The sequence below is a fragment of the Hyperolius riggenbachi genome, chromosome 4, assembly GCF_040937935.1.
Source record: "Hyperolius riggenbachi isolate aHypRig1 chromosome 4, aHypRig1.pri, whole genome shotgun sequence".
Lineage (NCBI taxonomy): Eukaryota > Metazoa > Chordata > Amphibia > Anura > Hyperoliidae > Hyperolius > Hyperolius riggenbachi.
Window position 1 is genome coordinate 105655143 of NC_090649.1, and position 288358 is coordinate 105943500.

General features: G+C 44.7%; 2 protein-coding genes across 3 annotated transcripts; one reads left to right on the top strand and one right to left on the bottom strand.

Moving 5' to 3' along the window:
* Positions 1-8194: 8194 nt before the first annotated feature.
* ACP1 (acid phosphatase 1) lies at positions 8195-38237 on the bottom strand. 2 transcript variants are annotated; one of them, XM_068280375.1, is made up of 6 exons: positions 38077-38237; positions 30871-30944; positions 19872-19985; positions 16725-16786; positions 11080-11185; positions 8195-8479 (listed from the first exon to the last, which is right to left on the bottom strand). In XM_068280375.1, exons 1-6 carry the CDS (start codon positions 38117-38119, stop codon positions 8399-8401), a joined length of 480 nt encoding a protein of 159 aa, XP_068136476.1. In that variant the 5' UTR covers positions 38120-38237; the 3' UTR covers positions 8195-8398. The 2 variants fall into 2 exon arrangements, with proteins under 2 accessions (XP_068136476.1, XP_068136475.1); XM_068280374.1 differs by lacking the exon at positions 19872-19985 and adding an exon at positions 20044-20157.
* Positions 38238-38264: 27 nt separating this feature from the next.
* On the top strand, positions 38265-213440 carry SH3YL1 (SH3 and SYLF domain containing 1). Its single transcript, XM_068280373.1, has 10 exons — positions 38265-38489; positions 52420-52530; positions 55978-56091; positions 64339-64403; positions 91547-91659; positions 104380-104508; positions 130930-131095; positions 140693-140744; positions 142952-143011; positions 211817-213440. Coding segments are annotated over exons 1-10 (1005 nt in total). The 5' UTR covers positions 38265-38488; the 3' UTR covers positions 212011-213440.
* Positions 213441-288358: the final 74918 nt, after the last annotated feature.

The window sequence follows — 288358 nt, forward strand, 5'->3', positions numbered from 1 at the left end:
TCAGCACGGAAGAGTTGGCAGCCTTCCAGACACAGGGCGACAAGTCCGACAGGGGAAAGATACAATGGTTTATTACAGAGACAGTGATAGTAGAAAGTGCTGCAGTAAGCCAGAGCACATTAGAATAGGTTTAGGAACTTGTAGGATGGTAGAAAAAAGGATAACATTTTTGTTACAGAGTCTCTTTAAGGCTCCTTTCTTATTTGAAACATTACATTCCGGTCACACCACAATGCTCTCGAAAGTGCTATAGTGTGACCATACCATGGGCGTAACAATAGGGGCTGCAGCCCATGCGCCCGCGGGGGGGGGGGGGCCCAGCCCACTCAGAGCCGTTTTGGGGGGCTGGAGGGGTCGCAGCATGAGGGGAAAGCTATGGCCACACTCGGCAGGGAGTGTGCCCCCCTCACCTCGGGCTCTCCCCTCTGCGCTCCCCTCCAGCTTTAATAACTTTGTGTGCAGCGGCGGGAAGCTACATACCTTCCGTGCGCTCCAGCGTGGATGCTTCTCTCTCTAGCCTCTGACGCGACTTCCTGTATAAACAGGAAGTCGCGTCAGACACTAGAGAGAAGCGTTGAAGCTGGAGAGGAGCGCAGAGGGGAGAGCCCGAGGTGAGGGGCTCCCCGCCAAGTGTGGCCATAGCTTTCCCCTCATACTGCGACTCCTCCAGCCCCCCAAAACTGCCCAGAGTGGGTCCCGGAGGGGGAGGGGGTTAGGTGGGCCGCTTAAAATTTCTGCAGGGAGGCCCGGTGGGTCTTAGTTACGCCCCTGGATCATGCAGTGACATACTGCGCAACAGAGCAGGATCATCCACCAGGCAACCTAGGTAGATGAACAAGGAAAAAAGCTGGCACGTCCAAAGTTAATCTTTATTGGTTCCATGTAGAAAATATGGCCAACGTTTGGGAGCCACGTAGGTCCCCATTATCAAGGCAATATTTTCTCAGAGGCAAAGATCTGTCTGCTGCTGTGCAAAAGCTCCTGCAAAGGAAGTGGGAGTGTGGCTCCTCTAACACTCGCTGAAAGCGATGTGTCTTGTCTGGGATCAGCAGCAGCATTCCTGCTGCTGATCCCAGACAAGACACGTTTTGTGGGAATGCAGAGGTAGTTAATCAGCTCTGCTGAGACAAGAATTACCTCACCTGTGAATGTTTGTGGTTTCCTGCAAAACATGTACTGTTGGTGGGCCTTGAGGACAGGGTTGGGGAACTATGCACTACACCACTATATATTATATGCAAGTGCTGAACTAGCCATTTTGCAATATAATGTTAGTACCTTTACAAGTACATCTGCAGCAAATTCTTTTTTTCACTTACTGCACCAAAAAAAATCAATTATCAATCACTATTAATGAAGAGTCTTCTTCAAGCTAGATAGGTTGCCCAGGTGCACAGCCAAAGGTGCCTACAGGACATTACAACCAGTAGCCCTGAAAGGGCCCAAAGTGACTGTGGCCAATCCCCCTCTCCCTGTTGAGTAACATACATTTAACTGTTTCCAGGCTCCAGCAGTGTGCACTGAAAAACAGCTACATAGTTTAGGAATTCCATGCTGAGGTACTCAAATGGGATGGTTTTTTTCAGTCACAGCTAAATTTTTTGTTATCAGTGTGACAATCCAGCCCCGCGATCCCGTCGAGATCTGCTCCCGTTAGCGTACGCAGGAAGTACGGGCGCAGATGGACAACGAGACCGGTTGCTGGATCGTCAGAGGTAAGAAAGAAAAGGGCGACAGAGCGTGCCAATCCCGTCTAATCTGCTCCCGTTAGCATACGCAGGAAGTACGGTGAACAGATTGACAATAAAGATTGGTCGCGCAGCTGCCGACAATATGTAATGGGACAAACATCCACCAATCCCGTATTACTAGGCCACTGTTGCCATGCAGGTCTCATGCACTAGAGACTGCTGGAGGCAAATTCACTGTGTGCGTAGTAAACGGTTAAGATTGGTTGGAGGTGCCCATACATGTACAATTTTGATTGTATATACAATCGGTACACTAAAAATATCGATTTCGCACTGGAAATCAGGTAAATACACTGCCACCACTGTCTGATTGGATGAATGGAGCAGACAGTCTCCAACTAGGGCGAAGAGACCCCAACGCTATCATAATACGGTAGCCAGCCCAATCACGTTCAACACGCTCAAGTCACCGTTCGGGGAATAGTCACTTCCGACGGCTTAAAGACTGTGAGCAATGTGACGTTAAAGAAAGGTTACTGGGTCCCTATATGATGCAATCTCGAATCGTATTTACAATCGAGAAACAAAAGTTATCGATTTCGCACAGGAAATCTGGTACTAGCTAATCCTAGAAGGAAGAAACGGTTATTTACAACCTAGCTAGCAAATCAACAATCATAAGCAAATCATAAAACAATGCGGTAGTATGACTGACTCTTCAGAGGGCAGATTCGTTATAGCAGCAATCAGATGACCAGAACAGGCACAAGACTGAACGATAAAATCGTTAGTTTATTTCTAAACTACATACACACAGCTTATTTTAGAATAGATTGATTGGACAGAGAGAAGAGAGGAAGAGAAACAGAATGAACAGAATGTCTGATTATATACAGTTCAAATACCGTTATTGGTAGTCCATGCGGCAATCGCAAGTCTTTGGCGAAAGTCCCAAAATGGCGGTTGCCATGCGGCCAACAGGCCTTTGTTAGAATTTCCAAGATGGAGGTTGGCCCGTGTCCCTGCGGGCTGCCAGGATGTTACTCGGCATCAGATTGAAGGTAAAGGACACAGAGCTTTCTGGGCTCTGTCTGGTTATAGCCCCCACTCCAGCAAGGAGGGGTTAGGGGGCGTGGATCACACACCTCTTTGGAATAGGAGATCTCTGCCCCCCTCCGAGAGACAAAATTTTACCTGAATCATGATAAGTGTGCTCATCTGCAAACCGTACAAGTTGTGTTAAATCTAATAACATTTTTAGGTTTGTCAGAATTTATCAAGAACGTTGATACCAAACTTGGGGAATCAGACCCCTGGGGTATTAGAGGGTTATTTTAAAACAATCTTACGCTAGATCTGGCAGTCCGATTGGTCCGTAAACCTGTCAGAACCAGCGCCCTGTGGAATCCCATAACCTGTGCAGATTTCATGGGCAGGGAGATCTGCTATGTCAGGAATTATGAAGGGAATATGGAGAACATATGAATATTGGGATTCCTGAGGTCACAGCAGGTTTTCCTAAGGTCATTGAGAAAGCCAGCTGTAGTCTCTAAGTGGCTTCTGCAGGATGTTAGCAGGACCTCCTGTGGCTGCTCTTTTCATGTACGGGGGGGGGGGGGGGGGGGGTTGGTTGGGGGTCCCTGTGCTGGCAGAAAATCTTTTCAACAGGAGGCTAATTAGCTGACCATGAAAAGATTTCTCCAGCCCTTTGGTGAAGGGAAAAAAAAAAAGTGTATTTAAACCAAAAACTGTCAGTTTGGGTGGTTTGCGAAGGACTAGCGTTGGTAACTCCATGACGCATTCGATATGTCATACCGACGGCGTCACAATCAGCTCATTAATTTACTGGCTATACTGACCAGGAAATACCATGTTTAGTATAGGTCAGCGATGGCGAACCTATGGGCACGCGTAGCCGAATCTGCTGGCACGCCATCGCTGTCCCGTCCGATTGCATGAACTGGTCTATTAGACGCTGCGGCCAGTTCATAGTCTGCAGCCCCGCTCCAGCCTGCATAGTCTTCCGGCAGGCAGAACAGGGCTACGGGAAGATGGTGTCCTAAGCCCTGTACTGGAGACTATTTGTATCTCAAGGAAAAGGCTTCAGGCGCCATCTTCCCGTAGCCCTGTTATTGCATTCAGCGCAGGAGATATGCACAAACAAGATGGTCCGGGGAGCTGCATGCCAAAGGCCGCCAGGAGAGGAGACTTCTGTCAGGTAAGTAAATTACTTTTTTTGCAGGTGAAATGTTGCCCACTGCGTTACTTTCTGCTGAACTGTTGCCCACTGCGTTGCTTTCTGCTGAAATGTTGCCCACTGCGTTGCTTTCTGCTGAAATGTTGCCCACTGCATTACTTTCTGCTGAAATGTTGCCCACTGCATTACTTTCTGCTGAAATGTTGCCCACTGCATTACTTTCTGCTGAACTGTTGCCCACTGCGTTGCTTTCTGCTGAAATGTTGCCCACTGCGTTGCTTTCTGCTGAAATGTTGCCCACTGCGTTGCTTTCTGCTGAAATGTTGCCCACTGCGTTGCTTTCTGCTGAAATGTTGCCCACTGCATTACTTTCTGCTGAAATGTTGCCCACTGCATTACTTTCTGCTGAAATGTTGCCCACTGCATTACTTTCTGCTGAAATGTTGCCCACTGCGTTGCTTTCTGTTGAAATGATGCCCACTGCGTTGCTTTCTGCTGAAATGATGCCCACTGCGTTACTTTCTGCTGAAATGCTTAGCGCCGCAAACACCCCCCTGCCCAAGGTTAAACCCAGAAAAATCTGGTCACTGTAGGTTTGAGGGCCTGGCATTTGTCATCTCTTATGTTCTGAGGTGGGGGGTCATTTTGTTCAAATTGGTGTGTTGGCACTTTACGGGAGACAAGAGACTTGAGTTGAAGTTTGGGCACTCGGTCTCGAAAAGGTATGCCACCACTGGTGTAGGTAAACAAAAGGAAGATTTTGTGTTGGTTATAAGTTTATTGTATTTTTAATAACTGACAGGTCAGATTACAGAGCTTCTACACATGTGCGCCGGATGCACTCTGAGAGAAGCAAATACTAGAGAATCCAGAATCCTGGTAGCTTGCCCCTAAGCTGTATTGCTCACTACCTCTACCCCCCACTTTCTTCTCACACTTTTCTTTATTGGTTAGGACTCCTGATTTAAAGATCTGTAGCTACAAATTATCCCCAAACATGTTCCTTCATAATCTGTGGTGCCATCACCAAGTATTGCAGGGTCCTCAGTATGGCCACCATGTGTCACCCCAGCATTGTCATATCTCCAGTCTCCCGAGTACAGTTATATCTTCCCAGAGTCCCTAGTAAAGCCATCCCTGAACATCTTCCCCATGTGTCTCCATTGACATATACCCCCAGTATCCCAATTGTGTTTTGGCCAAAATAAGAACATAGGACCCTATTTTGGCAAGGCTAAAATGTTGTCTTCTATCCCGTCACTCTCCATTCCCCCCTTCTCTTGCTGTATCTCCCCCTTTATCTCCTCTCCTCCCAGGCTCATATACAATTCACTTTTTCTCTTGAATTTTCTGCTTGGTGATATTTTCACACCTTGTCATAAAATGCATTTTAAAACCACCAGCAAGCAAAAGAACACACAAAATCATTTAATGGTATTTTCTCACCAACTTTTGGGTACTTTTTCAACTGTAAAATGCTGAAGTGATTTTAAAAAAGAGATGACCATTATCTCACAGAAGATAACAGGAGAAAAAGTTAAAATGTATATTTGCCCAGTCTCTAAATATTCTACTCCTCCCTCCCTCTATCTTGCATTCCGTTCCTCTTGATATCTCCCTCTAAAAGAACTCCATTAGTATGTCACCCTAATTATTGTAAGTATTTACATACCATAGTCATAGTCTAGTGTCCTACCATATTATTATTATGTATTTAGCTAGCACTGACATCTTTTGCAGCACTGTACAGAGTACATAGTCATGTCACTGACTGTCCTCAGAGGAGCTCACAATCACTACCAGTTATTTTCTAATATCCTACCACATTATTATTCATTTATATAGCACTCACATCTTGTGCTGTACATTAGATTACATAGTCACGTCACTGACAGTCTTCAGAGGAGCTCACAATCTCCCCACACACACAGTAGGCGTCATTTTTGGAAAAAAAAATTGAGCACTTAGCTACTTTAATTGTGCTAAGAGGTATTTGCACACATGCACAACTCTCTGATTTGTGCAGGATTTTCTCTGATGTAGACAGCAGAAGGTAAGGTTATCTTCCGTTACGGATGTGTCAAAACTGCACTGATCCTGAGCATCATTTTTCCTTCAAGTACTCCTGACGATTAAAAAAACAAAAAACAAACAACTAAAAAAAACACCTGTCGGCAGAAAACCCAAGCATAGCAGCATTAAATACCAACTGCTGAATTTCCTCACGGTCTTCTTTCCTCTGGCTGTGGTCCTGTTCTGCTGCAGCACCCATTAAGGAACTCGCGAATGTCACCACCAAAATAAAGCCAACCTCAACAGTACTTCTGGCTCAGCACTCAGTCGGTGACACAGTGAAGCTGAAATTCATCGATTTTGGGAGCAAGCATAAAAGGGGCGGCTAACAGACACAAGGGTGCATGAAATGGGGGGGGGGGGGGGGGGGGGAAACCGGGCATGCTTAGGGGCGGACAGAGGAGAAAGACTGCCTCTTTCTCCTGTTCACATTCAACGGGAGTACGAGTTTAAAACTGACAAGAATTGCAGGGGGGTGTATGAAGGTAAGAGTGATGCTGTGACATATGTCACGGCTCCACTTATGCACATGCATGGATAAAACAAAAATACCATTATCAGCTCAGTGGTACTTACTTTCAGTACAACTCCCTCTGACTGAACAATATATAGAGGTGCCCGTGCAATGGCTTCTTCTAGCACTGCAATAGAGCAAGTTGTGGTTTTTACACAAATGACAATATGTTCAGACAATGAACGTTAGGATAACTATATAGGCAGAATTTTTTTTATTTTTTTTTTACTGTATGCAATTCCAGACTAGTTCTGCCTTCTGTGTGACATGCTGCACCCTCTTGCTGAGCCCAGTAAAATCACTCTGTGCAGCAGTCAAAAGCAGCAGTGTTTTCTTGCTGGGATTCCTCACACAGCTGGAGTGGAAGAATATGGACTGTAAAAAGTGCACATGTGACATCTTTTTGCCATGCCATATGACTTAGCAGTAGCTGGCTGCTGACAGATGTTCTTAGCCCCAGTAGTGATCATTAAACTCTACCACTTGGAACACATTAAGAAATGATTGCCTGTATATCATCAGCACCACAAACATTTCTGTACTGGTTTATGCATAGAGCTTTGTTTCTGCTGGCTTATGGTTTTGTTTAAATATGAATATCATGTAACATACATTATTTTTAGGCTTACAATGTAAGTGTATTTAAAGAGGAACTGTACCAAGCATTGAACGTAATCCCATGAGAAAGATTTACCTTTTGTAGAATAGATCATTTGAGCGGGGGAGGGGTGGTTGTTAGCATCTGTTTCCAACTGCCAAGCAAGCAATATCTACCACTGTACATAGAAACAAACATTCCGTACAGATCACCTGGCAGATCTAAAGATGTCACCCCCAGTGCTAAATTCCAGAATGTAAATCAGGGTGTGTGACACTGCTGTCCCCCTGGGAAGGCATCCACTGTTATAGGCTGAAGCCCATCACAGCCGGCGCTGATAGGCTGGCGGGGGGAGGGATGGATGGTTATAAAGTTAATTTAAAAAATGCAGCATTTTATTGGAAAATATTATAAAAAAAAAACAAACACAGGGGGGGGGGGGGGGGGGAAATCAGACCCCACCAACAGAGCGCTCTGTTGGTGGGGAGAAATCACTTGTGTGCTGTGTTGTACGGCCCTGCAGCTTGGCCTTAAATCTGCAGTGGCCTATTTAACTAAAAATGGCCGTGTGTGTGTGTGTTAACACTGCGGTCCTCAAGTGGTTAATACGGTAGCATTTTAAAAGGCAGTTTAAAAGGAACTATAATCTTTTTTTTCCCCCCAAATCAAAATATAGAAAGTTGTGGTGGTCACCATTAAAATACTGGCAATAGGGGTGACAAGGTTTGTAAAGTATATATTTTATTTGCCAGATCATCCCACCTCCACAGAGCGGCACCAACCACACACCCTACCCATAGACAACCGACTCGATTGCTTCTTTCACATTTCAGTAAAAGTCTCAAAAATATAACTTTTCAAATGAATTATATATTTCCTTTTGTCACTCAGACAGGATCTGACTGTAAATCTCAATCTTGCAGATTCGGAACTTTGTCATGTGACTTCCTCTTGTGGTTGGGCACACAGAAGATGCTGAGGTTTAGGAGCAGCATTTGTGTGAATGGCAAGGAAAACATGCTTTTGAATAAAATAATGTCTTTTAGTAAAACACGTTTCTCCATTAGATGTCCAATTCAACACATATTAAGCAAGCAAACAAATTGTCGGCAAACATCTGCTTAATTAAAATGTTTTTTATTGTGTGTTTTTGGTATTAAATGAATTCCTGGATGAAACAAGTGTTGACACCTGATTTAATATTCTAAAGTGGAGGAGAAATACATCACTTTATAGAGAATCCATCCGGCCTTGTTCTGTGGTAAAATACTAGACATGGATTCCTGTACTGGTGGAACTGCAGGCGGTGTGGCTCGTGAGTGGTTCTAGGAGGAGCATTTCTCCAGGAATGATCTACAGCATCGAACACACTGCTGGTAGACTGTCTCGAAGTCATCATCGCTGCCCTGGAAAACAGGAAGACCACCATGAACAACATCACAGACAAACTCAGAAACCACGTTATTTCCAGGACTGTGCCATCTACAGCAGCAGCTATTATACCCTTGTGGAAGGGGGTGATATGGACATCAAACTATAGGTCTTCAATTCACAGGTGCTGTTTTTTAAGTCTTAACTTACACTAACTGTCAACAGCATACAGAAACTTGAATAATAACCAAACTTGAATTGTTATACTGTAGTACGTAAAAGAAAACCAGTGAGTTTATTAAATTGAAAAAGCAGATACTTACCTAACGGGGAAAGCCCCCCCCTCATTCTTCTCGGCCAGCCTGATCCAGCGCAGGCAGGCTAGAGCAATTAAAACAATACCTGTGGCTTACCTGCACAGGCACATCACTGACTTTCCACTCGGGCTCCGTCGGAAATGGCTCAGCCCGGATCGGGCCATTCTACTATTCAGGTGGCTCACGCCTGTGCAGTAGAGTGGACTCGATCAGAAAGTTGCTAGTGTGCCTGCGCACAGCACTGACAAGCCATTGACAGACTTTCGGCTGAAGGGGAGGACGACAGAAGCCTCTAGGATTCAGAGCCCTTAACTCCCAAGGTAAGTACACCCTAGGGGCATCTTTTTCACTTCAAGGCCACTTTAACCATTTTTTTTCAATCAAAAATGATATTCATGTGTGAGCTTTAGTTATAGGTCCATGCAGACCAGGAAGTGCTTGTATATGGATTTCCAGGTTGATAAATCAAGGTGCAGCGCTCCAGCAGTCAGCTGGTAAATCAAGTTTGAAAACTTGTCTCCAAATTGTACTTTTAATCTCAGATACTCATCCAGCGGTCACCGATATGGGACAGAGCCCGTGACAAGAACTCTATGCCTATTATGACTTAACATTTTAATAAGTGATATTTAACACACAGTATTTGTAACGATCTTCTAGTGTAAGGGCACACTAGCAGACGGACAGAAATCTGACGTTCCCAGGAGGGGGGCGCCAGGAATAAATAATACAGTGATCAGTAAGGCAGCAACTGATACTTCAGTACATACACAGAGAATAGTCCGAAAAATCGAGTCAGCAACAGATCAGATAGGTAAGGTACAAAATCGGCAGGCAAATCGTAGTGAGTAATCAGGCAGAGGTCGGCAACAGATCAGATGGGCAAAGGTACAAAATCGGCAGGCAAATCGTAGTGAGTAAACAGGCAGAGGTTGGCAACAGGTCAGATGGGCAAAGGTACAGGTACAAGAGGCAAAGAGTAGTTAGTGAAACAGGCAGAGGTCAAAGCACAATAATCAATATAATAATTTAGCTGAGCTAGTATGGAATCCCCGGGGTCCTGCCGGTTCAAGCCACACACGGAACTGACTAAGGTCTGAAGCCTTCACAGAAGTGTTAGCTAGAGCAGACAATGATGGAATGAGTGCATGGGGTTTAAGAAGCCCGGGGTAGAAACCAGGCATGCCCTCAGCCAGCCCAGCCAATCCGAATGCGGAGGTGGAGTAATGTGTGTCAGCTGACACGTTTTCTAAGAGTATAGGATGCGCGACGCTGACCGCACGTGCGCCCGCCAACACTCATAGACTGTGCAACGCGCGACTGGTCTCCCGCTGGACGCTTGCTGACGTCACGCATGCCGGCTCGGCCGGCCTGGAAGCCACAGACGCGCTGCTAGCAGCAGCGGCAGAGGTATGCTCCAAATTACTGACAGTATTATGCTATGGGAGTGTTTATATTTCGAGGTATGGTCTGCTAAATTAGCATTAGTCCCAGAACGTGTTGAGATTGCTGAAAGAAGGCTGAAGGGAATGGTCTGAACGAAGATCCCTACGCACACACAGAGATTGGTCCAAAGGGTCGGGGGTGACATGGGAATAACCCCAATGCGCAAATAAGACCGAATCGGTGGTCTTAGTAAACGGTGAGTGGTATTTCAATTCGGGTGAGGTGGTGGTTAACACTTGGAATAGAAAGACGTCTGACTTGAGAAGGAACCTATACTGCTGGGAACTGTGTTACGCTATTGAGGTTTCTTTTATTTTTATAAACCCTGAACAGGCATGACAATCGTGTTTATGACTGAAGACTGACTGGATTAGCCACATGCTTGTTTCAGGTGTGATTCAGACACTACTGCAGCCAAAAAGATTAGAAGGACTGCCAGGCAACTGGTATTGCTAAAAAAAGGATATTACAAAAAATGGCAGCCCCCATGCCCATCTCAGTTCAGGGGTACTTTATTGGTTCCTGTACCGTAGTAAGGATCCTGGAGCGCTGGACAGCAATTAGGACATTTCCACACACATCTTCTATTAGTGGTCCGGATGTTACATACTAGTTATTTGGGGCTACTGTAATCCATATCCAGGTTATTTTTTTTTAACTCACACCTACTGTACATACTATATAGTAATGAGGAAGGGAGGGAGAAGAGATGGATTATCTCTGATTTAGTTAATTTTAAAAAGGTAGATGTAGTTGATGTTATGACTTTGGCACAGCCTAGCTGCTGTGATTCCAGCACTACACAGCTCACCAGACAGTTCATTGTCATTTCTCTTTCAATTGGAACAGCCAACTGATTTTAGAACACTTACATAATATGGATCTTCAATAATAAGATGTTTTTGAGGGTCGTAGCTTCCAAGAAGTTCAATTTTAGCCTTGCAGTTCTTTACTTGACTACATTTACGTTTAAGATCTCTGAAAAACAAAATGAAAAACATGTGAGCACCCAGATGTGATTATGCTCTTCTGACTGATTGCATAAAACCCCACTTGTCTTATAGGGAACCTGTACTGAGTACAATTATTTAAAATAAACACATGAGGTAACTTCAAATGCACATTAAATAGTTACCTTGCCCTCGGTTCCTCTCAGAAGCTTACCATTCTCTTCTGACAATAATCCCTTCCAGTTCTGACAATATTTTGTCAGATCTGAAATATATCAGTTGCTGTCAGTAAAATATCAGTTGCTGTCAGTTATAGCTGAGAGGAAAACTGATTTACCAGGTAATGTCCATGTTTCCCTATGGCTCTTGTGGGTGATGTTACAGTTTAACAGTGTGCTGACCAGAAAGCTGTTATGGGGTAATGGCAATTTTCAAAATGGAGGACGGAGAATTCCCTTGATCACAGTGGACAAACAGGACGCGGGAGAGGAGAAAGGGATTGAGGAGTAAACTACATGGGAGGCAAGTATGACCTGTGTATGTTTATTTTGACTTGTAATTTTCAGTTCAGGTTTTCTTTAACCACTTAAGGACCAGGGGATTTTTGTTTGATCTGTGCTGCGTGGGCTCTCCAGCCCACAGCACAGATTGTGATTTAGGCAGGGCGATCAGACTTCCCCCCCCCCTTTTTTTTCCCCACTAGGGGGATGTCCTGATGGGGGGCGTCTGATCGCCGCCGCTCTGTGTGGACGAGCGGGGTCTCCTCAAAGCCCCCCCTCTGCAGCGATTTTTCTCCCTCCCTCTCCCTACCTCTTGTGCTGGCTGTGGGCAGCACAGGACGGAGATCCGTCCTGTAGCGCCTCTAATAGGCTTTAGCCTATCAGACGGCGGCGATCCCCGGTCAATCAGAGGCCGATCTCCTTTACAGCGCTGCTGCGCAGCAGCGCCGTATGGATGTAAACACGGGATTTCTTCCCCGCGTGTTTACATTTAGCCTGCGAGCTGCGATCGGAGGCTCGCAGGCTGTTCACGGAGACACGAGCCTGTTCACGGAGACACCCTCCGTGAACTGACATGGAACGGCCGTTCGAACGAGCAACCGTTTCCATGGAAACACCACTTTGAGCTGCCGACGCCTATCGGCATTAGGCGGTCGTTAAGTGGTTAAAGGACACACCTGAACTGAGAGAGATATGAAGGTTTCCATATTTACCTCTATTTAAACAATGCACATTGCCTGGCTGCTCTGCTGATCCTCTGCCTCTAATACTTTAAGCCGTAGCTCCCAAACAAGCATGCAGATCAGATGTTTGTTGGATTTGCTGCATGCTTGCTTCATGTGTGATTTAGACACTACTGATGCATGAAAGATTAGCAGGACTGCCAGGCAACCGGTATTGTTTAAATGGAAATAAATATGGCAAATTCTTTATCCTTATCAGTTCAGGTGTCCTTTGAACCAATTCAGCCCATGGGTTGTTTTCACCTTATGGACACGAGCATTTTTCACATTTTAGCATTCCTCCCATTCTTTCACCAACAACTTTATCACTACCTGTCACACCTAAATGATCAATATCTATTTCTACCCCACAAATTCTGCTTTGTGTGGGTAATATTTGTTTTAGCAATTATGTATGCATTTAAAGCGAAAAAATGAGGAAAAAAAAAAATACACTATTTCTCTATTCCCATCCACTATAGTGCTATCGGGGATAAAACCCAATTGTCCCAGTTATCCAAACATTTAAAATTATGTTTCTAGTGCAATGTATGCAGGTAATATATTTGGAATTTTTCTGTGTTGTGTTTTTTGTTTTCCTGTTGCACCGCATCAATAATCACAAGCCCCCGTTTGCAAAAATGGTAATATACGCTCAGGGCACGCATATTTAAAAAGCTGAGCCCCTACAGTAATAAATTATGTATTCTCTTTTACATTCAATTACTTGGTTCTTTTTTTAACAAGTGCTTTATTTTGGTACAGAATATAAAAAATTACAATGTTATTGCTTTTGATTCAGTTTCTCATTAAAAAGAATTTACATGATAAAAAGGCTCAACCCTAAAATGTATTCTTTAATTACTAGTACATCTACTAAGGTCTTCCTCCTAGTATCATTGAACCTTGCCCATAAATCATATGCTAAATTCTGGATCCAATCCTTGGTTCCTACTGTGGAAGACAGACTAGTGAATGAGACACTCTAGAATGGCAATAGGTCAGTGCGAATTCTTCTGATGTTACAGATTCTTAACTGGAGAAAGACTGGTCGTGTTAGGGGGTTGTTATTTTAGGGTGTAAATATTGTTTTTCTCTTGGTATATTACTAAATGTCTGGTCTATCTTACCTTTTCATACTAATCATTGGATTTCAATGTACAGTATGAGTATGCGGTAACAACTGCTTTCTGGAATGTGATACTGCTTGTTAAGTGAACATTCGGTCTGTGTTTTGACCGCATTTTTGTAATAACTTAATGACATGACTTTTATTCAATAAACCCTACATGTTAAGCAAAAAAAAATAAATAAATAAAAAAATAAAATAAAATATCTTTTCTGATCACTGTTCAAATATTACCACCATAGGTCTTTAACCCCAAAGTGTGCATGTGGCTTTCTACAGGCCGATTTTTTCAAAGTATTTTAGCACCATACTTTGAAGAGCCCCAGAAGAGTCGAGACATCGGATTAAGGCCACAAGTTATCATTAAAGGGAAGGTTCAGGCAGGGGGGGTAAAAAAATAAAAATCAATATCCACTTACCTGGGGCTTCCTCCAGCCCGTGGCAGGCAGGAGGTGCCCTCGCCGCCGCTCCGCAGGCTCCCGGTGGCCGACCCGACCTGGCCGGCTGCCAGGTCGGGCTCTTCTGCGCTCCAAGGTCTGGCACTTCTGCGTCCCACGCGGGCGCGCTGACGTCATCGGACAGTACAGTACTGCGCAGTACAGCCCGGCGGACGTCTGATGACGTCAGCGCGCCCGCGTGGGACGCAGAAGTGCCAGGCCTTGGAGCGCAGAAGAGCCCGACCTGGCAGCCGGCCTGGCCAGGTCGGCCTCCCTCCCTGAATCTTCCCTTTAAGAAAAGAGAACATCTACAGCTAGTTGAATCATAAATTTTAATGACTGAATTTGTCCAACCGTCTGTATTGTAGCAAAGGCTGAATAGGTGTGAGAGTTTTATTCCCCAAGACTCAAAATAGGTTCTGGGGTAAATGGTTGTACAAGTCTGCTTAAAGCTCATATTAATGAGTAACTGTCAAAAAAATTCTCTATTTATATCTTTTATTCTCAATAGAATATCATTTCCCAGGTCTCCTGGCTCTCATTTGGTACATCTGCCACACAAAGGAAGTTGCAGGGCATGCTGTTTTTTTTCCTTTCTTCTTTACTTTACTCCCTTTTTCCCCTCAGACATAAATAACGCAGCCTGAAGCCTCTTCCACTCCCGTTTACCCCTCCCACACCTCTGCACACCAGAGTTGTGTCGGAGTGTCTGAGGACTGGGAGAAGGGTGGGCAATGCATACACAATCAGGCCGAGGAGAGTAAGGGAGGAAATGATGATTGGCTTCAAAATAGACAGTTAAAATGGGAAATGCTAAGAAGGATTTTCTCTTTTATTACTATAGAAAAATCACTAAAATCAAAGTGTGGACAGTGCAATACATATGTTATGTAAGTAGAGCAAGTATTTATCTAATTATGTATGTTTTTTTTTTTTTTTCTGAGATGGTATGGCTGACAGCTCCTCTGTTAACTGTCAAACTTGGTATACCCTTAGGGCCCGTTTCCACTAGGAGCGGTGCGATGCAGCTACATAGCCGCATCGCATCACATCCGCCGCCGGCCGCATCCCTTGAGGAGATGGGACGCGGCTGCGGGCTGATGCGGCCGTGCGAAAATCTGCAGCATGCTGCAGATTCTCGCAATGCGCCGCACAACATGCACGCAGTGGAAACTCTTCCATTGTCGTGCATGTGTTTCAACAGTAGCCGCATTCGCATCACTTACTAGTGGAAACAGGCCCTTACAGAGAGCCAAAGGTGGGTTTCTGCAATTCATATAGGACAAAGAGGCACATTCTGCATACTATTGCCAGCCTCTGTGTCCTAATACTGTTTCCCCAGCCGCCCCCCCCCCCCCCCCCATTCGCTGCTGTCCCCCTTATAAAAACTGTCACGCTAGCAACACACAGATTGTCGCTTGATAGCTGTTTACATTAATGCAGCCACTCTCCGCGGCTCCCCGCCGCCGGTATATCACGGCTCCCTGCCTTGTCCATAGTCCATACCTGACTTGAGTCCTGGGATGGGCTGTCTAAGGGCAGAGGAGGCGTGGCCTGTGAGATGGAAAGGCTGCCAAGCTTAATACAGTCAGAAGGAGGCAGAGCTATGCAAATCATTTGGCCTGTCCTATGAGGCATTGCGCTGGCCAACTTTGATTATGAGGAGACTTATTTTCTAACGATTATAAGATTAACGTTACATATTTAGGTGCAGAACTTTGCTAACGAATCTATGTAGCCAGACTATTGTAAAATTATAGTCTTTGTGTGGGGTATGTTGTTGTCACCATAATTTGAATGATAAATGCGATTTTGACTATAAAATTGAGCCTATTGGTTTATATACATGTGGATGTGTGAGGGGGTCTCAGCTGTTCCTGATGACAGGTGTATTATCTCTGATTTATACCATCGCATCCTACAAAAGTCCTGCTTGGCTTGTAATAATTCTTAATCTTCAGTATTGAGGGCAGAGGTATGTACACGCAGGTTGTCGGGGACCACATCCACCATTTTTTTATACTGTCAAAGAATAGACTTAGTAGAGTATACCAGCGTAGTGTTTATAGGCATACTGTAAGGGCCCGTTTCCACTTGTGCAATGCGAGTTTGTTAGTGAAAATGCAGAAACGCATGCAGAAGCGGATTTGCGCACGTTTTCGCATATGTTAGTAAGTATGTGAATTTTAACCATGTCAGTACCTGTGTGCTTTTAGGGCCCGTTTCTACTACAGCGAATCTGCATGCATTTTATGTATGCAGATTTGCATACCTAATAATAAACGTAAACGCACACAGGCACTGATATAGCTAAATTTGCATCCTTATACAGGAACGCGAAAACGCATGTGAATTCGCAAGAAAATTTGCATACAAATTTGCATGCGCATGTGAATTCGTTGATGCGTTTTTCACATAGCAATTGCACCGCACTAGTCGAAACGGCCCTTACATTGATTTTATGCAAAAATGTACGCAAATTTGCATGGAAAATTTGCATAGCGAAAACGGATGAGAATTTCCTATTAATTACATTGCATACACAAGGTGGTGTGCGAATTCTGATGGCTCTGCTGTGCAGATTTTTCCTGTACAAAAAACCACTCTGTTGTCCTGACAAGTGGAAACAGGCTAATTAACTTGTATTGGTTATGCGAATCTGTGTGCAGAAAACGCATGCAGATTCGCAATAATGGAAGTGGGCCTTAATGCAAACCTGAAACGTTGAAGAAGAAAAAAAAACTAGTGTGAAACAGTGAATCTGCCTCTTCATACCAACCTAAGGTTACTTTCATCCATACATAATATATAGTCATAGGACATGAAATCTTCTTTTGTGATCTGAAAATAAAGCAAAATTCAGTTAATACCAACTTTCCATATAAATCCAGCTTAAGACATAAAACATTACTTCTGCCTGAAACTTTTCAGGTCTGTCTAGTTTTATGCTTTATAGTCCAGCAATACAAATAAAAGCTCTCTATCCTATCTCATTGTGATATCTCCACATTTTCATAGAGACCACCAAACCCAACAGTTCTCTTGTCCTGAAAAGTATGAGAGCAGGAAAGGAGTCAGGAGCTGCGTCAGATCTTACTGCCTTCTCTCACAACCTGTCCTGGTAGCCAGCATGGTTCCTATTTGAGATTTGATGTTGTACATTCCAATGGGGACACAGCCAGCAGTGATCTACCTGGTGATGGACTTTGCATATTCAATAAAACCAAAAACTTTAAAAAGGGCGATATGACATAAGCTGCATAATATAAGCAGAGACGCATGCCAAATGCCTTTACAGTACACAATGGGCCAATGTATACAGTATCCTAAAGTTAAAGTACACCTGTAAAAAAAAAAAAGGGGAAGCCTCAGGATCCTAATGAGGCTTCCCCCGTCCTCTGTAGCCTCAGGGATCCAGCGCTGGCTCCCCCAAAAAATCCCCCTGACAAGCGCCAAGCACTGCTCAGGAGCAGCAGCAATATTTACCTTCAGAGCTCCAGCGCAGACGCACTCCTCTCAAGCTCCAGTGGAAATAGTGGAGCCCGATTAGGGGTCCACTCTACTGCGCAAGCGTAAGCCGCCTGCATAGTACAGCAGACCTGATCAGACTCAGCTATTTCTGCCGGAGCCCGGGTGGAGAGTCGCTACTGCGCCTGCACTGGAGCCCTAAAGGTAAATATTTACCTCGCTGATGTTCGGGGGCTTCCAGAGCTGGATCGCCAAGGCTTAGTAGGACGGGGAAGTCTCACTGGGATCCAGAGGCTTCCCCCTCCCGAGGTAACTACCCCCCAGGGATTGTTTATTCATTACAGGTTTCCTTTAAAAACTCTCCGCTTTTGACATAAACACATTAGTTTATGACTAACCTTACTTAATGAATGTTTACAAACAAAAGAGGAATCTGGTTGGCTGCTGCACTTTCCCTGGAACAGTGGGAAATGTAACTAGAATTTTGTGCTCGACTATGGAATGCGGTTCTGGGCAACACATGACAAAGAGGACATAGAAACTCCGGGGAGAGTTCAAAGGCAGGCATGCATGCTAATAAAAAGCCAAGACAGAGGTAATTTAGTTAATATGTGTATAAATACATCAAAGATGAATATAAAAATATATATATTAACATCCATGATAAAGATGTGTAACATAACCCTTCTACCCTGTGGGCAATACACAAGAGCACCAGTATAAGAAATGTGTGGAGGAGAGACGATTTTACCCTAATAAAAAGAAAAGGGTTCTTTAGGGTTTAAAAGGAGTCATCAGGGAAACATGGATAAAATAAGTGCTACTTACCAGGGGCTTCCTCCAGCCCCAAGCTCCCAGCATGTCCCTCGCCACAGCTCTCCCCGCAGCAGTTCGCCGCAAGCTCGCTCCCGGCGATGACGCAAGGCCTACCTCCAGGTCGGCCTGTACTGTGCCTGCGCAGTCCGCTCCGGCCCACGTGGCATTGATTGACAGCGCCACTCACGCAGGTGCAGTACAGGCAGACCTGGAGGTCGGCCTGACGTCATCGCCGGGGACCGGGACTGAGCTGCGGCGAACGGCTGCGGGGAGAGCTGCGGCGAGGGACATGCTGGGAGCTTGGGGCTGGAGGAAGCCCCCGGTTAGTAGCCCTTATTTTATCCATGTTTCCCGGATGACTCCTTTAAGTGATTAAGGTATAGAATGTCTTAACATGGGAGGCAGCTATGGCAAAAATCACTAAATCAATAGAAAAATTAAATGGAGAGCTCCAGCCAGGCCTCTTGCAAAGGCCTTGGGGATTTCAGTGTAGCAGCTTATGGGTTGCTTGCCTCTGCTGCAGAGTTTGTAAGAACATACTAAGGCTACAACATTGGCCTACAAAATACAGATGTAGGTGCAATGCACACTATGCACTACTACAGGTCATTAGGTGATTGACCTGCCACCATGAGGGAACATGCATGTTCTGGAGGCCTAGGCCAAACCACAGCCTCATTTCAGGGAGAGGGAATATTCCAATGCCGAGTTCTTGCAAATGCAATGGCAGAGATAGAAACCCATAAAATGGTCCACCTACCTCCCCTGGGCCCTTCCAAACAGCTTGGTTGGATTTATACCTTAAAAAGCACTTCCAGTATAAAAGACAGAGCATTCCATGCCAGGCTATCTTAATGCTGCAGGCTGGAGAGGAAGGAGGTCTCACTTACCTGATCGCCTGTGATTCATTACAGGAGTGAAGCTCCTCCCCCCTCCATGACAATGCTGTCACACAGCCACGTTTCCCAAAGTCTTCAGAAACCTATGTCTGTGTTGCCACAGGCTGCACCCAGCTCAGCAGCCATTAAGTAGGCTGCGGCTGCCGAGCTGAGGGGAGGCCATGGCAGATGGGTGTGGCTAGAGCCTCAGCAGAACTTATCAAAAACTCACAATGGCCGAATTCTGAGGAGGGTGAAGCGCTCACCTGAACGAATGGATTACCGCCGATCAGGTTGGTAATGAGTCACCCCTAATCCTGCATCAAGATAGAGATATATGATAGGTTCTTTATTTTATACTGGAGGTACTCTTTAAAGAGGACAGAATAGGTTTCTTACAATGGACAATATCAATTTATCTTTAATAAAGGATGGTCATAGGACTGACAGACAATTCATCAAACAACAATTTGAAGTCAGCAAGAATATTTCTCCCTCATGAGGTAAAACTGGTTACAAAGTTCCAGCTGGCTTCTTCTGGGTCAAAAACAACTTGTACCAAATAATGAGGCTAAACCTGATGGGATGTGACTCATTTCAGTCTATGTAGCTTTGGGTTTACATGAAGGTGGAAGCCATTACATAACAGAGAATACCGTCCAGTGAGCAGAACACAAGATAGGACACAAGACACAGACATCTGTGAGAGGTGGAAGAAAGAGTTGTCATTCCAGAATCATAGAACACAATGCACTGTCCTATACCTGCCGTGCTCTATGCGATGTTTCGGTATCATGGCTTTTTAAGCACTTTATGGCCCGTGAATCTGGGGAGCAGCCCACGTTCCAGTGAGACGTGGCAGCGCTGTCTATCGACCACTGCAACACAAAACATAATGGATAGGATTGAATAATGGATGTGATGGAGGTACATTACCTGCCTGGCTATGTGGCTCATGTCGATGCCGTGCTTCCTCATACAGCTCTGGCCTCGATAGTCAGGAGGGTTTCCTATTTCATAGGTGGAGGTGGCTGCACTGTCTATTTTCCACTACAACAGAAAGACAAGAAGGTCTATACGTGGCTTCCTCCGCAGGAAACATGCTTCCACTGAAAACAACAAATTCCTGTGTGTCCGAGGTCAACAAGTCAAATAAACAGAACCACAGTTTAAAGCATACCTGAAGTGGGAGGAATATGGAGGCTGACATATTCCTTTTAAAGGATACCTTAACCCTAATTTAAAAAGGACACTGCTTGTGTTTATATAGAAGTGCGCATAGGCTTGCCGCACCTCCCATAGCCCGGCGTCTTCTACGGTCTGCCCGATGTGCCTCCCATTCCTCATTTCTTGACCATTTGACCTGGACGTACTGCGCAGTCTAATATTGGGCTTCTTGTGATAGGGCTCGCCGGTGGAGGATAAGCACGCCAGCGTGAGGACGTACCCGTCCGGAACCATTTCCAGGTCAAAGGGCGCCAACCAGGAAATTAGCAGGGGAGGCACAGTGGGCGGGCCACGGGAGGTGCAGTAAGCCTATGCGCACCTTCCCACACACAGGGCATCATTTTCTCATTTAAAATTAGGGCAAAAGTATCCTTTAAACAATGCAAACTGCCTGACTGTCCTGCTTATCCTCTGCCTTTAATAAGTTTAGCCATAGCCCCTGAACAAGCATGCAGATCAGGGGTTTCTGATTGAAGTCAGACTAGATTAGCTGCATGCTTGCTTCAGGTGTGTGATTTAGACACTACTGAAGCCAAAGAGATCAGCAGGACTGCCAGGTACTGGTATAATAATAATAATAACAAAATAATAATAAAATAAAATTATTAAAAATATTATATATATATTTTTAATAATATATATATTTTTAATAAAATATATATATATATATATATATATATATATATATATATATATATATATATATATATATATATATATATATATATATATATATATATATATATATCTCAACAACCTTATCCCTTTCACTTCCAATTCTATTTTTCAAAAATTGACAATTTTTCATAGACATAGGTCTATGCTGCACAGATCTTTCTGTGCGTTAAAGTGAAATTCCAGACTAAAAATCGACTCAGCAGCACTGAAAAGGCCTGGTGTTTCTTTAACAGTTTCACAGCATCAGAACTTTTTTTCTCTTATACAAGCCTCATTTTAAGCTGCACAGAAGATCCCCTTATGCTGTGCAAAGAATGATGGGATTTCTGATGTTGTTGTTCTCGTTGTGCTGTTTTGGTGCAATTTTTTTTTTTTTTTACATTTTGAATTTGACGTTTGAAGCCTAGTGTGTGCAGCTGGGAGGGGTTATCAGGACACAGGACAGTTGGAACTGTGTCTTATGCTCCTTGTCACCTCCTTTCAACCAAAAAGATGGCTGCCCCCATGACAAAGATGGCAGCCCCCATGAATCACAAACATTTGCCTGGTCTTTTAAAAACAGGGTGGGTAAAAGATTATATTACCTATCTATTTTAATTAACATAACTAATGTAACTTAATAACAGTATGTTTGTTTAGGCTGAAGTTCCCCTTTAAATGTTATTAAACATTTCGATGTGCAAGGTGTACAGTACTTGGCAGCAGGCTTGCACACCTCTATAGTTTTAGGTGCCTGACCATGACTAATCATACCATGAAGTAAATTCTCAATGGAAGTCTGCACATTTATTCAGGAACCAGTCATTTATTGCTCCACGGAGTGAACAGGCATCCCTATCCAATCACCAAGTGCTTCTGAGTCCCATTTGTCAAGGAAAAGGACATGGTACAAAACACAAAAAAAACCCACCTTTTTAATGTTTTGTGTGTTAGGTTTAGTGAATCAGGTCCATTGATGCATAATTTTAACCTAGCAAAACCTTTTTCATTTCATTTTAACTGTAGTAAGTTCAGATTCATTTTAGTATAAACACCTGGAACCACTCAGCTTCAGGACCAATTCCACATGAGTGTAAAACTACTTGGCTTACTAAATGAATTCCTTTGAAATATTATATTAGGGCTTAGTGTTTACATCATTTAGAGCCGTTTCACACCAAAGAGTGCTAATGATTTTGCCTTTCTATTCGTGTTACCGAATTACAATTACTCCAAAAGTACTGCATGCCATGTTTTGTGATGCAAATCCCTATTGGTATGAGAACGCCCTAAAGCCTTGTTCACATTGCGTTCGGCTCGCGTGTCCGTCCGCGTTGGGCTGTTTTTGAGGCGTCTTTTTTTTCCCCGATTCCCGGCGCTTGGGTGGGCGATTCGTTTTTGTGCTTAGGGTGTTTAAGCGTTTTTTCTGAGCGGTTTTGTATTGCAGTCCCTGACGTAAGTCAGGAAGTGACCTCTGACCCGGAAAAGAATAAATACAATGTATTTAATCCTAAAAACGCAAACGCAATTGCTACACAAAGCGATTTTGTGAGCATTTTGCGTTTCTCCTATACTCTCCATTGAAGCGGAATCGCCTAAAAAAATGGTCCACGCACCACTTTACTGAACGGACAGCGCACGACCCGCGCTGATATGAACCTTCTCATAGACATTAATTGCACAAGCGTTTGGTGGGCGATTTAAAAAAAAAACAAAAACTCAAAATCGCCCGCATGTAAAAAAAACCCCGAAAACGCCTACAGTGTGAACGAGCTCTTAGTCAGGTTTATACTAAGCAGCACAGTGGTTGGCGCTCTCACCTTGCAGTGCTGGGTACCTGGTTCGAATCCCAGCCAGGGCACTATCTGCAAGGAGTTTGTATGTTCTCCTCATGTCTTCGTGGGTTTCCTCCTGGCACCCCAGTTTCCTCCCACATCCAAAAACATACAGATCAGTAAATTGGCTTCCCTGTAAATTGGCCCTAGACCACGATACATACATCGACATAAGACTATGGTAGGGACTAGATTGTGAGCCCCTCTGGGGGACAGTTAGTGAAAAGAAAATATACTCTGTACAGCGCCACGTAATACTTAAATAACTACTACTACAGTGGTGTGAAAAACTATTTGCCCCCTTCCTGATTTCTTGTTCTTTTGCATGTTTGTCACACTTAAATGTTTTTGCTCATCAAAAAACGTTAACTATTAGTCAAAGATAACATAATTAAACACAGAGTAACCAAGCAGCTCAGGGTGACCCAAACTACTAGAAATGTATAGGGGGATAAAAGGAACCAAAAAGCCCTCCTACTAAAAAAGCAAAGCTTGGTGTAATTGCCTTCTTAAAACAGAAGGAAATTTGCAATAATTCAGTTATAAATGAACATTTGTGGTTACCCCACAATGCACACCTACTAAATATGCAAATTACCCCTTTTTGCCCTTGGTAAGCCAAGCAAGCATCCAGAACCGCTGGTTTATAGCAAGCCTATAGCTTTAAGTTTTACACAGCCATATCAAACCCACATGTAGACAGCCTGTTTCAGACTTTTGGTCCTCATCAGTACATGGTAGGGATTGATAAGGCTGTATGAAATAGGGCTTGGTCGAGTACAACAGAGTAACCAAGCAGCTCAGGGTGACCCAAACTACTAGAAATGTATAGGGGGATAAAAGGAACCAAAAAGCCCTCCTACTAAAAAAGCAAAGCTTGGTGTAATTGCCTTCTTAAAACAGAAGGAAATTTGCAATAATTCAGTTATAAATGAACATTTGTGGTTACCCACAATGCACACCTACTAAATATGCAAATTACCCCTTTTTGCCCTTGGTAAGCCAAGCAAGCATCCAGAACCGCTGGTTTATAGCAAGCCTATAGCTTTAAGTTTTACACAGCCATATCAAACCCACATGTAGACAGCCTGTTTCAGACTTTTGGTCCTCATCAGTACATGGTAGGGATTGATAAGGCTGTATGAAATAGGGCTTGGTCGAGTACAACAGAGTAACCAAGCAGCTCAGGGTGACCCAAACTACTAGAAATGTATAGGGGGATAAAAGGAACCAAAAAGCCCTCCTACTAAAAAAGCAAAGCTTGGTGTAATTGCCTTCTTAAAACAGAAGGAAATTTGCAATAATTCAGTTATAAATGAACATTTGTGGTTACTCACAATGCACACCTACTAAATATGCAAATTATCCCTTTTTGCCCTTGGTAAGCCAAGCAAGCATCCAGAACTGCTGGTTTATAGCAAGCCTATAGCTTTAAGTTTTACACAGCCATATCAAACCCACATGTAGACAGCCTGTTTCAGACTTTTGGTCCTCATCAGTACATGGTAGGGATTGATAATTAAACACAAAATGCAGTTTTAAATTATGGTTTTTATTATTTAGTAAGAAAAAAAAACTCAAAATCTACATGGCCCTGTGTGAAAAAGTAATTGCCCCCCTTGTTAAAAAATAACGTAACGGTGGTTTATCACACCTGAGTTCAATTACTGTAGTCACCCCCAGGCCTGATTACTGCCACACCTTTTTCAATCAAGAAATCACTTAAATAGGAGCTGATACAGAGAAGTAGACCAAAAGCACCTCAAAAGCTAGACATCATGCCAAGATCCAAAGAAATTCAGGAACAAATGAGAACAAAAGTACTGTAATTGAGATCTATCAGTCTGGTAAAGGTTATAAAGCCATTTCTAAAGCTTTGGGACTCCAGTGAACCACAGTGAGAGCCATTATCCACAAATGGCAAAAACATGGAACAATGATGAACCTTCCCAGGAGTGGCCGGCCGACCAATATTACCCCAAGAGCGCAGAGAAAACTCATCCGAGAGGCCACAAAACACCCAAGGACAACATCTAAAGAACTGCAGGCCTTACTTGCCTCAATTAAGGTCAGTGTTCACGACTCCACCATAAGAAAAAGACTGGGCAAAAACGGCCTGCATGGCAGATATCCAAGGCGCAAACCACTTTTAAGCAAAAAGAACATTAAGGCTCGTCTCAATTTTGCTAAAAAACATCTCAATGATTGCCAAGACTTTGGGGAAAATACCTTGTGGACCGACGAGACAAAAGTTGAACTTTTTGAAAGGTGCGTGACCCGTTACATCTGCCGTAGAAGTAACACAGCATTTCAGAAAAAGAACATCATACCAACAGTAAAATATGGTGGTGGTAGTGTGATGGTCTGGGGTTGTTTTGCTGCTTCAAGACCTGGAAGGCTTGCTGTGATAGAGGGAACCATGAATTCTACTGTCTACCAAAAAATCCTGAAGGAGAATGTCTGGCCATCTGTTCGTCAACTCAAGCTGAAGCGATCTTGGGTGCTGCAGCAGGACAATGACCCAAAACACACCAGCAAATCCACCTCTGAATGGCTGAAGAAAAACACAATGAAGACTTTGGAGTGGCCTAGTCAAAGTCCTGACCTGAATCCTATTGAGATGATGTGGCATGACCTTAAAAAGGCGGCTCATGCTAGAAAACCCTCAAATAAAGCTGAATTACAACAATTCTGCAAAGATGAGTGGGCCAAAATTCCTCCAGAGCGCTGTAGAAGACTCGTTGCAAGTTATCGCAAACGTTTGATTGCAGTTATTGCTGCTAAGGGTGGCCCAACCAAATATTAGGTTCAGGGGGCAATTTCTTTTTCACACAGGGCCATGTAGGTTTTGAGGTTTTTTTTCTTACTAAATAATACAAACCATCATTTAAAACTGCATTTTGTGTTCAATTATGTTATCTTTGACTAATAGTTAACGGTTTTTGATGAGCAGAAACATTTAAGTGTGACAAACATGCAAAAGAATAAGAAATCAAGAAGGGGGCAAATAGTTTTTCACACCACTGTATATCCACAAAGAATGTTGTGCACATTGAGTGCAGCCCACAAACCCAATTCAGATAGTGTGTGAAGTAGGTTTCAGAGAGAAAGACTCCCCCCATTTACCATGCAGATTAAAGACAATTGAAGTGAAAGGTTTATGGAGGTGGCCATATTTATTTCTTTTACGCTATCAGTTGCCTAGGCAATCATGTAAGCAAGCCTTCTGTACTGATTTGGGGTGCAATTTGATTGGAATAAGTTTAGTTCCAATTGAGATGAAAGAGAATTCACCTCAGTGAGGGTGGGGACAGCAAATACAAGGGAAAAAAATACAGCTTGCCAACAAGACTTTCTCACTTGTCCCTGAACACCCATAAATCAGCTGAAACCGACTGTAACTATGGATATGAAATAATCAAATGCTCAACAAAGTACTTACAGTAAGGGCTCAATCTCCAATGATAAGACATTGTTTGCAATTCCCATTAGGAATTCCATTCATATGCTTTCAAAGTGGTTTCAGACATGTAAAATGTGAAGAAAAAAAGCTCTAGATATACTTTATGAATGCAAGATTAAAGGAACACTGACACATGATCATTAGAGATCAAAAACGTAACAGCCTAGAAAGGGCCAGTTTCCACTATGAGAGTGCACAGGAAAACACAAACATTCTTCCTGCGCATTTGCAAAGTCCCGTTCAGTTGTACTGAGTGGGGCTCAAAGAAATCGCACAAAAAATGCAGAAGACAATGCATTCACAATTCAGCAAGATTTACAGATAAAAAAACAGCATGGGCTTTCTATGAGAACGCTCATGTTGGAGCATACATGTCAAAATCCAGGTCCGTGAGCCACATCTGGCCCTCAGAGCCATTAAATTTGGCCCTCAAGTGGTTTCCCCACTTTGCATTGTTTAGCCCACTCTAGACCACCAGGGAAGCTATATTGGAGGTGAAGCCCTAGAACACCAGAGAGGTCATGGGGGAGGTGGGGGAAGCACTTAACACTAGGGAACTGTATAGGGGAGGGAGAACCACTAGACTCCAAGGAACTGTATAATGGTTGAAGGGGGGCCATTAGACACCAGGGAACTATATAAGGGAGGAAGGTGGCCAGTAGACATTGAGGTTGGGCCGCGACTAGGTCCCAGTGTACAATTTCGGCCCACTTTGTATTTGAGTTTGACACCCCTGTGATAGAGCTTTGAACGCATGTGTCTTACAAAGCGATCAGATCACATGAGTGGAAGCCTGCATAGTAAAAGCATAGAAGTGATTACCATGCTTATCTTGCAAGTTCTAGGACCTGGAATATCACCAGGAGCACTGTCTGTACAGAGGATATATGCACTCCATGTTTAGATGGATATCCTCCAGATACTCGCTTTTCCTCCCCCAAAACTTAAGGAAAATGGAAGGTTACCAAACTGGCCCTAAAGGTGGCCATGGTCATATCGATTTTTCTAGTCGATATCTGTGGCAGATTTGATTATTCTGCTTCGATCAGTTAGAAATCAATGCCATAGGCAGCCTTATCAATAGTTTGAACTTGACTGCATCAGCTAATTCCGCCTGATGAAAGACATCAATGCCCGTCATGTCAGGAGTATAGGCAGAATAACGCCCCATAGATTTACACTGCACAGAAAAGTAAAATGCTGCAATTAGATAGATTTTTAATAGACTTCATGCTGAAATCCTAAAAATCTATGCCTAGTGTGTGGCAGTAAAAGATCGCTCTCAAATCACATTTGATCTGACAGGGATCTGATGGCCGAATCTGGTGGCTATTTAACCACTTGAGGACCACAGTCTTTTCGCCCCTTTTTCTCCATTCAGACCACTGCAGCTCTCACGGTTTATTGCTCGGTCATACAACGTACTATCTAAATGAATTTTCCCTCCTTTTCTTGTCACTAATACAGCTTTCTTTTGGTGCTATTTGATTGCTGCTGCGAGTTTTAGTTTTTATTATATTCATCAAAAAAGACATGAATTTTGTCAAAAAAGTGTTTTGTTTTTTTACTTTCTGGGCTGACATTTTTCAAATTAAGTAAAATTTCTCTATACATTTTTGTCCAGATTTATTGTGCTACATGTCTTTGATAAAAAAAAACCTATTCAGTGTATATTTATTGGTTTGGGTAAAAGTTATAGTGTTTACAAACTATGGTGCCAAAAGTGAATTTTCCCATTTTGAAGCATCTCTGACTTTTCTGAGCACCTGTCATGTGTCATGAGGTGCTTAATTTCCAGGATAGTATAAATACCACCCAAATGACCCCATTTTGGAAAGAAGACATCCCAAAGTATTCACTGAGAGGCATGGTGAGTTCATAGAAGATTTTATTTTTTGTCACAAGTTAGTGGAAAATGACACTTTGTGACAAAAAAAAAAAAAAAAAAAAAAAAAAGGTTTCCATTTCTGCTAACTTGCGACCAAAAAAAATAAAATAAAAAAAAAAAAAAAAAAAAATGAAATCTGCCGCAGACTCACTATGCTCCTTTCTGAATACCTTGAAGTGTCTACTTTCCAAAATGGGGTCATTTGTGGGGTGTGTTTACTGTCCTGGCATTTTGGGGGGTGCCTAATTGTACACACCCCTGTAAAGCCTAAAGGTGCTCATTGGACTTGGGCCCCTTAGTGCAGTTAGGCTGCAAAAAATTGCCACACATGTGGTATTGCCGTACTCAGGAGAAGTAGTATAATGTGTTTTGGGGAGTATTTTTACACATACCCATGCTGGGTGGGAGAAATATCTCTGTAAATGAGAATTTAATTTTTTTTTTTTTTATTTTTTTTTTTACACACAATTGTCCATTTACAGAGATATTTCTCCCACTCAGCATGGGTATGTGTAAAAATACACCGCAAAACACATTATACTACTTCTCCTGAGTACGGCAATACCACATGTGCGGCAATTTTTTTACACCCTAAGTGCGCTAAGGGGCCCAAAGTCCAATGAGTACCTTTAGGATTTCACAGGTCATTTTGAGACATTTGGTTTCAAGACTACTCCTCACGGTTTAGGGCCCCTAAAATGCCAGGACAGTATAGAAACCCCACAAATGACCCCATTTTGCAAAGAAGACACTCCAAGGTATTCTGTTAGGAGTAGGGTGAGTTCATAGAAGATTTTATTTTTTGTCACAAGTTAGCGGAAACTGATTTTTATTGTTTTTTTTACACAGTGTCATTTTCCGCTAACTTGTGACAAAAAATAAATTCTTCTATGAACTCACCCTACTCCTAACAGAATACCTTGGGGTGTCTTCTTTCTAAAATAGGGTCATTTGTGGGGTTCTATACTGCCCTGGCATTTTAGGGGCCCTAAACCGTGAGGAGTAGTCTAGAAAACAAATGCCTCAAAATGACCTGTGAATAGGACGTTGGGCCCCTTAGCACACCTAGGCTGCAAAAAAGTGCGTTCTGAGGGTGTGGGCGGGTGATTGGGTGCCCTAGGGGAAGATAGGGGTCTGATCTGATTGGTAGCAGTGACAGGTGGTGACAGGGGGTGATTGATGGGTGATTAGATGGCAGAACAGATGTAAACAATGCACTTTGGAGGTGATCTGAGGGTAGGTCTGCGGGCGATCTGATGGTGTGGGAGAGTGATCAGATGCCCGTAAGAGGCAGGTTAGGGTCTGAACTGATAGGTGGCAGTGACAGGTGGTGATTGACAGGTGATTACAGGGGACGATAGATGTATACAGTACACAGGGGGGGGGGGGGTCTGTGGAGGATCTGAGAGTGTGTGGGGGGGGGGGGATCAGGAGCCCCCAGGGGGCAGTTTAGGGCCCAATCTAAAAAATAGTGTTGACAGATAGTGACAGGGAGTGATTGATGGGTGATTGGGTGCAAACAGGGGTCTGAGGGATGGGGGGGGGGGGTCTGAGGGGTGCTGTGGGCAATCAGAGGGAAGGGGGGGGGGCAGATCAGTGTGCTTGGGTGCTTACCTTGATGGCTGCAGCGTGCCCTGGTGGTCCCTAGGACACTGGGACCACCAGGGCGAGAGGCAGCTTGTATAATACGCTTTGCATACATTACAAAGCGTATTATACGCTTTGCATGTGGCGATCTCGGAGCTAGTAACCCACCGGCGCTTCCGAACGGCCGGCGGGTTACTGCGCAAGGTGGGGCGGAGCATGTCGCTGGCGCCTGATCGCGTCACGCCGCCGCCGATGGGCGTATTGCGGTCGTTTGGGCCCTGCCCTTTCCGCCGCGCATCGGCTGTGGGCGGTCGGCAAGTGGTTAAAAGTGTATGGCCATAAATCTATCTGGCAGCAATGCAGCCTTAGATCAGCAGCAGTGGCTGATTTCACTACCAAGGGGACCTGAAGTCATCAACCTTCTTAGTAAACAAGCCCAGCCATATCCCCGCACACAATACAATAAAAAAAAAATTATATACATTTTATGGCGATTCAATAAAAACAATCAATTGTACAGAAAGTTTTTTATTTATTCAAGCGAGAAATCAGAGCACCCCAGGTCCCTGAGCTGCATACCAATGAAATCGCCGCTGGGAGACTTGGGCGCAGGATACAGCCGGTATATGGCTTACCCTGCTCCTGCACAAGTCCCTGGTGACGTTAATTACTATTTCCCCTCCAAGTCCACATGGATGGTGGGGAATGATGCAATTCAGCTTCCAGCTATTGCTGGCGGACATATTACAGTGTTTTAAAAGTAACTTCAGGTCCGTCTTCTGACGGTGCCAAAGTTACTCACTGTGCACCACTATAGCCGTAATTCCTAATGCAGTCTATGGTGGCGCCGGCTACGCCCAAATTTCCTGCGCTGTTATTACAGCGCTTGCCCTGAGTTGGCTCTTTGACACTATTCAAAAAAGGTATTGACAATTTTACCATGTGCCCATTTCTATTTATGCCATTCACCTTGTAAATGATATTTAGTAAGGCTATGTAGTATGTTCAACTGTTCATTTCTTTATTTTCCTTCCAATACTATTATTGTTACAAGTTTCAATGTAATGCCATTGTTAAGTGCAGAACTACATAGAAGCAGAGCTCACCTCATGTGACACGCCCTGATCAGTTACCAGCTTCCTAAATACAGCTTCAGCTATGGGAGACCGGCAAATGTTACCTAGAAAAAAAAAATGAACAGTTATCTTCAACAATTATCACTGAACCTTGTTGCTGGATAGCGTACTTGTTAAGGGCTTTGCCTCTGACACAGGAGATCTGGGTTAGAATCTCGGCTCTTCCTGTTCAGTAAGCCAGCAACTATTCAGTAGGAGACCTAGGGCAAGACTCCCTAATACTGCTACTGCCTATAGAGCACGCCCTAGTGGCTGCAGTTGTGGCGCTTTGAGTTCACCAGGAGAAAAGCAATATAAGACCTGGAACCCACTACAAAGCGCTATCATAAGAGTTTTGTAAGCAATTTCCTGAGCGTTTTTTGGTGATTTTGGTAACGATTTTAAAAAGTGTAAGCGATTTGCCAGCGATTGTGCAGCGATTTGCGATTAGCATTTTTAATTCTGACTGGTCCTTTCAATTTATTTTAATTTTTTTTAGTGTGCAGTAATTTAAAAACGCTAACAAAATCGCTCTATAGCAATTCATGAAGGATTACACTAGCATTTATATACTTTACATTGCAGAAACGCCAACGCTCAAAAAAGCTGCATGTCCTGTGTTTGCGATTTTGCTAAACGCTATAGCTCCAGTGGAATTTGGCCCATCCATTAACGTTGGTTGAGCGTTTAGGGAAATCGCTAGCGTTTTGAATCGGTCCCTAAACGCTCAAAAAAATTGCTCTAGTGGATTCTAGCCCTAAATGTTATTGTCTTGTTAGAAAGGGGTATATATATATACCGTATCTTTTGATATATAAGATGCATTTTTTTCTCCCCGAAGCCGAAGCATTGGCCAGGTGTCCACCCCCCAAGCTTCTACCCATCTCCTCTGCCACTGTATACACTTGTCCTACATGGCCTCTGTACTTCCGAGTTCACTTGTGCTGTCTAGCTGTGTACGGCGTCAGGTCCCGCATGACATGCGCAGCTAGAGGGCACCAGTGAACCCAGAAGTATGGAGGCCACACAGGACTAGTGTACACAGATGGACGGAGGACTCTGGGCACGTCCCTGGATAAGTAAGAGCAGGCAGTTAGATGGCAGTGTAGTCAGCGTAGCTGGGAGTGTAGGGAGTGCAGCGAGAGTAGCTGGGAGTGTAGTCAGTGTAGCTGGGAGTGTGTACTCCCATTCACTTTAGGTACCTACTGTACAGCCCCTGGACTGATTCAAAAGAAATGCTTCCAGCATAAACCTGTTACAACATCATCTTTGGGAACTTGCCTGCACACCACTACTATATGTGTACTACTCACTCTGTTTACTAATGTACAGCGCCAAAGCAACACTTTATTTATTGTATTTATAAAGCGCCAACATATTAGGCAGCTCAACTGTTAATGTATTAGTAATGTGCTGGACTCATTTTATGCCAGAGTATAAATAGTTATGAAGAAAAAAAAAAAAAGATGCACTATAGGCAGCTATGATTTAAAGCACATTGTTCACTCAAACAGCTAAGCACGGAAAAGAATTAGCATGCAGGTCTTGGTCTGAGTGCGTCATTATCAACAGATGCCTATTGCAAAGTCATCTAAAAACAGGGCTTCCCAACCCTGTCCTCAGGGCTCACCATCAGTACATGTTTTTGCAGAAATCCACAAACATTCACAGGTAATAAATGTCTCAGCAGAGCTGATTAACTACCTCTATGGATTTCCACCAAAAATGCACTGTTGATGGGCCTGGAGGACTGGGTTGGGAAAGCCTTATAGATGCCAGAAGCTAATGCCAAAATGAATGAAGGAGAATATCCGAGATGCTAGGTTAAAGTATACTGAGTGCCTGGGTGCTCCTAAGTTCAGAAAACCTCCTATGATGGGAGGTCCCTTAAACTGTAACTGTTGGGCATACAATCAAATATCAATTCTTTATTTTTATCTGGTAAACGAGTAATAAGGATGCTAATCAGGCAATCCAAAAGTTAAAATCACTATTACTTTTCTTGTTGATTAATGATCATTCCCCAGTTTACCTGACTCTTTATTTGGTACACACAAAATTTGGTACACAAAAAAGAAGTTGCAGGGCATGCTGGGTTGTCCTTTTTTTGCTTGTCTATTTCTCCTCAGACTTAAAGGACAACTGAAGTGAGAGGTATATGAAGGCCGCCATATTTTTTTCCTTTTAAACAATACCAGTTGCCTGGGAGCCCTGCTGGTCTATTTAGCTGCAGTAGTGGAGTCAGACCAAAAACAAGCATGCAGCTAATCTTGTCAGATCTGGCAATAATGTCAGAAACACCTGATTTGTTGCATGCTTGTTCAGGATCTATTGCTAAACATATTAGAGGCAGAGAATCAGCAGGATGGTCAGGCAACTAGTATTGCTTAAAAAGGAAATAAATATGGCAGCCTCCATATCCTTGACACTACAGTTGTCCTTTAACTAATGCAGTCTGATTGGCTGAAAGCCTCTTTCCCTCCCGTTTTCCCCTCCCACACCTCTGTTCCTCTCTGATTGGCCAATATTTCTCATGCTGAGACAATGCAATTTCTATAGTGAAGAGCAGGCAAATCAGGCAGAGCAGAGTAAGGGAGGAAATTACATCACGAATGGCTTCAAAACAGCCACAGTTAACATGGAAAATGCTAAGAAGGATTTTCTCTTTTTTTCATCTTTTGTGTCCCGATGCCACAGGTTAAACCTCCTTAGCGGTAACCCCATGCTGGACACGGGGTAAGCCGCCGCAGAGGATTTCTCAGGCCCTGCTGGGCCGATTTGCATAATTCTTCTTTTCAAACACGCAGCTAGCACTTTGCTAGCTGCGTGTTTGGTCCGCTCGCTGCCGATCCGCCGCTACCCACCGCGATACAGCCCCTCTCCCCCGCATACCCCTTGCGCAGCCTGGCCAATCGTCGATGACGTCACTCCGTTCGTCGCCATGGCGACGGGGAAGCCCTCAAGGAAATCCCGTTCAGAACGGGATTTTCGGATGGGCATGATCGCTGGCGGCGATCGGACGGTACGGGGGGGATGCCGCAGGGAAGGGGGAAGCATGTAGCTAGCGCTTGGCTAGCTACATGCTAAAAAAAAAAAAAAAGAAAAGAAAAAAAAAGAAAAGAAAAAAAAAAAAAAGGTTAAAAACACCCTGCCGCGGGAATCATACCGCCAGGGAGGTTAAGTTCCCAGGGTTATATTCTGTGTTCCTGGCTGTCACATTACATACCAGGAGATGTAGTTCCCATTGATGTGGTTACAACTCCCGACCAGAAGATGCAATCACATCAATGGGAACTACATCTTCTGGCATGCATTGCAACAACCAGGAACCGCAGGGGAGCTTCAACCTGCGGTTCTGCAGCACAGGGGCATAGAAAATGAAGGCCTCCATATAGGTGGAGCAGCCCCCCATCCCCCACCATAGGTAAGTAAACACCTGCAGCACCCCAACAAGTCCAGACAGTTAATCTCCCTTAGGGCTGGTGCCCACCAAGAGCGCTGCTGAGCACTTTTGAAAACACTAGTACTTAAAGCACTTGGCTAATGTATTTAAATGGGATGGATCACACCAGAGCGAAGTGATTTTCTCCCAAACGCAAACGTGGGTCCTGCAGCATTTCTGCCGATTTCTGAGGCAATTCAGCCTCAATGTTAAGTATAGGAAAGTGGAAAATTGCTCTGAAAAGCGCCAGAACAGAGCGATTTTCCAAGCGTTTTTGTTACAGAAGCTGTTCAGTTACAGTTCTACTGTAACAAAAAACACTACACCAAAACGCTCCAAAAATCGCTAGGCATGGTTAGAAAACCGACCGGCCTAGAACCGGTCTAAAAAAATCACTTCAAAAAGTGCTGAGCGTTTGCGATTACGATAGCGCTTTTTGGTGTGCACTGGCCCTCAGATGAAGGTTGGTTTGAGAAGCTTGGAGAAGGGAGAGGATTAGGTTTAGGTGGGAGTATTTATCATTTAGGGTATAACTAGGTGAATAATGGGGGGATGCATTAATGGGACTCCGAGGACCTCTCATGGGCATCCCTTTAAGACTCTGACCAGTACTGCCAAGTACGCCAGAAGCGAAGATTACAGGACATACTGCGCATGTGCGGCGCAGTATGTCCGGGTCAGGGGTCAGGAGAGTCGGCCAGTACCGGGAGCTGTGGCTGACGAGCGGGACCCGACGGCAGGGAGCGAGGGGAGCGGTGAGTATGTCCTTTTCTTTACCTACACAATGCAGGTTTTATCTCTCTGCAGCCTTTCGGCTGCAGTATCCTTTAAAGAGGATCTGTAACATAAAAAGATCCCCTGGGGGGTACTCACCTCGGGTGGGGGAAGCCTCCGGATCCTAATGAGGCTTCCCACGCCGTCCTCCATCCGTCAGGGGTCTCGCTGCAGCCCTCCGTGGAGTCCGGGCAGCGGTGACGTCATTATTTACCTTCCTGGCTCCAGCGCAGGCGCTCTGACGGCTGTCGGCTCCGAACTACACGGAAATACCCGATCGCCGTCGGGTCTGCTCTACTGCGCAGGCGCAAGTTTCCGGCGCCTGCGCAGTAGAGCGGACCCGACTGAGATCGGGTATTTCCGTGTAGTTCGGAACGGAAAGCCTCCACAGCGCCCCCCGCTGGAGCCAGCAAAGGTAAATATTAAACTAACAGTCGGCACAGTCGCCGGCTGTTCGGAGGGCTGCGGAGAGACCCCCGTGGGACAGAGGACGGCGTGGGAAGCCTCATTAGGATCCGGAGGCTTCCCCCACCCGAGGTGAGTACCCCCCAGGGGATCTTTTTAATGTTACAGAGTCTCTTTAAGGGCTCTACCTCTGACACAGGAGACCTGGGTTCAAATCCTGGCTCTGCATGTTCTGTAAGCCAGCACCTATTCAGTAGGAGACCCTAGGCAAGTCTCCCCTAACACTGCTACTGCCTTTAGAGCACGTCCTAGTGGCTGCAGCTCTGGTGCTTCAAGTCCGCTAGAAGGAAAGTGTTATTTGTCTCGTCCTGTACATAACCCAACTTTGGATGTCGCCTACATTATCTAGCACTGCTCTCCATAAAGCTTACATGAACACCGTTTTTTATTTCCTTCTCTCACCCAAACACACCAAGAGCACCATTTCCTCCCCCCCCCCCCCCCCCCCTCCGTGCAGGAGCATCTTTGTGGTACTGCGCAGGCACAAGCTAAAATTGTGCCTACGCAGTGCTCGTACATAGGCAGGAACATGGCCAAGAAGAGGATCCCAGCAAGCTGCGGTAAGGTGGAGGAGGCTCAGTGAAGTCTCTGGATCATTCAGGGGCTTCCCTCTACTGAGGTAAGTATCTAACTTTCTCTAGTCTACTTTAAGGGACCCAGCAGGAAACCTCTAACAGTTCTCCAATCACAGCACCCTCTACGGCATGAAGCGTTGTTATTGGTTAAAAAGTGTGGTTGTAGCTTACTACAACCTATCTGAAAATTAGCGGTTCGAGAGGGTGCCATCCACCTAATCAAGTTAATGGAATTTCCCTATAAGGTTTTCTGCTGCATCAACTAAACTAGTACCTCCTTTTTTCTTATGGTCAGAGGTTTAATCAGCATTCCCTACCACACTACTTTTATAACCCATCATTGTCCTTTGTACTCCCCTACATTACTCAGCACTCTCCTCTCATAAACTTCAGTGCTCTCCCCAGGCTCTTTTAGCCAGGTGCTCCACCTGACTAGTTTTGATGAGCACCCGGCTGTCACTGGCGCACCTCCTCCTATGCTGTAAGCAGAGTCGTGCACAGAAGCACCGGCCCTGCTTTTTCTCATATTGCCCCACCCGGCTACTTTTTCATGCCACCCAGCTAGAAAACATTTCTGGGGAGAACCCTGAACTAATCATGGCTGCCCTCCATGCCCCCTTCATAACCCATCATTGCCCTGCATAGCCCCTTTATAAGCCATCACTGCTTCCCCCTATCTAACCAACCATTGTCCTCCATGCTCACTATATAACCAATCACTACCCTTCATGCCCTCTATGTAACCAGTCATTGCCTTCCATATTGCCTATATAACCAATCAATGCCCTACATGCCCCCTATATAGTGTATCAATGCCCACCATGCCCCCTATATAACCAGTCATTGCCTTCCGTGCCCTCTATATAACCAATCATTGCCTTTTATGCCCCCTTTAATAGTATGACCAATCATTGCTCTCCGTGCCCCCGTATGACCAATCATTGCTCTCCGTGCCCCCGTATGACCAATCATTGCTCTCCGTGCCCCCGTATGACCAATCATTGCTCTCCGTGCCCCCGTATGACCAATCATTGCTCTCCGTGCCCCCGTATGACCAATCATTGCACTCCGTGCCCCCGTATAACCAATCATTGCACTCCGTGCCCCAGTATAACCAATCATTGCACTCCGTGCCCCCGTATAACCAATCATTGCACTCCGTGCCCCCGTATAACCAATCATTGCACTCCGTGCCCCCGTGTAACCAATCATTGCACTCCGTGCCCCCGTGTAACCAATCATTGCACTCCGTGCCCCCGTGTAACCAATCATTGCACTCCGTGCCCCCGTGTAACCAATCATTGCACTCCGTGCCCCCGTGTAACCAATCATTGCACTCCATGCCCCCGTGTAACCAATCATTGCACTCCGTGCCCCCGTATAACCAATCATTGCACTCCGTGCCCCCGTATAACCAATCATTGCTCCCCTTGCCCCCGTATAACCAATCATTGCTCCCCGTGCCCCCATATAACCAATCATTGCTCCCCGTGCCCCCATATAACCAATCATTGCTCCCCGTGCCCCCATATAACCAATCATTGCTCTCCGTGCCCCCATATAACCAATCATTGCTCTCCGTGCCCCCATATAACCAATCATTGCTCCCCGTGCCCCCATATAACCAATCATTGCTCCCCGTGCCCCCATATAACCAATCATTGCTCCCCATGCCCCCATATAACCAATCATTGCTCCCCATGCCCCCATATAACCAATCAATGCTCTTCATGCCCCCATATAACCAATCATTGCTCTCCATGCCCCCATATAACCAATCATTGCTCTCCATTACCCCATATATAACACATCACTGCCCTAATTATCCCATCACAGCCCTCAATGCCCCCTCCACTGCTCTGCATACCACTACACTACATTATCTAGCACTTATCTCCATTAGACCTTACATTAGCACCGTCACTCATTTCCTTCTCTCACCTAGACACACGAAGAGCACCGACTTGCCGCCAGCCGCCGCCATGCTCTCTGTCCCCGCCCACCTCCTGCTGCTGCTACAAACTCGGCACCGTGTCCTCCCTGACTGTCACCGCCAGACCGAGAGGCTCGCCATGCCGGAAGTGCGTCACTTTTGCGGGCTTTAGGCGACTAGTCAGATCGCCTGACTGAAAAAGCACGTGACTGAGTGGGAAACTAGCTGTAGAGAGACTCCCCGCCTGCCGGGCCTGTATGATAGGCTGGGGGATAATGGCTGGAGGGGTGGGATGGTGGCAGCCGGGGTAACAGGTGTATTCCCCTCCTCCTCATCCACCTGCCTGCAAGTGCAGGGTGTGGTGCTGCAGTGTATGAGGAAGCAGCCTATACACTGCCAGGAGAGGAGAGCTGCCCTACAAGTGAGTACCTGCGGTCTGCCACCCTATGACATGGCCACCTCTGCTGTGCCACAGCTGCCTGCCATCTAATGCCAGGGCTATCTGTGTGCTACATCTGCCTGTCACCTCATGCTAGGGGTACCTCTGCTGTGTTACAGGTGCCTGCCATCCCATGCCAGGGCTAACTCTGTGTGCTACAGCTGTCTGCCATCTAATGTAAGGGCTACCTGTGTGCTACAGCTGCCTGCCATCTCATGCTAGGGGTACCTCTGCTGTGTTACAGGTGCCTGCCATCCCATGCCAGGGCTACCTCTGTGTGCTACAGCTGTCTGCCATCTAATGTAAGGGCTACCTGTGTGCTACAGCTGCCTGCCATCTCATGCTAGGGCTATCTGTGTGCTACAGCTGTCTGCCATCCCATGCCAGGGGTACCTCTGTGTGTTACAGGTGCCTGCCATCCCATGCCAGGGCTACCTCTGTGTGCTACAGCTGCCTGCAATCCCATGCCAGGGCTACTTCTGCTGTGCTACAGCTGCCTGCCATCCCATGCCAGGGCTACCTCTGCTGTGCTACTGCTGCCTGCCATCCCATGCCAGGGCTACCTCTGTGTGCTGCAGCTGCCTGCCATCCCATGCCAGGGGTACCTCTGTGTGCTACAGGTGCCTGCCATCCCATGCCAGGGCTACCTCTGCGTGCTACAGGTGCCTGCCATCCCATGCCAGGGCTACCTCTGTGCTACAGCTGCCTGTCACCCCATGCCAGGGCTACCACTGTGTGCTACAGGTGCCTGCCATCCCATGCCAGGGCTACCTCTCTGTGCTACAGTTGCCTGCCATCCCATGTCAGGGCTACCTCTGTGCTGCAGCTGCCTGTCACCCCATGCCAGGGCTACCTCTATGTGCTGCAGGTGCCTGCCAACCCATGCCAGGGCTACCTCTATGTGCTACAGCTGCCTGCCATCCCATGCCAGGGCTACCTCTGTGTGCTACAGCTGCCTGCACCTCATGCCAGGGGTACCTGTGCTGTGCTACAGCTGCCTGCCATCCCATGCCAGGGGTACCTGTGCTGTGCTACAGCTGCCTGCCATCCCATGCCAGGGGTACCTCTGTGTGCTACATGTGCCTGCCATCCCATGCCTGGGCTACCTCTGTGTGTTACAGGTGCCTGCCATCCCATGCCAGGGGTACCTCTGTGTGCTGCAGCTGTCTGCCATCCCATGCCAGGGGTACCTCTGTGTGCTGCAGGTGCCTGCCATCCCATGCCAGGGCTACCTCTGTGCTACAGCTGCCTGTCACCACATGCCAGGGGTACCTCTGTGTGCTACAGCTGCCTGCCATCCCATGCCAGGGGTACCTCTGTGTGCTAAAGCTGCCTGCCATCCCATGCCAGGGCTACCTCTGTGTGCTAAAGCTGCCTGCCATCCCATGTCAGGGGTATCTGTGTACTACAGGTTACTGCCATCCCATGCCAGGGCTACCTCTGTGTGCTAAAGGTTACTGTCATGCCAGGGCTACCTCTGTTACAGCTGCTTGTTATCCCATGCCAGGGCTACCTCTGTGTTACAGCTGCCTGTTATCCCATGCCAGGGCTACCTCTGTGTTACAGCTGCCTGTCATCCCATGCCAGGGCTACCTCTGTGTTACAGCTGCCTGTCATCCCATGCCAGGGCTACCTCTGTGTGCTACAGGAAGTGAGAAGTGAAACTGCAGCCACGTGTTTGAGGAGAGAGCCATGGCAGAAAAGGTTATTACCTGCATGACTCCAGTGTTGGACTGGGAGGTGGAAAAACAGAGGAAATCCACCTCCTGGCCAAACAGCATTAACCCTGTGTTATCACGTCCAATAGAAACCTGCAGCAAGTCTTCACTGTGAGCAGCAACATCTGATTACTGCTGCTTGGCCAGCAGGTAGATTTCCTCAACTTTCCCACCTCCCAGTCCAACACTGCATGACTCTTCTTGCCATGGCGCTCCACGCTGTCTTTCATCCTGACACTTCCTCCTTCATAGCTGGAACTTCTGCTGCGAAGGAGGAAGTATCAGGATGGTGTAGTGTCATGGCACAAGAGGGTACAGTATATACACACCTTTATCTCATCATGCTACATGTCAGTTCAGGTACACCTTAAGGGACCTTTAACATTTGTGCACTACATCCACACGTCTGACAACTTGTGCACTTTATTGTTTCACATTTGTTGTGTACACATTTGTATCCTCCATCAATAACCTTAAAATGCAGCATGCAAAAAAGGAAGGGGAAAAAAACTCTGCAAATACACAGGTCTGAAAGCTAATTTTTTTTTTTTCCCCAGTGGAAAACCAAATGCTATGTTTTTGAAATCTCATGCACTCACAAAAATAGGCGCAAACATTTATAGTGGGAGAGGGTTTTGTGGCTTTGCTCTTTCACTGTTTTATTGTGACTGATTTTTGTTTTCTTCTAAAGAGTTGGGATAGATGATTAGTTTAGTTTATAGAGGGATAGATGGCAGAACAGTAAGTCGGTCGGCAGAAAAGTTCCCGGCAAACTTCCGCCATTCACATTTAATGCACAATTGTTTTTTTCAAAAGTTCGCATTCAAATGTGTAGAGTAGGTTAAAGGAGAACTGTAGTGAGATGTATATGGAGGCTGGCATATTTGTTTCCATTTAAGCAATACCAGTTGCCTGGCTATCCTGCTAGTCCTCTGCCTCAAATACTTTCAGCCACAGCCCCTGAACAAGCATACAGCAGATCAGGTGTTTCTGACAATTTTGACAGATATGACTAGATTAGCTGCATGCTTGTTTCTAGTGTGATTCAGGCACTTCTTCAGCCAAATAGACCAGCAGGGCTGCCAGGCAACTGGTATTGCTTAAAAGGAAATAAATATGGCAGCCTCCATATACCTCTCTCTACAGTTCTCCTTTAAGAAGGACAGTGGAAACGAGGGAAAAGACCTTGTAGTTTTGGAGGAAAAAAAGTCTATATTTAAATGTGGTAAAGTGACAGAATCCTCCTTATTCCCATTTGTCTGTTACTGGACAATGGGGAGCCTTGAAGGGCTATTTGAAGATGCTTTTGCTCTCAGCTATGCATAGTATTACTGAGAGCTCCATCGCATGCGGGTGCTGCCACAGCCGGTTGCCACTGTCCTCCCCGCCTGCCCACACCTATCGCACCCACCCATGCTGGCACCTAGTGCACCCATGGGTTCTCTAGTGCCAGCATGGATGGGTGTGGATGGCGGGGAGGACAGCGGGAGCCAGCAGGTTAAGCTACTCTATCTAAGCTACACTATACTGCACTACATTAACCCCTGCTACTACAATACACTAAACCCACTGCCCCACCAGCTGCGCTCCACTGCACTACACTACAACTGCGTGTAAAATCTCACTTTATCCTGCTGCCGCACTACTCTATTCCACTCATATTGCCGCTGTACGTTGTATCCGAGTGCACTATGATTTACACTGCACAACCCCAGCCCACATCCTGCTGCTGTCCATGCACTGTCCTACCTAGTTACCTCCTGGTTACTGTTACCATGTTACTATATGACCTGATGGCATACAAGCGTTGCACGTCGTGCATGACCCTAGTGCACATGCTCCATCAAGTTACACAGTATGAGGGCAGCAGTAACCAGGAAGTACAGAGGAAGGATGGGGTGTGTAGAGCAGCAGAATGTGTAGCAGCTGGAGACAGAGACTGAGGGAGAGAGGAGCATGGCGGCTGGGGTCATGTGAAGGATGGTGCTGTCGGAGGATTAGATACAGCGTACATCAGCAAGATGCACAGAGGGAGAGGAGTGCACCAGCTAGATTGGGAAGTGCTTCTCTGTGCACTCTGCAATTGTACATTCGTAATATACGACTCACTGACTCCCCCAGCCCCCCCCCCCCCTTCCATTTTGGTGCAGAAAAAATGCATCTTATACTCAGAAATATGAAAATGTGGTAATTAGTCAATGTTTGCCCATTGTGGAATAGTTCCTCTCCCTGATCTACATTATTGAATTTAGCACAGGTGGTGGCATTTTTACTTCTGGCAAGATGCATCACTGTGGAATGTTAGTTTGTTGTTGTGACATGGGCAGGATCAACACCTGACCTCCCATAGTGCTTAGGGGCAGAATCTGTGTGATATCATTGCCTAGGCTGAGCATAATACAGCAGTATATTGTTATAGGTAGTTTCTCTGATGTTATAACCAGGCTAATTAATGCTAAATGGGTCTCCTGAATAATGTATTACATTCAACTATACTATAGGTCATTATTGTTCCACTTTAAGTAAAGCTGGTTCTTCCAGTAAACTTAAATAGAACATCAGGATAATCCTGTTCCTGAGAACTGATTTCAAATTGAACAACAAAAAACACTAGTTTTTTTTTCTTGTACAATAAGGATCTACTCTCAATTTTTTGTTTTAGGCTACTTACACACTAAGACGTTGCGTTAGGTGCTACGTTAAGGTCGCATAACGTGCACCTAACGCAACGCGTGGTGGTGGCAGAGGACGTTAGCAAAGAGCCGCGTTAAGCGGCTCTTTGATGCGTCCGTGATGCGTACTATAGTACGCATGCGCTGGTGGAGACCACGTGAGCGGAACACTCTGCATCACGTGGTCCCGCCAGTGCCGTCAGCACAGTGCAGTGAATATTAATTAGCCATGTGGCTAATCGCTGCGACTGCAAGCAGGCTAACGCGGCAAAGCCGCTCTAACGCTATAGCATGCTGCACTCCATGATTGACGTGCAGCGTTACAATGCAACGCAATGTGGGCACTGTGAACAGCCCATTGCAGTTACATTGCTGTGTGCTATAACTTGGGGACCTGTATGTATCAGCACCCTGTAATAAACACGTTTATATAATTTAGGACATTTTGGGTCGGATTTGTGCAATGATTATCTGCAAATGCAGCTTTTCTTCTGAGGATTCAGAGGTTAAAAACTGACCATGTGACTGTAAGGCAGGTTGTTTTGGGAAATCAGCTCTAGCTACAGATGTAAATAACATTTTGTTGATACAGCAAAGTCCCCATTATCTGGACCTCAGGCAACTGGAAATCTTAACTAACTGGCATGCCTGAAGGTATAACGGGGACTGTGTTTTTTTTTTGGAGGGGGGGGGGGGGTGTTATGCTGAATACACACGGTTTGTTCCCGCATCGAATGCGCCGCTCGATTCCCGACGAATCGATTATTCCCGAACATTTCCGAGCGCATTTCGATGATTTTTAGGTCGATTGCCATGTAAAGTATGGCAAATCGACCTAACGATCCATCGAAACGCGAGTCGGACATGTCGGAAATAAACGAATTGACGGGAATCGAGCGGCGCATCGACGGGAATCGAGTGCGGGAACAAACCGTGTGTATCCAGCATAAGGCCATAAAACATTCTCGGAGCCTCCAGCGAGGTCTTCTAGCTTTCCTGTAGCTCCTAGCAGCTTTCTGCTGTCCGTGCACAGCTCCGGCATGCCACACACATGGAACCATGTACAGAGGACACCAGAAAGCCGCTACCAGCTACAAATAGGTTAGATGACGGCTCTGGACACTCCGTGAATATTTTATTTTGCACAGAGGAGGGAGAGGTTTGTGCTTTTTCAGCTGGTTGCTCAAGCAACAGGCAAGCACATGTATCTGGCATCAGGCGATCCCCGCTGGTGCTGGGTACTGGGGGCTTTGCTGTATTTGTAAATTTTAAACTGATATTGTTAGTAGTTATGTATGTTTTAGGCCTTGTTTTATGAATGTTGCCCTTCTCTGTGAGACTTTAAAGAAGCAGTGTAGTTATCATTAGAGATGGTGGCGAATAGTTCGCCAGCGAATCTCTATGTGCCTGTACTACCGGGTCGCTATGACCCGTTGTAGTACGGCTGTGCTAACCCGGCGGTGCGCATCCTTGGTCGCGCGCCTGTTGCCGGGCACTCTCTGCGCATGAGCGTGACGTCACGCACATGCGCAGAAAGTGCCCAGCAACAGGCGAGTTCAAGGACGCGCACCGCCGGCCCAGCGCAGCCGTACTACTACGGGTCATAGCGTCCCAGAAGTAGTACAGGGTGAGGTGTTCGCTGGCGAACTGTTCCCGAACCGTTCGCTGACATCTCTAGTTATCATTTGACTTTCTCTATTTACTGTAAAAAGCACAAAGTTGACACCTACTGTACTGGTTTAGTGTAAATGATTGCACCTGGAAACAGAGTTTGCACAGCAATGTATAAAAAGCAGGTCAGGCTGCATTCACGTGTATTGTGTGCTTCCAGAAGCGCTGTATAGAAGCAGGCGTCAGGGAGGTCAGGTGATTGAGGTCACATTGCAGTAAATTCAGCAGCCTACTAGAAACCTACTACCTTCCTTCATTTAGGACGGTTTGTGAATAACCAGAGCTAGATTTATAATTTCTCCCAGCTGCATGCTAAATGTCCTGTGCTGCCTTCTCTGATTCCATGTGCAGCAGGCTACCTCCCGTGCACAGAAGCCTGTATTCCAGATGCTGTCCCCTTCCATGTGCAGTGCACCATCACTGCTTTTGCAGCCGGTCCAGTCCATTCGCAGAGGCTCCCTCTTCCTTGTGCATCCCTATGTGATCCAGTGCCCTTTAGGCCTCGTTCACATCATTAATGCAATACAGCCATGCGATCAGAACGCAACGTGCACGATCGTACGCTATCTGAGCCGCTGTGTGCTGCACTGCTGATCACATTCACTACAGTATGTCAGCACTGTGCTTGGCCAAAAAATGCATGCAGCCGTGCAATAGTGCATCACACTGCTGCGCAGCACATATGATCTGTACGGCAGCAGTGCTGTCTATGCACTTCTACCGTTCTTGCATGTTGCACACCATACGTGCTGCCGAAATGTGCACGGAAGCTCATATGATGTAAACGAGGCCTGAGGGCTCACACACTATAAGCGCTTTTCTGAGCGCTTTTTAAAAATTGCTCCCATTCACTTGCATTAAAATTGTGTAAAAATTGTCACGATCACGTAAAATCGTGCACGTGTAAAAATTTACACAATCGCTGAGATTTTTATGAGATTTTATCGCTATTTTAATGCAAGTGAATGGGAGCAATTTTAAAAAAGCTCTGATCAATCAAAAACGCTTCGAAAAGTTCTCCATGTTTTCCATGAGAAGCTGAAGATGGTTAATTCATTTCCTGTCAGCTGCTCCCATCCACTGGCTGAGTGCTTGCTAGTGCTGTGGACAGGCACGCTATGTAGCTGTATCTGAGCATGGCGGTTGTGCTTCAAGAATCTGCATGGGCCAGGGAGAGCACATTTCAAGCATGACCTTTCCATACGGAGCAATTAATGGTTTCAGACAATTTAGCTGGAAATCAATCTAAACTATCCTTGGGCAACAAACAGTGTGGCGACAACAATCTCTGGCAGATTCGATCCTAATGATTGAATCTGTCAGGTCAAATCGACAGATATATGGGCACCTTAGAAGTACGTGTTTGAACATGAAATCAACCAATAATGAATTTTAGTGCCCAAGAACAGTAGTAAAAAAACAAAACAACAGATCTAATCTATCTCACTAATATACGCCCTCTCAATTCTGCACAAAACTGAAAAATACAGCAAAAACCATTTTGGCTTAAAGGACTACTGGAAAGGGAAAAGAGTTGAACTTACCTGGGGCTTCTAATGGTCCCCCGCAGACGTCCTATGCCGCGCAGCCACTCACCGATGCTCCGGCCCGGCCTCCGGTTCACTTCAGGAATTTCCGACTTTAAAGACCATACTAGGCCTGCGCTATACACTCCCGGCGACGTCAGCGAGGGCGTGACTGTGCAGGCGCAGTGGTTTTCTGACTTTAAAGTCGGAAATTCCAAGAGTGAACAGGAGGCGGGTACTGGAGCATCAGTGAGTGGCTGCGCGGGCACAGGACGTCTGCGGGGGACCATTAGAAGCCCCAGGTAAGTTCAACTCTTTTTCCTCCAACCCCCGTATAGTATTCCTTTAAATACTGTATTGCTACTACAAGCTGATTTTCGGATCTTATTAAAAGGAACCTGGAGTGAGAGGGGTATGGAGGCTGCCATACATATTTCCTTTTAAACAATACCATTTGCTTGGCTGTCCTGCTGATCCTGTGTCTCATAGTTTTTGCCACTATCCTGAACAAGCATGTAGGACAGAGGTTTCTGACAAAAATCTGACAAGATTAACTACATGCTTGTTTCAGGTGTATGATTCTGACACTACTGATACAGGACTTCCCAGCAACTGATATTGTTTAAAAGGAAACCAATATGGCAGCCTCCATATACTGTACCTCTCACTTCAGGTTTCCTTTAACTTACTTTACTTGCACCCAATTCACATCGTAAACATGGTTTCATAAAACGGAAATCACAAGAAAAAGTTCTGATGATTTCTCAAGTACCTGTTCTTGCGTAGGATTAAAATTAGCTAAATGAGACAATAATCGTGCTCAAAACATTCAAAACTGCAAATAACTCATTTCCATTTGTGCTGGTAGCATTGGGACTTTCATAGATGTTTATTTCCATACTTTCGTCTCTTTACCGTCACGTTATAGAGAGCGTTCTTTCCATTATAGGTTTCCTTTTTTGAATCATCCCTTATTCTAGGTTAAATAATTAGTGTTGTACTTTAAGTATAATGATTTATATTAAATGTACCTTGTAGATGAGCATAGCATACCACTGGGATATGAATTTTACTGTATGTGTAACATTTAGCTTAAATTTCAGCCTGAAAATGTATTTCCGTTAGTCATGATGCAAATGGCTTTGGCTTGACGCTATTGTCTTATAAACGTCCAAATGAAAGAGTCAATTTTTCTCAGATAGACTCTGTTTGCTGACTCATTCTCTGTTCCTTACCTTTCCATCAACAGCTGACATTGGAAATTAGACCTATTCCCAGCTGAGCAGTCACTAATCACTCCATTTGCAACTTATCAATTCAGCAAACTCTCTGGACAGAAATTATCCCTCTGTTGCGTTCTACTTTTATCCCTTTCCTGCCTAGTCACTGAATACCTAATACACAATTATGTACATTGAGTTTATTAAAACCTGCTAGCAGCAGAGAGCCTTCATAAGAGAAAACAAAATGAAGAGTTGAACCGGTGAATGGTTACCTGTGTCTTTTTCCTTGAGCACGACTGTCTATGATGAAAACTTTTTGTTGTGTTTTTTTCTATTTTTCTGAAGCAGGATGAAACTCTGACATAACATTCAATGAAAATATGTTTACCTACTCTTTATTACCAGTTTAAGTTATCATATTTGCTTTTCTGCACAAGTAATTTCCTCTGTTCCCAAAGTACAGTTAATCAGCTCTGAAAGTTGCTGTTGCATTTATTGCATAGCTGCTACATTTATATATTATATATTATAAATTATCTAGTAAGCATTTTCTCTCCTTTTTCCAGCTGCTGTGATTTCTCTCCTTTCTTCAGCTACTGTGAAGCATGCAGCTCAGATAAGCACTGCTAGGAATGTACTAATTGTGACTGATACCAAAACATAAACAAAAGGCCATGTAATCACTTTCTCAGCATAGGTTGCTAAGTTTTCCACTGAAGATGAAACTGCTTTGTTTAACTGTTTGAATGCTGTTCTGCTCTCAATTTTATTTTTCCTAGTCTGTTTTATGCTGCTTTTAGAGCAGAGAAGAAATGCTGAGTTTCATACCACCTTAAATCTCAAACCAAGCAATGACCAAAGAATATTTATTTGATTATATGAGCCTACAGCAAGGTACCCATAGACTGTAGATCATGGGTGGTCCTCAAACCAGAGGAACACAGCCTCAACCAAGGTCCCTGACATCACAAAAGGGGAATGCACCTTATTCTGAGTTGGCAAGCAGTTGTGACCCAGTAATTGTTGGTATTATTGTAATAAGTGCTGTTCTCAAGCATGAGGGGCCTATTTATACATTTGTTGATCAGGTAAAAGTCACCTCATTTTTGCAGAAATGACGTAATTCAAAGAGTTGAATTCCTACCTTTAGCTAATACTTATCTTGGTCACTTCGGTGGAAAACAGAGGTGGTTGTTTTAGACAAACTGTTCTGCACATAGTAGCTGTGTAATTGGTAATCTCCGGCTGCATGCAGGGTGCCCAACCAGCCTTGCAGAATGCAGCCTTGCTAGGCTTTGTATAGTGTCTGCCACCTCCGTCTAAGGCCTTAAGTAAGTCTACCTGCTTTGTATCCAGTCTTGTAAAGCGTTTTCCTGCTCCCCCGTCCCATAAGCCCCACATAGTGCCAACCTCAAAGCCTGCCCCCACCCTTACTTGTTTTTCTCTGTGCCCCAGTTTTCTCCACACTCCTTGTGCCATCCATGTAGCACCTCTGCCTATGTGCAGTGCCCTCTCTCCAGCCTTCAACTCAAGTGGAGACTGTGAATTGGAACTGCACATGGAGAAGTCCAACATTGCTAATGTCTGGTTTTCTAAGTCTTAGGTTCTCAACATATCGCACTAAAGTAGCCTTCAAGGGTTACTTGAACATGACACAGTCAATATATTTTAACAATGTTTGAGACTAAAATAAAAAATACACAAGTACATTTGAATAAGTATTAATCGTTAATTAAAAGCATCAAGGAATGAGGGACAATATATAAATGATAGGCATTTATACTTAATTCTGAAGTCCTCCTAACAAATATACAGGCGTCAAGGGGTACGATATGGCCAACAATAGGGGTACCTAGCCAATGCAATCATTAATAAAGGGACATGTGATAAATATGTTGAGGAACACTGTTTTAAATGTTATGGCACTGGGTAATCAAGACCCTCATGCACAGATCTAGGAAAATATTTGTGTGTGAATTGGGAAATTAATATTAAATGAAAGCTACATGTTACGAAAGTTAGTGGCATTACAGCTATACGTTACTTACGCATAACTATAGAATGGAAAATTCAGGGTTGCTATAGACCTGCAACACAGCTAATAGTTTAGGAATATCACAGTCACCGCAAAAAATGTGTCTAAAAGGGATACCATGCAGTTGCTGTACCATAGAATATACATCATTGAAAAATGATCTTCCTCTTTAAGCTATACTTTCCTCTACTATGCCTATGCTTTGACTGCTCCCTAACCTTACTATCCCCCCATCCTACCATCATTCTTATCTTAACACTTTGCTCACTGCTACCCGCACCTCCCCCCAAGCCCTTAACGTAAACTTGCTTCTACTCTTAACTTTTTCCCTGCAAAGAGACTAATGCTGGGAATACACGGTTCGTTTTTGCCTTCGTTTAAACCTTCGATTCGTTCGGTAAACGAATCGAGTGTTGAAAACGTATGTGAAAATAGTCATAATCTCATTATAGTTTCGATTAATAGACCCCAAAAACGAACGACTAGTGATCGAACATGTTTGATATTATCTCTCTTTATCCATCTAATCGAGCCATTGGTAGGCTTGATGGCTGTTCAGATCGATTATATATTCGTTTATGCTAGTCCGTCCCTGTAAAAAGGGATTTTCGTTTCGTTTCTTTGCAGCCTTCATTCATTGGAAAAACGAAACCATCAGAATCGAAAAAAAAAAACGAAACCGTGGGTGGTGATATTAACCGTATGACCGATTATTTCGGGATCGAAAAGGACAAAAGGCACAATCGAAACGAAGGTTTAAACGAAGGCAAAAACGAACCGTGTATTCCCAGCATTACCCATACTGTTTCAATTTTCACCTACAGTGCTGCCCATAATTATTCATACACCCTTCAAATTTGGACTTAAAGTTACTTTATTCAACCTGCAAGTAATATTTTGCCAGGACATGACATAGGGGTCTCCCAAAAGATAATAAGACGACGTACAAGAGGCATTATTGTGGGGAAAAAATTCTCATCTTTTATTTACATTTGAGCAAAAAGTGTCCAGTCCAAAATTATTCATACCCTTCTCAATAATCAATAGAAAAGCCTATTACAGGAATCAAACGCTTCCTATAATTGCAGACAAGCTTTTTGCATGTCTCCACAGATATTTTTGCCCATTCATCTTTAGCGATGCGCTCCAAATCTTTCGGGTTGGAGGGTCTTATCGCCATCATCCTGATGTTTAGCTCCCGCTAACCATTCTCAATTGGATTCAAGTCAGGACTGTGGCTGTGCTACTCCAAAACGTTAATGTTGTGGTCTGCTAACCATTTCTTCACCACTTTTGCTGTGTGTTTTGGGTCAATGTCATGCTGAAATGTCCACAGGTGCCCAAAGCCAAGTTTCTCTGCAGACCGCCTGATGTTGTCATTGAGAATCCTCATGCATTGCTCTTTTTTTCATCGTGCCGTTTACTGTGATTAGGTTCCCTGGTCCATTGGCTGAGAAACACCCCCAAAGCATTAGGTTCCCACCACCATATTTGACAGTGGGGATGGTGTTGTTTGGGTTGAATGCTTCTCCTTTTTTACGCCAAATGAAAGAAACATCATTGTGTCCAAACATTTAAATTTTTGTTTCATCTGACCATAACACAGAAGATTTCTTCTTTGTCCAGATGAGGATTTGCAGAGGCCTAGCGAGATTTTGTGTGCCTTATCTGGAGAAGTGGCGTCCTCCTTGTTCTGCATTCGTGGAACCCAGTAGTGTGCAGTGTCTGTTGGAATGTCTGCCTTGAGACATTGCCACTAGCAGAGTCCAGATTCATCAGGATGGCCTTGGTGGTGATCCTTGGATTCTTTTTCACCTCTCTCACTATCCTCCTGGTGTCACTATTGTCTTTCGACCACGTCCTCTGAGATTTCTCACAGTGCGAAACATCTTGTATTTTTAATAATACCTTGCACTGTAGCACTGGAACTTGAAAACATTTAGAAATGGCCTTGTAGCCCTTTCCTGACTTGTGAGCAGCCACAATGTGCAGCCACAGGTCCTCACTGAGCTCCTTTGTCTTAGCAATGACTGTCCACAAACCAACTGCAGAGAGCTGCTGTTTTTCACCTGTTGATTAAAACAGCTGTTCCCAATTAATCATGGTAATTAGGATACTTTGAAAGGGTAATGCAGGGTTATTGGACTATTTGAATGGTATAGGACTTTGGATTTTCCCACAGACTGTGACAGCTTGTGAAGGGTATGAATAATTTTGGACTGGACACTTTTTGCTCAAATGTAAATAAAAGCTGTGAATTGTTTTTCCCACAATAATGCCTCTTGTATGTCGTCTTATTATCTTTTCAGAGACACCCATGGCATTTCCCGTCAAATTACTTGCTGGATGAATAAAAAAACCTCAAAAGTCAAAATTTGTCTGGGGTATGAATAATTATGGGCAGCGCTGTACATCTAACCCATTTTTAACCCTTTATATTAGAACTATGCCCAGAAGTATCGTAAAACCCTGCCCTGGTTCTTCTAGTCCACAGGTGTCGAACTCCAGGCCTGGAGGGCCAGATCCATGCCAGTGTTTAGGATGGACTGAGAAAGAGATGTGCTCTACCTGATGGACCATCCTGATTCAGACCCATCAATTAATTTGAGCTGTACCAAAAATGTGTGGAGGATCTTTGCCCTCGAAGGACCGTTTTTTTACATCCCTGTTCTAGTCATAACTAATAAACCTAGCCTAACATTGACCTGTCCCTAACACTACCCAGGGCCTTTACCATATCCTTCTCAAACCCCATTCTGCCTAACCCTGGAAAACATACTCTCCTGTGGGCATTGAGGCGGCCAGTGTTGCCAGTTTTGTTGCACACATCATGCAACAGTGAATTCTCCTGTTTTGTATGACCGACTGCAAGTTCTACACACATGACTGAGCAACATGCAACAGATCTGGTAGAATTGCTGGCTCTTATGGATCTATATTGCAATACCATAGAAATATTGTATGTGTTATCATAACACGATCTATAAGCACTTTAACTGAAATGGTCATTTTTGATCACATCTTCATGTGTTATGTTGCTAAGATCTGTAAAATGTTGTATTTTCAGTGAACAATCCTATTCCTTCCAACTTGAAGTCTGAAGCCAGAAAAGCTGCAAAAATTTTAAGAGAATTCACCGAAATCAGTTCTAGAACTGGACCTGATAAAATTATCCCAGGTATGATTTTATGTGTTTGGTGTTTTCCCCTGAGAAATAACTACTGCATCTCATTGGAAAAAAAGACAGCAGAAGCTAGAGGGATATGGAGGCTGCCATATTTATTTCCTTTTAAAGAATATCCAAGGCGAGCACTTACATTTAGCTTTACTTGCCTGGGGCTTCTTCCAGCCACTAGAAGTCACGTGTTCCTCGATGCAGCTCCTGTCTTCTCCTGGGTCTCGCTGGCTGCCTCTAAAGTATCGGCAACCCCCGATGGGGGTCTTATGCATTTGCGTGGGTATGTGCGCCCACGTCAGGAGCGTACTGTGCAGTACACTTCAGGGGGCGTGGGTGCGTCTTGCGTGGGCAGACACACTATCTTGCATGTGCAGACGATGCCGACCCATTGGGGTCAGTGATACTTCAGAGGTTGTGAGCAAGACCAGAGCTGCGGTGAGGCACACACGTGATCTCTAGGGGCTGGAAGAAACCCCAGGTAAGTAAAGCTAGATTTAAGTGCTCACCTTGGATATCTTTCAAGCAATACCGGCTGCCTGGCTATCCTGCTGATCTTAGGCCTTAGTCTCTGAACATGCATAGATCTGGTGTTGCTGACACTGTCGTATGTGACAGTTGTGTGGTGTTATTGGTGTTATTTACAAGGAGTTTTGAATCAGGATGATACCATTTATTGGCTAACTTAATAAACAGTAAGCTTTCGGCTTATAAAAAGCCTTCATCGGACTTGGTTCCTGACAAAATGTGAAAAACACAGCATAGTATATACTGACATACAGAGGAGAAACCTTCTTTAGCAAACATAAATAAATGTAATTAGGTGCCTTAACTGTTACTTCAGGAGGTTTTCACGGGCATCCTGGCTAAATTGATAAGATCAACAGTTTCCTCAACATAACATAAAGCAGACTCTGGTGATGGGGAGACATCGTAAAACTGGTATTGTTTAAAAGGAAATAATTATGACACCCTCCATGTCCCTCTCACTTTGGTTGTCCTTTAAAGTATCTCCTGCACCAGAGGTTTGCAGATAAGACAACAGATGCTGAATACAGTGTAGCACAGAGTAACATTAGTAATGATCTTTTGCAGAAGTGAACTGCTCATTAGAATTTATGGCCACTTACTAGACAAAACAAGTAAATATTTTTTAACAACCAATACGACTCTATCGTATTCAAGACTGTATGTGGTTGAAAAGGAGACCGTGACCCCTATCCAGTTACCGTAACCTTTTCCTTTTAAGCCACAAGAAAGTAAGAAAATACGCAAAATAATTTTGATATTCATTTTTCTCCTTTTTAGTACGAATTGCAAAGTGCTGAAAAGAGATGAAGAAAAACGCCGCTAGGACTTTTGTAGGATCAGAGTGAGCCGTTTTTTGCCTTTACCCTACACCCAAATTTCCCGCCGCCTTAATTACATGAACACTGTCCACCAATAGCTCAGATCTGCTCTTATCTGATACTATTTTCTGTGCTCTTTCCAGATGCTAGTCAAGGCCCTAGTATTTAGGCCCTAGTTAGTTTGGCTACTGGAATCGCCCTAATCATGAGCAGGGAGACCCCTAGAGGATTTCAGTACAGAGTTTCCTGAGCATTCCTTTCTGTATGTCTCCGCTGTTTTCTTCTCCGCGCTCGGCTCCGACCCGACTTCCTGTCCAGGGAAGTTTAAACAGTAGAGGGCACTCTACTGTTTAAACTTCCTGCCGGGACAGGAAGAAGTGAAGCCTGCCGGACTCGGAGCCCAGCGCGGAGAAAAAGCAGCGGTGATAGCGGGGACTCGCGCCGGCTGGATCAGGTAATGTATTGCCACTGTATTGCGTCGGTCATCGGGCATTCGAACGCCGCTATCGGCGCACTCCCTACCCGCCGGCGAACGAGCGAAATCTTCCGCACAGACAGATCGATGGGAATCGACGGGAATGATAGATTTTGGACGGAAATCGATCGTTCGGGCAGCGTTTGCGCAACTATTTCACAGTCGATTCGATCACAGTGATTGAATCTGCTGTATATCGGCGGGAAAATCGGTAAGTGTATGGGCTCCTTTACACAAAATCTCAGGGACTGATGCCTCCCTTGTACAAACAAAGAAGTGATAAGGAATCACTTTTTTTGTGACTGATAACTCTTTCAACTGACAGGATAATGCACGTCAGCCTGAAAATGCCATCAATTCTCCATGTTCTGTGCTTTGTGCTGAGGTCACCAGAAAAATCACATCGCAAAAAAAAAAAAGAGATGTTATATGAGCCTATCCCCTTTGTAAGCCTTGTTTAGCCTTAGTCACAAGTCATTAGTCTTTTGGGTTAAATTCTGCACAAAACAATACTGTTTTTCCCCCTGTGGTACGTGTACATAAAGGGAGTCTGCAGCCAATCTGTAACAAAAAAAAACCTGATACTTACCTAAGGAGAGGGAAGGCTTTGGGTCCTATAAAGCCTTCCTGCTCCTCTCCTGGTCCCCTCGCTCCATCGCTGGCTCCCCCATTAGCCATTGGTCGGAGACTGCTCTGTGGGAGGCTTCTGAAGTCTTCAAGATAAGGGCCGCTCCATATTGCGCATGTGCAAGGACACTCTCTTGTGCACTTGCGCATGCACAGCATGGCGCCTCCCGTTTTCATGTGCAATTGTGCTTCCAAAGCCTTCTGCGGCGCGGGATTTGAACGGAGGAGCCAGCACTGGAACGAGAAGACCGTAAAAGGAACGGGAAAGCTCTATAGGACCCAGAGTCTTCCCTCTCCTTAGGTAAGTATCTGGAGTTTTTTTACAGAGTGGCTTCAGGCTCAACATAAAATTGTTTATTTTTTTCTACAATATTCAAGTATATATTATTTAGTCAGTGTTTGCCTATTGTAAAATCTTTCCTCAGTGCTTGCTTGGCAGTTGGAAACAGCCACTATTTCCCACAATGCAACGAGGTTCACAGACAGCTAACTGTCTGGACCATGGTCATCACACTGGGGGAGGGGTTTCACCACGATATCAGCCATACAGCTCCCCCCCGATGATCTATTCAAGAAAAGAAAGATTTCTTGTGGGAAATGGGGTATCAGTTACCTATCGAAATGAAGTTGACTCCTTGGTTACAGTTTCCTTTAGGAAAAAGGCCCTATTTCCACTGACTGCCTTTTTGCTGCATTTGCTTTATGAAAAACACTTTCTCATTCACTTAAAAATCGCAGCAAAACCAAGCACAGGGTTTTTGCCGTGATTTTGTCACGATTCTTATTCAAGTGAATGAGAAAGCATTTTTCAAAATGCAAACGCAGCCAAAGGAATTTGGGCCTTAGCTAAAATCAAACACCATCTCACAAACACCATGTCCACTGTATATAACTTTTTAAGATAAAATTTAGATAACATTGGCAAAAATTACTGGCTGCATGTGTGAGATAATACCTGTATCTTCAGTGTACCTGATATATCCTTGTTTTAATTCACAGCTCACGTAATTGCTAAAGCACAAGGCCTGGCCATTCTCTCTGTCATAAAAGCGGGCTTTTTGGTAACAGCTAGAGGAGGAAGCGGAATAGTCCTAGCCCGCCTTCCAGATGGAAGTAAGTCATTCCCAACCCCAACACTACCATGATCCTGCCTATGTTGTAAGTGTTCCGAAGTAAACACGAGATCTGATTTCTTGTTACGGATTCATTCACCTTGCAAAATAAAGGGTCCTCGTTAGTAACACGGTGGCGTAGTGGTTAGCTCTCTCGCCTTGCAGCGCTGGGTCCCTGGTTCGAATCCCAGCCAGGGCACTATCTGCAAAGCGTTTGTATGTTCTCTCCGTGTCTGCGTGGGTTTCCACCGGGCACTCCGGTTTCCTCCCACATTCCAAAAACATACAGATAAGTTAATTGGCTCCCACTAAAAATTGGCCCTAGACTACAGTACTTACACTACATAATATAGACATATGGCAATGGTAGGGATTAGATTGTGAGCTCCTTTGAGGGACAGTTAGTGACAAGACAATATATATATACACTGTACAGCGCTGCGTAATATGTCGGCGCTATATAAATACTAAATAATAATAATAATCTCCATGAATAGACAGCTGATGTCAGATCTGCAGCAGTTTCAACACACTGTGATCTGTCACATCAGCAGCACTGTAGCAGTGTTTTTTTGCACTGTAGCAGTAGTTTGTAGCTGGCAACAATACAAGACTTTGCAGCTTCAACTGTAGTTGACAGAGTTTCCATTTCTCACTGAGGGTCCTTTCACACTAAGGCTCATACACACAGGGCACAACTGTCGCCACAAACACATGGCATGCGCATGTTGCAGCGGCAGGTCCTCCGTGTGTATGAGTCGCGCGCCACGAACCGTCGCCAGTGAGGGCTGTCGCCAGGCGATTGACGTGGCCAAACGCCGGCAACAGCTGTCGCCGCAACTGTCGCTAGTCCGCCACGCATACTGCGTGTGTATGCGAACTAGCGACAGCAATAGAGTTGGGCCGAACCTCCGATTTTAGGTTCGCGAACCGGGTTCGCGAACTTCCGCGGAAGGTTCAGTTCGCGTTAAAGTTCGCGAACCGCAATAGACTTCAATGGGGATGCGAACTTTGAAAAAAAAAATTTATGCTGGCCACAAAAGTGATGGAAAAGATGTTTCAAGGGGTCTAACACCTGGAGGGGGGCATGGCGGAGTGGGATACACGCCAAAAGTCCCCGGGAAAAATCTGGATTTGACGCAAAGCAGCGTTTTAAGGGCAGAAATCACATTGAATGCTAAATGACAGGCCTAAAGTGCTTTAAAACATCTTGCATGTGTATACATCAATCAGGTAGTGTAATTAAGGTACTGCTTCACACTGACACACCAAACTCACCGTGTAACGCACCGCAAACAGCTGTTTGTGTAGTGATGGCCGTGCTGGACTGGTGCGCACCATGGCGAGAGTGCAGGTTTTGGTGGCTTTACAGCCCATATGGTCGCCTGGCTGATGTAGCTGAATGACAGAACAGTGACTGTCCAGCTGATCAAATTTGGTCTGACCACAATGAGGCAACGACCTTATTATCGTGGGTGTGCCCCCCGAGACACTCATCTAGGCGCCGGTCATTGCTTCATTGTGATACGCAAGCCCCTTCACCACGGCAAAGTAATGATCACGAAGGGGAATGGGCGCATGTACATGCCTTTTCTTTTGTTGTTGCAGCTGCCCGCAGTGCAGCCAGAAAAATTAGGCAGTCATGTACACGCACCAGAAAAATTATTACAGCGGCCGCTGCTAGCAGCGGCCTAAAAAATTCAGCAATCCGCCTGGAGTCCCGGACCCTGTTGGTGGTGGCGGAGAAGGTAGTCAAGCGGCCTGCAGGCAGACATGCTGTGTGGAGGGACTGGGAGCGACTTAGTCTTCTTGGGGCAGGCCAGGCAGCCAGTCGCACGGCGTGCAGGCAGAGATGCTGTGTGTGCGGGTACTGACTTAGTCTTGGGGCAGGCAGCAGCCCTCCGGGATCCATGCCTCATTCATTTTGATAAAGGTGAGGTACTTAACACTTTTGTGACTTAGGCGACTTCTCTTCTCAGTGACAATGCCTCCAGCTGCGCTGAAGGTCCTTTCTGACAGGACGCTTGCGGCAGGGCAGGAGAGAAGTTGTATGGCAAATTGGGACAGCTCTGGCCACAGGTCAAGCCTGCGCACCCAGTATTTCAAGGGTTCCTCATCGCTGTTCACAGCAGTGTCTACATCCACACTTAAGGCCAGGTAGTCGGCTACCTGCCGTTCCAGGCGTTGGTGGAGGGTGGCGTTTGTCGCACACCACGTTGCCTATCTCCAGGTGGTGCGGGGTCAGCCACTCATCCACCTGTTTCTTAAGAGCAGCCAGGAGAGCTGCTCCAGTGTGACTCTCCGCTTTGAGACAAGACATGTCTAAGATGGCGTGACACCGTCGTACCTGGCATGCAGCATAGGCCCTGCGGAGCTGGGGCTGTGTAGCTGGAGAGGAGAACTGCCACTCAGCCAAGGAGGAGGACAGCAAAGAGCATGTAGCAGGAGGAGAGGAGGTGGCAGGAGGCCTGCCTGCAAGCCGTGGAGGTGTCACAATTTGGTCCGCTGCGCCCTGTTTGCCATCGTTCACCACCAGTTTGACCTAATGGGCTGTGTACGTAATGTAGCGGCCCTGCCCGTGCTTGGCAGACCAGGCATCCGTGGTCAGGTGTACCCTTGACCCAACGCTCTTCGCAAGAGATGACACCACTTGCCTCTCAACTTCACGGTGCAGTTGGGGTATGGCCTTTCTCGAAAAATAAGTGCGGCCTGGCATCTTCCACTGCGGTGTTCCGATGGCCACAAATTTACGGAAGGCCTCAGAGTCCACCAGCCGGTATGGTAACAGCTGGCGAGCTAACAGTTCTGCCATGCCAGCTGTCAGACGCCGGGCAAGGGGGTGACTGGCCGAAATTGGCTTCTTCCGCTCAAACATTTCCTTCACGGACACCTGACTGGTGCTGTGGGCAGAGGAGCAGGAACCGCTCAAGGGCAGAGGCGGAGTGGAGGAGGGTGCCTGTGAAGGTGGAAGGGAGAAAGCGGCAGAAGCAGATGATGCACCTGAAGGAGGAAGAGGAGAAGGAGGGTGACTTTTCTTTTGTGTGCTGCTGCTGCTTTTGCTCAGGTGGCCATCCCATTGCTGTTTGTGCCTTTTCTCCAGGTGCCTTCGTAAGGCACTTGTCCCTACGTGAGTGTTGGCCTTTCCACGGCTCAATTTTTGTTGGCAGAGCGAACAGATGGCTTTGGTCCGATCTGAGGCACACACATTAAAAAATTTCCACACCGCTGAGCCACCCTGGGATGTGGGCACTATGGGGACCTCAGCAGCTGATGCTGAAGGGCAAGTTGGCTGGCTGTACATAGGTGGCTATACATGGTGCCGGACACTGTCACCAGCTGTTTCTGACGAAGAGCTGCCCCAGCTTCTTTCAGCAACTTCTCTCCTCCTACGACTCTCTGACTCCCCCCTCTGAACTGTCCCCCTCTTCATCTCCTCTATTGGGAACATACAGAGGATCCCTATCATCGTCATCATCGTAATCATCCTGCCCAGCTTCGCTTGCCTCAGAAAAATCCAAACATGCACCATCAGTAGGTCCTTCATCCTCCTTACACGTTACATCCATAGTGTTGCTGCGTAACTCAGACATATGAGCTGGTGAAAATTCATCTGGCTGTAACAACAATGGCTGTGCATCAGTGATTTCAACACTAAATAATTCTTGCGAAGTGTCAAATGCAGCGGAAGTGGTGCTAGTAGTAGCGCTGGTGGCTGAGCAAGATGAGGTGTTCTGTGTCGCTAAATACTCAACCACGTCCTGACAATCTTGGGAGGTGATGGGACGTGCCTTCTTCCGAGCACTGTACTGTGGGCCAGGTCCACACGAAATTACATTTACACGACCTCGCGCAGACCTGCCGGGTGGCCTTCCTCTGGCTCTGGCACTCCCTTTTCCTCTACCTGTTTTGTCCATATCGGGTATGCACGGAGTGGTATATCACACTGCGTGCACTCACGTAGGTAGGTGGGTTCACTGAACAGAACAGGTATACAGTGGCGGGTTCACTGAACAGTACAGGTATACAGTGGCAGGTTCACTGAACACAACAGGTATGCAGTGGCGGGTCCACTGAACACAACAGGTATGCAGTGGCGGGTTCACAGAACAGGTATGCAGTGGCAGGTTCACTGAACACAACAGGTATGCAGTGGCAGGTTCACTGAACAGGTATACAGTGGCGGGTTCACTGAACAGGTATACAGTGGCGGGTTCACTGAACAGGTATACAGTGGCGGGTTCACTGAACAGGTATACAGTGGCGGGTTCACTGAACAGGTATACAGTGGCGGGTTCACTGAACAGAACAGGTATACAGTGGTGGGTTCACTGAACACAACAGGTATACAGTGGTGGGTTCACTGAACACAACAGGTATGCAGTGGCGGGTTCACTGAACAGAACAGGTATACAGTGGCGGGTTCATTGAACAGAACAGGTATGCAGTGGTGGGTTCACAGAACAGGTATGCAGTGGCAGGTTTACTGAACACAACAGGTATGCAGTGGCCGGTTCACTGAACAGGTATACAGTGGCGGGTTCACTGAACAGGTATACAGTGGCGGGTCCACTGAACAGAACAGGTATGCAGTGGCAGGTTCACTGAACACAACAGGTATACAGTGGCGGGTTCACTGAACAGGTATACAGTGGCGGGTTCACTGAACAGGTATACAGTGGCGGGTTCACTGAACAGAACAGGTATACAGTGGTGGGTTCACTGAACACAACAGGTATGCAGTGGCGGGTTCACTGAACAGAACAGGTATACAGTGGCGGGTTCATTGAACAGAACAGGTATGCAGTGGTGGGTTCACAGAACAGGTATGCAGTGGCAGGTTTACTGAACACAACAGGTATGCAGTGGCCGGTTCACTGAACAGGTATACAGTGGCGGGTTCACTGAACAGGTATACAGTGGCGGGTCCACTGAACAGAACAGGTATGCAGTGGCAGGTTCACTGAACACAACAGGTATGCAGTGGCGGGTTCACTGAACAGGTATACAGTGGCGGGTCCACTGAACTGAACAGGTATGCAGTGGCGGGTTCACAGAACAGGTATGCAGTGGCGGGTTCACTGAACACAACAGGTATGCAGTGGCGGGTTCACTGAACAGGTATACAGTGGCGGGTCCACTGAACAGAACAGGTATGCAGTGGCGGGTTCACTGAACACAACAGGTATGCAGTGGTGGGTACACTGAACAGGTATGCAGTGGTGGGTACACTGAACAGGTATGCAGTGGTGGGTTCACAGAACAGGTATGCAGTGGCGGGTTCACTGAACACAATAGGTATGCAGTGGCGGGTTCACTGAACAGGTATACAGTGGCGGGTCCACTGAACAGAACAGGTATGCAGTGGCGGGTTCACTGAACACAACAGGTATGCAGTGGTGGGTTCACTGAACAGGTATGCAGTGGTGGGTTCACAGAACAGGTATGCAGTGGTGGGTTCACAGAACAGGTATGCAGTGGCAGCCTGGCAGGTTCACTGAACAGGTATGCAGTGGTGGGTTCACTGAACAGAACAGGTATACAGTGGCAGCCTGGCAGGTTCACAGCACAGGTATGCAGTGGTGGGTTCACTGAACAGGTATGCAGTGGTGGGTTCACTGAACAGGTATGCAGTGGTGGGTTCAATGAACAGGTATGCAGTGGTGGGTTCAATGAACAGGTATGCAGTGGTGGGTTCACAGTACAGGTATGCAGTGGTGGGTTCACAGAACAGGTATGCAGCCAGGAACAAGCTAAGCCTAACTAATCTTTCCCTATGAGAGACAGTCTGCAGCAGCTCGCCCTACTCTCACTAATGCAGGCACACGAGTGACCGTAATGGCCGCCGCTGCCTGCCTTATAAAGGGGGGTGGGGCTCCAGGGGCTAGTGTAGCCTAATTGGCTACACTGGGCCTGCTGACTGTGATGTAGAGGGTCAAAGTTGACCCTCATGGTGCATTATGGGGCGAACCGAACTTCCGCAAACGTTCGCCTGCGGAACGCGAACCACGGAAGTTCGCATGGAACCGTTCGCAGGCGAACCGTTCGGCCCAACTCTAGACAGCAACCCATACACCATGTATGGAGCTTCCGGCGGGGGCGGGGGGGGCTGAGGAACCTTCGGCGACAGCTTCTGCCGCATCTCTGTCCCTCTGTGCGCCGTGTGTGTACGGCTGCTGCACAGGTGGACCTGGCGACGAACTGTCACTGCTTTTTTTTTTTTTTTTTTTTTTTTTTTGTCCCATGAGACATCTGTGCCAAATCCTTCTCACCTTGCTTTGGAATATGTTGGAATGGATTTATGAAATATTGGTGTAAAGCATTTGCGTTTGTGCCATTATTTGCCTAGCAGTGATGTTTCCTATTGTCCATTCATACTAGTTTTCTTACACACAGGGCCAGATATATATCTCTGGAGCCTAGGAGTACAAAAATGCTAATCCACTCTCATCAATACATGTGGGGCTGGGATAAAGCTGTCCAGCACCGAAGGCAGAGATACCAAAATCTGCCTCCCACTTTTTAATTAGCCAGTATCCATAACACCACAATGCTTGCACAGGCACACATATACAGAATGCACATGCAATACACTCCATACACACTCTCCCTATCCCTCTAACTTTACAGCTGCTCACCTTACCAACTCTCCTGCACATCTCTAAGCTGATAGGTGCTCACTCTCACCTCCCTGTGCGACTGTGTAGACACAGAACCTTTAACAGGGCCGGATTTCTGAAAAGGCCACAAAGGCCTGGGTCTGGGGCAGCTGCAGCCCAAGGGGCACCTGGACATGAAAGAGGGGTTGCTGCATGTGAAAGAAGAGGCTGAAAATAGGGAGCAGCACATGAAATAGGGAAACTGATGCTCAAGGGAGCTGTACATGAAAGAGGGGGGCTGCAGTACATTGATGATACACATGGGAGAAGGGGCTACACATAGAGTGGGAGGGGCTGCTGTACATGGATGATCCACATGGAAGAGGGGGCGGCACATAGAGTGGGAGGGGCTGCTGTACATGGATGATCCACATGGAAGAGGGGGCGACACATAGTGGGAGGGGCTGCTGTACATGGATGATACACATGGGAGAAGGGGCGGCACAAAGAGTGGGAGGGGCTGCAGTACATGGATGATACACATGGGAGAGGGGGCGGCACATAGAGTGGGAGGGGCTGCTGTACATGGATGATGCACATGGGAGAGGGGGGCGGCACATAGTGGGAGGGGCTGCAGTACATGGATGATACACATGGGAGAGGGGGCGGCACATAGAGTGGGAGGGGCTGCAGTACATGGATGATGCACATGGGAGAGGGGGCGGCACATAGTGGGAGGGGCTGCAGTATATGGATGATGCACATGGGAGAGGGGGCGGCACATAGAGTGGAAGTGGAGTCACAACATACTTACCTAGTAGCACAAAAAGTATAAATCAGGGATATTGAGGGGTCCCTGCTTTGATCTGTCAGAGCTGTTTTGGTCTCAGAAGTGGTACCTACACAATATTAGGTGGTTAAATGGCTGAACACTATTTTGCCATATAAAAATGCAAACAAATGAAGTGAGAATGGTAGCTGACGTTAGGAATTCCAATATTCCTATACTGTACATGCAACAATTAAAGGACAATTAAAGTGAGAAGAATACGGAGGCTGCCATATTTGTTTCCTTTTAAACAATACCAGCTGCCTGGCAGCCCTGCTGGTTTATTTGGCTGAAGTAGTGTCTGAATAACACCAGAAACAAGCATGCAGCTAATCTGGTCACATCTGACAATGTCAGAAACACCCGATCTTCAGTATGCTTGTTCAGGGGCTGTGGCTAAAAGTATTAGAGGCAGAGGATCAGCAGGATATAAAGGATATAAATATGGCAGCCTCCATATCCCTCTCACCTCAGTTGTCCTCTAACTGTAATGTCAAGTTCAGTGTGCTGCTAATGCTTAACCTTTAAAAATGCAGTTAATTATAATTTCCCCTGCAGATTGCAATGGCAATACCCTTTACAGGAGTTGGAATGCCACTATCCAGGATGCAATAAACTAAGTATATAACACGCCTCCTGTAGTGGCTCCTCTAGGTGATTCTATAGTGTTACCCATAGGAATGTGCCTACTTTGCCTAAGGAAAAATATTAGTCTCTGCATAGAAGTAGTCCTGTTTCCAGTATTTTAAGTGTATATTAATAGTTAGTTTTTGATTGATTTCTTTGATTGAGTGGTCACTAACCTAGCCTGTTTCCACATTAGAATGGTCGGCTCCTTCTGCTATCGGTATAGCTGGACTTGGCGGGGGATTTGAAATTGGAATTGAAGTGAGTATCACTAATGACTATAAAATGACTATAAACTGAATATTAACATAATTCTGCTGTCATCATTAATCAAGCATAGTTTCATTCATATACTGCACAATAAACCAGGTATATTTCTGTAGCTGCAGCTGTGCTTAGCTTGTGTCTGTCACTTAAAGTGGACCTGAACTCTTGCACAGGAAACAGAGAAGTGCACCCTCTGTGTTTTTAGAGAGAAGAGCCTGTGTAATTCCCCCTCATCTTTAAAGGGAACCTAAACCGAGAAGGATATGCACGTTTCCTTTTAAAATAATACCACTTGCCTTACTCTCCTGCTGATCCTGTGTCCCTAATAGTTTTAGCCACAGCCCCTCAACAAGCATTCAGATCAGGTGCTCTGACTGAAGTCAGACTGGATTAGCTGCATGCTTGTTTCAGGTCTGTGATTCAGCCACTACTACAGCCAAAGAGAGCAGCAGGACTGCCAGGCAACTGGTATTGTTTAAAAGGAAACATCTGTATCCCTCTGTTAAAGGAATGATCCAAGCAAAAAAAAAAAAAAAAAAAAAAAGGTTCCACTTACCCGGGGCTTCCTCCAGCCCGAGGGGCAGCCGTCCTGTGCCACCGCCGTAGCTCCTGCGTCTCCCGGTCCTCTTCGCCGAGGGAGCCGACCTCACTAGGTCGGGTTCCGGGTAGGCCTCTTCTGCGCTCCACCGCGCGGGTCACGTGGTCCGGCCGACGTCATCTGGATGCTACTGCGCAGGCGCAGTTCGTCCAGATGACGTCGGTCGGACCACGTTTTTTTTGTTTTTTTTTTTTTTTGCTTGGATCATTCCTTTAAAGTTCCCTTTATGTAATCACAAGTGTGATTTGATCTCTCAGTTGTGTCAGCACCAACATTTGTCAGTTCTCTTCAGACAAAGCTAATATGTAAACACAGGGTATTAACCCTTTGTCTGCTTTCATAAAACCAGGAAGTAGACACACTGCAGATTTATTGCAGGAGTTCCGTAAGCTGTAACAAATGTTTTTTTCTCTAAATGTTTTTATGCTGTTGCTTATCTTTTTTAGAGCAGAGATTAAGTTCTGAGTTTAGGTCCGCTGTAATGATTCTATTACATTAATAGCCACAACATGCCCAGATAATGGGGGATGTACAGCTTCACTAATGTCTGTTTCTTCTCAGAACCAACTTTTTCCCCTATGAGTTAAAGTGGTCTGAAAGTCAGCATTTCTTCTTTGCTGTAAAAGATTCCTCACAGCTTAAAAGCTACTATCCCAGAAAAAAAATCTAGCAGAACATCACTGAAATGGTTAAACAAAGCACTTTGTCCTGCTATTCAGCTTCAATCTGCATCCAAACTGTAGATAACAATATCTTTGTTTACATTCCAATGTTGTTACAATGTGTGTAAACACAGTCTAACAAGTGAAAAGGAGCTCTCTGTGCTTCAGGCACACACACAGTTCAGCAAAGCTCATTAGAAGATGTTAATATATAATAAAAAGCAGTGTGAATAAAATGCAATGCCAGCTTTCAGGGTACAATAAACTACACTTTGGAAACTTCTAGTTTGTAAACAGACAATATTACTTGTGCACAAAAGCAAATAAGATAACTGTATGAGTAATAAAAAGTAGGAAAACACATTTTTATTGAATGTTATGTCGGAGTTTCAGACCACTTTAATTAAATTACATAGGGGAGAATGTAAAGGTGGCCATATGTGAGTAGTCTGTTTGTTTGTTTGTTTTTTCTTAATTGTTTGAGATCTATAACTATGATTAATTTATAGTTCAAACTCGATTTGGATTCTTCTTTTTGATTGTTCATACACGGCGTCCGTTGGATTTATTCGATTTAGAAGCTTCTCAGTAGTAAAAAATATATATATATATATATATATATATATATATATATATATATATATATAATTTCTGAAAGTATGAGAAATGAGGGATTGATAATATTTTAGATTACTTTTGTGATGAAATGGAAATAAAATAATTGAAGCATTAAAAAAATTGTGACTTTTCCAACCCAGGGTATCAAATTGTGCTTCAATTGAGCCTACTACATTGATAAAAACAAGAAAAAAACGACATTTTATTATTTTATCTATTAAAAATCCAAATTTAATAATTAATACCCCAGTATGAGCTTATGATGATAAAAACTCCTTGTTACATTTCAGATAAACTTTGACTTAATCCCCTGACTTGTAGAGCTTTAATGTTAAAGGAAACTATGCACAATGTTTTTTGAATTTCCTAAACGAACCTTACGATTTGTTAATTGTGTGGGCTATTGGAGGTGCAGTAGGCATTTACTTACCTACCGGGGGCTGCTAAATAGCCCCCGTCTATATGGAGGCCTCAATTTTCCTCCCATGCCGCAGATCCCCAGGTTCCCGCAGTGATGGCCTCTGTGTGTATGCAGGCGCCGTAGTGGCCAGGGATGCTCAAATCCGGACCGGGAGACATCCGGATAGTTGCTATCCGGATATCTCCCAGTAAAGTTGTGCGGGGGGGGGGTCAATCTTACCTGAATGACGTCTTCTTTGGTCCGTACGCGTCGCCTCCCACGATGCGCTCCAAGCGCCGCATGCGCCGGTCACGTGACTACAAACACTTCCTCTTCAACCCGGAAGGAGGAAGTGTTTGTAGCTTTACTGGGAGATATTCAGATAGCAACTATGCGGATGTCTCCCGGTCCGGATTTGAGCATCCCTGGTAGTGGCTTTCCGATGGGCTCTGGCAGAAATAGCCGAGCCTGATTGAGTCTGCTCTACTGCACAGCAGAGCGAACCCCATCGGGCTTGGCCATTTCCGCCAGAGCCCATCGGAAAGCCGCTACTGCGTCTGCGCAGAAGTGCAGTAGGTAAATATTTCCATCACTACTGTTCGGGGGCTGCCAGCACTGGATCCCGGATGGTGAAGAGGATGTGGGAAGCCTCATTTGGATCCAGAAGCTTCCCCTCCCGAGGTAAGTACCCTCTGTCAAGAACCGCGAGGGCCGATCCGTGATTGGGTTAATCGCTCAGATTCAGTAACCAAGTCTCGCTGTCATTTTGCACATAGATGCCCATGTGTGGTTTCGCAATCTATGAACCAACTAGCCGAGAGGAGCATTCAGACTCCAAAGGAATTTCTACACACATACAATTTCAACTGCTTGCCACCACGTGCATAACGGAGCACAACCATAAACTATAATAACACGCTGAGAACACTGTAACTTAACCCTTAGCGGTATGCAGGGATCGGTGCCAGATCTGTCTATCTGTGCCCAATTCAAGCATACGGGTTGTAGATGTAAAATACTATAGATTACAAGGTAACGTTTTCGGAGGAGTAAGTACTTTGTGTATGTTCAGGAACAGGTCTTAACCGTTAAAACAATTTTCAAATGTTTTAATAACAAAAATGCACTACACATATTTATTTACATAAACTAGTTAACACATAACACAAAGCATAAAATAAAAGTGAGTAAATGAGAAGGGTTACTTAGCTGAGCAGTCCTTTTTAAGAAGAATAAAATAATAGTCCAGTTCAAATGTAGGCATTGATATCAGAGTCCTTGAAACAAAGCATGCGTTCGGTCCTCCTAAGAACGCATGCCTGGAGAAAGTTCTTTGTCTATGAAATTTTGGAAGACAAAATGGCTGCTGTGGGGCCATACCTTTATAGAATCCGACTTGTAGGGCTGGTGGGGCCTTAAGAGTAGGTGTGGCAGCTTCCCTGCAGAGCCAAGGGGCAGCCACAAATTTACAAGCAGAAATTGCACCATTTATTAGTAACCTTAAAGAAAACCTGAACTGAAGATTAAAAGTCAAAATAGGCATACACAAGTCATACTTACCTTCCATGTAGTCTACTCCTCTGTGTCTTTCTCCTGTCCTGCGACCTGTTTGTTCACTGTGATCAAGGGAATTTTACGTCCTCCATTTTGAAAATGGCCATTACCCATAACAGCTTTCTGGTCAGCACACAGTTACTGTAACATCGCCCACTTGAGCCATAGGGAAACATGGACATTACCTGGTACATCAGTTTTCCTCTCAGCAACTGATATTTTATTAACAGCAATTGATATATTTCAGATCTGACAAAATATTGTCAGAACTGGAAGGGATTATTGTCAGAAGAAAATGGTGAGCTTCTACAAGGAACTGATGGCAAGGTAACTATGTAATGTTCATTTGAAGTTACCTCATGTGTTCATTTTAAATATTTTTACTCAGTACAGGTTCTCTTTAACAATTTCTTCCTGGATTGGCCCACAGCGAATCAGAGAGCATAGCTATAACCTGCAAGCAATGCTTTATTGAATGATACCAAACACTGACAGGCTACGAGGTGCGCTCAGCGAATGCTGAATAACTTGGTTTTAGTTCCTGCTAGAAGGTCCTAATCTTAACTACAGATTATCCTGAATTTTAGAAACATGGAAATCCCCGTCTTTTGTCTGTGATCATCTCTACTCGAGATATTAACCTCTTGCCAACCGTTCCACGCCAATCACCAACAGAGAAAGCTCTGTTGGTGGGGATAAAAGGGGTGCGGGAATCACTTGTGTGCTGACATATGCAGCCCTGCAGGTAGGCCTTAAAGCTGCAGTGGCCCATTTAGTAAAAAATTACCTGGTTACTAGGGGGGTTTAACACCGCGGTCCTTAAAGAGACTCTGAAGCGAGAATAAATCTCGCTTCAGAGCTCATAGTTAGCAGGGGCATGTGTGCCCCTGCTAAAATGCCACTATCCCGCGGCTAAACGGGGGTCCCTTCACCCCCAAACCCCCCCCCCCCCCCTGCAAAATCAACGACCAACTTAGTCGTAAATTTTGCTCTTCCTGGAGGCAGGGCTAACGGCTGCAGCCCTGCCTCTCAGCGCGTCTATCAGACACGCATCGCCGCCTCTCCCCCACCCCTCTCAGTGAAGGAAGACTGAGAGGGGCGGGGGAGAGGCGGAGGTACGCTTCTGATAGACACGCGGGAGGCAGGGCTGCGGCGGTTAGCCCTGCCCCAATGCGGAAGCGCTCCCCCGCTGCACGGAGGGGATTTGGGGGATCAGGGACCCCCGTTAAGCCGCGGGATAGCGGCGGTTTAGCAGGGGCACACATGCCCCTGCTATCTATGAGGTCTGAAACGAGATTTATTCTCGCTTCACACTCTCTTTAAGTGCTTAATAACTGAGATTTTCCTATTGTCTAATTCGGAGTTGGGACAGGCTCTTCTTAGGCTGCATTTCCAATTGTGCGGTGCGAATCGCCGCGGTAAAAATTCGCATGCGAATTTTCATGCGAATTCGCATGAAAATTCGCATACCCAAACCTCATGCGAATTTCCTATTAAGTACATTGTATTCGATTCGCATAGCGGTATGCGATATGCGAATTCTGATGGCTCTACCATCAGAATTTTTTCTGCACAGAAAAACGCAAAGGAATCCTGACAAGTGGAAACAGTCCCATTCACTTGTATTGCTATGCGAATTTGCATACGAAAAACGCATGCAAATTCGCGATAGTGGAAATGGGCCCTTACAATGAAAAGACATTTGGCATTAACAGGTCGGTGTGAAGGAGCCACGTGTGAAATCTTTCTATCTCAGGATTTTCAGAAAGGGAGAGGAAAAATGTAAAAGGAAAAAGCTTCTAAGTACATTTAAAAGTGAAAATGGCAGTAGCTCTGCTGGACAATACGAAAATCGTTCACGATTGCGCACAACTTTCCGTATGGTTCATGACACCGCCCAAGGTGAAGGTCTTTTCCTAGATCATCCCACAGCATATAGTGCAATAGAAATGCTTTCACTGTGCCAAACTGTCATAGGTGCATGCAGGGCCGTCTCTTTGGCAGTGCAGGCAGGGCTACCGCCCTGGGCGCAGACCGGGAAGTAGAAGAAGGGTGGCGCAGGCCGAAGGACATAACCGCAAGGGAGCTGGTGACATCTCAATCAACTTTCTTGACTCCTCCTGGGCTGCCTGCATCAGACCGTCAAGTCATCATCACGTCACCACCGCGTGATGACTCCTATAGCAGTACTGCAGGCTGTCAGTACGCGGTGCAGAGGAGTCGGCTTTGCGGGCTCTCTTTGCCTGTGTGTTTTCCTGGTCCCTGCTTCCTCCTGGATGACTGGCTGGTCACTAGTAAGTAGGCAGATCTACTTGTGACCTGTGGCTGTGTGACCATCCCTAAAAAGTAAGGGTTTGCCAGTCCACGGGGTGTGGGGGAAGGGGGCGCAATTTAGCCTAGAAACTGCCCTGGGTGTATGTAAAATACTGAAGGGAAGCTTAAAATATAGCCGGACACGCATCTGCACTGCACTCTGTCATGCTACAGAATGCTTGTGGGTGCAGCAGGGTGCTCTATACCAGCAACTAACAGGTTACATTTCTGTACATAAATTACCGGCTGTTTCCCTCTGCCTCTGCAGCGACATGCTTTGTGGTGACTTATTTTGCGGTCTGGAGAGATTGTTTGCAGACAGTGAAGTGTCCGGAAGTCAGGCGGCTCTGCAGCTTAGTAGCGGGAACCAGCCTGAGCCTGCATCCATTCCTTATGCTCACCTTGCCCCCTGCTGTCACAGTCCTGATTGATTGCTGCACTGCCCAGCCATATCCAACTCACAGGGGAAAAGACAACCTAGAGGCCCTTTCACGGCATCCCCAGCTCACAAGCATAGCTTTCTTGTAAGCAAGAGAGAGCTTAGCAAGGGCCATTTCTGACCTACTTGGTGCCCCAGGCAAGAAATTCCTGTGTCAACCCCTAGCCTTATTTAAAGGCTGGTTCACACTCTCTTTAAAGGACACCCGAAGCGAAAATAAACTAATGAAATAAATGACTGTATCTATCTTCCGTCTCCTAAAAATTACTTTTTAAGATATTCCACAGTTTTATTTTGTTTAACCTCCTTAGCAGTAACCCCGTGCTGGACACAGGGTAAGCCGCCGGAGGGTGCAGCTCAGGCCCTGCTGGGCCGATTTTTATAATTTTTTTTTTTTTGCTGGACGCAGCTAGCACTTTGCTAGCTGCGCCAGCACCCCGATCGCCGCCGCCGCGCGCCCGATCGCCGCTATCCGGTGCGGCGCGCGCCCCCCCCCCCCCCCAGACCCCTGCGCTGCCTGGCCAATCAGTGCCAGGCAGCGCCAAGGGGTGGATCGGGTCTCCTAATGACGTCCCGACGTCGGTGACGTCATCCCGCCCCGTCGCCATGGCGACGGGGGAAGCCCTCCAGGAAATCCCGTTCTTTGAACGGGATTTCCTGATCGCCTGTCGCCGGAGGCGATCGGCGGGGCTGGGGGGATGCCGCTGAGCAGCGGCTATCATGTAGCGAGCCCTGGGCTCGCTACATGATTTAAAAAAAATAAATAAAAAAAAAAACTGCTGCGCTGCCCCCTGGCGGTATTTTTCATACCGCCAAGGGGGTTAAATCTACTTTTTTAAGTTTTAACTGTTGTATTGTTTCTGCTCAATGACACATTCATTGAAGTATGCCAAAGCTAAAATCTATGAACTGTTAACCATTTTTATCTCTTTTCTGCTCTCAGAAGCCATTTTCTGCTAGGAAAGTGTTTTATAGTTGGAATTTCTTATTAGTGAGGGTCACACTGCAGTCACTTCCTGTGCCACTTACATACCTGATATTTAACTCTTCCAGGCAGAGAAAGGAAAAAAAAAAGGAACACAGCATAGTTATTTGTGTGCTAGGCACTGTACATACCCATGTCACATGTCACCTCGGTTGTCTTTTGTGTTTGTGGCAAGTGGACGGTTGTTCATATTATTTGAGAATCTAGCATTAATATAGGTGTTACCTTTTGAAAGCCAAGGTCGCTTTAATGATTCAGACTGCTGAATTTTTAAGAGACAAAGACCAAAGTCCACTGTTACCCCATCCACAAAAGCTGCATCGCCGTCCCTCCACCTCCCTCCAAAAAGACACCAGACAACAGCATTAGGGCAGTTAAATGTTGTCCGTAGGACTTCAATCCTGGAGGGCAACATAAACTGCATTAAAAGGGGGAGTCAGTTTTAGGCCTCATTCACACCTATAATCGAAAACGCAAGCGTTTTGCATTTTTGTGCCCTTTCTTTTCCCCTCCTGGCGCTCCACTGCATGCTGCATTTCTGGTAAAAGCGCTTTTCCAGAGCTGTTTTGTAATTCACTCCCTAAAGTCAGGAAGTGAACTCTTTGACCCTGAAAATAATAAATACAATGTATTTATACTTAAAAACACAAATGCAGTCGCTGCAGAAATCGATTTTGTGAGCGTTTCGCATTTTTTTCTATATCTTGCACTATAACAAAAAAGCCCCCAAAATGGTACAGGGACCGCTTTGCCGACCGCAAAGCAGGCGCAACCCGCTGATCTGAACCTTCTCATAGAGATTCATTGTACAAGCAATGAAAAAGCGCTTGAAAAAAGCAAAAACTCCCTTAGTGTGAATGAACCCTCAAAGTACAACCAGTGATGAGACAAACTTAAAATGATGCATACCCCCCCCCCCCCCCCATACACATACTATACTTATAAACGCATAAACACACTATATGCTACAATATTATAATGCAACATCAGATATACATTGCATGCACTTTTTATATTTATCAAAATATAAAAAAAAAACGCCTTGGAAATGAGCTCAGTGTATTGGGGACTAGGTGTGGAAGGACAGAAAAGGAGTCCTGGAGGTTACAATAGGGATTGAAAAAGTAGATATTGGTGAGGGGATAAAAATAAATATGATAAAAATAAACAGATCAAAATGGCGCTGCACTGAATTGGTAGGCTAAACGTTATTTAGCGTTATCAATGTTTATTTATGGCGCAGGGATACCGGTAACAATCTCCCTAATCAAGCGTTTGTTCTTTAACGTAAATTATCCCTTGCTGGGATTGAAAAAGCCGCATAAACGCTAATTATTGATGATTGATCTTTTTTGCCCTATGGTTAATTGCTGGCAGCTGGGCCAGAGAGCTTGTGTAGAGCAGAGCTGCCTGCATGGGCACATTTAAAAATGGCGCAGGGTGAATAATGGCACACAGTTCCGCCTATAAATGTATCATAAAACACCACTTACTGTTTTAATATAAATACATTATTAAATACATTAAAATGGTAAATAGCGTTTTATGATACTTATTGCGTAACGGTGCGCCATTAAAAAATGCAGGTGGGCTAGTTTTAGGCAGCAAGGGTCTGGGGGGGGGGGGGAGGATGGGGTGTAAAGAGAGAGAGGCAGCGTGACACTGGTGTTAGGCAGCAAGGGTGGAGAGAGGATGTGTGCATATGCATATATTACCTGGTCCCAGCTGACGTTCGTTCCTTCACTCCGCTCCTTCACTTTTTCAGTTAGTTTGCTGTAGTCCTGCATCCAGCCAATCACCATGTGGCTTCAGGACTACAGCAAACTAACTGAAAAAGTGAAGGAGCGATGGCTGGCCAGGACAAGGTAATGTATGCATATGCCCACATCCTCCCTCCCTCCAGTGTCCTGCTGCCTCTCTCTTCCCCTCCCCCCCTCCCCCCCCCGTTCCCTGACCCCTGCTGCCTAATGGCCCATACTCACGGGCTACAATTGTCGCCCGTGAGTATGAGGCGTTGCACGTGCGCACCCCCCGAACCGTTGCTCGTCGCTGCTGTCGCCAGGCGATTGCCGCGGTCAATCGCCTGGCGACAGTTGCCGCCGCAACTGTCGCTAGTCCGCGTGAGTATGCGGACTAGAGACAGCAACCAGCAGGGAATACCCTGATCTTCCGGCGGGGGGAGGAACTTCAGCGACAGCTTCCGCCGCATCAGTTGCCAGGTCCCTCCGCCGTGTGTATGCGGAGGGACCTGGCGACGAGCTGTCGCCGGCCTGTCGCGCACACTCTCCCGTGTGCTAGCGACAGGCCACAAATGTTGCCTGTGAGTATGGGGCATAACACTAGCCCCCTGCATTTTTTAAGACTTATAACGCTATTTAACAATATAAGTGTAATGGCCCATACTCACGGGCTACAATTGTCGGCTCAACACGCGGCGCGCGCGTGTTGCGGCGATGAGTATGAGGCCTTGCACGGGCGCGCACCCCGAACCGTCGCTCGTCTCTGCTGTCGCCAGGCGATTGGCGCGGTCATTCGCCTGGCGACAGTTGTCGCCACAACTCCGCCGTAACTGTCGCTAGTCCACGTGAGTATGCGGACTAGCGACAGCAACCTCTGTAAAGAACACGGAGCTTCCGGCGGGGGGAGGAGGAACGTCGGCGACAGCTTCTGTCGCACCGCTGATCCCTCTTCCGTGTGTGTACGCGGAGGAACGTGGCGACGAGCTGTCGCCGAACTGTCGCGCACACGCACCCGTGTGCTAGCGACAGTGAAGAAAAGTTGCCCGTGAGTATGTACCATAAGGCACACTGCATGCGCCATTTTTTAACACTTTTTTTTTTTTAAACCAGGAGGCTAAATAGCGTTATATAATTGAAGTCAGTGCACCGCTAATTTTGCCCTAGGGCCCAATTGTTACTTGAACCGGCCCTGCTAAACACACTTCCAGAACCGCTGGAATGCAATGATGTGTCAGCTTGTAATTAGTACCAAATTAACTTACAATTCAAAGAACAGCACTTAGCAAATTTCGGAGCAGTCCTTAGGGATTACTAAGGCTGGTAGCCCTGGTTTTCAAGACTGCAAAAAGCTGTAAGGGCTCTTTCACATATGTGCAGATTTTCTGTGTTTTAACGCAATGCTAAAGTTTGCGTTAACCAAGGTAAGATGAAAGTCCTTAGACTTCCATTTTACTTTTCACACCCGACGCTGCGTTTCGGTACGTTGCGGTTCCGACGCACTCGGGCGCAGTTTTTCGTCCAACGCACCCGCGAGCCGGCGTTTTCCGTCGGGTTTAATTACCAGCTACCGCCGCTGATTGCGTCGCACAGCAGATACCCGACGACATGCCGCAGGCAGACAACGCGTGCAGGAGAATGGCTCCTGCACGCGTTGTCTAATGTGAAAGAGCCCTAACTCGTTTCCACTATAGCGAATCCGCATGCGGGCATTGCATGCGGATTCGCATACTCAATGTTAGTGGATGGGGCTGTTTCTACGTGTGCGGTGGCGGCGGCGTTTTTCGGTGCGGGAAAAACCTGCACGACAGGGTCGTCAGATTTCGCGTGCGGCAGGAATGCGGGCGAATCGCCGCTAATGCATTCAATAGGGAAATCGCATGCGGCTTTGTCATGCGGATTTCCCCGCGATTTTGCATGCGATTTCGCATGAAAGGCAATGGAACTTTACACAGGCAGTGACATGGTTAAATTCGCCTGGCTCCTTGCCATGCGAAATCGCATGCGAAATCGCAGGTAAATCCGCATGGGGAAACGCAGCCGCATGCGATTTCTTCAGCGGTGGAATCCAGGCGATTCCGCATCGCTACGGTGGAAACGAGCCCTAAAGGTGCATACACACGTCGTATGTTTCCAAACGACCGGAGGTTTGAACGTCAAATCGGGCGTGTGTACAGTCGGGCACTCACCTGATAAGACTGGTTTTGACGGATCCGCTTGGCAGATCGTTCAAATCCAGTCTTATCAGGTGAACGACCGACCATACACACGCCCGATTTGACGTCCAAAGGACCGGACGTTCAAACGTCCAAACGACCGGTCGTTTGGAAAAATCCGACGTGTGTATGAGCCTTTAAGTGTGTGAGAGTCATGTAACCTGACCTTCTGACTAGAGGATGTTATCCTAGGTATCAGACCACAGCTTGTCAACCTGGCTCTTCTCAGTCAAGTTTATTACACAGAATAGAGATGACTTGTGTGAGGTTTCCTGTCTAGCCAATCTGACAAATCGGACAGGAAACTGCATCTTCAGGGGGGTCTGCGGCTTGCTGGCCATAAATCAGCATGAAGCGCACAGTGAGTCACTGAGAAGTGAACAGACTATCCACTGCCTCTGCATGGCCTTTTCCCAGCATGCATATCTGCATTGGAAGAATCATCCTCAGCATGGAAGCAGCTGATGATCGGGCACTTGAGCCCAAGGGCAGCACAGGCACGTAAGGAAAGGAGGGAGAAGGAAATAGTGAATGAGTGGTGGGCACTGCGGAGCTACTGGCATACATGCCACACCCAGTGATTATCTACCTAGCCCGAGGGACGGGATCCGATTAGATAAGTATAAATACTGTGCTGGGCACGTGGTTAAGAATCTTGAGGCAGGGCTCAAATGAGCGGCCACGGCAATGCAGAGAGACATTTAAATTTAGTATTATACTGACCGGCCCGAATTGTTTTAGGAGGAGGCAGCCTAGGGGGAAATCTCCACCCTTCCACCCGGCCCAGTCCGCGCCTGCCAACTCTGATCCGCGCGGTGGCCCCATGTACCATCCTGACACTAGAATCGGCCGATCACTACCAGCCTGACACTAGAATCAGCCGATCACTACCAGCCTGACACTAGAATCGGCCAATCACTACCAGCCTGACACTAGAATCAGCCGATCACTACCAGCCTGACACTAGAATCAGCCGATCATCACTACCAGCCTGACACTGGAATCAGCCGATCACTACCAGCCTGACACTAGAATCGGCCGATCACTACCAGCCTGACACTAGAATCGGCCGATCACTACCAGCCTGACACTAGAATCAGCCGATCACTATCAGCCGATCACTACCAGCCTGACACTAGAATCAGCCAATCACTACCAGCCTGACACTAGAATCAGCCGATCACTACCAGCCTGACACTAGAATCGGCCGATCACTACCAGCCTGACACTAGAATCGGCCGATCACTACCAGCCTGACACTAGAATCATAGTTACATAGTTACATAGTTACATAGTTACTTTGGTTGAAAAAAGACATACGTCCATCGAGTTCAACCAGTACAAAGTACAACACCAGCCTGCTCCCTCACATATCCCTGTTGATCCAGAGGAAGGCGAAAAAACCCTTACAAGGTAAAAATTCCTTCCCGACTCCAGATGGCAATCAGATAAAATCCCTGGATCAACATCATTGGCATTACCTAGTAATTGTAGCCATGGATGTCATTCAACGCAAGGAAAGCATCTAAGCCCCCTTTAAATGCAGGTATAGAGTTTGCCATAACGACTTCCTGTGGCAATGCATTCCACATCTTAATCACTCTTACTGTAAAGAACCCTTTCCTAAATAAATGGCTAAAACGTTTTTCCTCCATGCGCAGATCATGTCCTCTAGTCCTTTGAGAAGGCCTAGGGACAAAAAGCTCATCCGCCAAGCTATTATATTGCCCTCTGATGTATTTATACATGTTAATTAGATCTCCTCTAAGGCGTCTTTTCTCTAGACTAAATAAACCCAGTTTATCTAACCTTTCTTGGTAAGTGAGACCTTCCATCCCACGTATCAATTTTGTTGCTCGTCTCTGCACCTGCTCTAGAACTGCAATATCTTTTTTGTAATGTGGTGCCCAGAACTGAATTCCATATTCCAGATGTGGCCTTACTAGAGAGTTAAACAGGGGCAATATTATGCTAGCATCTCGAGTTTTTATTTCCCTTTTAATGCATCCCAAAATTTTGTTAGCTTTAGCTGCAGCGGCTTGGCATTGAGTACGATTATTTAACTTGTTGTCGATGAGTACTCCTAAGTCCTTCTCCAAGTTTGATGTCCCCAACTGTATCCCATTTATTTTGTATGGTGTTAGACCATTGGTACGACCAAAATGCATGACTTTACATTTGTCAACATTGAATTTCATCTGCCATGTATGTGCCCATATAGCCATCCTATCCAGATCCTGTTGCAATATAACACTATCTTCCTTAGAGTTGATGATTCTGCACAATTTTGTATCATCTGCAAAAATAGCAACATTGCTCACTACTGTATCCACTAGGTCATTAATAAATAAATTGAAGAGCACTGGACCCAGTACAGACCCCTGTGGGACCCCACTGCTAACAGTCTCCCATTTTGAGTATGATCCATTGACCACAACTCTTTGTTTTCTGTCCATTAGCCAGTTCCCTATCCATGCACACAGACTCTTCCCCAGTCCTTGCATCCTCATCTTTTGCACCAGACTTTTGTGGGGAACAGTGTCGAAGGCCTTAGCAAAGTCTAAGTATATCACATCTACAGCATTCCCAATATCCATATTAGCATTCACTACCTCATAAAAGCTGAGCATGTTAGTCAAACAGGACCTGTCTTTAGTAAACCCATGTTGATGCTGAGAAATAAGATTATTTTCTACTATGAAGTCATGTATAGTATCTCTTAGTAACCCCTCAAATAGTTTGCATACAACTGATGTTAAGCTTACAGGTCTATAATTTCCTGGATCTGATTTTTTGCCCTTCTTAAATAATGGGAAAACGTGGGCTGTACGCCAATCCACTGGGACTCTGCCAGTTGCAAGAGAGTCACAAAAGATAAGATAAAGGGGTTTATCTATAACTGAACTTAATTCCCTTAGGACCCGAGGATGCATGCCATCCGGGCCAGGTGCCTTGTCTATTTTTAATTTATTTAGTCTTGCCTTTACTTCTTCCTGCGTTAAGTATTTAATATTACAGTTAGAAGATTGAGACTCTTCCGCCTCTGTAATTTGCAACAGTGCTGTTTCCTTTGTAAAGACAGAAGCAAAGAAAGCATTTAATAACTCTGCCTTACCTTGGTCATCCACCATTGAGTTTCCACCTTCATCCTTTAGGAGTCCTATACAGTCAACCTTTCTTTTTTTAGAGTTGATGTACTTGTAAAACTTTTTTGGGTTAGATTTGAATCAGCCGATCACTATCAGCCTGACACTAGAATCAGCCAATCACTACCAGCCTGACACTAGAATCAGCTGATCACTACCAGCCTGACACTAGAATCGGCCGATCACTACCAGGTTAACACTAGAATCGGCCCATCACTACCAGCCTGTCCTTAGAATCGGCTTATCACTACCAGCCTAACCTTAGAATCGACCAATCACTAGCAGCCTGACACTAGACTCGGCCGATCACTACCAGCCTGACACTAGAATCGGCCGATCACTACCAGCCTGACATTAGAATCGGCCGATCACTACCAGCCTGACATTAGAATCGGCCGATCACTACCAGCCTGACATTAGAATCGGCCAATCACTACCAGCCTGACACTAGAATCAGCCGATCACTAACAGCCTGACACTAGAATCGACCAATCACTACCAGCCTGACACTAGAATCGACCAATCACTACCAGCCTGACACTAGAATCAGCCGATCACTAACAGCCTGACACTAGAATCGACCAATCACTACCAGCCTGACACTAGAATCGACCAATCACTACCAGCCTGACACTAGAATCAGCCGATCACTAACAGCCTGACACTAGAATCGACCAATCACTACCAGCCTGACACTAGAATCGACCAATCACTACCAGCCTGACACTAGAATCGACCAATCGCTACCAGCCTGACACTAGAATCGACCAATCACTACCAGCCTGACACTAGAATCGACCAATCACTACCAGCCTGACACTAGAATCGACCAATCACTACCAGCCTGACACTAGAATCAGCCGATCACTAACAGCCTGACACTAGAATCGACCAATCACTACCAGCCTGACACTAGAATCGACCAATCACTACCAGCCTGACACTAGAATCGACCAATCGCTACCAGCCTGACACTAGAATCGACCAATCACTACCAGCCTGACACTAGAATCGACCAATCACTACCAGCCTGACACTAGAATCGACCAATCACTACCAGCCTGACACTAGAATCGACCAATCACTACCAGCCTGACACTAGAATTGGTCCATCACTTCCAGCCTAACACTAGAATCGATCCATCACTACCAGCCTGACACTAGATTCGACCAATCACTACCAGGTTGACACTAGAATCGGTGGATCACTACCAGCCTGACACTAGAATCGGTGGATCACTACCAGGTTGACACTAGAATCGGTCGATCACTACCAGGTTGACACTAGAATCTGCCAACTTCTATCAGCCTGGCACTAAGATAGACCGATCACTACCTGTTGTCCACTAGAATCAACAGATTACTACCAGCCTGGCATTAGGATCGATGATCCGGGGAGATATTGTATTGCACCGGCCGAGCGCTTTCTAGCACTCTATACTGATGCTAGACCGAGGGTCCCACCATGGAGTCAGATCAGAGCACGACCGCAACCATGCTGAGACTCCACATGTTGCAGCCCTCTGCTGCCTTGTAACACTATCACGTGTCAGTGCTTGACACACGTAGTGTTACTACCACTGCAATTCAGCTGCATTTAAATTTCACTGGCAAGCGGCAGTTGGGATGCTATGCTGGTTGGCAAGCATGCAGTTCAGCTTCCCATCTGAAAGAGGCCTCACCGATTTAAATTGGACCAGTCAAATACCATTGCAGCTGATTTTGATTGGGCTCCCTTTCAACCTGCAGATTAATTGCAACCAAATATGCATCAACTCACTCGCCATCCATATTGCTTACCATCACCTTCCTATCACTAGAATCTGTAAATCACTAAAATCTACTTATTAGTACCTGCGTGTAATTAGAAACTATCTGTCACACGTTTTGTGTTGTGTTGTTAGTATTACTACCTTGTGATTTGTATTATCTGCTTGTTGGAAATATTTGGTAAATTCTGCATGTCACCGGTAATATCTGCATATTGTTGGTATGCTCTACTTGTTTTTGGTAATATCTACAATACCTTTTGTAAGAAAAGGTGGCGTGACTTGGGGGTGTGGCCTGTGTGGGTGGGTGGGACTTAGGGCACCAGAACTTCTGTGCCTATAGGCTCCTGAGCTGTAAATCCAGCCCTGAGTGTATGTATTGTAGTCTAGGGCCAATTTTAGGGGGGAGCCAGTTAACTTATCTGTACGTTTTTGGGATGTGGGAGGAAACCGGAGTGCCTGCAGGAAACCCACACAGACACGGGGAGAACATACAAACTCCTTGCAGATAGTGCCCTGTTTGGGATTCAAACTTGAGGACCCAACGCTGTGGGGCGAGAGCTCTAACCACTACTCCACCCGTGTGTTTCATTTTGGAGACATCAATGTTCTGTTCATTTTGTTGATGGTTCTGTTCAGTGTGGCAGATTCTCCACTTCCTGCATCAAACTTGATGATAAGCTCAATAAGTAAATTGTACCATGAGCCTCTCGGCGTGTCCTGTATTATGTATGATCAGAAAGAAAGCTGTTGGGCTACAGGCTCAGTGCTGACACTTTTATTATTATTATTTAGTATGTGTATGGCACCAACATCTTGCGCAGCGCTGTACAGAATATATTGTCTTGTCACTTAACTGTCCCTCAGAGGGGCTCACAATCTAATCCGTACCATAGTCTTATGTCTATCAGAATCAGAATAGTTTTATTTCGCCAAGCATGACTGGGTCATGCCCAGAATTGGGTTTGGCACAATACATCTAGCTCTGAGAGGTACATAGGCAGAGAAGATCATCACAAATACAGTACAATACAACAAGGACAAGATAGTAAAAACATCGTACTCAGGAACATATTGCACTCAAGAAAGAGGAAATGTATGTACACAAATATACATTCAGCGGACGTATGCATTGTTCCAGTACGCTGCTGGAGTCTAACCAGGGTGCAGGGACAAAGTCCAATCAGTTAGGAGTGATGGCAGGTTACTTCGAAAAGCGTATTTATTACACATCGCTTCTATGCAGGTGGTAAGGCACAGATAGAGGGTGGCAGAATGTTACGGGAGTTGAGGAGACTGACGGCTGCAGGGAAGAAGGAGTTCTTGTGTCTGGTGGTCTTAGTGGGGATGGCCCGAAGTCTCCAGCCCAATGGTAGTGGGGAGAAGAAACTATGTATGTATTGTGTAGAGTATGCATCATAGTCTGGGACCAATTAACTTATCAGTATGTTTTTGGGATGTGGGAGGAAACCGGTGTGCCCAGAGGAAACACACACAGACTCGGGGAGAACATACAAACTCCATGCAGATAGTGCTCTGGGTTGGATTTGAACCAGGTACCCAGCACTGCAAGGCAAGAGGGCTATCCACTATGCCACCACGCTGCCCATCAAACAGTTCTTGACATTGACCTGAGCTCTGTCTGTGGAATTCTGCTTGAATAATACTTATCGTGTATCTGCCTCTGATAATGTGCCTTCTGCTCATCCATATTTATTTCAAGCCATTTGGTCCACCAGGCCTGTCAGTCAGGGAGACTTCTGAATAATGTGAAGGTTAATGGGAGGTATGTGAACTCTGCAATCTGAGCTGGTGAACTGAACATCTGTCTTAAGTTTCATGAGAAATGCTTAGGGGTAAATGCCTCCATATGAAGCAGAGTAGGTTGTTTTGTGCGTAGTCACTATTGTAGAGGGTGATGTGTAATTACTGGTAGTAATGCAATTATACAGTGTATTGGTACGTGTGGTTAATGTAGCCCTTCCTGGATGCTCATGATGGGTGACTGATTCTCGGCAGATCAGCTTTCAGCAAAGGTGGACTCACTGGAGACGCTCAGACATCTTACTGGTAGGTAACCATTTTACTGCTGAGTGTAGGTTTACAATGGTTTGTACAGCCGAGACCCACACATACGTTACAATATGTGGGTGACTTGTAAAATTCACTCAAGCAGTAAAATAGTTGATGGCTTTTCCTCTTCACAAACCGATGTGGGTCCTCTGCCTTTGGCAGGATGCAACGGATGTAGCAGAGTAAAGGTGGCCACTTACCATACAATTCGCTGAACAATCTTTTATGAACGATTCTTCGTATGAACGGTCTGAAATGATCTGAACATTTATGACCCCTTATCTTCTAACCAATCAGATTAATGAAATTGATCCAATTTTGGGATTGATCCCGTCAATCTGATTGGATTGGTTAGAAGATTTTTGTCCACTAGTGGTCCCAAACAATCATTTCTGATCGTACATATGAAGAATCGTTTGTAAATGATCGTTCAGCAAATTGTATCGTTAGTGTCCACCTTAAAGCTAGTCATACCATTAGGAAAATCCCTCTCTGATCAGGCCAAGGTTGTGATTCCGCGCATATAGTTACATTACAAAGTATGCCAGTGTCATGTGGAACAGGTGATCGCGGTGACGCCGAACACTGGCGGAGGCGGTCAGAAGTCACACGAGCGGATAGTGAGCCTTTAACACTACATATGGGCGTGCGGAGGCACACTAATACACTTGGGGGACACCGACCTTGGGGTCCGTCGGTCATCGCAATATTAAAGGCCCTTATTGCCATGCAGATGATGGATCCCTTGCAACCAAGGCTTTCCCAGCATTCTCGATTGATCCGGTTGACCGTTTTGGCTCTGAAATCGAAAAAAAGATCTATCAGGTGGCCATATTGCGGCAAAGATTCTGGATCGGCTAGCAATATCAAGCGATGCATGGGTACCTTCAGGCTTGTTTTCCACTGTACCCACTTTTTTGTATTCTTTGGATCATCTGTGATCTGAAAGACGCTCGGACGCCAGCAACAAAGTGTTAACTGCGGCAACATGGTAGTGCAATTTGATTTTCACCCCAAACGCAAATTCAAGAAAAATGTTTGGCTGAGAAAAACAGATCTGAGTACTGGGAGCAGATAACAAGTTCAACAGTTCAAGATCTGTCTGTATGGTAACTGAATAATGTAAAAAAAAGACACTCCTATATCCCTGAAACTCCAAAAATTTAGGGTAGATTTTTACTTTTAAATGTAAATCCAGCAAGGTCCTATTTAGGAATAGAAACCTATATACAATTCTTTATTTCATCAAATTATTTTCACTTCATTTTTCCTTTAAAGCAACACCAGATTAACGCATAGAATGTAAGAAATCCTTCAGGATTTTAAATTATCTTGTTTTTTGCATCTAAAAACCCTTCCTCTCTGTATGTATTGTTGTATATTAGTATGTAACCCAAACCCTCCCAGTGATGTTTTGCCTAGGCCATTTAATTATGCAGTCACTTGGAAAGATGAAAGCAGCTGGGCACATCCAGTAATTTAAACAGCATTAAAATCAGTAACAAAACATCTGCATCAGTCCACCAGGAGAGAGGGGAACAAGCAAAGTGAAGATGTCGACAGCTGTTTCGCACTCAAACTATAGAGCGCTTCCTCGGTCCTGAGGAAGCGTTCTATAGTTTGAGTGCGAAACAGCTGTCAACATCTTCAGTTTGCTTGTTCCCCTCTCTCCTGGTGGACTGATGCCGAGGTTTTATTACTGATTTTAATGCTGTTTAAATAAAGGCGCTTTTACTGGATGTGCCCAGCTGCTTTCATCTTTCCAAGTGACTGGCATGGTAAACTCTGTTTTGAGCTTGGAGCACTCCTGGCAAGCCTGTGGTGGTCTTGTGCACCTTTTTCTCTACTACTGTTGGATATTTAGTTATGCAGTTTTGTGCTCCAGAGCACTCTGGGAGACCAGGGCCTCGATTCATAAAGCATTACCTCATGCGGTAATGCTGAAAACAGCAGACTTTACCGACCACTTAGCAAAATGTCAATTCATAAAGGCTGTTACCGCATGAAAAGCTGACATTACCGACCAGGGAGCTAAATTACCGACTTGGCTGCAGTTACCGACAACACATGTCAGTAAATTGTCAGCAAATGTCAATTCATAAAGCCTTCAACATGCGGTAAGCCTGGCGGTAGTTACCGACACCTCTGGTGAGGTCTTAACAAGTTACCGACAGCTCTGACAGCTCTGATTAATGCAAAGTGCAGAGATCCGAAAGTCTGTTTGATTCATCTGTGGAGAGAGCCAGAAAGCCCTCTGTGTGAATCATTTCAGCAGGCAGGGAAAGACTGTGTGACTCATCTGTCTGAGTCATCAGTGGAAAGAGCCGGCTGTGTGAGTAATTTCAGCAGGCAGGGAAAGACTGTGTGACTCATCTGTCTGAGTCATCAGTGGGAGAGCCAGAGAGAGCCGTCTGTGTGATTCATTTCTGCAGAGCAAAGAGGGAATCGGGACACTGCACTACTCTACCGCTCAATGGGCTGCGGTAATTTACCGACCTCCAAGGGCAGCTGGGGAAATCTTTATGAATTAGCACACAGACCGGGAAAATACCGAGTGCGGTATTTTCCCGACAAGATTTTTGTTATCGCACTGCTGTTTATGAATCGAGGCCCAGGTGTTGTTTCTGCTCACTTCGGAAGCCACAATAAACAAACATTCGGCAATGATGTTCCTTGTCAGCATTGAAGATGTGGCCACCGGTGATAAAGTTTAGAATATAAATCTGGGAGAGGAAAAATGTTTACACTGCACAAACATTGACTACATATTTTATAAAGAAATATTGTACATTACATTCACTAAAGTTCCTCTTTAATTTATTGCTCTCAAATATCCCACTAGAGTGCATTTCTTCTGTTTCCTGCAACACGTATGAGAGGAATCGGCGCGGGAGACTTGGGCGCAGGATACAGCCGGTATATGGCTGATCCTGCTGCTGCACAAGTCCCGGACGTGTTAAATACTATTCCCCCTCCAGGCCACCATGGATGGTGGGGAATTAAATAATTCGGCTTCCAGCAATTGCTGGAGGCCAAATTATAGTGTTTTATAAGTAACTTCAGCTCAGTCTTCTGACAGCGCCGAAGTTACTCCTTGTGTGCCCAAGTCTCCTGCGTTGGATTCACTGTGTTCGTCCTGCAAAACTTCAAATTTTTTCCTGATGCTGAAGAACGGTGAATAAAAAAATGAAGAGCACTAAAGGAGAGTTTCTGTATGAATAGAAAGTAAGAATTATGTCCAAGTAATGATATTAGTTGATCTTTTGATGTACAGCTCACGAGTCTCTGATCACTGCATGGAAGACCTGGTGGGGTTGATTAGAGTAAATCGGTTCCATGGTACAGCAGACAGACTTCCGGCTGAGTATCTGCTAATGGACATCAGCTCTGGTACAGCACGCTGGACCTTAGCACTTAGCTTTTCCAATTTCTCCAGGAGGGAAGCCACATGCTTCTGCCTCTGCATTCTTCCCAGACAGGGACTTGTCACGTCGTCCTTTCACCAGTGTTCTCTCAATCTCTAGAGCAGTGGCCAATCAATATCTCTGTAAAGGGTAACCTGCGTATGGAGCCTCCTTCACCTGCTGAGTCTCTTCTGAGACATCCTTTGCCCTTTCTTTATTACAGCTAATAAAAGGGATCTTATTTATTTTTGTGTTTGTCTTTTATTTTAAATAGAAGAATAAGGTGTTCTCATTTTGTCTGGGTTTTGTTAACACAGATTTGAAATGGCCCAGTATGCCAGATCTGTGATTTTGTCTGATTTACGACTCTAGTTAAAAATAACACATGCGCTACAGATGTTTGGAGGATACTGAAGTGTGAGAACAGAAGAATAGGCATGGAGGTCCTGCCGCTCGTGAACTATGTACACGTGCTTTTCACTATTCAGAAATATTCACTGAGATTCAGAATGCTTTGAAAATGTATTGAGATTGATTACTGTGTGCCACTTCTCTGTAGTGGCTTGGTCTTCCTGGCTTCTTCATGCAGTCTGTGCTGGTAGGCATAGATGAAGCTTCTCATCTGGTTGTGTTATACATTAACGTGAACCTTAATATTCCTAAAATCGGCAACCTTTTACTTACCTTGAGCTTCTTACAGCCCCCCGTAGTCCGTGGCATCCTCTGAGCCCCTCAGTTCTCAAACTAGCAGCCGCATTACACCTGTGACATGAACAGGAGTCGGGGCAAGTGTTCATGCATGACCCCATCCATCTCAATTGCACTCCCGTCCTCAAGAGCATTCTGCGCATGCGCAATAATTTCAAGAACCATGCAAAACCATGCAAAGGAGCATGATAGAGACGGGCCCGCACATGCGCACTTGCCGTGACTCCTGTTCAGGTTGCAAGTGTAACGTGGCCACCAGCGGGAGAACAGAGGGGGCTCAGAGGACACTGATGGACCCCACGAACTACGGGGGGCTTGAAGAAGCCCCAGGTATGTAAAAGGCAATCAATTTTGGGTATGTTTAGGTTCACTTTAAAGTGTACCAGAACTGAAGCTCGGGTACAAAATCACATACGGTACTTACCCAAGAAGAGGGAAGCCTCTAGATCCTAATGATCCTTCCCGAGGCATCCTCCATTATTCTTCTGGTGGAATGCAGCTGTAGTGTGCCTGCACGAGTACAGTCGCGCCTATGCAATAAGCTCCAGCCACTCAAGCACAAGCGGCTCTGTGCAGCTGTGAAGGCGTGGCCATGCTCATGCGGCTGCAGCAAAGCTCCGCTTGTGCCAGCAGAGGAGCGCAGCCCTGATCAGCTGGAGGGTACCAGGCAGTGTCCGAGGCCCAGAGGACAGCGTAGGAAGCCCCTGGAGAACACAAGTCAAAAAAGTTAATACAGAAAGTCCCCGTTGTCCGGAACTCAGGCAACTGGAAGTCTCAACCAACCGGCATGCCTAAGTGATAACTGAGACTTTGTTTTTTGAGGGATTTGAGGCTTTCAAAATACTTACTGTCCCTCCAGCGACGTCTATCAGCCTTCCTGCAGCACGCAGTGGGCTCCTAACTGATTCCGGGCGTCCATGCATGACACATGATCTGATGCTGGTCAATGACATACCGGCTTAGGTGTACGGGGAAGCCAGAAAGCCGCTAGGAGCCCGCTAGTTGCTGCAGGGAGGCTGCTGGAGGCTCGGTAAGTATTGGGGGGGGGGGTCCTGTGCTTTTTAGGCCGTTTGCTTAAAGAGACACTATGGCGAAAAATTTTAAAATGTACAATATGTGCAAACACAGACAAGTAAGAAGTATATTTCTTCCAGATTAAATGAGCCATAAATGTATTTTCTCCTATGTTGCTGTCACTTACAGTAGATAGTAGAAATCTGACAGAAGTGACAGGTTTTAGACTAGCCCATCTCCTCATAGGGGATTCTCAGCAAGGCTTTTATTCTTTATAAAGATGTTCCCTAAAAAGGATTTAAGCAATGATGCTGGCCAGCTTCCCAGCTCGCTACACAGATTTTTGGCAGTTGGAAAGAGCAACTGCCATTCACAAAGTTCTTTTGAAAATAAATAAATCCCTGAGAATCTCCCATGAAGAGAAAGACTAGTCCAAAACCTGTTGCTTCTTTCAGATTTCTACTACCTCCTGTAAGTGACAGCAACATAGGAGAAAAGTAAATTATGGCTCATTTTACTCTGGAAAAAAAATATACTTCTTATTTGTATATGTTTGCACATAATTTAATTTTTACAATTTTTCTCCATAGCGCCCCTTTAAGCAACCTGCAAGTACATGTATACGGCATCAGGCGATACACGCCAAGAGCGTTTGTTTACATTCCAGCGTTGATACGTTTGTGGTTAACAAGTAAAAAAGATACTGTTATCTGCAGTTTGGATGCGGATTTGAAGCTGAATAGCAGGAGAAAGTGCTTTGTTAAACCATTTCAGTGATGTTCTGCTAGAATATTTTTCTGAGATAGTAGCTTTCAAGCTGTGAGGAATCTTTTAGAGCAAAGTAGAAATGCTGGCTTTCAGACCACTTTAAGCTCAATCCTGTGTCAGCTTTAATGGTGTCAAGCCAACGCATTCTCTGGCGGTCTTGTCACCTTTTGCCACTGATCAGTCCTAGCATTAGGTCTTTATCTAAGGAATTTGATTGCATCATGTGGATCGAAATATGTGAGTCTGAGTCTGGTGATCTTGCCTTCCAGTGACATGTCTGGTCTTATCAGAGGTGTATCTAGAGGGGTGCAGGTATGGATCTTGCCATGGGCACCATGGGCGCCATGCCTGCTCCTGTGCTTCACCACTTTGCCTGCTCCTGTGCTGTGCCTTTCCTCAAATCAGATTAATTCTGTTATCTGGGGCTACTTTATTTTATGTAGGGTGCATTTGTCTTAGTGTTTGGAAAGTGGACAGAGAGGGAATAGGAAGACATATTTCCAAAAAAGTCACTTCAGCAATATCCCGAGCCCAACAACACAGGCAACCATAATAACACGTTTGTGACAGAGGAGAGGATGCCATTTTTAGAGGGTAAGGGGGCTCTGACGGAGGAAGGGGGGCACAATTTCAGTGTTTGCCATAGGTTCTATATTACCCAGGTACGCCCCTGGATCTTATACGTTCCAATACTTCTTTATTCGTCATCCTTGCTGTCCATGGAATGCGAAGCAACCGTTGCCAGCACCACAACTCGAAGGAGTCAATCTTTCTTCTATCTGCTTTTCTTAGGGTCCATTTTTCGCAGCCATACATGGTTACGGGGAAAACAATGGCATGAACCAGTCTAATTTGGTCGTAATGCTAATGTCTTTGCTTTTCCATACTTGGTTCATGCTTACCATCGCGTTTCTGCCGAGGGTTATCCAACGTTTTATTTCATGACTACAATCACCATTTCGATCTATCTGAGAGCCGAGGAAGGTGACTTCCTGCACTCATCAGATATACATTCTATAAAAACATGACATGGCATTTATTGTATCAGCAGATTTAATCCACCGAGAAAGTAATATGAATATCATGCATGTTCTTCAGAGCTAATCATTGCTCCAAAAACAACATGGATTCTGTGTTTAGTTAGCTGTCGTTATTGAATATTTACATTCATTCAGGAAGTGTTGGTGTACAGAAGCACGGGTGAAATGTCAGATCATCTCAATGTATTTCTCTAGTTACTAGAACACTGACTGACACTGCTGGGGTGGGTGGTGAGAAATTAATTTAAGTGAGCCCTTGAGAAATGATTCTCCACTCATTATCAACATCATTGTGTGTCTTTCCACTTTTTCAACCAAGGGGTCTTAATGAGAGTTTCTGCTTTTCTTAATGAATGAATATGCATTCTAGAAAAATGTCTGAAAATTCTATTTCTAATTAAGTCTCCACTAACAATTTACATCTCCAAATTGAATTTGTACTAATCAAAATTATTTTGATAATAGGAGCTTAGAAGTAAACTCTTCTGGGTGAAAAGCATGAACTGATTCTTTAGATGGCATACTAAGTGTAGCAAACTGTAAAGTAAAGGGTCCCTGGAGTGACGATGTTAATGTGAAGACATAAACATGTGTATGTAAAGTTTTTTTCTATCACCATAAAAACTCAAAATTCATTGTTTGCTTTATAACTCTAATCAAAGCAAAAACACAAATGCCTAATGCTGGGAATACACGATGCGTTTCTGCTGCTCGCTTCTCCGCTCGATCATTTTGCCACTCGATTCTCTTATCTTCTGCTCATTTTTCTTACCTTTTTCCATTCACTTCTATCAGAAGCATAACATAAAAAGACTGGTCTTATGTCACTTGAAGGCATATTTACACTTCACTACTTGATAACCTTGTCGATTTGCAATGTTATCATCATTATATGATATATTATCAGATTGTCTTGTAATTTACTAATTACATGATATTTTATTAGATTAGCTTGTAATTCACTAATTGTTGTTCAAACAATGAAGATTTCTATCAGAGAGGGATATCTGTTGGTAAAATTGGGTGGCCATCTGCCAGTGAATGGCTACCTTGAGGCCCTGTTCCCAGCTGCAGCAGCCAGATCACGTAGGGCCAGCAGGAGCTGACAGTTCAGTGTCGGCTTCGATGGTCCGCTATAGTGTGGCCGAGCAGTTAATTGTCAGAGGATTGTAGCCACTAGCCACTTTAAAGCATTTGTAGTTAATGTTCTTTTTCTTTGTACCAATAGTAGCTTCCTGAAAGATTAACTATCTGGATTACATTTTGCTTTTATCAAATATTACTTACTAGCTGACCTAAGCTTGTTTAAAAACGGGCTCTAGGTCTGTCACCACGGCAGCATTACAGTGAATGGCGCATGCACATTACAGTGAATGGCGCATGCACCGACCTGTCCTGCATCCTGTCCCAATGGCTGTCAGTGCTGAAGATGCGCAGTAGCGCAAAATCACTGACACAGGGACGTGGGACGCAGGGGCACAGGGAAGTTATATAAAGCGATGAGGCAAATTATTTTGATAAAGTTTATATTTGTAATAGTTTCCATTTCTACATTTCTCACTTGTGATTAGTCAGCTGAATCCCATCACAGATTTATGAATATTATTGTCACATGATCTGAGATTAGTGTCAGTTTTATAAATCACCATCTCCATGTTATTAACCTCCTTTAAATCTTTCATTTCAAATAACAGGTGTCTGATTTGGTGATCATCTTAAACCACAAAAGAGCAGTAGAAGCTTTTGCGAAAGGTGGCAATCTTACTCTTGGCGGGAATTTCACAGTGGCCATCGGACCTTTAGGAAGGTAAATGGTGAAAGCTATGTAGTGAAAGAACAGGATATGATTGTTTAATGGCTTGAAGACTAGCTAGACTCGGTGGTGGTGGTATGTTCAGCCATGTGTGAAATGCTGACAGGGTTTTCCAGGACTTTGGTTAATCATTATTTTTTTTTTTTAAAGATTCTTTATTTTTATTTTTCAAGAATTTAAGATACAACACGAAAGGTATACAGAAATACAAAAATACAGGAAGTTTGTCATAACAGGCATCCGTACAGGAGTTACCAGAGGACATTTCACTTAAAATAATGTGCGTCTATATAACTACATCCTTAATCATTAAGATGCGAAATCAGGCCACAGACCAGCGTGGCCCGTAGTGACATCTTAGTGTACCTGATGAACCATATGAGTAAACAGAAATTACAGATGATATAACTGTGTGTGAGTGGGTGTCCACTTAATTGCTTAGAAAAATCAGGTGGTCCTGGGTCCATAAGGGAACATACACCAGGAACCATCAGTACTTTAAGATTACGGTTGTGGGCAAACCAGTCACCAGCTTCAGGCCCATTCAAATGGATCTAGGCTAGACTGAGAGGGACGCCGTCCGTAGGTGAGGAGAACAGACAAGCATACCCATCAGTCCAGGCAATCTCCTGATTTCTGTTAGACAGCTATGACTGACAAGGTGACAGAGAGAGAAGGGAGAAAGGAAAGAGGTTAGGGAGCATAGAAAAGGAGACAAAGTTAAGAGAAAGGTATAAGATGTGTCAGAGGACCGCCCCGCGACGCCGGCTCTCGTTCCCCGAATGCCCAGGGGTTAGTGCATGGGCGTCATGGGGGCATAAACCTGCTTGTTTGGGGGAAGGTTCAAATCCAGCATAACTAGCTAGTATTTGGACCATTTTACTTTGCATACATCAATTAACCCCATGATCATGCACAAGGGACCGATAATGATCAGATTCCTTAAACTCAAACCAGCCATACCAAGTCTTCCAGAATTGTTCGTGTTTATCGTGTATAGTTGCAGTGAGTTCCTCCATATACCTAGTCTGGTCAACCTCCCGCATCCACTCCAAGATTGTGGGGGGCTCTGTGGATTTCCACTTTTTTGCTATCATGGCTCGAGCTGAGTTTATTAGATGTCTCGTGAGTGTTTTCTTATATTTACGAATAGACCAGGAGTTATGATGTAATAAAAAAAAGGCTGGTGAATCTGGCGGAGAGAAGTCTGTCATTTTGTGCATCAGGTCCCTTATGTCTGTCCAATATTGTCTAATTTCACTGCAAGACCAGAATATGTGCAGTATTGTCCCTGTATCCCGCCCACATCTCCAGCATATGGGAGGTGTCCCAGGAAACATCTGATGCAGCCTAGAAGGTGTGAGGTACCACCTTGTGAAAATTTTGTACCCTGCTTCTTGATTTTTGGAGGAGATAGAGGATTTGTGGGAAAAAGTGAGGATCTTCCCCCACTGTTTATCAGAGAAAGAGCATCCCAGGTCCTGTTCCCATTTCTCCTTATATGTTGAGGCAGGTGCCTCAGGGTTGTTCAGGAGAGAGTACATGAAAGATATCATACCCCTCATTGCGCCCTCCCCCTGGCAGGTTTGTTCGAATGGTGTTAGGGGTCTATTAAAACATTGTTTAGTGCCTTGGGACAGAATAAAGTGCCTAAATTGCAGCCAGGACCAATGATCTAAAGTTGGTGAATTAAGATCCTGTCGTAGCCTCTGTAGTGGGACCCATTGTCCCCCCTCCAGAAAGCTTTGCGCTCTTAGGTTAGTGCATTCACGCCATGAAGGGTAGCTTTTGGGGGAGAGTCCAGGGGGGAAGCTAGGATTGTCCAGTACAGGGAGCAAAGGCGAAGGCCAGGGCGATATAGCAGAGTCCTGCCTGAATTTTGCCAGGGTTTTAAGTGTCTGGGATATTAGAGAAGCTGCAGGGTCCAGTCCTGTGGGTGACAGGGCCGACCAGGGGGACAGTGCCAGTCGTCCTTTCATTAACTCATTCTCCATACCCACCCACCGTTTAAATTGTGAGTGCCTGTGCCAATCTATTATTCTGATTAGTGTGGCTGCTGCATGGTAGAGCTTTGGATTTGGAACAGCCATTCCTCCTAATTCTTTAGGAGCTGTTTGAAGGGCATATTTAAGTCTCGGTTTACGGCCGTTCCATATAAATTTCGAGAAAGTTTGTGTAACTGCTCGAAAGTATTGGGCCGGGATAGAAATCGGCAGGGTTTGGAATAGATAAAGTAAACGGGGCATAATTGTCATTTTAATAATATTGGACCTCCCAAACCATGAAAAGTGAGGTTTGTCCCATTGATGTAAGTCTTGTTTAATACGTTCATGAGTGGGTATAAAGTTGGTTGTGAATAGATCTTTTGGGTTCGGGGTGATCAGTACTCCTAGATATTTCAGGGCATTCTTGGGCCATTTAAAAGGGAAGTTAGATTGTAGTGTAGACTTCAGATCTCTAGGGAGTAGGACACCCAATGCTTCGCTCTTGTCATAATTAATAGACATATTTGATAATTGGCCGTATCTTTTGAATTCTAATAGTAGGTTAGGGAGGGATATGTGTGGATTTGTAAGATAAAAAAGCAAATCATCCGCGTAAGCAGCTACTTTATGGGACGAGGAAGGGAGAGAAATACCTGTAATGTCAGGGTTGTTACGAACTGTGCATAGAAACGGTTCTAGGGAGAGGGCAAAGATTAGGGGGGAGAGTGGGCACCCCTGTCTGGTCCCGTTCCGGATATTGAACGTTTCAGAAAGTACCCCGTTCGCTTTCACTTTAGCATGAGGGCCCGAGTACAAAGCCAGTATCCGCCTACGCATTTTGTCACCCAGACCCACCTGCTCAAGGGTCAGGTCAATGAAGTCCCAGTCCACCCTATCAAAAGCTTTTTCAGCATCTGTAGATAATAGCATGGTGGGGGTGGACCGGGACCTCACCCAGTGGAGAATGTCTAGCGTACGGATTGTGTTGTCTCTCGCTTCCCTCCCTGGTATAAAACCAACTTGGTCCGGGTGTACCAGATCGGAGAGGAGCGGCGCTAATCGATTGGCTAGCATTTTGGCATATAATTTGAGATCTACGTTTAAAAGGGATATGGGTCTAAAGCTTTGACATTGTGAGAGATCTTTTCCAGGTTTTGGTAGGACTGAGATATGTGACTCTAGCATCTGGGTCGGGAACCGATTCTGTCCAGGGGGCGATTCGGTGATAGCATTGAAGGCTTTTAACATGTGAGGGAGTAGTACACTGTTGAATTTTTTATAGTATTCAGGGGTATACCCGTCTGGGCCCGGGGCTTTGCCATGGGGGACCTGGGACATAGCTATAGCCAGTTCATCCGCAGTGAAAGGCTCTTCAAGGTCTCTGACTTGGACATGCGATAGGGATGGTATACCTGATTGCCGAATGTATTCTGCTGCCCTCTCTCTATTGCTTGTGTTGTTAGTTTTACATGTGGAGGGAGGGAGATTATATAGTTTGGAGTAATAATCCCTGAAGGCTCCTGATATCTCTTCATATTTGTGTAACATCTTTGAGTCCTTGTTCTTAATGCCTGCGATGTAATTAGAAGTCTGTTGAGTTTTTAGGGCCCTGGCTAGGATAGTACTGCATTTATTCCCGTATTCATAGAAAGTGCGACGGCATCTTTCTGCTGCGTATTTAGCTTTGTGGAATAAAAGATTTTTAAGGGACTCCCTCTGTCTTGTAAGGTCAGTTAGGACTGTTGAGGATAGAGTTTGCTTGTGCTTTAATTCCAGGTTTTTAATGGAAGTTAAGGTATCTTGTATCTCCTTTTCCCGTGCCCGTTTCCTTCTGGCTCCTTCTCTAATTAGTAGGCCTCGCGCATAACATTTGTGAGTTTCCCACAGTACCAGCGGGGGCGTATCCTCTTTGTTATTAATTTGGAAAAATTCCTCCAGGTCACTTTTGAATTTTTGAAAGAATGTTTTATCTTGGAGTAGTGAGTTATTAAGGCGCCAAGAAGGTGAGCCTCGTCTGCATTCTCCTAAGGCAAGATCTACTGCTATTGGTGCGTGGTCTGATAGAGAGATGTTGCCAATTGAGGGGGAGGCAGAAGTTGATAGTAGATTATGAGATATAAATATATAATCGATCCTGGAGTATGAGCTGTGTGGGAATGAGAAGAATGTGTAATCCTTTTGAGTAGGATTATGTACTCGCCAGACATCAATTAGTTGCATGTTGTGGAGGAGAGATTTGCATTTATGAAGGAGCCGTCTGGAGATCGGGAATTTTTGGGATGAAGAGTCTAAGATGGGGTCTAAAGTTAGGTTGAGATCCCCCCCCAATAGCGATGCTCCCCTCTGCAAATGTAGATAGTTTAGATAAGAAGGTCTGGAGGAAGGAGACTTGTTGGGTATTGGGCGCGTAGTAAGAGCCAATTGTTATTTTGTGGTTGAACACCATGCCCTTTATGAGATTAAATCGGCCCATTGGGTCAGTATATTCTGCGGATAGGAGGAAGGGGGTATCCCGTGATATCAGTATAGCTGTACCCTTTGTTTTAGTGTCTTGTGGGGCGCTATAGAAAGCGAGCTTATAATATTTATTTAACAATTTGGGTGGGTTAGGGCCTTTGAAGTGGGTTTCTTGTAAACATACCACGTTAGCTCTTTCTTTATGGCACATATGAAGGATAGAGGATCTTTTTTCAGGTACATTGAGCCCCCTAGCATTCAGGGACAGCATCTTAAGTGATTGATGGAATATGGGTCAGCACGGAGCGGGCCCCCCGACACATAAGGGAGCAGATTAGAAGAGCAGATAGAAGGGTGAAAAGTAGAAAGAGGAAAAGTGACAGGAATACATATGAAACAGGGCGTGTAAGAAACCACGCCATTAACGGTAGGAATATACAAACAGTATAAAAATTACCTGGAGACCACATAGTGGCCTATATGTTGATGTGTATTAACACTTCTGATAGGAAACCTAAGTTCCTAAATACTTGGCACCTGCCGTGGGGTAAGAGAGACCACACCTATGAAGGCTGTGCGTCCCTGGACCCCCGGCGTGCCCGTGTGCGTTTAACCAAGATTCATGAACGTATTTTCTAGCCTACATAACATATACTATTTACTCTCTCAAAGGAAAATAAGATGGTTTATTTAATACCTTCCTCATAGCCAAGAATAATTAAAGTCTAAAGTTTTATCCCCCGCCGCTCCCCCGTCCCGAGCCCCTCCCTCCAACCTCCCCCTCACTACTCTCCAGAAGTAAGTTAACTGTGTGCCCTGCACATGTGAGTGATGCTTCCATAAGGCCATGAAGGGGTGTGCACCACCTGTTTGATGATATAGGAAAGTTAGTGCCTCTCCCCCCCCCCCCCGGACCCCCCCGGGCTAGGTACCCCATTCCACGCCCCCCAGGCCAGCAGCGGCGCCCCCCCGCCCCCCCGCGGCCCGCAAATGCGTACCCCAGGGGGGCGGGGGCGGGCAAGCCGCCACCGGGAGGAGGGCGCGGAGGCCCGTCATTGCAACTGGAGGGGGACCGGGGGAAGCAGACAAAGACCCCCGGCAGGGCTCCCAGATGCCTCACGATACTAAGCACAAGTCACTCACCCGATATCTACCCTTCCCCCAGGCCTCCCATCCCTCCTCTCCCCTTATGGAATGCATAATTAGCACGGTGCACCCCCCACTGGTCCCATATATGAAACGACTGCCCCCCCATGGGATCATTATATAACAGCTTCACCACAATACCATGGGAGTTAATAAAGGACTATTTTTTTCCCCGCTAACTATATATTGACCTACTGCATTGACAATTCATATAGTTCAGATAGTACAGCATAGATAATCTAGAAGACAGTGATATATTTAAAGCAAACCTCCGTATTCCGCTGTAGGTCCGAGAACATTTTATACACCCTGTAATCTGATGCGAATGGTGGGGAACAGTCGTCTCTCAAGTTAAGGCTAGGGGGGCACATGGGGGGACAGTCCGTCCCATGTCCTTTAAGCCTGTGTACCCTGTGGGTGTGAGATAAGCATTGGCAGATTTTAATAACCCCCCTCACGGGGCGGATAGACGGAGGCTCAGGGTCCAGGACATAAAGTACCGTGCTCGGCTCATGCCTCCAGATGCGAAATCCACTCGAAGTAGTGGGCAATAGAAACTAGGTGACTGATAGTCATGCAACAGTGGGTCCAATGAGGGGTGGGCAAAGACCATATAATAGGGGCAATAGGAAGGCGCGTTGTTTCCGCGTAGAGGGTCAGGGCAACGACTACCCTTCAACATCAGTTTATTGTGAAAAGTGCAGCCAAGGGGCCTCGTCCGCAAAATCAAATGACAAGATCCCAGGTGGGGGGAGAGCGGGGCATCACCGGGGGCATAGGAAGGCAAACAATATGTCAATATTCAACAGTACTCACATAGCCTTAGCGGCGAGGCCCGCGTTTTTTTTGTGGACGGGCAACTTCCAGTGTGTCCGGGTCCCATTCAGGTAATTCCACGGAGTCCATAGAGAAGGCTTTGAATAGATCAGATAGCTCTGTCGGATGGCGTAGGGTGAAGGACTTGGAGCCATATTTCATGACCAGCTGAAAGGGAAAGCCCCAGTAATATGACGCTCCCATATTCTGTAGTGCTTGAATCAGAGGCTTCAGCGCTCTACGTTGAATCAGCGTGGAGGGCGCCAAATCTTGGTATAGGGTGATCACAGCTCCCTGCCATGTAATTGCTCCTGCGTCACGGGCGGCCTTCATGATGCTATCTTTCTCCGGGAAATTATGCAGCCTGCAGATGATGTCTCTCGGAGGCTCGTTGTCCTCAGGCATGGCCCTTAGAGCTCTGTGAGCTCGATCAAACTTCAGGCGTTGGTCTACTGGGCGATTCAACAGGCCATTAAAGATAGAGCGTAATGTAGTCGCGATGTCCTCTGCTGAGACCGACTCAGGTACCCCGCGAATCCTTATGTTGTTGCGGCGGTTTCTATTTTGGAGGTCCTCCATCTGTGTTCTCATGGCACGATTATAAGTGACTTGCTTTTCTTTAGCTTCTTTCAGCTGCGCCACTTCGGTTCGTAAGCTCTCCACGCTGCTCTCCACTGAAGAGACTCTATCGGATAGGCCTGTGATGTCTGTGCGGATGGCGGCTATCTCCGCTTTTGTAGATGTAACTATCCGTTCAGTCTGTTCATCTAGGTCCTGTTTAGTTGGAAGGCTACGGAGGTACTTCCATATGTCTTCAAGGTTACATAGCGCCGAAGGGCCTGACTTGAAAGACGTGGAGGTCTGAGAGCTGGAGGGCGCGGTATCCGCCATGTTGGAGGCCTCCGTAGCTGGGGTGAGCGCTTGGAAATAGCGGGTCACCGGTCTCTGATTCGGAGTTGGAGGGCACCGGTCAGTAGCTGAAGTTTTCTTATCGCCCTTCATACCACTTTGAGCACTTGGAGAGGGAAATTTCTCGGCTAGGACAGCTATGAATGCACACGGGGCCGGGAGCTCAGCACACGCACGTCCTTACTCCTCCATAGTTGGCTCCGCCCCCGTTAATCATTATTTTTATGAATTTATATCATGCTGACATTTTTCTCACTGCTTTACAGAGTAGTTACAGCGCTTTACAGGGTACATTGAACAAATAATGGCCACAATTCACTAAGCTCATTTCCTGTCTTTTTAATAATGATTTTGTACTGTTTTTACTGTTATCACCACGGTGATGAAGCATTTTGTATCAGGGATGATTACCGGATACAATCATGAGTGATTACTTATGATTCAAATGAGACTTAATTGGTGCAGGTGTGCGGCGGGGATAGAAAGGGTTTTTTTACCCATAATTCCGCCTTCCGCCCAGCGTTCCAAAGAGTTTTCATGCATCCTCAAACGTTGCAAGCCTCACACCGCTGCACTTCCTCCTTCAAGCCGGAAGGAGGAAGTGCGCCGATGTGAGGCTGCAACGCGACCAATAGAATACGTGAAAGCTCTTTGGAATGCAGTCCGATGGCAGAATTATGGGTAAATAACCTCTTCTATCCCCGCCGCACACCTGCACCAATTAAGCCTCATTTAAATCATGAATAATCATTTGTGATTATTCGTGATTGCATCCGGTGATCATCCCTGTTTAGTATTCACTAAGCAATTTACCTCAGGCAAACCTTAAAATAAGGATTCTGTATTTAAGTTAAAGGGGAACTGAAGAGAGAGGTATATGGAGGCTGCCATGTTTATTTCCTTTTAAGCAATACCAGTTGCCTGGCAGCCCTGCTGATCCTCTGCCTCTAATACTATTAGCCATAGCCCCTGAACAAGCATGCAGCAGATCAGGTGTTTCAGACTTTAAAGTCAGATCTGACAAGACCAACTGCATGCTTGTTTCTGGTGTTATTCAGATACTATTGCAGAGAAATAGACCAGCAGGGCTGCCAGGGAACTGGTATTGATTAAAAGGAAATAAATATGGCAGCCTCCGTATACGTCTTACTTCAGTTCCCCTTTAAGGAGTGATTTCTAAAGTTAAGGTGTTAATCCTTAAAATAATGACAGGATTCTAAAGTTAAAGGCAGGATGTTAATTCACAGAGTGTAATTCAAGTGTAAAGTGTGTGAGGAGTTATCACCTGGTCTGAGCTGTCGTTAAGTGGAATGTTACTACATACTGCAATGTAAAGTTTAGCATTCTGAGCTGTCTGCTTTATTTTTTACGTGTGTGTGTGTGTGTGTGTGTGTGTATCTACATACATACATACACATATATATATATATATATATATATATATATATATATATATATATATATATATATATATATATATATATATATATATATACACATACAGTGGGTTGCAAAAGTATTTGGCCCCCTTGAAGTTTTCCACATTTTGTCACAGTGGTGTACACGTGAGAAGTGGAACGAAAATCATACATGATTCCAAACATTTTTTACAAATAAATAACTGCAAAGTGGTGTGTGCATAATTATTCGTCCCCCTATGATTTGAGTGCAGTCAGTTGCCTATAGACATTTCCTGATGAGTGCTAATGACTAAATAGAGTGCACCTGTGTGTAATCTAATGTCAGTACAAATACAGCTGCTCTGTGAGGGCCTCAGAGGTTGTCTAAGAGAATATCGGGAGCAACAACACCGTGAAGTCCAAAGAACACACAAGACAGGTCAGGGATCAAGTTATTGAGACATTTAAAGCAGGCTTAGGCTACAAAAAGATTTCCAAAGCCTTGAACATCCCACGGAGCACTGTTCAAGCGATCATTCAGAAATGGAAGGAGTATGGCACAACTGTAAACCTACCAAGACAAGTCCGTCCACCTAAACTCACATGCCGAACAAGGAGAGCGCTGATCAGAAATGCAGTCAAGAGGCCCATGGTGACTCTGGACGAGCTGCAGATATCTACAGCTCAGGTGGGAGACTCTGTCCATAGGACAACTATGAGTCATGCACTGTACAAAGTTGGCCTTTATGGAAGAGTGGCAAGAAGAAAGCCATTGTTAACAGAAAGCATAAGAAAATTGCAGTTTGCCACAAGCCATGTGGGGGACACAGCAACCATGTGGAAGAAGGTGCTCTGGTCAGATGAGACCAAAATTGAACTTTTTGGCCAAAATGCAAAACGCTATGTGTGGCGGAAAACTAACACTGCACATCACTCTGAACACACCATCCCCACTGTCAAATATGGTGGTGGCAGCATCATGCTCAGGGGGTGCATCTCTTCAGCAGGGACAGGGAAACTGGTCAGAGTTGATGGGAAGATGGATGGAGCCAAATACAGGGCAAACTTGGAAGAAAACCTCTTGGAGACTGCAAAAAACTTGAGACTGGGGCGGAGGTTCACCTTCCAGCAGGACAATGACCCTAAGCATAAAGCCAGGGCAACAATGGAATGGTTTAAAACAAAACCTATCCATGTGTTAGAATGGCCCAGTAAAAGTCCAGATCTAAATCCAATCGAGAATCTGTGGCAAGATCTGAAAACTGCTGTTCACAAACGCTGTCCATCTAATCTGACTGAGCTTGAGCGGTTTTGCAAAGAAGAATGGGCAAGGATTTCAGTCTCTAGATGTGCAAAGCTGGTAGAGACATACCCTAAAAGACTGGCAGCTGTAATTGCAGCAAAAGGTGGTTCTACAAAGTATTGACTCAGGGGGCCGAATAATTACGCACACCCCACTTTGCAGTTATTTATTTGTAAAAAATGTTTGGAATGATGTATGATTCGACCCACTTCTCACATGTACACTACTTTTATATTGGTCTTTCACATGGAATTCCAATAAAATTGATGCATGTTTGTGGCAGTAATGTGACAAAATGTGGAAAGCTTCAAGGGGGCAGAATACTTTTGCAACCCACTTTATGTGTACACACACACACACACACACACTCACACTCACACTCTCACACTCTCACACTCTCACACTCTCTCACTCTCTCACTCTCTCACTCTCTCACACTCTCACACTCTCACACTCTCACACTCTCACACTCTCACACTCTCACACTCTCACACTCTCACACTCTCACACTCTCACACTCTCACACTCTCACACTCTCACACTCTCACACTCTCACACTCTCACACTCTCTCACTCTCTCACTCTCTCACTCTCTCACTCTCTCACTCTCTATCTCTCTCACTCTCTATCTCTCTCACTCACTCTCTATCTCTCTCACTCACTCTCTATCTCACTCACTCTCTATCTCACTCACTCTCTATCTCACTCACTCTCTATCTCACTCACTCTCTATCTCACTCACTCTCTATCTCACTCACTCTCTATCTCACTCACTCTCTATCTCACTCACTCTCTATCTCACTCACTCTCTATCTCACTCACTCTCTATCTCACTCACTCTCTATCTCACTCACTCTCTATCTCACTCACTCTCTATCTCACTCACTCTCTATCTCACTCACTCTCTATCTCACTCACTCTCTCACTCACTCTCTCACTCTCTATCTCACTCACTCACACACAGACCCAGCCACACACACAATCACACAATCACAGCTTCTCTCTCTCTCCTTCCCTTGCTGTCCTACACAGGCTGCCATTGTCTTTGCATCAGGAGGGATGGAGTTACATCCTACCCGCATGTGCTCCTCCCCTCCCTACCTACTGCATGTGAAAATAACTGCAGAGGTGATAAATACCGATCGATGTGTGGTTTTCACTTGCCTTATTATCACCAGCATTATCTTAGTGAATTGTGGCCAATTGGCTTGATTCATCAAAGTGAACCTAAACCGAACGAGAAAAAAAAAGTTTCACTTAAAGGGAAGGTCCAAGCTGTAACAAAAAAAAACTCCACTTACCTGGGGCTTCCTCCAGCCCCTGGCAGTCGTTCTGTGTCCTCGCCGCAGCTTCTCTCACTTCCGGTGTCCTGCGCTGAAGAAGCCGAACTGCGCAGTAGGGACCCGATGATGTCGCATACACTACGTGTCCCCTCGCCGTGGAGGGCACATGAAGCTGACCCGAAAGCCGACCTGGTGAGGTCGGCTTCTTCAGCGCAGGACACCGGGAGTGAGAGGAGCTGCGGCGAGGTCCCAGAACGACTGCCAGGGGCTGGAGGAAGCCCCAGGTAAGTGGAGTTTTTTTTTGTTTTGTTTTTTTGCCCCCTGTAGTCGATATGTGCCACCACAGCACAGTATACAGCTTGAACACCTGTGAAACACGTTGTATGTCTATTCTCTCGAGGTGTCCATAGGTAGGATTACCAACAAATGCGGTTTGCAATGTTTACATCTATTTAGGTGTGCTTTAAGGCCTCTTTCACAGGGTAGGCTGAAGGAGTTGAAGTCATTACCCATCAGCTGCTCCTTTGCAGCGGCTAGGTGCTTGCTATCGCTCAGCACAGCCATGGAGAGACAGCCACCTCATTGCATCTCATCTGAATGCGGCTGCAGCTGTGCAAACATGATGTTTTCTGCTCCCAGTAACTGCATCCCATGCCAAACACTGACCAGTGTGGTGTTCGAAACGCTGCCATTGCAGCCAAAAGGCACCTAAATTGCAGCCAAAAGGCACTTGCTGAGCAGCGGACGGAAGGCTGAACTGTTTAACAAGAACGCAGCTTAGTCTCCCGCATGAAACATTCTCAGGGCCCTTTCCATTTTACTGCACCTCACCGCTATGCTAATAAAAGCCTATAGGTGCTTTCATACAGCATGCGGTGTGATGGAGGTCACCGATCTACCATGGGCGGATACCGACGTTACCGCGCGACCTCTGCGGCGGCGGGCCAGAAGTCATGTAAGTCTATGACGACGATGTGGTGTGTATGCGCGGAACTGTATTTTTACAATACACTTCTGCGCACTTCCGTATCTCCTAAACAGGAAGTGACCGCAAACGAGCATCACTTCCTTTTTGAATCCCGGCAGAAGGGGATTACCACGCGGTAAAACCCGGAAGGCCTGTTTTTGTCGGTGCCCCCTGACCACAGTCTGAAGCCGCACCCACAGTTTGCATTTTGCTTTCATTTCTTTTTATTTCCTCTATGAAACATAGGTGGATTAATCCCTGAATTAAGAGTTGTGTCCCTATGAGATAGTGCACAAAATATGGAATATTGGTGAGGTCAGAGGACAGGCTTGAAATCCACAGACTTAGGTGCCCATTTGTATGTGTCTAAAAAATGCCACTAAAGTTATATGCACTTCTGTGTGATGTAAGAAGACCTACATTTGATCATATAATATGACTATTTCAGAAATTTGGAGGGAGATGTCGCTATTCGAAGTTCAGCCGCAGTGTACACTTACTGCAAGTCCCGAGGACTGTTTGCTGGCATATCCTTGGAAGGTTCTGGTTTGATTGAAAGAAAAGAAACCAATCGCAAGTAAGTCTGACATCATCATTGGGGTGTTACCAGGAATGAAAGTCCATAGCTCCCAACTGTCCCTCTGTTGGAGGGACGGCCCCCCTTTGGATACCCTGTCCCTCTGTCCTCTTTCTGCCTCATTTGTTCATCTTGCAGGACTGATGTACAGATCTGAGTAAATATATGTTTTTTTTCTACTTAAAGTAGATCGAGATAAACTTTTACTCATTGCATAATTGTGTTCCTTTCATATAGTTTATAGTGCATTCCTAAAACCAAATACTTTTTTTTTTTCGTTTTAATACTCCAATTCCCTATAAACTAAACAAGCCTCGCCCACAGCTTCTCCAGAGAGCCTTGGCATTATGAGCCTTAGTAGCAAGGGCTTATGGGAACTCAGTATGGGCAGGAGGAGGAGGTTACTAGCCAGAGATTTCAGAGGCAGAGGGGAGGAGGTGAGGGGAGTGAAGTTTTCACAGGCTGAGGGCTGGAGATACAGATCAGCTTGCCTGTGTGTAACGTGACAAACAGAAAATGGCCGCTCTCATTTTATCACAGGAATAAATAATCATAAACTGTTGAAGCACTTTGCAGCTAGATTTGCTGTGTATACTATCTAAACTTTAGAAAAGATGTATAAACAAGTTACTTGTTATAGTTAGTTTTTCATCTCGGACCTGCTTTAAAAATGTGTTTAATTGAATCTAAACCTTATTCCCATCCTTTAAATTGATATGTTTCTTATTTTCAACTGTTAAAATGAAGGAAAATGAACCAGGATAGAAGGGACCAGTGTGGTTTGAATTATAAAACAACATATTTTTCTTATGAAATCTTTATGGTATGTGTGATTAGGGGTGTAGTGGGGGGGGGCATGGTTAAAGGTGTGGTAGGGGCGTGGCTTAAGTGTCCCTCTTTCTTATCTCAAAAAGTTGAGCGGTATGCTGAAACACCTGATGCTAGATTCTGGTAGCTATGTGAGGTAAATAGTTTTTTGTAGGTAAAATACCTCATGAGGTATTTTCCTCTTTTTTTTTTTTTTTTTAGCAATTCAAGATTTTTCTCCATTTCTGAACATGAGGTAAAACATGAGATAAATGCATAAAGTGAGGTAAAACATGAGGTATTTCAGCGGTAGGCATACAGTAAATAAATAATAGTAGTCTTTAATTGTCTTCCATAAGTTAAGCCCAGTCTACACATGCCGATTTGTCTTATCAATCGAGCCGCATCATAAGATCCGACAGGTCTGATCTCGCCGCGGCCGATTCCCCGCGAGCGGACAATAGCGGGGAATCGAGCGGAAGATAAGCGGCGCCGGCGGGGACGAGCGGGTATCGAATCTGACGCACGCACGGGCGAGCGGGTACGAGGCGGGTACGCACGGGGATGCGGAAGAGTCGATCCGGCGGCTAATCGAGCCGCCAGATTGCTCCGTCTAGATCAGGGGTCTCAAACTCGCGGCCTGCGGGCCATTTGCGACCCTCGATACAATATTTTGTGGCCCTCGCCGGCAAAAGCTTCCTTATAGTTCGCTTCAGTGCTCCCAAGTAATCCGCCGCATCCCCGCCGCTAAACGATCCAAATCGACCGGGGGGCAATCCGCAGGCATTTCCTGGAAGGGGCAGAGCTTTTAGCTTCAGCTCTGCCCCTCCTGACGTCAATCGCGGCGCATCGCCGCCTCTGCCCGCCCCTCTCTGTGAAGGAAGAGTGAGAGGGGCGGGCAGAGGCGGTGATGCGCCGCGATTGTGAAATTCCTTATGCGGCCCAGCCTCATCCTGACTTTGCCTCCTGCGGCCCCCAGGTAAATTGAGTTTGAGACCCCTGGTCTAGATGGAGCTTTAGGATAGTCTTTGGAAGATTTTTTTTTTGAGGGGGAAAGGTGTATTTGATTATGTAGCAACCTATGAAAAGTATATTTGGTTATTTTCGGTTAGCCGGGCGCAACCGGCAGCAGAGTTACATCTTTTTTCTCTACTATCCATGGCGGCCTGGAGGGGGAATAGTAATTAACGCCACCTAGTGGTTGCGCCCGGCTAACGGAATAGTACCGTATATTTATAGGCATCCCTTATAAAAATAAATCCAGGAAATATTTGGGGTTTTATTTCTACAAAAAAACAAACAAACTGCAAAATGCATACAAATTGAATTTATCTCCAGATACAAGCAGGTCTTAAACTGTTCGGTAAATGATGTGCTAACATGCCCCCTAATTTCCATGAGTATAGCTATTTTCGGTAAAATTAATGCAAATTACCTCATAATTTACCTCATGATGTAAAACATGAATAAAACCTACCAAAATTGCTAAATGTCATTACCTCTTGAGGTAAATTACCTCACATGAGGTAATTTGTTTGATAACCCTACCAGAATTGAGGCCATATGTCTCTCACTTCAGGTTCCTTTTAAGTTCAATTGCAATTTCGCATGCAGGAAAAGGCATGCGATTTTGACAAGTGTGAATAGCCGCATATTGTTAAGTGGGGAGTTTTAGGTTAGACATCTCATTAAACGGTTAACATCAAAGTGGAGGGAGATGAAGTTTGGCTTCAGAAGGGGACTAAAGTAAAGGGAGAAAGGTAAGATTAAGTATCAGGAATAGTTTTCCATTCCAGTCAGCCAAGCTGCAACCTATTTTCACACTGGAAAAAAATACATATATCCAGGCACATCGCCTCTAGTTAGGACATTAAATAAGTTATTAAGGAAAGGGAGGTGCTGAAGGGGGTGTGGCTAGAAAACAGCAAAAATCTATTAACCCTTTGCACTCTCGCATGCAAATGTTCAAACAAATGCATTCACAGATTCACTCATCCAGGCACAACTGTTATCCCTACAGCTAAGTTAAAAGCCGGGGTTTTAGTTCACAGAAGAATGCATTCTTATGCTTAGTCACCTATACTGCACAGAAGTACCCAGGTAAACATAGGTGTCCTAACTCTGGCCCTGTAACATGCATAGTGCAGACATGCAAACATATTCATTGCATCAAACCTATCAATGGATTAGGAGCACACATCCTGACGTCCTCTCATGGGACAGACAGTGCATCTTACCAATCGCACAAGGGAGCTAACGTTATGTGTCCATGTGCACCATGCGCATGCACCAGCATAAGCTGTGTGCATGCTGACAAACACATACAGGGAGCAGAGACCATCCAGTTTTGGCACCTGGGTTTGGGGGATGGATCTGCTTTGCTGGCAGCTTGAGTCAAACTGTCATTAACAATGTTTATCTAATAAATATACTTTTTTTTTTAAAGCTATACTGTGAGTAATAGTCATTCTTAGTGTGATATTTTTTTTGATCGATTAGGTGCACACTCCCCTTGACTTGATTAAGGCTGCCGTGTAGGCCAAAATGTGTTGGCTCCTAGTAGCTTTTACCTCCAAAAAAGTAGAATTGGTTTGATGCCCTGGCATATATGCAGATATTTATGTATAACCTGCAGCGGTAGCTTGGCAAGCTTGTCTGCACCACCTTGTGTATGCAGTGGACAGGTTATTGCAGCTCCCTTGTCATGTTGTTAATTACACAAATTGACTAGAAATGAATGCTGAGTTGGAGATGTTTTTCCACGACTGTCCAAGTCCCACCTGACTCCTCTGTTAGATATCAGCATAACCGTATCCAGATAGAGAGGTGCATTTTATGAAATTATATCCTTTGCAAATGTTCAGTTTAATGCTTGAACCTCCTATATTTAAAATAAACCTAAGATGGGCAAATAAAATGATTTTATACTTACCCAGGTCGTCCTCCAGCCCCATGAGCACCAATGAGTCCTTTGCCGTCCTCCCCAGTGGCTCAGTTCGCCTGGTATTGGTCCCCGGAACCTGGCTCAGTCTTATCAGTTGGCTCTTATGCGCATGCTTGGCCCCTCTGCATTGCGCAGAACAGCCGACAGGCGCGACTGAGCCAGATTACCGGGACCGATAGAACGGAGCCAATAGGGAGGACAGTGGCTCAGTTCGCCTGGTATTGGTCCCCGAAACCTGGCTCAGTCTTACCAGTTGGCTCTTCTGCGCATGCTCGGCCCCTGTGCATTGCACAGAGCAGCCGACTGGCGCGACTGAGCCAGATTACCGGGACTGATAGAACAGAGCCACTCAGGAGGACAGCAAGGGACGCATCGGTGCTCATGGGGCTGGAGGAAGCCCTGGGTAAGTATAACATCTTTTTATTTGCCCAACTCAGGTACACTTTAAGCATAATACAGTACTACAATGAAGCGTTTAAGACTAAAACAATTTAATCATTAGCAAAGAATTTGGAGTTCGCTACGGTCAAAGCAGCAGCTTCTAAGATGTTCTAAGCATTCCCAGATGTGTCTCCGTTTTGTGTCACAGTGAGGAGAATGTCTCATATATTCTAGGAAAGTTATAAAATATGACCTATTTGACCTGCTTCTTTCACACTATTTAAAACAGTTATTCAATTAATGGCCAACTGAAGTGAGAGGGATATGGAGGCTGCCATATTTATTTTCCATTAAACAATACCAGTTGCCTGGCAGCCCTGCTAAACTCTTTGACTGCAGTAGTGCTTTAATAACGCCAGAAACAAGCATGCATCTAATCTTGTCAGATCTGATAATGTCAGAAATACCTGATCTGCTTATGCTTACTCAGGGTCTATGGCTGGTAGGATAAGCCAGGTAACTGGTATTGCTTAAAGGATAACTGAAGTGAGAGGTAAATGGAGGTTGCTATATTTAGTTCCTTTTAAGCAATACCAGTTGTAGGGCAGTCCTGTTGATCCTCTGCCTTTAATACTGTCAGCCATAGACCCTGAACAAGCATGCAGCAGATCAGGTGTTTCTGACATTATTGTCAGATCTGACTAGATAAGCTACATGTTTGTTTCTGGTGTTATTCAGACACTACTGCAGCCTAATAGATCAGCAGGGCTGGCAGGCAATGTGTATTGTTTAAAAGGAAATAAATATCACCTCCATAGACCTCTAAAATTCAGTTGTCCTGTAAAAGGAAATAAATATAGCAGCCTCTTTATCCCTCTCGCTTCAGTTCTACTTTAAAACTGGATAATTTCACAAATGAATAATATCTAATAGGAACTACTGTATGTAGTGTTTTCTTTTTGTTTCATTTATTAAATAGGTTTAGAAATAATGACATGTTTAACCACTTTCGGATTTCCCAGACGCTTAACTACGCCCCTATTGACTTAATTAGCGGATCAGGGGCGTTTATAAACGCCCCTGCCGCTATTGTGCTGTGCGGGCGCGATCGCGCGCGTGCACGCGCGCGCTCCCGCGCGCCCCCGCTCCCGCGCGCTCCCGCGCTCCCGCCCGCGGGTGCGCGCCCCCGTGCGTGCACGTGCACGTGCACCAGCTTCATTTATTTCTGGGTGGGATTGATGAATGGGAGTAATTACTCCCATCACCAATCAGATGCCTGTAACCATGAATGAGCACTGCTATAAGCCAATAGCAGTGCTCATTCATTTGTGAGGTTTACAAACAATGTTGCCAGCACTTGAGAAGATACAGTTACCTTGTAATCACTCCTGAGAGGATTACAAGGTAACTGGATCTTCTTTACTTGTATTCTGACTGCCACCTAGTGGATTTTATAAATATACCAGGACTGATCAATAAATATACCAGGACTATATACCCCTGATCAACCCTGATCAACCCTGATCAACCCTGATCACCCTGATCAACCCTGATCTAATCCTAGCCTCCCTTGCTTTTTTTTATAGAATATTATTTCTGCTGTATTTTTGTGGACTCTTTTTTTTCTCTCTCTCTTTTTTTTTTTTTTTACAATTTGCCTCTATACAATTATAGTGTATATCCTATATACATTTTCTATAAAGATGGCAAAGAGAATGTATTCTTTGCAAGAGGCGTTCGCCATTCTGGAGCGTGACAGTGACAGTGACAGTCACAGCAGCAGCGAATTTGAGGATGATTTGGAGTCCACAGATATTGATTGGCTGCCGTCCGAGTCAGAAAGCGACTCAACGGACAGCGATTCTGAGTCTGCTGGGCCATCCACAGCTCAGCCATCTAGGAGCGCGGAGCAGGCAAAGGGCATTAGTGACACTGACACTGCTTCTGAAGGAGGGTCACCTATAGCTACCTCCAGCAATGCCATCCCAAGAGGTCAGAGGGCTGCCAGGCCAAGGCAGAGCATGCCAGCAAGGGTACCACAGAGGGAACCACTACCCTATGATCTAAGGGACCCACAATGGTCAGCATCTAATATGGAGACCCCTAACCTCCCTCCCTTCACAGCCAGGAGTGGCCTATTAGTGGACACCAGCAACATGCAGCCCATTGACTTTTTTGAACTTTTTTTGCCAGAGAGCTTCCTGCAGTATGTCTGCGATCAGAGCAATATCTATGCCCAGCAACGCATAGCAGACCATCCCACCTGTGTGTTAGCTTCCCACTGGACCCCTGCAACTACCCGTGATTTGAAAGTTTTTTTGGGATTGACTTTCGATATGGCCCTTTCTCCATTACCTGAACAGCAACTGTACTGGACAAAAAATCCAATCCTCTGCATCCCAATTTATTCGTCCAGAATGACCAGACGCCGCTACCAAATGCTGCTAACCTGCTTGCATTTTAGCAATAATGCAGACCACCTCCCACCTAACGACCCAGCCCATGACCGACTATTTAAATTGAGGCCCTTCATCGACCATTTAAATAGAACTTTTGCAGAAAAATACATGCCAGAGCAAAGAATAGCCATCGATGAGTCCTTAATCCCTTTCCACGGGAGGCTGGCAATCAAACAATATATACCCAACAAAAGGTCACGGTATGGGATAAAACTGTACAAGTTGTGCGAAAGTGGGAGTGGCTATATCTATTCACTAAAAGTTTATGAAGGGAAGGACAGCTTAATACAGCCTCCTGGATGCCCTCCCTACATGGGTACAACAGAGAGGATAGTACTGGACCTCCTCAACCCTCTACTCCACCAGGGTTACCACCTTTACGTGGACAATTTTTACACGAGTGTTCCACTGTTCAAACATTTATTTTCAGTCCAGACTCCAGCCTGCGGAACTGTCAGGGCAAATCGCAAAGGCCTGCCATCAGAGGTCGTTCATAAAAAACTGAAGAGGGGGGAGACCTGCAGCCAACGGAGCAACGAGCTGCTCGCTTTAAAATTTAGAGATAAGCGCGATGTCTTAGCCCTCACCACCATCCACACCGAGGCAACAACAACTGTGAGGACTCGTAGTCGGGAAGTAGTAAAACCACTGGCCATCGCTGAGTACACCAAGTTCATGGGGGCAGTGGACTTGTCCGACCAGGTTTTGGCACCATACAGGCTCAACAGGAAGAGGAAGATCTGGTACAAAAAAGTGGCTCTATATTTTTTCCAGATGTGCCTCCAAAACGCCTTTGTCCTGTACAAAAAATCAGGTAACAGGGACTCTTTTTTAAAGTTCCAGCTGGCAATAATTACATGTCTCCTTTTTGAATCTGGACAACCTGCCCCAAACCCAGACCAACTTCGTGCAGAAAATGTTGCCAGATTTGAGGGAAATCATTTTCCTGCCCCACTCCCCCCAACTGCATCAAAACCATACCCCCAAAAAAGGTGCAGAGTTTGCAGGAAAAATCACGTTCGAAGGGACACACGATATCATTGTCCGAAATGTCCGTCCAAAGCAGCACTATGCCTTAATCCCTGCTTTGAGACCTATCATACAGTCCTTCATTATTAGTTGTTTTTTTTTTTTTTTTTTTTTTTTTACCCTTTCACTGCCTTTTTTTTTATGGTATAATTGAACTGTATTTGACTCTCCGGATCTGACCTCTGGCATGGCTGACAACCACTCTATGGAATTCGACCCCTGGCATAACTAACGACCACCCTCTGAACTCTGGCATGGCTGCCGAATTACCCTCTGACCTCTGGCATGGCTGATCTACCAAACTCTGACCCTTGGCATGGCTGCCGGACACCTTCGGACCTCCTGACTTCCACCTTGCTACAGCTTCTACAATGGTGAGTACCAATTTGTGTATGTTTAAAGACATTGTGAAGCCCTCAGTATACTTTGCTAAAGCCTTGTACACACTTTCAAGTATGATTGGCCAATCACTGATCAATTTTACTATTGAATCTTGAATAATATGAGCAGATTGTGTAGGTAAACCCTCATACTACAGTATGAGCGTTTACCTGCACAATCTGCTCATACTATTCAATATTTGTTGACTCTCATACTACATGGTAAGGTGGTACAATTGGTCAGTGATTGGCCAATTTTAATTGAAAGTGTGTACTGGACTTAAAAAAAGAATGACACTTTGGGGAGAAAATTGGCCTTGAAAAAGCTGTTGGTGCTACTTGTGGTTATCAGTGTGCGGTGTGCCCAAGAAGCTATCTGATGATGTATATAGGGTATCATTTTAACCGTGACAAGCGAGAGAATATGATTTGGGATGTAGTATTGTTGAAGTCTATGTCATGTGATTTTTTTTTCTCGCCAAACTGAAGAAAACTGTAAAAAAATGCTATTTTCAAACTTCTGGTACAATTTCAGCAAAAGGGCATGAATCCAAATGTTACAAAATATGTTTATCTGAGTAGGCCTAGGTCTCTAGTTTTCAGAATGGTTTGGTTTATGACCTGTACTGAATGTTCTGAGACACCAGGGGCTTTGCCAAGAAAGAATGACTGTATTACTTTTGTTGCAAAAAATGGCCTTGAAAAATCCAATGGTGCTACTTGTGGTTATCAGTGTGCGGTGTGCCCAAGAAGCTATCTGATGATGTATATAGGGTATCATTTTAACCGTGACAAGCGAGAGAATATAATTTGGGATGTAGTATTGTTGAAGTCTATGTCATGTGATTTTTTTTTCTCGCCAAACTGAAGAAAACTGTAAAAAAATGCTATTTTCAAACTTCTGGTACAATTTCAGCAAAAAGGCATGAATCCAAATGTTACAAAATATGTTTATCTGAGTAGGCCTAGGTCTCTAGTTTTCAGAATGGTTTGGTTTATGACCTGTACTGAATGTTCTGAGACACCAGGGGCTTTGCCAAGAAAGAATTACTGTATTACTTTTGTTGCAAAAAATGGCCTTGAAAAATCCAATGGTGCTACTTGTGGTTATCAGTGTGTGGTGTGCCCAAGAAGCTATCTGATGATGTATATAGGGTATCATTTTAACCGTGACAAGCGAGAGAATATAATTTGGGATGTAGTATTGTTGAAGTCTATGTCATGTGATTTTTTTTTCTCGCCAAACTGAAGAAAACTGTAAAAAAATGCTGTTTTCAAACTTCTGGTACAATTTCAGCAAAAGGGCATTAATCCAAATGTTACAAAATATGTTTATCTGAGTAGGCCTAGGTCTCTAGTTTTCAGAATGGTTTGGTTTATGACCTGTACTGAATGTTCTGAGACACCAGTGGCTTTGCCAAGAAAGAATGATTGTATTACTTTTGTTGCAAAAAATGGCCTTCAAAAATCCAATGGTGCTACTTGTGGTTATCAGTGTGCGGTGTGCCCAAGAAGCTATCTGATGATGTATATAGGGTATCATTTTAACCGTGACAAGCGAGAGAATATAATTTGGGATATTTGACAACTGAAACCTATGTCATGTGAATTTTCTTTAGCAAGAAACTGAATGAAAAGCAATAAAATTGTTATTTTCATATACTCGGCACCAAAATAAAACGCTTGTAAAAAAACCCACAAGTGACATAATTGAAAATACAATACATAAATAGCTACCTTAGTCACTCAGCTTTTTAAATATGTATGCCATGATGGTATATTACTGTTACTTTTACAGATAAGGGCTTTTAATTACTGATAGATGACAATGAAAAAACAGAAAACAGAAAACTGAAAAAATGTGCCTTTATTTCCAAATAATATATTGTCGCCATACATTGTACTAGGAACATTATTTAAATGTTGTGATAACCGGGACAAGTGGGCGGATAAAATGTGTTGGTTTTATCTATGGTATCTTTGTCTATTTTAAAACTACAGTGGTTGGAAATATAGAAATAGTGTATCTTTTCATTTTTTTCTCTTTTTTCTCTTTAAAATGCATAGAGAATAACATTATTACTAAAATAAAATATCACCCTTGAAAAGCCTAATTTGTGGCGAAAAAAACAAGCTATAGATCATTCACATGTGATGAGTAGCAATAAAGTTATCAGTGAATGAATGGGAGGAGCGCTGAAATGTAAAAGTTGTTTTGGTTTTAAGGGAAGAAAACCTGTGATCCTGAAGTGGTTAAAAGGGCACCTGAAGTGAGATGATGTGATAAACGTGTGTGTACAGTCCCAATCCTACCCAGAACTGGCTTGTGCTCTAGTTCCAGTTTTATATGATATTGGCCTCAATTCATTAAGCTTATCTCCTGTTTTTAATAATGTTTCTGAGCTGTTTCTAGAGTTATCACCATGGTGATTAGGCATGTAGTATTCAGGAAACCTTTTACCTCAGGCAAACCTAAACTTAAAGGGAAGGTTCAGGGAGGGTGGGTAAAAAATAAAAAATCAATTTCCACTTACCTGGGGCTTCCTCCAGCCCGTGGCAGGCAGGAGGTGCCCTCGCCGCCGCTCCGCAGGCTCCCGGTGGTCTCCGGTGGCCGACCCGACCTGGCCAGGCCGGCTGCCAGGTCGGGCTCTTCTGCGCTCCAAGGCCCGGCACTTCTGCGTCCCACGCCGGCGCGCTGACGTCATCGGACGTCCTCCGGGCTGTACTGTGCAGGCGCAGTAGTTCTGCGCCTGCGCAGTACAGCCCAGCGGACGTCCGGTGACGTCAGCGCGCCGGCGTGGGCCGCAGAAGTGCCGGGCCTTGGAGCGCAGAAGAGCCCGACCTGGCAGCCGGCCTGGTCGGGTCGGCCACCGGAGTCCACCGGGAGCCTGCGGAGCGGCGGCGAGGGCACCTCCTGCCTGCCACGGGCCGGAGGAAGCCCCAGGTAAGTGGAAATTGATTTTTATTTTTTAGCCACCCTCCCTGAACCTTCCCTTTAACTCTTCTGTCAATAAGTTAAGGAGAGATCTGTAAAGTTAACGTTTCAATCCTTTAAGGAATCATCAGGGAAAAAAAACAAAAATTAGCTTTACTCACCTGGGGCTTTCTCCAGCCCCTGCAGCCGACCTCTCGGCTGCCGTCCCGGGCTCCCCGCACGGTGTTCAGGCCGACCTCGAGGTCGTCTTTACTGCGCCTTCGTCAAGCGCCGCTGTCAATCACGGCCACGTTGTCCGCGGCTTACTGCGCAGGCACACACTGCACACAGTGAGGGGAGGGGGCACATAGCTGTCAGCACTCATCTATTTTTTTTCTTTATTTTGTATATTGCGGTGTGTGTGTGTGGGGGGGGGGGTGCAAACTGGGGTGCAGGGGGGGAGGGGTGTCACTAATAACCTCTTAATGAGTACAAGCTGAGACCCCTACTTTTGGGCCACTTTTTGGCTTATATTCGAGTATATATGGTAATTAAGGAGCCTGTGCATGGACTTAAATAAGTTCTTAAAATAAAGCTTACGCTGATTCCAGCATGTGTTCAGGTGTTCCCTGTGGTTTGCCAAGATTGCTCGATGATCCAACATACCAGGTCTTTAATGACAATCGATACCAGGTCTTTAATGACAATCGATGCCAAGTCCATTGTTCCCCTCTTTACCTCCTGTCACCACCAGAAACTGCTACATTGTGCACCACACATCATCCCTTCTTCCACCTCCATAGCAAAAGATGCCTTAATCTGCTGTAGCAGCATGAGGTGTCTGTACAGCGCTCGGCTCCAGAACTGTCACCTGATCAAGTCCTGCTCTCTTCAGGCAGCAAGCATTGTGCTTACACAGATCTAGGAAAAGGTTTATGTCTGAAGTGCGGCTGTAATAGGATGCTCTCGGTGTGCATTCAGACTACAGTTTCTCATCCAAGATACCACAAATTCTGTAGCCTCGGAGCTGATTAGGTTGCAGAGTTATTGAATTTTGTAACTAATGTATGAAGCCCCTGCTTAATCCATTCCAGGCTCTGGAATTTATCATCTTTCTTCTACTTCCTGTGATTATTTTCACCACAATGCAGATTCTGCACACCATGCTGAGTTTACAACATAGAAATACCAGCCTCAAATGGCGTATTCACCCAAAAATGCAAACCTGCTATTGATTTCCACGATTTCTCAGCTATCCCATTTCTAAGAATTTTAGCATATGTACAGTGGTTTGCACAAGTATTCGGCCCCCTTGAAGTTTTCCACATTTTGTCACATTACTGCCACAAACATTAATCAATTTTATTGGAATTCCATGTGAAAGACCAATACAAAGTGGTGTACACGTGAGAAGTGGAACGAAAATCATACATTATTCCAAACATCTTTTTTTTTAAGTAACTGCAAAGTGGGGTGTGCGTAATTATTTAGCCCCCCTTAGTCAATACTTTGTAGAACACCTTTTCCTGCAATTACAGCTGCCAGTCTTTTAGGGTATGTCTCTACCAGCTTTGCACATCTAGAGACTAAAATTCTTGCCCATTCTTCTTTGCAAAACAGCTCCAGCTCAGTCAGATTAGATGGACAGCGTTTGTGAACAGCAGTTTTCAGATCTTGCCACAGATTCTCGATTGGATTTAGATCTGGACTTTGGCTGGGCCATTCTAACACATGGATATGTTTTGTTTTATACCATTCCATTGTTGCCCTGGCTTTATGTTTAGGGTTGTTGTCCTGCTGGAAGGTGAACCTCTGCCCCAGTCTCAAGTCTTTTGCAGACTTCAAGAGGTTTTCTTCCAAGATTGCCCTGTATTTGGCTCCATCAATGAACTTAGGCAGGCACTAAGTCAGTAGTGAGCAATGTTGCTATCTTTGCAGATGATACAAAATTATGCAGAATTATCCACTCTCAGGAAGATAGGGACATATTGCAACAGGATCTGGATAGGATGGCTAAATGGGCACATAAATGGCAGATGAAATTCAATGTTGAAAAATGTAAAGTCATGCATTTTGGTCGTACAAATGGTCTAGCACCATACAAAATAAATGGGATACAGTTGGGGACATCACACTTGGAGAAGGACTTAGGAGTACTCATTGACAACAAGTTAAATAATCACACTCAATGCCAAGCCGCGGCAGCTAAAGCTAACAAAATTTTGGGATGCATTAAAAGGGAAATAAAAACTCGAGATGCTAGCATAATACTGCCACTATTTAACTCTCTAGCAAGGCCACATCTGGAATATGGAATTCAGTTCTGGGCACCACATTACAGAAAATATATTGCAGTTTTAGAGCAGGTGCAGAGACGAGCAACAAAATTGATTCGTGGGATGGAAGGTCTCACTTACCAAGAAAGGTTAGATAAACTGGGTTTATTTAGTCTAGAGAAAAGACGCCTTAGAGGGGATCTAATTAACATGTATAAATACATCAGAGGGCAATATAATAGCTTGGCGGATGAGCTTTTTGTCCCTAGGCCGTCTCAAAGGACTAGAGGACATGATCTGCGCATGGAGGAAAAACGTTTTAGCCATTTATTTAGGAAAGGGTTCTTTACAGTAAGAGTGATTAAGATGTGGAATGCATTGCCACAGGAAGTCGGTATGGCAAACTCTATACCTGCATTTAAAGGGGGCTTAGATGCTTTCCTTGCGTTGAAAGACATCCATGGCTACAATTACTAGGTAATGCCTAATGATGTTGATCCAGGGATTTTATCTGATTGCCATCTGGAGTCGGGAAGGAATTTTTTTCCCTTTTGGGGCTAATTGGACCATGCCTTGTAAGAGGTTTTCGCCTTCCTCTGGATTAACAGGGATATGTGAGGGAGCAGGTTGGTATTGTACTTTGTTCTCTGGTTGAACTCAATGGACGTATGTCTTTTTTTCAACCAAAATAACTATGTAACCATCTTCCCATCAACTCTGACCAGCTTCCCTGTCACTGCTGAAGAGAAGCACCCCAGAACATGATGCTGCCACCACCATATTTGACAGTGGGGATGGTGTGTTCAGAGTGATGTGCAGTGTTTTCCGCCACACATAGCGTTTTGCATTTTGACCAAAAAATTCCATTCTGGTCTCATCTGATCAGAGCACCTTCTTCCACATGTTTGCTGTGTCCCCCACATGGCTTGTGGAAAACTGAAAACTGGGCTTCTTGGGGGGCGTGGCCAGCCGGCGATGTGAGCAGACGCATCTCACACAGCTCCCGCGCTGATCCGACAACATTTGATCCGGTACGTTGATTTGAGCCCCTGATTTGGTCCCGACTGGCGGAGATTACAGAACTGACACCCTTAGTGTGCCCTCGGGGGAAGAAACCGTGCAAATGGCGATGATGTTGAGGAATAGAGAGGAGAAGGCCTCTGCAGACCATCCGAAGAGGCAAGATGGCGCCGATCCTCCTCCAGCACAACACTCAGACTCCCAGCGCAGTGATATAGCATCTCGGCTGGAGAAATTCGCACATAAGGAGACTAAGAGCATGCCCGGAGACATAGCTCCCGACAAACAAAACGCCGATGGGGCAGAGTCGGAGGGGGCCCAAGCGGAAACCGAAGGCTCGGTTGCGGAGGAGTGGGAAACTGAGGCTGATCTAGGAGTACCTGCCGCAACCCCGAAACCAAAAGCAGCCAGATCCGGTAAGCTGGGAGGGGGAGGAAGAAAACCTAAAGAGCCTCTGCCTAGTGAAATTTTAGCCGCGGTGCAGGCCTGCAATGAAGCCATACTCTCTCTGACGCAGCAGACAGGCGGAATTAAAGAGGAGCTGGGGCTGATACGACAGGACATTAGCAATATAAGGGAAAGAACCACGGCAGTAGAAACAAGAGTCAGCAAGGTGGAGGATCAAATGGGCCCGATTACACGTGATTTAAAACGAGTTATAAGGCATGCCACAGCAAACTCTGATAAAAACGATGACATGGAAAATCGACTACGCCGCAATAATGTGCGCATAGTAGGCCTCCCTGAAAAGATTGAGAACTCAGACCCTACATTGTTTATTGAAAATCTACTTATACTTCTTTTTGGTCGGGAAACCTTCACCAATCTATATGCCATAGAGCGTGCACATCGTGTTCCTACACGTCCGCCAAAACCTGGAGCTGCCCCTCGGCCTTTCCTTGCTAGGTTTCTTCACTACAGAGACCGCGAGGCTCTCCTGAACGCAGCTAGGCTTAAAGGATCTATCACCTACAATGAAGTTAAACTTTCATTCTATCCTGATTTCTCGGCAGAAGTACAGAAACAAAGGCTAAAGTTCTATGATATTAAGAAGCGTCTTCAGAAAATGCAAGTACTATACGCTATGCTTTACCCTGCGAAGCTTAAAGTTATAATAAATAATGAGGCCCATTTCTTTTTCTCTCCGCAAGACGCCGCGGACTGGCTTGATCAAAATGAACAGCATATAAAAGCAAAGTCTCCCATATCTGCTGAATAACTTTAGTGTCTACCTTTCAGGATTATACTTGAAATATGGAAACTGTACTCCAGCTTGAATGCTGGGTGGATGTCAGTATACATATGAAAACTGCCCTATGATTGCTGGCTGTATGCCTCTCACTGTGATTTATATCTCTGAATTATTGTGCGGAGGCAACTCTGCTATCTGAGGATGTGGGATATTGCTATTAAGCCGCTATGAGGTGACCATGTTTTTAGGGGTTAATTGTTATGTGATCTGCTTTAATACACCACTTTGATTATATACTGAAATGTCTGGGGGGAGAGGAGAATTCTCTGTGTCCTCAGATAATGAGTATGTTGGTTTGGCAAATCTTGATTAATCATAGAGCAAGACCCTCTGGTTATATGCTTAACAATATTTTAGGGGGGAAATTACAATTTTGGGTCTGCGCTCTCATGCTAAGAATTTCTGTTATTACGCAAGTAATGATGTTCATTAGGTTTGGTGGGTGGGGGGAAATGTTGGGGATGTTACTTCAATTTTACTCTTTAGTTAATCAAAGTGCAGCAGCAGCAGCAGCCAACCTATGTTTATGGGCTCAAAAAGGTAACCATACTACTCCTTTCTTACACTTTAAACACCTAAAATGGAAGATACCACTATATTAAGCTGGAATGTAAGGGGGCTATCTGATGCAACAAAAAGATATGCAATTCTTTCTGCTTTACAAAAGGCGGGACCTGCCATTTACTGTTTACAGGAAACCCATCTTATGCCTCATTCTCTTCACTTATTAAAAAAAAAGTGGATATTACATAGCTTTCATTCTACACACTCATCCTATTCCAGAGGGGTATCCGTATTAATCCACAGCAAAATACATTTCTCCCTTATGACTTCTATAATTGACCCAGAGGGGCGCTTTGTAATAGTGCATGGCCGGATTAATAACCTAGAGTGTATTGTAGTGAACATTTACTCACCCCCTCCTTTCTCATTATCCAATCTACAGCCTATTGTAAACTTTATAAAAGACAAGGGGCACCTTCCCTTGCTATGGGTTGGGGATTTTAATATGTTCTTAGATCATAAGTTGGATAGATTTAGGTCCCGGACACAGCTGAGTCAACCTTCTCCACTGGCTAGATTTCTTGGGGAGTTGGGTCTGATGGATGTTTGGCGTTCTATGCATCCCGGGGAATTACAATACTCGTGCTTTAATAAAACATATATGTCTTTGTCTAGGATTGACCTAGCTATTTGTAACGCTTCCATGAAAATATTGATTCAGAAAGCTGAGTATCTAGTACGATCTCTTTCTGATCACACCCCACTAAAAGTTGTAATCTCTTCCTCTACAAACTGCAGGAAACCAAGGCCGCCTTGGAAACTAAACCCTTATTGGTTAACACTAATTAGTACACATTCTGATATCATTAAAGAGATTACAGTATTCTTTACCTGTAATAATGATCCCAATAATAGGTTGTGGTCCTGGGATGCATTCAAGGCCTTTCTCCGGGGACTTTTCTCCTGGGAAATTAATAAAATACGATCTAAAACGAAAAACTTTGATATTTCTCTGACCAAAATGGTGGGGGATAAAGAAGCTGAATTTATTGCAGATCCTACAGCTGCCAATAGGGTGGCTTGGGCGCAAGCTCAGGACAACCTTAATGAGCATCTGATATCCAAGGCAAATCATAAACGCTTCTTTCAGAAGCAAGCATTTTTTGAGCAAGGAGACCAAACGGGACACTTGCTCTCAGTTATAACTAAAGCTCAATCTCCCCCTAATATTATTGGTGCTTTATCTACCCCTACTGGAGCTATAGTTACAGACTCTACGCGTATTAACTTAGAATTGCAGAGATTCTATAATGACCTATATTCCTCTAGAGCAACATATAGTCCTCAAGATCTAGATGATTATCTGAGTCTTATTCCATTACTGGGTCTCAGTGAGGTAGATGCAGCCATGTTGGAGTCTCCTATTATGCTTGAAGAGTTGGAAGTAGCAGTAGCCTCGTTCCCAAATAATAAAGCCCCTGGTAATGATGGTCTCCCCCTAGAAATCTATAAAAGGTATGATGATTTACTATTACCTAAGCTCCTGGAAGCATTTAATGCTGCTTTCGAATCGGGAATTTTACCTAGTTCAATGACAGAGGCAGTAATTGTTTTAATCCTTAAACCTGGCAAGGATTCCCTTAAGGCAGAATCATATAGACCAATCTCTCTTCTGACAACCGACATCAAGATACTATCAAAGGTCTTGGCAAATCGGCTTGCTAAGGTGATTACTACTGTGGTTGGATCTGACCAATCGGGATTTATCCCATCTAAATCCACGGCAATTAATATTAGAAGGGCATTTCTCAATATTCAGTTACCTGCTGACATTGGCCTCAATTCACTAAGCTTAACTCCTGTCTTTAAAGAGAAACTCCGACCAAGAATTGAACTTTATCCCAATCAGTAGCTGATACCCACTTTTACATGAAAAATATGATTTTCACAAACAGACCATCAGGGGGCGCTGTATGACTGATTTTGTGCTGAAACCCCTCCCACAAGAGGCTCTGGTACCGTACGGTACTCTGGGCAAACTGCCACAATGTAACAATGACACACACAGGAAATGGCTGTTTATAGCTGTCTGTTAAAGCCAGAACAGCTACATAATCTGCCCACAGTAACAATGTCACCATGTAATACATGTCAGAATGTGAATCTGGGAGAGGAAAGATTTTACAATGAGCAAACTCTGACTAAATCATGTATACATAATTATTGTAAAAATTAAGCACCTTTTTATATTAAATTATTTTCACTGGAGTTCCTCTTTAATAACCCTTCAGAGCTGTTTTACAGTTATCACAATTATTTCACCATGGTGATAACTGTAAAACAGCTCAGAAGAGTTATTAAAGACAGGAGTTAAGCTTAGTGAATTGAGGCCAATGTTGGAGAAAGGGCTATCCTATCCCTTGATATTGCCAAGGCCTTTGATAGTGTTGAGTGGATATATTTATACAAGGTGCTTGAATTAATGAACTTTGGTCCCAATTTTCTTAAATGGGTAAAAATCCTATATAACCACCCAAAGGCCTGTATTAGAGTTAATAACTCTAATTCTCCATTTTTCAGCTTGGGAAGAGGTACCCGACAAGGGTGCCTGTTATCCCCACTTTTATTTGCCTTGGCCATAGAGCCCCTTGCTGGACTGGTTAGGAGTAACAAACAAATACAAGGATTTAAATATGGGCCCCTCGAAGAGAAAATAGCATTATATGCTGATGACACTTTATTATTTTTACAGGATACAGACACCTCCTTAATTAACGCTATGTCAGCCTTATCTGACTTTGGTAGGTTCTCGGGCCTAGTGGTAAACTGGGATAAATCGTGCCTCTTAGCATTGGATAGACAAGACCCAATTTTGCTGCAATGTTGCTCTCAAATTCAAAAAGTGACCTCATTTAAATACTTAGGGATTATTGTCTCACCTGTTATATCTCAATTCGAATCTCTTAATCTTTCCCCACTCTTAATTAAGATACGTCAGAAACTTAAGATATGGTCAAAACTGCCCCTATCTCCAGTGGCCAGGGTAAACCTATTGAAAATGGTTACGATGCCTCAACTGCTATATATCCTGCATACCTCTCCAATATGGCTGCATCTCAAAATATTCAAAACAATAGATAAAATTTTTAGGGATTTTATTTGGGGTACGGGTAGGGTAAAAATAAAATTGCAATATCTACAATACCCCAAAGATGAGGGGGGATTGGCTGTACCAAACGCGTGGGTCTACTTTCTTGCATCGCAGCTTCAACATCTGGCAGGGTGGGAATCTCAAGAACTTTCAGACTCTAGTAGGCTGATCCTGAATACAAAACTTTGCTCTACCTCTATTTATGCAGCACTTGAGGCTGGTACATGTGGCTCTTTCAGTAATGGTAAAATTCCAACTTTGACCTTGATGCAAAAAATCTGGGACAGAATACGCTCTATGCAAAACATAAAGGGTATTACAACCTATACCCCTCTAAATGGTAATACTCGCCTTGTAGAACTGCGTGAACTGACATTCCTCAATCAATGGGCAAATAGGGGTATTGCATACTTAGCACAGGTACTAAACGCTACAGAACCTTTGCCTTATTTAACTACAGCTGAAACACTGAGAATTCCCTTATCGCCATTGCTACAATTTCAGCATGCTCAATTCGTACATGCTATCCACCAGCAGCAAAAAACACACTCACTCCTTCTTCATCCGGCGCCCTTATTTAACTTGATAGCCCAGTGCTGCTCTAGAAGTGGTTTAATCTCACAATGTTATGCTATGCTATTGGATTTCTTTTTAAAACGATTCCCTCTTAAGAGTTATGGAAGATGGGTGGAGGAGCTGGATGACCTCTCAGAGGGGGATTGGGCCGAAATTCTGCAAACTGTACCATTGGTCTCTACTAATGCTACACATAAACTATCCCAACTTAATATTCTTTACAGAACTCTGTTGACCCCTAAAAGGTTATATAGTATGCACTTTAGAGATGACCCTATCTGTGCCCGTTGCAGCAGAGACCATGGAGATCTCATTCACATGTTGTGGCACTGCCCCAAGCTCCATAGATACTGGAAAGATATTTTAGATATAATTGACACTCTCATCAATGCTACTGCTCCTAGAACTTTCCAGTTCTGTCTATTAGGGCTACTCTCAGGGCTAAATGTTCCAGATCCAACACAAATTATGATCCATAGGCTGCTATTTCAGGCTAGAAAGCTTATCCTATCTGCTTGGATTGATCCGGCTCCTCCCTCCTCTACTTCCTGGATTGTACAGGTGAATGCTTACTTAAAGCTTGAAAAATTGGTATATGCGCACAGGGATGCACCTCAAAAATTTGAACAAATATGGGCTCCCTGGCTAAATACTCCCGGTCTCCCAGATCGGGCGTTGATTATTGATAGACTATTTACTGTGAGTAATTAAATGAGATAAGAAAACTCTGAGGTCACAATCACCTTCTCCATATTTCCCCTAGTTACTACAGCTGCCCTTTAACTTGTTAAAATAGCTTCGTGATGGAATAAACGTATGTCTATTTACACTATTCGTTGTATGGTTGCATCTATGCCAAATACTTCTGAAGATAATACCTGCTGCTGATGTAAAGTTTTATATCTGTTGTAAACCTGCTCTGTTTATATTTTGTTCTTTGACTTTAATAAAGGATGATTTAAAAAAAGAAAACTGGGCTTCTTATGCTTTTCTGTTAACAATGGCTTTCTTCTTGCCACTTTTCCATAAAGGCAAATTTTGTGCAGTGCACAACTAATAGTTGTCCTATGGACAGATTCCCCCACCTGAGCTGTAGATCTCTGCAGTTCGTCCAGAGTCAACATGGGCTTCTTGACTGCATTTCTGATCAGCGCTCTCCTTGTTTGGCCTGTGAGTTTAGGTGGACGGCCTTGTCTTGGTAGGTTTACAGTTGTGCCATACTCCTTCCATTTCTGAATGATCGCTTGAACAGTGCTCCGTGGGATGTTCAACGCTTTGGAAATCTTTTTGTAGCCTAAGCCTGCTTTACATTTCTCATTAACTTTATCCCTGACCTCTCTGGTGTGTTCTTAGGACTTCCTGGTGTTGTTGCTTCCAATATCCTCTTAGGCCTAGTGCACACCAGAGCTGTTCGGCTGCAGTTTGCGATCCGCTTGCGGGTGCGGATCTGCTAGGGTAATGTATTTCAATGGGCTGGTGCACACCAGAGCGGGAGGCGTTTTGCAGAAACGCATACTCCCGGGCTGCTGCAGATTTTGGATTGCGGATGCGTTTCTGCCTCAATGTTAAGTATAGGAAAAACGCAAACCGCTCTGAAAAACGGCACTTCAGAGCGGTTTGCCAGGCGGTTTTTGTTACAGTAGCTGTTCAGTAACAGCTTTACTGTAACAATACATGAAATCTACTACACCAAAACCGCTACACAAAACCGCAAAATGCTAGCTGAAACGCTACAGAAAAATAAGAAAAAGCGTTTCAAAATCTGCTAGCATTTTGCGGATTTGCTAGCGTTTTTTGGTGTGCACCAGGCCTTAGACAACTGAGGCCGTCACAGAGCAACTGTATTTGTACTGACATTAGATTACACACAGGTGCACTCTATTTAGTTATAAGCACTCATCAGGTAATGTCTATGGGCAACTGACTTCACTCAGACCAACGGGGGCTGAATAATTACGCACACACCACTTTGCAGTTATTTATTTGTAAAAAAAATGTTTGGAATCATGTTTGATTTTCGTTCCACTTCTCATGTGTACACCACTTTGTATTGGTCTTTGTGAGAGATCGCGGAAAAGCCGCCGCATGTGCTACTGAGCAGGCGGCTGATTCCGCGTCCAGTGCGGCGGTTTCCACGCGGAAGCGTGTGTTTGGTAGCAAGGCAGAACGCGGAAAAGTCGCCGCATGCAACGACAGTAAGGCGGCTGGTTCCACGTCCAGCGCGGCGGTTTGCACGTGGCAGCGTGTGTCTGGTGTGGCTGAGTCTGTTAGTGCACATAGGCTTAGGAATACACGCGCGCGCTGAGAGGCAGAATTCTTGTACTAAGCAGGAAGAGTCAGCTGACCACGCCGATCAGCTGACTCCAGAGCAGGATACTATTGGTTGAGCAATTAGGGATAGTGCTGGAGAGCACTACTCCATATATAGTTCCTGCTGGGCACTTGCAAGTTGTCTGCCGTTGCGATCACTACGTGGAAGCACTCAGACCTAGTCAGATCCTTCAGTGTGTTTGAACCAGGTGGACCTGGGAATTCACACTTAGCCAGATTATTTGAATTGTATCCTGTTTATGCTTGAGCTAGTTCCAGGGTGCTGAGACCACGGACCTCGCACTCAGATTAGGGAACTGTATTATCATCTGTGTTATACTCCAGGCTAGTTCCAGGGTGCTGAGACCAAGGACCTCGCACTTAAGACTAGGGAACTAGTGCTAATCACTTTGTTATTCTTCAGACTAGTTCCGGGGTGTAGAGACCAAGGACCTCACACCCAGACTAGGCATTATTTTGATATGTTATGACTTATTGCTTTCCTGACTACTCTTCTGTCATCTGATTCGGTACCTCGTATATCTGATACTCCGTTGCCAGACCCTGCTAGACTTGGATACCGAATCAGCCTTCTGTCTTTTTACTTTATCTGTCAGTGTGTTGCTGACCCGGCCTGGCCGACCTCGAGAGCTATCTCTCCCCTTAAGAGATAGTCTCCAGATCATAGTGACATCCACCCCTAGGTGTCACTCACTCTCTGGCCCTTCCTGCCTCCAGCCTGACTCCTCCCCTTGGAGAGCCTCAGGCTGCTGGAAGGTTCCTGTGCTCCCAGAGCAGTGTCTCTTTACTGTATATCGCCTGCTCAGCAGGCGCATCACTCAAAGTATTACTGTTACACCAAACACTCACATACCTATAGGTGTCCAGAGGTTAGCAATATATCTGATTATCGGTGATTCTGCAGATCATCAATAATCGGGTATATATCTGTATTCTTGGTGATACTGCAGATCACTAATCAGATTCTCTCTGCGTGCTGACACCAATCATTAGTCTTTCACGTGGAATTCCAATAAAATTGATTCATGTTTGTGGTAGTAATATGACAAAATGTGGAAAACTTCAAGGGGGCCGAGTACTTTTGCAAACCACTGTATCTTTGTTAGAATATCTTTGTTACTAGTCCATTCCACTAAAGTTTCATTGCAGGATCGGTTCAACATCCGATGGAGCCACAGGCAAAGGTAAACCCCCCCCCCCAAGCAAATTCAGCTCCCAGGGCCCCCCAAACTGACTGCCGACACCTGATCTTCCCCCTTAACTAATATGTGATCCTCTAGCACTAGATGGTTATTTAAAACCAATTCCCCACAGAGCAATCCTGTTTTTTGGACCGCTGTGGGGATTTGCTATACAGTTTATTAAAACAGTTTTATCACAACATTATTCTCGCATATAAATTGGGCTGCAACTATGCGTTTTATAAGGTCAGAAGCAGATATTTACTGTAGGGGTCTTTGCTGATCCCCCCCACAGTCACACAATTGTGCTATTGACCTGGGGTGTAGCTATCCCACAGTGCTACTGCTTATTTTGATACTGAACCAAATAAGTGCATGGCTTTGCAGCAATCAGTGCTGTCTATATAACACTAGATTGGCCTGCTCAATGTTGTACATGCAGGTCAAAATACGTGTTAGATTGGAGTCCCCATAGGGGACATAAACGCCTTCATAGAAGGTAGCTGGGTGGATTCGTATTCACCACAGGGTGTATGAGCGGTGCAATATAGATGTCAGATTAGTGTCACTCAACAATTGTTTCACCTCGTGGAGCGAGGCGTCGTCAGGAGTTTGTGATAACACAACATTCATATATACAATATAATACAATATATACAGCCCTCCACCCCCATCAACAAAGGTTCCCCCAGCACCTTTGTTGATATATATATATATATATATATATATATATATATATATATATACAGCACTGATTGCTGCAAAGCCATGCACTTATTTGGTTCAGTATCAAAATAAGCAGTAGCACTGTGGGATAGCTACACCCCAGGTCAATAGCACAATTGTGTGACTGTGGGGGGGATCAGCAAAGACCCCTACAGTAAATATCTGCTTCTGACCTTATAAAACGCATAGTTGCAGCCCAATTTATATGCGAGAATAATGTTGTGATAAAACTGTTTTAATAAACTGTATAGCAAATCCCCACAGCGGTCCAAAAAACAGGATTGCTCTGTGGGGAATTGGTTTTAAATAACCATCTAGTGCTAGAGGGTGAAGCCTGTACTGGCAAAGTGTGATTAATTCTAATTACCTGCACAAACCATATTCGGTAGTGAGATACTAAGGCCCGGTTCACACTTGCGGTGGCCCTCCGGAATCGCCGTGCCGGAGCCGCACCGCCTGCAGAACGGACGGAACGGACGCACGGCATAGCAATTAAAGCCTATGCGTCCGTTCACATGGGTCCGTTCTGCAGAACCGGAGCCGGACCGGATCCGGGCCGGATCCGGACTCCGGCCTCCGTTCCAACATGCGCTATTTTTTCATCCGGCCCCTCCGGCAGCCGTATCCGGGGCGGAGCCGGACTGCACCATCCGGCCAATACAAACAAATGGGAACCGGAGGCCGCACAACACACTGGCTGAGAAATCCGGATGTTCTACCCCACTTCCTATGCGGATTTTTGCGGCGATATTGGCTGGGGACACCTGGGCAAGCATTTTGGAGTGGAGCAGCACGAGCTGGAGGTGTTGGCAGGATGTTGGCAGCATGTCGGAGGTGGAGGTGAGTGCTAAACAGCAGAGGGCCTGATTCCACAGGTCCCCCTTCTGCTGACCTCCCAGACCCCAACATTTTTTTACGTTAACTTTGCCAAACGGATCCGGATCGCATCCTGATTACCACCTGATGCAACCTGATCGGATCCGGATCAGAACCGTACGGTTCCGATCCGGATCCGGTCCGGTCATCCGGTCCGTTTGGCAAACAACCGCTAATGTGAACCGGGCCTAATATGTGATCCCCAGGGGGCCCTGTACAATAGCAGCATTGTATCTCACCCAGGCCCAGATTTACATCACAGGAGCCTATAGGCGCATATGTCCTGACACCTTAGACTTCGCCTTCCATGAACCTACAAAGTCACTTCTTCCTTACTTCCCTTGCTTCTCAGGAGTCTGGACCCACCACAGAAATGAACACTACTGCATTTTTTGAACTGGAACACCTTTGCCAACATTGCCAGATGTCAGCAATCGGGATCCTCCGCACCATCAGCCATCAATGCAGATCTCTTTCATGAAGAACTGGGGCGCCACTGCTGAACCTTCACCTACCTCTGTTCATACCCCGCCAAATCCCCCCCCCCCCCCCCCCCCCCATGTCTGGATAACAGTTGATTAGCAAGAGCAACTGGTGGCAGCCTCGACTTTTGGATTTTAAACTTTTCCCCCCACTCTCACCATCCAACATCCCCTCCTTTTTTCCAGAACTTGTGTAAGCCAAAACCAATTCTGGGTACGACCGTCCTTGTTATCTTTTGCACCAGCACCGGGTGTCAAATTCCCTAGGTTACACCACTGCCTGTAGGTACGTGTCTACAGTGTCTTATGGTAAATCTGGCCCTGAACTCACCTGTCCCGGCTGTCGGCGCACTGCTCCTGTCTTCTTATTTATTTATATATTTATTTATTGTATTTATAAAGCGCCAACATATTACGCAGCGCTCAAACTGTATAATTCCACTGTAGCGGTGCCAGGTATTTTGTATCCTGGAGTTTGCCGGTGCCGAGCCTCGACCGGATTGCTCACACGGTCTCCTAGTAACACTCCAAGTAAATCATGAGGCGGCACACCACTGGCTGCAAATATGCTTGTATTAAGAAACAGAAGCACTACATGTTACGGAAAATCCTTCATCAGGTGCATAATACAAGCATATTTGCAGCCAGTGGTGTGCCGCCTCATGATTTACTTGGAGTGATATTACGCAGCGCTGCCTGCTGCATACTACCCGTGACCTGGCGCACGTTATGCATAAGTTTAATGCAGGCAGCGGGATGAAGACCGGGAGCATAAACACACGGAACAGTGTGCCGGCCACCTGGACATTGTATTTATTATTTTCCGAGTCAAAGAGTTTGCAGAGCAAATCCATTTGTTCACTTCCTGACGTCAGTCAGGAAGTGAACAAATGGATTTGCTCTGCAAAAGCGCTTAGAAAAGCGCTTTGCACAAAATTGGACCGTGCAGTAGAGTGCCGGAAGGGGGAAAAACAAAAACGCACAAAAAAAATCAAAAATTGATGCCGTCAGCGATTTTGATTTCAGATGTAAACAAAGCCTTATTGTGTGCATTTTTCCATATTGTTACCTTTATCTATAAATAAATGTTCTTTTGGTCAGCCCTGGCATTACACTTTGTGCTTTACTATAGATTTTACTGCCGGGAGGACATCCGGGCCTACGATGTATTGTTCGGTGAGATTCCCCGTCCTGCCCTGGCTGAGGAGCTTTATGAAATCTTGGACTCCTTCACAGAAAAATATGAAATTGAAGAACAGAGTATTAACATGAGGAAAATGGCCAGAGAACAAAAGAAGGTATGAACTGTCTGCATTATCCTTTCATGATAAGCCTGTGCGCAGATCCTACAAAGTAAAGGAAACCTGGGAAAGCACCATACATTTTGCTTCATTATGACAAATTGTATTTGTTTTGCCCTGGTGGATAGTGTACTGGTTAAGGGCCAGGAGACCAGGGTTCGAATCTTGGCTCTTCCAGTTCAGTAAGCCAGCACCTATTCAGTAAGGAGACCTTTGGCAAGACTCCCTAACACTGCTACTGAGCACGCCCTAGTGGGTAATATAAATGTCCTGTCTGGCCTTGTCTTGTCTCTTGTCTTTCTTTCTTTAGACAGCAAGTCGTTAATCATGCACGCATTTCCAGTTGTTTTCTCAATCGGAAATAGGATCTGAAGTGAAAATTTCATGATACGTACCCAGCTTGAGGTTGTCCTGTGAACCCCTCATATATTATTAGATATCTAGATGTGCCTCTTAATTTGCAGCACTGTGAGCCCCTAATAGTAGCATTAGGAAGCCCGCTGTACCTTCCTGTTATCAGTATTAGGCAAGCCCCCCCACACCCCAATGCATAGTTAGCTGCAGGAAAATGTGATAAAATGAGTAACTTATCTGCAGGGGCGTAGCAATAGGGGGTGCAGAGGTAGCGACCGCATCGGGGCCCTTGGGCCAGAGGGGCCCCGAAGGGCCCTCCCTCAAATACAGTATTAGCTCTGTATTGGCCCTGTGCTCATAATAATCACTTGTATAGATACTTTGAATAGTAGTAATCATTAACACACTGTTCCCCATCCCCCTCTTGCACCCCTGACACTGTAGTTGCCATTGGCAGGTTTTGGTGCGCCGTATCAATTGTTATGTATAGAGTGCTTGGGGGGGGGGGGGGGGCATAGTAAAACTTGCATCGGGGCCCTCAGCTCCTTAGCTATGCCACTGCTTATCTGTACTGCTGCTGCAATCCTTCCATCACCCAATCAGCTCGCCTCTTGTTCCTCCTCACACAATTTCTTTCTCACCTCAGCAGCATGTGAAAATTGACTATGTGCCTGCTGGTCAATTGGACTGAGACACTATGGCATGGGGACTCCTAGAGACCTGGAAAGCTGGAGGAGGAAAAAGAAGAATCGTAGCTCTGGAGTCCAGACACATAAAATATGTACCTCTCTGTTCCACTCGGTAGTCTGCATTTCATGGGGCCCACTGTGGGTCTCCATGATTTGTCTCCATGACACCATCAGTTTTGCCAGAAGGTCCTACAAAGCCCAATGCAATTGGCTTGGTTGCTTTGTGGATAATCTGGTCCTGATGAAAATTGTAGTTCTGTGTCCAGAAGGCAAGCAGTGCATCATCCTCTGGATACAGGTTTAAGGTACCAAAGGTACTGGTTTAGGCCATTCTTACTCTTGAAATGTGTGTTTGCGGCGCATCACACAGCAAGGCACAAAACCACAAACATATGACCCTGCCGCAGAGTGCGCCGACAGTTTTATATGCATAACGCCACCCCTCGAAAGAGGTTGATAAGGCACTTCCATCGCCACACGACGCGGAAAGTGTGCTAGGCCCATTGCCTTGCCATTGTGATACCCTGTGATAAACGCAGGTTTACAATGCAAGTGTGAAAGGGGCCTCAAGGAAGATTACTTCAAAGTATCTATATGCGTTACTTTTGTAAAGTAAACCGAATTAGGGAAGGGTATGATCTTAGCTTGAGGGATTTTCTAGCATCCTAGCGTTCCCTTTGTCATATATGTGATCAGTATGGAACTGACCTATAATTAGCCTGTCTATTTTTCACTTTCTTTAGTACTGATAAAGGCCTAAAGCTCACTAGTGATTTTTAGTAGCTTTGAACAGTATGATCCCTCTTGTAAAATAATGTGTATGACCCCTAAGCAGATGGAAGAGCAGGCTTCCCATCCCATAGTGTAATGTACACAGCAGCGTATATTTGCAGCTAATCATACATGATTACACAATGCTTCATTTGTGTCCCTTCATTGCAGATACACGCTACTGTGTGCATCACACCATAAGGAACCTGCTGCTCCATCTGCTTATCAGCCATCCACAATTAATGCAAGGCAATATTAGTTTATCAAGCTACTAAATACTGTTAAAAATGACTCTTTTGCTCAGATCTAAAGCCATGAGTGCTTCATCTGATCACTGGATTTGGCTAATTTTAATGTGCATTATCTTTCATTTATAAATCACCAACATATTACACAATGCTGTGCATTAAGGCGGACCCGAAGATTAAACAAAAAAAAGTTCCACTTACCTTGGGCTTCTGCCAGCCCCCTGCAGCCGTCCTCTGCCCATGCTATTTCCAAACGATCCTCCGTTCCCCTGCAGCGGCTCACTTTAGAGAGTCGATGCCGCCTGCGCGCCCGTGTCTGCATGCTTTCTACTGCGTACTGTGCCTGCACAATACGCTCCCGGCGACATGCACGGCCAGGGCGGCGCAGGCGCAGTGGACCTGAATTGTAAAAAGCAAAAGTGAGCCGCGGCGGGAAAATGGAGCATTGTTTGGTAACGTCCGGGGCACAGAGTGGCTGCAGGGGGCTGGCAGAAGCCCAAGGTAAGTGAAACTTTTTTTTTTCAGCTTCATGTCCACTTTAAATATTCAGCCCTATCAGAGGTGCCATATAGTCCAATCCTTTCAAAAAAAGAAAGAAAAGCAATCCCAGTTAACAGGTAAACTGAATCTATTATGGAGTGTACACATGCATAGTTACTTTCGGAATGGGAACTCGATCACTCAGGCGACAGTTCAGGGTGGACTTCTGTACAGACAAGTAGTAGTTTAGCGACATGTTTTGTTACTATGGAGGAGGTCTGATGGTGTGGCGCATTATAGAACAGCACAGAGCGGGTGGGGTGAGTAGGAAGAGAATTCCCAGTCCAGAGATCTCTCACTGACACATCAGGGGCCGCCGTACATGGGCTACATTCTCAGCAGACAGCCCCCACCAGCTGACTTAGCTAAGAACCATCTAGTGTGTGTAGAAGACGTTAAGGCCACTTGCACACTTTCACGCTGCGTCGCACCGTGTTACTCTTTTCCACCTCATCGGCTATGTAAGTCTATGGAGACTTGCACACTCCACTTCACGTGTTGCAACGCATCCAGAGATGATCTTCTTCGGAGTAGCTACGAGTTTGTAGCTACTCGGATTCAAAATGGTAACTATTGCAGCTGGACTGCAAGAGACGGGGTTAACATGCCCATAAGTCCATGGGAACCTATGCGTTTCATTCATCTCACACATAAAGTTGCCCACGTTTCACATCACTACTGTGCTTCCTTCTTCCAACCGGAAGGAGAAAGCGCGGTAGTGAGTTGTGGAACGTGGGTACTCAGAAGATCATCTCTGGACATGACAACCGGAACTGTTCAAATTGCCACAATGCTGACGCAAAGGCTGCAGCGCGTTTCCGCGCGGATTATGCAGTGATGCAATTCAAGTGACGCAATAATTGTACATGACGGGAACGCGGTGCAACGTGTGGCGCATGCTGGGACTGACTGGAATCCTGGGGACGTACTTCCTGCCCAGCAGGGGGAGTTCATCACTAGCCCAACACTCTTGAACTGCTAGGTTTCCAACAGGTTGTAGTAAACTACGCCCACGCTACTTATCCAATAACATCGCTTCGTGCTGTAAGAGGGTCCTGTGATTGGAGAAATGTTCCTTAGGAGGTTTCCTGCTGGGTCCCCTAAAGTAGACTAGCGCCACGTAAGTGTCTAACTTTTGATCAAAATTTCACTTTAGATTCAATTTAAATGAATCATTCTGTACTTGGGAAATGCTATTTCTTTGGATAAGTACCATAATAACCCATTGACAGCGCTGCAGCGAAATACACTTTCCTGCAGTGCATATATTGTGCTACAGGGATGTACAATCTATCTACATCTGCTGCATTGTAACTTCTCCCAACGCTATTTCCATACCTATCTTCTCACTGGGATTTGGTTTTTATAGCTCCTGCAAGAGGCGGTATGTGGATGTAGCGCTCTGCTAAAACCATGTGACAAGCTCAGCATGTGAGAAGGTTATGTCAACAGTGCATCACTGTCTTTAGGTTTTGTAGTCATTTTAAAGATTTCTTCTCCCCAGTGCCTAGTATGGTAGATATTCTAGGAGTTAGGAGGGTGCTAACCTTATGAAGCATGGTCATGTTAGATATTATCGGGAGGGATTAAGATATGACTGCTTCTAGATATACTTGTCTTTGATGTCAACGTGGGAACAAGCCCAGCGACTCCTCCTTATGTGAATAGGAGGCCAAAGTAAATAATGGACGGCAGCCTTTGAGCTTGTCAGGTTCAGATGCCTTTGATAATGATTGTGAGAAACTCAAAATTAATATTAAAAGGATTTAGCAAAAGTATAAAATTAAGCATTTGTAAGTCATACATGCCTTTACAGTAGACACAACAGTTGGCTGGAAACTACTAGGTTTTTTGTTTTTTTTTTTAAGAGAAAGGCAGGTACCTTTTCACCCTTGTATAGTAACTTTGAGACTGAAGGGGAAAAAAACACCCCAATTTGGGTACTTACCTGGGGAGAGGCTTCCCCCTTTGCCTTCCTCCTTGCTGTTCCAGCACTGAGACCCGGCAAGCCTGTCGACAAGGGTTTGTTGATGGAGCTCGTCCGCACACAACTTGGCCAGAGGTTAAAGAAGAGTGACCTAAGTTAGAGCGTATGCTTGTCGGAAAAATTGTGTTTTGAGGGAACACAAAGATTTCAAGAGTTGGAGAGTGGGCATCATGTAAATCTTCCCAGGGTAACAAATAAAGCAGCAAAACCTTATGTACTTTCTTTTACCATTTTATCCAAAACAAAAAGCTTTGGCAGGAGTTGCTCTTCCGAGCATTTTATCACTAGTGTTGGTGCTGGACTTCTGGATGGCGAGTACAGAACACCCGACTATGCCTGATTACCACTGTTCAGCACCCAACAAGCAGCCAGGGTCAGGAGTAACTCACAGATCGTGTGTCACGTTGTGTTTCACATGATTCCTGTACTACATAGAATTGAATTCACATGTAAATCAGTGACACCCGAACACCCGAGCTGGCCTGTTTGGTACTGAACCATGGTAACTGAGAGTATTCGAGTGATCCAAATTTACCATGCCAAATTTGAACAGCAACACAAGTTATTACTAAAATAGCCGCTCCTGCCCCCCACTGTTGCTTCTCCTGATTTCCCCTATCTTGCCCAGATGATTTGTTTCTATGTTTCCATACTCCTGTCTGAATGTCTGAAACTCTGAATTATTATTATTATTATTATTTTTATTATTATTATGCATTTACATGGTGCTGACACTTTCTGAAGTGCTTTACCGAATACACTGGATATTCATGTCACAAACACCTTCTTCACAGAGTGTTCTGTAACATGTAAGTAATGCAATGCACAGTTTGTGCATTAAAACATGCACAATATTTCTTGGCCTGCTCACTTGCTATGCACGAGTTACCCAGAAGCACGCACCACACAGTGCATTAGTATAACGTCCATTGAGTTGTATGGGCAGTGCATTCAAATGCACTAGCACATTACATTATTACAAGATGCGCATAGTGTGAACAAGCCCTAACTGTCCCTCAAAGGAGATCATCATATAATGTCCCTACCACTCTCATAGCATACTCGTAGACATAAGTGTGAAAAGTGCATGGGTTAAATTTGGGCTCGGGGTGAAGTCTCTAGTAGAATATCATTAACTAGCCGACCCGCGGCATAGCATACGCCGCATAAGAGGGTAGAGGGCAGGAAGGGGGTATTGGGCACAGCGGCGGGGAGGGGGTTGGACCCCCCCTCAACTGGGTCCCCCCTGTGTGCTCTACCTCCAGCTTAAGCTCAGCAGGACCCCCCCCCCCTTCCCCCTCCTGCTTAACCACAGCAGCAGCTGCCACTATTAGTAAGAGGCAGCGGGCGGGGATGACTCACCTCTTCCGTGTTCCATCGAGTGTTCCACTGTCGTCACTTCCTGCACTGCCGCACACTGTATTGGTGTAGTTTGCAAGTAAATCTGCAATAACTCAGCTATAAGTGAATATTTGTGGTTACCCACAATGCACTGCTACTAAATATGCAAATTACCCCTTTTCCCCCTTGGTAAGCCAAGCAAGCATCCAGAGCCGCTGGTGTATAGCAAGCATATAGCTTTAAATTTTACACAGTCATATCAAACCCACATGTAGACAGCCTGTTTCAGACTTTTGGTCCTCATCAGTACATGGCAAGGATTGATATGGCTGCATGAGATAGGGCTTGGACCAGTACAACAGAGTAACCAAGCAGCTCAGGGTGACCCAAACCACTCGGAATGTATAGAGGGTTAAAAGGGACCAAAAAGACCTCCTACTATAAAAAGCAAAGCTTGGTGTAATTTGCCTTCCTAAAACAGAAGGAAATATGCAATAATTCAGCTATAAGTGAACATTTGTGGTTACCCACAATGCACTGCTACTAAATATGCAAATAATTCCTTTTCACCCTTAGCAAGCCAAGCAAACATCCAGAGCTGCTGGTGTATAGCAAGCCTTTAGCTTTAAATTTTACACAGCCATATCAAACCCACATGTGACAGCCTGTTTCAGACTTTTGGTCCTCATCAGTACATGGCAGGGATTGATAAGGCTGTATGAGATAGGGCTTGCACCAGTACAACAGAGTAACCAAGCAGCTCAGGGTGACCCAAACCACTTGGAATGTATAGGTGGATAAAAGGGACCAAAAAGACCTTCTACTAAAAAAAATCAAAGCTTGGTGTAATTTGCCTTCTTAAAACAGAAGAAAATCTACAATAATTCAGCTATAAGTGATCATTTGTGATTACCCACAATGCACCACTACTAAATATGCAACTTATTGGTTGGTAAGTCAAGCAAGCCTATAGCTTTAAGTTTTACACAGTCATATTAAACCCATATGTGATCGCCTATTTCAGACATTTAGTCCTCATCAGTACATAGCAGGGATTGATAAGGCTGTATGAGATAGGGCTTGGACCAGTACAACAGAGTAACCAAGCAGCTCAGAGTGACCCAAACCACTCGGAATGTATAGGAGGATAAAAGAGACCAAAAAGCCCTCCTACTAAAAAAAGCAAAGCTTGGTGTAATTTTCCTTCTTAAAGTGAACCTAAAGTCACTTAAAAAAAACGAGATTAACTCACCTGGGGCTTCCCTCAGCCCCCTGCAGACGATCGGTGCCCTCGCAGCTCCGCTCCGATGTCCCAGGACCCGCCGGCGAGCACTTCCGGTTTGGCCGTCACCGGCCGACAGGGATGGGAACGCGAGTGATTGTTCGCGTTCCCAGCCTGTATATCGCCCCCTATGCTGCTATTGCGGCCAGGAGGTCGCAATAGCAGCATAGGGGGCGATATACAGGCTGGGAACGCGAACAATCACTCGCGTTCCCATCCCTGTCGGCCGGTGACGGCCAAACCGGAAGTGCTCGCCGGCGGGTCCTGGGACATCGGAGCGGAGCTGCGAGGGCACCGATCGTCTGCAGGGGGCTGAGGGAAGCCCCAGGTGAGTTAATCTCATTTTTTTTTAAGTGACTTTAGGTTCACTTTAAAACAGAAGCAAATCTGCAATAATTCAGCTATAAGTGAACATTTGTGGTTACCCACAATGCACTGCTACTTAATATGCAAATTATCCTTCTTTGCCCTTGGTTTGATATGGCACTACATATTCTTCTTGCTTGGACCAGCCCCTTCTTCATGCTTGGACCGGCCCTGGGGGCAGGGCGCTACTTCTTCTTCTTGCTTGAAGGTTGAGGCACTTACTCTATTATATATATAGATACTGCTGATATACTACTGAGGACCCTTTCACACCGGGGTGGTGCGGTATTTTTTTTTTTTCATGCTGCCATGTTACGGCGCAACGCAACGGAAGTGCCGTTTTCACCGCATCCCAGACGCACATCCAGAACTACTTTACCGTGCGTCTTCTGTGGCAATCTGTGTAGGCATGGAAGTTATGTTAGTCTATGGCGATGAGGGAATTTTTAAAATTACCGAATTTAAAAAAATTACCGTTGCGGCACGCATGCGCGGAAGTGTATTTTTACAATATGCTTCCGCGCACTTCTGCATACTCCAAAACAGAAAGTGACAGCAAGCGCGCATCTCCTCCTGCTTGGCTGGTGGCCAGACAGGGAGCACCGCACACTAATGCGGTGTTCCCTGAAAGCCTGTTTCTGATGGTGCGGCGGAAGCGACGCACTGCATCGCTAACACTGGTTTACAATATGAAACCGCCGAAGACTTTTACCACCGGTCTATGGCAGCTCCCAAATGATGTGACTCATACTCATAGTATTGTCCACGCCAGAGTTGTAGGCCAATTTTATGAGTATGTTAATTAACCAACCAGTATATAGGAGTGCCTTCCGAATAATACATTTATTAGAGAAAGGAGAGGAGAAGATCGGCACTGCAAAGCTCCATTTATTGCATAGTGAGACAGTTCAACGTGACATACAGTTCAATGTGACAAATTTACAACATAAAGTCAGATGTGGTGTGGGTGACGGTGGGTATTAGGCTTTGTCACGTTGAACTGTATTGCCTATTGTGTCTCACTATGCAATAAATGGAGCTTTGCAGTACCGATCTTCTCCTCTCCTCCTTTCTCAGAGGCCCAGTGCACACCGAGCGGTTTTTGGAGCGATCCGCCGGCCGCATCCGCCTCTAAAAACGCTTGGCTAATGTATTGCAATGGGATGGTGCACACCGGCGGTTTGCGTTTTTTGCCAAGCCGCAAACGCGCCTCCTGCTGCGCGTTTGCGGTTTTCGGAAGCGTTTCGTCCTCAATGTAAAGTATAGGAAAAACGCAAACCGCTCTGAAAAACGCTAGTTCAGAGCGGTTTGCCAGGCATTTTTGTTACAGTAGCTGTTCAGTAACAGCTTTTACTGTAACAATATGTGTAATCTGCTACACAAAAACGCACGCAAAACCGCTAGGTATGTTTAGAAAACCTCTCTAAACATACCTAGAATCGCTCTGAAATCAGCTCCCAAAACCGCTAGCGTATTGCGGATCTGCTAGCGGTTTTGGTGTGCACTGGGCCTAATACAGTTTTGCTGTCACGATCAGAGCACTCAGCCTCACCATAGTGAGTGAAGCAAAGTGGGCCCTGCCCAGCTCCCCGCTCAAGGTTATTCCACCTGCTGTAGTGTCAACCGCACTCTCTTCGTACATAGTGAATAATAAATGTGCCTGTTCTTGCTGCAATTACACATCTACCATAACTTTCTTTCCAGCTAGTTTATTTTCCTTTTAGAAAGTAGAACAGTCTCTTATGCGATGAAGCAACCACCAAGAAGATGGAAATTCTAGCTAGCAATGAAGATAGTCACCCAGTTATTGGTGGTAATGCCGGTAAACACTGGACTGTTTATGCACAGCAATATTTGCATGACTTCCCTAAATACAGTTTTGTAGTTTTGTCTGAAAAATGCTTTCCTCCAAAATGGTAAAATGAGTGTTGATGAATGTAACTAGCTTCCCCCGTGTGTGCTTCCCTTTCTTTAAATATTTTGGACTTATATTGAATTTTTTTTTTAATCTTCAAGGCAGCAAAAGCAACCAGACCACTTTCCTACCAAGGCGGAAATCATGCAGAACGTGAGTAAATGTGGAATAATGGCCACAATTCACTAACATCATGCCGGTGATAATAAGGCAAGTGAAAACTTATCACAAAACAGCAATTCACATTGTAAATGTCAATTCACTACATAACCTGTCCTCATTAAGGTTTTGTGATAGGTTTTCACAATGAGAGTGTTAACTTGCCACTTCAGCCCTTAAAGTGAACCAGAGACGAAGCACCCTCATGTATTTTACCATATATATCAGTGGGAACATTAGAGAAAACACCTACCATGCTCTCTGTTTCATTCTTTACTGCTCAGCCTGCTTCTAATCAGTCCTGATAAAATCCCCGACTGAGCATTCAGTCTGGCTTTGCTCAGGAATCATTATAGCTGAGTCTGTCTTCTCTGATGTCTTTTCAAGCCCAAGCCAGCCCCCTTCTGGCTCTGCTATAATGACTCAGCTATAATGATTCCTGAGCAAAGCCAGACTGAATGCTCAGTCTGGGATTTTATCGGGCCTTTTTTTTAATGAACCTCCCCATAAGGGAGATTTGTATTGTAGTGTGCCTTTGAGGGGGCAGGGGTTGGGGTGAGCCCAGTGGTGTAGCTAAGGAGCTATGGGCCCTAGTGCGAGTTTTACATTGGACCCCCCAAGCACTCTAAACATACAACTGTTAAGACACGCTAAAACCCGCCAAGCACATCCACAGTGTCTGAGGTGCAAGAAGGGGGATGGGGAACAGCTTGTTAATGATTATTATCATTCAAACCATCTATAGAAGCAATTATTACCAGCAAAGGACCAATAAACAGCTAATACTGCTGATGAGGGAGGACCCTACAGGGCCCCTCTGGCCCAATGGCCCTGATGCGGTTGAGACTTCTGCAACCCCTATTGCTATGCGCCCTCCCCCCCTCCCCCCCCCGGCATAGCACAGCACTATTGTGTAGATCAGTCTTTGGCTTTATCAGTGCAGGACTCATCTTTTGACTTCCATAGATTTACTTGCTTTGCAACTGTATACCCAGTATTCTTTTTCCCCTTCCTTGTACACTTGTTTTTGATGTTTAATTTTACTTTAAAGAGAGTATATTACATCCGTTTTAAAGTAAAACTGCAAAGTGAGGCCTGATCTTCACCACTACTAGGATCATAACACATCCTCATTTTCCAGTACTTGTTCCTGTAGCCCTGGTTGCCATACATTAATGTTTATTTCTGTGAATAGTATTGTATAATGACCATGATCACCGGAATAAGCACCAGAAATAAGAGATGCCAGAGATGTGGTTGCACGGGGACCAACTGCTACTGTCAAGATAATCAGGCCTCACTTTGAACTATCTATAGAAACATTGCAGTTTGAAGAAGAAAAGAGTAAGGAGCTAGTTCTGAACTAGGTAGGATTTAACTAATCACAGATGCAAGTACATTTCTTTATTTGCTCTCCACCTTGCATCAAAAAAGTAAGTTGGACCTTTAGCAAAGGTTATTGTGACAGAGCGATCTGGGAACTGTGGCCTACTGCCCCCCAGTCAACTGTGAACAATGAGTGGTGTAATATCCTGTCTACCAAAATAAGCTAGAAGAAGACTAACAGGCAGAGCTTCCAAAGGCCCAAGGTGGGCGGGGTGGAGGGTGTAAGTTGAAAGGCTGGGGGAAGCTTTTGATACCTAGTGTGTGTTGACTGTTGGCCAAGAACATGGCTTCCAAAGTCACTTCCACACATAGCTGAAATGTTGGATAGCACAACCACCCACTCGAAAATCTGTCCATTGATGCTAGAGGCTTTGCCTCCCAATAGTATCACTTTGTTTACACGAGTCGGCTCCGGTAGCCAGATTACACTAGGCAGGATGTACAATTTGCTTTTTTCATGCACCCTGGAGGCAAGTGAATAGCTATACCTGCATGTGTTACACTTTAAGGTTTTCTGCATCCTGGTATTTTACAAAATGACAATACATTTGTCTTTTAAACCAAAGGATAAGCTTTATATCATAAAAAGGAACTCACAATTTACAACAGTGTAATAGCATAGCATGAAATCCAACAAGAGATACAGCTGCAATGGTTGGCACAGCAACACAATTAAATACCACATAATCATGTAAGACAAATGCATGGTAGGGAGTGCACACCAAGCCAGGGCATGGTTCAAGTTGAAGCATCCAGTGCAGTGCAAGAAATGATGTATATTATCGTACAGTGACTACAATATATTTGTATTTTAGTTGTTGTGAAACCTACACAGAGAAGTTACCCAGACCTCTCCAGCTATAACATGAATGAACGTGAGTACATGTGTGATGTCTCCTGGTGTATACGATTTATTGTCTACAGACCTAGTAAGGTTGTCTGGAACATATGTAGATTATGCTCAATGTCTGATCTTTCTTCATGTGGTTTTTTGTTGTTTTTTTTAGAAAATTTTTTATTTATGTCTCTTTGCATTAATGTTTATGACCGTAAACCTTTTTCTAACAGTCTCTAAATTCCTTCTGTGTTTCCAGATGTGACAGCCATATCTGTCATCTACACAGAATAACTTACTAAGTTCATGTATTAAACTTCTACTGTTATTCTGAAATGTAATCTTGCTAAAGTCAGTTACTCAACTCTAATTTTTACTGTGCCTAATGACTGAGTGGGAACTGCAGCCTCTTGTCGGTCATTTTGTGTTTTGTTTCCTCTCTTTCCATAGAGAGAGAGAGATAGATAGAGATGTATCAGTTGAAGAGCAATGTGATGTATGTTTCTGACTGATGAGGTTTGTGCATAATTACTCTGTAGAGAGACTCCTTAATAGAGATGGCCCGAACAGTTCGCCGGCGGACAGTTCCCGGTGAAATTCAGCTGTTTGCATCTGCGGCGGAACGAGAACACATAATGCGTTCAACCCACCCCCTGTACCTCGTCATTGGGCTAAACTTTGACCCTCTACATCACAGTCAGCAGACACATGGCAGCCAATTAGGCTGCACTCCCCCACGGACCCCACGCAGCAGCATCGGCTAGGTTCTCAGTCTCCGGCTGCTACTTTAGTGAGAGGAACGGAGAGACATTGCTGTTCTGATGTGTTTTTGTGTGTGTGTGTGACACACTGCATATAGCCCACAGTCCCAACTGGCCCTTGTTGTAGCCTGCCTGCACACTGTATTACCAGTGCATATCTTTCAACTGTATTTGTGATTGAACTTACTATAGCATAGCTCTCTGTGTGGGTGACACACTGCATACAGTACACAGTCCCAGCTGGCCCTTTTTGTAGTCTGCCAGCACGCTCTATTACCAATGCATATCTTTAAACTGTATTTGTGATTGCTCTTACTGTAGCATAGCTCTCTGTGTGGGTGACACACTGCATACAGCCCACAGTCCACGCAGCTGCGCCTTGTTGTAGTCCGCCAGCATACTCTTTTACCAGTGCATATCTTACTACTGTATTTGTGATTGAACTTGCTATAGCATAGTTCTCTGTGTGGGTGACACACTGCATAGAGCCCACAGTCCCAGCTGGCCCTTGTAGTCCGCCAGCACACTCGATTACCAGTGCATATCTTTCAACTGTATTTGTGATTGAACTTACTATAGCATCGCTCTCTGTGTGGGTAACATACTGCATACAGCCCACAGTCCATGCAGCTGGCCCTTGTTGTAGTCCGCCAGCACACTCTATTACCAGTGCATATCTTCGAACTGTATTTGTGATTGAATTTACTATAGGATATCTCTCTGTGTGGGTGACACTCTGCCCACAGTCCACGCAGCCATTTGATTGCGCACACTGCTTTTACAGCACTTTTTACAACCATTGTAATATCACAAGTGTGTGTGTGTGTGTGTGTGTGTGTGTGTGTGTGTGTGTGTGTGTGTGTGTGTGTGTGTGTGTGTGTGTGTGTGTGTGTGTGTGTGTGTGTGTGTTAAAGTACACAGTCCAGTGATACACACACACACACACACACACACACACACACACAGCTGCTGTGTATTTGACACTGATTTTATGCCTCTTTGTGATCACACTCATTGTCTACCACTATTGAATATTGTTAGTACTACTGCATACCCCAATATGGAAAAAATGACAAGCAGAGGCAGGCCACCCTGCAGGTCTTTTCGAAGTCGTGCTGGTGTGATTTCGTGTGGCCCGCCACCAATGCACAGTGTTCAGAGGGCACGTACCCTCAACCCCAAAAATTCTAAGGACTTAGTTGACCGGTTAACACTGAACACCTCATCTTTCTCCGCTTCCACACAGAACCGTGACATATCTTCCTCCTCCTGCTCTGATTCGGGCACCCCACAACTACTTACCACTCAGTCGGCAGCCACCACCACTACTACTAGCACCACAGCCGCTCCACTTCAGATGTCGCAGGAGTTATTCCTACATGTTTGTGGTGAATTTACTGATGCACAACCATTATTGTTACAAGGTGAAGGTGCTAAGGATGTTACACCACCTCATATGTCTCAATTAGGCATCACTACACACATGGACGTAAGGTGTGAGGATTATGATGAACTACCTGTTGTTGTTGCAGTTTTGGAAGTGTCTGATACAAGCGAAGCTATGGATGATGATGATGTGGGCATGGATGCCACGTGGGAGCCTGGAAGATGAGATGAACATTGGGACACTTCAGAGGGGGAGACAGAGAGGAAGAGACAAGTTGCTGTAAGCAGGAGGTGGAGCTTGTCACAAACAGCTCGACAGCATGTATCGCAACCTAGGGTCAGCCAGCCAACACGCCCTTCAACGTCTGTTGCTGCCACCACCAGAATGCCGTTATCCCAGAGCCCACCAGTGTGGCAATTTTTTTGTGTCTCTGCCTCAGATTTCAGCAATGCCATCTGTAATATCTGCCAACGAAAACTGAGTCGTGGAAAGTGCAACACCCACCTAGGGTCAACTGCCTTACGAAGGCACATGATCTCCCAGCACAAACACCAATGGGATGAGCACATGAGGAAAAGCAGCACACAAATGCAAAGCCACCCTCTGCCTCCTTTTCCTCCTCCTGGTCCAGCATCTTCAGCCGCTTTATCCTCTGCTGCCCTTGTACCTTCACAGCCACCCTCCTTTACTCCACCTCTCACCTTGAGCAGTTCCTGCTCCTTTGCCCACAGCCAGGTGTCCGTTAAGGAAATATTTGAGTGGAAGAAGCCAATGTCTGCCAGTCACCCCCTTGCCCGAAGTCTGACAGCTGGCTTGTTGGAACTTTTAGCCCGCCAGCTGTTACCATACAAGCTGGTGGACTCTGAGGCCTTCCGAAAATTTGTGGCAAATGGGACACCGCAGTGGAAAATACCAGGCCGCAATTATTTCTTCAAAATGGCGATACCCAAACTGTACCGTGATGTTGAAAGGCAAGTGCTCGCGCCCAACGTTGGGTCAGGGGTCTATCTGACCACAGATGCCTGGTCTGAAAACCACAGTCAGGGCAGGTACATTACTTATACAGCACATTGGGTAAACCTGCTGACCGCTGGCAAGCATGGAGTACGTGGCTGTGCAGCGGACTTGGTGACACTGCCACGGCTTGCAGGCAGGCCTGCTGCCACATCCTCCTACTCCTCCTATATCCTCCTCGCTGTCATCCTCCTCCTTGGCTGAATCCTACTCTACTACTGTGCTCTCCTCTCAAACTGCACACCCCCAACTCTCTCCAGCCTATTCAGCATGCCAGGTACGACGGTGCCAAGCCATCTTGGACATGTCTTGCCTCAAAGCCGAGAGTCACACCAGACCAGCAATCCTGGCTGCTCTGAACAAACAGGTGGATCACTGGCTGACCCCACACCAACTGGAGATCGGCAACGAGGTGTGTGACAACGGAAGCAATCTCTTGTCTGCTTTGAGCTTGGGCATGTTGACACATGTGCCCTGCATGGCACATGTGCTGAATCTTATAATCCAACGATTTGTGTGTAAGTTCCCAGGCTTACAGGAGGTCCCTACATGGCCATGGCATGCTTCTCCGATATTCAGCGGAAAAAAAACTTGTGTGTAGGGAAATATCCCACTCCCTAAGTACAGCTTTTGTCTTATTTATCTCCAGTACAACAGAGTACCCAAGCGGTAACCTCATATGCTCACCTAAAGCGGAATTATCGCAAATACCTTTTGTTTTAAGAAGACAAATCACACTAAGCATTGCTTTTTAGTAGGAGGGCTTTTGGTAACTTTTAGTCCCCTATACTTTCCTAGTGGTTCTGAGTTACCCCAGGCTGCTTGGGTATTCTATTGTACTGGTCCAAGCCCTATCCCATAGAGCCATATCAATCCCTGCCATGCACTGAGGAAGGCCAACAGTCCAAAACAGGCTGTGTCTGCATGTAGGGTTGGTGTGGCTTTGTAAAATTTAAAGCTATAGGTTTGCTATACACCAGTGGTTCAGGGTGTAAGCCTGGCTTAAGGGTCATAAAGAGATAATTTGCATATTCACTAGTGATGCATTGTGGGTAACCACAGATGTTCATATAAAGCTGAATTATCGCAAATACCTTCTGTTTAAGAAGGCAAATCACACTAAGCATCTTCTCCAGTACTGAGAGAAGTGATGTAAACTACAGAGCCACATGCCCAGGATGAATTTTACCTTGGGCACCCCTAGTACTGTACGGTATGTATAGTAGTCTTATAATACATAGCATAGTCACAATGTGAAAGAGGTGTAATCAGAGGATGAGGAACACTTCACTAGTGATTGCGCAATGCAATGCACACATGGAGCGATCAGTATCACTATAGATGCAGAGCTAATGCAGCAGCTGAAAGAAAGCTCTTGGTGAAGAAGCAGGTCCCTCTGGCATAGTTACATAGTTATTTGGGTTGAAAAATTACATACGTCCATCGAGTTCAACTAGAAACAAGATGTACGTCCATCGAGTTCAACCAGAAAAAAGACACGTCCATTGAGTTCAACCAGAAAAAAGATGTACGTCCATCGAGTTCAACCAGAAAAAAGACACGTACATCGAGTTCAACCAGAAAAAAGACACGTACATAGAGTTCAACCAGAAAAAAGATGTACGCCCATCGAGTTCATCCAGAAAAAAGACACGTCCATCGAGTTCAACCAGAAAAAAGACACGTCCATTGAGTTCAACCAGAAAAAAACATACGTCCATCGAGTTCAACCAGAAAAAAGACATACGTCCATCGAGTTCAACCAGAAAAAAGACATACGTCCATCGAGTTCAACCAGAAAAAAGACATACGTCCATCGAGTTCAACCAGAAAAAAGACATACGTCCATCGAGTTCAACCTTGGCATGGTTGCATAAATAGCCAATTTCCTGCATATGTTGGCAAAAGGAAGCATTTTAGCCAGGGATGTTTGGACTGGGTGCCAGTGATTGCGAATACATAGCTAAAGCCAACATACCCTGAAGATGTTGGGAAATGGATTACAGGGTTAACAGCTGAGGTTATGTGTCAGTTGGGGGATTACGAAGTATGGTGAATTCACATTTTTAGGCTTGAGTGGTTTAAGGGCTGGTTCACACTCGGGCGATTCTTCAGCGCTTTGCTGATCGCCGGCGATCAGCAAAACGCTGCTACAATGTATCCCTATGGATACATTCACACTGCAGCAGTTGCAATTTCGATTAATCGGAAACGTGCTCCATGCAGCGTTTTGGGGGCGATAGCTCTGTGATCTTTGTTCTATTGAATGGGAAACACAAGCGCAAACCGTGGCAGAATCTCAAAATTTTAGTTAAAATCCCAGAGCCGATCGCGGGCTAGCGGCGCTCCAGGCGCTGAGTGTGAACTGGCCCTTAGATAAGCGTCATGAAAGGTTTTGCATCAGGGGAAGTTAGGCTTAAGAAAGGACTTTACATTGGGTGTGTAGGCACCAGAGAAGAGTAATGGAGAGGTTAAGGGAAAGGTTAGCTAATAGGGAAGGTCAGAGCTTAAACAAAAAAGATCTACTTACCTGAGGCTTCCTCCAGCCCCTGGCAGCCCATGTGTCCCTCGCCGCAGCTCCGCTCCCAGTAAATGGACCGGAGTCCCCTCCGTTGCAGATGCCGACCTTACGATCGCACTCACGTGGTCTGGAACGTTCTGCGCAGACGCAGTACTTCTGCCAGTTGGCATCTGCAACAGAGGGGAACCCGGGCAACCGGCTGGGAGCGGAGCTGCGGTGAGGGACACATCGGCTACCAGGGGCTGGAGGAAGCTCCAGGTAAGTAGATCTTGTTTTTTTCTTTTCATCTCAGATCTTCCCTTTAAGGTGTAAAAAAAGAAGGTTCTAATGTTACGTTTTGGCACAAGGGTTTATAAAATATTAATACAAGTATGACATTTGGCTGCTCGCAATGAAGAATGCGCCTACAAATAGTGTGTGCAAGCACACAAACTTATGCTGCTAATGGGCACCCAAATTTCCTTCTTTTGTTTTGCATTGCGGGGTTGGGTTAGGGTTTGAAATCATGAGACTAGCTCAGAAAAGCCTATCCAAACTTCCTTTTCATCTTTCTGTACGATAGCGGTTTATGTAAGTATATGCGGTAATACTGTAATATCAAGATGCTCCTGGGTCTATGTTTCGACAGCATAAGGGAAACAGATGTTACAAAAATCATCCTCTGGTAACTTTGTTTTTCCCCCCAAAATTATGTCTTTGGAGAGCATTTTTCAGTAAAGACGAAGTAGCTCTCTATATGTATGTATTTTCGATGGCTAGGCAATCTGAATACTCAAGTCTGCTTGTGTTACTCACGCCATCTTTATCTGCATCATCTACACTATGAAACTGCATTAACAATGGTCCAACCACACCTATGATATTATCAGATAATCATAGCTGGGGAATTCCATAAGGGTTTCCATGAATCTGCATTTAGGACATGTGATAAAGAAGTTCATATTTATCTCCTTGGCATACAGACATGGGCTCTGAGTATGATTTCATCTAAATGCCATACTGGTTTTCATGAAGAACTCGGAAACGGTTGTTGTTCATTATGATGAACATAATCTGCTCAACAATTTTGCAGATGCGTAATAGCATCTTTTACGATACATAGAAAGGGGTAATTCCAGCATCATTCTTCAAGTTTAAAGAGATTCTGTAACAAAATTTTCAGCCTTATTTCTTCTATCCTATAACTTCCTATACCTGTTCTAATGTGGTCCGTCTTACTGCAGCCTTTCCTAGTTGCACAGTGGCTGTATTATCTCTGTTATCTTATCTAATCTGCTTTCCTTTGCCAGCTTTGTTGGCTCAGGCAGAAATGTGCTGCTCTGCTGTGATAGCATAGAAGTTATGCACACCCTCTCCATGCCCCCTGCAGGCTCTGTATGAGTCACATACTGAGCTTCTCTGAGCCTGTCACATGCTCGTTAGCAGCCATGTTTTTTGTTTGTAAACACTGCCTAAAACTGGCAATTACAAGCCAGGATCTCATCAGGGAGTGGCAGAAACCGCAAAGAGGGGCCCAGGAGAACATAATGAATAGAATGGTATGCTTTTTATTGTAAGAATTACAGATTCTCTTTAAAGAGAACCCAAGGTGAAAATAAACTAATTAGATAAACAATTGTATCTGTCCCGATACTCCTAAAAATGCCCTTTTTTTAGATATCCTATGGTTTTATTTTATGTTTAAACCTTTACAAATGAAATTTCATGTTTTATTGTCTCTGCTCAATGGCAGTCTATAAAGTGCTAAAATATATGAACGTTTTTGTAATCTATCCCCTGTACTGAGTTTTTCTCTGCAGGAAATGTTTTACGGCTGTAATTCCTTATCAGTTACGCCATAATCCGACAAGGGCCTGACAAGAGAGAAACGATCACTTTCACGCCTGAAGGTTAAGGTCTCATTTCCACGAGCAGTTGATAGGCAGTGAAAAGCCTCTCAAAATCTCTCAAATGCTCACTACTGCCTGGTAACTGCTCACTGTCGCCTGGTTACTGCTTGCTGAGCACACAGTTAAACTGCCCCTGGAAACGAGCCCTTACTCTTTCAGGCAGAAAAAGAAACTCAGCCAATTTTTACCCTTTAGTAGCTAATGTATTTAGAGGCTTGCAAGTGCTCCAGGCCAATTTATTTTAGCACTTTTTTTACTTCTTTGTTATGCTTCTCTGCTTCTTATTAGTATTGCTGTAATGTGTATTTATGGTCACTTGTCACTAGGGGGCAGTGTGAGACAATAACAGAAGACTTCTGCATTCAGATTCTATATTTTATGCTAGTAGAGAGGGAGAGATCAAAGCAGTCCAAGAATTTACAGCACATCGAGTTTTGCCGACTGTGGACAAAAGCAGTGTGCCTATCTCAAACGAGCCATCGCTGTTGAATATGTTTTTACTTTACTGCCTAGACGTTATTTCTACTTTTAAAATGGCTTGGTAGGATTTTTTATCCTTTTTTTTTCAACCAAGAATAGATGCCAGCATGTAAGGAAACGATATAAAAGTGCGATGATGTTACTGTTCATTTACAAGTCCCAGTGATGCTTGACGTGACACGTGGATGGATTTACAGGAGATCCTGGACAGGAGGATAATGTCAGCACACTCCACATAAGCTGCACCCACACGATGAGCCGACAACTAAAAGGCATCCCCATAAAGTATTTATCATTTTGATAATCCCAGCTGATTCCCCCGCATCTTTTCCTGTGGCTAAACATCTGATATGTATTTATAAATACAATAGATATGTCAATCCATCTGGAGGTCCCCTCCTGGCTTTTCCCTGTTACATCATCACCTAGAAATAATAGCACCAAATGGACTTATCTTTTCCAAGTGGGTACTTAGGAGGGAATCCTCAGCAGAGATTACCGCATTGGTAATGTGTTTGTCGTGCTTTCCAGTTATGAATGGGAAGAGAGGATTTTCCCTGCGAACAGATGAATCACATGTATTCTGAGTGGATTAAAGGGAAACTCTGATAGAAAATGTTTTGCATTTATACTGTCCACTTTTGAATCACTTCCCTTACCTTGGACAACTCCGATCTCGAAGTCCAAGCTGAATACGCAGAAGTAAAAAAGAGGCGGGCTGCTGGAGCTGTTACAATAAAGTGACTTTTTAAAAAGGGAAAAAGAAGAATCTTTGTTAAAGTGGACCTGAACTCTTGCACAGGACAGAAGGAAAACCTAGAGAAATGCACCCTGTACATCTTTGTTCGGCACCATATCACAGAATGTGTGATAACTTGACACTCCTCACAGCAACAGCACAGGAGATAGAACTGATTAGACGTCTCCAAAGTTTAAGGAGTTTATTCGGCAAACGGATATACAGGTAGGTTCAGCAGCAATCTAATCTTCATTACATGTTCATTACCTCAGCAAAGCAATCGGTCTGTAGTAAATCTCTTAAGCGTTGCAGGCTCTTGGTCCATTCCTTGTGGATGGTAACCAGGCTTTATCTTATGGTACATCTATGCTAGACAGCACTTACCGTATATACAGCATACAGGTGGACGAGATGACAAGAAGAAGTTACAAGAAGACTAGAAGTAAAGTGGAAACTGGAAGTGGCTCTCTGGAGCCCATGTTGGCTGTTTTATACTAGCCTCTAAAGAGTTAAATGTGACATCACCCAGCATGGACGGACCAGTTACCCATCGCCTGCAATTGTCTGATAAGAGCATGTGATGGATGACCCTATCCGTGCCTGCTCAGATGGAAAAAGCCAAATATGGCATTCCCTCGCCTAATACCCTGAAAATTAGGTAATATGTCCCCAAGACCATTGTTGAATCTACTGTGAGCATTTTTGCATAACAATGGTTCATGTTTTCTGTTGTTTGCCGCCAGCTAGTCTGGCTTATGCACTGGATATCTCTTCTACGGCCTTGTAGACGACCCATAGAGCGTTTCTACTAAACCTCAGAACTGTAATTCCTCCAAATGTCTTTATGTCATTTAGCCTCCCTAGCGTTCTGATTATTTGCGGCGCACGGGAGGTTTTTTTTTAGCTAATTTTTTTTTATCATGTAGCTAGCCTAGCGCTAGCTACATAATCCCACCCCTCCCTGCGGCATCCCTCCCACCCCTCCGATCGCCGCCGGCGATAATACCCAACAGGAAATCCTGTTCTGAACGGCATTTCCTGTATGGGCTTCCCCCGTCGCCATGGCGACGATCGGAATGACATCATTGACGTCAGGGGGAGTCCCGATCCACACCATAGCGCAGCCTGGCGGTGATTGGCCAGGCTGTGCAAGGGGTCTGCGGGGGGGGGCGGGGGGGCCCTCATTCGTGGCGGATCGGCGGGTATCGGCGGCGATCGGAACAAACACGCAGCTAGCAAAGTGCTAGCTGCGTGTTTGGAAAAAAAAATTATGCAAATTGCCCCCACCAGGGCCTGAGCAATCCAGCGCGGCGTTACTGGACGAGCTGAGCTCGTCCTTAACGCTCAGGTGGTTTTTAAAGAGATGCTCTGCAGAGCAAGTCTTTTTCCTAAAACCAGTTATCTAAAGTAACTGAGGCCTCCGAATTCAAGCATAGCATACTTAGAGACACTGAAGCGAAAAAAAAATTATGATATTATGATTTGTATGTGTAGTACAGCTAAGAAGTAAAACATTAAGATCAGATACATCAGTCTAATTGTTTCCAGTACAGGAAGAGTTAAGAATCTCCAGTTGTTATCTCTATGCAAAAAAGCAATTAAGCTCTGCGACTTTCAAAGTGGTGGAGAGGGCTGTTATCTGACTTTTATTATCTCAAGTGTTATTTAAGTATTTACTTTTTCTCTGCCAGAGGAGAGGTCATTAGTTCACAGACTGCTCTGAAAGAATCATTTTGAATGCTGAGTGTTGTGTAATCTGCACATATTATAGAATGATGCAATGTTAGAAAAAACACTATATACCTGAAAAAAAAAATATGAGAATATTTTCTTTGCTGCAGTAAAGACAGCACCATCCCTGGAGCTATTCAAATCCAGACTGAAAAGCCACCTGTTTAGCCTGGCATTTCCAGATTTATAAAATTCTTCCTCTGTACCACGATGGTCGGAGCCATGCTTATGCGCTTTGAGTCCCACGGGAGAAAAGCGCTTTACAAATGTTATTTGTTGTTGTTGTTGTTGTTAAACTTCTAGTAATTATTCATAGTACACAATCAATTCATCATATCATATTTTTTTTCTTCGCTTCAGTGTCTCTTTAAATTCCAACACACCCTGTATGTATTTAGAGAGTTTAGCCTGTCTAAATTCCCCCTCATCTGTGACTAATCACCACTAGAGTTGGGCCGAACGGTTCGCCTGCGAACGGTTCCATGCGAACTTCAGTGGTTCGCGTTCGCGTCCCGCAGGCGAACCTTTGCGGAAGTTCGGTTCGCCCCATAATGCACATGGAGGGTCAACTTTGACCCTCTACATCACAGTCAGCAGGCCCAGTGTAGCCAATTAGGCTACACTAGCCCCTGGAGCCCCACCCCCCCCTTATATAAGGCAGGCAGTGGCGGCCATTACGGTCACTCGTGTGCTGCCTGCGTTAGTGAGAGTAGGGCGAGCTGCTGCAGACTGTCTCTCAGGGAAAGATTAGTTAGGCTTAACTTGTTCCTGTCTGGCTGCATACCTGTTCTGTGAACCCACCACTGCATACCTGTTCTGTGAACCCACCACTGCATACCTGTTCTGTGAACCCACCACTGCATACCTGTTCTGTTCAGTGAACCTGCCACTGCATACCTGTTCTGTTCAGTGGACCCGCCACTGTATACCTGTTCATTGAACCCACCACTGCATACCTGTGCTGTGAACCCACCACTGCATACCTGTTCTGTGAACCCACCACTGCATACCTGTTGTGTTCAGTGAACCTGCCACTGCATACCTGTTCTGTGAACCCGCCACTGTATACCTGTTCTGTTTAGTGAACCCGCCACTGTATACCTGTTCTGTTTAGTGAACCCGCCACTGTATACCTGTTCTGTTTAGTGAACCCGCCACTGCATACCTGTTCTGTTCAGTGGACCCGCCACTGTATACCTGTTCAGTGAACCCGCCACTGCATACCTGTTCTGTTCAGTGGACCCGCCACTGTATACCTGTTCAGTGAACCCGCCACTGCATACCTGTTGTGTTCAGTGAACCTGCCACTGCATTCCTGTTCTGTGAACCCGCCACTGTATACCTGTTCTGTTTAGTGAACCCGCCACTGTATACCTGTTCTGTTTAGTGAACCCGCCACCCGTATCACAATGAAGCAATGACCGGCGCCTAGATGAGTGTCTCGGGGGCACACCCACGATAATAAGGTCGTTGCCTCATTGTGGTCAGACCAAATTTGATCAGCTGGACAGTCACTGTTCTGTCATTCAGCTACATCAGCCAGGCGACCATATGGGCTGTAAAGCCACCAAAACCTGCACTCTCGCCATGGTGCGCACCAGTCCAGCACGGCCGTCACTACACAAACAGCTGTTTGCGGTGCGTTACACGGTGAGTTTGGTGTGTCAGTGTGAAGCAGTACCTTAATTACACTACCTGATTGATGTATACACATGCAAGATGTTTGAAAGCACTTTAGGCCTGTCATTTAGCATTCAATGTGATTTCTGCCCTTAAAACGCTGCTTTGCGTCAAATCCAGATTTTTCCCCGGGACTTTTGGCATGTATCCCACTCCGCCATGCCCCCCTCCAGGTGTTAGACCCCTTGAAACATCTTTTCCATCACTTTTGTGGCCAGCATAATTATTTTTTTTTTTTCAAAGTTCGCATCCCCATTGAAGTCTATTGCGGTTCGCGAACTTTAACGCGAACCGAACCTTCCGCGGAAGTTCGCGAACCAGGTTCGCGAACCTAAAATCGGAGGTTCGGCCCAACTCTAATCACCACCGTAATTTGATCTCCCAGCTGAGTCAGCTCAGGAATCTCCTCTGCCACAGTAGAGCAGCTAATTTGTATACACAGGATATTAACAATATGTCTACTTCCATGTAAACAGGAAGTAGATACACTAGATTTATTGTAGGATTTGTATCCGCTGTAACAAAGAAATGTTTTTTTTTCTTTAAAGGTTATTATGCCGTTGCTTATCTTTTAGAGCAAAGAGGAAGTTCTGAATTCAGGTCTGCTTTAAAACTAAAATTCACATGAGATGAGCCGAAGCCTCTTTAGTTATCCAGAAGATGTTAGTGTGTCAGCAGTCCTGTTCTGCAAGCAATATCCCATCCTTTAGATATGAGCAGTTGTATCAGAGCATGTTCCTCAGAAAGAGACTTCCCCCATATCTTATTATTTCTAACTACTCATACCCCCCCTTTCCTTTAAAGGCAACTGAGCATCTGTGTGCTCCTAGCTTTAGAGAATTTACCAAAGGAATCCCCCAAGGCAGGTTCAGAAAACGCATGCTCAAAACAATGGGAACTACATCCCCAGCATGCATTGGGGCTGCCGTGGTTACAGTGGCTTGCAAAAGTATTTGGCCCCCTTGAAGTTTTCCACATTTTGTCACATTACTGCCACAAACATGAATCAATTTTTTTGGAATTCCACGTGAAAGACCAATACAAAGTGGTGTACACATGAGAAGTGGAACGAATATCATACATGATTCCAAACATTTTTTACAAATCAATAACTGCAAAGTGGGGTGTGCATAATTATTCAGCCCCCTGAGTCAATACTTTGTAGAACCACCTTTTGCTGCAATTACAGCTGCCAGTCTAGGGTATGTCTCCACCAGCTTTGCACATCTAGAGACTGAAATCCTTGCCCATTCTTCTTTGCAAAACAGCTCCAGCTCAGTCAGATTTGATGGACAGCGCTTGTGAACAGCAGTTTTCAGATCTTTCCACAGATTCTCGATTGGATTTAGATCTGGACTTTTACTGGGACATTCTAACACATGGATATGTTTTGTTATAAACCATTCCATTGTTGCCCTGCCTTTATGTTTAGGGTCGTTGTCCTGCTGGAAGGTGAACCTCCGCCCTAGTCGTAAGTCTTTTGCAGACTCCAAGAGGTTTTCTTCAAAGATTGCCCTGTATTTGGCTCCATCCATTTTCCCATCAACTCTGACCAGCTATCCTGTCCCTGCTGAAGAGAAGCACCCCCAGAGCATGATACTGCCACCACCATATTTGACAGTGGGGATGTTCAGAGTGATGTGCAGTGTTAGTTTTCCACCACACATAGCGTTTTGCATTTTGGCCAAAAAGTTCCATTTTGATCTAATCTGACCAGAGCACCTTCTTCCACATGTTTGCTGTGGCCCCCACATGACTTGTGACAAACTGAAGATGGGACTTCTTGTGCTTTTCTGTTAACAATGGCTTTCTGCTTGCCACTCTTCCATAAAGGCCAACTTTGTGCAGTGCATGACTAATAGTTGTCCTATGGACAGATTCCCCCACCTGAGCTGTAGATCTCTGTAGCTCGTCCAGAGTCACCATGGGCCTCTTGACTGCATTTATGATCAGCGCTCTCCTTGTTTGGCCTGTGAGTTTAGGTGGACGGCCTTGTCTTGGTAGGTTTACAGCTGTGCCATGCTCCTTCCATTTTTGAATGATCGCTTGAACAGTGCTCCGTGGGATGTTCAAGGCTTTGGAAATCATTTTGTAGCTTAAGCCTGCTTTAAATTTCTCAATAACTTTATCCCTGACCTGTCTGGTGTGTTCTTTGGACTTCATGGTGTTGTTGCTCCAAAGATTTTCTTAGACAACCTCTGAGGCCGTCACAGAGCAGCTGTATTTGTACTGACATTAGATTACACACAGGTGCACTCTATTTAGTCATTAGCACTCATCAGGCAATGTCTATGGGCAACTGACTGCACTCAGACCAAAGGGGGCTGAATAATTACACAAACCCCACTTTGCAGTTATTAGTTTGGAATCATGTATGATTTTTATTCCACTTCTCACGTGTACACCATTTTGTATTGGTCTTTCATGTGGAATTCCAATAAAATTGATTCACGTTTGTGGTAGTAATGTGACAAAATGTGGAAAACTTCAAGGGGGCCGAATACTTTTGCAAGCCACTGTATATGACAAAACTGCTGTAACTGAGGCTCTGTGTCAAAGGAGATAGAAAATATAGGTGTCCATATAGGTAGAGCGTTACGAAACATCTCCACATAGGTACGTAAATGCCTGCTTTACCCCCCAAAGCACAGACAGTTTACATACCTCACTTGGGGGAGGTTCTTTTTATTTCATATTTTTACTATTGCTCAGTTTAGACCAGATAAGGGAAATGGGGAGAAATGTTTATTTACACAGTAAAAAGGATAGCTAAGTCAGTTCAAAATTGAATCTGAGAATTGGCAGAGTGATATGCTTTATTTAAAAAAAAAGAAAAAGAAAAAAAAAGGGGCATAAATTGAGTCAGTGATTTGCCTTTACTGCATTGCGGGAAAAACTGCAAGTGACAAGGTAGCTATAATATGGTTGGTTTGGTTTACCACATTTATAAGTAACAATCACGGTTTACACTGCCTAAGGCCAATGTGGCTAGCGTACGAGAGAATTCACCGCCTGGAGACTTGGGCGCAGGATACAGCCGGTATGGCTTCTTCTGCTACTGCACAAGTTCCCGGCGACGTTAAATACTATTCCCCCTCTAGGTCCATGTGGATAGTGGGAAATTAAATAATTCAACTTCCAGCAATTGCTGGAGGCCGAATTAGTGTTTTATGAGTAACTTCAGCTCCGTCTTCTGACCGCGCTGAAGTTATTCCCTGTGCGCCACTAGAGCCGTAATTCCTATAACGGTCTATGGTGGCGTCAGCTGCGCCCAAGTCTCCTGCGCTGGATTGCCAGTGTTCAATGTGGCTATATATGGCAGAGGTTTGTTACAACTAAGGGTTGGTGATTTGTTGTTGGTTACAGGGTTGCTGTTGTAGCTAGCCATGATACAGTTCTGTGACGCTACAGACTGCTGTCAGGTAGTCATTTGTTGCATTTGATAACATTTGTTGTCAATCGCCATGCTGCTACTATGGAATGCTAATGAATTTCAGTCCTAAGGAACTATATTCAGACTGTACTCAAAGCTCAGTTCCAAGGTAAAAATAGCTTTTGTTGGTGTAGAAAGGAGTTTGAACTTCTTTTGGGTTTTATGTATGTGTTCCTCTGTGAGAGATTTCCCCTCACTCATTTCCTAGCTGGCCGTTCTCCCCAACAGGAGCAACAAGAAAGACGTACTTTTTTTGTAAAGTATGGGCCAGTTAAAATTCTTATTGAGTTTTTATTGCTTTGTTGTTTTCCTGTACCCAATATTCCATGCTTCATATTAAATCCTCCACAGATGGAAAGTGAGGAAGTCTCCACCATGGGGAGTCAGGCAAAAATCTGAAAAGTCATTTTCTGTAGGCAGTGTATAGCAAACCCTAGTAAGATGAACTATCGTATACTGAGATGGAAACTGAATATCTAAAGGTTCTGTAGTTCTTGAAAACGAATGCAACAAGCCAAACTGGATGTGATGTAGATTTGCTGCTAGTCAGTGAATTCATATGACCTTTTATCACAAATAAGGAGGCTTGAAATGCCAAAGGAGTGGGACTTCCCCAACACTCTTTATCAGCATTAGGACTTTTCATATTCTTCTCCTAGGTAGTGATTAGAAACAAATTCTCCTAATATGGACATTTCTGTTAAAAGAAGAACAAGCAACTGATTCTATCAAAGCCAGATGTTTCAAGTCTGTCAGCATACAACAGACTAATTAACCAGCAGCTGGGGACTTTAATTGGCTGTTTAAAGAGAACTCGAGGCGTAAAAAAAAACAAATAAGTAAAGGCTTACCTAAGGAGAAGGAAACCTCTGGATCCTCTAGAGCAGGGGTGCCCATTAGGTAGATCGCGATCTACCGGTAGATCGCGAAGGCCTTCATGGTAGATCCCGACCTCACTACATTTTCCATTCTGTATATGGAAGGGTGCTCCTAAAATTGTACATAGGTAGATCACTTTGACTTGCTAATTTTTAAAAGTAGCTCACAAGCCGAAAAAGTGTGGGCACCTCTGCTCTAGAGGCTTACCACGCTGTCCTCTGCCGCTTTTAGAGGGTTCGTGCTCGGGGACAAGGGACCGGAGGACATCCTCTATAGGATCCAAAGGCTCCCCTCTTCTTAGGCAAGTATGTCTTTTCGTACCTGAGGTTCGCCCCGTGTATACTTTAATTCACGCCTTGGGTCAAGGGAAATTTGTATGTTAGATGAATTTTTGAATCATCACTATTAGGTATAGCTCTCTGTATACAGCAGGTACTATAGGTATAGCTCTCGAGCAAAAAAATATTAATAACAATTTTGTCATATGTGTTCCTGATGTGACAGCTAAAAGTAATAGTCAAAATGGCCCAAATGTAAAAGGGTGACCTGTATTTACAGAAAGTGTAATTTTCTCCCTTCCCTCATTAGTACAATAGTGGAATCCCCTCTATTCATTAAACATAAACATTCATTAAACCCGACTGTGTGAGCTTGATCCGGTGATCGTAGTGATGACATAATCAGAAGCCATACGCAATGGCTTCTGATCACTGAGGAGAGATGTCAGCTGTCATATGACAGCTTAATCTCCCGTCTAGGGTACGCACTATTGTGTCTGGAGCGGAAACGAGCGGCGTAAATCCTACGCCGTATCGGGCTAGAACAGCCACAAGTGCAGCGTAGGTTTTACTACGCGCGGTCCGGAATAGGTTAAAGAGAATTGTTATTGCATTTTCAAGCCACTTAACATGAGTCGGCTTATTATAACAAGACAGAAACAAGAAAAATAAAAAAGGAACATAGACAGCACAGGTTCATATTACACAATTCAGATGATTCGGAATAAATTCAGTAGTATGAGGTCCCTTCAGGCAGTATGAGGTCCCTTCATTCATAGCAAAGAAAGAGGGAAGAGGTTCCAATACAATTAATTCAGTGGTACTTCCTTGTCATATTTATATCCAGATTAGGAATTGCTGAGTCTTGAGACTCAACCCAGACTCCCCATACCTTATCAAACTTCAATGGGTGACAACTAGTTCTGTCTAGTTTAGTGCACAGCCACTCTAGAGAAAATACGAAGGCTCTTGGTAATAGATGGGTCATTTCACATTATGTATTTTTAAAAGGCACACCACGATGAAATTATTTATGTCTTCCTGGTTACTCATATATCTCAGTATTTATGGACAGTAAAAGATCTATAGTCCTGCTTTCAGTTTGTCACAGCCAGCCAGTTCCATACCTGGTCCTGTTTATTTTTTCCATCTATTCGTCATGCTGTGTTTGGCTAAAGTACAAAGTAAGATCTCTTCTCCTTAACATCCTGTTCCTCTATAAACCTGTGATTCATAAACTCTTGTGATCTGGAGAACGTTTGCTTGTTATATCACACTGGTTTGTTTTATATTAATGGTTCCATCTCCATCATTTATTTTTTGATATTCAGGTTCCGTCCCCCATTGAAACAAATGAATATAGGTTGTTAGTGGTTAGCTCCAAGCTATGATTTCCAAGGGAAACGTCTTTATTTGATGAGAATGTGTAAAGTTGCGTTTCTTATTAGTTTTCAATAAGACTTTTCGTATAAAAATATGTTGCTGAAAATGACTGTTTTGCAGATATTGCTCATTAAAAATGTTATTATGAAGGAAATTGTTGACATTCCTTCCTGATGCAAACCACATGAATCCCGCACAGGAGCTTTTATAATAAGGAACCCATAACAAAGCAGGTAGATGAAAGCTGGTCTGCGGAGGACGATTATTGTGAGACGCTCCCAGGTTGGAGCTGGTGAGATCAGGACCTACACTAATCCATACTACAACGCAGGAAAGGCATTACAGCAGTATTTTGCATGCTCAAGACTCAAGTCTTTGAAGCGTGTGAACAGTTTCCCAAGTCCTTCTACTGATGCTGCCCCCCCCCCTCCTCCCCCACATCTAGGTACCATTTTCTGCCATTTTAAACTACCATTGTATGATCTCATCTGAACTCAGTCTGTCTACCTTGTTCTCCCTACCTAATTTCTATGATCCCTACTTCCGCCTGTCTATAACATATTGCCGATTTACAAGCCCCGTTCACAGGTAAATTATATGCATACTGCTGCGTATTTTCACTCACAGGTGATAAGAATTAAAGAAAACTGTTTAGAAAAGAGCTAACACTCAGAAGCAAGTCTAAAGCCTTGTACACACCATAGAGGGTTTGTCGGCTGAGGTGGACAGTCCAGGCGATCCGTGCCAAGACTCTGACGTGTATGCGGTAGACACGATGTCATAAATATACAAACTGCGCCCGCCCTTCTCTTTAGCTCAAATTCAATTGCCCTCAGAGTGTTCGCTATCACATTGTCCACAATCATAATCAAATATTATAAAGGACAGCGCTCCTCTTCAGAAGATATCAATCCTTCGCCTGCAAAATTCAAATGAACTACACATAGTGCATTACTGTTGTAACTGGCAGTTATCATACAAGCACCCAGAGTGTCCAGTGAAAAAACGTGCTACAAACACAGTGTATATCCACACTTTCCCCTGTATAATAGCAGCTCACCAGAAATTAGCCACCTCACATCTAGGTGGGTCTAGCGTATATGTTCAATAACCAATCCACAATCAAAACTTCATACTCCCATGACAGGCGATTTATTCCAAAGTTAGCATATAAAAAAAACACAATAGAAGTACATAGCGTAAAATAGTTAAAATGCCGGCTAAATGCCCCGCGCTAAGCTAGCGCACTCACATTTCTCTGATGTTATATTAAAAATGTCTGAATAATTTAGTTGATCTGTTTAAATCATGACTATTAGCAAAAGCATTAAACCTTCCCATTGATGTTCGTTCTACCACATGTTACATAAAGAACAAAGAAAACCGCGAACAGCTTCCTGATCACCAGGCGGTAGATAATGCATATCACATCTGGGAAGAATATCATATAATGGCATGCTACACCAAGATGCTCTACTTTCATGTCCACATATTGGGGTTGATTCATTAAAAACGAACACGCCCATCAGCACGAGTTAATTTGCAGGAGTGCTAGTTAAAATTAGCGTGCACGCGCTATTAGCGGCCTTCTCTGCGTAGCTAAACCTAATTGGCGTGTGATAGCATATAGCATGACTGCAAAAGTCCACGAGCCTGGTCGCTACTACGTTAATTAACAGAGTAGCGGCTGTGCTAGTGAACTATCACAATTGCGCTACTCGCCTAGGTTAAGAGCGTTCAGTACTTGTCAAAGTACGAGCAGTGTCAAAGTATGGAGGCTAGAACAGTGTATAGCTCTATTTACTCTTCTGTATTATTTGTTAAACTGCAGTTTACATTTAAAGCATAAGCATTTCTAGGGGCAGGCGAGGCGGGACGCTTCCCCGGGGGCAGTGTCGGAGGGGGAAGCAGCACAGGCATGGTGGGAGGAGAAGCCAGAACATATTCAGAGAGAGCGCAGCGGAGGTAAGTAACTCCCCATCCAGGCCAGTAGAGACACATGCAATCTGGTTTCCTCTCTGGCGCCCTGGTTTTTGTGGCTGCAGGACGTCCGTCATCTCGTGACCCGCCACAATGGCAGTTTACGTGAGCACTGATGCTGCCGTAGTTATGGGGTCCAGGAGCTCAAAGAAGAAGGTGAATCTCGTGTATCTATCCCGTTTTGGATGGTGAATTGTACTGGCAGCTACGTCTGGCTACCTACACTGGGAGGGACATCTGGCTCGTGGTGGGCTACATCTGGCTTCCTATACTGGGGGCTACATCTGGCTACCTATATTCGTTATATCTGGCTACCTATACTGAGGCGGGGGTTACATCAGGCTACTTCTACTTAGTGCCTACATCTGGCTGCCTATACTGTGGGGTCACTGGCTACGTATGCTGGGGGTACCTCTGGTTACCTATACTGGGGGGCTATGGCTAGCCACTTATACTGAGGGGGACTACGTCTGGCTACCTATACTGGTAGGGCTACATCTTGCTACCTATAGTGTGTGTGTGTGGGGGGGGTCAGCAGTCTACCTATACTGGGGTGGTGACATCTTGCTACCTCTGGCTATTTATACTGGGGTGATATCTGGCTGCCTATACTGGGGGGGGGGCTACATCTTGCCACCCATACTTGGGGGGTCATGTGGCTACCTATACTGAGGGACTACATCTGGCTACCTATCCTGGGGTGATATCTGGTTACCTATACTGGGTGGGGGGGCGACATCTTGCTACCCATACTGAGGGAATACATCTGGCTACCTATACTGGGGTGATATCTGGCTACCTGTGCTGAGATGATATCTGGTTACCTATACTGGGTGCGGGGGCTACCTCTGGCTACCTATACTGAGGGGCTACATCTGGCTACCTATACTGTGTGGTCATCTTGCATCTGGCTACTAATACCGAGGGCTCCTCTGGCTATCTATACTAAATGGGACAGCATCTGGCTACCTAATACTGGGGACTCCTCTGGTTGCAGATACCAGGAGTACTGCATCTTGCTACCTATTACTAGGGGTTGCTCTGGTTACCTATACAGGGTTGTCACATCTGGCTACTCCTACTGGGGGCTACCTCTGGCTAGCTAATACTGAGGCATCACCTCTGGCTACATAGTAGTGGGTTTACCTCTCTCTATCTATACTGGGGGTGGGGGGGGGCACCTCTGGCTACCGCATTGCAAGAGTGTGTTGGAGTCTATGGGGGGAAGCATTGGAGTGATGCGGAGCGCATCAGCTATAGGCGGCGACATGGGTAAGTTGTCACACACACACCCACCTCTGCCACAGCCAGCAAATTGTAATCGTAATTTAATTTGTGAGCGGCGGATCTATGTGTAGCTCTCCACTACTTGTATTATCTTTATTGCCTAACTTAGAGAAAACATTAAGCTTTATCAATACAGCACTTTCAATTGCTTCAGGTGAGCCATACCTTTCTTCTAATCTCTGCCAGGCCATATTACCGTATTTTTCGGAATATAAGACACTTTGGAATATAAGAAGCACCTAGGTTTAGAGGGCAAAAATCTGGGGAAAAAAATGTATACAGTATATACTAAACCTGGTGCGTCCATATTCCAGGAGCGTATTGTACAGTACATGTTCTCCCCATTGTCCTCTTGTGTCCACTATGTGTCCCTTTCTGTCCCCCTGTGTGTGGCATCCCTTCCTGCCACCTTGTGTGATCCTCTTGCCCCATGTGTCCCCTCATGTCCTGTGTGTCTCCTCCAGCCCCCCTCTGTGGTCCTCCAGGCCCCTTGTGTCCACTCCTGTCCCCCTGTGTGTGTCTATGTCCCCTCCTGCCCCCCCTTGTGTGTGTTTCTGTGTCCCCTTCACCCCCCCCCCTGTGTGGTCCTCCAGTCCCTGTGTCCCCTTCACCCCCCCCCCCCCCCGTGTGGTCCCCCAGTCCCTGTGTCCCCCTCCTGTGTGTGCCCCCTCCTGTGCATGTCCATGTGTTTGCCCCCCCCCCAGTCCCCATCCTGTCCTCTGACACCCCCCCCCCCCCCCCCCCCCAAGTCGAGCTCTTCCCCGGTAACAATAACTGCAGAGCAACTCACCTTTCTATGGATTCCAGCGCTGTGTGGTCCTCCGTCTCCAGCATGTCAGCTACACCTGTAAATGAAAAGTTAGCGCAGAGACAATCACCTACTCATCGGTGGCGGCACGATCTGCAGACATCTCGGTCCCAGGAGGCCGAGATGTCTGCTCACCTACTCCGCTGCAGCCGCGGAGGTGGCAGCACGATCTGCAGACATCTCGTCCCGGGAGGCTTCCCCTAGTGACGCCTCCTGCTAATGACTCATTGAGTAATGGGGAATGACTCATTGAATCATTCACAGAAGCCGTCTCTAGGGGAAGCTGCGCGGCTCCCCCTAGTGACGGCTCCTGTTAATGATTCAATGAGTCATTCCCCATTACTCAATGAGTCGTTAGCAGGAGCCGTCACTAGGGGAATAGAGATGGGAAGTTCAGGTCTTTTCAATGATCCGGATGATTCGAATCGGATCATTGAAAAGATCTGGATCTTTGATCCGAATCTCGGATCATTTTACTACGGAAGCATTCGTGGGTGAAATGACTAGCAGGACAGGAGAAGGGGAGGGGGTGGACACACAGAAGGGGAGAAGATGGACAGAGGGCAGGGAGTGGACAGAGAAGAGAGAAGAAGGGACGAGCAGAGAGCAGAAATGTTTGTTTGCACACAATACCCACATGCTGCAATCATATGCTTTACATATATTTCACATATATGTTCATCTGTACTCTGAATGTAAAGTAGCACAGTGAAAGAAAGCATTCCCCAAAGATAAGTGCAGCTGTTTAGAGCGAGTGCAGGAGGATCATATTGCACAGCAATTACAGTGCCTGCAAAGTTACTGAGCTGTGCTGAGCCAAACGTTTCCCATGTGTTCACTGTGCACAACTACGAACAGACAGCCTGTAATGATCAGCACATTATAGCCAGTATGTGTGCTCTACACATATCTGGCAGTGGCACCCATGTCCCCTCTCTCTCATCTACCTGTCCCCCCTCCAACAGAGAGATCCATCTCTTCCAGGACCCCGCTGCCCGCTGAGAGGGGGCGTGTCGCTCCTGGCCCTGCCCCTTTTGCGATCCGAATCACTTATTTTGATGATTTGGATGATTCGACTCACAAAAGAGATTTGGATCAAAGATCCGAATCGTTCATGATCCGGACAACACTATAGGGGAAGCCTCCCGGGACGAGATGTCTGCAGATTGTGCTGCCACCGCTGCGGCTGCCGCTGTGTAGGTGAGTGTCTCTGCGCTAACTTTTCATTTACAGGTGTAGCTAACATGCTGGAGGCGGAGGACCACACAGCAGACCACACAGCGCTGGAATCCATAGAAAGGTGAGTTGCTCTGCAGTTATTGTTACCGGGGGAGCGGACCGGCAGACCACACAGGGGGACAATGCGGCGGATCGGCATCGGCAGGTGGTTCTGAAGTCGGGGATTGAATGCCTTTGGAATATAAGATGCAGGCACTTTTTCTTCCTATTTTTGGGGGAGAAAAAGTGCGTCTTACAGTCCGAAAAATACGGTAAGTCCTGCTGAAGAATGAAATAAGCGTGCCAATGCTTTTTTAGGAGATGGAGTTAAAGAGGGATTGTCAGCCACAAAATCAAATTCCATTTACCCACCGCTCTGTGTCTATTGTAAATTCTTCAACCTTATCCTGCATTGCAAGCATTCAGATCTAATCATAAATGTTTCTGCTGTAATACATTTTATCTCAGCCAGCCTGGCTCTATTTGGTATATTGCCAAGGAGAGGGAAGCTTGTCATCACCCCTCCCACATACCGTATATACTCGCATGCAAGCCGCCCCGCATGTAAGCCGAACCCCTAACTTTTACCTAAAAATACATGTAAAAATTATTGACCCTTATGTAAGCCGTAGCCCTGGGGGGAGCAGAGAAGGAGCAATGAATGGCCACCCAGATTCACAGTGAGGGGTGTGCGGACTGACCTGCTGAGGATCGGAAAGTGCAGCGGTGATGAACAGTGAGCAGGCTTACCAAGCCTGCAGCGACATGCTTCAGCAGCTGAAGATCGGATGCGGGAGGTGAAGAACACAGTGGTCAGATGCCAGGGGGAACAGCAGAGCAGCAGCAATGAATAGCCAGGATCGCTACAGGAGCTCTCTTCCATGTTCATAATCTTCTGAACCGTGAGCAGGCTTGCAGTGCCTGCAGCGATATGTTTCACCAGCTGATCGGGCGGAAGGGGAGCAGGCAGCTGAGAGATCGGGTGCGGAGGGCGGAGAGTATAGCTGCAGCCGCTGGATGTCCGCGGCGAGAGCAGAGCAGGAGCGATGGATGGCCACACAGAATAGAAACACAGCAGGAGCGCTCTTCCGTGTTCATAATCTCGCGTTTCCTGCTGTGCCTGCACCTTGTAAACCCATTGGCTATTACCAGCCAATGGGTTTACAAGGTGCAGACACAGCAGGAAGCGCGAGATTATGAACACGGAAGAGCGCTCCTGCTGTGTTTCTATTCTGTGTGGCCATCCATCCGCTCTGCTCTCACCGCGGACATCCAGCGGCTGCAGCTATACGCTCAGCCTTCCGCAACCGATCTCTCAGCTCCCCGCTCCCCTTCCGCCCGATCAGGTTAGACATGGGCACAAAAAATAAGTGACTCGCATGCAAGCCGAGACCCCCACTTTTGGGCCACTTTTTTGGGGTCAAAAATTCGGCTTGCATGCGAGTATATACGGTACCTACTCCATACTGATTGACTAAGGGCAGTTCAGTGAGCTGCTGAAATCTGATCTATGCTGTGCTCATGTATGTTTACAAAGCAAGCTAGCTATGAAAGTGCAGTTTCTAAGAGGGAAAAAAAGTAAGGGAGGAAATTACATCAGGATTGGCTTCAATCAGAGGGAATCAAGTTGGAAAATGCCAGGAACTGAAGTCTCTTTATTTACTATATAAAATTCATTGAAATCAAAACATGGGCAGTACAATACATCTGTTATGTAAATAGAACAAGTGGTTATCTACTTATATATGTGTTTCTTTTTCCTGGGATAGTATGGCTATCCCTTCTGCTTTAAGACGCTTTTTACACTGTTGGGTATTTTTTATGTTTTTCCACTAAAACATTTTTTAAAACGTAATACTGACAGCCCATAAAAGTCAGTAGTTTTGATGACATGTAATACATTATTCAATCCTCAAAAAAAAAGTAGAGCGTCTAACTTTTTTCCCAAAGGCCCTCCAACCCATGTACTTGCATTATATAAATTGTGGCCATGCACATTTTAGCACATATAAACAGCGTAAATATGAAAGCGCCGCAAGTGGAATTGGGCATGCAATAACGGTAATAGAATATCTGTAATTTTACCGGTATTTTATTATCCACTATAGTAGAATTTCTGAAATTTTACCCCCGCTCTTCCCCCAGCACCGCCATGGGCACCCCTTAAAAGATTGGCTATGAGTGTAGATTTGGGCTCAAGACTTGTTTTAATGGTCGCCTATGGCGGTGCCTAAATGGAACGGCGCGTTTTGCACCCAAATTTACGTGATCCTATAACCGTGTGTGTCGGAAAATGTGTGTAGAAAACCACATAGGATAACCTTTATATTCTGATAAAGGCCTTGTAAAGATCGGTGTCAGCACACAGAGAGAATCTGATTATTGGTGATCTGCAGTATCACCAAGAATACAGATTATACCTGATTATTGATGATCTGCAGAATCACTGATAATCTAAGTATAACTAAAGTCTGGACACCTTTATAATGTGAGTGTTTGGTGCAACAGTAAAGACTTTGAGTAAGATCACCCGAGGAGCAGGTGGTCTTCGGCAGTATGGGCGATACTGCCTTCTGAGAAGTGCAAAAACCTTACAGCAGCCTGAGACCTCCAAAGGGGTGGAGTCCCAGGCTGAAATTTAGGAAAGACCAGTGAGTGAGTGACACCTGAAAGGTGGATGTCACTAGCAGGTCTGGAGACTATCTCTTAAGGGGAGAGATAGCTCTCGAGGTTGGGCAAGCCAGGTCGGCAACACACGGACAGACAAGGTACAGAGACAGAAGGCTGACTCGGTATCCAAAGGCAGGCAGGGTTGGCAACAGATATTCAGATATGCGTAGGTACTGAATCAGAAAGCAGAGGGTTAGTCAGAAAAGCAACAGGTCATAACAGATATCAAACAATGCCTAGTCTTGGGTGTGAGGTCCGTGGTGTCTACACCCTGAAACTAGTCTGAAGTATAACACAATAATAACAGAAGTAATCTGGCTCAGTGTGAATTCCCAGGTCCTCCTGGTTCTAACACACTGTAGGATCTGACTAAGGTCTGAGTGCTTCCACGTAAGTGTTCGCAACGGCAGACAACTTGAGACTGACCAGCAGTGACTATATATAGCGCGGCGCTCTCCCCGGCGCCACCCATCAGCGATCAACCGATAGCCACTTGCTTTGAGGTCAGCTGACCAACCAGGTCAGCTGATCCCTCCTTGTTTGTCATAAAGGATCTGCCTCTCAGCGCGCGCGCATTCCTCAGCCTGTGTGAACTAACAGGCCCAGCCACACCAGACGCACGCTGCTGCGTGCAAACCGCCGCGCTAGACGCGGAATCAGCCGCCTTGCTGCCAGTACACGCGGCGGCTTTTCCGTGTTTTATCACAGGCCTAACTTTTTAACTTACTTATAATAGTCTGAGCAGAATGTGTTCTTGTACTTATGTGGAATCAAGTACTGTGGTCCATTTTTTAAATGTAATAATTGTCTTGATTTGTTGTGCCTGTGTCTCTATAGCAGCAGAACCCTAATTGTTAAGCTAAGTCAATGCCTTTTGGCACATGTGGTGAACATTTCTTCCCACATATGGCACTGATTCACTATTTCACCATTCTAAATAATTTTAGAACCCTTTGAAGACATGCTAGTCTTGCAACTGACTCAGACCATGTTTCAGTAAAGGTTCTTTTGTAATTAATGTCGATGGGGTCAAACTGAACATAGACAGATTGACACAATCTATTAATGCTATGCTTGTGACATGCCCTGTCAGGTTTCTAAATGTTTCATATAGCTTATACTACAGCAGGTAATACTGAAGATGGAAGGATAAGGTAAATAAGTGAAAGAAAGATTCGTTTAGGAGAGCCTTTGATGTAGAAGTTATTGTGGTGAGGATTCAACCCAGGGTGCCAGCGATTCAAGGAAGATGTATTATCTTGTTATAGTCTATTGTTTTCTGTCAAGCACATGCAAAATGGGAAAAGCATGCTATTCCGCCAGCGACACGTGTAAAACCAGATGGGGAAATCTTACCAACAAATGTAGGAGTTAAAGTGGTCTGAAACTCCGACATAACATTCAATAAAAATGTGTTTTCCTACTTTTTATTACTCATACAGTTACCATATTTGCTTTTGTGCATAAGTAATATTGTCTGTTTACAAATTACAAGTTTCCAAAGTGTAGTTTATCTTGCCCTGAAACCTGCCATTGCATTTTATTCAACCTGCTTTTTATTATTTATTAACATCTTCTAATTAGCGGTTCTGAGCTGTTTGTGTGCTTGCACAGAGAGCTTTACAGAGAGCTCTTTTTCACTTGTTACATGTGTGTAAGCACAGTGTATCAACATTGGAATGCAAACAAAAATACTGTTATCTCCAGTTTGGATGCGGATTTGAGGCTGAATAGCAGGACAAAGTGCTTTGTTTAACCATTTCAGTGATGTTCTGCTAAAAAATGTTTTGTGATAGTAGCTTTCAAGCTGTGAGGAATCTTTTAGAGCCCTTTTATACCACTTTAAAGCAGGGATGCCGAACTCAGTCCTCAAGGGCTGAAGTCCTCACACAATTTTTGCACAGCTCAATTTAATTGATGTGACGGAATCAGGAAAGGTGTGAGTCACAAGTAGTCCACGTTTCTCCATTTCTCAGTTCACCCAACACACTGGCATGGATGTGGTCCTCAAGGACTGGAGTAAAGGTGGCCACTAACGATCCAATCTTTTTCATCCAACCTTACCATTTCTATGTAATATAAGGGAACTGCCTAAATTTTCCATTCATTATAGTCACTCACTTTATCCTTCTATTACATAGATTCGGTGAAATTGGATGAAAAAGATTGGATCATTAGTGGCCTCCTTTAGACACCTGTGAGTTTAAGGCTTGAATATAATTGCAGCAATCAATTACTGTACTGTGTTAGCCATCAGTTAATCCAAAATGTTTTGAATGTGTATAATTTCTATGCATGTTAATGTCAGCCCTGTGAAAAGCCAGAAATGAGAGCATACATACTCAACTAGAAGTCGAGAAACTTAGAACTGACTAATAGTATAAAAGTGTAGCATTATACAAGAGTAAACTTATACACGATATAGTGTAAAAGGGTCGACTTATACACGAGTCAGTCCTAAACTTTGCAAGTTTTATAGCCTGTGTGTGGTGGGGAGTAGTCGCCTCTCTCTCCTGTCCCTCGCAACACCAAAGCAATAGTTACTTTGACCCACCACTACCCAAAGTGGGGCCGCGTCTCTATATCTCCCCTTCCCCCCGCAAGTAAAATGTTGAGTGCCACAGCAGAAGCGGTTACTCGCCATCCATCGCCGGGCGCAGCGTCCTCTCTTCTCCCTCACTTATGCCCGTCTACGTGCTTTAGCATAGCTCCGGCTCCCGATGTCACATGACTTTGGGAGCCAGAGTTGCGCTAACGCTTGCAGACCGGCGCAAGTGAAGGAGAAGAGAGGACTATGCACCCGCCAGTGGATGGTAATGGCCTCTGCTGCAGTGGCGGGGGAGAGTGGTTATAGAGGTTAATTATTCACCTTTTGGTATCCCCACGGCCTCTATATTCTTCCTCTCCCGCGTCTGTTGAGTTGGTAACAGCGCCTCCTGTGATGACGTAAAAACATGTCTTCACAGTGGGCTCTGGTACCAAAGCGACGGAAGCCTGGAAGAGAAAGAAGATGCAGGCTGCAGGGTTCCCTGAAGGTAAGTTGTTACCGCGCTATGCCTACTTCCCCCCGCCGCTGTGCCTATGCCTGGCTACCTATACTGGAGGCACCTGCCTGGCTAACCTATACTAGGGACATTTATACTAGCTAACTTATACTGGGGGCAACTATACTGGCTACCTATACTGAAGGCGCCTATACTGGCTACCTATACTGGAGGCACCTGCATTGCTAACCTATACTGGGAGAAACTATACTGGAGGCACCTACCTGGCTAAATTATACTGGGGGCAACTATACTGGCTAGCCTATACTGGGGGCAACTATACTGGATCCCTATACTGGAGGAAACTATGCCTGGCTACCTGTACCGGGGGGGGGGGGGACTTATAGCTGGCTACCTAAACTGGGGGCACCTAGACCTGGCTAACCTATACTGGGGATAGACTTATACTTGAGTAATTAAAAAAAATCCATCTTATGAGGGTCAAACATTAGGATTGAACTATATAGAGGGTTGACTTACTGTATGTTTGAGTATATACAGTATTTGTGAACTGCTTTCCAGTTTTCTACTATTTCGACTTTACGAATGGACGTAATTTTGAAGCTTCTCCCCACTGATAGAATATTCCAAACCTATATCATTATTCTACTCACTATCTAACCATAACCTCACTCTAACCTAAAGCCTTTGTTTCACACTTAGACCTACCTTCCCCCAATGTAAATTCCTTCCTGACAATTCAGACTATACTTCCCATCTAATATAAATCCCTTCCTGACGCCTAAAGTAAAACCCTTCCTCATCCCTAACCTAACCCTCAGCATAGACCCATTTCTGGTTCCTAATCTGAATCTCTTCCTCTAACAGAATACCCAAGGCAGCTTGGGGTGACCAAAAACTACTAGGAAAGTATAAGGCCTAAAAGAGACCGAAAAGCCCTCCTACTAAAAAAGCAATGCTCAGTGTAGTTTGCCTTCTTAAAACAGAAAGTATTTGTGATAATTCAGCTTTAAGTGAGCAACTGTGGTTACCCACAATGCATAACTACAGAATATACAAATTATCTCTTTATGCCCCTGAAGCCAGGCTTACATCCAGAACTGCTGGTGTATAGCAAGCCTTTAAATTATAGGTTGTTTTTTAGTAAGAGGGCATTTTTGGTCTCTTTTAGTCCCCTATACTTTCCTAGTAGTTTTTGGTCACCCGAAGCTGTCTTGGGTATTCTTTTGTTTTGGTCCAAGCTCCTATCCCATAGAGCCATATCATTCCCTACCATGCACTGAGGAGGGCCGAAGGTCTGAAACAGGCTGTCTGCATGTTGGGTTGATGTGCTCTGTACATTTTATAAGCTATAGGCTTGCTATACACCAGCGGTTCGGGGTGCAAGCCTTGTTTCAGGGCATAAAGAGTTAATTTGCATATTCAGTAGTGGTGGTTTGTGGGTAACCATAGTTGCTACCTTAAGGGTTCTTTCACAGTGCGACGTTAAAGTCGCACGTTATAAAATACTTTAACGCAGAGTAACGCACAGCAATGCAAAGTCTGTGCGACATTCACAGTGCACACGTTACGTTAGTGTGTAACGTGTAGCGTTATTCAAAAGTGGTGCATGCTGTGCGTTTAGCAATGTATCTGCTGCGTTATGTGTGTTGCACATGCTCAGTAATGGTTTAAAAAAAAAATGTAACGCATGCGCCGTTTTCATTCCATCAGTATGCGACGAAAACGGCGCATCAAGAGACACATAACGCAGTGCAAAATAACGTCCAATTTCATAACCTACATGCGCTGCGTTAGGGGCACGTTGTGCGACTTTAACGTCGCATCAAACGCAACGTCCCACTGTGAAAGAGGCCTAAAGCTGAATTCTCGCAAATACCTTCTTTCCCCTAACAATCTTTTGCCTGATACCCAACTCTAACTTTCCCCCTTAACACTTACCCCTCTTGGTAAAATCCTCTTCCTCATGCCTAAACCTAATTCTTGTGGTTCTAGTGGTAACCACCCTATTCCCTATCTCTAATCCTACTAAAATTACCCCTAGCCTGTATCCCAAACCGTTAAGTCAAGGTTTGATGCTGAGTCCAAACACCAGCAGTGATATCTGGGATAGCCAGAGCTTTGGCTATGTAATTGATCATGGCAAGCCTTATACTGTGAAATTCAGCACCTGCTTGCTGATCGTGCAACCAAATGTGCTGCTGATCTGACAAACCCTACAGTGAACGGTGAACTCAATTAAAGTTTGATATGAAAGGCTTTTAGTAAGTTATTTTAATTTTTGGGCTAGATCAATCAACTGGAAAGGCTGATAAGGATCAGAGTCTGTTCGCTTGAAAAGCTGACACTTGCTTTGTAAGTTGTAACCTGGTACAATTCACAGCTGTTTACAGACGGTGACGTTTGAAAGTTCTGCGCATTCCATGCACAGGCCAACCAATTATATTATTTGGGGGGATACTTGATATTCATTCAGTTCATAGCAGCAACAACATTGCAATTTCTGTTTTAATCCAGGTTTCTGGAACTGAGCGATTGGATTAATTAATTTTACCACTCCAGACTGCATAAGTTATAAAAGGGCGTCCAGTAAGTTGGGCGCCTGATCAAGCCAATAGAAGAATATTGGTAATATTACCAATATTTGACTTTTACACACTGACTAATATACAGTAGATAGTAGAATATTGGTTATTTTATTAATACTCTACCATCGCTGTACATAACCTTCCTCTCAAATTAACTCTCCCTCTACTGTATCTCTGCTGTACCTACTCATAACACTAACCCACCACTACCTATGCCTAACAATAACCTACTGCCTTTACAAGGAATTTCTAAAGAGAGCGTAGTCTTCTTTGCAGCTGGTGAATTAACTCTGCTGGTATTGCATGCTTTCCATTTTCCAAATGTTAATGACTCAACTCAGTAGCACTTAAGTTCAAAAGACATGTCCACTGCATGCTTCAGTGGGATGCGAAAGTTTGGGCAACCTTGTTAATTGTAATGATTTTCCTGTATAAATCATTGGTTGTTATGATAAAAATGTCAGTTAAATACATCATATAGGAGACCCGCACAGTGATATTTGAGAAGTGAAATGAAGTTTATTGGATTTACAGAAAGTGTGCAATAATTGTTTAAATAAAATTAGGCAGGTGCATAAATTTGGGCACAGTTGTCATTTTATTGATTCCAAAACCTTTAGAACTAATTATTGGAACTCAAATTGGCTTGGTAAGCTCAGTGACCTCTGATCTACATACACAGGTTAATCCAATTATGAGAAAGAGTATTTAAGGGGGTCAATTGTAAGTTTCCCTCCTCTTTTAATTTTCTCTGAAGAGTAGCAACATGGGGGTCTCAAAACAACTCTCAAATGACTTGAAGACAAAGATTGTTCACCATCATGGTTTAGAGGAAGGATACAGAAAGCTGTCTCAGAGATTTCAGCTGTCTGCTTCCACAGTTAGGAACATATTGAGGAAATGGAAGACCACAGGCTTAGTGCAAGTTAAGGCTCGAAGTGGCAGACCAAGAAAAATCTCGGATAGACAGAAGCAACAAATGGTGAGAACCCACAGACCAGCACCAAAGACCTACAACATCATCTTGCAGCAGATGGAGTCACTGTGCATCGTTCAACCAGGTGGTGCATTTTACACAAGAAGATGCTGTATGTGAGAGTGATGCAGAGGAAGCCTTTTCTCCACCCACAGCACAAACAGAGCCGCTTGAGGTATGCTAAAGCACATTGGGACAAGCCAGCTTCATTTTGGAATAAGATGCTTTGGATTGATAAAACTAAAATTGAGTTATTTGGGCATAACAAGGGGCGTTATGCATGGAGGGAAAGCAAAACAGCATTTCAAAATGCTGGTGGTTACATAATGTTGCGGGGCTGTGTGACCAGTACAGGGACTGGAAATCTTGTCAAAGTAGAGGGGCACATAGATTCCACTCAGTATCAGCAGATTCTGGAGACAAATGTCCAGGAATCTGTGACAAAGCTGAAACTGTGCTGGGGCTGGATCTTTCCGCAAGACGGCGACCCTAAACACTGTTTAAAATCCACTAAGGCATTCATGCAGAGGAACAAGTACAATGTTCTGGAATGGCCATCTCAGTCCCCAGACCTGAATATTATTGAAAATCTGTGGTGTGAGTTAGAGCTGTCCATGCATGGAAGCCATCAAACCTGAATGAACTAGAGATGTTTTGTAAAGAGGAATGGTCCAAAATACCTTCAACCAGAATCCAGACTCTCATTGGAACCTACAGGAAGCGTTTAGAGGCTGTAATTTCTGCAAAAGGAGGATCTACTAAATATTGATTTCATTTAATGTTTGTGTTGCCCAAATTTATGCACCTGCCTAATTTTGTTTAAACAATTATTGCACACTTTCTGTAAATCCAATAAACTTCATTTCACTTCCCAAATATCACTACATGTGTCTCCTATATGGTATATTTAACTGACATTTTTTATTGTAACAACCAACAATTTATACAGGAAAATCATGACAATTAACAAGGTTGCCCAAACGTTCGCATCCCACTGTATATCTCAGAGCTCCAGTTAATCTGAACCAATGTAACACAAAACCAATCCCTTTGGGAAAACTTTTTTATTACAACCTCGCACCAGGGCGTGGCATTTTTCAATTTGAAACTGGCACAATTGCTATTTAGGGCACATGCTGACTTGATGGTTGCGGGTTTAGAGGGATGATGTTCCATAAATATTTTCCAGTCTGAAATTTAGTGAGGATGCTGGGGGGGGGGGGGGGGGGGGGTTAATTGAGGACAGTATAGGTGCACTCTAGAGAGACCTATGATCACTAGACTAGATCCATCCTAACTAGTGTTTAGTAGAGAATGTGTCCGTGTTCTATGCAGATGTCTTCATGGTTATATTTTAACTGACACAGCTGGTGATATGGATAGGAAGGAAAGTGTCTGGAGGAATGAGCAAGGGAACGGAGAGAATTGTAAAACGTCCAAAGTAAAGCTGATGTTATCTTTTGTTTTTATCATTAACGTGATATGTGATCTAGCAGGCAGCAGAACTCACAGTTGTTCACGGTACTTCTGGACAATAGGGCTCCTCTATAGGAACACAGTTCTGCTGGAAGCATATTTTTCTTCCGTATGAGAGGTTGTGGACAGCTGTGCAAGTTCCTTAGAGAATTTACTGCTTTATTTTTTCATAATAATGTATTATCATTCTTCCAGTTCCCCAGTGTGAAAAATAATATCATCATTATCATTCATTAGATGATCACGTTCCTGCTATACATAATATTACAACTGAATGAGAAACTCAGCTGAGTAGGCCAGGCCAAACTTCCTTTTGTCCAACTTTTCTTGGTTACTTGTCCAACTAAGGCAGGAAATGCCCTCGTTGGACTATACAAGTGGCAGGAAGTGAGCAGCCAGTTCTTGAAGGCGATTTTGAAGGAAGGAAAACTGGCCAAGTGTAAGTTTCTGACTCATTTTAACAAGGGTTAAATTGTGATGGATAGTTGACTAGTCAGATGGATGGTTGGTGGATAGTCAGAAATTCTCCAAAACAGCTTATGAGTTGTGGGTATTCCTAGAATGCATTGATTAGTATCTACCAAAAGTAGAACAAAGACGGTTAACTGATGAGGTAACAACAGGTTATGGGAGGTGACGGCTAGTCAGTTTTCTCTAATTCCATTAGATAGCTACTGTTGCACAAACTGCTGAAGAATTTTATACTGGCAGTGACAGAAAGTTGCCACAACACACAGTGCATTGCAGCCTGTCACATTTAGGTCACGTAGCCGCAGGCCAGTGAGAGTGCCCATAGTAACCTCTGTCCACCACCAAAAGTGCCTGTAATGGGAACATAAGACAGACCATTTTTTGTTGTAGTCAATCCTGATGAGGTGGTTCCGCAGTCTTTCTGATGTTCTTGTCCAACCAGTGTTATAGGTACCGCAGCACTGACTCATCAGGATTAACAAAACAAAATCTCCACAGCAAGCCGGACCATGAGCAGCACGGTGGCGTAGTGGTTAGCTCTCTTGCCTTGCAGCGCTAGGTCCCAGGTTGGAGTCCCAGCCAGGGCACTATCTGCACGGAGTTTGTATGTTCTCCCCGTGTCTACGCGGGTTTCCTCCAAGCACTCAAGTTTCCTCCTACATCCCAAAACATACAGATAAGTTAATTGGCTTCCCCCTAAATTGGCCCTAGACTATAATACATGCACTACACAATATAGACATATGACTATGGTAGGGATTATACTGTGAGCTCCTCTGAGGGCCAATGACAAGACAATATACTCTGTACAGCGCTGCGGAAGATGTCGGCGCTACATAAATAATAATAATAATGGAATAAAGGCCTGAATTCATGAACCACGTTTTGGCCTGCAACTTCCCCAGATCTCAGTCCAACTGAGCATCTGTCAGGTGTGCAAGCAAAAGTCCTTATCAGTCAAATCAACTTATGTTTATACATATTTATTGGCTTATGTCAGAGTTCCTGTTATGCACTTCATAATCTGACTGCATCAGTATGAGCTCAAACATCTCAATGGGGGAGAATCCTTTCACTTCCTTTTATCAATGCAGCTTTTAAATGTGCGTCCTTGGTATATTCTCTCTGCATAGGGTTAATCAGTGTGTTTTATGTATACTAATGTATTCTTGAGCTGGATTTATTCCGATTTAAAAATAGAATGGACAGACTGTTCCCCTCCTGGGAAAACCACTCTAAAAAGCTAATCTGGATTATCTTTGGTCAGGGTGGGGAAACCCCTTTTAATGGCACTATGCTTGAAAGCATTTTGATTCAGAGGTTGGATTGTTAGCTGATAATGACACACAGCCCGAGAGAAAAACATTTGACGTGATCAGTTCACTACAGACAGCAATTAAGGACTTTTAGTGAATGTTTTCAGGAGACTATAGTATAAATACACACATCTCTTAAAGGAATACTGTAGGGGGTCGGGGGAAAATGAGCTTAACTTACCCGGGGCTTCTAATGGTCCCCCGCAGGCATCCTGTGCCCGCGCAGCCGCTCACCGATGCTCCGGCCCCGCCTCCGGTTCACTTCTGGAATTTCTGACTTTAAAGTCAGAAAACCACTGTGCCTGTGTTGCCGTGTCCTCGATCCCGCTGATGTCATCAAGAGCGCACAGCGCAGGCCCAGTATGGTCTGTGTCTGCGCAGTACACTCCTGGTGACATCAGCGGGATCGAGGACACGGCAACGCAGGCGCAGTGGTTTTCTGATTTTAAAGTCAGAAATTCCAGAAGTGAACCGGAGGCGGGGCCGGAGCATTGGGGAGTGGCTGCGCTAACACAGGATGTCTGCGGGGGACCATTAGAAGCCCCGGGTAAGTTCAGCTCATTTTTCCCCGACCCCCCCCCCCTACAGTATCCCTTTAAATCATCCTGTGATCCATACAGGTGCCAGTACCAGGAATGAAATATCATATTCTGATTTCATATTGATATTGGTTATATCTTTTACAAAATGCAGTAAATTAGTAGTGCATGCTACAGCAGCTGCTACTTTGAAAATGTTACTTGCCCTGCCACACTAAGCTGTGCTGCTTGAGCAGTGTGGCTTTGTAAATCAACCCCTACTGATTTGTCTGTGAGCCAGATGTATCCATCAAAAGAGCCACATCTGGCGCCCGAGCCATAGGTTCCCTACCCCTGGGATAGCTGATTGAATCTGGGCTTGTCTTCTTACGTCCCCATCACCATTCATAATTTGGGCATTTAGAAGTACATCAGGAAATGAAGAATATAGTTTGCTAGAGTTACTCTTCAAGTTCTTTTTATACTTTCTGTTTTTAACATTGCATGGTCTCCATATTTAAATACTTTTTATAGCTTTAAAGCTATTAGTCTGTCGGTTTTCTTTTTTAGTGCAATCTGCAGAGGAACGTCTGATATTTTAAACCTTGTGAAGGAACAATGATTCTTGGTATTGTTACGCATCTCTTTTGTTTCAAGCTTTCAGTCTTTAGGACTAAATTCCAATTGCAGAAAGATAATTCGCAGTTCTGTTTCAGGCCTATTCTACGCAATATTAACATCTATAACAAAAAGGAAAAAAATTCCGGTGAGGATTTCAGCTTCGCAGTCCATTGTAATCCAATCCAGACTTCATTATCTTCTGAAGTCTTCAGTGAAAACATCCATGACTGCAAGGAGGCAAAGCTCGGGGATTAGGTGCTGCTGATGTTCCTCTGTTGAAATCAAAGAAGAGCTGTATAGGGAAAAGCTCTGAACATATTAGTTAGAACTAAAAATACTAAGTAAGGCACAGTGATACTCTAACCAATGCTTTGCATCGGATTCTGGTGTATGTGCATAGCATGGGAATGCTTAATATGTAACCCTAAGCCTGCTTCCCAAGCCCTGATTTGTGCACTCCCTAAACATACAAACAACCCGAATAACTAAGACGTGTGATGAGCAGAAGGCTCTCAGAACATGCAATTCTACATTTATCCAAAATGTGGAAGCCATGCTAGCAAATTAAAGCCACTAGATGCTAGTAAATTAGCTTGGCAACTGTTAACCATTGATGCCACGCGGACATGAGCTTCACGTCCGCAGCGGCAGGTGCTAGAGCCGCAGGGACGCAATAATCACGTCCCTGCAGCTTGGGGGGCTGTGCGGGCGATCGTGCGGGGACAAATGTCCACGATCACACGGTTTCCGAGTGCAAGGGGGATTGGCTGCAGGGGACAAAAGTCTCCGCACGATCGCCCGCACTGCCCCCCCCCCCCCCAGCTGCAGGGACGTGACCATCGCGTCCCTGCGGCTTTAGCACCTGCAGCTTACATCCGCGCGGAATCAATGGTTAACAGTTGCCAAGCTAATTTACTAGCATCTAGTGGCTTTAATTTGTGCCAATCCGAGCATGTCTGCCGAGAATAAACACTGTTTTTGTTCAAAAACTGTTTTTATTCTTAAATAGAGCCACCACACTGCCTCCCGCCGACAATTTCCGCCACTCGATCATTAGATTTATAAATGGGAACTTTGTTCCCATTCATTAATCTTCCCACAGCCCATCCGTGATGCAGGCTTCCATTGACACCTGCATCACTTCCCTAGTAACAATGTGGCAACACATTGTCTCCTATGTAGCGTAGTTGTACGCTACATAGTATTTTGCTCAGTGGGGACATCTTGTGGCCAAATAGTAAAATTACATCTACAGACATTAGGGAATAAAAAAAATATGTATGTATGTCAAGAGGACAATATTATAGATTTATGGGCTAAAAAATTAGCGATGGATGTAAAACTGAAAAAAATTTACCTATTTATTTCCAAATAAAATATTGTCACCATACATTGTAATAGGGATATAATTTTAACGTTGCAATAACCGGAACAAATGGGCAAATAAAATGTGTGGATTTTAATTATGGTAGCATGTATTATTTTAATATAATATAATGGCTAAAACTGAGAAATGATTTTTTTTTAAATGTCTTAAGTATTCCCATCTAAATGCATTTAGAATAAAATAATTCTTAACATAATGTACCACCCAAAGAAAGCCTAATTGGTGGTGGAAAAAACAAGGTATAGATCATTTTTTGTGATAAGTAGTGATAAAGTTATTGGGGGATGAAAGGAAGGAGCGCTGAAAGGGGAAAATTCCTCTCGTCTATAAGGTGAAAAATACCCGTGGGCTGAAATGGTTAAAGGAATGGCGAGGTGAAAATAAGTGGTGAAACTGAGCCCATGCATAGGTGTGGGTATGTTTACAGACACTTACCCGCATGTTTGTTCTCTTCTGAGTGGCTCCATGTTCCCGTAATTTGCTCCGGTATTGGCCGCAACACTTGAATGGGATGTACTTGGGTGGTGCTTGCGTAGTGTCACATTTCCAACACTCTGTTCGTGGAGCGTGGACCGAGTGCTGGAATAGAGATGCTGCGCATCCGCCGCCCAAGTACATCCGGTTCAAAGGTCACCGACTGGATCTGGTCATGGCCAAGGCCGGTTCTAGACTTTTTGCTGCCTGAGGCAAACTTGTGCGAAGGCCCCCCGCCCGAATTGGAATAAACGCACAGCACCTGACAATTTGGACCGCACGTCATAGCTGTGGTGAGCCTCCCAAAACACACCCTATGTGCCGACAGTGATGGTAGCTAGGTACAGTTGCCTACAGTAGAGGATAGCCAGGTACAGTTGCCCCCAGTATAAGCTGGCCAGGCACTCTCTTCACTTCCTGTTTCTGCCTGGTGCTGCCCCCAGACTTCTACTGCCTGAGGAAGTTTCCTCACTTGGCATCATGGGCGGCTGATACTGGAGCAATTAGCAGGGAAATTGAGCATAGACTCATGGGTAAGTGTCTGTAAACATGTTTACACATACTGTATGTATGGGCTCATTATCAATTTTCACTACATTTTTCACATCAGACTTTCTTTAAAGCAGCACTCTGGGCAAAAACTAAAATCTTTCAGATGAAAACTTTACAGTATTCTTGTATACAAAGTAAAGTAAACATGTGTTAATTTGTAGTCGAGCAGCAGTTACAGACAGTGTTTCCGGTCTCTCTTTTGTGTCTGAGTCTGAAGCAAGTAACTTATGCTGGCTGCTCGCAGTAGTGAAAGAGCTGTGTGAAAATGCCAACGAAACAAGAGCGAATACTCACTCTATAACCTAATATCTATAACACGATATAATTCCCCAGCAGGGACAGACAGCTCCTTCAATGACCAAAAACATGAACTGGAAGCCTGATATACGATACTTTTATTAGGATACTTTCACACTGACGTGTTGTATTGTAAAGGACACTGTTTTGAGCACTATAGAAAGTCTATGAACAGCTCACACCTCATCAGGTGAGATGCATCGGGCAGTAGAAAGCTATCAGTGTTTGTGAAGCAAGCAACAATAGACTTCTGCTTTGCTATGTGTCTGATAAAATGCTGTGTGGTACTGGTAGATGCAGTAAATGATCAATGTCAGAAAGATGTGCATTTACCTAATCTACTATCTACTATACAGCATGCAGCTTGGAATTGGGCCAATCAAAATCAGCAGGAAGTGCATTTGATTGGTCCATGCACGCTGGCGGTTTTGTGATCTCCTTGACCATCTCTAGTCAGCATGTTCACATGCTTGGTGGACACCGATAGATTTATCTGCATACGCTTATGTACACCTTGATGTGTGAGTGCAGATCTTTTTGCACGGAAAGTGCTTGCAGTTACTTGTTACGCTATGGATCATTTCTCTATGTTTTATTTCTGAGTTAGATTAAACAAAGTTTTTAACTGTGGATACGGTGTTGCTGCTTTGTATGGAGTTGAAGCTGCAGTGTTGCCAGTGAGGACTATACTAAAGCACTAGAACCACCTGGTATTTGAGGTGGCAACTATCTGGATGTGGGACTGTGGAGAGTGCAACAAAACCTACTGCAATCATTACTATTCCCTGGAACTTTTGTCTTACAGCTCCCACATACCTATTGTGGCTGGCGCAGCATCTATGTTTTTACTTTTAACTATATTGGGTGGTGGAGGAGCAATGTAATACTGGGGGCACATATGGCTAACTATATTGGGTGGTGGAGGAGCAATGTAATACTGGGGGCACGTATGGCTAACTATATTGGGTGGTGGAGGAGCAATGTAATACTGGGGGCACGTATGGCTAACTATATTGGGTGGTGGAGGAGCAATGTAATACTGGGGGCACGTATGGCTAACTATATTAGCAGGAATTGCATAAATTGAGTAGCATTCAGGCGGGAGGATTCCAGGGGTGTAACTAGATGTCCCCGGACCCCCTGCATGAATTTTAGCGCCCCCCCTGGGGCCCGCTCATAGCCGTTTTGGGGGGGCAGGAGGGGTCGCAGCATGAGGGGAAAGCTTTGCACATCAGCAGGGAGGGGGGACCTCACCTCGGGCTCTCCCCTCTGGGCTCCCCCTCCTGCATCTATCTAAGTGGTAGCGGCGGTGGCAGCTATAAATACCTCCATTCGCTACCGGAGGTCTCCGATCTGCAAGGGCTTCTCCGATCTGCAAGGCCTTCAATTGGAGAAGCCCTTGCAGATCGGCGACCTCCGTGGTGAATGGAGGTAATTATAGCTGCTGCCGCCACCGCTGCTGCCGCTTAGATAGATGCGGGAGGGGGAGCGCAGAGGGGAGAGCCCGAGGTGAGGGAGGGGGGGACTGTTCCCCCTCCCCGCTGATGTGCAAAGCTTTCCCCTCATGCTGTGACCCCTCCTGCCCCCCCAAAATGGTCATGAGCGGGAACACCCCCTCCCCCCCCCCCCCCCCGTGAGGGCAGGGGCTACTTCCCCCTATTTTTATGCCAGTAGAGGCTTCGGTTGGTCGCGATCGTAGACTGCATCGGTTACAGGGATGCCCCGTGTAGGCACATCTCCCAGACGGTCCCCTCCCTAACCACTCACCTGTCAAACGCATCCTGGTAGCTGTAAAAAAAAGTTTTTAAAATTTAAAATCACAAACACTGGTCCGCACGACAGCCGGGGGCCCCAGTCTTTCTCACTGGCTGGGGCCCCCAAACCACCATGCGATACCTAGAGGGAAGTGCGGGTGGGCCCCGGACCTCTCAACCCCAGGGAATTCACCCCCACTGCCTCTAAACTGAGTGCTAACTGCAACAAACACAATTGCTAATGCCCAGCCAAAGCAATCTCCTACCTTTATCTGGTCAGCAGACGCCAGTCAGCCAATCAGGTGTACTGTCATACACCCTTTAACTGCTGTACCAAATCTAGCAGGAATTGCATAAATTGGAAATTGCTATAGCTGGGAGTTAGCAATTGTGGTTGTTGCAGTTAACTCTGAGACTGCTAAGGGGAGGGTCCATAAGATGCCCCTGCACCATAGACGCACCTAATTTAGTTATTTTTCCAGATTTTTGCCTAGGTGCGTCTTATATTCCGAAAAATACGGTAGTCATTTTTTTATTATTATTCCATTGTTACCTATCAGCAAGATGTCTCGCTATAGGTTCTCTAATCGGCATGTGCAAAGCATTAATTTCTGGGCCTCTGCCCATTCCCCCTGCTGTGATGTATTGACAAGTGTAGAACGTGGATACTATTCTGAAAGATTGCAGTGATGATTATTGTGTTTCCATTATTACTAGCAGACAGCACAGCACTACAGTTTTGGTATGATAGGCCAAAAGGAGCCTAAATTGACTCCACTGCAAATGAGTTAGAGTCACTGCCATATCTAAAGGAAATGCATTGCATATTTCTTCTTGCATATCTGACAGTGAAGATTTTCTCTCATGTAACAGAAAAATTCCATTGGATAATACTCCATCTGATATTTACTAAGGAGGAACATATATACAGTACTTTCCCAAGCTACATTGGCTTCATCAGTGTCAGTCCCCATCAGTGCTTACATCTAATACAGTGGTTTGGTCATTAGCATAGTGTGCTGGAATATAGAAATGTGTTATTTATTATTTTGAGATTGCATTCCTTCCTCTGCCTGATGACAGCACTAAGGCGTCTGTCAGATGGACGGCTGATCTGTGTGCTTGTGGAGCAGTTCAGTGTCCTGTCTGCAGCCCACAAGTGCCATTCGGGTCCAATTTAAAGAGAACCCAAGGCAGATGTGTTAAATCTTAAGAGGACCCAGAGGCTTCTCTCCATTGCCGCTGCCAGTGTCCCCCCCCCCCCCCCCCCCGCAATCAGCTGTGCCCCCCTGAAAGTATCGCCAGACAATCTGCTTGATGTTTATCTCTCAGCCTGTCAGTAACTTTTTCAAGCATTGCTTCCCCGCCTCCCCCCACCGCTCTCCGCCTCCCTAGCTTCTTCCAATTGGAAGCTAAGCCGCAACCCACCTGGGTTGCGGTTTAGCTTCCCAGGGGAGGACTAGAGGCGGCAATAGCGAGACACAGAGGCATGTCATTGTGCACATGACATGCCTCTGGGTCCTCTAAATACATCCGCCTCGGGTTCTCTTTAACCCATTAGCAGCCATGTATAGCAAAGCCTATTTTTTTTCTTTTTCTTTTTTTTTTTTGCCGCTGTTGAAGTGTGTCTTCCTCAGCCTGTCAGGGTGTGCAGAGCAGCACAGGGGAGCGTTCATATTTACCCTTCCCGACGGCTGGATTGCGTCTCCTCTCCTCTGCCGGCGGCACTGCAATGCTGACATCCTCTTCAGAGTTCCGATCACATGATATGACATGATCATAACTCAGGGGATGGTGACAGCGTTGGTGGAAGAGTCTCTACCATGTCTCCTCTTCCACCACTGGGCGGCACTGCACCATCCCCTGGGTTACGATCACATGTCCAGCCGCCCAGAACAGGGAAATATAAAATAGCACCCTGCTCCGCTCTGCATTGCTGCATTAGGCAGCTAAACAGCATATGCCATTTGAAGATGAGATATTGTCTCGAGATATTGCATGCAGAGCTGCTAATAAGTTAAATGCAATCGAAAGGCAGCGGTTGTAACACGACACGTGTGGCAGTGCATGACACTGGATGGTGGTACTCCACTGCAGAAAACAGTGGCATGTGATGTCTGAGCGTAACTGGGAGGGGAATTGGAAACTGTCGACTGCAGGTAACAATTGCCAACAAGCATCGTGCTGATGCACGAGAGCAGCTGACAGGTGGTGAATTCACTGCCTTCAGCTGCCCATCTGGGAGAGTCCTAAAAGTGGACTAATACACAGGTCAATAATAATACAGGTCAATATTTCTAGGTGATCTGATAATTTGCATTTAATCTGCCAGTGATGTATTGACCCCCAACATATTCTATCAATAGATTTTCAATCAATTTCAGAATGTTTTCACAAAAAAATACCCAGACAGAAATAACAATGTCATCTTAACATTTTATTTATTTATTTATCTATATAGCGCCGACATATTACGCAGCGCTTTACAGAGTATATTGTCACTAACTGTCCCTCAGAGGTGCTCACAATCTAGTCCCTACCATAGTCATATGTCTATGTATGTATCATGTAGTGTATGTATTGTAGTCTAGGGCCAATTTTAGAGGAAAGACAAGTAACTTATCTGTATGGTTTTGGGATGTGGTAGGAAACAGGAGTGCCCAGGGGAAACCCGTGAAGATATACGAATAATAGCATGTACACCTTCCTTGTCATATTTAATGTGTAAATTATTATTATTTGCTACACATTCATTTTGTTTTTCATTGTTTCATATACATTATTTTCTTTGTTTTCCTTATCAAGCATCCTCCTACATGAGAGTAAAATTAAGCCTTTTGCTACCAGCTGTACTGCTGTGAAAGGCAGCTTGCTCCACAGAGGGAAATCTCCCATATTCCTGATTATATAGCACTTTAGCGCCACCTTGTGAGCTGCCTGTCTGTTAGCTCTGCTCAGAATCAGAATCCTTTATTTCGCCAAGCATGAGGGGTCATGCATGTAAATGTTACGGCCAGAAACCGAAGTTTGGACACTGCATTCTAGCCGCTCACTTCGGGTTCTGGCCGGTCAATGCGAAGTGGCCGCGGTTGTGCGGCCAATGTTAGAAATAAAATGATTCCAGTAAGATTAATGTATGTTCTGGCCGTCTCGTTGCGGCCAAATGTTTCAAAAGTGAGTTCATTTCATGAAATTAAGCCAGCGGCAATGTAACAAATAAAGCCGCCGGCTTCAGTTTTCTCTCCTCCCCCTGCCTCTCTCTCTCTTATGGGCAGCCGGCGGGGACATGCATGTCCCCGAGAGTCGTTCGTCGCGCCAGGGCACCAGAGCGGGGAGGCTGCAGATATTGCTTCTGCCAGCACCCGCTCTGCAGGAACGAACAGCAGGATTCCCTGCTGCGACGAACGACTCTGGGGGGACACGCATGTCCCCGCCGGCTGCCCAGTATTGTATAGGAGAGAGGCAGGGGGAGGAGAGAGAGCTGAAGCCAGCAGCAATGTAACAGATGAAGCCGCCGACTTCAGTTTTCTCTCCTCCCCCTGCCTATCTCTCTCTTACGGGCAGCCGGCGGGGACATGCATGTCCCCGAAAGTCGTTCGTCTCGCCAGGGCAGCAGAGCGGTGAGGCTGCAGACATTGCTTCTGCCAGCATCCGCTCTGCAGGAACGAACAGCAGGATTCCCTGCTGCGACGAACGGCCGGCCAGAACGCAAAGTGGCCAAACTTCGGGTTCTGGCCGTAACATATATACAGTTTCAAATCACAGCCAAGGACAGTTTTTTTGCACACCTGATTTTGGCCAAAAAGTGTATTTGTATTCAGCTGGGGCTTCTTCTAATACACCCCCCTCCCCTCCCCCCCCCCCTCTACCCCGTCAGGTCCTCTTGTCCCCTCAGAAAGATCTGCAGCTGAAGTTCTAGTCGCAGCTACAGCATATGCGCAGTCCTGTCTGTGTGTCTTCTCGATCATGCTTTTATTGCAGGGAATAGTCTGCGTTTGTGCAGTTCTCAAAAACATTGTACCACGCATGCGCAGAAAGCTCCCGGCAACAAAGAGTGCAATTGAGGAGGCGCACAGATAGGACCGCACATGCGCAGAAGCTTCAACTATAGCTCCAGTGCCGATCTCTCTGAGGGAGCAGGGGCACATGGGGGGAGGGACCTGATAAACTACAGGGGGCTGGAAGAAGCCCCAGGTATCCACTTTTGCCCCCATTCGGTGTGCTTTCATTGTGCACAAATTTTTTTTTAAAAATGTAGCTGTTTTTGCAAAATAACAGCAGAAAAAATACAAATGTAAATTTGAAAGTGGACCGGGATTAAAGCAATCCTGAGGTGGCCCCCAAAAAAGTTAGATACTTACCTGAGAAGAGTGAAGCCTCTGGATCCTCCACTGGCTCCCTATGTCCTCCTTGACCCCACCGCTGCTGGTCGGGACCCTCTTTTAGATTGTAACTGCGCTCCCCTTTTGTGAACGAGCGCTGCTGTACTGCACCTGCTCAGGTATGATTGAACATATGCAAGAAGCTGAAGCTGCTTGCCCACGAGTGGCTCCATGCTGCTGCAAAGGTGCAGCTCTACTTGCGCAGGTGCAATATTATGTGCTGTGCACAAAAGGGAAGCGCTGTTGCAAACTAAAAGAGGGCTGCAACCAGCAGTGGTGGGGTCAAGGAGGACATAGGAAGCCACTGGAGGATCCAGACGCTTCACTCTTCTCAGGTAAATATCTAACTTTTTAGGGGGGGCGCCTCAGGATTGCTTTTATTTTGTACCACTCGTGAATCTATGTAGTTCACTGCATAACCTATGAATGAAAGACACGTAACCCAGATGCTGGGTTGGCTTCTGTTTACTGAAACCTGACTGAATTCCACAAGCTGTCTGCAAGCTCTTTTGCATAGATAACTACTCGTTTTGTTTAACTCTTGCTGTACTGGAAAAAAGAAAGGGACGACTTATAACTTCTTCTTAAGAATAGTACTATATGTGTATACGTTTATCTCATGTGTGTCATGACAGTTCAGGTACACTTTAAGCAAGATGGCGGCGTTCATGCCAGCAAAAACCAGGCAACAGAAATCACCAGTGGCTGGAAAACAGTAGTGGAAACATGCTGTGGAAAGAATTTTTGCACAAGCATAACTATATGAGCCCCCTAACCTTTCCCCTTCCTGTACAATGGCTGCCCATCCAGAGCAAATTTTGTGGGTGTGGGCATTATGGTGGTCACATTTGTTGTATGGTCCTCCTGGTTGAGGAGGTCATCATAGGGGAATAGGGGGTGAACTGTGGGGAGGGGGGGGGGGGGAGGGATGTCTTATAAATGTTTTACTGGGATGCTCATTGAATTGTAGTTATGCCCCTGCATGTCTGTTGTGTCAAGATGCTGATGTCACATATTTAAAAAGGCTCTTTCTAATAGTATCTTTTTGTCCAAGAAAAAAGGGGTGGTGCCACAGCTGTAAATGTGATTTCTTAAAGCTAAAAATACTACTTTTTTACATGTAAACATTACAGATTTTTGTGTAAGTCATTAACTGTGCTCTCATAGGGAATTACGTACATAAACTACCTTCAGTTCCACTTTATTTAGTATGCAGTAAGGACAGGCATGCTTCAAGCGCACCTAAGTCTCAAAAACCTGTTCAAACAAACCTTTATTTCAAGTACTCACCTCTCACAGATTCAGCCAGGGCTCCTCCCCTTTTCCCCCTCACTTCTGTTCTTCCACTATCCTTGGCTCACCATTTTCAAAATGGCGCTAATCCCAGAACAGCTTCTGGGTCAGTGCACTGGGGCTTGCTCATGTAAAGTAGCGCTTGTGCATGCGCAGTTCAAATCTCACTCATGCTCAACAACCTGTGCGCTCTAAGCTGGGATGTGCTGAAGAGGTGGAACGTGGCTGGGTGTGTGTGTGTGTAAGGGGGTGTTAACTGGGTGTGGAAAAATTAGAATGACTGCCCGTTCCTCCTTGTCAATGTTGTTCAAACCCGGGTTTCCTTATATAGAAATCTAGATAATGCCGTGCACAGCAGTTTGGCACCATTACTCGCAGAGAGAGTCACGTAGTTGCGTTCCACACCGCACTTCCCATGACTCCAATGCTTCCTCCTTCCAAGCCAGAAGGAGACACATGTAGAGCGCCGTGGAACGCAACTCCATGACTAACTCTGCAAGTAATGGTGCAGAACTGTTGTGCACTGTATTATCGGAAACCTGGAATCGAACAACACTACTACTTCCTGTCTATAATTTGTGGGCCACCCAGTCGAATATTTGCAGGGCAGATTATGGGGACCAAGAGAGGATGAAGGTACAAGGACTACTGTAAGCTATGTCACAGGGATGTGTGTTCAATTGATATTGCCGTTACATGCTTCAGAAGTACTTTAAAGAGACTCTGTAACAAAATTTTCAGCCTTATTTCTTCTATCCTATAAGTTCCCATACCTGTTCTAATGTGGTCTGGATTACTGCAGCCTATTCTAGTTGCACAGTGGCTGTATTATTTCTGTTATATGATCTAATCTTCTCTCCTCTGTCGGCTCTGTCAGGCTGAGGCAGTCAGGAATGTGCTGTGCTGCTTGTGATTGGATAGAAGCTATACACACCCTCTCCAGGACCCCTGCACACTCTGTATGACTCACACACTGCGCTACTCTCAGCCTATCACTTGCTATATCTTTTGTTTGTAAACACTACATAAAAATGGCAATTACAAGCCAGGATTGCAGCAGGGAGTAGCAAAAACAGCACAGAGGGGCCTAAGAGAACATAATGAATAGAATGGTATGCTTTTTATTGTAAGAATTTTACAGTACAGATTCTCTTTAAGTGATTGAAGTTCTGTCTAGTGAGGGTTTGCAACTTTGATGAGGTCTATCACAAGATATTTGCCAGCTTGGTGGAGCAGCTATATGAGTGGTTTCCAGATGGTAGCTCTACTGTCGTCATTTAGTCTCACTTTATTTTTTGAAATTCCCAGATTTCTGAAGTGCCTTTAAGTATGTTCCTGCCATGTAGATAAATATGACAGTAGTTGATAACCAGTGTGATCATTGCTGAAATACTGCCTGCAGCTGCTAGTTCTGTGTGTGATCAGTTAGCACATTCCTCTGTCAACGTATTGGCAGATCCCCTGCGTATCAGGGATAAAAACACGTCTTCATAAAAAGAATCAAAAATGCATGCGTGAACTTTAATGTACAGGTGCACACAGAGTTCAGAGGGCCGCTTCAGGCATGATTCATCTGCCCACGGGGCACTCATTCCTCAGGGGCCAATATTGCCGGCTTATCCCCTTATAAGGTCCTCTCAGTTGAGCCCTACGGAGAGGGAGGAGCAAGCAGCAGGCAGCAGATGGTCCAATCTCCCAAGTGACCCTCTTTTGGAAGCAGATCCCCCTTTCTTCCTCCGTTTCCCTCTTGTAGGTCTTATGTACACATCTGTGTAAATATGTGTTTTCCTAATAGAAATGTGTTAGTTACCCTGAAATGTATCCTCATCTTCTAAACTGAAGTGTTGCTAAGTCTCACATGCTAATAGTAAGAAAATATAGTGATGATGGCAGAGGTGTAGCTGCCATTCATCATGTGTACCCCAGAAAAACTTTGATGGGCCCCCTCCATGAGTTATTACCAACCCTCCGTACTCCCACTATAGCCATGTTGCCCAGGCAGTGCCACCTCTTTGTTTTCTGGTTGAACTCGATGGACGTATGTCTTTTTTTAACCCAAATAACTATGTAACCTCCGCCCACTATTGCCAATTCCTGTACAGCACATGTCGAATTCTAATCCTTGAAGGCCATATCCATGCCAGTGTTTAGGATGGAATGAGAAATGTGTTCTACCTGATGAACCACACCTTTCTTGATTCAGTGCCATCAATTCATTTGAGTTGTGCTGACTTTGAGTCCTCAGTCCTCAGACTTTGAGGACTGGATTTCAACATCCCTGCTCTACAGTGACACCATGTCCTTCTTCCACAGTAAACCCATATCTTTCCAGCAGTACCATTACACCACACACCCCATCCCCACTTTCCATGCTAGTGCATGAGGAAGCACTTGCACAAGGATGAAATGTACCTTCTATAATGTGACACCAGCACTGGAATAGCATCAGGACAAAGCTGAGTGAACAGGAAGAGAGCAAGGTATCTGCGTAGAAGCAGGGCCGGAGCTACCATAGAGACAAAGGGGGCAATTGCCCTAGGGCCCCAGAGCTTGTAGGGGCCCCCAAGGTGTCTCCCCCCAACTTAACTGTTGTTCCCCGATGCCCCTGCAGAGTCTTCCGTTGAGCCAGATGGTGTCAGCCCCTGCCTCAGAGTCCTTGGGTGGAAATTTGGCTGCAACAAAGGGTCCCTACTGCCCATTTTTGATTAGGGGGTGTCTATTGGGGGGCCCCGGGGTTAATCTTGCCCGGGGGCCACATTGTTATTAGAACCGGCCCTGGGTAGAAGATACATTTAAAACGTGTGCCAGATCTTCCCTGTTCCCTGACAACTACTGAGGTTGATTCAGAGAGGAAGCCCAACATGCCCCTTCAGGCCCCAGTGACCACAGGTCCTACTCTCCTGGTGCTTACACCACGGGATGATAGAAAGGACCAATGTAGTTTGAATAATGAAAGTAAACGTTTTGCTACTGAATTCTTTGGAAATTGTGACGTACGGATGGTATCTATGCTAAACTGTGAAGGGGTCAGCGGGGGATACAATAGCAATGATAAAAAAAAAAACAAATCTAATCTTCTCCAGGACAGTGTTCAGCTTGTGATTTCATTTCTATGGAGGTTACTCCCACTCTTAACTTGTAAGCCTCATGTGTCAGTCCTGCAAAAGTTGCTTAAGACAATCCTGCTATTCTGACTGTGAAAAAGGATTTCCAAAGGTGAACACTGGTTTAGTAAGCTCAGATAGTCTTTACTTTACATGGAGGTTAACAAACCACCCATCAGGGTGTATAGAGATCACGTAATACACAATACAAGAAGCGGAAAGGTGAACAGTAATACATGCTTGCCAAGTCATGTTCCTAGCATATAATAAAAATGTCCGCATGGAGAGCCAGTACCCTTTCTCCTTCCGGTACCCCATCCTAATCTTCTTTCTTTGGGACCCCTCTTCTCTCCATATTTTACTTTTTCCACCTCAGGTGCCTAGAAGCCACACGGCAGATGGCCCTTGAAACTCTCATCCAACATGGACAGCAGCACTGGGAGGGAGAAGAGGGATCCTTACTGGGAAGGCATGTTTTGGGTTTCCTCCCCTCAGGTTACTCAAAATTTGCCCTGAGATTGGCTTCAGAGGAAACCTGATAGGAAAGCAAGATGTGAGCTGACATCTTTACATTTACTCTAAATACATTGCCTGGCTGCCATGCTGGTCAAGCACCTGTAACAAGCATTTTTAAGCATAGCTGGGCTATGGGATCTTTCACAATCTCCTAGTTTAGGAGTTCTTCAAGGATGTTGCCTGTATTGTTATTTTCCAGGTATTACAGGAGTACTGTAGGGGGGGGGGGGGTGAGGGAAAAAGAGTTGAACTTACCTGGGGCTTTTAATGGTCCCCCACAGACGTCCTGTGGCCGCGCAACCACTCGCCGATGCTCCGGTCCCCGCCGCCGGTTCACTTATGGAATTTCGACTTTAAAGTCGGAAAACCACTGCGCTTGCATGGCCATGACCTCGCTCCCGCTGACACCACCAGGAGTGTACTGCACAGGCGCAGACTGTACTGGGCCTGCGCAGTACGCTCCTGGTGACGTCAGCAGGAGCGAGGACACGGCCACACAGGCGCAGTGGTTTTCTGACTTTGAAGGCGGAATTCCATAAGTGAACCGGCGGCGGGGACCGGAGCACAGGATGTCTGTGGGGGACCATTTGCAGCCTCTGGTAAGTAAAGCTCTTTTTCCCCCTACCTCTCTACAGTAGTCCGTTAAAGTAACCCTGAGGTAACAATAAACAAAGAAAACAGATACTTACCTTTTCCAGAGGCTTCCTGCATCCTCCCTCCGAACACCGCAACTGCCCGGGAGCCTCTTAAAGATCACATCCGCACTCATCTTCATGCACAAGCACGTCTGCACAATAGCACGGAGCCACTCATAGACAAGTTGCTCTGCTTACTGCACAAGCCATGTAACATATCTGGGGTCAGCGCTTGGGGGGGGGGGGGGGAACGACAGGAGGATATGGGAAGCCTCTGCAGGATTAAGAGACATCCCTCTTCTTAGTTAAGTATCTCATTTTTTTATACCACCTCTGGTTCGCTTTAAATATAGCTGCTTGCTAAAGACTTAGAGACTAAACCAATTATTGAGCGTATTTTTCTAGAGCAATTTAGAGTTGTTGAATCAGAAACACATACTGTAATAGCGCTGATCAGACTTCCCAAAAAGTGTGGTGATTAATTGAGTTTCCTACACAGTCTGACCTTGCACTTCGCAGTATGAAATAATTCATAAACAATACTCTTCAATCCAGAAGCACATCTGCCAAGACAAATAGCAACCAGCTTTCAATCTATTAGTGTGTCATGATGTTCACAGATATACACATACATTATTGCCCAGACATGTTTGTAAAGTGATCGCATAGCGGCCAAGAGATTCCTTATTCAAATGTTAAATTGCAAAGTTTTAAGATGGAGGACCTAATTGTAATACGTATGTGACCTGGTAAGGCAGTACAGTATAAATGTGCTTACCAGTGCTCTGCTATTTCATGTTTATAGTGCTGTTTTGTCTGTCTTTAGTGACAGTTACTTAAAGTGAATGGGAACCGCATTTAAAAAAATGAGACAGATACTTACCCAAGGAGAGGGAAGGCTCTGGGTCCTATAGAGCCTTCCAGCTCCTCTCCTGGTCCAGTTGTTCCGGTGCTGGCTCGCCCGGTAGCAGTACTTGACTAAATTAGTCAAATACTGCTTTACCCGTCCAAAGGAGGCTTCAGAAGTCTTCAGGGAGCCCGAGTGCTCATGAAGAAGGGCGGCCCTGTACTGCGCCTGCACAAGCACGCTCTCTTGCACGCTCACGCCTGTACTGTATGGAGCCGCACGTCTTCGGGAGGACACGGCTCCCGAAGACTTCCAAATACCCTTTCGGTGGGGGATTGAAATGGGGGGGGGGGGGAGCCAGCACAGGATAGAGGGCACCGAGAGAGGAGACGGAAGGCTCTATACAACCCAGAGCCTTCCCTCTCCTTAGGTATTCATTTTTTTTTTAAATGCGGTTCTCATTCACTTTTAGGTGGCCCCACACGATACTACAAAATGATCCAATTTTACAGAAATTTGATAAATAAGATCGGATTTCCCAAAATATTGAAAGCTTTTTTTTTCGATCAGATTTCCCGTTTTTATTCGATAAAAGTTGATCGGGAGTGCTGGATTTTTCTGATCAATTTTTATGAAAATTTAATGGTATGTGGTAGATTATTAATATATACACCCAAGCAATTTTCTCAGAGTTTCCAATCATTTTTATCATAACTGAGGACACATTTAACATAGGTGTGTGGTACATTGGTCAGATTTTTGAAATGTTACAATCAGTCAGAGAAATTGATTGCAGTTCTTGAATTGAACAGATATTTAAAAAAATGTATGGTGTGTGGCAACCTTTAGGCAAGCAGGTTTCCTTATTTAAAAAATGCATTCCTTATGCCTACACTCCCTTCATCATTAACCCCATCCTGATTTCTAACCCTAACTGCCTACCTACAGTTAAACCCTTCTTGAGAACTAACCCTCTAAACATAACCAACGTGTTAGCGGGCGTGGCCCACAGGAGAGAGGGTTAACTTACTGCACGCTGCTCTCCAGCTTCCTGACAGCCATGAGTAGATGAAATAAACCTAGTTCAACAAATGTAACTTTTTTTTTTTATATTTGGTCATTTATTTATTGAAAATGTATCTAGTAACGTATCTGTGTGTGGAAAATTAAGTGATTAGTTTTGTGTGACCCCACTGTGTGCGGCAATAACTGCAACTATATATTTGGAGTGACTGTTGGTCAATCCTGCACATCAAATTGAAGGAAATCTGTCCCATTCCCCCATGCATAATCGCTTCTACTCTTGGATATTGGTGGGTTTCGTCACATGAATTGCTCGCTTCCACAACATTTCAGTTGGATTTAGATCAAGACTTTGACTTGGCCATTCCAGAATTCTTTAATGTGTACCAGAAGTGACGTTAGATAAACGTAGATGCATAGGTAGGTACACATAATACTAGTTCTACCAAGAAATGTAAGTCCCTTTCTGTTTTCCTTAAAGGAATCATCAGGCAAACCATAGAAAATCCGATTTACTTACCTGGGGCTTTCTCCAGCCCCTTGTAGCTGTCTGTCCCAATCTGACAGCTCCGTTCGCAGCCGCTGGCCCGGGGTCCTCGCACGGTGCAGAGGATGACCTCGAGGTCGTCCTTACTGCGCCTGCATGCGTACGCCATGGACAACCTGGGCTTGATTGACAGTGGCGCTGCACGCAGGCACAGTAAGGACAACCTCGAGGTTGTCCAATGCACCGTGCAGCGACCACAGGCCGGCGGCTGCAAATAGAGCTGTCAGCGTGGGACAGACAGCTGCAAGGGGCTGGAGAAAGCCCCAGGTAAGTAAATCGGATTTCCTATTGTTTGCCTGATGATTTGTTTAAGAGCAAGTGCTATCTATGGAAATGAGCTTAAGTCAGCCCACCTGAAAAATACATAGATGGCAAAATAGTTTTATCTGGCTGAGGAAATAAAGCTGATAAGGTTTTATGCTCCGTCAACACGCTCCGATGTGGCTCCGATGTGGCTTATCAATCGAGCCGCTGATGCGGTTCGACAGATAAGATCCGACAGGTCCGATCTCGCCGCTGCTCGATTCCGCGCGAGCGGACAATAGCGGGGAATCGAGCGGAAGATAAGCATAGCCGGCGTGGACGAGCGTGTATCAAATCCGACGCACGCACGGATGAGCGGGGACGCGGAAGAGGCGATCCGGCAGCTAATCGAGCCGCTGGATCGCTCCGTGTAGACTGAGCATTAGAGCTGAGAAGTTTCAGGGTTTTGTTTTGCTGCTGCTGCATAGAGCCTCTTGCACACTATATGTGATTCTGATTTTTTTATCTGATCCGGTTTTTGATTCCGATTAAAAAACGTATAAAAATCGGAATCACGTGTAGTGTGTAAGAGGCCTAAAGCAGATTTTACATCAGACTGCCATAGTTGCTAAGTAGAATTCAATCTTAAAAATGCAGCCTTTAACCGTTATGATTATTTCCAGATTTAGGGTCTAAAAGCCATGCATTTTTTTCACAAGCTTTTTAGACCCTAAAAACAAGGAAAAAAATACCAGAGAGAGATCTGCAGCAGCTCCTGCATATACGGTAACTCACTCAGGCATGGGATTACCACTCTGAGCTGTGGATTTCTGTCCCAAGCCTGACTCACGATTGCCGCTAAGGAGATTAAACTGAAAATACAAATGTAAGGGGCTGTTTTGTGTTAGTAATGTTTTATTTACCATAGTACTACACATACCCAAAACCAGAACAGGTTGGATAAGGTTTATATTTTTGAATGCAGTGGTTTTTCTCTCTCCAAATGTAAGGCTCCTCATTGGAACCAGAAAGTTCTGTCTTGACTTCATCCATGCATGAGACATTTTTTTTCAGTATCCTTCTAGTTTGTCCATTTGTCCATATGATCTACTGCAAACTGTACTGTAGAGGGCCAGCAATACTTTTGGTGACTAAAAGTAGCTTTCCCCTTTGCTACCCTGCCATACACTCCATTTCTGTTTTGTGTTTTCTTGATGGTAAATCTGAGATGAGAGAGGCCTTTAGTTGCTTAGAAGTTACCCTGAGTTCCTTTGTAACCACTCAACACACCTTGGAGTTATCGTTGATGGTCAACCGCTTCTGTGTAGGGTAATAATCCTCCCAAACTTCTTCCTTTTGTACAGTGTGTCCAAACTTTTTACAGGTTTATGGGCATCAACAACTATTTTTCTGAGGTCCTCAGGCACCTCCTTTGTTTGAGCCATAATACACATCCACAACAAATGTCCAAAATACCGGATGAGTGGCATGCTGTCCTAGTTAAACATTAACTGTTATAATTTGAAACAGCTGTCGACCTCTTGGCACCTGATTCTATACTTCTCCCATGGGATCGTGAGTTAATGTGCCTACTATTAATTCATGGAATTTCAACTTTGAAGAAATAAAAGGAATGTTTTTTGTTTGGATGTGTCCTGATACTATGATTAGCTATGGTTGGCTGTTTCTCGTGGAGGCACTCCTTGTGGCTTGATCAGGCTTGTGCGCTGTTGTCCACAAATGTGTTGCATACATGATCAGGCATTCTGCATCCCATTATTTAGATAGAACTGGGACTCTCACTCACACCTGATTTCCATTACACTGACTGAAAACACTAGATTCTGATTTCACCTTGAAAGAAGATGATTAATCTAAGGATTGACTTACTTTTTCCACACATAGATCTGTTTTTGGAAGTGAATACATACATAACCAAATATAATTAATATTGCTTCATTTGTTTAAAGCAAATCTGTAGTGAAAAAAGTCAGATACTTACCTGGGGAAAGGGAAGACTCTGGATCCTCAAGAGTCTTCCTGTTCCTCCCTTGGACCCATATGCTACCGGTATTAACTTTTTCTCCTGAGTTTTCTAGGTTATACAGTATTTTCACAACTTGTAATAAAAATGCCATTTAAGCCACCAGTAAACGAGAAAATACCCAAAAATATTTTGATGGAACTTTATCATCAACGTTTTGGTACATTTTCAATTGCAAAGTGCCAAAAAATGATTTTTAATACAAGATGAAAAATGATCTTCCAGGAGAAAACTCAGAAGAAAAAGTGAATTGCATATGGACCTTGGTGTCCTGGTTCCAGTACTGTCACCTTCGTTCAAATTTATTGCCTCTGGGAGTCCTTGTAAGGCATCAGCCCTCCTGTCCCCGAGTGTGCGCACTTGGGCACGATCGCGCATACATAGTACTGTAGCTGCCCGTCTTCGGGAGCGCTTGGTGACATAAGTGCTCCAGAAGACTTCCGAGGGCTCATGGAGGTGTATTGACCAGTTGGTCGGATAGCTCTAACCAGGGCTGTGAAGTCGGAGCAACTTTGGGAACCTGGAGTCGGAGTCGTGGTTCCATAAACTGAGGAGTCAGATGATTTCTGTACCAGCTCCACAACCCTGGTAAGTTTTAGAGACTAAAGAGTTGGGGTCGAGGAGGCGGAGCAGTTTTGGGTACCTGGAGTCGGAGTCGGTGGTTTCATAAACTGAGGAGTTGGATGATTATTGTACCGACTCCACAACCCTGGCTTTAACAGGGGTTACAGCACTGGAGGCAGGAACGAAAAGGCTCTTTAGGATCCAGAGCCTTCCCTCTTCATAGGTAAGTATCGCACACATTTTTATTTATTTTTTTTATTTTTTTGCACTTCAATTTTACTTTAACCTGTTGTTTTTTTTTTTTTTTAAATCAAAGGACCTTTTTGATAATCGGATGATGTTTTAGGTCTCACTTCTAAAAAAAAAATATGGAAGATTTTAAAAGGTTCACAATTTTTTAAGCACCACTGTGTCCTGACATGAATTCACATAGTTGACTCCAATTTCGCATTGGAAAAAGAAAATGTTTCTGCTTGTATGATATACAACACCATTGTGAATGTTCTTGCAAAGCAATAACAGGTAAGCAAGCAAGCTACAGAAAAGTGTGAGAAGCAGAACCCAGATTGTGCAGGCCAGTGAGTTCCATAAATCTCTGCATTCATAATGCCAATAAATGTCACAAGTGCCATTTTAATGGCGTTGGGCAATTTGTTATTAGGTTATTTGCTTGTACAAGTAATTGCTACAACATGGTAACTTTATTTGCAATTAAAAAGTCTTCCTTGTCCATAAACTGCTAATTCCACAAAGTCCAGTGCACAGTCTGTGCAGAGTCCCGGCACACAGGAACAAAATATACCGCTTGTTCCCAATTATCTGCAGCTGCTGGCAGATGGGGAAGCAATCCTATCCACAGAAAACTGAAACACTGCGCAGTTTGGTTCCGTACCTCAGAATATTTATTGGAGCTTATTAATAACGGGACAATCAGGCTGTTTACCTGAAAAATGTAGAATTTTTCCTTTTTAAGTATCTACATTTACTTATTGACACATTTACAAAGGGGTGATAAGATTCAAATAGCAGCTGTGTACAGAGTGATCAGCATTTCTGAGAAAAGAGTCAGTCTATGGCCTCACTTCAGAGCGACATTCCATGCTACAATGCCACACACTACAGTGCACCGTCTATGCTACATTCACAGAGTGAACGGTGCAGTTTAACTGCATGCGGCATCCCAACGCAGTGCATGCAGGCTGTTACTGCACAGAGCATGCAGTGAAGCATACTTTTCAATGACTGTGTGCTTCACTGTATGCGACATAACGTACAGATAATATGTGGTGCGACTTTCCCTTTGTGCAATGCCCACTGTAAATCTAGCCTAAAGGTGTGTACGCACCATGTAATTTTCACTTCAGATCAGATCGATATGCAGATCTGACATTGAACGGATAGGGAAGAAAACTAGTAAACACAGGGATTTTATTTTTAAATTCATATCATCTTTCCAAATGGTTATTGATCAAAAATGAATTGAAAGGACATTCATCTGGAATGATAGCCAGTATTTCGATCAATATTTTTCAGCATGTTTGATTTGTTTTTGATCGAGAAACAGATTTTGAGCTGGGATTAGTGTCTGGCTGGCAGCAGGCTGTATATTTTTTTTTGCCCGATCCAATCATTTTCTCTAAAGGGAATAGGATCGGAAGTGAAAATGGTGTGATGTGCCCAGATTTGAATACTATGAACGGATTGTGTAGGTTATCTCTGACTTCATCAGTTAATTCTCTTTCAAATATTTAAGGGCTCGTTTCCACTAGTGCGGTGCGGAATCGCCGGGATTCCACCGCTGACGAAATCGCATGCGGATGCGATTCCGCGTGCGTTTTTTGCCGCGATTTCGCATAGGCAGGCTATCAGCGATTTTAACCATGTCACTGCCTGGTTCAATTTACATTATTTTTAGTGTGAAATCTCGCTAAAAAACGCATGTGCGATTTCCCCTATTAAATACATTGCCTGCGATTCGCCTGCATTCCACACGCAGGCGAATTCTGCAGGCTCTACCGTGCAGAAAAATCCTGCACAGAAAAACGCAGCAAAAAACTGATAAGTGGAAACAGGGCCTTCCACTTGTATTGGTTATGCGAATCCGCATGCAGACAACGCAGGCGGATTCGCTCAAGTGGAAACGGGCCCTTATTGAAAGTATTATAAAAGTGAACAACAGTGGAGGGATATGCTATTACTGATTTAATTTAAGGCATATTTCAATTTTCTCCAAGACAAAAACAATCCTCATCAAATCATCTCTATACAGTGACCAATTATAATTTGTTACTTATTTAACTAGCTTTTCTAGATAGATTTCTGCAAAATCAAAATTACCGTTGAAATTTTAGGTCAATCAGAAGACTTCGGAAGTTTTAGGCAGAGAATGCAGAAGTGTACAGGAAAATACTGTTTCCGCTTAAGAGTGTACATCCGCAGAAAATAGATTATTCCGCTTTTTTTTTTGTTTTCTCAATTAACTTTATTGACAAAATAAAATACTGTATTTTTGGACTATAAGATAAAAGTGGGGGAAAAAAGTCACTGCGTCTTATAGTCCAAATGCAGGGAGTTCCTGACTTGTGAATGTCTGCCAATACGTACCTCCAACCCGGTGCAATGTCAGGGACTCCCTGTACTGTACCCATGCAGAAGAGGACACAGGGGGACAGGGACGGATCTAGACCAAGTTGCCCCAAGTTGCGCCTGGGGCAAGGTCAGGTTTTGGCGCCTAAACTGCCATTCCCCATCCACATTTTGCCGCCTTTTTAAGAATTCAGCAAACTGCGCCTGGGGCAAGAAACCCGCTTGCCTCCCCCCCCCCCCCCTAGATCCGTCCCTGCAGGGGGACACAATGGGGGCACAAAGGGGCATTGAGGAAGACACAAAGGGGCATAAAGAAGGACACAAAGGGGCATAGAGGCGGACACAAAGGGGCATAGAGGAGGACATGAGAACAGAGGCAGACACATAGGGACATAGGAGGACACAAGGGGGACAGAGGAGGACATGGAAACACAAGAGATACAAGGGGCCATGAAGTACAAAGGGGGCATAATCCACAAGATGCCCCTTCACCAGGTTAGTATGGATTTTCTTCCCCTGTTTTTTTTTCCTCTAAACCTTATGGTCAGACGCAGCTTATAGTCTGAAAAATACGGTAATATTATGTAGAAATTGGAGATTCTGTTCCCACGGAATTCCGCAGAATCGGAAAGACACTTATTTGACAGCAGAAATGTTGTCGAAATAGGCATTTCTGACCATCCCTGTACATGAGGCCCTGTGCTACTATTTTAGCTCTCTCTCCAGAAGACCATTGTCTGCTAAATGTGTCACCAGTATTTCATAGCTAAAGAGGTGATCCTTTGAGGGAAGAGTAGTAAAGGAGGAATGGGTGGACATCATTTAAGCCTAAAAGCTCACGCCGCACAAAAATATTAAAAAGACAGCTTTCAAAGCAAAGAAGAAAACCATTAAAACATGAAGACATGATGCAGCTGTAACATATCAGCATTTATCATGTTTAATAGGCTTTCTTCAAAGTATTTAGACTCAGGTTCACAGAACCAATGAACAGCTGGGGATTAAAACTCCTTTATATATAGCCAACAGCCAGGGCACCATGAAGCACCCCTGCAGAGCAGGACTTGAAATAAATACCGCTCCACAGCCTACTAGGTTCACTTTGGTTATTAAGGCCGAGCGGACTGACAACTTCTGACTGATATGAAACCGATCACATTGAAGTGAAGGCTGTTCCCCATTACCACCCCATGGGGAATCTGCACAGATTCCAGGCCTAGAAATTGTAGGCACTTAGAATTGCTATTATGCACATTCCCCACATGTTTGATCCGCCTAACATATCCATTGCCAGTTGTGATCAATCTAACATGTTTGTAAAATCACTCATTGCTGAGATGCTTACTTTCCACAATGAAGAGACAGTGATACAGGCACAAGAGCATGCAAACCACAATCTTATAGCAACAAAGTGTTTTACCACCACAAATACTTGCCTTCCCCCTCCTCGCTTTAATTGCACATTCTACCAATAGCTGGGAATTGCAGTTGCAAATGCTAATTGGTTGACTACTGTAAAGCAGTTTGTCTGGTTGTCCATGCTAAATTCACTGGAGACCTACAGTGGCTTGCAAAAGTATTCGGCCTCCTTGAAGTGTTCCACATTTTTCAGATCTTGCCACAGATTCTCGATTGTATTTAGATCTGGACCTTGACTAGGCTATTCTAACACATGGATATGTTTTGTTTTAAACCATTCCATTGTTGCCCTGGCTTTATGTTTAGGGTCATTGTCCTGCTGGAAGGTGAACCTCCGCCCCAGTCTCAAGTCTTTTGCAGACTACAAGAAGTTTTCTTCCAAGATTACCCTGTACTTGGCTCCATCCATCTTACCATCAACTCTGACCAGCTTCGCTGTCCCTGCTGAATAGAAGCACCCCCAAAGCATGATGCTGCCACCACCACATTTGACAGTGGGGGTGGTGTGTTCAGAGTGATATGCAGTGTTAGTTTTCCACCACACATAGCGCTTTGCATTTTGGCCAAAAAGTTCCATTTTGGTATCATCTGACCAATGCACCTTCTTCCACTTGTTTGCTGTGTCCCCCACATGGCTTGTGGTAAACTGCAAACGGGACTTCTTATGCTTTTCTGCTAACAATGGCTTTCTTCTTGCCACTCTTCCATAAAGGCCAACTTTGTGCAGTGCATGACTAATAGTTGTCCTATGGACAGATTCCCCCACCTGAGCTGTAGATCTCTGCAGCTCGTCCAGAGTCACCATGGGCCTCTTGACTGCATTTCTGATCAGCGCTCTCCTTGTTCGGCCTGTGAGTTTAGGTGGACGGCCTTGTCTTGGTAGGTTTACAGTTGTGCCATACTCCTTTCATTTCTGAATGATCGCTTGAACAGTGCTCCGTGGGATGTTCAAGGCTTTTAAAATCTTTTTGCAGCCTGCCTGCTTTAAATTTCTCTCTCTCATTAGCACTCATCAGGCAATGTCTATTGGCAACTGACTGCACTCATACCAAAGGGGGCTGAATAGTTATGCACACTCCACTTTGCAGTTATTGATTTGTAAAAAAAATGTTTGGCATCATGTATGATTTTCGTTCCACTTCTCAATTGTACACCACTTTGTATTGGTCTTTCACGTGGAATTCCAATAAAATTGTTTCATGATTGTGGCAGTAATGTGACAAAATGTGGAAAACTTCAAGGGGGCCGAATACTGTTGCAAGCCACTGTATATATTGCCAAGAGTTGGCACTTTCCAGAAGGTGAGAAGAGGTTAAAGAGACACTGAAGCGAAAAAAAATTATGATATTATTTGTATGTGTAGTACAGCTAAGAAATAAAACATTAAGATCAGATACATCAGTCTAATTGTTTCCAGTACAGGAAGATTTAAGAAACTCCAGTTGTTATCTCTATACAAAAAAGCCATTAAGCTCTACAACTTTCAAAGTCGTGGAGAGGGCTGTTTTCTGACTTTTATTATCTCAACTGTTAGTTAATTTTTTACTTTTCCTCTGCCAGAGGAGAGGTCATTAGTTCACAGACTGCTCTGAAAGAATCATTTTGAATGCTGAGTGTTGTGTAATCTGCACATATTAGAGAATGATGCAATGTTAGAAAAAAACACTATATACCTGAAAATAAAAATATGAGAATATTTTCTTTGCTGCTAATCTTCTAGTAATTATTCATAGTACACAACCAATTCATTATATCATATTTTTTTTTTTCGCTTCAGTGTCTCTTTAAGATAACTTGAGTTTAAGTTAGAATAATTATTCAATACAGACCAGTTGTTAATACTGTCACAACCCTAATTATTTCAGGCATGGTATGAAACTGAAAATTATATTTTTCCTCTGAAACATTAAACACAGCAAAAAAAACAATGAACAGAAAACATAATAAGGACTAGTCTACTGTTATTCCAAGGCATATTTGTTCAGTTAATTGGAGCAAATTGATAAGATTCCACAGCAATCAGTAAATTACAAGACAATCTGATAATTTGTCCTGCAGCTGACAAAGTAGAGAAAGTTCTCTGCTTCTCCCTTGATATAGCAGAATATGTTCTGCTTTGTTTACACAGCCGAACACAATCTGATAACTTATCAATTAGCTTATGAGTTACATAGAGGTTTGAGAGGATACTAGAGGTTACTATTAACTCTTCCAGTAGCTTCAAAAACATACATTTTATATCTGTTTTTTCCTATTAGTTATTTGGGGGGGGGGTAAGTTTATTGCTTTAAACTATTGATGACATTTGAGTTTCACCCCACTATAAAGGAGAAGTGATTTTGATCATAACTGCCCAGAAAATGAATTAGTATTAGGCCCCGTTCACATCACAAACGCGGATGGCCATGCGTGCGGAACGCAACGCATGCGAACGCACGACACCCGCGTTTGTGTGCGTTGCGTGGCTGATCCCATCACTGAAAAGTGAATAGGATAGCCACGCGTTTTTGCAAAAAATGCATGCAGCATGCGTTCCCGGACCGCACAGGTCCGGAACGCATGCAGTGTGAACATCAGACAGTGCACTCTATGCACTGTCTGATGTCGTGCGTGTCGGCCTCCCGCACGCGTTTCCAAAACGTGGCTGGAAACGCGTGCAGTGTGAACGGGGCCTTACAGTATCTAGAGAGTTGGCATAAGGCCCAGTTTTCACTGGTTGCAATGCCTTCAGTTTTCCGGCATGCAAATTTAGAAGCGCAGGCAGCGCATGGCAATTTTAGTGGTACTCAGCGCACTTTACTTTTTAGCGCAATGCACTTTACAATGGGAATATGCAGTAGACAGCGAGTGTACCATGCATTAACATAGCAACACAGGCCTTATGCTAATAGGGAGGCGTGCTGCCCCCTTGCTGTTATTACCATTAAAATTGCTGTATGCTTCCTGCGCACAGCAATTTTATCCATGCTTCTTGCACCAGGCACATGATCAGTTAAACATGAATACATATATAATCACGCCTTGTTAGAGCTTGCCTGGGTTTTTTTTTTTTTTTGTTTTGTTTGTTTTTCCATTGCAAATATTAAAAATACTGGAGCCATCTGCTCAGTTTAGGCAAGATGGCTTCCTAGTGTGTGTACATCTCCAACGTGGTATGTTTATTCATGGAGCGTCTGAGGATGCAAATCGATTCACCAAATAGCTGTCAGGTACAGCTGCACCAACTGACTGATTTTTCAATGCACAGTATACAGTTTTTGTTGCAAATAAAGTCATAGCCTTTTTATCGATCCAGTGCCTAGATGATTTTAATCCCATTTTGTGTGATACCATTAAAGTGAAGCTTAATGCTGGACATACACGGGTCAATCCGGCGGCCGATTAGCCGCCGGATCGACTCCCGCCGCATCCCCGCTCGTCCGTGCGTGCAACCCAAATCGATTCCTGCTCGTCCCCGCCGACACTTCTTATCTTCCGCTCGATTTGCCGCTATTGTCCGGCCACGGGTATCGAGCGTGGAATCGATCCCCGCGGTGATCGGACACGTCGGATATTATCAATCGAGCCATCAGCGGCTCGATTGATAAGGGGGCATCGAGCCGTGTATGCCCAGCATTACTGTATTTAAAAAAAAAAAAAGTTTAACTTACCTTGGGTTTCTACCAGAATCCTGCAGTCGCCCTTTGCCCGCCCCAGGACAAACTGATCCTCCGGTCCCCAGCAGCGCCCTACTTTCATTCTGATGCGCAGCCCTGGTCCGTGCACCTCTTAATTGCGCTCCCATGGATAGGAGCGCTCTGTGCATGCGCAGTGCAAAAAAAAATCTGTATTGTGCATGCGCAGAACACTCCCATGGGTGGGAGCGTGGGACATGCACAGCTGTGCATGTGCAGTGGCTCAACGACTTGCTAGTCGGCCGGCAGGGGTTGCTGCGGGGGACTGAAGGAACACTTAGTGACAGCGATGGCACAGGGCAGCTGCAGGGGGCTGGTTCCCTTTACAATGTATTGTGTCTGAAAAACCTGCATGTGAAATATCCAGACATGAAGGGTATCACTCTCCTTTCCTAATCTTTTTACAAGCTGTGCTGCTGGCGTTCCTTCTCATAACTGCATAAAATGCATTACATTTATCATGTTGATCACGTACCATAGATCATATTTCTACCTTTCACTTGAGAAGATTTACCTTACATTATATTGTCATTGTGGCTTTTTCTCGTGTCCACAAATCTAAAGTTACTCTTTGCTGCTCTGATCACATGTGGCATCAATAATCATTTGTAAGAACGTATACTTTCTGCAGTAGCATATAAGTGGCAAATCCCAGGAATTTTTAAGTATTTTGTACCGAGAAAGGGTATTTATAACCTCTGTTAGTGTTTCCTAGAATTCCACTACTTCTCCCACAACTCTGAAATCTCCCTGCTCCTCCCCAGACCCTCCAGTGTGTTCAATTAGAGGAGCATCGAGCACGGGGGCCTCTTTTTAGTTTTATGGGGCCTCTTTTTAGTTTTATAAGGCCTAATATGGAAGTTAAATATTACATCTAATCTAATAAAAATGTTTCCCCTCTTTAGGTAGATTGACCTAATTACATGATTCTTTTGAGCTACAAATCATCTCTTTTTCTGTCTTAAAGAGAACCTGAGGTGGGCAGATGGGACACAGAGGCATATTATCTGCCTTATAACACGCCTCTTTGTCCCTGCACCGCCGCTCTCTGCAACCCCGCTGCTGTGCTATAGCCCCCCGAGATTAGCGCTATCTCAGAGGTGAACACTGGGAGAAGGATTCCCTGTTCAAAACTCCCGCGAGGGAAGTTCCTGCAGGGTGGGATTGTATTCATCATCTCGGCTATCCTTTAGTGACAATGTTGTTCTCCAGCTTCTTCACCTTTACTCCCATGAGGAAATTTGAAACAGGAGAGAACATTTGGGCTGCTCATTGGATAAGTGCTTAGCACACTTGCCTTACTGAATTGAGTCTGGGGTTTTAGCGTTGCCAAGGACCCTATCTGTACTCTTTCTCCAGGTTTACAAAGGTTTCCTCACACAATCCAAGGAAAACTAATCGGGTTTAACCTCCACATTGGCCTAAGATTACTGTAGGTACATTAGATTGTGACCCACTAGTATGGACAGTGAGCACTGCCCCAGGCACACTGTGTTCTATGCACAGTGGAAAATATGTCACTACTTCATAAATTGGTGGTAATAATTATGATGATGAAAATGTGTTAATCATCAAATTTTGATGCTGAACAGAGTTGGAATCATGCCTAGGGGCGTACAGACCATTAGAGCCCTCGGGCATAGACCGAAGGCCCGTGGTCAGGGGGGGCCCGCCAGAGCACCCTGAGCAGGAGGAGAGGAGCGCAGTGAAAGGGAGCGGTATGTACAGCAGCGGAGAAGGGGGGACATCCACCCCCCTTCCCTCACCTTGGGGCCCCCCTTCCTGGCTCTCCCCTCCGGTAACTCGGCGGCTAACAGCGGGCAGCGGGTGGAGACTTACCGCCGTTCCTGCCTCCAGCCGCAAGGGACGCTCTGCTCTGTGCGCGGCTAGTCTGGTCTTCAGTAGACCAGACTAGTGGCGCACAGAGCAGAGCGTCCCTTGCGGCTGGAAGAACGGCGGTAAGTCGGTGCCCGCTGTTAGCCGCCGAGTTACCGAAGGGGAGAGCCAGGAAGGGGGGCCCCAAGATGAGGGAAGGGGGGGGACTTCCCCCCCCCCCTTCCCCACGCTGTGCACACCGCTCCCTTTCACTGCGCTCCTCCCCTCCTGGGGACACCTATAGACCTAGCTACATACTGGGGACACCTAAGACCTATACTGGGAATACCTATACACCTGGCTACTTATTCTGGGGACACCTATACACCTGGCTATACTGGGGACACCTATACACATTGCTACATATACTGGGAATACCTATACACCTAGCTACTTATACTGGGGACACCTATAGACCTGGCTACATATACTGGGAATACCTATACACCTGGCTACTTATACTGGGGACACCTATACACCTGGCTACTTATACTGGGGACACCTATACACCTGGCTACATATACTGGGGATACCTATACACCTGGCTGCGTATACTGGAGACACCTATTCACATTGCTACATATGCTGGGAACACCTATAGACCTGGCTACATATGCTGGGAACACCTATAGACCTGGCTACATATGCTGGGAACACCTATAGACCTGGCTATCTATACTGGAGACACCTATAGACCTGGCTATCTGTACTGGGGACACCTATAGACCTGGCTACCTATTCTGGAGACACCTGTAGACCTGGCTATCTATACTGGGGACACTCATAGACCTGGCTACCTATTCTGGGGACACCTATAGACCTGGCTATCAAAACTGAGGACAACTATAGACCTGGTTATCTATTCTGGGGACACCTATAGACCTGGCTACTTATACTGGGGACACCTATAGACCTGGATACCTGTAGTGGGAACACCAAAACACCTGGTTACTTCCACTGGGGATACCTTTAGACCTGTTACCTATACTGGGGGCACCTATTTTGGGGTACCTGCTGCCAGATTAACTATTTTTGGGGAACCGCTGCAGCTAGATTAAGTGTATTTTGGGGAACAGCTGCCAGATTATGTGTATTTTTGGGGAACCGATGCCAGATTGTGTATGTTGGGGGAACCGCTGCTTTCAGATTATGTGTATTTTGGGGGAACCACTGCTGCAAGATTACATGTATTTTGGGTGATCCGCTGCCAGATTATGCATATTTTGGGCAACCGCTGCCAAATTCTGTGTATGTTAGGGAAACTGCTGCTGCCAGATTACGTCTATTTTGGGGGAACGACTGCCATATTATCTGTATTTTGGAGGAACCTCTGCCAAACGGCGTAGATTTTTGGTGAAATTTGGTCAGAATACATGTATTTTGGGGGGAAACACTAAGGCAGAGCTCAAACTTCCCCGACAGACCGTTTACACCACTGCCAAGGTCATGTGTATTTTGCCCCACCCATGACCATGCCCACATTCTGTTGTGTGGCCACACCCATTTTTCAGTGCGTGGCTGGATGGTGGTTAAGGGCTCTGCATCTGACACAGGGGACCTGGGTTCAAATCTAGCCTCTGCCTGTTCAGTAAGCCAGCACCAATTCAGTAGGGTACCTTGGGCAAGTCTCCCTAACACTGCTACTGCCTATAGAGCGCGCCCTAGTGGCTGCAGCTCTGGCGATTTGAGTCTGCCAGGAGAAAAGCGCGATATAAATGTTATTTGTCTTTTTTTATCCGTATAAAATATCTGTCGGCAGTAAATTATTAGATCTTACTCTGTAAAAAATAGCATGAAATGTGGGCGACACTGGTACGGGGCCCCATTATCTCCTATTGCCCGGGGGCCCCATGAGTTGTCAGTCCGCCCATGATCATGCCATTTCCGGTCGCCATAGGTGTTCATGGAAAAGCAATGGGGATGGGAGACACTGGTTCATCAAGTACACCATCACTATGCTATCTGCTTGAAATATATTTTTAAGAACAAATTTACCAAAAGATAGTAGTAAGAGAGAAAAATAAATCAAGGCAGACATAGCAAAGGAAAAAAAGAAGAAGGTACATGAAGAAATGATTGACACTAGCTGTGTAATTCATTCATGTTGTTTGTTCCTCTGTGAGCCTGCAGGTCAACATCTTAAGTGTGCTGGTAAGCATAAAAAAGCCGAACAGCACAAAGTGTCATTATCTACACACCCACTAAAAATGTCATCTGCTTCAGGGTTTTTTTCTATGCAGAGAGGGACATACTGCTTGCTTAGCAACAGCATGGGATTTCCCACAATGCTTTGAGGTTCACAGACAGTAAACTGCCATAGTGAAGGCTAAAACATCACACTGTGGGAGGGGTTTCAACTCATTATTGGCCTCACAGACATTTTGGTATAAAGTTCAGTCCTGTGATAAAGTTGCTATTTAATTTTATGATTTTGCTGTCTCTTTAAAATTTACATTTAGATGACTTTGCTTTTAACCAATCTTTCATCATTTAGTGATAATTAAATTTTATGTTCTTCAGGAAGCTCAAGAGGAGATAGTGTCACTGCCACCGCTATCTACCCATTTGAAGGATTACAGCCAGGAGACCTGACGTTCCAAGCAGGGGATAAGATCACAGTGGTGACAAAGACGGACTCTCAGCATGACTGGTGGGAAGGCAGGCTAAGGGGAGAGCTCGGCATTTTCCCTGCTAATTATGTCATGATAAACTAACTGCAGCAAAGAATACCGGTTTATCAAGGTGTCATCCAAAAGAAAAAAAATATCCATATAGCGTGAAGTCAGATCTCTAAACACTCCATATAGGGTATCGTAAACAGATCTTTATTGATCAGGGACATAGGGACGTTGAGAACGGCTGTAGTATTGAGGACACCATTGGCGAGTTGCCTTTTTTATATTTCGCCACTTTCACGTAGGACGTTTGGTCAGACTTGGCAGGTACTTTAAGGATGTTGTTAGCAGCCAGTCTCCTTATACGGAGCTGACTCCCGGATTTATTTTGCATTGGGTAATCCAGCAGTTGATGTCCTGTCTGCAAATGCTGGATGTATCTGTATATATGCACTAACCTTTAATGTCTTGATATTTATTATCATATGTGGACATTATTTATTCATTCTACTACTGCTTGTCTGTGCTGTTTGATTTTGTTAACTTTTACATAGTTATTTGGGTTGAAAAAAGACATACGTCCATCGAGTTCAACCAGAGGACAAAGTACAACACCAGCCTGCTCCCTCGCATATCCCTGTTGATCCAGAGGAAGGCGAAAAGCCCTTACAAGGCATGGTCCAATTAGCCCCAAAAGGGAACAAAATTCCTTCCCGACTCCAGATAGCAATCAGATAAAATCCCTGGATCAACATCATTAGGCATAACCTAGTAATTGTAGCCATGGATGTCTTTCAACGCAAGGAAAGCATCTAAGCCCCTTTAAATGCAGATATAGAGTTTGCCATAACTACTCCCTGTGACAATGTATTCCACATCTTAATCACTCTTACTGTAAAGAACCCTTTCTTAAATAAATGGCTAAAACGTTTTTCCTCCATGCGCAGATCATGTCCTCTAGTCCTTTGAGAAGGCCTAGGGACAAAAAGCTCATCCACCAAGCTATTATATTGCCCTCTGATGTATTTATACATGTTAATTAGATCTCCTCTAAGGCGTCTTTTCTCTAGACTAAATAAACCCAGTTTATCTAACCTTTCTTGGTAAGTGAGACCTTCCATCCCACGTATCAATTTTGTTGCTCGTCTCTGCACCTGCTCCAAAACTGCAATATCTTTTTTGTAATGTGGTGCCCAGAACTGAATTCCATATTCCAGATGTGGCCTTACTAGAGAGTTAAACAGGGGCAATATTATGCTAGCATCTCGAGCTTTTATTTCCCTTTTAATGCATCCCAAAATTTTGTTCGCTTTAGCGATATGTCCCTGATCAATAAATATTTGTTTATGAAACCCTATAAGGACCCATATGCAATGTTTTCTCCTGAGTTTTCTCCTAGGAAAGAATTTTTCATCTTCTATTTACAATAACTGTTCAGCCCTCTGCAATTGAAAAAGTGCCAAAAAAGTAGGTGGAAAAGTATTATTAAAACTATTTTAAGAATTTTCTTGCTTGCTGGTGATTTAAAGAGACTCTGTAACATTAAAAAGATCCCCTGGGGGGTACTCACCTCGAGTGGGGGAAGCCTCCGGATCCTAATGAGGCTTCCCACGCGGTCCTCTGTCCCACGGGGGTCTCGCCGCAGCCCTCTGAACAGCCGGCGACTGTGCCGACTGTCAGTTCAATATTTACCTTTGCTGGCTCCAGCGGGGGCGCTGTGGCGGCTTTCCGTTCCGAACTACACGGAAATACCCGATCTCATTCGGGTCCGCTCTACTGCGCAGGCGCAGGAAACTTGCGCCTGCGCAGTAGAGTGGACCCGACGGCGATCGGGTATTTCCGTGTAGTTCAGAGCTGACAGCAGTCAGAGCGCCTGCGCAGGAGCCAGGAAGGTAAATATTGACGTCACCGCTGCCCGGACTCCACGGAGGGCTGCAGCGAGACCCCTGACGGATGGAGGACGGCGTGGGAAGCCTCATTAGGATCCGGAGGCTTCCCCCACCCGAGGTGAGTACCCCCCAGGGGATCTTTTCATGTTACAGATCCTCTTTAAAGGGCATTTTATTGACAAATCTTACAAATATCACTTAGGAGAAAACCCAAGGTAAGAAGTTAATTGCATATGGGTCCTGGAGTGTTTAGATATCTGACGTTACGCTATATGGGGATCTTTTTCTTTTGGATGACATTTTGGCTTTTCCATAGCGTTTTTTTGATAAGTTTTGGCTCATTTTGCTTGCTCTGCAGGTTAATCGACATTTTAAGGATAGTAGAATTGTTACGTTTTACAGAATGGTTTAATATATTAAAACAAATGTACTGTATTTATGAAATATGTATATGGGAATATATTAAAAAAAAAAGTGGTAGAGGTGCAAAATTTATAAAGTTAAATATTCATATACTGTATATTTAAACAAATGGAACTCATTGTGTATTTGTTTTTGAAGCAGCTATTAGATCTGTATTTGAAATAATTATATCAATTTATTTTAATATCAATGAAAATAAATGAATATGTATTTGATTGCTTGCTGACCTATAGGGTGTCATTACTGGATGAAGTTTTGAAATTGGGTTACACTCAACAGTTAAGCTCGTATTAGAGCATAGTTTGCTGTTTGGATTAGTTTTAGGCTTCTGACTGGACTTAATAGCCAAATAATATACTAAGTATTACCTGTTAGCAAGCCCAGATTTACCTCATTGTAGCCTATAGGCTCAGATGTCCTGGCAGCCTAGACTTCACCCTCCATGAACCTACAACCCCCCACCAAACTGTACTGCAAGTGTGCTGGTTGTCCCAGCTGTCCCTTCTCCCTTACCTTACTTCCCTTGCCTGTCATGCTAGCTACCAGAGTTCATTAGCATTAGGTAGACAGAGGTACCCTCAGTATTAAGTAGCTAGTGGTACCCCAACTGAAGAGAGATCTAGCAGTGGAATGCCAAGAGCTGGGTGAGTGACCTCTCATTTACGCTCCGCTTGGGACTTTTCATAGGAAAGGAGGGAGGGAGGCACTAGGGGAGAGGAGTGAGCCGCCTTTCCAACATCAGGCGCCTGTAGACACGTGCCTACAGTGCCTTATGGTAAATCCGGCTGTTAGGGTAGGACAAATATATGCAGACATTATACCGGTAAATGTATCAATGCCAAATTTATACTTAGACTGAAAATATGCCAACATGCAGTATATGTTTTTATTGGTTCTGAATATTAATACACTTACATTTTGGGAACAAATCTTCCTCTAGCTCAGGGCTGTTAAAATGGTACACCTGATAAAGGGGGTAACCCAGAGATGGATAAGAATGTAATGGGTCCCTAGGCAAGGTAGTAGATTTGGCACTCCTTTGTGTTTCTTTTTTGTTAAGATGAAGTGGAGAGAGGTCAGAGAAGGTAGCTGGTGGGCCCCTTGACACCCACTAGCCCCCAGGCATCTGCTTAGATTACCTGGTGGATGATCCTCTTTTGGGGTAACCCAGAAACATGTTGTGTAACTGCTGAGATGTTATAAATGCAAGTTTATTAAGTCAATTGAGTGCCTCCATCACATTATTACTTGTTACGTATTTTTGGCTTGGTGACTCACAGGAGGATTGAGCGCCGGTAACCTAGGCTGGACCAGGCCTTAGGAAGAGTGTTTCCAAAGCACACTTTGTAGCCTGTCCCAATGCCCTCCTCATGCCCACCTCTTACTCTCTGCTCCCCTAAAGCCAGGACGTTGCTTCTCCACCCCCTCCAGATCAAGACTCCCGGGAGCATATCCACGAAGTTGGACGCACTGCTCTAGCAAAACAATTACAACAATTTTAAGAATATGTAAACTAAAACACCAGTATTGCTCTTTAGGGTCGTTTCTTGGCAGTGCTGGCAGAGCGACCGCCCTGGGCGCAGACCGGCAAGTAGAAGGCGGGTGCAGGCAGAAAGATGTGACTGCTAGGGAGCTGGTAACGAACGGTGCAGCCAAATGAAAGAAAAAAGATTACCAGCAGAATGACTTTCCTTGACTCCTCCTGGGCTGCTTGCGTCTGACGTCCAGTTATCATCACATCACCACCGCATGATGACACCTGATGTCCTGTAGCGGTACTGCAGGCTGTTAGTGCGTGGTGCCCATGGAGGAGTCGGCTTTCCGGGCTCTCTTCACCTGTGTGTTCCCTTTGCCTTGCTTCTTCCTGGATGACCGGCTGGTCACTAGTAAGTAGGCAGATCTACTTGTGATCTGTGGCTGTGTGACTGCCTCTAAAGAGTAAGGGTTTGCGGGGGGTGGGGGGGAAGGGTGCGCAATTTTTATACCCTTGCCCGGTTTGCAATTTAGCCTAGAACCTGCCCTGTTGCTCTTAATACATGGTGCACAATTATAAGCTTTCTCCTTAGGAAACAACAAAAAAAATCACTAAAATCTTACATTGTCTTTGTCTATACCTATCCTAAGATGTCTCATTTATAATAAAAGTATTATATACATTAACTCTCATAATGTAACTCAGATACAAAATAATAAAATTCATAAAGTTGTCCTGCTAATTGTTTAATTTGTCTCGATATCATGGTGGACTGCTTCGGTCATGTTTATATTAACCTGGATTTCAGCAACACCTCCATCATTATAAAATGAACTACTGAACTAGCTCTATTTTTTCTTTAGTTAACAAGCCTTCAGAGTAAACCTTCCTGCACAATAAACAAGCACAGGTGTATTTCATTGCCTTAAGAAATATCATGTTCATTCTAACTGAAAAATAAAACGACATTTGGGAATCTATATTTTTCTTTACAAAGCAAAAAGGGCACATTATTTTTTTCAATGTTTAAAACATAATTATATAATTATATTTGTTTTATGTTATAATAAAATGTGTTCACTAGTCAAACACACTTGTAATGGTTTTTATTTTATTTTTTTCCCAAAAAAAGTGCATGTGTTTTTTAAAAACATTTTTGAATATAGAAATATCAGTCTTTTATTAGGTTCTGTGCCTAAGTCAAAGTTTGTTGCTGGTGAAGTATTAATACATACAGTATGTACTTCCAAGAAAAAGGAGACTTCATGTACACAATAGATTATTGTCGGCTTTTTCCCTTTTCATTTCCCTTTATTGCTTGATTTAGTGCTTAGAAGATTTGTAATAATGTGTTCTAGATTAAAAATTAGAGTACATAAGCAGCCATCTTTAGCTAGAGGACAAACTACATATGCTATTGTGCAAAAATCAGTGGTGGCAGGCAGAAATATAAATCTTCAAGTAGCTAAAAATATATATAAATACACACATGCTATTGTGTAAAAATCAGTGGTGGCAGGCAGAAATATAAATCTTCAAGTAGCTAAAAATATATATAAAAACACACACATGCTATTGTGTAAAAATCAGTGGGGCCAGCCAGAAATATAAATCTTGAAGTAGATAACAATCTAAAAACAGAAGTTAGTATCATGTTTGGTAATAAATAACAGCTACATGTGTTTTTGGGTATGGGCAGCTGTTTATTCTAAAAAATGCCTCTAAACCATGCTTCAAATGCTATAACAACGTATGGTTTCTGGCAGCTATCAAAATTCAAGCAGACACAAATGCTTTTTTTGCCCAACAATGGAAACTTATTGTGTGTCTCTTGCATGAAAGGTGTTTTAGAGGTGGAATGTTCTCATTCCCTTTATCAACCCCTCACAATTTCAAAACAATCATCACCGTAAATATAATGTTTGGAAGGTCAGAGGTTGTCATGAGAAACAAAAGCAGTTAGCTTTAGAATGCTTTTGTTACATGGGTTGATTTATCTACACTAGAATAATGAAAACTGGAAGTTCCCTAGAGCTAGACCTATTCTAATCAGAATCCTATTCCTCTTTTGTTCCAGAAGCACTAGTATTAAAAACTGTGCCCCACAGTATTTTATCTACCAGTTAAAAGGTCTTTACAAACCCTATATTAATGGGGGTGTTATAAGGAAACAAAAGTTATTATTTATTTAAAATACATTTTTGTTAAAATGTATTCTGTTATAGAAGTATAATCATTTTTTTTCCATTATAAATGCTAGACCTTTAAACACTCACGCCTGATATTAGCTGCTAGTAAAAATATTTGTATATGGCAGCACGGTGGCGTAGTGGTTAGCGCTCTCACCTTGCAGCGCTGGTCCCCAGTTTGAATCCCAGCCAGGCCAACATCTGCAAGGAGTTTGTATGTTCTCTGTATGGGTTTCTTCCGGGCACTCCAGTTTCCTCCCACCTCCCAAAAACATACAGATAAAATAATTGGCTTCACCCTAAATTGGCCCTAGACTACAATACATACACTACACGATATAGACATATGACTATGGTAGGGACTAGATTGTGAGCCCCACTGAGTGACAGTTAGTGACAAGGCAATATACTCTGTACAGCGCTACGTATGTCGGTGCTTTATAAATACTTAAATAAATAAATGATTATTGCTCCTGCTAGAAGGAATAGTTAATGAGATCAAAATAATTCCACATTGATGCAAATGTTTGTGTACATATGCAGCTAGAAAATAAACCAACTAAGTGTTAAAGTGAATCCGAGATAAACTTTTACTCAAAACAAATAATTGTGTTCATTTCATATATTTTTATAGGGCATTCCTCAAGCCAAATACTGTTTTTGTTTTGTTTTAATACTCTAATTCCCTATAAACTAAACAAGCCTCGCCCACAGCGTCACCAGAGAGCCTTGGCAATCTCAGACAGTAGCAAGGGCTTATGGGAGCTCAGTCTGGGCAGGAGGAGGGGGAGGTATTACGAGCCAGAGATTTCAGAGACAGAGGGGACTTAATTTACACACAGGCAAGCTGATAGCATCTCCAGCTCTCAGCCTGTGACAATGTGACAAACAGAACATGGCTGCCCTCATTGTATTACAGGAATTAATAATCATAAACTTTTGAAGCTGTTTGCAGATAGGCTGTGTAAACTATCTAAACTTTAGATAACATATATAGACAAGTTACTTGCTATAGTTAGTTCTCGGATCCGCTTTAAAGTGGCTAGATTTGATTTGTCCATTATATTTGGATAATATTTGCATACAATTTTAAATCATCTTGGAATTATTTGCATCTAAATGGACATCTTTGATGAGTAGTAGTCATTCAAAAATAAAAAGAACTGCTAAAATAAACTGCTTAACAAATTAGAAACAAAAATCTTAAATTGTGTTAACCTTCGTTGACTACTTTTAAATTGACAGATTAAGTTATACCGGATTCATTGAGCAGACACACGACTGGAGAAATTAAGCTTTCAAAGTTCCTGAACATTTTAACTAAAATAAAATTGAAATTTTATTACAAGAATACCTATTAAAATTTCATTACTTTTACATTCTAATACCAGGAAGAAGTTACGTTATGATTTTATTATCATTGTTATTATTCTTACTATTTTTTTTTTTATTTTTTTTTTCGCAAACAGTCAGCAGCTCAACAAAAGCCATGTCCCAACCTGTTAACTTGGCTTCATCAGAGACCTCCTGTAGTTGGGAGTAATTTGCATCATAGTTTGCGTTAATTATCTTTACTATATAACAACTAAGCCAAAAACAAAAAACAAAACAAATACTAAATCCTCAGAGTCCAATCCCACCCCCCTCTACCGTCCAAGTCTGTTTTAGACCCCCCATCCTCTTCCCGTCCACACCTCATTACTAGCTACAAGGGCCTATTGCTTCCTTTACCGTAACAAATTAATACATAAGGCGGTAGATAACTCCCACCCCTTCTTTCACCTCCCACTTCATTCCTCTTACCACATCTATTCATCCTTTTACTCATACATTCACCCCATCCAACCATCCATTTATTCCAGGGACTGGCCTCTTCCACCATTAAATTCAAGTTATAACCTATTATTCCATAATGTACACATTTCTTTCCCTATTCTACAGGTAGGTTGTGTTCTATCTTCTACTTCTTCTACCACCTCATTACCTATTTTGTCCTCCAAAATTGCTGTCATTTCAGTTACCCATTCTTGAACAGATGGTGCTCCTTGTGTTTTCCATAATTTTATAATAAGTTTCCTTGCAACCGCTGTTCCCAGGGTCAACAATGACTCCCACACCTGACCCAATCCCTGAGTCCCATCCAGTACTCCAAACAGGGCCCCCATAATATCGATAGTTAATTGTTTAGTAAATTTAGTTTTTAGAAAAAATTCTACCTCCGCCCAAAAGTTCCTCACTATAGGACATTCCCACATCATGTGTACCAAAGTACCACATTGATTAGTACACTTCCAACATATATCATTTGCTATTAGACCACTACTTGCCATCCTTGCCGGTGTAAAATAGCATCTCGTTATGAGTTTGTATTGTATTAATTGAATACTTGTATCCAAAGTAATCCAAATTGAGTGGAAGATCTTATCCCATAACCTCTTATCTAGTTTTAAGCCCACCTCTTTTTCCCATTTGGACACATATGCGGGCAATGTCCTATGTGAGAGCTCATCTAGTAAATTATTGATCTTTGATAGCGCCTTTGATGGTCTGAATTTACTCAAGAACCACTGTTCGTATGTGTTTATATCCTGTCTTAACGCTACGTTTTTCCTTATGTACCCTCTCCAGAAACTAAGGAGTTGTACTCTGCTAAAGGCTGTCAACTCCCCTCTATCTAAAACCGATATGATATTTAATTTTTTACAACCCATGATGTGGATAAGTCTCATATCTGTATCTAATTTGTTGGCCCTACACCAAGTTCTATCTCTGGCTGGAGCAAAGTCCGGGTCAGCTGCGAGAGTCATCATTGGGGAGGAACCTTCACTTTGGTTCCATTGCTTAATTATCCCAGAAAAGATTTCTAATGACGGTGTCAGCAATGGGTGCGAGGTGGGTAGAATAGCTCGTTTAATTTTTTGTGGTACCCATGATTCAAATGACTCACGGCGCAGATCGTCACCCTTCAGTCTTACCCAAGTTCTACTATTATCATCAATTCTCAGTTCTAATACCCGTAGCAGGTGAACACCCACATAATATCTATATATATCCGGAGCAGCCAAACCCCCGTACTTCTTTCCTCTCGAAATCATGGAGTACGACAATCTACGCCGCGTCCTGGACCAAATACATTTTTGTAATATGGCACTACATTCCTCAAACCACCCAACCGGGAGGGATATAGGCACACACTGCAATCGGAACAGTATCTTAGGTAGAATCATCATTTTAATAATCGCAATTCTTCCCAATATATTAAAAATTGAGCGGTCCCAGTTCTGTAGTGTCACCTTACTTTCCCTCAAAATATTCCCAAAGTTACAATTGTACAGATCCTGCGAGTGTGCGCATACATTCACCCCCAGATATCTGATCGATTTTTTTTCCCATTGGAACCCGGAGTACTCCTTAATAGCTTCTTTTGTCTGTGACGAGCAGCCCAGATCTAAAACATATGTTTTTTGTCGATTTAGTTTATAGTTAGTTTCTTTACTATATTCGATAAACAAGCTCAAACATTTTTCCAATGAGTTTTTAGGCTCAGACAGAGTTAAGAGTATGTCGTCCGCATAAGCTATTATCTTAACCTCTTCATTTCCCACTTTAATACCTTTTATCTGAGAATCCAATTGTATATTCCTGATTAGTGATTCCAGACAGAGATTGAACAGCACCGGGGAGAGGGGACAGCCCTGTCGCACCCCGTTTGTTATCCCAAACGGCTCTGAGATATAGCCATTTATTTTTATTCTGGCTGATTGATTACTATATAATTGAGCTATTCTAGATACAAATAATGGCCCTAGTCCAATCTTCTTTAATGTATTTATCAAAAAGGGTCTTGAGACTCTATCAAATGCTTTCTCTGCATCTATTGCTACAAGTATTGCTTCTTTTTTACTGACTCTAAATCTATGTGCGACATCAATGGCTGTATAGATATTGTCTTTCATATGCTTATATTTCCTAAATCCTGACTGTTGTTCCCCCAGGACCAACTCCCCCGCCTCTTCCAATCTATTTGTTAATATCTTAGAGTAGATCTTAATATCACAGTTAATGATGGAGATCGGGCGAAAGTCCGAACAATTCAAGAGTGATTTGCCCTCCTTTGGTATTAAAGAGATTATAGCTTCATTTGTTCTATCAGAAAATAGCATCTCACGACCATCTTCATTAACCATTGCACAAAAGAATGGAGCTAAGGACTCCGAAAATTGTTTAAAAAATTCCAATGGGAATCCGTCTTGCCCCGGGCATTTCCCCTTAGCAGAAAACTTAATTGCTCTCAGAAATTCTTCTTTCTCTATTGGGGCCTCTAGTGACTCTTTTAGCTCCTTAGTGATATGTGGTATGTCAGTTTTATCTAAAAACGGACACTCATTTTCTGTTCCCAAACTACTGTTTAGATTATATAACTTTTGATAATAATGTACAAATGCTGTACCTATCTTTTGCGTTGAAAATTGAAGATCACCACTCTCATCCTCTATCTTTTCAATAACCACTGTACTTTTTTCTTTTTTTAGTAAGGATGCCATAATTTTTCCTGACCTATTCCTTCCAATTCGGTATTTTTTTCTAATATCTTTATAATATTTTAGACATTGATCATCTAATAACTTATTAATCTGAGTTCTGATAGTATTCCATTTTGACCGGACAGGCTCTCCCGGACTTTGTTTAAGAATACTTTCCAATTTACTATACTCCTCCAATAACTTATTAAGCTCACTTTTTTTTTTCTCTTGTTTTCCTTGAGTTTATTTTAATAAATATGCCTCTTAAAACGCATTTTAGCGTATCCCATAATAAACTATGTGATATACTGGGGGAGCAATTAAATTCAAAAAATTCCTTTATAGCATCGTGGATCTCTCTTATAACCTCTTTATCTTTTAGTAATTCTGTCTGCAAACGCCAGCTTTTAGGACTATGAGTTTCGCTAAAACCATTTATGGACAGTCTTACTGGGGCGTGGTCTGAAAATGATCTGTTCCCAATACTTATATCTACTATGTCTTGGAGTTGGTCCTGGGGGATCAAAAAATAGTCAAGTCGCGAGAACATATTATGCGTTTCAGAGTAATAGGTATAATCCTTAACTCCCAGATTGAATATACGCCAGGCATCAACCAGCTTGTGAGATTTTATTAAGCCCAAGCATACATCCTTCTCTTTTTTTTGAAATATTCCCAATCCCCCCGGTGCTTTCCAAACTCATATCCATGGTCATATTAAAGTCGCCTCCTATAATTATTTTCCCTTTTCCCCTCTGTTTTACTACACCCAAATTTTTTTTTTATAAATTTAGTTTGTTTTATTCGGGGCATAAATATTGGCCAATGTCACTGCATGACCTTCAATTTTACCCAATACTATCAGATATCTAGCTTTCACATCTTTATATGTCTCCTCTATCATAAAATTTAATTTCTTATGGAAGATGATCGAAACTCCTCTGTTTTTTTTAATTGGATTTGCATTGTTTATGCAGGTCGTGTATTTTTTATTTGATAGGGGTGGAATCTTCCCTTCTTTAAAATGTGTCTCTTGTAAGAAGCCTATATCAATATTGTTTCTATTTAATTCTTCTAAAATTCTACTCCTCTTTAATGGCGAGTTTGCGCCTCTCACATTCAGTGTTTCAATTCTTAGAACATTCATTTTTATTTATTATAGAAAAATTAGAGATCGGTGAGATAGAGGCCAGACCCAATTCATACATACTACCCATTCATTCCTGATGCAACCAACAGCAAAGTCATTATCAAATGGTCGACCACACCAGATTTCTTTAAGTGGTCGACATGTGTCTCTTAGACACTCTTGCCCACGCATTGATCTTATAGATCTCAATGCGTTGGCGATAGCTAGGATTGTTACTGCCATGGGATGGCGGGGATATCCTACTGTACGCTCTTAGAGAGAGAGACAGCGAGAGAGAGAGAAAAACAGGGCAAGGAGACTCCTATCTACTAGTCAATTTTTAATCAAGACAAATTCTGTGGTTTCTCCCAACCCTCTATTTTTACATTGTCTAATCCTAAAAATGATAGCACTTCAGCTATCGGATCACCATCTTGGATAGAAAAACTTTTTCCATCTACGGTGATAAAGATTGATAGGGGGAAGCCCCATCTATAGCGACCTCCCTTTTGTTTTACAGCCTCTAGGATGGGCTTTAATAACCGTCTTCTTTGAATTGTTCGTATTGAATTATCATGGAACAGTTCAATATTATATCCTTGATACTGCAGCCGCCCCTTGGTCCTGGCGGTATTCATCAATTGCTCTTTTTTCTTAAAAAAATGTATTCTGCATAATACATCAAAGCTTCTCCCTGTACTGATAATTCTCTCTTTTCCTACACGATGCACTCTGTCGAGTTCTATAACTGCCGGGGTTTTTTCTCCCAGAATCTCTGCAAACATGTTCTGCATAGTAACATGTAGGTCCTGAGGGGGAACTGTTGCTGGAATTCCCCTGATCTTGATGTTATTCCGTCTCCCCCTATTCTCCAAATCATCCACTTTACCATTTAAGGCCCATAACTGTTGTTCTTGTGCCAGTAATCTTTCTGACAAACGTTTAGTGTCTGGGCCTAGTAGCTCCACCTCTTTTTCTAGGGCTTCCATTCTCTCCGTTATTCCTGCAATTGCTTCCTTAATTGGTCTCATTTCTTCTACCACTGCTTCTTTAATGGCTGTCTGTACCGTTTCCACCATTGTTGATTGAATCCCTATTGAGAATTCTTTTAGGATTTCTCTCATTTTTATTTCAGAGATTCCTTCAACCTTTATTTCTTCTTCTATTGAATTAATCTTTTCCTGTTTTGTCTGCTTCTTGTTCGGGGTTTGTATTTCAGCTGCCTGTATTCCCTTCCTCTCCGTACCTCCTGGGCTAAGGGCTTTGCATGCTTCATTTAATCTTCTAATATGAGTATTAATCTCCTTTGGTGTGACCACACCATGTGCCCCGATCAATAAGCGGGGGGAAGATATAGTTGCTCTTGGAGGTGTAACTGCTTGTTTCGTCTGTTTGAGTTGATCGTTGTTCTGAGGACTTGAACTGAACCCAAAATCATTTAGGTCTCTTTCCTGCTGATTAGCCCTCGTTCTGCTTTTAACTACTTTTGCCATGCTAGGACTTATGTATCTCAGCAACAATTTAGCCTCACCCGGCAATTACTACAGCCTCCACCCACTCCATTGGTGTTTCAAGTCTTAGATTTTAGATCTCCTTGAAGTAAAGATTTAATAATGAGGCTATTTTAGAACACAGAATCAGTGATCAGAGGCGGAGAACTACCCCAGTAAATACTTTGTTCTTCTAATATCCAAATGGGAGGTACGGTAGATTATTGAGCAATAATAATAAACAGTGGCAGTAGGAAGTGGTGTTACCCTAAGAGGGTAAGTATATCAGCTTAAATATTATGACTGTATTATAAAATACTTATGTCATAAATCTGGCAGTTGTCCTTGTTACTCCCTCCTAGTGATTCCCCACAATGCGGTTATACATTTGGCTTCTGTCTGAGAAAGGCCCTTCCTCTCTCCCTCTCTCCCCCCCCCCGCCCCTCCCCCTCAACCGAGTAGCTAAATTAAGTCTCTAATGCTTCAAAAGATGGATAGGGCAAAGCAGTAGGTAATAATAGTAATAAGAAGTGATAGGTAGATATAGGTAGTATATGGTGCTGCTGGAAAAAAAGTATATTAAACTGAATATATAGAGATGATGTTTCTATTTGTAAGTGTCTGTTAATATTTAAATCAGATTTTTAATCTCTCAAATCCAGCGATATACACCACAGCATTACCAACTCACATTTACTCACACTTAATCCTATCCACCAACCAATATAAGTTACGAATCAGGCAGTGCCGTATTACACCGTATTACCCTAAGATGCCACAAAAAGAGAAACCATACAACATACGACCAGTTTTGGGCAGGGAGGTTCTCTCACCGCCTCAGCGTGTCAGCATGTCAGCTCCGATAGGCCGGTATGCCTGAATCACTGCTCGGGTGGCTGCGCGAGTGGCTACACAGCTGACTGAGTAATTAATTACCCAGGGGTGTATAGTACTATCATCTAGCACTGGGCAGTATCAATAAGTATGCAACAATTATGCGTTGATTTAGTGCAATTTTAGTGCTTGTGTCGTCACCTACAGTGCTGCAATGCTCTGCACGCAAGCAAACAAGAGTATTAAGGTATTAGGCAAATGTATTCGTACTTACAGTACTTACAGTATTCAGCAAGCAAGTGCACTAAACCCCACAGTACCCAATCACTCACCCCCACAGTGCCCTTACAGCTTTTCCCCAGCAAAATGTATGCAAAGAGTATGCAGAAAATGTATGTAGATATTATACGGGTACTAAGTACGGACACAGACACAAATATAAGTGTCCGGCGGATAGCTGGGTAGGTAGTTGCTAAGCTAGGCAGCCACTAGATACTAGATACCGGTACCGCCACAAATGGACTTAATTTACACACAGGCAAGCTGATAGCATCTCCAGCTCTCAGCCTGTGACAATGTGACAAACAGAACATGGCTGCCCTCATTGTATTACAGGAATAAATAATCATAAACTTTTGAAGCTGTTTGCAGATAGATAGGCTGTGTAAACTATCTAAACTTTAGATAACATATATAGACAAGTTACTTGCTATAGTTAGTTCTCGGATCCGCTTTAAAGTGGCTAGATTTGATTTGTCCATTATATTTGGATAATATTTGCATACAATTTTAAATCATCTTGGAATTATTTGCATCTAAATGGACATCTTTGATGAGTAGTAGTCATTCAAAAATAAAAAGAACTGCTAAAATAAACTGCTTAACAAATTAGAAACAAAAATCTTAAATTGTGTTAAAGTTCGTTGACTACTTTTAAATTGACAGATTAAGTTATACCGGATTCATTGAGCAGACACACGACTGGAGAAATTAAGCTTTCAAAGTTCCTGAACATTTTAACTAAAATAAAATTGAAATTTTATTACAAGAATACCTATTAAAATTTCATTACTTTTACATTCTAATACCAGGAAGAAGTTACGTTATGATTTTATTATCATTGTTATTATTCTTACTATTACCTAAGAGTCACTTTTTTGATACTTAAAGGTCATTGCCGGATAAACATGGCTATGAATTCTTGGTAGCATGAGAATCTGAAACTTCATTTGGAATAGGTCATTTTCTGAAAAAAAAAGCTGAAAACAAATATATCACGGCTTAGTTTTAAGGACAGAGAATGAAAAATGACTTGGAAAGCTCACAGTATTTACTAAATGTCAGTTACTGAAAACAAAGTTATAAAAAAAAAGCAAGTGAAAAGTTTAAAACCTTTCACAGTTTTGTGGTAAATGGGTGTGCGTTCTGCAATAAATTGCATCTGTATTATGGCTATTCAAATTTTTTATGTTTATCTTTCTTCAAACTAAAACAAATTGATGTTCTATCTTGCTAAGTGCAAAGCGAACTTGAACATCTGTTGAAAAAAAAAATGACTTATTAACAGTCACACGTACTAAAGTTATCTTTATTATGGTGTGATGTCAGGAACATATGATTTGTTACAAACTTTTTAAATGTTCTTGATGATCTTCTCCCAAATGCAATCTACTAACCAAAAATGCTTTTGTCATATGTCAACAAGGTCATGCAACTGGGGAAGCTGAATGTGGAGAAGCTCTTAATCAGACTTTGAAACCGTCTTGGGATTGAATTAGGTTTGTTGACTGCTATTGACAACAGGGTTTTATTTCATAATGCGAAATAGTCCTAAACCATTCAAAGCAAGCGAAGGAAATTACATCTCAGTATGGTTTCTCAAACATATGACTCACATATTGGAACCCACCAAGAGCCAAGAATAAAACAGATAAAGTAACACAAGTTCGGGTGGTGTGTTCATAATTATAGATATTTTACCTAAAAAGGGAAAGTCATTAACACAGTGTCAGCAAGAACAGAGCGATTCAAAGCAAATCTGTTACCAACGTTTTTATCATAAGATTTTTCAAATGCGATAATCCGTCTTCCTTTCAACATAATCTTAGGGAAACTATTTTATTCTTAATGTAAAAAAAAAATTCAACACAATATTTTTCTGTGTGCAATTTTTTTTTCTTTTCCTTTATGGGGCTATAAAAAAATAAGTAAATAGTCCAAATTAAAGAGAGAGTTTACTTTAAATATCCAAGGGGAGTTATAATAAAATTGTAGCAAAACATAATACGTTATTCAGGATACCTATATTTACCTTAATTATCCTAGCATCATAAATGCTTCTTCTGCAGCCCCGCCCATCCAGTGATTTTTATCTCAGGCTGTGATGTCATGCTGCCTTCTCTCCCAGAGCACTGTGAGAGATAAAAACAAGGAGCACCAAGAGCCCCAATAGTGTAATATATACTAGTAAATGGTTACTAGATAGAGTAAATATTAATACTCACAAACCAGGGTTACCATTAGGCAACCACTGTAAAAGCAGGTGGGGAGATTTTCCTGACCCCACTCAGGAATAAGAAGTCGCTCTCTGTAGATGAGAAAAAGGGGGTTCAACCCTTCACCCATGGTGGACTCAATATTATGCAGGAGAACAGAGGTGCCAAAAGGATAAAAGGAAGCTAAATGAGCTTAAAAAAACTAATTATTGGTAAATAGAGGAGGTGGTGGTGGTCTTACCTCCTCCAAGTAGACACACAACTACTGTAGTAAAGACAGTCAATATATTTTATTTATGAACTCCAAATATGCAACGCGTTTCGCAAGTTTGATCCCGATTCATCAGGCAATAACAATGGAGCAATAGCATATGTAGTCAGTACACAGAGCAGGGGAGGACTGGCCCAGGGGGACGGGGGGCAATTGCCCCCCGGGCCACCCGAATCTTAAGTAATTAGGGCCGGCCGCTGCTATACGCAGCGGCCGCAGACACACCACAGGTGACAGGTGCGCAGTGGGGATCGCAACCTCGCGCGATATTTCCCGGCAAGTTGAAGTATCCAATCAGAGAAGGGGCTGAGGTTGCCGGCCGTGGTGTGCCCTTGTGCGTGGCCGCGCCTGCGGTGGATGTGAGCGGCACAAGGACACAAATAGCTTAGGTCCTCTCCGGCCCGGTGGGTTGACCCTGTTTGACTCAGCCCCCCGCCTGGAGCCATTGCCGCCCGCAACGTGCTGCTGTGCCTGCGGTGTCATCGGAGTGAGCTGTCTCACTCTTCAGCTTTCTGTGCTGGGGGGGCTGGGGGCCTGGAGCTGCGGCTACGAGTGGCTGGCTGGCTGTCCTGGCTGGAGGAGTCGGACACTCTGGGGGCTGGGAGTCGGAGATGCCACCTATAGCTGCTTGCTGCTGTGGAGGAGGAGGAGGTGTAGGACTAAGGAGACAGGAGGATAGAGGAGGTCGGGTCCAGGTTGCCAGAGGAGAAGGTGGTTTTTATAAATTTTGTTTCTGTACTTCTTCTCCCTTCTTGTCACTGACTTACACACACTTTGCTGCCTGCCTGCTACTGCTGTCAAATTCAATTCTCTGCTCAGGCCAGTGCCCTCTGAGTTTTTTTTTTTGGCACTGTTAAACAGGTAGTTGGAGGGGGGGGGGGGGGGGGTAAGTGTCAGACAAGTAGTTTGTATGGTGGGTGGGCAGGAGTGGGGTTAGGCATTACCAGGTAGGTAGGTTTGTGTGTGTGTGTGTGTGGGGGGGGGGTTGTTTAAAGGAGTTATCAGGCATTTTTTATGAAATAAGTGCTACTTACCCGGGGCTTCCTCCAGCCCCACGCTCCCAGCATGTCCCTCGCCGCAGCTCTGCAGTCAGCCATTCGCTGCCGCTGCCTCCCAGTCCCCGGCGATGGCACCAGTCTGACCTGGATGTCGGCCTGTACTGCGCCTGTGCGAGCAGCACTGTCAATTACCGCCACGTGGACCGGAGTGTACTGCGCAGGCGCAGCAGTTCTGCGTCTGCACAGTACGCTCTGGTCCATGTGGCGGTGATTGACAGTGCCGCTCGCACAGGCGCAGTCGGCCTGACGTCATGGCCGGGGGCTGGGAGGCAGCGGCAGCGAACAGCTGACTGCAGAGCTGCGGCAAGGGACATGCTGAAAGCTTGGGGCTGGACGAGCCCTGGGTAAGTAGCACTTATTTTCATAAAAAAACAAAAAAAAGCCTGATAACTCCTTTAAGGTTAGGCATCAGACACAGACAGGTAGATTGTGCGGAGAAATGGGGTTAGGCATCAGGTACATAGTGTGTGTGTGTGGCTGGGGCTGTTAGTCATCACAATTTGAAGATTTGCACACAAGAAAGATATGGCTTTGGGCTGGGGATGCCGTGAAACGGGCCTCTAGTTTGTGTTGTCCCCCCAGGCCAAAAGGTCCCAGTCCTCCCCTGACACAGAGTTGCCTGGCTCTTCTAATGACTACATATGCTATTGCTCCGTTGTTATTGCCTGATGAAGCGGGATTAAACATGCGAAACGCGTTGCATATTTGGAGTTCATAAATAAAATATACTGACTGTCTTTACTACAGTAGTTGTGTGTCTACTTGGAGGAGGTAAGTCCACCACTACCTCCTCTACTTACCAAGAATTCGTTTTTTTAAGCTCATTTAGCTTCCTTTTATCCTTTTGGCACCTCTGTTCTCCCGCATAACTGTGAGAGATAAGTTGATGTTGCTGCTCTATTCACTTGGGGGTTAACAACAGTCCATAGAGGTTCACCATGCCAGCAGTAAAGATGGGGGTATATCTAATGAATGTAAGAATATAAATCAGTGTGAGGTAAAATATTAGAATGGGTAAACATTGGCCACAATTCACTAGGATCATGCTGGTGATAATAAGGCTAGTGAAAACTTATCATTCATCACACATTGGGCTTGATTCACTAAACCGTGATAACTCAAATATCACACTTTATCAAATATATCACACCTTATTGAAGATATCACACCTTATCAAAGTTAACATGCCTTATCAGAGTAGCATACCAAGCGCTACGAACCTGCAGGGGCTCAGGGCAGGACGAATGCCATTGCCAATTAGCAGGCATACGTTCGTAGCACTCGCTATGATACACTGATAAGGCATGTTAACTTTGAGAGGGTGTGATATCTTTGATAAGGTGTGATATTTAAGTCATCACGGTTTAGTAAATCAAGCCCATTGATCTGTATTTTCAGTGTTAATTCACTAAAGAAGCTTGCCTTATTAACATATAGTGATATGTTTTCACAGTGAGAGTGTTATCAGTCCAGTCCTTAAGTTATTGCCTTTGTAGTTATTCATACATGCAGTAGATAGGGAGGGGACAGTGGCAGACATACGGCCGTGCAGGCCGGGCCGCCGCACGAGGGCCCCTGAAGTTCCGCTGCTTCAGGGGCCCATTAAGTATTGCAGGTTTTTTTTTTATTTTGCTTTTAATTTTTTTAACCTGGGGGGCCCCGACTCCTGTCCTCCCCCCTCACCTCGGGCCCCTCCCCCCTCACCTCGGGCTCCCCCCCCCATGCGGCGGGAGAGCGGAAAATACAGGAAGTCTCCGGCCGGGGCTGCAGCAGACGCTAGAGGCAGCTGCCGCTTGGTCTCCGATATGTCTCCAACTTGGAGACATATCGGAGACCAAGCGGCAGCTGCCTGTAGCGTCTGCTGCAGCCCCGGACGGAGACTTCCTGTATTTTCTGCTCTCCCGCCGGCCGCCGCGCATACCGGGAGGGGGGCCCCGAGGTGAGTGAGGGAGGATAGGAGTCGGGGCCCCCCACCCGGATAGCTACCCACCCGGCTACCTTACCCACCCACCCGGCTACCCACCCGGCTACCTACCCACCCACCCGGCTACCTACCCACCCACCCGGCTACCTACCCACCCGGATACCTACACACCCACCCGGCTACCTACCTACCCACCCGGCTACGTAACCACCCACCCGGCTACCTACCTACCCACCCGGCTACCTAACCACCCGGCTACCTAGCTACCCACCCGGCTACCTAACCACCCTGCCGGCTACCTACCTACCCGGCTACCTACCCACCCACCCGGATACCTAACCACCCACCCGGCTACCTAACCACCCGGCTACCTAACCACCCACCCGGCTACCTACCCAGCTACCTAACCACCCACCCGGCTACCTAACCACCCACCCGGCTACCTAACCACCCACCCGGCTACCTACCTGGCTACCTAACCACCCACCCGGCTACCTACCCGGCTACCTAACCACCCACCCGGCTACCTACACACACACCCGGCTACCTACCCACCCACCAGGCTACCTACCTACCTACCCACCCGGCTACCTACCAACCCACCAGGCTACCTACCTAAAGACCCACCAGGCTACCTACCCACCCACCCAGCTACCTAACCACCCACCTACCCACCCACCAGGCTACCTACCCACCCGCCTACTCAGCCACCCACCAGGCTACCCACCCACCCGGCTACCCAGCCACCCACCAGGCTACTTACCCACCCGGCTAAGGGATACCTACCTACCCACCCGGCTGCCTACCTACCTACCCACCAGGCTACCTATCCACCCAACCACCCATGGGAGCTGCGCGCCGGATGGAGGCTGGGACAGGAGGTCTGCTGCTGCAGGTGAGTAAATGGTTTTTTTTGTTATTTATTTTAGCAGGTGTATGTTCTGGGCAGGTCTGCCACATGATTGCGCGTATGTTCTGGGCAGGTCTGCCACATGATTGCATGTATGTTCTGGGCAAATTTGCTACATGATTGCATGTGTTTTCTGGGCAAATCTGCCGACATGATTGCACGTATTTTCTGGGCAAATCTGCTGACATGATTGCACGTATTTTCTGGGCATATCTGCCGACATGATTGCACGTATTTTTTGGGCATATCTGCTGACATCATTGCACGTATTTTCTGGGCATATCTGCCGACATCATTGCACGTATTTTCTGGGCATATCTGCCGACATCATTGCACGTATTTTCTGGGCATATCTGCCGACATCATTGCACGTATTTTCTGGGCATATCTGCCGACATCATTGCACGTATTTTCTGGGCATATCTGCCGACATCATTGCACGTATTTTCTGGGCATATCTGCCGACATCATTGCACGTATTTTCTGGGCATATCTGCCGACATGATTGAATGTATTTTCTGGGCAAATCTGCCGACATGATTGAATGTATTTTCTGGGCAAATCTGCTCACATTATGTGTATTTTCTTGAGAAAACCTGCACAATTATGTGAATTTTCTGGGGAAAGGGTCACCAAAACTTGGGCCCACTGTCTTTGCGTTGCACTTTTCAAGGGAACCTGAGGTGAGAATAATATTGAGGCTGCCATATTTCTCTCCTTTTAAGCAATACCAGTTGCCTGGTTGCCGTTCTGGTCCTCTGCCTCTTATTCTTTCAACCATAGACCCTGAACAAGCATGCAGCAGGTCAGGGGTTTCTGACAATATTGTCAGAACTGAGACGATTAAGCTGCATGATTGTTGCTGGTGTAATTCAGTTTATTACTGCAGCCAAATAGATCAGCAGGGCCGCCAGGCAACTAGTATTGTTTAAAAGGAAATAAATATGGCAGCCTCCATATCACTCTCACCCCGGGATCACTTTAAATTACAGTTAGCTCCGCCCTTATCCGGTCATTGCCAGACCCATTTTTTGCCGCGGTGCGCTAAGCGTGCCGCAGGTCAGGGGGGCCCACAATTGATATTTTGCACAGGGGCCCACTGCTGCCTGTGTCCGCCACTGGGAGGGGAGGAGCACACACAGGCAGGATGTAGCTCCGCTTCTCCTGCTGCCTCTTCTGTCAGCATGATTACAGCTAGTCTGCTGGAGTGGAGCTGTGTATGGCAGCCAGGAAAGGAGAGAGAGAGGGAGAGAGAGCCTGTGTGTGTGTGTCTTTGTGTGTATACATAAGCTTGATCTCTCTCTCTTCTTCCCTCTCTGTGTGCCTGCTGTGTATATTTCTCTCTATACAGAGTCCCCTTCTGTATAAACTACTGTACTAAAAAATAAAGCTGACAGCTCAGAATTCCCCACTTTAAATGGCAGTCTATAGTAACACTCCACTTAACGACAGCTCAGGCCAGGTGATAATTCCTCTCACACACTTGTTATCACTTTCATTCCTCTCTGTGAATTAACATCCTGGCCGTTATGCAATTCATTTTTTTCTCCCAAGTTTTTTCCTTGGAGATAATTTTCATTCTCTTTAAAATAACTTTTCAGCATTTTACAATTGAAAAAGTACCCAAAAGTTTTTTTTTTAAAAAAAGGACTATCACAATTATTTTGAGTATTTTCTAGCTTGCTGCTGGTTTAAAAAGCATTTTATGACAAGGGAGCTGATCCATCAATGTGAATAATGAGCGCTATATAAGTAGATAAATACTTGCTCTACTTACATAACATATGTATTGCAATGTCCACGTTTTGGTTTTAGTGATTTTTCTACAGTGAAAAAAGAGAAAATCTTTCTTAGCATTTCCCATTTTAAGTGTGGCTATTTTGAAGCCAATCCTGATGTAATGTCTGCGCTTACTTTCTTCTGCCTGATTTCCCCACCCTTCACTATAGAAAGTGCATTGTTACAAAACATTAGCAACCGCTATAAAGGCTATTCTCACTCCTTGCAGCGTAGCGTGCCTTATTTTGTTAGGCTTGTTGCTTCCTTAGCAACACATCCTACCTAATCCCTGCGTCTCTCCGTGTGTCAGTGCTTTTTAGCACTGCGCATGTGCAGGGACAAGAGGCAGAGACACTGCCGAGAGCCGGAGGAGGACGGGGCCAGAAGGGGCGGGCGTGAGTGTGCGTGCACGGTGGGCGTGTGCGGCGCGTACACAGCGGATTACTGACAGACCTAGCCCGTTTTTAAATGGGCTAAGGTCACTAGTGCTTCTATAAACAGCAGCCGCCTCTGTGAAGTATCACAACCGTTCTACTTCACTAGTGTGGCTGCTTCTTTGTTAATGTTGTTAAAGGGGCACTACAGTGAAAAATTGTAAAATTTAAAATATGTGTAAACCTAGACAAATAAGAAGTACATTTTTTTCCAGAGTAAAATGAGCTATAAATTACTTTTCTCCTATGTTGCTGTCACTTACAGTAGGTCAGTGGTTCCCAACCTTTTCCAGGTCGTGACACATCACGACAAACATTCAGATATCCGTGACACGTCACATCATGCCAAACATTCAGATATACATGACACGTCCCATATGATAGAAAAGATTCAGTAACAATCTGCTGATGCTGCAGGCACAATGAGGGGCTCAGTAACAATCTGCTGATGCTGCAGGCACAATGAGGGGCTCAGTAACAATCTGCTGATGCTGCAGGCACAATGGTGGGGAGCTCAGTAACAATCTGCTGATGCTGCAGGCACAATGAGGGGCTCAGTATCAATCTGCTGATGCTGCAGGCACAATGAGGGGCTCAGTATCAATCTGCTGATGCTGCAGGCACAGTGAGGGGCTCAGAAAATCTGCTGATGCTGCAGGCACAATGAGGTGCTCAGTAACAATCTGCTGATGCTGCAGGCACAATGAGGGGCTCAGTAACAATCTGCTGATGCTGCAGGCACAATGAGGGGCTCAGTAACAATCTGCTGATGCTGCAGGCACACTGAGGGGTTCAATGACAATATGCTGATGCTGCAGGCACAATGAGGGGCTCAGTAACAATCTGCTGATGCTGCAGGCACAATAAGGGGCTCAGTGACAATCTGCTGATGCTGCAGGCACAATGAGGGGCTCAGTAACAATGTGCTGATGCTGCAGGCACAATGAGGGGCTCAGTGACAATCTGCAGATGCTGCAGGCACAATGAGGGGCTCAGTAACAATGTGCTGATGCAGCAGGCACAATGAGGGACTCAGTAACAATCTGCTGATGCTGCAGGTACACTGAGGGGCTCAGTAACAATCACGGGGGGGTTGGTGAGGGTGCAGTGGCATAGCTAGCATAGTTGCCCCAGTATAGGGAGTTTAGTTGCCTCAGTATAGCCAGTATAGTGCCCCAGTATAGCTAGTATAGTGCCCCAGTATAGCCAGTATAGTGCCCCAGTATAGCTAGTATAGTGCCCCAGTATAGCTAGTATAGTGCCCCAGTATAGCCAGTATAGTGCCCCAGTATAGCTAGTATAGTGCCCCAGTATAGCTAGTATAGTGCCCCAGTATAGCCAGTATAGTGCCCCAGTATAGCCAGTATAGTGCCCCAGTATAGCCAGTATAGTGCCCCAGTATAGCCAGTATAGTGCCCCAGTATAGCCAGTATAGTGCCCCAGTATAGCCAGTATAGTGCCCCAGTATAGCTAGTATAGTGCCCAAGTATAGCCAGTATAGTGCCCCAGTATAGCCAGAATAGTGCCCCAGTATAGTGCCCCAGGATAGCCGGTATAGTGCCCCAGGATAGCCGGTATAGTGCCCCAGTATAGCCAGAATAGTGCCCCAGTATAGCTAGTATAGTGCCCCAGTATAGTGCCCAAGTATAGCCAGTATAGTGCCCCAGTATAGCCAGTATAGTGCCCCAGTATAGCCAGAATAGTGCCCCAGTATAGTGCCCCAGTATAGCCAGAATAGTGCCCCAGGATAGCTAGTATAGTGCCCAGTATAGCTAGTATAGTGCCCCAGTATAGTGCCCCATTATAGCCAGAATAGTGCCCCAGTATAGTGCCCCAGGATAGCTAGTATAGTGCCCCAGTATAGCCAGTATAGTGCCCCAGGATAGCCAGTATAGTGCCCCGGTAAAGCCAGTATGGGTAGGTGGTGCCCCCCGCCCGTCCCCGCCGCTGTTATTACCTTAACAGCGGCCGCTCTCCCCTCTCCAGGGCGTGTATTCAAGCAGCGTATCTCCCGGCTGCTCTGTGTGTGATGCACAGGAAGCAGGGCAGCGGCTTCCTGTAGCGGCGATATGTATCGCCGTTACTATGGTAACCGAGCCCTGCTTCTTCCTGCACATCACACACAGAGCAGCCGGGAGATACGCTGCTTGAATGCGCTGGAGAGGGGAGCGCGACGCTGCTACGGTAATAAGACAAGCAGGGGGAGCAGAGAGCGGCAACACATAGCTGGTGCTGCCGCGACACATAAATGTGTCGCGGCACACCGGTTGGGAACCTCTGCAGTAGGTAGTAGATATCTGACATAAATGACAGGTTTTGGACTAGTCCATCTCTTCATAGGGGATTCTCAGCAAGGCTTTTTTTTATGGATGTGGACTTTTCCTTTTAAAATAATACCAGTTGCCTGCTGATCCTGTCCCTCTAATACTTGTAGCCACAGCCCCTAAACAAGCATGCAGATCAGGTGCTCTGACTGAAGTCAGACTGGATTAGCTGCATGCTTGTTTCAGGTGTGTGATTCAGCCACTACTGCAGCTAAAGAGATCAGCTGGGCTGCCAGGCAAATGGTATTGTTTAAAAGGAAACATCCATATCCCTCTCAGTTAAGGTTCCCTTTAAGGACTCCATGAGGTAAATTGCTTGGTGAATACTAAATGCTTTATCATAGTGGTATTAACAGTAAAACCATCTCAGAATTATTTTTAAGGACAGGAGATAAGCTTAGTGAGTTGTGGCCATTATCCAAATAAATTCAATTCACTAAATTATTGGATGGTGTTTTTTAAATCTCTGCCTGGAGATGCAGTTTTCAGCTGTTGTGCTTTTCTAAGACCCAGGCAGAGAGCTCCTAGCATTTCCTATCAGGTAATGAGTATCATTTAAAGAGGAGCTGTCAGACATACTATCTCAGGAAAAAAAACCACCACACATATAAGTAGATAAATACTTGCTCTACTTACCTAACATATGTATTGCACTGTCCACGTTTTGGTTTTAGTGATTTTTCTACAGTGAAAAAAGAGAAAATCTTTCTTAGCATTTCCCATTTTAAGTGTGGCTATTTTGAAGCCAATCCTGATGTAATGTCTGCGCTTACTTTCTTCTGCCTGATTTCCCCACCCTTCACTATAGAAAGTGCATTGTCTCAGCATGAGAAAGATTGGCCAATCAGAGAGGAGCAGAGGTGTGGGAGGAGAAAACAGAAGGCAAAGAGGCTTCAACCAATCAGGCTGCATTAGTTAAGTCTGAGGGGAAGGTAGAGAAGCAAAAAACCACAACCCAGCATGCCCTGCAACTTCCTTTTTGTGTACCAAATTTTGTGTGTACCAAATAAGAGTCAGGTTTGGGAAAAATCATTTATCAACAAGAAAAGTAATAGCGATTTTAACTTTTGGATTTCCTGGTTAGCATCCCTATTACTTGTTTACCAGATAAAAATAAAGAATTGATTTTATGCCCGACAGTTACACTTTAAATAGTCCAGGACAAGTCTGCAACATCTCTTCCCTGCAGAAACTTATTAAATCAGGACCATGGACTAATTTACTTGAGGAATTATGCTCAATGCAGAATCTTCCATGATGGACACAGTTCTTACTTAGTCATTTTGATGCAAAACTCAGTATAGTCCTCTTCAAAGAAATAGTGTACCCTTTCTGTACCATGTCTTTAGTTGATCTTTATCTCTGCCAATTCTCAAACCTTTTCTATACTATGTAATCAGTGTTGCCCACTTTTAATGCAGAATTCAATAGGAACGAGGCTTGTACAACTGAAATCTTATATGCCCTGATTGTTTATGGTCACATTAAGCGAATTACAAGCTAAATGATTGAGAACAATTCCAGATGTTCTTTCAACTTTTGCAACCCTCTCCTTCAATATATTTTATTCATTTAGGCATCTACTCCTAATTCCGTAAGATTTTTCTTTACTCCCTGAAAGCTTTATGTGTTTGACATCTGCTCTGCGTCCTGGGAGAATTTTCTGCATTTCTCAGGAATTATGTCAAAAATATTAGTATAATCAGGGAGGGAGGGAGCTTTTGGGAGGCGGGGGGGGGGGGGGGGGCATGATGTAGTATTAGACAGATGATGGAGTACAGCGATTGGGTCGTGTGACACACGACCCACCTATTATCTTTACTCTGCCCTGCAATATTTGTATGGACTTATATGCTTGTCACCTGTGGAGAAAGGAAGTGGGAGGGGTTAGAAGGCATCCTTAGTACAAGAAAATACTAATATCTTTACCCAGTAGTAAAATGCAAAACATCCTTTCAAGTGCCAAACTCGTGAGCCATGTCAGCTTTTCAGGACTAGAGACTAGAGATGTCGCGAACCTCCGATTTTCGGTTCGCGAACCGGGTTCGCGAACTTCCGCAGAAGGTTCGGTTCGCGGAAAAATTTGCGAACCGCAATAGACTTCAATGGGGAGGCGAACTTTGAAAAATAGAAAAAATTATGCTGGCCACAAAAGTGATGGAAAAGATGTTTCAAGGGGTCTAACACCTGGAGGGGGGCATGGCGGAGTGGGATACATGACAAAAGTCCCGGTGAAAAATCTGGATGTGACGCAAAGCAGCGTTTTAAGGGCAGAAATCACATTGAATGCTAAATTGGAGGCATAAAGTGCTTTACAACATCTTGCATGTGTATACATTAAACAGGGAGTGTAATTAGAGTACTGCTTCACACTGACACACCAAACTCACTGTGTAACGCACCGCAAACAGCTGTTTGTGTAGTGACGGCCATGCTGGACTACTGCGCAACATGGCGTGATTGCTCTTCCTCACTCAGTGATGTCAGGTAATGTGTGACTTCCTTCTCAACTTTCCATGGCATTGTTAAAAAGCTTACGTTTTGTTTTTAATTTACATTTTCTACTTGCTGTGTACTTGTTCAGTACCGCTACAATGAGAATCCTGTGGAGGCGGGCAAGTCTGCCATTGTGACCCCGGGTAATGGCCGGGGAATGAGAGGTTTGAATCCGGTGTGGAGCCTGAGCAACGGCTACCACTACACATCCAAGGAGGGCAGCGGGCAGGCATGCACGCCCGCCCGCCCCGAGGTAATGACCAAAAATAACAATACAGGAGGAGGACTTTCGAGGCCCTGCTGTGTATTTGAAATGAATGTACTTTAAATCCTTTAACGAGAACCAGTTATGGCGGGCAAAGATGACACCACATTCCTTTCACGAGAATCATATGGAGGCGGGCAAGTCTGTCATTTGTGACCCCGGGTAATGGCCGGGGAATGAGGGATGGAATCCGGTGTGGAGCCTGAGAAACGGCTACCACCACACATCCAAGGAGGGCAGCAGGTAGGCATGCACGCCCGCCCCGAGGTAGTGACCAAAAATACCAATACAGGAGGCGGACTTTCGAGGCCCTGCTGTGTATTTGAAATGAATGTACTTTAAATCCTTTAACGAGAACCAGTTATGGCGGGCAAAGATGACACCACATTCCTTTCACGAGAATCATATGGAGGCGGGCAAGTCTGTCATTTGTGACCCCGGGTAATGGCCGGGAAATGAGAGATGGAATCCGGTGTGGAGCCTGAGAAACGGCTACCACTACACATCCAAGGAGGGCAGCAGGTAGGCATGCACGCCCGCCCCGAGTGAGTGATCAAAAATAACAATACAGGAGGCGGACTTTCGAGGCCCTGCTGTGTATTTGAAATGAATTAACTTTAAATCCTTTAACGGGAATCCGTTATGGAGGGCAAGTCTGCCATTGTCACCGCGGGGAATGAAGGTTGGATTGCGGCCCGAAGTGGGAGCCTGCTGAGACCCATGCTGTAGCTGCCCTGACCGTGCTTTGCAGACCAGGCATCTGTGGTCAGATGGACCCTTGAGCCAGCGGAAGACAAACCAAGTCGAAAGCATTTGCCAAGAATGTTTTATGGAGGGCAAGTTTTTTTGCCCTTTTTTTAAATTTTTTGAAAATGATAGATGGTTGTATTTTTAAATTGTTTGAAAGTTTAGATGGTTGTATTTTTAAATTGTTTGAAAGTTTAGATGGTTGTATTTTTAAATTGTTTAAAAGTGTATCCATTCTTCCTCCCCCCCAGCCACGAACAATACCATGGGAACGTGGAGCAGCAGAAGCCCCCTGTGACGGCTGCCACGGTTGTTCTCCGCTGCTTGTCTTTTGAGGGGTGCTTCTTTTCCTCAGGTGTTCTTGCCATAGCTGTTTGTGCCTTCTCTCCAGGTGCCTTCGTAAAGCACTTGTCCCTACGTGACAGTTGGCCTTTCCACGGCTCAATTTTTGCTGGCAGAGACAACAGATGGCTTTGCTCCGATCTGAGACACACACGTGAAAAAATTTCCAAACCGCTGAGGCCCCCTGGGGTGATGGCGCTACGGTGGCATCAGCAGCAGCTGACGTTGAAGGGCATGTGTGCTCCCTGGCCATAGCTGGCGATACATGGCACCGGATACTGCCCCCAGCTGTTTCTGAGGACGAGCTCCCTCTGCTTCTATCATGGAGTCGTCTCCTCCTACTCCTCTCTGACTCCTCCTCTGAACTGTCCCCCTGGTCATCTCCTCTACCGGGAACATATGTGCTATCCGTATAATCGTCATAATCCTCCTGGCCAGCTGCGCTTTCCTCAGACACCTCCTCAAGTGCACCAACTTCAGGTGGTCCACCATCATCCCCATCCACACACGTTACGTCCATACTATCGCCACCTAACTCAGACGTATGAGGTGGTGTACCTGCGCCTTCTTGTTGTTGTTGCAGTAGTGGCTGGGAATCAGTGATTTCACCACCACCACCAAATAACTCCTGCGAAGTGTCAAATGCAGCGGATGTGGTGCTTGTTGTAGCGCTGGTGGCTGCGGGAGATGAGGTGTTCTGTGTTAAATACTCAATCACCTCCTCACGATTTTGGGAAGTGATGGCACGTGCCTTCTTCTGAGCACTGTATTTTGGGGCAGGTCCGCATGAAATCACAGCAACACCACCTCGCACAGCCACAGACCTGCCGGTGCCTGGTGGCCTTCCTCTGGGTCTGCCTCTACCTCTTCCTCTACCTGGTTTGTCCATTTTGTCCATCTCGGGGGTATGCTAGCTATATGCAGTGAGGTGGGTTCTCACTCAACACAACAGGTAGTTAGATGCAGTGAGCTGGGTTCACTCAACAGTAAAGGTACTTAAGATGCAGTGAGGTGGGTTCTCACTCAACACAACAGGTAGTTAGATGCAGTGAGGTGGCCAGGTGGGTTCACACTCAACACAACAGGTAATTAGATGCAGTGAGCTGGGTTCACTCAACACAAGGCTAGGTATATGCAGTGATGAGGTGGGTTAAGTAAACACAACAGGTACTGGGTAGTTAGATGCAGTGAGCTGGGTTCACTCAACAGTTAAGGTACTTAAGATGCAGTGAGGTGGGTTCTCACTCAACACAACAGGTAGTTAGATGCAGTGAGGTGGCCAGGTGGGTTCTCACTCAACACAACAGGTAGTTAGATGCAGTGAGCTGGGTTCACTCAACAGTAAAGGTACTTAAGATGCAGTGAGGTGGGTTCTCACTCAACACAACAGGTAGTTAGAAGCAGTGAGGTGGCCAGGTGGGTTCTCACTCAACACAACAGGTAGTTAGATGCAGTGAGCTGGGTTCACTCAACAGTAAAGGTACTTAAGATGCAGTGAGGTGGGTTCTCACTCAACACAACAGGTAGTTAGATGCAGTGAGGTGGCCAGGTGGGTTCACACTCAACACAACAGGTAATTAGATGCAGTGAGCTGGGTTCACTCAACACAAGGCTAGGTATATGCAGTGATGAGGTGGGTTAAGTAAACACAACAGGTACTGGGTAGTTAGATGCAGTGAGCTGGGTTCACTCAACAGTAAAGGTACTTAAGATGCAGTGAGGTGGGTTCTCACTCAACACAACAGGTAGTTAGATGCAGTGAGGTGGCCAGGTGGGTTCACACTCAACACAACAGGTAGTTAGATGCAGTGAGCTGGGTTCACTCAACAGTAAAGGTACTTAAGATGCAGTGAGGTGGGTTCTCACTCAACACAACAGGTAGTTAGATGCAGTGAGGTGGCCAGGTGGGTTCACACTCAACACAACAGGTAATTAGATGCAGTGAGCTGGGTTCACTCAACACAAGGCTAGGTATATGCAGTGATGAGGTGGGTTAAGTAAACACAACAGGTACTGGGTAGTTAGATGCAGTGAGCTGGGTTCACTCAACAGTAAAGGTACTTAAGATGCAGTGAGGTGGGTTCTCACTCAACACAACAGGTAGTTAGATGCAGTGAGGTTGGCAGGTGGGTTCTCACTCAACACAACAGGTAGTTAGATGCAGTGAGCTGGGTTCACTCAACACAAGGCTAGGTATATGCAGTGATGAGGTGGGTTAAGTAAACACAACAGGTACTGGGTAGTTAGATGCAGTGAGCTGGGTTCACTCAACAGTAAAGGTACTTAAGATGCAGTGAGGTGGGTTCTCACTCAACACAACAGGTAGTTAGATGCAGTGAGGTGGCCAGGTGGGTTCACACTCAACACAACAGGTAATTAGATGCAGTGAGCTGGGTTCACTCAACACAAGGCTAGGTATATGCAGTGATGAGGTGGGTTAAGTAAACACAACAGGTACTGGGTAGTTAGATGCAGTGAGCTGGGTTCACTCAACAGTAAAGGTACTTAAGATGCAGTGAGGTGGGTTCTCACTCAACACAACAGGTAGTTAGATGCAGTGAGGTGGCCAGGTGGGTTCACACTCAACACAACAGGTAATTAGATGCAGTGAGCTGGGTTCACTCAACACAAGGCTAGGTATATGCAGTGATGAGGTGGGTTAAGTAAACACAACAGGTACTGGGTAGTTAGATGCAGTGAGCTGGGTTCACTCAACAGTAAAGGTACTTAAGATGCAGTGAGGTGGGTTCTCACTCAACACAACAGGTAGTTAGATGCAGTGAGGTGGCCAGGTGGGTTCACACTCAACACAACAGGTAGTTAGATGCAGTGAGCTGGGTTCACTCAACAGTAAAGGTACTTAAGATGCAGTGAGGTGGGTTCTCACTCAACACAACAGGTAGTTAGATGCAGTGAGGTGGCCAGGTGGGTTCACACTCAACACAACAGGTAGTTAGATGCAGTGAGCTGGGTTCACTCAACACCACGCTAGGTATATGCAGTGATGATGTGGGTTAAGTAAACACAACAGGTACTGGGTAGTTAGATGCAGTGAGCTGGGTTCACTGAACAGTATACAGTAAAGGTACTTAAGATGCAGTGAGGTGGGTTCTCACTCAACACAACAGGTAGTTAGACTTAGATGCAGTGAGCTGGGTTCACTCAACACAACGCTAGGTATATGCAGTGATGAGGTGGGTTAAGTAAACACAACAGGTACTGGGTAGTTAGATGCAGTGAGCTGGGTTCACTCAACACAAAGCTAGGTATATGCAGTGATGAGGTGGGTTAAGTAAACACAACAGGTACTGGGGTATATGCAGTACTGGGTAGTACAATGTGCAGTTCCCTGTCACACACACAGGCAGTCAGTCACTGAATGTGCTGGGCTGCTGGCAGTGGCACACACACTATCAATTAGCAAGGCTGTGCATGCAACAAAAGTGTCAGGAAAAAAAAATGTACAGGTTGAGCTCTAAAAAGAGCTGTTGCTGGGTGCTTTAAAAGCAATATTAATCAGTCAGGAACAAGCAAAGCAGCCTAGAACCTAACTAATCTGTCCCTAAGAGAAAAAGTCTGCAGCAGCTGTCCCTTTCCTCTCTCTAGCAGGCACACGAGTGACTGTAATGGCCGCCGGAGGCTGCCTTGTATAAGGGGGGGTGGGGCTCCAGGGCTTACTGTAGCCTGAATGGCTACAATGTGCCTGCTGACTGTGATGCAGAGGGTCAAAGTTGACCCTCATAGTGCATGATGGGGCGAATCGAACTTCCGGAAAAGTTCGCCTGGCGCAGGCGAACGCGAACCCCCAATGTCCGCCTGGAACCGTTCGCCGGCGAACCGTTCGGTACACCTCTACTAGAGACACCTATAACAAAGCATTGTATGTTGATAGTAAGTAAGTGATGTCAAAGACCCCCTTCCTCTAAACTGCTGCCTACACAGTACTGTTTTCTCATCTTCTACACACGTGACTGAGGTGGGGGGAGGAGATCAGATTTACTTACCTGGGGGTTCTTCCAGCCCTGACCAGTCTATTAGATCACTCACTGTGGTTCCGATCCCCTCAGTGGTGCCGCTGCCCCCTTCCCCCTAAAGACCCAAGTGTCACCCAGTGTCAAAGGCTACTGCGCATGAGCGGGCTTGCCCTCGATTGTACTCCTGCGGATAGGAACATTCTGCACTTGCACAGTTCACAAAGACTCAAACAGCGGCATATTTTATCAGAGGCAACTACAGAAAGGGACCAGATAGACTGCTGGCAGCTGGAAGAAGCCCAGGGAAGTAAATCCCCCCCCCCCCACCACCACCACCACCATTACTTTAAAAAACTTCACTCAATTTCAACAATTCAGATCTGAATAATGTGTTTCATCAAAATACGTTGATGCGGTTATGCTTAAAGCAAACCTGAAGCTAAAATACATTTATGAGATAATGATTTGTATGTGTAGTACAGCTATGGAATAGAACATTGGTAGCAAAGAGCAAAGAAGATTCTCATATTGTTTTTCAGTACAGAAAAAGTAAAAAAAAAGTTATCTGTGCAAATAGCTTCTCTGAGCTCTTTGACCTACTGGGTCAATTACAGTCCTGTTTTCTGAAGCACTTAAACAGATGAACAGTGAGAGACTGCTTGTGATAAGGTTTTACTGCAGGAAAATTCAAAGGTTCATTATTTCTGCTTTGTTTTATAGCTTAAAGTGCTAAAAACCTACTCCTCAGCAGTACTGAAATGGCTTGGTGTTTATTTAAGGGTTTCACAGCATCAGAACTTTGTTTTTTTTACATAAGCCTAAATTTTAGCTGCAGATAAGCTAAGCTCCGCCCCATAAAAGAAAACTGCCCGGGCATTTTTCCCCTGATGCTGTGCAAAGCATGATGGGATTTCCTATGTTGTTGTTCTCGTTGCCTAGCAGCTGGGGGGGGGGGGGTGATCAGGACACAGGACAGTTGGAACTGTGTATCATGCTCCCTGTCACCTCTTTTCAACCAAAAAGATGGCTGCCCTCATGAAATCAAACATTTGCCTGTTCTTTTAAAACAGGGTGGGTAAGAGATATTACCTATCTATTTTAATTAACATAACTAATGTAACTTAATGACAGTATGTTTGTTTAAGCTGAAGTTCCTCTTTGAGAGTGTGGTTTTAAAACTCAAAATGTGACAATCTGATGCATAGACATGTACATACGCACCTCCCTGTGTTTCCTGCAGGTGTATCTTGATCGTCTGCCCTGAAAGACGGATTATTTTAAAACGTCTGTTTTGCAGGAAGTGGTTAAAAACGCTGCCACTCTCTCAGATGCACATGCCTGAGATGCCAGTGCTGGACGCTTGCAGCTTTCTGTACGCTTCCAGAAAACAAACAGCAGTGGCTGACGGGCAATTAAAGGAAACAATGTGGAGGCTGCCCAATTTATTTCCTTTTAAACAATACCGGTTACCTGGAGGTCCTGCTGATCTCTGGCGGTAGTAGTGGCTGAATCGCACCCCTGATGCATACCTCCCAACTTTTTGAGATGAGAAAGAGGGACACTTAAGCCCAGCCCCTGCCCCACCTGATCACGCCCCCTCACACCCCTAGTCACGCATACCATAAAACAAATATGTTGTTTTATAATTCAAACCACACTGGTCCTTTCTATCCTGGTTCATTTTCCTTAATATTAACATTTTAATATTAGTAATATCAATTTAAAGGATGGGAATAAAGTTTAGAGTCAATCAAACACATTTTAGTAGATAAATATAAATATTTACATAGAAAGAGGGGCAAAGTCCTGAAAGAGGGACAAATGAGGAGAAAAGAGGGACAGGGCTCCCCAAGAGCAACTGTCCCTCCAAAACAGGGAAAGTTTGGAGCTATTTTGATGCAAGCATGTGGCTAATCTAGTCAGACTTCAGTCAGAAACATCTGACCTGCATGCTTGTCCCATGTCTATGGCTAAAAGAAATAGAGACAGAAGATCCCCAGGAGAGGCAGGCATTCTGTATTGTTTAAAAGGAAATAAATATGTCGGCCTCCATATGTGTCTCACTTCAGGTTTAAGTGTGCTGTCAGCCATCTGTGTGAAACAGTCATTAAAGCAGTCTGTTATTGCAACATTGCTTACAGCTGTACTTGGAACACAACCCCCTATGCTGCGAGCAGTATGTGATACAGGGTAGATTTCCTTCTCAGAATCTCTGCTATTAGCAGCCACAACCAGGAAAGCCCAGACCTCGATATAAATGATGGTGATATATGACACTAATGCCTACAGAAAGGTAAAACCAATAAGAATACATTCATTTTAGAAACAGGACATGTTTTTATGGAGTAAAATCCAAGGATATGGCAGTTTTGTAACAAATATTACGTTACCGAGCCAAGTCCATTTCCTCCTGCAGGTAATGAAGCCAGATTACCCAGAATCCCCTCATAAATGTACATCCTGTGCTGAAGCTCTGTGTCGCCACCAGTAATGCTGCGTGTTATTGTGTGCGGTGCGCACAGCTTTCCCACTTTCCTCATTTACCATCTGAGAGGATATTCCAGATTGTGCTTTACGAGCAGGGAAGCTGATTTTGTCACAGTCCCAGCATGACAACGACTTGCTGTCTCAGTATGTCACCTGGCCAGCGGAAGAAGATCCACTGACAGCAATTACCAGCCAGTGAAATCATATGGATTCTGCAAACGAGCGCGTCATTTCTTTCTGTTAAAAATAAAACAGAATCAAAACTCATCAGAATACCCCCTGAGGGACCCGGGAATAAATGATGTCACCTTATTGGCTCCGAGGAGGCCACTGAGTTTGCAGACTGGTTGTCCCCTGACAGACCTGATTATTACGTTATCTGCGTTTGTATTTATGTGAACCTATTTCTGTATTCAATGATTTCATGGATATTTTTTCTCCGACCTTTGTCCTTGTTTGACACTGGCCAAAACTCCCAAGCAGTCCCAGGTGTTTAAAGGACATGTAAACCTACACATAAGAATTATGTTTTTTCCAGAGTAAAATGAGCCATAGATTATTTTTTTCCTATGTTGCTGCCACTTACAGTAGGTAGTAGAAATCTGACAGATCTGACTAGTCCATTTCCTCATGGGGGATTCTTAGCAAGGCTTTTATTCTTTATAGACATTCCCTAAAAAGGATTTATATAAATGATGCTGGCAAGCCTCCCTGCTGCTGTTGGACGAAGCAAGTGCCATTCATTAAGTTCTTTTGGTACTTTTCCGTTAGCCGGGCGCAACTGAGCTAAGTAAGGGAAACCGATTCTATGTTTTTACTGGCCTTCTCGCTGCAGCCAAGTTTATCAAAAGTGAGTTAATTGAATTAAATTATGTCGGCAGCAATGTAACAGACGAAGCCGCCGGCTTCGTCTCTCGCTCTCCTCCCCCTTGCCTCTCTCCTATACAATACTGGCAGCCAGGGGACATGCGTGTCCCCCCAGAGTCGTTCGTCGCGGAAGGGAATCCTGCCGTTCGTTCTTGCAGAGCGGGTGCTGGCAGAAGCAATGTCTGCAGCCTCCCCGCTCTGCTTGTTTCTTGCGACGAAACGACTCTTAGGGACTGGCTGCCAGTGTTCTATAGGAGAGAGGCAGGGGGAGGAGAGGAGGCAGACCCGAAGGCGGCGGCTTCATCTGTTAAATTGCTCCCAGCTTAATTTAATTCAATTAACTCACTTTTTAATACATTTGGCCGCAGCGAGACGGCCAGTAAAAAACATAGAATCTGTTACATTACTTAGCTCAGTTGCGCCCGGCTAACGGAAAAGTACCATGCTTTTGAAAGTAAACAAAACCCTGAAATTCCCCCATGAGGAGATGGGCTACTCCAAAACCTGTCAGTTCTGTCAGATTTCTACTACTTAACCCTCCTGGCGGTTTAATTATTTCCGCCAGGAGTCAGCGCAGCAGTTTTTTTTTGTTTTTTTATTTTTTTTAAATCATGTAGCCGCTGCTCAGTGGCATCCCCCCGCCCGCTTCGATCGCCTTCGGCGATCTCCGATCAGGAAATCCCGTTCAAAGAACGGGATTTCCCGGAGGGCTTCCCCCGTCGCCATGGCGACGGGGCGGGATGACGTCAGCGACGTCGTGGCGTCATTGGGAGTCCCTATCCACCCCTCGGCGCTGCCTGGAACTGATTGGCCAGGCAGCGCACGGGGTCTGGGGGGGGGGGGCACGGGGCGGCGGCGATCGGTGTGCTGACGCAGCTAGCAAAGTGCTAGCTGCGTCCAGCAAAAAAAAAATTAAGTAAATCGGCCCAGTAGGGCCTGAGAAAACCTCCTGCGCGGCTTACCGCCAGGAAGGTTAATGTAAGTGGCAGCAACACAGGAAAAAACTAATTTATGCCTCATTTTCCTCTGAAAGAAACACTTCTTATCTATATATGTTTACATGTATTTTAAATTTTACGATTTTTCACTCTAGTGGTCCTTTAATTAAAGTGAAAATAAACTGATAAAATAAACAATTATATTTATCCTCCTACACCTAAAAATGACTTTTTTTAAGTATCCCAGGGTTTTCTTATATACTGTATTTAAGCATTTACAAAGCAGGTTGAATGTTTTACGGTCTCTAATCAGTGGCCATGTGTGTCATACCTATTCAAGGCTGCTGTGAGAGTGATTTTTTTTAACCACTTCAGGACTGATGTTCAAAGCCCCTCTGCTTGCAGACCACTTCTGTACCATTCCATTATGCGTTTGGTTGACTTTTAGCGCTTGTTTCCACTATGTATGTTGAGCCATTTTTGCAGCCATATGCAATTTCCCAATCATAAGGGTGGGTGTGGAATAATGTAATTCATAGTACAATTTTTCTACTAGCGTGATTTGATTCTTATGCCCATGCACAAATGCATTGGATGTTGCACTTGTGTGGGAATTGTGCTTCAGTGCCATTTTCTTAAAGAGCACCCGAGGTGGACCACTTCAGCCTACAGTGTTGAAAATCGTATGCATCCGAGCAACGTTCACCTCCCATTCATTCGCCAATAACTTTATCGCTACTTATCACTAATTGATCTATATCTTGTTTTTTCTGCCGCTAATTAGGCTTTCTTTGGGTGGTACATCTTGCTAAGAATTATTTTTTTTTTCTAAATCAATTTTAACAGGAAGATTAAGAAAGAAATGGAAAAAATGCATTATTTCTCAGTTTTTAACCATTATAGTTTAAAATTAGTACATGCTACTATAATTAAAACTCATGTATTTTATTTGACTATTTGTCCCGGTTATTACACCGTTTAAATTATGTCCCTATCACAATTTATGGCGCCGATATTTTATTTAGAAATAAAGGTGCATTTTTTTCAAGCTTATAATTTAAAAAAATATATTAAGATACTCTCTTGACATGTATATTTAAAAAGTTCAGACCCTTAGGTAACTATTTATGTTGTTTTTTTGTTTTTTTAATTGTAATTTTATTTTTATTTTTTTTTAATTTAAAAATGTATTTGGGTAATTTTTGGTGTGGGAGGGAAACAGATAATTTTAAATGTAAAATAATGTAATGTAAAAAATGTATGTGGGTGTAGTTTACTAATTGGCCACAAGATGGCCACAGTTAAAGTCCTGGAGCGTATGATCACACTACCAAGAACTACAAGGAGACTGTGAACCTTTTTTTTTTTTTGCAGAAATACCGCGGTTTCTGATTAGAGAGCTGCGGTTTTTCTGCGGGGGACTTAGATCGGTGAATGGGAATTATATTCCCATTCACTGATCGCAGGGCAGGGGGGGGGGGTAACGGCAGGCAGCGGGAGCGCGTGCGATTGCGTGACTCAGGCAGTGGCAGCTGCACAGTCTATCAGGACAGATATATCCATCGAGATAGACTTAAGTGGTTAAATACTTACCTAAGGAGAGGGTGGCTTCTAGATCCTCGCTGTCCTCTGTTCCCGTCCTCTGTTTCTTCTACAATCACAGTGCAACAGTCCTGAAAGGTTGCACTGCATTACAGTACAATGAAAAGGTTGCACTGCATACAGTACAATGACCAAGACACGTGCATGCAGTGTGTTACTGTGTCGGGACCCGCTGCACCGTGATCATTGTGCTAGCCCCATACAGTGACAGATCAAGGGAAGTGTGAAAGGGCCCTTAAAGAGAAACTTTAACCACGGATTGATCTTCATCTCAATCAGTAGCTGATGCCCCCTTGCCCATGAGAAATCTATTCCTTTTCTCGAATAGATCATAGGGGGGTCTGTGTGGCTGATATTGTGGTGAAACCCCTCCCACAGTGTGATGTCATGACCATGGTCCTGACAGTTTGCTGTATGTGAACCTCAGTGCATTGTGGGAAAGAACTCACCCAGAAGAACTAAAAGATGTCGCCACCAGTGATACATTTCAGAATGTAAATCAGGGAGCGGACAGATTTTACAATGGGCATACATAGACTAAGAAATCTATAAATAAATATTGTAAAAAATAAGCAATTTTATTCATAAAGTTATTTTCACTACAGTTCCTCTTTATGTCATTCTGCGCTTTAGTGATGATCAGAATGGGTGCCAATGCATCTGCAAATTTTTAAGTGAATTATATGTAAGGACAGCATGTAATGTACATTTCCATTTCATTTCCCTTTCCTTCATCACACAACTCTTGTCAATTGGAACAGCCAACTTCTCTGCTATCAGCAATGGTTGGCTGACTCCCTGATGGTTGTGTTTCAGGCATTGTAGTTATTAGTATCTGATTCCAGGCCAGACATAAGGATGACATGTTTACAGCAGAGAAGCCAGAATATGTCTGACCATAAATTAAATTGGAGAGAAGTAAACCTTAACCTGAAATCTCTGCTGAGGTCATGTGAGAGAAAGGGCTTGTGAAATGCGGGAAGGCTCTGGGTCCTATAGAGCCATCCTCGTCTCCTCACGGTCCCCGCGTTCCCCCGCAGGATCCCCCGGTAGCAGTCGACGACCCATGGCGTTGCATGGGCTTCGGGAGTCTTCAATCTTCAGGAGGCTTCAGCACTCGGGCTTCTGAAGACGTGCGTTTCGCACTGTGTACAAGCAAAGATTTTTCAAAATCGGCTCCTGCCACCACCATCAGCTCATCAGCTGCTGCCTAAATGATGGCTGCCGAGCTCGGGGCAGGCTACAGCATTGCACGGGGAGGTTACCGAAGAGCTTCAGCGGTCTTCAGAAACATTGCCATGACTGCATTGCCGAGGAGAGGGTGTAGTGCCACCTGTGTCAAAACATAGGTATTTAACCATGCGTCGCCTCCCCCCCCCCCCATCCATCCTCATTAAAGCAGAGCCTCTCCTGACAGACTCAGTCATTTTTACCTTAGGTACGCTTTAACCACTTGGGGAACCAGCCACAGTATATCTACGCCCCTTGAGACGTCATCTTACCTCCACGAGAGTAGATAGGTAGGGCAATCACCTTGCTGTGATTGCCCACCACACAAAACGGTAGTCTTGAAAAGGATATAGGAAGCACCTCATATCCAGAAACTCCCCTCTACTAAGGTAAGTATTTAAATGTTACTCTCCCTCTCCATCATTGTTTTACTTTAAATGACCTACTGTAAAGGTACATTTCCACTAGAAGCATGCAAATCCCATGTATTTTTTTACATGCGAAATTCGCATAGGAATATGAATTCCCATGCGTATATTTTTATTTAAGGAGATTCTGGAAGGAAGCCCTACTGACATTATTAATAGCAAATGCAAAAACATGCAAAAAATGCATGCGAAATGGGAAGTGTTTCTTTTCTCGATACAAATGTTGCATCTAATGGAAACAGGCACAGAGGAATTCATTGGTGTGCAGATTTGTGTGCTAAAAGAAACCACACAAAGCCGCACCTAGTGAATCTTGGATGGTGTGTTTTCCCACGCAGTGCAGCTACATGCATACTTATTAGGAGTGAAGAAATAAGCAGTTTCCCAATGTTTAGCAGCCTGTCAAGTCACCCTGTTAGGCTCAGGGGAAAAGCAATGCAAGTGCAAAAACATCATAATCAAAGCTAGTTTGTTTCCAAGTTATCATCAGAGCAGCCAGTGGATTGGATTATCCCCCAGAGAGGTCTAAATCCTCAGAATTTACCAAATCCACGGGCTAATATAAATAAACTGTGTTTAACTGATACACTAAGCTCATACCTTGAATTCTCTGTCACTATAGAAGTTTTTTAAGACACTGTTGTTGATTTTAATGGACTAGTCCTCCCAGCTCAAAACTCCATTCACATGTAAACTTTGGGTCAGTCGTCTCATCTGCTGCCTGCTTAAATTCAGCAGCAATAACTCTTCTCTTCATAGGTTCTCCTTCACCATACACTTTGAGACCCCCACCCCATATACCATTGCTGTGTGGAGGAAAAAGGAGGAGACTCCCAATTCAGTGATCAGAGAGGATAGGAGTATTTTCAAGTGCTGCTTCCTGTGTAGAAAAGTATCTAGAGCAGAAAGGGCAAGAAAACAGTGCACACTGAAATGTAGGTAGAGGCTAGGGACAATGCCCTATTGGAAAGGCCACACCTAGTATGGAGGGCTGGGGACACCCATATGGTGAGTCCATCTTAGAGTCGAGAACCGTACTTGAGTGTAAATCCTTCTGCAGTTTCTGTCTTGTTGTTTTAGATTGTGGTGCCATTGCCATTAGCCCCTTACTGCCCATGTAGGCTGGTATCCCACACTCCACAGGGATTTTGGAGTCCAAGCCTCCTACCCTTTTGCACATACCTCCCAACATTTTACAATTTGAAATTGGGACACAGGCCACACCCCTAACCACACCCCTGGCCACGCCTACCATAAAGTTTTTTTTAATATGTTTTTGTAATGAATGTTGATGATGGCCTTATAATTTTTAATAAAAATAACCCTCATATACCCGGGGAGGAAGGTAAGGGTGCCCGTGGGTGGGGGGGAGGGTGAGGATGGGTGCCACTGTAAAAAAAAATGATCGAGGCGCCAGCCGCTCCTAAGTGGGATGCGGGATGCCAATGCCGGCAATACATTACTACCTCCCTCCCTCCCTTGAAATCTGCCCCCTGTGTGTCCCCCGTTAGCAGAGTGCGCAGGGCAGCGGAGCGGGATGTCATCTTACTTCCGTCCATTGACTTTTTTTATTTTCGGCTAACGGAATAGTACCAAAACTTATTTCTCTAATTTCACAATATTATTATGTAGTAATTAAAAATTGTTAATAAGATACTAATGCTTTTGAGCTGATACATATTTTTTGCTAATTTTATGCACACTGGGCTTGCACTTTACTTTGATACAGTTTAATAAAAAAAATGCTCTCTGTATCACATCTTTCATCTATTTTCACATGATTCCTTGAAATATCGAATTAAATACTGCATGAGGTAAAAAGCTTAGTGAATTGTCAAGCAGTTTTTCTGTAAATTACCAAACTATTACTGCATGTGTAAAAATCTTAGTGAATTTGGAAAAAAGAGTCTAAAATACCACATGAGGTAAATTACCGAACATGACATTTTTACCGAACATGTCTTAGTGAATTGAAACCAATGTGGAAGAAGCAACTAGAACCGTCAATAGCATGAGGTAGTCTAACATAACATAGCAGTGAACATGCACATTAGCAGAGTGCCACCTTGTGGCCAAATAGCACACACACAGCTTGAAAGCTGATGAGTATTCCAACAGGGGTATGGATTAAAAGGGAGTCCAATATTATAAGGTGGCTCCCAGATGTCCAAGTCCTCTAGGTTAGTACATGGAATCCACCTTGCAGAGATACTAATTACCCCACCTGTGCATAGGTGAAGTTGCCTGCAAAACATGTACCGTCTGGGAGTCATGAGGACAGGTTTGAGAAACACTGCTCTAGGTAAACCGGTAAAAGCAGTCATCTCTTGCCCCCTACCTATTTATTAGTGCAACGGCGTGGCAACTGGAGCAGCTGCTTACAGCTCTGTACCTGCTTAGCTGTCTGAGTTTATATTAGTGTATCATTCATGCACAGATCAATTCCCTTTGTCCAGTGCTATTATTGAAGGACAATTGTACAAAAAAATAAATAAATCTGATTTAGGCACTTGTTCACATTGCGTTAGCATTCTCATTGGGCATGTTTTTACGCAATTTTTTTTGCGATTACCAGCGCTTGGGTGGGCGGTGCGTTTTTTTAAAAAGCGCTTTTCCAGAGTGTTTTTTTAATTCACTCTCTGACGCAAGTCAGGAAGTCAACTCTTTGACCTTGAAAATAATAAATACAATGTATTTATTCTTAGTATCGCTGCCCAAAGTGATTTTGTGAGCGGTTTGCGTTTTTCCTATACCTTCCGTTGAGGCGGAATCGCCTCAAAAAAAGTACAGGCCCCGCTTTGCTGATCGGAAATAAACCACTCAGATGTGAACTCTATAGTAGGGAATCATTGCACCAGATTTTTAGAGCGATTTTGAAAATCGCCTGCGCTTGAACAAAGTGCAAAAATCCCCTTATTGTGAACGAGCCCTAACTGTAGCTTTTTCTAGTATCTGTTTGTAGCTGAGATGGAACCATAACCACTTCAGTGATAAAGATGTCAATTAACCAGTCAGAAAGAAAAAGTCTAGTGAAGTTCACCTCGTTGTATTCAGCACAGCCTGTGTGAGCGACTCCTCCTGTCAGTACAGGGGTAACGAGCATCAGATGTCATCCGGTGCTGCTCCTCTGAGCATATGCAGGAACAGTGTTCTCACATCTGCATCTTTACTGCACCTGGGCAGACACGCAGCTCTGAGCGACACGTGGTCCCTGCAGCACCTCGCAGAGTCTCACGCAAGGGAGGTCAGCCAACAGCAGCAAGTGGAGGAGCACAGCTGCTCATAAGCGTTACAGGTACAGGGATAGTGCTCAAGAGAAGAGGAACTAAATGGAAAACAAGTGTCTGAAATGCATACAGAGTTCAAGGATTTAACTTTACATTAACAAGTATTTAGCCCAAACCTCTATATCAGTCCCTTCCCATACACACACACCAACCCCACGCAGCATACAGTGTTCACAGCCTACCTGCCCAGGGCTTTTACTTTACAACAACAAAACATTTGTAAAGCGCTTTTCTACCTTAGGACACAAAAGCACATAAGCTTGTCTCAGATCAGTACATAGTGATGTGTTACAGGGGAAAAAGTTATGTAATCTTAAATATCCAGACTAAACAGGTGGCTTTTTTAGTTTTGATTTAAATGTGTCCAGGGTCGGAGCTTGCGTAAAGAGACTCCGTAACAAAAATTGCGTCCTGTTTTTTATCATCCTACAAGTTCCAAAAGCTATTCTAATCTGTTCTGGCTTACTGCAGCACTTTCTACTATGACAGTCTCTGTAATAAATCAATGTATCTTTCCCCTGTCAGACTTGTCGGCCTGTGTCTGGAAGGCTGCCAAGTTCTTCAGTGTTGTGGTTCTGATATGAACTCCCCCTTCCCCTCTATGCACACTGCCTGTGTATTATTTAGATTAGAGCAGCTTCTCTCTTCTCTCTCATCTTTTACAAGCTGGATAAATCGTCCTCTGAGCTGGCTGGGCTTTCACTTACTGAAGAATTACAGACAAGGGCAAAGCTGTTTGCAGGAAGAAAAGAGCAGCCTGAAACTTCAGTGCATGAGAACAGGGGGAAAGAAACACACAAATGATCTCTTGAGATTCAAAAGGAATGCTGTATACAGCCTGCTTGTGTATGGATGTATTTTCTATGTGTGGACATACTGTACATGAACCTACTTCCTGTTTTGGTGGCCATTTTGTTTGTTTATAAACAAACTTTTTAAAACTGTTTTTAACCACTTTTAATGCGGCGAGGAGCGGCGAAATTGTGTCAGAGGGTAATAGGAGATGTCCCCTAACGCACTGGTATGTTTACTTTTGTGCGATTTTAACAATACAGATTCTCTTTAAGTTTGGTAAGGTATTCCACAGGTTAGAAGCAGCATGACAGAAAGCTCTGGCTCCAAGGGTTTGTAGTTGAACTCTGGGGGTGGTCAAGTTATTAGATTCTTTACATTACAAATATTTATCCTACACCCCTTAACTTTCCCCATATTTACATGCATGCACACATGGTTTGTTACATTGTCCAACCTTTTGTGGCTGTGAACTTGTCAATCCCTCATAGTCCTGTGATCATTGCTCTGGGTAATATTGTTTTTGCATCTTATGGTCTATGATCTGTGACATTACATGGTCTCCCGGGCTGCCTAGGGTGTTTCTTGCTGGCCAGGGCCATATGAAAGGGGTGTGGCCACTGAGTGTTTTGTTCGTATGTTTAGATCGCGTGGGACCGGTCCAATTTAGCGCTTATGTGGCCAGATGTTTCATGTGTAGCGGGATTTTAGCATTTTCGATTGGGAAACTTGTCCCCTATGATGCAATTTTGATATATTTAACTGACTGTTGTAATAAAAGTTATGTTTTTTTATACTGTATGAGCATCTTACTATATCTATATGTGGCCTGGTGGCAAAGTTGATAGCACTCTTGCCATGCAGCGATGGGTCCCTGTTCTCCCCGTGTCTGTGTGGGTTTTCTCTGAGCATTCTGTTTCCTCCCATTACCTTAAAGGACTTACGAGGCGAAATTACGAAAAAAAAGTGAATCACCTGCATTATCTTTTAAGGCACGGAGGGGTTGGCCCTAGAGCTGTGCAGCCGCACTTGCGGCTATGCGGACTGCTCAGCTGCGGCCAGAGCAAGCGGCCATTTTAGGAGAGGCAGGAGAGCTATGTAATGTGGATCGGAGGGGTTGGCCCTAGAGCTGCGCAGCCGCACTCGCGGCTATGCGGACTGCTCAGCCGTGGCCAGAGCAAGCGGCCATTTTAGGAGAGGCAGGAGAGCCCGACCCGGGCCGTGGGGTCGGGAGCCGACCCGGGGGGGGCTAATGAGTGGAGGGACCCGGCGGATCGGCACGGGGTAGCAGAAATCTGACAGAACCGACTTTTTTTTTAACTAGTCCATCTCTTCGTGGGGATTCTCAGCAAGGCTTTTATTCTTTATAAAGACATTCCCTGAAAAGGATTTTTACAGAGATACTGACCAGCCTCCCTGCTCCCTGCACACTTTATTGGCAGTTGGACAGATCAGATGCCATTTACCAAGTGCTTTTGAAACTAAACAAAACCCTGAGAATTCCCCATGAGGAGAGGGGCTAGTCCAAAACCCGTCGGTTCTGTCAGAGTTCAACTACCTACTGTAAGTGACAGCAACATAGGAGAAAAGTAATGAATGGCTCATCTTACTCAGAAAGAAACATACTTTTTATTTGTATGTGTTTACATGCATTTAAAATTTTACAATTTTCGCAATAGTGATCCTTTAGTATGGTGGCTGGGGCCCATGCTCGTACTGGGGCCCCAAACTCCTTACCCCTAAATTGACAATAGACTACAATGGACCACGATAGAGGTTAGATTGTGAGCTCCTCTGAAGGACAGGCAGTGACAAGACTATATATATATATATATATATATATATATATATATATATATATATATATATATATATATATATATATATATATATATATATATATATATATATATATATTAGGGAAGGGACGAATCCACAATTTCTTCGAATCCGGATCCGAATCTAAAAAGGTTCTCGAATATCTCGAACCTTTCGAATCCCGAATCTAACGAATCCTGCACATAAAAATTGTGCGATCCGTGGTATAGTTGCCCGCAGTATAGGTACCCAGGCATAGGTAGCGAGGTAAAGGTGCCTTCAGTATAGCTAGCTAGGTATGGGTGCCTTCAATATTTGGGGTGGGTAGGAGGCGCCCGGTCTGGGAAGCATCACAGTATGAGATAGCACTATATTGCAATATCTGATGGATAGCTCCTCCTTAATCACTATCAGGTATGGGATAATAAAATTGTCCTACCTCATAGGTGTTTGGCAGATTATAACAGCACGTAGAGATATACGATTAAGCATTCGGATTTTTATTGTAAATGGTGCACTTCGACAACGCGTTTCTCGGCTCACAGCCGCTTCCTCAGGTCAATACAAGTGCCTTTAGAAACAAATGGCAGCTCTCAGATAACATTACCACAGGGTATATCTAAAACATCTCAATTCTAAAACATGTCTATCAAGATTATAAAAAAAATTAGAATAAATTATACACATAACTACATCCATAAATAAATAAATACATACATAAATGGATCATTAATATGAATATATATATACACATATCCAGGATCAAACGTAAGGATTTCAGAGGGGAAGTCTTAAAAAGCAATAGCAGTATTGCACACACACAAATATACATATACTCTTGTATCCAAATAAAATAACGCATATACGTATACCTATATACCGTATACAACTACGTCTATATGCATAGCCAAACATTTCTATTCTACTATGAGCTACACCAATAACTGCATAAGGACAAGGTACTCTAATAAGAGTGAGGCTGATAGTGGGGTGTGCTAGGTGGGAATTCAGTAGAATATCAGGAAAGGGGGGAGAGAGGTTCTAACTCCCTTTAAGCAGAGGGCAATCTGAGCCCCAGATATTGGATGCAGTTATGTAATGCAGCATGCAGATTGTAATAGGACCAGTGACTTTACACTGGTCATATTCACTATATCACTCCTATCCCACAGTGGCAGAAGCACATCAGATGCTGCATCCTTAAAGGGAGTTAGAACCTCTCTCCCCCCTTTCCTGATATTCTACTGAATTCCCACCTAGCACACCCCACTACCAGCCTCACTCTTATTAGAGTACCTTGTCCTTATGCAGTTATTGGTGTAGCTCATAGTAGAATAGAAATGTTTGGCTATGCATATAGACGTAGTTGTATACGGTATATAGGTATACGTATATGCGTTATTTTATTTGGATACAAGAGTATATGTATATTTGTGTGTGTGCAATACTGCTATTGCTTTTTAAGACTTCCCCTCTGAAATCCTTACGTTTGATCCTGGATATGTGTATATATATATTCATATTAATGATCCATTTATGTATGTATTTATTTATTTATGGATGTAGTTATGTGTATAATTTATTCTAATTTTTTTTATAATCTTGATAGACATGTTTTAGAATTGAGATGTTTTAGATATACCCTGTGGTAATGTTATCTGAGAGCTGCCATTTGTTTCTAAAGGCACTTGTATTGACCTGAGGAAGCGGCTGTGAGCCGAGAAACGCGTTGTCGAAGTGCACCATTTACAATAAAAATCCGAATGCTTAATCGTATATCTCTACGTGCTGTTATAATCTGCCAAACACCTATGAGGTAGGACAATTTTATTATCCCATACCTGATAGTGATTAAGGAGGAGCTATCCATCAGATATTGCAATATAGTGCTATCTCATACTGTGATGCTTCCCAGACCGGGCGCCTCCTACCCACCCCAAATGTAGTTGTTTTCCCTCATATACCTGTTATGTTGAGGGTGATCTAGTCGAGTTTCCCGACGAAAAAATCACTTTTACCGGGAGCAGCGACCAGCTGGGAAGCAAAAGGCCGAGTGGAGACGGTACTTCTCCACCTGCGAATACAAATGGTTGCCTTTGCTGCAACCCACCTTTGTGAGTATATACTCTGTTGTTCTCGTCTATACCCATATTTACTAACGATATTGCACCAGAGTGGGCTCCCGGACCTGTTTGTGTTTTTCTCGTCGCCCTTTCATAGTTGCCTTCAATATTGGTAGCTTTCAGTATAGGTAGCAAGGTATAGGGGCCTTCAGTATAGGTAGCAGGGTATATGGGCCTTCAGTATAGGTAGCAGGGTATATGGGCCTTCAGTATAGGTAGCAGGGTATATGGGCCTTCAGTATAGGTAGCAGGGTATATGGGCCTTCAGTATAGGTAGCAGGGTATATGGGCCTTCAGTATAGGTAGCAGGGTATATGGGCCTTCAGTATAGGTAGCAGGGTATATGGGCCTTCAGTATAGGTAGCAGGGTATATAGACCTTCAGTATAGGTAGCAGGGTATATGGGCCTTCAGTATAGGTAGCAGGGTATATGGGCCTTCAGTATCGGTAGCAAGGTACATGTGCCTTCAGTATCGGTAGCAAGGTATAGGGGCCTTCAGTATAGGTAGCACAGTACATGTGCTTTCAGTATTGGTAGGTAACTAGGTATAGGGGCCTTCAGTATAGGTAGCAGGGTATATGTGCCTTCAGTATAGGTAGCAGGGTATATGTGCCTTCAGTATAGGTAGGTAGCTAGGTATAGGGGCCTTCAGTATAGGTAGTAAGGTACATGTGCCTTCAGTGTAGGTAGGTAGGTAGGTAGGTAAAGAGACCTTCAGTATGGGTAGCAGGGTATAGGGCCTTAAGTATAGGTAGGTATGTAGGTAGGTAGGTATAGGGGCCTTTAGGTAGGTAGGTAGGTAAAGGGACCTTCAGTATAGGTAGCAGGGTATAGGGCCTTAAGTATAGGTAAGTATGTAGGTAGGCAGGTATAGGTGCCTTTAGGTAGGAAGGTACGTATAGGGGGCCTGTAGGTAGGTAGGTAGGTATGTATTGAGGCCTGTAGGTAGGTATAGTGGCCTGTAGGTAGGTAGGTAGGTATAGGGGCCTTTAGGTAGGTAGGTAGGTATAGGGGCCTTTAGGTAGGTAGGTAGGTAGGTACGTACGTATAGGGGGCCTTTAGGTAGGTATAGGGGGCCTTTAGGTAGGTGGGTATAGCGGCCGGTAGGTAGGTAGGTATAGTGGCCTGTAGGTAGGTATAGTTGCCTGTAGGTAGGTAGGTATAGTGTCCGGTAGGTAGGTAGGTATAGGTGCCTTTAGGTAGGTAGGTATGTATAGGGGGCCTGTAGGTAGGTGGGTAGGTAGGTAGGTATTGAGGCCTGTAGGTAGGTATAGTGGCCTGTAGGTAGGTAGGTATATGGGCCATTAGGTAGGTAGGTAGGTATAGGGGCCTTTAGGTAGGTAGGTATAGGGGCCTTTAGGTAGGTATAGGGGCCTGTAGGTAAGTAGGTATAGCGGCCTGTAGGTAGGTAGGTATAGCGGCCTGTAGGTAGGTAGGGATAGTGTTAGGTCGGTAGGTAGGTAGATAGAACCCCCCTCCCTCGCCAACCCCCCCACGGCCCCCTCCGTCCCCCGTGCCTCCTCCGCTCACCCCTGCATAATAATCTACTCCCCTTTCCCGTGGAGCACAGAGCGGCAGACCTCTTCGTTACTTCCCTGTTCCCTCTAGTGGCCGGACCGGCTCTTACTGATGACGTCATTGTAAGAGCCGGTCACTAGGGGGAACCAGGAAGTCGGCGAGAGGTCTGCCGCTCTGCGCTCCGCTATGGATAGGTGAGTGGATGCGGGCAGGGGGGGGCGAGCGGAGGAGGCGCGGGGGGGTCGGATGAGGTCGGAGGAGGACGAGTGCGAGCGGCGAATGCGCGGCGATGCGGCGTCGGGATTCGGCGGATCCGTATAGTGGAAAATGGCGTCGGGATTCGAATCCACGAATATTCGAGGGATTCGTGGATTCGCCGGATTCGTCGTCCCACCCCTAATATATATATATATATATATATATATATATATATATATATATATATATATACTTATACATATACTTTACAAGTGCTGCAGAAGACGTCAGCTCTATATAAATCCTAACTCATAATAATACTCGCAGTGAGAAGCCTCCCTTAGCTGTATATACATGAACAGTCACTAATACATACTATAAATGACACCGATATCTAAATCAAGTATCTTTCTCCCTGCTGGACATTTATTGTGCAGGATTAGCTAAATCTTTGACTCTGCAGGATCCTTACTTGTAGTTGATGTACATCTGTATGTAATAAATGGTTTCAATGTCAAGCAAATGAAGCATATTAGCTGTGCTGGAAGCTCTGAAGCATTCTTAGTATTGAGATTAATAAACATATAACTGAGGTTAGAAACAGATGTTCATTTCTAGAATTTGATCTAATCTCCCTTAAAGCCTCTATTCTGCACATATTTATCACGTAGAGGTTGTATGTATTACCCTGTGCATGCAAGCAAATCATCATGCTCTGCTTATGTGCAGATCATTACAGGTATGAGAACAGCTTACAAATGAGAAAAGCTTTATAGGTAGTGTTTTTTTTTAAGATTGATCTCATAGCCCCCTAATAGTAAATGTTATCAGTTTTATCGGTCTTACATGACTGTTTCTGTTGTTGGTTATGTTTCACAAATTAGTAGTGGTTTCTTGAAATAATGCCTAATTTATTATTATTAGTTTTATTATTTTTGATTTATAAAGCGTCAACATATTCTGTGGCACTGTACAAAGTAAACAAACGTGGGGTACAAAATAATACAGACAATAGTGTACACCAATATACAAAATACAGAATTGGTACAAAATCGATACAAAGTACAGAATTGGTAATTACAGTGACAAAAATTAATATGAATAAATGTGTAACAAATTCCAAGACAAAACAGGGTGATAGAGCCCTGCCCTTGCGACGTTGCAATCCTAACTACACTTCCCTTCACTTGATGTTTTCTTTGTCACATTCTGAATTCTTGAATGGCATTGATTTACTAGGACACAGTGCCACCTTACCCTGCTGGCCATGCCAGAAAATGACATTAGCTACCGATGCTTTGATTCTGTAGTAAGCTTTGATACTTGCTTCAGTCACCCAATGGTTATCTCTGCCTCTAAGCTCCCGAGGGCACAACAAGGTTAATGTAACCAAATAGAGAAAGAGATGTGGAGGATGCCATACCTATTTATTTTTAAATAATGAAAAATGCCTGATCGTCAAGGCAAACAGATTTCCCATCCCATACACCAGTGTTTCTCAAACCTGTCCTCATGACTCCCAACAGTGCACATTTTGCAGGCAACCTCACCTATGCACAGGTGGGTTACTTAGTGTCTCAACTCGGTGGATTCCATGTAGTTGAGACACTTATTACCTGTAACGATTGGTGTAGCAACACAGACGTCTGATTATGTGGTGATCTGCAGAATCACCAATAATACAGACGCTATACCTGATTATGTGGCGATCTGCAGTATCACCAATAATGCAAATATAGCAGACAGGATAGCAAGGTGTATAGTGCTTGGTGCAACAGTAACGGATTAGTTTAATGAGACCTCACCAGAGGAGCTGGTGCGTACAATCATAAACAGTAACTGAGTCGCTTTAACTAAACATCACCAGAGGAGCTGGTGGGTACTATCAGAAGAGCACCTCACCAGTGGCAAGGGCCCACTGGTGAGCAGAGAGGTCAGACAGGCTAGGTTCGGCAACTGAGAGGCAGATACAGTACTGAATCAGTAAGCAAAAGAGTAGTAGGTATTCAGGCAGCGGTCCAGCAACTAGATCAGATAGGCAGAAGTACAGAAACGTAAAGCAATAGCAGAGTCAGAGATAAGCCAGAGTCATACACAGAATATCAATAATATACAATAAAGCAATAGTCCTAGTCTTGTGTGAAATCCCTGGTTTCCTTCCAGATCAAAGCACACTGGATACTAGTCTAAGGTCTGAGCGCTAACACGTATGTATTCGCAACCGCAGACAGTCCGCGAGTGAACAGGGAAGGCCTAAGAAGAAGAGGAGACCTCACAGCCGCGCCCACAACAATCAGCCAATCCTGAGCGGCGTGAGTCCCCTCTGATGTCAGCCGACCAGCGGGTCAGCTGACGCGTCTCCTCCCAGCACAAAGGCCCTGTATACGCGCGCGGCCGCGTGATACAGTGACCCTAGGTGCAAATGAGATTCCCGTCCTCGGCGTGCTAGTTGCCGGAGGAACGGAAAAAGCCCCCGAGCAGGGAACCGAGGCGGCTGCGGAGACATTCTGCGTGCCCGCAGCCGCAAGCACAGCAGATGTTACATTACCCCACTTGTGAATAGGTGAGGTTGCCTGTAAAACATGCACTGTTGGGGAGTAACAAGGACAGGTTTGAGAAACACTGCCATACACAAATTTAACTAGTTAACTCAAACTGGACGTTTATATATGTCCAGTTTGAGTCTTGCTAACACAATCAGGACAACCTGTCAATCAGGGACAGGAGCGCGCATGCCACTTGTTCACGGCAGGACTTACACTTTGGAGATTAGTGTTTGCTGAGCCAATCAAAGTCCCTGTGTATGAATGAACATGACTCCAATCAGGAGCCATGTTCATTCATAATAATCAAAGTAAAAAGTAAGGTTCTGGCACTCCCTCTACACACCTATATGTATATACATTAGGTTCCCAGCTCACCCTGGCCAAAACCTTCAGCAAAGTACTAATGCACTGCACTGTCAGGAACCTAATGCTGCCCAGATCAGGCTCTTACCACTCCATGTTGTGTCACCTATGGGCAGGTTCAGGCAATCCCGTGTCACCCAGTGCACGGGTTACTCCTCCTTGCTCCCGCCTTGTGACAGAATAGTGTTTAGCACCATCTTGCGTCCAAAAAGTAAAATGAAAATACAAAACAAAATATAATATAGTTATTAACCCCTTTTAGCCCCTCCCCCAATATTTTTTTTTTTAAATACATAAATAGTTACCTTAAGTTTTTCATGCGGTAACAGCTTTTATGAATTGACATTTTAGTAAGTGCTCTGTAAAGTCATCTGTTTTCTGCATAACCGAATGCGGTAATGCTTTATGAATCAACACCGGGCAGCACGGTGGCGTAGTGGTTAGCTCTCTCGCCTTGCAGCGCTGGGTCCCTGGTTCGAATCCCAGCCAGGGCACTATCTGCAAAGAGTTTGTATGTTCTCTCCGTGTCTGCGTGGGTTTCCTCCGGGCACTCCGGTTTCCTCCCACATTCCAAAAACATACAGGTAAGTTAATTGGCTCCCTCTAAAAATTGGCCCTAGACTACAGTACTTACACTACATAATATAGACATATGGCAATGGTAGGGATTAGATTGTGAGCTCCTTTGAGGGACAGTTAGTGACAAGATATATATATATATATATATATATATATATATATATATATATATATACTGTACAGTGCTGCGTAATATGTCGGCGCTATATAAATACTAAATAATAATAATAATAATCAACCCCTATATGTCCTTATACCCAAAATGTCAATCGCTTATTTAAGTGTATCTGAAGTGGTTATAAAAGTGGTAAAACTGAAAATGGCGAGCGCTCAGCTGTTGCGCTTTTTTTGGCAATTGTTTTTGCAATTCTCATTCACTGAATGAGCATTGAAGTGCGAGTGTTTTCAAAATGCTACATGCAGAATTTCTGCAGGGGGACCTAGTTACGCCCCTGGGTAGCCTCCTTCAAGCATACGGAGCACAGATTAATCCAGCAAATTGCTGACGCAGCTATGACCTGCGGAGCTCCAAATTGGCGCTCTAAGACTCTTTCTCTATCTACTGTCCTTAGAGGGTTGACTCCACCATGATCTCTGAGAAACTCAATGCTAGAATTGATAATAAACCCAAAAACCTTGGGCTCCCTTGATTACCTACAGAGGCAAGGCCACCACTGGTGTATTATCTTAATATACTAATTTGGGGTTAAGCTTTCAGGCATGATCCTGTATATCATTTTATAATTACACCGTTCCATCCCAGAAAGACTGTTGTTTTGTATTATGCACTAACTGAATAGACTGTACTTTATATAGCATACACACTGTTCTTATGTAACTATTTACATGTTGCAACTATAGCTTACTCAGAATGACTGTATAACTGAGTCAATGAAAATCTGACTCTAATCAGTTGTACTGTAACGTTTGTTTTGTTAACGAGCGTGATTTCATTTCACTAATGCTTCGCAAGCCCACTGTAATTGCCCCTTTGTGTGAAACAGCCCCTTAGGCCATGTTCCCAGTGGTACCTTGCAGTGTGGCACAACGGCAGCTCACTGCAATGCACTATCTACGTGTCTTTCTCAGTGCGTTGCAGTACAATGGAGTGCTGCAGTACCGCAAAATGTGCACGTTAATGGTTACAGTGAAGAATACTTTACATTGAGTGTATGCTTCACTGTATGTGACGCAATGCACTGGTATTGTGCACCACTTCCCTGATCTGGAAAACACAATGCGACAGTCACTGTGAATGTGGCCTTAGACTTGTTTTTCCCGACTCATTAGTATAGTGGAGTAATCCCCTCCTTCAAGCACTGGTCAAATCCAATTGTCAAATCAGTTGCACAGAACTTAATCAGTTGCCGTGATAACCTCTGAGACTCTCTACATTCAGTGTGAGTGGCAAGAGCAGGGTGGGCGGGTATTTGTGTAAGCCAGCACCTATTCAGTGAGAAGACCTTGGGCAAGACCCCCTGCTACTGCCTACTTAGCGCGCCCTAGTGGCTGCAGCTCTGGTGGTTTGAGTCAGCCAGGAGAAAAGTGCAATATAAGTGTTCTTTGTCTTGTCAAAATGTGGGGTTGGTTCAGAGCTTTACTCTACCACAATATATATATATATATATATATATATATATATATATATATATATATATATATATATATATACACACACAGTACATTTTTATATATATATATATATATATATATATATATATATACAGTATATATTATAATATTCCTTTACTATACCTTTCTTTTGCCAATACTCACTACTTATTACAACTACCGTAAATGATCTGCATCTTGTTTTTCTTTGGCCACCAATTAGGCTTTCTTGGGGTTGTACATTATGCTAAGAATTATTTTATTCTAAATGCATTTTTAACAGGAATAATAAGAAACAAATGGGGCAAAAATCATTATTTCTCAGTTTTCAGAGAGTGTGGGAGGTAAGAGGTTAGTTTTAATGGTATGAGTACGTCTTTTCATTAAAAAAATGTATATACCGTATTTTTCGGACGTGCCGGACCATAAGACGCACCTAGGTTTAGAGGACAAAAATCAGTAAAAAAAAAAAAATTAAACCTGGTGTCCATGGTGCAGGGGCATCTTAAGGACCTGATCCCTCAAGCTGTCTTTGTCTAACTAACCCCTGCTGCCCCAGTAACTATACTACATTAACCTCTGCTGCCCTGACAGCTACCCTGTACTGATATATGCTGCCCTGACGACTACCCTACACTAATCCCTGCTGCCCACCAGATTCCCTACTCTAATCCCTGCTGCCCACCAGATTCCCTACTCTAATCCCTGCTGCCCACCAGTTTCCCTACTCTAATCCCTGCTGCCCACCAGCTTCCCTACTCTAATCCCTGCTGCCCACCAGCTTCCCTACTCTAATCCCTGCTGCCCACCAGCTTCCCTACTCTAATCCCTGCTGCCCACCAGCTTCCCTACTCTATTCCCTGCTGCCCATCAGCTACCCTACACCAAACCTTGCTGCCCTCCAGTTACCCTACACTAATCCCTGCTGCCCACCAGCTACCCTACAATAATCCCTGCTGCCCACCAGCTTCCCTACACTAATCCCTGCTGCCCACCAGCTACCCTGCACTAATTCCTGCTGCCCCGCTAGCAACCCTAACAACTGTAGCAGACTATCTCACCTGATCCAGCTGGCGCCTGCAAGTCCTCTCCTCCTCAGTCTCATCATGCTGCTGTATCTCACAGACACCACTGTTTTCAGATGCCACGTCATCATGCCGTGTCAGGAGTCCTGACATCAAAGGATGATCGGGGACATAGCAGGATTGATTGCTGGGAACCTGTGGTGCAGACCACATGTGGCTACAGGGTAGCGACCAGCATTAACGATCCTCCCCACGGCTTCAGGAGGGCACTGCTGAAACTTCAAAAGCTGATCGGGGACATAGCAGGACTGATTGCTGGGAACCTGTGGTGCAGACTCCATGTGGTTACAGGTTAGCGTCCAGCATTAACAATCCTCCCCACGACTTCAGAAGGGCACTGCCGCAACTTCAAAGGCTGATCGGGGATCTTCTGAGGTCCCAGTCATGCTGCGGCCATGCTTCCACTGTTTCCATGTGCAGTTTCACGCACTGCAGGCACATCGGGGGACACATCACGGACACATCGCGGACACAGGCAGATCTCCGGAAACCTCCCGCTCAGTACACCACTGACGCCACGTGATGATGCCACGTGATGACGCTGTGTTGACACGTCACAGGCTAACGGGAAAACAGCGGGGCTGATTGGCGAAAACCTGTTGGCGCTGTGACTGCCATGCGGACTCTGCCATGCAGACTCTGTGAAACGGCAGATGCGCAGACGCCATGTGGTCAGCGGCCAGCACTACCGATCCTCCCCGCAGCACTATCGATCCCTCCCGGAGAACATGACATGCATGGAGGAGGCGACAGGAGGACTCGAAGGCATCTAATCACGCCCTTCTCTTGCTGGGTAGGTATCGGTATACCGGTAATGGCACTATTTACTTGCTTGTTGGGCGGGGGCGCACAATCAGTAGCACATTTAGCCTTACATTTGGACCATAAGACGCAGGGACTTCCCCCCCCCCCCCCCTTTTGGGGGAGAAAAAGTGCGTCTTATGGTCCGAAAAATACGGTAGGTATAATATTACTATTTGGCCACAAGATGACCCCACGCATTATTTTCCTGTGGGTACTGTTAGTATACGAACAGGAAGTAACGCGCGTATGTGCTAATTTGTTTGTTACAATGACCACGGGCATCTTGATTTAATCTCACCTCGTGAGTCCTTTAAAAGAATTGTGTGCCACACTAAGCCGCCACCCTCACTAAGGCACCCCAAACACTAAGCCACCACCCACAGGTCCTGTACATACTTGCAACCTTCGGTTAGTATACAGGATATGGCATCTTACAAAGGATTCAAATGACCCAAATACAATTGTAGATTACAGCAAACATACATTTACAATTCCACTTAAAGCGGACCCAAACTAAACATTTTTGTAATTCAGAATATTTAGTTGCACCACTCTGACACATACAAAGATAAATAAACGCTCCTTCAAGCCTATGAGCATTTCAGTGCATGCTTTTCACCCTTCTCTTTTCATAACTAGGGTTACACAGGTTGCAGCCATTACTTCTGAGCTTAGTAGGAGGTTTTAGATAATGGGTGTGTTTGTCATCAGCTACCCTCCCTCACAGGGGCATCGTCTATGTGAAATTTCACACAAGCTGAGCTTACCTCCCCTGTGACATCATCGGTAGCAGCCTGTGTTTTGTTTTTGTTTTTTATCTCCTCCACCAGTTTGCCTGAAAAATCCCGGCAATGTGAAAAGAAAGGGAGGGGTTCCTCCAATAAATGTAAAATATTTTATATTTTTCATCATGCAGCTGAAAAAATGATGCTATTTATTATTATAATTTAGAAAATTGATTTTATTTCTGAAATCTTGAATTTTTTATTTGGGTCCACTCTAAAGGAAAATCGAGGTGACATGTGACATGATGAGATAGACATGTGTATGTACAGTGCCAAGCACACAAATAACTATACTGTGTTCCTTTTTTTCTTTCTCTGCCTGAAAGAGTTAAACATCAGGTATGCAAGTGACAGTTTCTGCCTGGGTCGGGACCGGGTCGGACTAGGTCAGACTATAGCATAACCCTCACTGATAAGCAGTTACATCCATATAACACTTTTCTGTCAGTAAATGGCTTCGGAAAGCAGGAAAGAGATAAAAAGGCTCAATAATTCATAGATTTGAGCTCTAGCACACTTCAATGAAGGTGCCATTGAGCAGAGATAATGAGACAGTAAAAACTTAAAAACTAGATTTTAAAAATAAAATAAAACTGTGGGATATCTAAAAAAGTAAATTTTTAGAAAACTGAGGATAGATACCATTGTTTTTCTCATCAGTTGATTTTCACCTCGGATGGCCTTTAACCACTTGAGGACCACAGTTTTTCTACCCCTTAAAGAAAACCTGAAGTGAAGATTAAAAGTCAAAATAAGCATACACAAGTCATACTTACCTTCCATGTAGTCTACTTCTCAGTGTCTTTTTTCTCTCCCGCGTCCTATTTGTTCACTGTGATCAAGGGAATTTTCCGTCCTCCATTTTAAAAATGGCTATTACCCCATAACAGCTTTCTGGTCAGCACACAGTTAAACTGTAACATCGCCCACTTGAACCATAGGGAAACATGGACATTACCTGGTACATCTGTTTTCCTCTCAGCTATAACTGACAGCAACTGATATTTTACTGACAGCAACTGATATATTTCAGATCTGACAAAATATAGTCAGAACTGGAAGGGATTATTGTCAGAAGAAAATGGTGAGCTTCTGAGAGGAACTGATGGTAAGGTAACTATGTAATGTTCATTTGAAGTTACCTCATGTGTTTATTTTAAATATTTTTACTCAGTACAGGTTCTCTTTAAGGACCAGAGCCTTTTTCTCCATTCAGACCACTGCAGCTTTCACGATTTATTGCTCGGTCATACAACCTACCACCTAAATGAATTTTACCTCCTTTTCTTCTCACTAATACAGCTTTTTTTTGGTGCTATTTGATTGCTGCTGCGAGTTTTAGTTTTTATTATATTCATCAAAAAAGACATGAATTTTGTCAAAAAAATGACTTTTTTAACTTTCTGTGCTGACATTTTTCAAATAAAGTAAAATTTCCTATACATTTGAGCGCAAAAGTTATTCTGCTACATGTCTTTGATAAAAAAAAAAAACATTCAGTGTATATTTATTGGATTGGGTAAAAGTTATAGCGTTTACAAACTATGGTGCCAAAAGTGAATTTTCCTATTTTCAAGCATCTCTGACTTTTCTGCCCACCTGTCATGTTTCATGAGGTGCTAAAATTCCAGGATAGTATAAATACCCCCCAAATGACCCCATTTTGGAAAGAAGACATCCCAAAGTATTCACTGAGAGGCATGGTGAGTTCATAGAAGATTTTATTTTTTGTCACAAGTTAGCGGAAAATGACACTTTGTGACAAAAAAAAAAAAAGTTTCCATTTCTTCTAACTTGCGACAAAAAAAATGAAATCTGCCACGGACTCACTATGCTCCTCTCTGAATACCTTGAAGGGTCTACTTTCCAAAATGGGGTCATTTGTGGGGTGTATTTACTGTCCTGGCATTTTGGGGGGTGCTAAATTGTAAGCACCCCTGTAAAGCCTAAAGGTGCTCATTGGACTTTGGGCCCCTTAGCACAGTTAGGCTGCAAAAAAGTGCCACACATGTGGTATTGCTGTACTCAGGAGAAGTAGTATAATGTGTTTTGGGGTGTATTTTTACACATACCCATGCTGGGTGGGAGAAATATCTCTGTAAATGACAATTGTTTGATTTTTTTTTACACACAATTGTCCATTTACAGAGATATTTCTCCCACCCAGCATGGGTATATGTAAAAATACACCCCAAAACACATTATACTACTTATTGATTATTTTTTTTTGATTTTGTTTTTCTTCACAAAGTGTCATTTTCCGCTAACTTGTGACAAAAAATATAATCTTCTATGAACTCACTATACTCCTAACGGAATACCTTGGGGTGTCTTCTTTCTATAATGGGGTCATTTGTGGGGTTCCTATACTGCCCTGGCATTTTAGGGGCCCTAAACCGTGAGGAGTAGTCTTGAAACCAAATGTCGCAAAATGACCTGTAAAATCCTAAAGGTACTCATTGGACTTTGGGCCCCTTAGCGCACTTAGGGTGTAAAAAAGTGCCACACATGTGGTACCGCCGTACTCAGGAGAAGTAGTATAATGTGTTTTGTGGTGTATTTTTACACATACCCATGCTGGGTGGTAGAAATATCTCTGTACATGACAATTGTTTGATTTTTTTTACACACAATTGTCCATTTACAGAGAGATTTCTCCCACCCAGCATGGGTATGTGTAAAAATACACCCCAAAACACATTATACTACTTCTCCTGAGTACGGCGATACCACATGTGTGACACTTTTTTTGCAGCCTAGGTGCGCTAAGGGGCCCAACGTCCTACTCACAGGTCATTTTGAGGCATTTGTTTTCTAGACTACTCCTCACGGTTTAGGGCCCCTAAAATGCCAGGGCAGTATAGGAACCCCACAAGTGACCCCATTTTAGAAAGAAGACACCCCAAGGTATTCCGTTAGGTGTATGGCGAGTTCATAGAAGATTTTATTTTTTGTCACAAGTTAGTGCAAAATGACACTTGGTGAAAAAAACAATAAACATCAATTTCCGCTAACTTTTGACAAAAAAATAACATCTTCTATGAACTCGTCATACACCAAACAGAATACCTTGGGGTGTCTTTTTTCTAAAATGGGGTCACTTGTGGGATTCCTATACCGCCCTGGCATTTTACGGGCCCAAAACCGTGAGTAGTCTGGAAACCAAATGTCTCAAAATGACTGTTCAGGGGTATACGCATCTGCAAATTTTGATGACAGGTGGTCTATGAGGGGGCGAATTTTGTGGAACCGGTCATAAGCAGGGTGGCCTTTTAGATGACAGGTTGTATTGGGCCTGATCTGATGGATAGGAGTGCTAGGGGGGTGACAGGAGGTGATTGATGGGTGTCTCAGGGGGTGATTAGAGGGGAAAATAGATGCACTCAATGCACTGGGGAGGTGAGCGGAAGCGGGTCTGAGGGGGATCTGAGGGTTTGGCCGAGTGATCAGGAGCCCACACGGGGCAAATTAGGGCCTGATCTGATGGGTAGGTGTGCTAGGGGGTGACAGGTGGTGACAGGAGGTGATTGATGGGTGTCTCAAGGTGTGATTAGTGGGGGGGATAGATGCAAGTAATGCACTGGCGAGGTGATCAGGGCTGGGGTCTGAGGGTGTGGGCGGGTGATTGGGTGCCCTAGGGGCAGATAGGGGTCTAATCTGATGGGTAGCAGTGACAGGTGGTGATTGATGGGTAATTAGTGGGTGTTTAGAGGAGAGAACAGATGCAATGCACTTGGGAGGCGATCTGACTGCAGGTCTGCAGGCGATCGGATGGTGTGCGTGGGTGATCAGATTGCCCGCAAGGTGCAGGTTAGGGGCTGATTGATGGGTGGCAGTGACAGGGGGTGATTGATGGGTGGCAGTGACAGGGGGTGATTGATGGGTGATAGGTGATTGGCAGGTGATTGACAGGTGATCATTGGGTTATTACAGGGAAGAACAGATGTAATTTAATGCACTGGCGAATTGATAAGGGGGGGGGGGTCTAAGGGCAATCTGAGCGTGTGGGCGAGTGATTGGGTGCCCGCAAGGGGCAGATTAGGGTCTGATCTGATAGGTAACAGTGACAGGTGGTGATAGGGGGTGATTGATAGGTAATTAGTGGGTGTTTAGAGAAGATAACAGATGTAAACAATACATTTGGGAGGTAATCTGACGGCGGGTTTGCAGGCGATCTAATGGTGTGGGTGGGTGATCAGATTGCCCGCAAGGGGCAGTTTAGGGGCTGATTGATGGGTGGCAGTGACAGGGGGTGGTTGATGGGTGATAGGTGATTGGCAGGTGATTGACAGGTGATCAGTGGGTTATTACAGGGAAGAACAGATGTAATTAATGCACTGGTGAATTGATAAGGGGGGGTCAGAGGGCAATCTGAGCGTGTGGGCGGGTGATTGGGTGCCCGCAAGGGGCAGATTAGGGTCTGATCTGATAGGTAACAGTGACAGGTGGTGATAGGGGGTGATTGATGGGTAATTAGTGGGTGTTTAGAGAAGATAACAGATGTAAACAATACATTTGGGAGGTAATCTGACGGCCGGTTTGCAGGCGATCTAATGGTGTGGGTGGGTGATAAGATTGCCCGCAAGGGGCAGTTTAGGGGCTGATTGATGGGTGGCAGTGACAGGGGGTGGTTGATGGGTGATAGGTAATTGGCAGGTGATTGACAGGAGATCAGTGGATTATTACAGGGAAGAACAGATGTAATTTAACCACTTGCCGACCGCACGCTTATACTGTGCGTCGGCAAAGTGGCAGCTGCAGGACCAGCGACGCATTACTGCGTCGCCAGCTGCAGGCTGATTAATTAGGAAGCAGCCGCTCGCGCGAGCGGCTGCTTCCTGTCAAATCACGGCGGGGGGCTCCGTGAATAGCCTGTGCAGCCCGGATCACCGGGAGGGAGAGGTAGGAGAGGGAGGGGGGTGAATGTCGCCGCGGAGGGGGGCTTTGAGGTGCCCCCCCCCCGCAACTAGCCTGCACGCAGGAGCGATCAGACCCCCCCTGCACATCATCCCCATAGGGGGGAAAAAAGGGGGGCGATCTGATCGCTCTGCGTGCCCTCTGATCTGTGCTGGGGGCTGCAGAGCCCACCCAGCACAGATCCCTTCAAACAGCGCTGGTCCTTAAGGGGGGGTAAAGGGAGGGTCCTCAAGTGGTTAATGCACTGGCGAATTGATAAGGGGGGGGTCTGAGGGCAATCTGAGCGTGTGGGCGGGTGATTGGGTGCCCGCAAGGGGCAGATCAGGGTCTGATCTGATAGGTAACAGTGACAGGTGGTGATAGGGGGTGATTGATGGGTGATTGATGGGTAATTAGTGGGTGTTTAGGGTAGAGAAAAGATGTAAACACTGCACTTGGGAGGTGATCTGATGTCGGATCTGCGGGCGATCTATTGGTGTGGGTGGGTGATCAGATTGCCCGCAAGGGGCAGGTTAGGGGCTGATTGTCGGGTGGCAGTGACAGGGGGTGATTGATGGGTGATTGACAGGTGATCAGGGGGGATAGATGCATACAGTACACAGAGGGGGGGGGGGGGGGGCTGGGGAGAATCTGAGGGGTGGGGGGGTGATCAGGAGGGGGCAGGGGGGGGGGGAATAGCGTTGACAGATAGTGACAGGGAGTGATTGATGGGTTATTAGGGGGGTGATTGGGTGCAAACAGTGGTCTGGGGGCTGGGCAGGGGGGGGTCTGAGGGGCGCTGTGGGTGATCAGGGGGCGGGGGGGCAGATCAGTGTGTTTGGGTGCGACATAGGGTGGCTGCAGCCTGCCCTGGTGGTCCTTCGGACACTGGGACCACCAGGGCAGGAGGCAGCCTGTATAATACACTTTGTATACATTACAAAGTGTATTATACACTTTGTAGCGGCGATCGCGGGGTTAACATCCCGCCGGCGCTTCCGTATGGCCGGCGGGATGTTGCGGCGGGTGGGTGGAGCCAGTTGCCGGGGGAAGCGCACGTCATCAATGACGCGATCGCTCCCCCGGCATGCGAAAAGGACGCAACGCCCTTGGGCGTATTGCGGTCCTTTAGGGATCCACTTTGCCGCCGCCCATCGGCTGTGGGCGGTCGGCAAGTGGTTAAAGCATTCTTGAAGTGAAACAAATAAACCTTATGCTGGGAATACACCATGAGATTTTTTGGCAGATAGATAGTTCGATAGGTAATTTCCGACAGGTCCAATCTTATTTTCGATCGTTTTTCTGATCGATTTCTCATAGAAGTGAATGGAAATCGATTAGAAAAATTATCGGAAAATCTACTGAAAAATCTCATTGCGTATTCCCAACATTATGTTATAATGAATTGTATGTGTAGTACGGATAATTAATAAAACATTAGTAGCAAAAGCACAGAGTCTCATATTTTTATTTTCAGTTATATAGCTTTTTTTATAACATTGCATCATACTGTCACAGTTGCAGTTTTAAAACTACACTTTTAAGCTATAAAACAGAGCAAAAATATTGACCCTTTGACCTTCCTGCAGTAAAACCTTATCTCAAGCTGTTTCTCACTGTTTCTTGGCAGTTTAAGTGCTTCAGAAAACAGGACCGCAGAGTGAGTCGAATAGCTCAGAGAAGCTCTTTTGCATAGAAAACAGAAGATTTTTTTAACTCTTCCTGTACTGGAAAACAATATGTGACTATTTTCTTTGCTACTAATGGTCTATTTTTTGGCAGTCCTAAACGTACAAAACATGATAGTTTTTTTCGCTACAGGTTTGCTTTAATGAAATGTAAATGTGAGCAATCTATCACTTATTGTGCTTCACAAACACTTTAAAAGTGTGTACAGGTCTAATAATACACGTCACTGTGTACAACATTTTATACAAGGAGTCCCCGACTTAATAACGTCCGACATATGAACGTCCCGTTGATAGAACGAGCTGTAGATCCCGTCACGTGAAGTAGAAGATTCCCCTTATGCCTCTGTCCACCCCGTCCTGCGTGCCGCAAGCCTGATAATAGTACAATGTAAGCTACTCACCTCCCCACGGGGGTCCATCACTGTGCGACTTTCCTCTCTGCTTACAGCTCACTCTAATGTCCAGCATCACCTACTGCATGATGCAGGTAATTACACTTCATGCAGGAAGAAATGGCGGGCGCTAGAGTGAGCTGTGAGCAGAGAGGAATATTGCACAGTGATGGACTCCGGCAGGAAGGTGAGTAGCTTACATTGCACTATAACCTAGGAGTGCAGGATGGGGAAGCAGGAGATGGTGACATGGAGGCAAACGGGGACACAAAGAACACACAGGGGATACGAAGGAGGCACAGGGGGGCATGAAAGACACACAGGCGGGCAGGAAGGAGAAAAGGGGACACAAAGGTGGCATATGGGGACAGGAAGGATGCAAATGGGGGCATGAAGGAGGCCCAAAGGGACACAAAGCAGGAACGGGGGCACAAGGGGACATAAAAGACGCACAGAAGGGCATGAAGGACGCACAGGGGGCACGAAGAATGCCAGGGGGGGTGGGGACAATGAGGCACAGGGTGACGCAGAAAGGAACAAGGAAGCACAAGTTGAGATAGAAGGAGGGACACAATGGAGGCAAAGGATGGCACAGAGGAGGTACAGGGGAACACTAGAGGCAAAGGAGGGCACAGAGGAGGTACAGGGTAACACTAGAGGCAAAGGAGGAAACAGAGGAGGTACAGGGGAAAACTAGAGGCAAAGGAGGGCACAGAGGAGGTACAGGGGAACACTAGAGGCAAAGGAGGAAACAGAGGAGGTACAGGGGAAAACTAGAGGCAAAGGAGGGCACAGAGGAGGTATAGGGGAACACTAGAGGCAAAGGAGGGAACAGAGGAGGTACAGGGGAGCACAGAGGGGAACACTAGAGGCAAAGAGAGTCACAAAGAAGGAACGGGGACAGAGGCGGAACAACGTTCCAACTTAAGAACAGATTCAGGTTAAGAATGAACCCACAGTCCTTATCTCATTCGTTAACGTAACTGTATACAGTTTGAGTTTTCAACTCTTGTAAAATATATTGCATTTATCAGAACATAAAACAGCAGAGTTATCCTTTAACAATGACATCAGCTTGTTTTAAACACCTCTGTTGGGATTTATAATATTTCATCGGCAGTTGTTTATACTTTCATATCAAAGCGCTTTGCCTTCTGTGGTTATTAATGACCAATTTGAGCCAGCTTTATTTAAAATAAAGCTGTCAGCCGTGAACAGCGGTAACAGAAGAGGGAGGTATGGCCAGGGCATTTATAGCCCATGTCTGATGAAAGGAGTTCATTTCTTGGCCGCATGAGGTTTAAACCGATGCAGCTGAATTGCTTTTTGATCCTCCACTTTCATTATGGTCTCCACAGTCCAGCAACTGCAGGCTTTTACGTGTTTTATTTATATTTATTGTAAATCACATTAATAAATTCAACCCGGCTAAACATTATAGCATGTACTGGAGTATGATACAAGAGAAAAGGCATGCATTGATCTATGACTCTCTATGGCTTTTGAATCACAGTATAATAAAATAGCATGTTATTTTGTCATAATTTCGTTACTAAATAATAAATCTGAAAATTCTCTAAAATATAGATAGACAGCTTTGGGATGTTTTAAGTTTGTGCTTTAAAGCAAACCTGAATTGGGCATAAAAGTTATTAAAAAAGCACATATCCCCCATGCACTGAGTGTGTATATTCACAAGCTGTCCCATCCATTCCATTCATACGCTTGCGCAGTGCACTTCTGGCCACGAGAGCACGCTGTAGGACATGCGCAGCCCGGCTGGCGCCTGCTCACTAACTCTCGACCTGGCCGACCAGAAGAGGATCCTGGGGGGCTTTTAGGTGAGCTACGGGGGGGCAGAGAGGAAAACAGGGGTAGCGTTGGGCATAATGACAGGTAGTAGTATCTGCCTGCTCCCCCCAATTCTCCAATTTTCTTGAGTTTGGTATCCTTAAAGTATCCTCCGGTTTTCATTGATATTTAAACATTTACAGAGTAGGTTTAATGTTTTACTGTCTCTAATCAGTTGCACAGAGATAGAAAAAGGTCAATAGTTCATGTATTTTATCTCTCCCTGCCTTCAGAAGTTGTATTCTGCCAGGAAAACTTTTATGGCTGTAATTTGCTTATCGGTGATGTCTGCTATATTCCTGACAAGATAGAAGCTGTCACTTCCATGCCTAGAAATTAACCCTTTCAGGAAGCAAAATAAAACAAGCAAAAGAGCCTGGTAACCTATTGCCTTGGGTGCACTTTAAGTTCTGGGCAAATATGGCTGTTAGAGCACTTAAAGGACCACGACCACAAAATAATTGTAAAATCTAAAATACGTGTGTACACATCTATATACATTTCTCCCAGAGTAAGACGCACTATACATTACCTTTTTCCTATGTTGCTGTCACTTCCAGTAGGTAGTAAAAATGTGACAGATCTGACAGCGTTTGGATTAGTCCATTTCTTCAGGGGGGATTCTCAGTATTTATTTCATTCTTTACAAAGGTACCCGCTGAAATGGATCTATACATGCTGGCAGGGCAGTCTCCCTACCTGTTTGCACGGTATTTTGGCAGTTGGACTGAGAAATTGCTATTCAGTAAGTGCTTTTGAAAGTAAAATAAAGAAAACTCTAAGAATCCCCCATGAGGAGATGGACTAGTCCAAAGCCTGTAATATTCTTACTACCTACTGTAAAATAGCTACATAGGGAAAAAAAATATTTACAGTGCAGTTTATTCTGGAACAAATGTACATTTTAGACATATGTATACACATGTGTTTTAAGTTTTTTGCAAAGCTTATCCTGGGTGTTTCTTGGAATCCAGAAGATTTGGGGCACCCATGGAAGGAGAACTATGTAACTTACATATAGCCAGGCTCTATGTACATGACAAGAATCACTTCTATGCTGCCTCCTGCACTGCACAGTGGGAAGCGGGTCTAGTTAGTCCAGCAGAAGGATATTGCAAGTATTCATAAGCACCTAAGTAGCTGTAGGGTTGTCACTGCTAAATGCAGTGCCAGTCTCCTCATCTACATGCCCACAGTATGATATCAGACCCTGCCCCTCCCTCACAAATTGCAGAGAGAGGAGGGTGGTGAGATTACAACCCAGTGTGAACAGAGGAGGACAGGGCTGGAACTGAATCCCGATTTAAAGCAACTAAGAACCTTTTTCCCTAAAATATGTAGAATGAACCACCCTCAGGGAGGGTTCATAAATAGAATGGACTGTAGGAGGTGTGGGTGACTGGCATAATAACTTACCTTCAGTGGTGGCTACTCTCTTGCCCTCCATCCTAAGGTAGGCCTCCCTCTTCGCCTGGGGAACACGCATGTGCTGCAGTTCCAAGCTTACACGGCAGTGTTGCGCTTCTCTGACCACTGCCGTGCATGCTGGGAGATGTAGTCCCTTGACGTGTTCAATTATTTTTTTCAGCTTTCCTTTTTAAACACATTTACAAAATGAAAAAAAAAATTATAAGCATCCAAATACAGGGAGTCCCCACTTACGAACGACCGCCGATACGAGCCCCCACAATGTCAGGATGTCCTTTTATCGTCCCCCTGTCCTCCTCCACTCCCCCTGAATAGATGAAAGCAGTAACAGTGTGTCTCTGACCTAATCCATCAGTGCTCACGGAGCTTCCTCACTGCTCCCCTAGTGCCGGCTTCTGCTGATGACTTGATCAGCAGAAGCCAGAACTAGGTGAGCAGTAAGGGAGAAGAGAGGTCTCTGATCAACACCGACACTAATGGATTAGGTGAGCTGTGCTTTCATCTATTCAGGGGGAACAGAGGAGGACACGGGGGGAGTGGAGGAGGACACAGGGGAAAGAGAAGGAGGATAAAGGGAGACAGAGGATATATGGGAGACACAGGAGGAGACGTGGGTGACACAGGAGGACATATGGGGGAAAGAGGAGGAGACATGCAGGACACAGAACAACACATGGGGGACACAGGAGGACACATGGGGGGCACAGGAGGACACAAAACGTACAAGAGGGACACAATTATTGGGAGAGGACATCTACAAGATGCTTCTGAACCATGGAGCACCAGGTTTAGTATATTTTTTCCCCAGGTTTTTGCTCTCTATACTTAGATGTGTCTTATAGTTTAGATCATCTTATATTCTGAAAAATACAGTAAAAATTTGGAACCTAATCTATATTACCAAATATATAATTGCTAAACAAAGTTGATTTTTTTTACAGGATTTTTTATTGCAGGTTTTGGGCAGAAGAAGAATTATATCAAACCTTGTACGAATATTACATAGTACTACTGTCCTCTGAGCTGAGGTGGCTCACTGTGTGTGGTATTTAATAAGTGTCAGATATTCTTGTAGAATCATAATATGCAGATGCGTGTAAATGAACACATTCTGCAAAGCTGGTTGTTTTCAGCTGCTGATTGAGAGATCTGTGTGAATACACCACTTGGCCTGGGTTCAACATAAATGAAATCCAATTTTCTAGAGATCACTTAAGTACAGTTAAATAAATAAATCCTAAAAATATTTATTTTTGCTCAAAAGCTGACATACATCTGTATTTAGCTCTTAAAAATATTCTTAGCTTTGTCAACTGCACGAGTTCAAGAAAGCTACGAGGAGAGCGTGTGATTTCAAGTCAATTTCTACAGCTTCCGCCGTGTGTGTCCTGACCCTGCACATAGCAATTAATGTCAGAGGGACAATTAATCGTTATTGATTTCACAGTGATAATCAGAGGAAGAGACAGAATAGAAGCCAAAAAGGATAGTTTTGTGAGAAAATGTTCAGGCTGCCCAATGCAAACTAAATTACCCCGTCATGTTGCAACTTCAACCTATTGCCTAATTTGAAGCAAGATAAGTTTTCCTGCATAGGTGAAATGTTTTTCAATTAACTGCAGATTTAAGATAAATACAGCGCTGTAGATAATTGCGAGCGCTGTAAAAACAGAACAGGAGATTTGGGCGCAGCTGGCGCCACCAAAGGTCATAATGAAAATTACAGCTATAGCGGTGCTTAGTGTGAGAGAACGCGGAAAAGCCGCCACGTGTGCTGCTGAGGAGGCGGCTGATTCCGCGTCCAATGCGGTGGTTTGCGCGCGGAAGCGTGTATCTGGTAGCAGGGCAAAACGCGGAAAAGCCACCGCATGCAACAACAGTAAGGCGGCTGGTTCCGTGTCCAGCGTGGCGGTTTGCACGCGGCAGCGTGTGTCTGGTGTGGCTGAGTCTGTTAGTGCACACAGGCTTAGGAATACGCGCGCGCGCTGAGAGGCAGAATTCTTATACTGGGCAGAGAGAGTCAGCTGATCACGCCGATCAGCTGACTCCAGAGCAGGATACTATTGGTTGATCAATTAGGGGTGGTGCTGGAGAGCACTACTCCATATATAGTTACTGCTGGCCAGTTGCAAGTTGTCTGCCGTTGCGAACACTACGTGGAAGCATTCAGACCTTAGTCAGATCCAACAGTGTGTTTGAACCAGGAGGACCTGGGAATTCACACTGAGCCAGATTACTTGAACTGTTATTCTGTTTATGCTTGAGCTAGTTCCAGGGTGTAGAGACCAAGGATCTCACACCCAGACTAGGGAACTGTATTATCATTTGTGTTATACTCCAGACTAGTTCCAGGGTGCTGAGACCATGGACCTCGCACTCAGACTAGGGAACTGTATTATCATTTGTGTTATACTCCAGACTAGTTCCAGGGTGCTGAGACCACGGACCTCCCTTTATTAATACGGATATTTGAAGATTGGTGAGTAGTCTCTCTCCCCCCCCCCCCCCCCCCCCCCCCTTCTCGATTTCTTTGATTTTTTCGATATATTAATATTTATGCATGTTCTTGTGTGATTTGCTGTGATGACTTCCATTTATTGACCGTTATTTTGTGCGATCGATGGTCACCACTCCATCTGTGCCCGAAGGTGAGCGGGCAGTTAATATACTGTTACCACCCTTATGTCCTTGCATTCTGTGTGCAGTTTTGCTGTGTTGACCTGTTTCTTTATGCCTCTCCCCTTTTTTCTGGCGCTATGTGTGGTTGGGTGCACTGGCTTATGTGTGCCCGAAGGTGAGCGGGCAGCTAATATATGATAACCATCCCAGATCACACTGATTTGTTATGACTTGGTGATGCCTGGAGGTGAGCAGGCAGATTTCCACTCACGGTCGGTTGTACTGGAGTACTTGAACCTTATCTGTGTGATGAAGTGATCAGTTATGTTATCTTTATCTTTTTCTTTTTTGTAGGATCAACCAGTATTTTGTTTTTGGATATGGAGATCTCGGAAGTATTCCATCTTTATAGGGATCGGTTCATTTATGGATTATCCTTCAGTGACCACTCTTGAATTTCCTGTCTTTTGTTGCAATATGAAATTCAACCACAAGATGCCAGCATTATCCCCTTTCGGACCTATTGCGTTTTGTCATTTGTTTTTTGTCAAGAAATTTACTATGTAGATTGTTAATTACATGTATATTATATCCATGTTGTATTGTCTTAATGTAATGGATATTTTGTATTATAGACCCAGCTATGGAAATATTTTTAATAGGATCGGCTTTGGTGCGGCTTGGCACGCACGGAAGTCCGATCATGAGCGGAGCGTCTGCTGCGTCATATGACGCAGCCTCGCTCCGTTCTACGTGGCCACGTAGTATCGCGAGAGGTGCAGCGGGTACATTAGGGATTGCAACATTGCTTGGCGTAGCCTCCATAGAAGCAGCCGCTCGCTGCGAACGTGCAAGGCTTTATCCCCCAGTCTCCTCGGATGCAGCCACTCCTTTGGTAAGCACTTTGCACTTTATTATATCTGGGCACTAGCGTACTAGGACCTCACTTGGATTCATGATTTTGTGCTATCATATTATATTTTTTGTTCATTCTATTTGCACGATTTCTAGTCACTGTATTTTAATTATACATGTCATATACCTATATATAATCTTTATACATGTTTTTGGGTTCTACTCCACTTGAGTGGATTTTTTTGTATTTTTGTATTTTCAGCACCTAGCACTTTATTCATTGATTGTATTAGTACAGGTCCGCATTATATTCAACTTAGCACCAGGCACTTTTTGTACGTTGCTGCTACCAGGATTTCCGATTACCTTCGGCTTTAGACAGGGGCTTTTAACTATCTGTTTTTATCTATTTGTGATGTTTGATTCAGTCCTCAATAAACTATATTTGATACATTGAGATGACTTCCAGCATTCTATATGATTATTTATGGCTTTTTTGATTGGGCTCCTTTCCTTAGTTCCAGGGTGGAGAGACCACGGACCTCACACCTAGAGATGAGCGTAATGACCTAATTACGATTTCGCGAAATTTCGCGTAATTAGTGTAATTACGATTATGGCCGTAAGTACATAATCGTAATGAAGAAGGATTTCGCGAAATTTCGCGTAAGCGTAATTTTCGCGTAATTTTCGCATTACAATGGTTATTTGTTCATGCCGTAATTTCGCATTAAACGCTACCGTAATTTCGCGTTAAACCGTAACGCTCCGTATAATATAAAAAAGCCACCGACTTTAAGGGTTAATAGCAAAGCCCCCTTAAATGCTAAGAGCCTCAAATTTGGAGAATATATTAAGGAGATCAGGAGGAATAAGAGGAAAAATTTTTTTTTCAAAAAGACCTTATAGTTTTTGAGAAAATCGATGTTAAAGTTTCAAAGTAAAAATGTATACATTTAAAAACCCGCCGACTTTAACGGTTAATAGCAAAGCCTGCTTAAAGTTTAGGAACGCCAAATTCCTAGGGTATATTAAGGGGATCAGTGGGAATAAGAGGAAAAAAATTTTTTTCAAAAAGACCTTATAGTTTTTGAGAAAATCGATTTTTAAGTTTCAAGGGCAAAAATGTCTTTTAAATGCGGAAAATGTCAGTTTTTTTTGCACAGGTAACAATAGTGTATTATTTTCATAGATTCCCCCAAGTGGGAAGAGTTTTACTTACTTCGTTCTGAGTGTGGGAAATATAAAAAAAAAACGACGTGGGGTCCCCCCTCCCAGACCTCTTTAACCCCTTGTCCCCCATGCAGGCTGGGATAGCCAGAATGCGGAGCACCGGCCGCGTGGGGCTCCGCACCCTGACTATACCAGCCCGCATGGTCCATGGATTGGGGGGTCTCGGAAGGGGAGGGGCAGCCAAGCTTTCCCCTCCCCCTCCGAGCCCTTGTCCAATGCAAGGACAAGGGGCTCTTCTCCACCTCCGATGGGCGGTGGAGGTGGAGGCCGCGATTTCCTGGGTGGGGGGTTCATGGTGGAATCTGGGAGTCCCCTTTAAAAAGGGGTCCCCCAGATGCCCACCCCCCCCTCCCAGGAGAAATGAGTATAGAGGTACTTGTACCCCTTACCCATTTCCTTTAAGAGTTAAAAGTAAATAAACACACAAACACATAGAAAAAGTATTTTAATTGAACAAAAAACATAACCACGAAAAAAGTCCTTTAATATTCTTAATTAACCATTAATACTTACCTGTCCCTTTAAATAAATGATCCCACGCAATATCCTCAGAAATGTTCTATCAGTTACAATGTAACAAAGTTATTACAATGTAACAACTTTGTTACATTGTAACTACGCCGCACCCGACGTCACTCGCCGCCAGGCGCGGAGCTGGGGGGGGTCGGGGTAGGACAAGTGCCCCGGGGCGCCTGGTCCCCGAGGGCGCCCTCAGCCTGGCTGAGCTGCGGGGTTTTTTTTTTTTTGCGGCGGAGGGGAGGGGAGCAGCGCAGAGAAGAGGGAGAGCTGTGCGGACGGTGGGGAAGGGGGGCCATATCCCCCCTCCTTCCCTCACCTTAGGTGCTCTCTCTCTCCCTCGCTGTCCCCTCCAATGTCCGGGTGGCTGGCCTGGCAGCGGCGGGCGGAACTCACCTCCGTCTCGCTCCAGCGCCGGCCGGAAGTTCGAGTGCGCAGCCGCTGCTCTGGTCTGGACCAGACCAGAGTAGTGGCAGATCCATCCGGCGCTGCGACGAGACGGAGGTAAGTTCCGCCCGCCGCTGCCAGCCTGAGCCACCCGGACATTGGAGGGGACAGCGAGGAAGGGAGAGCAGCTCTTCTCTGCGCTGCTCCCCTCCTGCTGGGGAGGGGGACACCTGACCTGGCTACCTACTCTGGGCACATATACCCCTGGCTACATATACTGGACATATATCCCTGGCTACCTACTCTGGGCACATATACCCCTGGCTACCTACTCTGGGCACATATACCCCTGGCTACCTACTCTGGGCACATATACCCCTGCCTACATATACTGGGCACATATACCCCTAACTACATATACTGGGTACATATACCCCTGGCTACATATACTGGGCATTTATACCCCTGGCTACATATACTGGGCACATATACCTCTGGCTACATATACTGGGGACACATACCCCTGCCTACATATACTGGGCACATATACCCCTGGCTACCTGTTCTGTGGACATCTCTACCCCTGGCTACCTGTTCTGGGGACATCTATACTGCTGGCCACCTATTCTGGGGACACCTATAGACCTGGGGCTACCTATTTTTGGGCAAGCATTGTTGTCAGATTGAGTGTATTTTGGGGAACTGCTGCCAGGTGAGAGGTGTCTACCATATTAAGGGGACATTCTACCTATTTATGTGAAATGCTGTCTATTTATGTGCCTCATGACTGCTGAATTTGTCTTGTTGGGGGCCTCATGGTTACTGAATTTGTCTTGTTGGGGGCCTCATGATTTGTTGGGGGCCTCAAGATCGCTGAATTTGTCTTGTTAGGGGCCTCATGATTGCTGAATTTGTCTTGTTAGGGGCCTCATGATTGCTGAATTTGTCTTGTTGGGGGCCTCAGGATTGCTAAATTTGTCTTGTTGGGGGCCTCGTGTTTGCTCATGATTGCGGAATTTGTCTTGATGGGGGTGGGGGGCTCATGATTGCTGAATTTGTCTTGGAACATGCTGGAAGGTACATACTGAGGGAGGGTGGGTGAGCGTGAGCCTGCTAACCTCCATGTACATTTGAAGGGGCGTGACCAAATGTGGAGTACCCATAACCACGCCCACATTTGGTCACGACCCTTCACCTTAGGGGGCGCATTAATAGTCTTTGTCCCCGGGCGCTGAAAACCCTAGCTACGCCTCTGCTCGCCGCTCACCCGCCGCATACACTTACGCGTCCTTGCAGGACGCTAAGTCCCCGCCGGCTCCCGCTGTCCACCCCGCCCACATCTGTCACCCACATGTCACCCACATGTGGGTGACATGTGGGTGACATGTGGGAGAGGCGGGGAGGGCAGCGGAGCCGGCGGGGACTTAGCGTCCTGCACGGACCCGACAGAGCTCTGAGCTATATAGCTCAGAGCTCTGAGAAGCATCTTTGTATTTGGGCTCCAAGGAGCCCCATTGGTCCTTAGCAGACCAATGGGGTTCCTTCAAATCAGAAGGAACCCCATTGGTCTGCTAAGGACCAATGGGGCTCCTTGGAGCCCAAATACAAAGATGCTTTCGAGAGCTCTGAGCTATAGCTCAGAGCTCTTTCGGGTCCTGCAGCACAGACGCGGAGGCGGCGGCGGCGGTGAGTGACGTCGGGTGCGGCGTAGTTACAATGTAACAAAGTTGTTACATTGTAATAACTTTGTTACATTGTAACTGATAGAACATTTCCGAGGATATTGCGTGGGATCATTTATTTAAAGGGACAGGTAAGTATTAATGGTTAATTAAGAATATTAAAGGACTTTTTTCGTGGTTATGTTTTTTGTTCAAATAAAATACTTTTTCTATGTGTTTGTGTGTTTATTTACTTTTAACTCTTAAAGGAAATGGGTAAGGGGTACAAGTACCTCTATACTTATTTCTCCTGGGAGGGGGGGTGGGCATCTGGGGGACCCCTTTTTAAAGGGGACTCCCAGATTCCACCATGAACCCCCCACCCAGGAAATCGCGGCCTCCACCTCCACCGCCCATCGGAGGTGGAGAAGAGCCCCTTGTCCTTGCATTGGACAAGGGCTCGGAGGGGGAGGGGAAAGCTTGGCTGCCCCTCCCCTTCCGAGACCCCCCAATCCATGGACCATGCGGGCTGGTATAGTCAGGGTGCGGAGCCCCACGCGGCCGGTGCTCCGCATTCTGGCTATCCCAGCCTGCATGGGGGACAAGGGGTTAAAGAGGTCTGGGAGGGGGGACCCCACATCGTTTTTTTTTATATTTCCCACACTCAGAACGAAGTAAGTAAAACTCTTCCCACTTGGGGGAATCTATGAAAATAATACACTATTGTTACCTGTGCCAAAAAAAACTGACATTTTCCGCATTTAAAAGACATTTTTGCCCTTGAAACTTAAAAATCGATTTTCTCAAAAACTATAAGGTCTTTTTGAAAAAAAAATTTTTCCTCTTATTCCCACTGATCCCCTTAATATACCCTAGGAATTTGGTG

Coding starts and splice junctions, on each gene's coding strand:
- ACP1 (XM_068280375.1), bottom strand. CDS start 38,119: ATGGCGGCGGCTGGCGGCAAGTCGGTGCTCTTCGTGTGTCTAG. Junction 19,986..30,870: donor ATCAGGGCGTGTCACATGAG/GTGAGCTCTGCT, acceptor TTTGTGTTGCAG/TGGTCGATAGACAGCGCTGC. Junction 16,787..19,871: donor CATCGCATAGAGCACGGCAG/GTATAGGACAGT, acceptor CTTTATTTTCAG/ATCACAAAAGAAGATTTCAT.
- SH3YL1 (XM_068280373.1), top strand. Junction 52,531..55,977: donor ACCTGATAAAATTATCCCAG/GTATGATTTTAT, acceptor TTTAATTCACAG/CTCACGTAATTGCTAAAGCA. Junction 64,404..91,546: donor GATTTGAAATTGGAATTGAA/GTGAGTATCACT, acceptor TTCAAATAACAG/GTGTCTGATTTGGTGATCAT.